General features: G+C 44.2%; 1 protein-coding gene, 1 long non-coding RNA gene, 2 other non-coding genes and 1 pseudogene across 21 annotated transcripts; 4 read left to right on the top strand and 1 right to left on the bottom strand.

The window, feature by feature from the left end:
• The first annotated feature begins 33,058 nt into the window (after positions 1 to 33,058).
• Positions 33,059 to 33,131, top strand: TRNAE-UUC. The gene has a single exon. It is a non-coding gene; the product is annotated as a tRNA-Glu (tRNA).
• A 16,985-nt stretch (positions 33,132 to 50,116) lies between these two features.
• Positions 50,117 to 103,562, top strand: RET (ret proto-oncogene). 3 transcript variants are annotated; one of them, XM_043927011.1, is made up of 20 exons: positions 50,117 to 50,332; positions 72,918 to 73,181; positions 74,984 to 75,271; positions 77,637 to 77,878; positions 79,168 to 79,363; positions 80,639 to 80,838; positions 82,958 to 83,216; positions 83,928 to 84,053; positions 85,568 to 85,678; positions 86,488 to 86,610; positions 87,561 to 87,817; positions 90,289 to 90,436; positions 91,831 to 91,938; positions 93,136 to 93,350; positions 93,433 to 93,555; positions 95,667 to 95,737; positions 97,012 to 97,149; positions 98,421 to 98,520; positions 99,998 to 100,145; positions 101,457 to 103,562. In XM_043927011.1, the coding sequence occupies exons 1-20, from the start codon at positions 50,257 to 50,259 to the stop codon at positions 101,612 to 101,614; spliced, it is 3,351 nt and encodes a 1,116-aa protein (XP_043782946.1). In that variant the 5' UTR covers positions 50,117 to 50,256; the 3' UTR covers positions 101,615 to 103,562. The 3 variants fall into 3 exon arrangements, with proteins under 3 accessions (XP_043782946.1, XP_043782949.1, XP_043782947.1); XM_043927014.1 differs by lacking the exons at positions 80,639 to 80,838; positions 82,958 to 83,216; positions 83,928 to 84,053 and having other exon boundaries at positions 77,637 to 77,728; positions 77,771 to 77,878; XM_043927012.1 differs by lacking the exons at positions 80,639 to 80,838; positions 82,958 to 83,216; positions 83,928 to 84,053.
• Positions 103,437 to 198,577, bottom strand: LOC122709549. 16 transcript variants are annotated; one of them, XR_006345558.1, is made up of 13 exons: positions 198,388 to 198,577; positions 191,045 to 191,198; positions 186,180 to 186,432; positions 184,966 to 185,086; positions 183,678 to 183,798; positions 173,210 to 173,317; positions 169,750 to 169,860; positions 167,249 to 167,365; positions 165,122 to 165,162; positions 161,887 to 161,946; positions 160,619 to 160,711; positions 159,426 to 159,481; positions 139,471 to 143,187 (listed from the first exon to the last, which is right to left on the bottom strand). It is a non-coding gene; the product is annotated as an uncharacterized LOC122709549 (long non-coding RNA). The 16 variants fall into 16 exon arrangements; XR_006345553.1 differs by lacking the exons at positions 184,966 to 185,086; positions 186,180 to 186,432 and adding exons at positions 175,234 to 175,325; positions 175,501 to 175,550 and having other exon boundaries at positions 198,388 to 198,573; XR_006345557.1 differs by lacking the exons at positions 139,471 to 143,187; positions 184,966 to 185,086; positions 186,180 to 186,432 and adding exons at positions 103,437 to 105,721; positions 107,689 to 107,785 and having other exon boundaries at positions 198,388 to 198,573.
• A 408-nt stretch (positions 198,578 to 198,985) lies between these two features.
• LOC122709153 lies at positions 198,986 to 276,436 on the top strand (annotated as a pseudogene).
• On the top strand, positions 255,033 to 255,105 carry LOC122709737. The gene has a single exon (XR_006345704.1). It is a non-coding gene; the product is annotated as a small nucleolar RNA SNORD36 (small nucleolar RNA).
• Positions 276,437 to 288,358: the final 11,922 nt, after the last annotated feature.

Here is a 288,358-nt window from a genome sequence, read left to right as displayed (position 1 = left end):
GCCTTTCAGAGGGCATTCAGTCTGGCCCCAAGTGGGGAGGGACACCAACTTAGACAGGCTCTCGGTGTGGCGGGCCAAGTCTCAGACCAGGCTCTCCTGGCCTGGTTGTCCCCCTGAATAAAAAACGAGGTGACACCAAGGCTGGCAGGCAGCTGGGAGCCGAATCCCACACAGATTCTCCTGGATCCAGGGAGGGACAGAGCCCTGAGTGACAGAGATGCCTGGAGGCAGCCTCTTAAGTACTTTCTTGAAGCTTCACATCCCATGTTCAGGCTACTTTGGCCTGAGTGACGTTGTTTAGCTTTCTTTTTGTGAGGAAAAACCCATGGAATTGACTTCCTTTTTATATTTCCACTGGGCTGCAGCCTACACCTTAAATGTATGTCAGGATAAAGCGGGTCAGGGGGCATGCTGAGTGACCACATCTCCAAGTGGTCCAGTAGGAGCATGCCCAAACTCTGCTGGCCCATTTGAGAATGGGACAGGTGCTGACTGGCTTCATGATGGTCATTCAGGCTCTGTTGAGAGGCTCCCATGGGCCCCAAAGAGATCAGGGCTGCTATGTAATTACACAGCCACAAGGCGAGAGCTGCCACCTATCTGCACAAGCTGATGCTCAGAGAAGCTCACCCATGTGGCCATCTTTCCCTCCAGGTAATGGGGTCATGGCTATCCAAGGGAATCTGGCTTTTTAGGGAGTTGGGGATTCTGACTTTGATCTTTCAGCTCTAGTACCTTATCTGCCCATTTTCTGATTAGTTTTTGTCTGACAGGAGCGTTGGGGCCAGCATTCAGCCCCAGGCTCTTAAGGTTGGAAAGGTCATATCCCAGATTTCCTACAGAATATTTGATCATGGTCGAAGAACCATGAAACTTTCAGTTAAAATTGGCTGAAGGAGCATATAATTTATTTTCACTCTCTCCCCAAATCCTACCAAAATGATCATGAAAGAAAGAGAACTCTGAAAGCTAAAAAGACAAATAAACAAGAGGGTCCATCAAAACACACAGGAAGAGACAACCGAACAACTGATGTCAACACACTTGTGGGAACATGGAAAGCAGATAGTTTGGTAGAAACAGCACTGAGTCCCATGGAGGGAAATGAGTGAGAAGCAGTGACTGAGCCCCAGAGTCAGGCCCCAAGACCCCCACCACACGCCTGCAAGAGGTGGGAGGAGTGTTCACAGGAAAAGTGATCCAGAAAGGTCCTGGTACTGGAAACATCAAGTATTAGTACTGGGATTGTAAATTGATATAGCCACAATGGGGAGAAGTATGGAGTTTCCTTAAAAACTAAAAACTGAACTATCATATGACCTAGCAACCCCACTACTGGGCATATATCCTGAAAAAACCACAATTCAAGAAGACACATGTATCGCAATGTTCATTGCAGCACTATTTACCACAGCCAGGACATGGAAATAACTTAAATGTCCACCAATAGAGGAATGGATGAAGAAGATGTGGTACATATATACAGTGGAATATTATTACTCAGCTATAAAAAAAGAATACAATTGGGTCATTCATAGAGACGTGAATGGACCTGTGTCTGTCATAGAGAGAGAAGAAAGTCAGAAAGAGAAAACCAAATAGCCTATGTTAACACATATATATGGAGTCTAGAAGAAAGGTACAGATTTGTAGGGGAATAGAGATGCAGACGTGGAGGACAGATGTGTGGACAGGGTCGGGGGGAGGGAGTGTGGGGTGAATTGGGGCTTAGGATTCACACATATACACTGCCCTGTGTTGGTAGCTGGGGGAACCTGCTGCAGAGCACAGGGAGCTCAGCTGAGTGCTCTGTGAGGACCTACACGGGTGGGGTGGTGGGGGGAGTGTCCAAAAGGGAGCAGGGGTGTCCAAAGGGGAGAGTATACGTGTACACGCATAGCTTGTTCATCTTGCTGTACAGCAGAACTAACACAACACTGCAAAGCAACTATACCCCAATTTTTTAAAAAACAGAATCTACTGAGAAGGGGAGGTGTCTCGTTGAAAGTGAGGGGCAGGTGAGGAAGCATTTGCCTCCTGAGCACACAGGCTCCCCATCCCCTCCCCCCATGAAGCAGCAGCCAGTCCCATAGTCTCCAGGCCAGAAATCTGAGGGGTTTTCTCCAGGGAAGAGAATCATCCCAGAGAAAAAGCATTTAGGAAAATATCCCTTACTTAAATGCCGGCACATCTATGACATCTCTCTACACAAAGTTTCCAATCCATTTTTTTAAAATAAAATTTTTTCCTTTAGAAGAGCTTTAGATGTACAGAAGGATTGTGCAGATAGTACAGGGAGCTCTTGTATACCCCACACCCAGTTCCCCCTGTTATTAGCTTCTTTTGTCAGTATGGTACCTTTGTCACAACCAAGTCATCAATTAAACAGCACACCTTGTTTGAATTTTCTTGGTTTTATCCGATGTCCTTTTTCTGCTCCAGGAGCCCATCTAGGAGAACACATTACTTGTGATCATCATATCTCCTTCAGTTCTACTTGACTGTGGCAGTTTCTCAGACTTTCCTTGTCTTTGATGACCTTCATAGTTTCAAGGAGTACTAATCAGGTATTTTGTAAAATATCCATCAGTTGGGATATATCTGATACTATATCATGATTAGGCGGGGGTAATATGTTTTGGAGATGAAGACCACAGAGGTAAAAGGTCCATCTCATCCTGTCATATCAAGGGTCTTTACTGTTAATATGTCTTGGGATTGTCAATATTGACCTTGGTTACTTGGCTGAGATAGTATTTGTGAGGTTCCTCTACTGTAAAATTACCCTCTTTCTTCCTTTCTTCACCCCTTCCTTTCTTCCCTCCCTCCCTCCCTCCTTTCTGTCTTCCTTCTCCTCCACTTTTTTTTTGCAAAGTATACCATATTCTATAAAAGAAAGTAACTAAGAATAGCCCACACTTAAGGAGTGGGAGTTACACTCTACCTCTAAGTGTGTAGCATCTACAACAATTGTTTGGACTTCTTCTCCATGGGATATTTGTCTATTCTCCCCATTTTATTTATTTACGCAGTAATTTAATTATATAAGGCTTTCCTGGTGGCTTGGTGGTAAAGAATCTGCCTGCAATGCAGTAGACCTGGTTTCGATCCCTGGGTTGGGAAGATCCCCTGGAGAAGGGAATGGCAACCCACTCCAGTATTGTTGCCTGGAGAATTCCATGGACAGAGGAGCCTAGAGGACTCTAGTCTCTGGGGTCACAAAGAGTCAGACACTACTGAATGACTGAATGACTAACACTTTCACTTTTATTTATATCAGTAAGGAATCGTCAATATTTATTTTATACTTTGGGTTATAATCCAATACTAGTTTATTTTGTCACTCAAATTATTCCAGCTTTGGACATGAGAACTCTTTCACTTGACTCCTGTGCTCCTTTTAGCTCCATCATTGTAGGCTTTTTTCTTTTACTCTTTTGTTTTTATCATTTTCTTACTTTCTGGCAGTACAAGATGCTCCAGCCTCACCTTGTATGTTTCCAATCCCAGCCTAGATTCAGCCATTCTCCAAAGTGCTCTGGTTCCTTTTATTGGAGAATGGTTTTAGAAACCAAGATCTGAGTGCTGAGTATGCTCATTGCTACTGGGTTGTTGTTGCTTCTAGGCTTTCTTAGCTGACAAAGCAAAGAAATAACTGCTTATACTACATGCAATGATTAGTTTTTCTGTGTCAGCTTGGCTAAGCTATAGATCATTCTACCTTTCCCTCCTTGTTCAGTTGAAATCTTGCACTCCAACAAGGAGAAACCTGACTTCCAGAATCAACCACCCTTATATTTAATTGCTCAGTTTCAGTATACATATAGAATGGCTTCAGAATTGTTAACTCATACTTTTGTGAGGAACGACTATATCAACTAGAATATAGTGCTTGTGTACAGTTGCTTTCTAGTCTTACAAACTCCACTCATTTTTTAAAAAATATGTGTTTGTTTATTTATTTGGCTGCACTGGGTCTTAGTTGTGGCATGTGGGAATCTGTAGTTGCAGCATGCGAGATCTACTTCTTCGATCAGGGATCGAAGCTGGGCCCCCTACTTTAGGAGCACGGAATCTTAGCCACTGGACCACCAAATAAGTCCCTCCACTCATTTCTGAAGTTACTTAGATCAGCACCCTTTCTCCCCCATCCTTTTCAGGGAAGTAATGTCAGGCATTTCTAGTGCAATTAGATTCTTTTGTCACATTCTGCATTCTATTCTAGCACCCTCCAACTTCCTAAATTATTTATTTATTTATTTGGCTGTACCACATGGCGTGTGGGATCTTAGTTCCCCAAACAGGGATCCAACCCACACCCCGCTGCTTTCAAAGTGCTGGGTCTTTATTACTGGACCGCCAGGGAGGTTCCCTTAAATGATTTTTTTTTTTTAATTAAAGCTTACTGCATATGAATAGCTCCATGCCTAAGGCATTTGATAACAGCGATGAGCAGCAAGCAGTTCTCACTTGACTGTCTGAAGTAGCAATAGTAGTTGGGGCAGACAAGAGGCTGAACAAAAAACTGCAAAAGAAAGCCTAGGGAACATGATGCTTATAACAGGGGGCTTTAAAAAGCTCTGACACATTCCTGAGAATCTGAAAGGTCATATGCACATGCAGGGCTATGCACATGCTTAGGAAAACCTGTCATGAACCTAATCTCTCACTTCTGATGTAACTTGAGGCTCTCTGCAAGCAGAGAGTGAAAGTTAAAGCAGACTTGTAAACTGCCTGCCTGAGTGTTAAAGATGCCCCCTCACTCCCATTTCTCACACACACCACACACACACACACACACACACAAGTCCCTCAGCAAAGGCTAAAGGACTTACTGGTTCAAAGCATTTAAGGAAATCTTCCTAAACATTAGCTGATCGTTAATATGTCCGCTGTAATCTGCAGGGATCCGTTAAGAAAATAACTTTAAAAATACAATAAAAGAAACAGCAAGGACAGTAAAACAGTATGCTAGAATATATAACACAAAAGAAGGAAGTGATGGAGAAACAGAGGAACAAACCACAGGTAGACTGATGAGAAAGAGAGAGAACGGGAGGAGATGGAGAGGGAGAGATAGAGTGAGAGGATTCAAATTACTAAAGTCAGAATTGAAATAAATAGGGAACATTATTACCAACCTTACAGAAACAAAATGAATTATAAAGAAATACTATAACTGAGTTGCCAACAAATTAGGTACCTTGATAAAGAATCTACTTCACAGATGACTGAAATGGATTCAGGAATAAATAGAATATCTCAGTTCAGTTCAGTCGCTCAGTCGTGTCCGACCCTTTGCAACCCCATGAATCGCAGCACGCCAGGCCTCCCTATCCATCACCAACTCCCGGACTTCACTCAAACCCATGCCCATCGAGTCGGTGATGCCATCCAGCCATCTCATCCTCTGTCATCCCCTTCTCCTCCTGCCCCTAATCTCTCCCAGCATCAGGGTCTTTTCCAATGAGTCAACTCTTCGCATGAGGTGGTCAGAGTATTGGAGTTTCAGCTTCAACATCAGTCCTTCCAATGAACACCCAGGACTGATTTCCTTTAGGATGGACTGGTTGGATCTCCTTGCAGTCCAAGGGACTCTCAAGAGTCTTCTCCAACACCACAGTTCAAAAGCATCAATTTTTCGGTGCTCAGCTTTCTTCACAGTCCAACTCTCACATCCATACATGACCACTGGAAAAACCATAGCCTTGACTAGATGGACCTTTGTTGGCAAAGTTATGTCTCTGCTTTTTAATATGCTATCTAGGTTGGTCATAACGTTCCTTCCAAGGAGTAAGCGTCTTTAAACTTCATGGCTGCAATCACCATCTTCAGTGATTTTGGAGCCCCCAAAATGAAGTCTGACACTGCTTCCACTGTTTCCCCATCTATTTCCCATAAGGTGATGGGACCAGATGCCATGATCTTAGTTTTCCGAATGTTGAGCTTTAAGCCAACTTTTTCACTCTCCTCTTTCACTTTCATCAAGAGGCTTTTTAGTTCCTCTTCACTTTCTGCCATAAGGGTGGTGTCATCTGCATACCTGAGGTTATTGATATCTCTCCTGGCAATCTTGATTCCAGCTTGTGCTTCTTCCAGCCCAGCGTTTCTCATGATGTACTCTGCATGTAAGTTAAATAAGCAGGGTGACAATATACAGCCTTGACATACTCCTAGATAGACTTATAATAGGTATAGAAGTTGAATTAGTAATCAAAAGTATTACCCACAAAGAAAAGCCAAAGCCCAGATAGTTCACTGGTGAATTATACCAAACAATGAAAGATGAGTTGCTACAAACTCTTCACATACTCTTCCAAAAAATATATGGGATCATTTACCAGCTCATTCCATGAGGTCAATAATGTCTTGGTTCCAAAACTCAACAAAGACACCACAATAAAAGAATACAACAGGCCAGTATCCCTTATGAATATAGATATAAGAATGCTAGCAAATCAAATCCAGCAACATGATTTTTAAAAAGGATTACATACTATAAGCAAGTGAGATTTATCTCGGAGTGTAAGGTTCATATAACATCTGAAAAAGAGTCATTGTAAAACGCCATATTAAACAGAACAAAGGAAAAAGATTCACATGATTGTATAGATATAGAATAAGCATTAGACAAAATACAACGTATTTTCATCTGGAAAACAATCAACAAACAAGTAGAAGGGAACTTCCTTAATCTTAGGAAGGGCATCCATGAAAAGCCCACAAAATCATACTTAACAGTAAAAAGCCTGAGTACTTTCCCACTAAGATAAGAAACAAAATAAGGATGCCTGCTCTCACCATTTCTATTCAATACTGTCTTAGAGATTCGAGCCAGGGCAATTAGACAAGAAAAGAAAAGGCATATGGATCATAAAGGCAGAAGTAAAACCATCTCTACTCACAGGTAACATAACATAATCTTGTGCATAAAAAATTCTAAGGAATCCTAAAAAAACTATGAAAACTAATATGAGTTCAGCAAGTTTTTGAGATAGAAAGTCAACAGACAAAAATCCATGTATTAGTACTTTCATATACTTGCAAACAACAATTTGCAAATGAGATGAAGAAAAATTCCATTTAATAGAATCAGAAAGAATAAAATGCTAAGAAAAAAGTTAATAAAAGATGTGCAACATTTGTTCACTGAAAACTACAAAACATTGCTGAAAGGAATGAAAGAGGATCTAAATAGATGGAAGGGCAGGACTTCCCTGGTGGGGCAATGGTTAAGAATCTGTCTGCCAATGCAAAGGACACAGGTTTGATCCCTGATCCCAGAAGATTCCACATGTTGAGGGGCATCTAGGCCTCCATGCCTCAGCTACTGAAGTGCAAGTGCCTTAGAGCCCATGCTTTGCAACAAAGAAGCCACCACAATGAGAAGCCCACATACCTCAACTAGAGAGTAGACCCCACTTGCCGCAACTAGAGAAAGACTTCACACAGCAACGAAGACCCAGACCAGCCAAAAATTAAAAATTGTTTTAAAAAATGGAATGGCATCCCTACCACGCCTTCGTCAGTTAAACCCACACATAAGGATCTGAGATGAAACACTGAAAATCCCTGAGATAGATTCAGTGCCCTGGAAACAGCAGTTGCTCTGGTAATAGTTATGAGAACCCACGTGAGGATTAAATAAATGAGATAATGCATCTAGAGAGCCAGGTCCAGCGTGGCTGTGCGGGAAGCCTGAGTTCTCCTTTTGTCCACTTCCCTAACCTCCCTGCCCAGCCTTGCCTTGCTGACCTCACAGAACGGCTGTATCACACAAGGTCCTCTGTGTGTGTGTGTGTGTGTGTGTGTGAGAGAGAGAGAGAGAGAGAGAGAGACCCCGGGGAGGTAGAACAAGCGAGAAGGGAAAAACCATGTGCCACTTTCCCCAGAAGCTAATGGAGCCACTTCCATCACCGCCAGCCTTGGCTTTAATCATCCACACTTTCAAGTGGAAGGCAGCACTCCCCAGACACCAGCCGGCCGTCAGCTTCCTACCCGGGCTGCAGAGCAGGGCTGCTGAGTGAAAGGAGAGATGCTGGACCTTCCTCACAGGTTGACCTCACTCAGGGCCAAGACAGCCTCCAGGCTAGGGGTGGGGCGAGGTGTTGAAATCAAACTGCTTGCCATAACCACAGCTCCCACGGTGGACCTTGGTGGGGAGGAGGTGTCCTGGACCTCCACAGAGCTCTGGGTGCCAGGCTGGAAGTACTCAAGTCCAGTCCTGAATTCAGCCCGGGAGTTGCCTTTGCCCCAGGTCTCCACGCAGCCTCTGAACCATGTTCAAGGGAAATGTTACTTGGAGGTCGGATGCATAAAAACTGTTGGCCGCACGAGGCAGGGGGCTGCTCCTTTTCTGCCCTGCACCCCGACTCCCAGGCTGTCCCTAAGAGGGCACTAAATGGTACACTTGAGGGGTCCACTCCACCCTACTCCTCCTCCCTGCAGCGACCACAGCTGGTGGGCAGCCACTGTCCCCCAAGACCATGCTGGACCCTTATCACAGGCTCCTCTCTGACCAACCCCTTTTCCCCCACCTGCTCCCACATACCTTTTCCAGGCACCATGGTTCCAATACAATGCTCACTCAGGCCCAGTGCAGAGTGAGTCATGGGCCCCACATTCAAAAAGCAAGGACAAAGTTCTGAAATGTGAAGCTTCTTCCTTTCTTTCTCCATCTTCTTCTTTTGCAGTGTTTTAATTTGTTATTTAATGTCATTCTAAGGAAAGAAAAAATTTTAATTTTAATTATTAGCATGAACCTTACCATTTCACCTTTCTGGTTTAAATGCAAGTGTAAGCACATTTAACTGATGCCCAAAATTCCCAAGACTTCTATAGCTCATATGTTCATGTATGCTTTTTTTCTTTTCTCATCAGAACAGTGAAAATACTTCACACTACTAAGTCAACTGTTTTAATTTCGCTTCTTGACACCAGGGGACCAACACCCTCAACCTCAACTTACTCATGAGAAAGGAAGTCCCTCTCCTATCGTCATTCTCATCCAAGTGGCTGACTGATATGAAAAGTGTCAAAGTGACATGAGAGAGAAAGGACATGATGGGCCCCTGTTTGGATTTCTTACACTGCCAATGCCCAGGGCATTCAGATTCTACCAGAAAGCATGGGCCCTCAGGTCTCACTGCCACCCTTACTCAGTGATCGACGTGACAAGCTCTCTTTGTCCTTGCTGAGTCACTGTCCCCAAACACTGTCCACCCAGGACCCTGTGCTCATGAGGCTTCATGAAGGCCTATGTAGTCCACTGAAAAAACAGTCACAACCTAAAAGTTGAGTTATATTTTGTTTGGCAGAAATTTTCAGGGCTCCAAGCCCTGGAGACAGCATCTCAAGTAGCCCTGAAAGAGCTGCTACAGGGAGGTGTGGGGAGGAGTCACGTCATATAGAAGTTTTACAACACAGGTCAGATAGCCCTGAACATCAAGCGCATGCATGTGTAGTTGCCTTGGTTGCGTCTGACTCTTTGCAACCCTATGGACCATAGCCCACCTCTGTCCATGGGGCTTCTCCAGTCAAGAATATTGAAGGGGGTTGCCATTTCCTCCTCCAGGGGATCTTCCCTGGAGATTCAACTCAGGGATTGAACATGCATCTCTGGCATCTCCTGCATTGGCAGGCAGGTCCTTTACCACTAGTGCCACCTGTTAATTAAAGGAAACCAGATATCCCAAGTTAAGGCATTTAGTGCTTTTTTATGTATGGGAAGATGCAAGAGTCTGGGCTCACTGAAATCACTCCTTTCATCTGCTATCTGAGGCCAGTGTCCTGTGTTTTTCACATCCTGAGCTCACCGTAGGTAGTGGCTGCCTGGTAGCTGCCAGATAGCAGGTATTGTTCTCCTTCCTATTTGCCCTGAAGGGCTAGAATCACTGATGACTGTGATGTCCTTGTTTATTGATATGGCAGGAAATAATCCATTTCTCAATATAAAGGAAGCTGCAACGAATTTACATGTCTCCCCTGATCACAGGTGCTCTGTTTTTCTCCAGAGCCTTACTCAGAGAACACAAGGTCAAAGGTAAAATGTTAAGAATTTCAAGATGGCCACAGCTGAGACTAGCCACGCCTCCCATCCCTTACTCTCTGCCTTGTCTGATTCTCTGTCCATGACCCTGGGACCTCATAGGACGGGGACCGTCACTGTGCCCCAGGGGTTCTCTCAGGGATCTCTCCTGCCACTCAGGCTGTTGTTTATGGGTCCGTCTCACCCACTAGAACACAAGCTCAGGGGACAGGGCTGTGTCTGTCCTGTTGGCCACTGGCACCACACTGAGCCTGGCACCTGTGCTGAATAAACACATCAACCACTCGCTGAGTATCCATCGAACACCTAGGATGGGCTGGGCATCTCCAGGGTCCAGAGTTACAGACAACATAACAGCTTCTGCCCCCTGGGAGGCTGGGTCCTCTCAGCCTTATTCCCACCTGGATGGCTTCTAACTTTGGGCTCTGTGAGGTGAGTGGGGCCCAAAGGATTGACCCATGTTGCTGATGTAAAAGCCTGGTTGCCAGGAGCATTCCCAGGACATGGGCCGACTGTCCTTTTGGCCCTGGGCCCTTAGGATCCAGGCCCTCAGGAGCCTGAGAATGAGAAAGGGCTGGACAGGCCCCCTGTCCAGTCCGGCACCAGGCTCACCCTGGCCTCCCCCACTGCCCTGGGCTGCTGGGTTAGGGAGGAGCAGCCTGTGCCTGGACGGAGGCCTTCCTGACTTGGAACCAACCTGCTCCACCTTCCACTTTCCACTTTAGAGCTTCCAGGCCTGTGCAAGACCAAACATGGGTCTTCACCTGAATTTTGCAAAATGATTTGCATTTGCTGATAGAACACCTGCTGTGTTCAACTGGCATGTTTTTCCTATTTGTATACCTATTCTTTTTAGCTCAATCTTGTTTCCCCAAAGATGACAAAGACTACTTCTAATGTATTATTTGAACCTGTGCATACTAACATGAATTGATCAGATTTACTGCTCACAAGTTTGCTTTGGGACACTGGGCATGTAAATGAGATGTCATCTGAGAGTTGGCTTCTTGCAGATGAGCCGAGGACGTGGCCTCGGAGCAGGGCCTCTGGCCCAGAAGACAGCTAGACTGGGAATGGTGGACCGCAGGAGCCAGTGCCGGCCAGATGGAGGGCGTCAGCCCCAGAAGGGCCTCAGCCACCGCTGGGGCTCTCTATCTAGCTGTGTGCTGGGTCACAAGGCGTGAACATGATACTGTGGCAAAAGCTCTCGGTCTCGGGTGGTGATTGCATTACTATCCTTTCAGGCGCTCCCCAGCTCCGAGCCTCCCTCCCTGGGGTCCACTGTGAGCAGACACCACGACCATCTTCTTGGGGGTGGGGGTAGGGGATTCAGGGCCCAGAGAGGCCACCCCAGCTCCACCCCCACTGCACTCTGACATGTAAACATGGATGGGCTCCAGCAGGAAAAATCAGATGTGACCATGGAATTCTTTGAGTCTAGAGAGTGCTGTGGGCTGTGGAGAGCATGGCAGCATGCTGGGCCCCTGGAACTTATTTCCGATTGTACCAAGTGCTGGTGAGAAATGAAGAGACCAGCTCCTGCCCACTACTGCCGGGGGGCAGGTATATGTGGGGGACATACCCCAGCCTCTGACCCTGAAACCTGAGTAGGCCAGATGGGTGCAAGGGTCAGGTGAAGCCTCTGGGTGCCCCAGAACTGTGAGGCTGTGAGGAGGGACCAGAGCTAGAGAGCAAGGGGCCCAACAGGTGATAGCCTAAGACCTTGCAGTGCCTACATCTCTCAGCAATGCCAGCCTGGACCCTGCCTCTCCTGACCCGAGGGCAACCACTTCCTTCCTGCAGGCCCTTCCTCCTGAAGCAGGAGGAAGTCCCAAGCCTGGAGGGGGGCCAGTACTGGGGCACCACCCATTGTTATCCCTGTTCACATGTGAGCTCTTTCTGACTTCCACGTGTCTGGGACCAAAAAAAAAAAAAAAGTCAAATAGTTTTCCCAGCCTTTTCCCCCTCCTTGTCTGTTCTGGGTCCTTTCCTTGTTCCTGGGTCTTCAGTGGGCTAAAAGGAACATGGATTTCCCTTGTGAGGGGTCCTGGTCTCCTGGTGTTTGCTTTCCTAAAGGATGGTTGTGAGAGGTAATTCAGGTGATGACAGGGGATTCTAGGTACAGGATAAATGTGGGCTGTTATTTTTATAGCTTGGGTATATACCTATATCTCCCTTCTCCTCAAGCCCCAGAACAGGAGGGGAGTGTGGAGGGCTGCAGTCTCTGAGCTGGTCTGGGCTCTGGAATCTGGGGTAGGGGAGGTGGACTGGGCTAACATTGGACTGGGGACACAGCCACCAGATCCCCAAGTGGCTTCCATGATAAGGGTGAGTTAGAGGCCAGAGGGGCTGCCCAGAGCTGGACCAGAGCTGGACCTGAAACGAGGGCCTGCATAGCCTGATCGAGCAGTGACCAGCTCTATAATCCAGGGCACCCATGGGTGCCTCCAAGGTCAGCCGAGAGCCTCTGCAAACTCAGACCCAGTCATGGGCTGGAAGAGTTCATGAATGAAGCCCTGAGATTCAGGCTGGCCAGGGCCCTGCACTGTTCTGAGAGTTGTGGCAGCTGCCACTTTCTCCAAATCCATCAGCCTTTTCTTAATTGTTGTTTTTTTCCCAGTTCATTCCCTTGGTTTTCCTTTGTGTGTTTTTTTTTTTTTTCCTGTTTAAAATTTTAAAACTGTAGAAAAGTATGGTCTGTAGCGGACACCAGTGTCAGAATTTGTAAATGTTGAGATCTGGTCATGCTTACTTGAGAAGTTTTAAATTCATGTAAAAGGAACAAAATATTGCAGAATTTTTCCTTTCCTTCTAACTCAGGGTGCTTTCCATAGTTTGAGACATGCAGACACAGATGCACATACATACGTACACACACATGCACAAAGGACCCATGAACATGTATGGATGATGAAGCCACACGGGCTTTAAACTATAATCTAAATTTGAGTTCATCTACATTGATCTAATTCACTCATTTTAACTTTTCCACGAGGATTCTATTTCATAAATATCTCACAATTTATTTGTCTGCTTTCCTAATGATTTAAGCTGTTTCCAGTTTTCTTCTATGGCAAACTTCATACCATAATGAACATTCTTATTCAGCTTCCCAGTGGTATCAAAGGGCATGTACCAAGAGTGGAATTTCCACATCTTCAGGCATGCACTGTTTTGAATTCACACATTTCTTTTCCATCCTTCAAGTGGTTTGATTAATTTCCACCCCTGTCCGTGGGTGTGAAATTTCTCACAATTCATCATTCTCACAATCACTCTTGGGGTTACCAGATACCATTTTTCCCCCAAACTGATGGATATGAAATGATACTCCATTTTTATTTGTTTGTATTTTCTCAATGGATTACTGATTGTTGAACAGTTGATTTCACATTTTTATGACCATTCGTGTGTCCTTCAGTGAACTGCTCTTTTTCATCCCTTGCCCACTTTTCCTATCTTTATCATCAACAGTTGCTCACTCGTGTCCCACTCTTCTTTTTTTCCATTTATTTTTATTAGTTGGAGGCTAATTACTTTACAATATTGTAGTGGTTTTTGTCATACATTGACATGGATCAGCCATGGATTTACATGTGTTCCCCATCCCGATCCCCCCTCCCACCTCCCTCTCCACCTGTCCCACTCCTTGTGTCCCCATGGACTGAAGCTCACCAAGCTCCTCTGCCCATGGGATTCTTTAGGCAAGAATATTGGAGTGGGTTGAGGTTGTTTTTATTTTTTCTTACTGATTTTTTAAGTTGCTAGTTCTCAGTTTGCTGTATGTTGGTTGCTTCTTATTGAAGCACCATCTTCTCTCTGTTGGTTACTTTTCTTATTGAATTGTTTTTGAAGCATAACACCACACAGTGACAGCATAGCTCAAATGTGTAGCTCCATGAATTCTCCAGAGTGCCTACGTCGGTGTCACCCACCCAGGTCAGAGCACTGCTGTGTCCTAAAGTCCCTTTGCACCCTCCAAACACTGTCCACCACTGGCCAATTAAAGAGTGGACTCTGTTAATACCCTTTCTACCAGTGTATTGCCTTGCTTACCAGAGGGATGGGCCTCCTGGTTGTGGCATATTATTTTATTTGCTAGTAATTGAAGGTTTTTTGCATCTGTCTTCATAGAGGAGAGTGGTCCATGGTCTGGTGATCTCCATTGTTTTTTTTTGCTGTTTATTGAGTTATGGTATTCATGTTGGGCTGGCTCTGTAACTACCTTTCAAATATGACTTTGTATTGATAATTAATCCCAGAAGCTGTGTTAGGGATAAGAAAAAGCAGCAAAGAAATGCCCGTTTAACTCTGGGCATCGAGTGAAGGATCCATCCCATAAGGAGAAGCCTGCAGCCTAGGGCAGGTCAGGCTAGGAGCTCAGGGACCAGGGATGTCCGAGAACAGAGTGACAGATGCATCCTGCCCATTGGCTCATGCACTGACTCGTCCCCAGGCAGAGGCCCAGAGCTTGGCCCATGGGATGGAGCCTGTGATTCTGACTTCATCACTACGTCTGTGGTCCACTGGTCCAGCTGGGCAGGGCTCTGGAGGGATGGTGACCTGGTTACTGGACCCTCTTTCATCCCACCTCCCAGCAGGGCCTAGGGGAGGGGCAGGTAATGCGTAGCCCCTCCCTGGAGCAGAATAGCCTAGAGACTCAGAGAGGCAGGGGACTGGCCCTGTCCCCAGCCCTGCCATCACAGGAGGTGTCACAGAGGAGGCTCACGTGGGGACATAGAAGGGACAGTGCTGACGGTGCCTAGGGCCTGGGTACATGTGAGGCTCAGAGAATGGGGTGCCCCGGAATTGCAATGGGAGGGGCCAGGGTCATGGGTTGGCCAGTGGGTAGGGACTTTGTGTGGCATGATGGGGTGGCCTCCCCAGGGTCTTCATCCTGCCTGTGTGATGACAGTCCCTCTGTGCAGGAGTGCTGGGCCTCAGAGGTGGTGGGAAGCACAAGGCCTCTGTCCAATGCTCTGTGGTGCAAGAGGAGGAGGATTCAGAGGCCGGTGCTAGTCTGTGGTCCAGGCTTTCCCTCAAGGAGTCCCACCAAGCAGAAGGCATGGCCAGGCAGCCTCAGTTTGGCAGCTGGGTTGTCTCATGCTCTGAGGGGATATGCCCAGGCCATGGGAAACATGGGGTACTAGGTGCAGTGTTCTCCAGCTTCCATCCCCTGAGATGGCATATGCACCTGAAGAGCTAGAACAATCCATGATCAGGGAAAGCCAGCTTGGACAGATGCCAGAAAACACAGGCAAAACCCAGCCCAACTCCGGAGGAGGAGAGCACAGAGGCAGCCCCGTGCTGGCGCAGCGAATCAGAGGGGAAACTGTTAGAGGGCAAGGCTCCGGGGCTGCCCACGGGGCACAGACTGCAGTCCTCAGGCTGAATTTCTGGTTGGCTGCACACAAAGGAGTAAACTGGTCATCATCTCGTTACAGGGAGGCATTCAGCTCAGCCCAGAGCCAGGGGAGTTAGCAGAACTAGGACATGGAGGGTAAAATAGCAACCTGTGCTGGCTTGTGTTCATTATTTTTATTACTTCCATCCTTTCACACAGCACGGTCACTTGGACTTCAGGTGGCCCTGGAGCAGGCAGGGCAGACCAGCTCCCATGACATGGCTGAGGCCTGGGCGGTACAGGGCCTGCCCCCACCCAAAGGCCCCCACCCTGGGTGGCTGGAGAGCGTTTTCTGACACTGCTCTTGTTTTTTGTTTGCTTAATAGAGTGTAATTGATTTACAATGTTTTGTTAGTTTTGGGTATACAGCAAAGTTATATAAACAATCTGTTATACGTATCTTTTTTTTAGGCTTTTTTTCCCATATAGATCATTACAGAGTGTTGAGTGGACTTCCCTGTGCTATATAGGAGTTCCTTATTAGTTATCTATGTTATATATAGTTGATTGGGATTGGTCTTCCCTGGTGGCTCAGATGGTAAAGAAACCGCCTACAATGCAGGAGACCTGGATTCAATCCCTGGGTTGGGAAGGTCCCCTGGAGGAGGGAATGGCAACCCACTCCAATATTCTTGGAGAATTCTATGGACAGAGGAGCCTGGCGAGCTATAGTCCGTGGGGCAGCAAAGAATTGGACACGACTGAATGATTAACACAAAGATGCAGATTGGGATTAACTGCTCTTGTTTTTAATCCTCCCCAATCCCAAATCTGGCTGCTGAAGGAGAGCACCTTGGAGAGCAACATGGACCCTGAACCTCCAGAGGACTCGCCCTGGAGGCCTGAGACAAGAGGTGACAGGAGGTGAATCCTACGAGAAGGAGGGTGTGTGACCTCAGCTACCCCATCTCTGCCCCAACAGCCCCAGAAAACCCACAAGCCTGGCTGGAGGCGTGGCTGCACCCTCCCTGTGTGGTAGAGCACAGGTGCCGAAGCTTCTTGCCCCTTGCCAGCTTCCAGGGAGCCCCTGGGAATCCCCAAGGGCTGGCACTCTCCATCTCCCCAGGCTGGAAGATCTCAGGAGGCTCCAGAGGAAAAAGCAGAGTCCCCAAATAGGCCCACACCCAGCAGTGGAGGCCTGAACAGAGCTCAGATTTCAGTCGTGAGCGTGACGGTCTCTCTAGCTCCTGTCACCGGGCCGGCTTTCTTGGGCCTATATCCTCTCATGGACCTTCCCAGCTGCCTCCTGAGTAGTCAGGAACAAGGTCGCCTTTGAGGTTCCCGGCTTCCCCAAGTTCCCGCCACTAAGTGTGCTGGACCCCGAGGTCTCCCTCCCGCCCCACCCCAGTCCTCTCCATGACACTTCCCAGCACCTACTCGGGGTGGGACGGGCCTTCAGCACTTGTCCTGCATTTTCATCCTCATGGTGAGCCTGAGGGTGAGGTAGAACTGTTGCCCTGTTTTATAGATAAGTATACTGAGACCCTTGAGAGGTTGAATGGGGTGGAGCATCAGGAAGTGTGGCCTCAGAGATTCCGAAGCCTTTAGACATCCCATGACACTGTCTCTTTAAAAAGCAGACCCAACTGTGCTACCTCTCCACCCCAGACCTCTCAGTCCCCGAGGAGCGACTCTACACACTCACATGCACATGCATACATGCATGCACACACACACACACACACACACACACACACACACACAGGCGCACGTGCCCGCACACACGTAGCTGCAGGGAAGCCCACCCTCTGCAGCCGACCACTCCCCAGGCTCCGAGGAGCTAATTACATCACAGGGAATCGCAGTGTGAGTCTCACATCACCAGGGGTGTCCCCAGTGCAGGGTCTGAGACAGAACACATGTGGCAGAGCTGCAGGCCAGGCCCAGCTGCAGCAGATGTCCGCTGCAGCTGGAGGGCCACCAGGCGTTGGGCCATGTGCGGCTGGTCAGGGTCAGGGCCTCGCCTGAGGGTCAGCACAGGCCTTCCAGCCAGTGCTGGCCCCGCTGCCGCTCTGCTCACTGGGGAGCGCCCCTCCAGGGCACGGGGTATGGGAGGCAGTGTTTCCTCGCCTGTACAGTGGGAAGAAGATCAGCACCGTGACCCAGTGAACGGAGCCCATGCAGGTCAGGGCATCACACCGTGTACCCGGCTTGGAGGCAGAAGGAGTACTGCCCTCAGGGAGCTGACAGCCTGCGGGGCAGAGGGGGGCACTCTTGTGCCTGAAGCAGCAACCATTCAGAGCATGGGCCAGAGAGGTGAGTCCCCTACTTCTGTTAGCAGAGAGAAGGCCAACAGGTCAATAAGGAACATGCTTGCCAACTCTGACCAGCAGGTCCGTGAAGGGGGCAGATGGGCCAAGGGGACAGGGTTTGCTGGGAGGTGATTCACGCAGGATGGCTGGGAGTGCTCAGGAAGGACCTCTCCTGAGAAACGACAGTTGAGCTTGAGACAGACAAAAAGCCAGACAGGTGAGGAGACAGGGAGCCCAACAGAAATATAAATGCAGGGACCTGAGGCTGGAAGGATGGATAGGCGGCAGGGTGGTCCCAGGGAAGTAAGTGGCTGAAGAAGGAGAGGGGTCAGGAGGCCATGAAGGGCCCTGGGGGCCATCAGAAAGGATGTGGAATTTATTCTGCTGGCAACAGGAAGCTGCTGGGAGGTTTGCATGAAGGAGTTTCAGGGTCTGACTGTCATTTGGAAAGCTCACTCTGGCTAATGCTTGTGTGAAGGAGGGTGTTGGGGGACCCGAGGGGAGCAGGGAGGCCAGTGAGAGGCGTCTGCTCTGGTCTAGGACCCAGATGCTGCTGCTATCCCCTCCCCCCTTTCCCCTGCCCTCTTCCCTCTGTGTCCCCTCCCTTTCCCTTTCTTCCCCCCCCCCCCCCCCCCCCCCACCCACCCCTCCCCCCAACTCACCACCCCCTGTGAGGAGGCCCAGGCCTGACCCTTCAGATAGGCTCTCAGCATCCGGGACCTTGCCCACCCCTATATGCTGACAAGACTAATACTTGACCCACAGGGGCGCTTCCTGGCAGGTGGGATCATCCCCACCTCCAGTAAGTAGAATCCGGGCTTCCCCACCCCCACTCCCACCTGCTCAGCCCCACCCACTGGGCCGCTCCAGGCCTGGCGGCTCAGTCTCCTCTCAGGAGGAAGGCAATTGTACTCTCCTGATCCACAGATGTGCAGCCCTTTCACGAAGAATGAGGCCAAGGATCCCTAATTGTCCGTAGTTGATTTTGGTTAAAATGGAAACACCTCCTGTGGTTTGCAGGCGGGAGCTGGAGTGGAGGGTGTGGGGTTGTTTACACAGACCTGGAAGGTTGCTGCTTGAAATGGGTCCATGGCATGATAGCAATTTATAACTATGAGCTGGGCCGAGGGTGATTTAATTAAGGCCAAACCAGCCCCATGTCACCGGAAGACAGTGCCGAGCCTGTCCTTCTCTTTTCTCCAGGACAGGTAAGAACATGGTGTTGGAGTGCACCAGTGTTCCATCTGCTTGCAAAGCCAGGTTCCAGGACCTCATACCTAGACTGCATTCCAGCCATGGTGAGGGAGACGGGGACCCCCAGGGTGCTGCCCTGGGGAAGGTCCAGCATGCACAGCAAGCACCCAAGGGCCCCCCCGGGGCTGCTCAGCAGGCCCTCATTGGCAGCTGTGCAGGGCTGGGACTCACACCCCAGTCAGTGTGACTGTGACAGCTTTGTCTGGTGCTGGGGGAGAGGCAACACCCTAATGCGGCCACCTCAGAAGTGCTTGGGTGATGGCTGATGGGGAAGGAGATTCCTCTGGCCACAGGTGCCCCTGGCACCTTGAGACAGATCCCACAGAATAACTAGGATTGTTAGCTCAGAATGAAGGCTGCCAGCAGTTAACTCAGCCCTTTGACTGCGGGGGAACCCCTAGCAGATGCTGATAACAAAGACACAAAGGAGAGCAAAGGGCACAGTACACAAGATCCAGAGACAGACTAATACAGGGCACAACCGATGGAGCTGGCCGGGAGTCCCCAGTGGGGTCATTGACCACAGTCCCACCGAGAAGGAAGCCATGGTCTTGCCTGGTCTCTTTCTGTCCTGCCCCTCAGAGCCTGGGGCCAAGCAGAGATTGGAAGGATCCCTGCACCTGTGGGTGGCTGCCTACCACCCCTCCTTTCTCAGGGAAGAAGGGTGGGGGAGAGGCTGGCACCCCTGCCGCCTTTCCCGCTCCTGGGCGCTGGGGACCAGAGGCGGAGGGTATAAGCTGTGTGCAAACATCCTGCCTTCTCCCCAGGATATTTTCTTTAATAAAAGACCATGGAAATGTCAGCTAGTCTAAACAAATAGCCAGGCTTTACAGAGGACGAACAGCCTGCATACAAGCACCCCCAGGGCCCGCTTTCCGGGGTGGCTTTGCAAAACTGTGTGCCAGGAAGGAAGCTCAGAAGCCTTCGTGGTGGGGCAAGCCTTTAGGGCCCAGACAGGTGAGGTTTACAGGGTTCCCGGGGAGGAAGGGGCAGCCGGACTGGGGCCTGGTGTGGGGTGACTGTCCCAGGTGGTCCTGAGGACCTGGGCTCCCATCAGACCAGGGATCCCTCCTGAGGACCCTCAGGCAAGGCTGCACCCTGTGGGCAAGGAGGTGGAGGACGGGCCTGACGGCAGAGGACCCTCAGGTTCTGTTCCTCCTCTCCCCCTACAGGAAGCCCCATCTTCCTGGCCCATTACACAGATCTCTTAGATGTTAGGGGAGGCACCCATGGAGTCTGATCCTGAGGGGCCTCCCAGGATGAGGTGAGCCTCCCTGCATCCACTGGACTAGGGGACCAGGAGGCCCAGAATGGAGGAGAGAACTTACAACAGAGCAGTTAAGTGATGGAGCCACCAGATCCCCACTCCTCATCTGTGGAGCAGGGCAGTGATTTCCACTGCATGTGCCATGAAGAGGAGGCAGACACAGGGCAGGGCACTCAGTCAGTGGAGGTTTGTTCCCCCCTCATGATCCCTCCACAGTGGGCACCAAGATGGGTGCTTCTCAAGGCCGAGGACACCATCCTCAGGCCTCCAGGAAGGGATCCAATGTAGCAGGTGATATTTTCCAAAACTGGCCACAAAAGTGCTCTAGTTCCACATGCTCTCTCAGAAATCTGCCACTCCCCTGCCAACGGGGAGTCCATTTCCTCTCCCCTTGAACTTGAGTTGGGTGCTGAGCATAGGAGGCTGGGCACCCACATTACCTGATCCACCTCTGGTCAGACGAAACCCGGCAGAGCCCTTGCCTGTTGGCAAGGCCTGACTCAGAAGACCAGGCCCCCTGACCGTTCTGTCCCTCCTACCCTCGGCCCCAGGACAAGACTGGACTTGAATTCCTTGGCCTAGAATTCCTTGACAGTCAGGAATACAGCCCCACCCGTCATGAACCCTCAGAGCCATGCCACTCACCATCCAAGTTCTGCTTCGTTTAGTCCACGAAAGAACACCACGTTATCAGCCCTGTTGTTTTTCACATGAGAAAATGGAGGCTCCCAGATCGACTGACTCCCCTGTCTAATGTGTCCCAGTTTGACCTTGGGAGAGGCACACTGGGGAGTGATTTAAAAGCCCCCACTTAGGATCACTTCCCGGTGCCCCCATGCCAGCCACCGCCCCACACTGCTGGGGAGAAGCAGCCGCTTTCGGCCCCTGGTGCCCCCATCAATCAATATTTTTAATTACTTACATGATTGACTAATAAAATTCTCCACCAACTAATTGATTTTGTGATCAAGCAAGAGCCTCTGTTTTTATTAAAAGGCTACTTAGATGAATTTTTTTCCCCCACTGCAATGGGAGGCTGTATTTCTTTTGGTCATTTTGGAAGAAGAAAAATGGGAGGGGACAGCGACAGGAGGAGACCCAGAGGCCAGGAAGACTCCAGGCCCAAACCAAGAGGCCTTGGTATCCATGAATCGGTAACTGGTTCACTTCTGTGTCCTGCCAAAAGCCCAGAGGCTCCGCAGTGGGTCAGGTGCTGGCCAGAAGACCCCTCAGGCGCCCACTTTACCCAACTCAACTTGGCCAGAGCCATTTCTATTGTTTTTATAAGTAAACTATAAACTTTCCTCTGAATCTTAATGGAAGTATTGGCTTTTCAGTTATAAAGGTAACTCACGCTTGGTGCACAGTTCGGAAAAGACAGGCTAATCTAACAAAACAACAAAGTGATGAGAGGGCTCTCACCCTGGAGACTCAGCTGAAAAGGCAGTTGATGGAGATGCTGTGAGAAGAACTGCAGCGCTGATCCCCACATTTCCAGGGGTCCAAAGCCCCAAGGAACCATCACCATAGAAACCACCCAGAGCCCAGGGTCCAGAGAAAGCTGCTTATGGTTACTGCGTTAGCAGACTTCTGGTTTTTGTTTTTCTGTTTTACTGCATTGATTTTTGACTGGCTTGGAGTTGTCCTGTGATGTGTTTATAAATGACTCCAGTGTGGCCTGTCCTGTGGTACAGGCCAAGGTCACCTTTCCTGGGCAGCATGCCAGGTGGGGCCAGGGGCTCAGCATGGGCAGTTAGGGTGAGTGAGCATGGAACGTTTTGTGAAGGAGTGGCGGTGAGTGGGCTGAGGCTGGGAGAAGGGCACTCACTCACGGCGCTGGGCAGCACTTTCTGCCCCCGTCCTCAGACTCCTCACCTGGTGTGGGGCTGCTTCTGCAAGGGGCTCCCAGGCCTGACCACTGTCAGTTCTCCACTAGGAGAGGCACTGCAGACTGGGCTGTAGCAGCAGCTCGGCTCAGGGCCTTGGGCCTGCCTCTGCTCGTTGCATCCACAGTCACAGTCATCCCCCTGTTCCTGACCTTTGTTGTTTTTGTTCAGTCGCTCAGTCGTGTCCCACTCTTTGCAACACCATAGACTGCAGCATGCCAGGCCTCTCTGTCCTTCACTGTCTCCTGAGTTTGCTCAGACTCATGTCCATTGAGTCAATGATGCCATACAACAAGAGGATGAGAAGGTTAGATGGTCCCTGACCTTACTCTGACTGCATCTTCTCTTAACTGCTACATACCTAGCAACCAGAATGGTGGATGGCACAGAGTAGGTGCTCAGTTACCACGTAACAGGTGAATGCTGAATAAATCTATTTTAACCATGGATACTTGTGATGGCAGTCAGATGGCCCTGCTGAGCTGGCCTTGGAGCCAGGAGACAATGACCTCCATGCCTGCCCTCTGAGGAAGGTCATGGCAGACAAACAGCATGGCAGGCAGTGATGCCCCTCTGCCCCTCGCCACCCTAGTGTGCAGAGGCCACTTTTCCGTCCTCATGGACAGAGGCAGCAGCACCACAGAGGGGACAAGAGACTCTACACAGGCTGTCTGAAATGGGAGTCTGGTTCTCTCCAGGGGAAGCTGCTCAGGATCACCTAGAAGTCCAGCCCCACTGAACCAAAACCCAGGTGAACTGTCCTCCCCTGGGTGTAAAGTCCCCAGACGCACTTGGTAGCCATGAGGTTATCACTAGCCCACCACTGTGCCTAAAGGATCTAGAATATGTCTGGAACCTAGTTTACTTTTTTTTTGGCTATGGACATTGAATTTGAAAAAATAAAAACCAGTATTTTTGATACACAGTACAGCAAAGCATGCTGAAAGGAGGTATGTCTGTATTCAGGTCCTTTGCCCATTTTAAATAAAATTTCTTTCACTTTTTCTCTTTTTTTGCTTTTGAGTTGTATGAGTTTGTTGTATATTTTGGTTATTAACCCTGTAGCTGATACATAATTTACAAATATCCTAACTTACCTTTAAATTAAATAAGATACACTGATTTTTTCTTACACAAAAAAATAACATCTGCTCAAAGTAGAAAACAGATTTTTAAAAAGCCATAAAGGAAAAAAGCTCAGTTGTCCTCCTCCAGAGTGCTAATGACATATCAGAGATGCAGCAGCTCCCGAGGCAGCCGACCCCTCCTCCCTGAATCTCGGGATGTCTGAGGGATGCGCTCGCATCCAGGCTGTCATGCCCTCCACACTGCTGGCTGCCCTTGACGGGGTGACTCACTCCCTCCTGGCAGCACTCCTCTCCCTGGCTGGGACCCGCAGAGCAGCAGCAGAATCCCGGCTCACACAGCTGGCTTGGAGTCTCACCTCACCTGCCACCCACCCTCCTTGGTTCCCTGGCTGGCCTCACCCTCTTGTCCTGACGTGTGGATTTTGGAATGTCCCAGGAGCCTCCATTCTTGGTAGCCTCCTCTCTTCCCCACTCCTTCCATGGTGAGCTCATTCAGGCAATGTCTTCATGCATCTGTGCACTGATGTCACCCACAAAGGTCACTCTGACGCTCTGGAAGGCACCTCCAGGGTAACTAGCAGCACTTGCACAGCTCTGCCTGGAACTCTCCCGCATAGCAGCAGGTGGCAACCTCGACCTTCCGGTGCTGCATTCCAAAGCCTGGGAGCAGAGCCACCACGACTATGCTGTTGTCCCCCATGGTCTATCAGCAAACCCTCCAGTCCCAGCCACAGTGGCCCTCAACTCAACCGTGGCAGATGCTCCTGACTGGCCTCCCCAAGCTGCATGGACACCCTGGGGCTCAGCAGCCCACCAAGCAGGTTGCCTTGGTCCCCACCAAAGCAGGGCCTGAGACAGGACTTGGGGTGGGAGTTGGTTGGGGAGGTGATGGCAGGAGGCAGGAGTGAGAGAGGAGAAAGTCCAATAGAGGGGTGGTCATCATGGGGACCGGGGGCTGCTGGGCCCCCCCAAGAAGCTTCAGAATCATCCACTAGGAGGATGTGAAGTTGGAACTCTGTCTATCCTCCCCTCCCCTGTAAGGACTACTATAACTTTATCTCCCAGACCCCCGCTCTGCCTTGGGAAGGCCCCAAGTTACTACTTTTCCTTTTGTAATCAACAAGTTCAGTGATTACACTATTCCTGTTCAAACTTTCACCCACAAATTTGGCATCTGCTGCTGATCCTCGTCTGTATCAGTTATCATTACAATTGTTGCCAAATGATAATTTTTCTAAGTTCTATCTATACTTCTTAGCTGACATTCTACTGTGAATGCTAGCCTTTCCTTTTTTCTTTACTAGGTGGCTCAGATGGTAAAGAATCTGCGTGTCAAAAAAAAAAAAAAAAGAATCTGCGTGTCATTGCAGGAGATGCAGGTTCAATCTCTGGATTGGAAAGCTCCCCTGAAAAAGGAAATGGCAATCCACTTCAGTATTTTTGCCTGCAGAATCCCATGGACAGAGGAGCCTAGCAAGCTACAGTCCATAGGGTTGCAAAGAGTGGAACATGACTGAGCAAGCATGCAATCTCATAGGATGCATGGAGTTTTTTAATTCTAGTGGTTATAATTCATCTTTGTAATTACTTATTTTGATGCTCAAAATATCCCAGTTGGGTCAATGGGAACTCCTTCAAGTTGGCTCCTGTGTCCCTTTGACACACCCCCATCATAGTTTGATTACTTCCTTACTTTCTGTCACAGCAAGCTATTCTAAGCCAGTTAAAAAAAATTATGTATTTATCTGGCCGTGCTGGGTCTTAGTTGTGGCATATGGGATCTAGTTCCCTGATCAGGGCTCAAACCCTGGCCCCCTGCATTGAGAGCACAGAGTCTTAGCCACTGGACCACCAGGGAAGTCCCTCTAACCCCATTTTTAAGTTCCCTGCCCCAACCCTGGAAACGATCATTTCTCCAAGGAGCTTTGGTTCCTGGTTCCTTTTAGTGGGGGCTGTATGTTGCGATGGGGTGTTTGCAACATTTTTAAGTATTGAAAGTATCTACGATTAGCAAGGCATGGATGAGGAGCACTCTTGTCCTCAGTCAGTGGAAGAGGGCCTGGGACAGCAGTGAGAAAGGGCACTTGGCCATGCCTGTCATACCTGTTTGATGGTGATAGGTGTGCACATGCACACAACTGTGCCACTTATAGGAACCCCTTTAACCCAAACTAGCACACAAGTACACAAAAGCGACACATTGGAAACAATCAGTGTCCATGGACGCAAAGTTAACCGAGGGAACTGTAGTACTTCCTTCCTAAAATGAACCAAATTTAAGTCCATGAATTATTTTTGGAGAAGCAGCAATTTACAGAATGCCATGTATAGTCTGATTTTTTTTTAATTTAAGATGAGAGATGTGCATCTTACAAAGGTGACTGTGTTTCTGTAGAGAAAACTAAAAGGACACACTCCAATCTCATAGGCAACATTATCCTTCTGAGTTATGGGGAAAGACCCTGGAGGTTGAAAACATAGGAGCAGAAAATCATACTTTGCATTTCACACACTTCTGAACTATGTTAAGGGTTTATAGCAGCCATGTATTTCCTTCACAATTGAAAAAAAAGCTGTGAGGACTTCCCTTCCCTGGTGGTACAGTGGATAAGGCAGGTAGATACCTGCCAATGCAGGAGTTCAATCCCTAGTCCAGGAAGATTCTATGCCGAGGAGCAACTAAGTCCATGCACCACAACTGCTGAGCCAGTGTGCCTAGAGCCTGTGCTCAGCAACAAGAGAAGCCACCGAACTGAGAAGCCTTCACACCTCAACAAAGAGTAGCCTTGGTTTACTGAGACTAGAGAAAGCCCGCACAGCAACAAAGCACATTAAAATAAGTAAATGAACAAAGAGAAAAATGCTCTAAGTGATAATAGGTGAAGAAGAGACAGCCAGCTCCCCAGCCTATAAGACTTACCAGTATTACTGAATACTGCTGCTGCTGCTGCTGCTGCTGCTAAGTCGCTTCAGTCGTGTCCGACTCTGTGCGACCCCATAGACATCAGCCCACCAGGCTTCCCCGTCCCTGGTATTCTCCAGGCAAGAACACTGGAATGGGTTGCCATTTCCTTCTCCAATGCATGGAAGTGAAAAGTGAAAGTGAAGTCACAGTCCTGTCTGACTCCTAGCAACCCCATGGACTGCAGCCTACCAGGCTCCTCTGTCCATGGGATTTTCCAGGCAAGAGTACTGGACTGGGGTGCCATTGCCTTCACCATTACTGAATACTAAAGTAGCTTTAAAAATAAATGAAAAAGATGTTCATCAGAAGTGGAGTTAATCAACTTGGGAAATGGGAGAAGGAAGAGAAAAAAATATTGACAGTGTTCACTCATACATGCCCTGGAGCAGAGAAGGGGTCTTGGCTGTCTGTGAAGTAGCCCCAAAGGCTGCCCCAGCCCGAGGCTGTCAAACATTTCAGATGGCAGTTCCTCCAGCTCTGATCCTGGCTCTCCACTCTCCTTTAGCAGGTAGCTGGCTTCCCCGGAGAAGTGCGTGAAAGTAAGGAATGAAGCAGCCATGAAGCTCAGGACAAGAAGCCTCGATCAGGGCTATGCTGGTCTCCCCTGACTCCTAATTGTAGAGAGAGAGAGGGTGAGTATCACATGTGGCTGTGAGGATGGATCCCGGAGCCAGACTTTCTGAATTCACATCTTGGCTCACTGCTTACTAACTTGAGCAAGTTCCCTCAACCTCTCTGTGCCTTAGTTTTGACACCTGTAAAATGTTCCCCACGGGATTGTTGGAAGATCAGATGAGCCAATATGCTAACTGCTTAGGATAGTTGTTGGCATGTAATGAATACTCAGAAATGTTATTTGTATTGTTATCATTCTTGGTGGTTACAGCGAACACACCCCTATCTCAAAATGCAGTGGGAATGCAGGCAGGGTTTCAGTGTCACCTGTGATGCTGGCTGATACTTTGACATAGTGGTGTGCATTAGCCAGCAGTGCTTTCAGCTGCAGAAATTCCAAACACAACAGCTTAGACAAATAAAGCTTGGTTTTACCTCAGATTACAAGAGGCCTGTGAGTTGACAGCTGCTGGCCTAGGTTCAACAGCTCAGCCATGTCAAGCCCTGTCTCCATAAGGACTTTGCCTCTTTTTCATGTGTTCTGCCTCAGTGTTACAACATGCTGCCACAGCTCCTGGTGTCATATCCACCTGCAAGGCAGGAAAAAGGGAAATGGAGAGAAAATTAGAAATACCAGCCACCTATGGCTCTTTAATCAAGAAAACAAGTCTTCCCAGAACCCCCCATCTGACTGCCAATTATATCTCATTTACTAGAACTGTATTATTTGACCACACTTAGTTCAAGACAGGCTGGGAATTTAATTAGCTTTCCAGCCGCAATTAGTGCAGATCATAAGGGAAAGGAAGGTAAGAATGACCTTGCCGAGTCTGCCACTATTTTCTTTATCCCATGAAAGGAAAATCCGTGACCATGTTCAGTGAATCAGGAGTGGGTAGTGAAGTTCACCAAACATTTTCTCAGCGGCAGAACCCTCTCCCGCTCTTGGGGTCCATCTAAATAGAGGCCCACCTGTTGTGAAACAAGAGGCAAATATCGAGCCATGGGGACCACCTGGGAGCCCACATTTTCTTGAGACAGAAAAGCTGAGAACCATGCGGACCAGGATCCGAGGTTTCCAAAGAACTCCTTTCCAACTTTCAAACTCAGACACCCTTCTGCCAGAAATGGCCATCACTACCAGCCTCAGGCCGGTGAGGAAGCCAGAAGCAATCGGGTTGCTGAACCAAGCCCTTGGCAGCAAAGGCATCTCTGTTCATTTCCTCCTGGACTTGTTAACCTGTTTTCCATCTTCCGGGCTCTCAGGAGCACTGGGCAGGCCAGCTGGAGAGTAGGCGACTCCCATGTGTGACTGCCCTAGTTTTCCTTCATGTCCTCTGAGCAGGCCAGGCTGATGCTATCTAGTTCCTGAGACCCTGCAGTGAACTCAGCCCTCAGATACCGCCTCTTGATAACAGTTTCACCTTTTCCATCTCTTTTAACAAATACCAACTCCCTGCCAAAGCCCAAACTCCTGGCTGAAGACCAACTACTGGCTGACTGCTCCTTGCTCCTTCCCAGAAGCAAACCTGGTCTGAGATGGCCTGGAGGTTGGGGCAGGGAGAAGCAGGCCAGGTGCCCAGGACTCCCTGCCTGCCCCAGACAGCTCAGTGGCTTCTCTGGGCCCTGGTTCCCCACAGCAAAAGGGGTATAGTAGGTGCTTCCTGGGGTCGCTGCTCTCTGCATGCCTGCAGGCTCCCCTGGCTCACCCATCATGGCACCTGGACTCTGCCCCTGTGCCAGCCACAGATTCTGTGACCAGCCACGGGCCACCTTCAGCAAAAGGGTCCTTGCCATGGTCCCAGGCCTCAGCGGAAAGGCAGCTCGTTATTTCTGAGTCTGTGGAAAGTGCACTTTGAACACATTTGCATCAATGCAGGACACAATATCTCCCCCAGGAGGCCAGAAAAGAAGGAAAATTCAATTTGTCAAGACATCCAGCCCTCGCGTCCTGCTCTTCCTACCTGCTTTCTTGGCCCCTGAGAGGCAGCAAATCCTCCTGGGCCCAGACGAAGAGGAAGGGAAGCAGATGCTGTTTCAGACAGCATTTTTCCTCAGTTCAGTGGCAGGTTTATACTTTCACAAATATGATTTTGCACCACCCTCCTGCCTATCACACAGAGCAACACTGACTTTCCAGGGCACTCTCCCCACCCCCCACCGCTGGTGCCACCTGGGTCCCTCTCCCAGAAGGACACAAGGTCCCTGCCCACCTCCTGCTCCTGCTCTACAGCCTGTGAGGTGGTGTTCCCAGGCACGCCATTTGTCTGATGGAGAAACAGGCTTGGGAAGTCCAGCCCCACAGCGGGTGTCTGACCGGGGCTGGTCTGGCAGCCCGGCACACTCGGCATCCCCTGGCTGCACCCTCAGCCCAGACCCATGCCCCCTGAGTCTCTGTCCTTCCCCTCACTGGCACCTTGGGGCTCACTCAGAACGTCTTGGGTTGGTCTCTCCTCGCCTCTGTGAAGCTTATCAGCCCTTTTCTTTTTTTTCCCCAGCTTCTCACAAACCACATGAGACAAGGCTATAGATGCAACATGAGATTAAAGGCTGAACCTCATCCAGGTCAGGAAATTCCGAAGGCCCAGTTTATCTCCAGCCCTGCTGATGCCCCCAGGGTAACTAGTCTGCCAGTGAGGCGGGGGGCCGGGGGCAGGCATGAACTGCAGGGGCACCCGGGTCCTTGGAATTTCCCGAGGACCAGATGCCCTGACTCCCCACCAGCTCCCAGGGCTGTTGCCCTCTCCCTGTCTTGGGCCTGGTTCCCACTCCCTCCCTTGATGTTGTGTCCTGAGTGTGTCCCTCTGCAGACACACTGTGTCTGTTCCCACCAGATCCAAATATGCTTACTTCCTCGTCCTTCAGACAGGCCTCTGTTGGACTCACTCTACACTGACCGTCCCAGTTGCTAAGTCAGTGCTCAGCCTCAACTCTCGGTAACCCAGCACTTTGGTCCCATGCTGTCCTTGGCTGGACTACAAACTCCCTGCCTCACTCCCACCCCTTGGTCCTCTCCTCACCTACCCCCACTCTCACTCCTGTCCTGTGGCCTTAAATACTGTACACACTGCCTGACCCAACTGCCTGCTCAGCCCTCCGCCTCAAGGTCGGACAGGCATCTTGGGCCTGTGAACCCCAACCGCCAGGTTTCCCCAAACCTGCCCCCTACACCCCACCCCTTAGATGTAGGAACTCTCCCCTCACACCCTACGTCTATTATTATGGTCACCTTTCATGTAAACTGGGGACCTGACACCTCTGGCCATCTCCCTGCTACCCTCCACCTTCCCTTAAACCTATCACCCACCTGGACCCTGTTGAAATGTGCATTTGCTCAAAGTCTTAAAATCCCCCTTTGCCCAAGTTCAGGGTCAAAAAAAAAATGCTAGCGTGACATCCTTCCATCCATCTTTTTCCTGCCCCTGCCTCTTGCCCCTCTCACTCTATTCCAGCCACCCTTGTAACTGCCATCCAAAATCCAACTCTGCCCCTGGAATCCCAAGGCTCAGTCTCCCCCTTCTTCAAGTCTTCTCAAATAATTCCTTCCCTCCTATCCTATTTTAAACTGCATCACCTCCCTGGCACTCTCTATTCCCCTTTGTGTGAGTTAGCTATTGCTGAGTAACAAGTTAGCCCAAAACGTAGAAGCTTAAAGACAGTATTTGCATGTTTATCTTACAGTTTCTATGGGTCAGGAATATGGGTGTGGTCTTGTTATTCCTCTGGGTCTCTCATAACTTCAGGCAAGCTAGGTTGGGGTCCTTTCAGGGCTGGGTCTGCATAAGGCTGTCTTATGAGGCTGTGGGCAGTAATTGTCTCTTCCCAGGCTGCCCTCAGTCCCTGGCACATGGGCCCTCCTGTGCTGCTCAAAACATCAATGTGAGCAAGGGGAAAGGGAGGGCGTGCCAGTGAGACAGACTCACAGACGTTTGTTTTGTTTTTTAATTAAGTAATTTGGCTGTGCCAAATCTTTAGTTGCAGCATGTGGGATCTAGTTCCAAAATCAGGGATTGAACCTGAGCCCCTTGCATTGGGAGTGCAGAGTCTTGGCCACTGGACTGCCAGGAAGTCCCCTCACAGGCATTTGTAACCTAGTCTTGGAAGTGCCAGCCCATCACTCTGCCTTTCCTAGTCATTAAAAGAAAGTCCCAGGTCCAGTTCAAACTTGGAGGGAGGGAGCTGCACAAGAGTGTGAGAACCTGGAGGTGTGAAGACCTGAAGCCACGTCCGAAACTGTCAGTCACACAGCTTCTGCTGGTCTGGCTTCCTCACATCCTTCCTTCCCACCTGACGCACTCTCCTGTTCATTATCTGTCTCCTCGAGTGCCCGGCAAGCTCTCTGAAGGCCAAGCTTTTCTGGGTTGTTGAAGGCTGTGTCCACACTGTTGCAGCACATAGCCAGCACTGAATAGATCCTTATAGGGTTGGTGCTTCAGGAAGCTCCTGACAATGCAGAATAATAACAGCCCTCCACTCTCAGTGACTGTCCTTAATTTTTCCCAAAGTCAGCCAGTGACAGGCACTGAAGGCTGATTTCTGTAAGGGTGAAAGAGGCTAGGGTGTGGGACCCCAGGGCTGGAGTGTGTTGACTACCATGGCCATGGCCAAGGAATGACAGTCCCTATGCCCTCCCTGAGACTCAGTCTCGCCCTTGTGAAATGACACTCAGGCGCAGAGCCTGATCTCAGTTTCAAGAGCTCTTTAAAGGAGTGAGGCTAATTCATTCTTTGACATATGGATTTTCAAATATTTTAAAAATTCAAAAATCATAATTTGGTAAAAAATATTTTTGGGTGACAATTTAGGATTATCTACCAAAGCTTTAAATGCACACACTCCTTGATCCAGCAAGGGCAGAGCCTGTAATTATTGATTTTTCACTATATTGACACATAAATGCAAAGATAGGTGTACAAAGATGTGCAATGCAACTTTGTTTATTGTAGCAAAAGAATAAGAATGATAAATGTCCTCAAGTGAGGGGCCAGATAATTAAACCTGAGCATGTCCACCTGTGGAATAGCACACAGCTATTGGGAAGGCCCAGGAACCCACAAGTCCTGAAGTGGATGCAACATCATCTCATTTACTGAGTTAATCAACAGCTATTTCTTGAGCATCTACTGTGTTCCAAGTATTATTCTAGGCACTAGGGACACAAAAGAGCAAACTCCCTGTTCTTGGAAGCTTACATTCACGTCCCATACATGCACGTGCAAAGCACACCAACAAATATAACCATGCAAACATAACAGGATTCTAAAGAAAGCCCAGTGGAGCAGGGAGAGCATGGGAGACTGCTTCTTAGAGCATGGCCACTGAGGAACATCTGAGCCAACATCTGGGCAAAGTGAAGGAGAGGTCAAGGGCAAGCACCTCCCAGATAGAAGGGACAGCCAGTACAGAGTCCCCAGTACCAACAGGCTTCTATATTTAAAGAAGAGCAGTCCCGGGGTGGGTGGGTGCTTCCCAAGTGGCTCAGTGGTAAAGACTCTATCTGCCAACGCAGGAAACAAGGGAGACAAGGGCTCCATCCCTAAGAGGCAACGAGCCCCTGGAGGAGGAAATGGCAACCAACTCAAGAATTCTGGCCTGGAGAATCCCCATGGACAAAGGAGCCTGGTGGGTTGCAGTCTATGGGGTCGCAAAGAGTTGGACATGACTGAGCAATTGAGCACACACCTACAGCAGGCTGGAGAAGTCCAAGTGGAGTGAGGAGGAGGAGAAGAGGGAGGGGAGGAGGAGGCAGGGGGAGGCTGAGGTCAGGGAGGTGGGGTGAGCAGAGGTTGGTGGGTGAGCATCAGATGGGTGACAGCCACCCATCTGAGCTGGCTGTGGACTACTTACCCTTCAGGATGCAGGCTCAGGGGCAGGTGAGCTGGTGCAGCTGCTGAGATTCCACCCTGGTGGGGTTGGGACCTCAGCTGCCTGCTCCATGCAACGGGCTGAGTTTTTCCCCAGCACCCCTCTGGGACTGTGGGAAGGGGATGAAACAACGGTGGGAGCCTGAGAAGGAGGCCACTGCGACAGCCTGGAGAGGACGGCAGCTTGGACCAACGCAGACGGATGAGATTCTGAGTATGTTCTGGAGACCCAGCAGAACATGCCGTTGGGTCAGATTCAAGGTATGAAAGAGAGAAGGGAATCACTTGTAACTCTTTGGTCTTTGTCCTGAGAAACTGAGTGAATATGAACCCTTTTACTAAGATGGGAATAAGTGAAGGACAAGCAAGATTTGGGGATGGGAAAAGTGGAAATTAAGAGTTTGTTTTTGGGAATTCCCTGGTAGTCTAGTGGTTAAGACACCATACTTTCAATGCTGAGGTCACTGGTTCAATCCCAGTTTGGGGAACTAAGATCCTGCAAACCACATGACACAGCCACAAAAATAAAGTTTACTTTTGACGCATTAAACCTGAGATGCCCTCTGGGGGCCATGCAGAGAGTCCATGGAGGGCAGGCCCCTGAGTGAGTGGACTTCAGTGGGGAGGAGAGGCTGGGAATAGATGGGGGATGGAGGAGAGTGTTGGGGGTGGGGTGGGCTGGGTTTCAAGCTGGGTCTGGATGCGGTCACCAAGGAGTCAGTAAGGGCTAAACTGACGGCCCAGGTTGGGGATCTTTTGTGAACACATCCATGTTTAGTAATAGAGACAAGGAAGGCACACAGATGAAGAAGAGGAGGGGGTGTATCTAGGAAGCCAAGTGAGGAGGGGCCCGGAGGTGGGGGCGGAGGAGGGGGTGCGGGCATGCAGGCAGGTGGAGGAGCAGTCCAGTGCTGCCAGGAGCTGAGTGTACGTGGACAGCAGAGGGTCACTTCTGGCCCATTGGGTGGAGGTCCTTCAGCTTTCAGGCTTAGACAAAGCCAGAGTCAGGGCAGGGCAGGGTCCACGGGGGTTGCAGGGGGCTGCAGGGACCACAGGGGCCAGAAAAGGAGGTGGTTACAAAGATAACACCTGTCAAGAGAGCCGAGGGAATTCCCTGGCAGTCCAGTGGTTCAAACTCCATGCTTCTACTGCAGGAGAGACAGGTTCGATCCCTGGTTGGAGAACAAAGATCCTGCGAGCAGTGAGGCCCCTCCTCCCCCCAGAAAAAGAGCCAAGGAATAAGGGATAGGCACAAGGTCTTGCAGTTTGGGTTTGAAGATGAGGAGCATTCCAGCATGTTCTGACAGGGAGTGATCCAGGAAGCCTGAGAAGTGGGTTCAAGCTGCAGCAAGACGATGCACAAGGCTCAGGAGCTGTGACTGAGTGGGTGGTGCAGACGGACTGGAAAAGGCTGAGTAGGTCCTTCCAAGAGATCTGGAGGCCCAGGGAGGTGGGTGTGAGGGCTGCGGAGGCACAGAAGGCAGGGAGCGAGCAACCAGGGTGGCTGAGACCACTGTTGTGGGGAGAGGGTCCTGAACACAGACAGCCTCCCTCACCTCCTCCAGCCAGGCGAGGACTCGGGGGAGGCAGAAAACTGGGCCACCCAAGGTCGAGCTTTGCCGGGTGAATAGGAACACTTGGGGGGCAGTGTTGGGAAGAGGGAGAGAGATGTCCGTGGATTGTCCTTATCACACTCAGTTCCCAGAGCCCTCGCCCATACCCCGCTCTGTTTCACCCCCACTCTGGGGCAGGCACCGCTTGGAACCCTTTCTGCACTGATGACAGGGGGTTTGCAGCTGAGGAAGGGCTCAGTAATTGGACAGAATCTCTGGGAGGGGCCATGGGGATTAGTGACAAGGAGAGAAAGGCGGGGGTCAGACCAGGAGTGGAAGAGCCTCCAAGGAGCCCAGGACCCTCACTTTCTGAGGACTCAAGTGCTCCCTTTTCTTCCACTGACCTTAGAGATGGCTGCAGTCCCTTCTGAGTCTCAGATCCAATAGTTCGATCCAGAATTTGGACATTCGGAGGGAACTCCAACCAGGGGTAGGAACACACCCACCCCAGCCCTCTGGGGTCCTCATAGCAGCCCTGCCCAGCATCACAGCCACAGCCCACTCCACCCCGTCTCCAGACCCTGAGGTCCATGTCTTTCTTGACCGGTTCTGAGAATGAGCAGGAGGCTACGGGACCCTGTGTGTGCCAAGCACTGTGCTAGGCCTCATGGGGAAAGCAAGGGAAGGAGGAGAGGGTGTGCCCCCGGCATCCAGCACTCCTGAAGCTGAGCCCTTTGACGCCTGTCGCTGCCACGTGAGTGTCACCTGTGAACAGGTGCACAGGCCTCAGGTGGTGGTGCACACTCACCCATACCAGGCAGTGGAAGACCAGGGCATGGGCCTGGGTCCTGGGTGCAGACAGCTGTCTTTGCAGCCTGGCCAGCTCCTCCCTTGTGTTGGGGTCCAGGGGAGCCCAGCTCAGGGTTGTTTTGTCTCACACAGGTGTCACAAATGTAGCGTGCAAGCTTGAGCCTGCAACCTCCACCCTACGATTTGGCTGGGAGGAGCTGAGCACCCGGGGTCCCCCTCAGGTAGGTGGGAGGAGGCAGCCACGGCACGGGTCACCGGTCCCCCCCATGTGCCCTCGATCCAAGCATCTGCCCTGGCAGCATCACCTCATGCTGGCTGTTGTTCCTAATGGAATCACAGCTTGCCAGACAAAGCAACAACATTCATAAAACGCCCCAGGCATGACAAATCTTCCCTTTGAATGGGTCATTTGCTGAAGGAGATGCCACTGATGACTCATTCCATAGATCAGAGAGTCCTGGCATTACAGACAGCTGAAGCTGAGGAGTCTTGAGAGAGGATTATTGCTGGTCTTTGTGCCGATGGGCCCACGGGGCCAAAGGGGACACAGGTGTGGCCTGTTCAGTGTTAGCTCAGACTCACTTCAGGAGCAGTAGGGAGGCATTTTTGGACTCTGTCCCTAACTCCTGATGGTGAACCACATTGGGAACCTGCCCCCTAGACCCAGACTCCCCAGTGTGACCTCTGGACCAGGATGTTGCAGCCTGCAAATGACCACAGCAATATTTCTGTCCTGCTGGCTTTTCCAGAATCCTGCCACCACCACCCCCATCCAGAGATGAATTCTGTTTCCCCTCTCCTAGAAATTGGGCTGGACTTTGTGATTGCTATGATAAATAGAATGTGACGGAGGGATGCAGGGGGACTTTGGAGACGAGGATACAGAAGGTGATACGACTTTGACCGCCGTATTGTAAGGAAGCCCAGCTCCTACAGGGCTGTATGTCTGTGCCCTGGTGGACAGTTCCAGTGAAGGCAGAGGGTCTGGGCTAGCAACCAGCACCACACACAGTCATGTGAGGAAGTCCATGTGATTCTACATGACACAAGTCATGTGATTCCAGTCCTGCTGTGAGCCACCCTAAGCTAAGCGGAGTGCAGCAGAGACAAGGTATGCCTGCTGAGGACTGCCCATGTTATAGACTCATGAGCAAAAGAAATAACGGTGTTGTTTTAAGACAGTTTGGGGATGGTTTGTTATTGAGTAATAGACGGTGAGAATGCTGCCCTTGATATCTCTTGGACTTCCCTGAATTTCTCTGACCCAGGGACGCAGCACCCGCTCTGTGGATGACCGACTGAGAATATGGGTGGACACAGAGTTCCTTGTCCTGGGGGAGCTCTAGTACATTTGGGTCAGTGAGAGCTACACCAGAGGGTCTGCCATATGTGGGAGGGGAAGTGTCTCATTCCTGGAAGTGGTTTCTATTTATATTTTTTTAAGATTTTTTGATGTGGACCATTTAAAAAGTCTTTATTGAATTTGTAACAACATTGAAAGTGGAAGTGTTAATCACTCAGTTGTGTCCGCCTCTTTGCGACCCCATGGTGTAGCCTGCCAGGCTCCTCTGTCCATGGAATTCTCCAGGCAAGAATACTGGGGTGGGTTGCCGTTTCCTTCTCCAGGGGATCTTCCCAACCCAGGGATCAAACCCAGGTCTCCTGCATCGCAGGCAAGTCCTTTACTGTCTGGAGCCACCAAAAAAGTTCATATTTACAACATTGCTTCTGTTTTATTTACTTATTTTGCTTCAAGGCATGTGGGAAACTTAACTCCCCGACCAGGGAGCGAACCCACACTCCTTACATTGGAAGGTGAATTTGTAACCACTGGACAACCAGGGAATAGAAACCAGGGGGTTTCTATTTAATGGGAAATGTCTTCTTGGTAGCAAAATGTTTGGTATTAGTTTTCAGAATAAGATATTTGGTCATTTTCCCAAAGGTTGTGAGGTCTGTGAATCCTTCCTGTGATCTTAGAGCTGTGGCCTGCAGAGAAATTGCTGTTTTAAGCCTCCACTGAAACCCAGCAGTGACAGAGCTGCTGTGAGAGCAAAAATTCACTAATCAGGGCGAGTCAACAGGGTGTCAAACAACACACTGAAACCCCCTGGAACAAGTTTCACCAAGTGGGGGTCTGTGATTTTGTTTAGAGTTCATATTGTGTGATTACGCCTACAGCAGTAATGCCCACGAAGTCCTTTTCACTAGAACAACACTGACCTGCTATTATGTGAAGGGACAAGCAAGCACTCAGTAGCCCATTGCTTCCATCTCTTTGGCTGGATGGAGGTGCCGTGTATGGGTCACCGTGGGGTTCCTGATCAAGGTCACTGCCATCAGTGGGGACAGAAAACATCACTAAGACAGCGGGAAATGTGGGCTACAGTGTCCTCATCCATTTCACACTTCAGTGGCCCACCCACATATCCAGCAATTCCTTGCCCTCTGTCCCAGCAACCTGGAAACCCACATCCCAGGAGGGCCTCAGCCCCTAGAATGCACTGAGCAGACTTCCCCATCAGCATCCTCTCCTGAGTCTCTGACCATTGATAAATACACCCCAATTTGTGAATTCATAATAAAAACTAAAAGCATACAAATAATTGCAACTGGAGAAGGAAATGGCAACCCACTCCAGTATGATTGCCTGGAAAATCCCATGGACAGAACAGCCTGCAGGCTACCGTCCATGGGGTCACAAAGGGTCAGACACGACTAGTGACTAAACAACAGCAAAATCTGAAACACCAACAGCACCCCCCCCCCCAAAAAAATAAAATTAATAGTGCTCTATGTTCATCACCAGGACCTTCTTTCCAGTCTGCATCAGTTTCCGGTGACTGCGTGGCTTGTTATTATCTCACAGTTCTGGAGGCAGGAAGTCTGAAATCAGGGCTGGTCCCTTTGAGGGCTGTGATCGGAGGATCTTTTGATGGGCTCTCTCCTCAGCTTATGTCTCTTCACCTCACCTTCCCTCTGGGCCTGACTCTGTCCAAATTCCTTCTTTTTATAAGGACACCAGTGATATTGGATTGGGGCCCACCCCAGTGACCTCATTTTAACCTGATTACATCTGTAAAGACCCTGTTTCTGAATCAGATCACATTCTGAGTTAACAGAGAGTCAGGACTCTAATACATGGATCTGGGGTGACACCATTCAACTCCTGATACAATGAAAATCGTATTTGAGTTTATGTTTCTCCCTTTAGTAGGACTGAGGATGACTGCACAGTAGCCTAGACCAGCATCAGGGTGATTTGGCAGGCAGAGGGCAGAGGACACTGCCCTCAGGCCAGGAGGCCAGCTTTACCCTGTGGCCTTGGCCAGTCTCAGTGGAGCCTCAGTCTTTCTGTGATGAGGCTTAGACCGAGTGGTCCCTTTGGGCCTTTCTGTCCCTGAGATTGCTCAGGGTCACTTGTCCCTGGCTTTAGGTCACATGAGGCATGGAGGCCTGTGCTGGGCCCACTCAGTGTGGGTGTGAACCGAAGTGTGGCGGACACCGGGGCACTCAGCCAGGCTGCTCAGGGTGGATGTGCCAAGGAGACACCAGTAGGCCTCCCGGGGAAGGGCCAGGTTCTTGTGGGATCAAGGAACCCTAGTTTCCCTTTTCCCCAGACTTTCCTCACTGCCAGCCCTACAGGAATTTCCCTTGAGGGCTGGATGGTCAGAGAAGAAGATGACACTCCTGAAGGGCAATGACTAGGCTTAATGCTAGAGCAGAGGGCTGGGCAGTGCATGATGAGAGGCTGGTGCCCCTTCCCCCAACAGCTGCTGCAACTCCAGAGTAGAGAGTGTGGCTGAGGGACCATGGGAGGCTTGGCAGGGAGGGGCTGAGGAGTAAGTAAACACTTTGTCTTCCTTGCTTTCACCTCTCCCCGGGCCTCGACATCAAGGGCCAGATGACAGGATATTCCTCTGCCCCCCGCTCCACCCCCAGGGGCAGCCTGGCTGGCCCTGACACCGGCTGGTCCAACCCACTGCCCAGGCCCGCCAAGTGTGGCTGGTGCACACTGGGGCAAAACTGAGCAGGTATAGCCCTCACCATGGAGGAGTGGGGATGATGCACATCTCACCTAGCAGAGCAGGGAAGCCAGCCCTGCAGCTGCGGTGAGGCCCATCTGTTTCCGGGCATGAGCCCCAGCCTGGAGCTCCCTCAGAGAAGCACCCCAGGAATGCCAAACAAGGGCTTAGATCCAACAGCAGATCCTAAGTCTGGGACAGTGGGAATAAATAGTTGCTTAGGCAAGTTTCACCCTAAACCAAGACTTGGGGACGGTAATTCTTGCAGAGCAAAGATGGCTGTGTGATTGCTTACTGTCAGGAGGTTTGCCCAGGCTTCCAGGGTTGGGGTGCGGGTCCCACTGCTCTGGTCTTGGCAGCACCTGGCTCAGCCTGTCCTGCCCTCCTCTCCCTAGGCCGCCTCCTGTAGGCCTGGAGGAGCTGGGCATAGGGGTGAGGACCAGTGGGACCATGGCCCAGGCTTCCAGAAACACGTGGGCCACGGGCCTGGAGCTCACCAGTGAGGCAGAGGAAGGGGAAGAAAGGACAGGCAGCTCAGATGGGTTGTTGCTCCTAGCAGCCTGCAGGGCTGCCCTGTGCCCCCTCAGTTCCCCTCCCCAGCCCTGCAGGCAAGCATGGCTGGGTGGCCCCATTTCTCATCCTTATCGATTATGCCGGCAGAGCCCTGCAGCACAGGATGTAAATCATCGTCCCTGGGGTATTTAACCCAGGGAGGGTTAGCTGGAGGTGGCATCCCTTATAAGTCCTGCATCTGATGTTTTTATATTAATTCCTATAGTAGCCAGATTAATTTTTATTCCACTGACTATTATCTCTTCTTCATTGACTAGGAGACATTTCTGAGCAGTGCGTATCTTGTGGAGTATCAGTCATTTAGTGGGGTGCTTCCTCTGGTTGCAAGTTTTTTCATTAATGTAAAAGGAATGAAAATTCCTTTGCTTCAAAGACTCGGTCTTTGGAAATAACAATGCACAGGCCAGCCAGAGTCACTGCTGCCAGCTCCACCACCGCCATGTATGTGCGCTGTCTGGAGGGGCCTGTGAGCCTCTGACTAAGGGTGCAGAGTCCCCTGGCCTACTCTCTTTCCTCTTTTTCCTCAGTCCCCCTTGGCCATGCACAGGACCTGAATTAGCCTCTGTCAAGGGACCATGGCTTGGCAGAGACCAGGTCCCCGAGAGCCAAGCACGTGGTCATCAGGATGATGGCAATAACCGTCTTGCTCTGAGGACCCAGTTGAAGACATGGGTGTTAGGGGAAGAAAGCTGTCTGCAAATACAGGTGGGTCCCTGAAGAGGAATGGAGCAGGCATGTTCTGGGTGATGGTGACAGCCCACTTGCTTTGCAGATGAGAGAATCATGTTTGCTGGAGACTCTCTGAAGCTCCACCCCATGCAAGAGTTGGATAGCAGTAGAATCCAGCCCAAACAAAGAGATGACCACCCTTTACCTGCACAGTGAGTGTGCTGGATCGCCCAGTGGACTCAGTCGGGTCTGAGTCTCCCATGAGGGACCCAGCTGAAAAAACGGGTGTTAGGAGGAGACAGCTGTCTGCAAACACAGGTGGTTCCCTGGAGAGGAGCGGAGAAGGTGAGTTCTGGGTGGGCTCCCAGCAAAGCCAGGGCCATGGGCATCAGCCAGGGGCAGATGGAGGCTGCAGAAAGGGAGGAGACACAGAGGAGGGGAGGCTCACTGGGAACGGGGCGTGCGAGCAGCAGAGTGAAGCAGGCACCTTCCATTTTGAGATCCTCACCTGTGTCTCTCCCATTGCACCATGCTCTGGGCAGCTGATCCCCACCCAGTGGGCCGGGTACCAGCGGCATCAGCAGCCCCAGGGATCTAGTCCTGAGGACAGCCTGTCACCCTACCCCCACACCCAGAGTTAGAACCTGGGGGGCAGGCTCACAGTGTGTTTGACCAGCCTCGCGCTAGAATTTGGAAACCAGGAACACAGTGAAGTGAGGGCAAGAAGCCCAGAGAAGGAACAGCTGGGTTTGTACCTCAGCAATCTGCCTGGAAAATGGGGCACTGCTCCCACCCAGGCACCCGTGTTGTGACCCTGAATGAGTTAGAAGCTCCAGTCCAGGGATGCCCCCATGTAGGTTCTCCACAGCCATGAGCCATTCCCACTGTGCTCACTCAAGGCCGGCCTCCTCTTCTAGGAGAGATGATTCGGGCCTCAAAGCTTTGCCTCCCAGGGAAACCTCACTCAGCTTTTCTTCTAGGGGTCAGACATGCATAATTCAACCTTTAGGATTTTGAGATCGCTGATAAATTACAGATACAAATGGGTAACCAGGCAAAGCCCCTCTGCAGCCTGGGTATCCAACTGGGAAATAAAACAGAGGTCACTCCCTACTGCCCCCACCATAGGCAAGGTCACAGGAGCCCCCAAAGACGAAGGCTGCTTGCATTTGTGGGCAGCTGCTTCCAAGACAACCGTGAAGAAAACAAAAAAAGGTTGTGAATGGTGTTAGAGAATCAGCCGTATCCAAGCGTCTGGATCCTGTAAGGAAACAATTATGAGGCAGGAGTGAAGCTTTAGAAGATCGTAGGTGCTTCATCCAAACTCTTCTCTTCCATCCCTGAGGTGGACTCCTGATGAGGGTCTGGGCAAGTCCCAGGAGCGAAGGAGGTAAGCTCGGGGCCCCGGGGCGGGGGTAGGGAGGAGAGCAGGCACCCAGGTCCCTGCTCAGTCCCGGCCTCTCTGCATCAGTCTCCCTGTTCATTCATTGCCTTACACAGCCGTGGATGAAATGACTAGGACAGGGAGTGATCTTGTCATTTAGATAAATACATCCTGTAGACCAGCCATCAGGCTCCTGTGGGTAGGAGGGGATGGGGGTTGGGGAGGGGAAGGAGCGCTGTGAGTGAGGAGGATGCTTCTAAGCTTCTGAATCAGCTTTCCATGAGACCCCAGGAGTCTGGGGCAAAGAGAGGGTCTGAGACAGGCCTCTGAGGGCCATTGCTAGAGATGGAGGGGCGGAGTGGGAGGGCAGAATTATCCACAGACGTGGAAAAGCCGAGGTTCAGTTTCTCAGTTACAGGAGTGGTTGAAAGTGTGGTTCCGGGTGTCCTCAGAAGTCACCTAAGGGAAACGAGGGGCCCTCCCTGAAATCAGTGTGGAGTCCTGGTGTATTGATTGATTAGAGCCTTTCTCCTGCCCCCGGGAGATGTCCTGTGTGGAGAACACACAGACACGGTGGTCCCTTCTCTCCCATCCCCCACCACCCGAGTGTTCATCTCACAGCTGTACTAGGAGGTGGACTGCTGTGCCCACAAAGTTCACATGGGCTTCCTTTCAGTTCCATCCATGTGGTTTCCGTGAGCCAGGTCCTAGGCCTTCCTGTGTGCCCCCAGCCCACCCACACCCACGTGTGGTGGGAAGACAAGCCCGAGTTCTGCCTGGCTCAGCCAGGGGGCCTCCCCGTGTGGCCGAGTCACAGCACAGACAATCTGTGGTGCGTTCTTCCATGGTAGCCTCATTCAAGGACAGGTTACAATTTGCAGAGGCTGCAACTGCATCCACCCCTCACAATGCAGCCCCTGTCTTGGGGGGCAGGGCAAGGGCTGAGCAGCACACACAGGGTAGTAGAAGCAGCCCCACCAGTGGCTACTTGGTGTCCGGGCTGGAGCTGGGCAGAGAGCAGCCGCAGGGCTCCCTGGAGGTCCTGGGGCAGAGCCCGGGATGGGCAGGTAGGGGCCTGTCTCTAAGCCAGAAGGGAGAAGCTTCCAGACATGATTGCATCTGACCTTCTCCTCATGTCTCCTTTCTCTGGCGTGGGGCCTGCAGTGAGCTCAGCTCCTTCGTACTCCTGGGCTTCAGCGTGGGGGAACTTTGTCAAGCTTCCAACCCACAGAAAATTGCCGACCTCTGGAGGCTTGAGGGGGACCCACGATCTCCACACAGAGCCCTTCTCATTCCTGGGGACCTCTGTGGGAGGGAGGAATTGGGGGTGGGGAGTGGGAGAGCTGCTCTGAGTGAGGAGGGTGCTTCTAAGCTTCTAAATCAGCTTCCTGAGAGACCCTCACCCCCAACCCTGCTGGCCTGGAGCACTGAGGTCTTCAGAACCTTCCAGAACATTCCTCCGTTGAGCAATCCCAGCCCAGGGCCAATCCCCAGGGAACCTGGAGAAAGAGAAGCTCCCCTTGCTGAGGATCCCTGTATCCTTCTGTTTAAAGGGCCAGAGGGAGGAGAAGGATTCTGAGCTTTTAAGAGAAGGTCTCTCAACAAAACACTTCCTGATGCTCGTCTGACACTAAAAACCTATTCAAGTCATAAACTGCTCCTGCGGAACACGTCTCAAAAATGTATTTATCTAAAGGGCATCTGTGTTTGGTCTCAAACTCAAACGCTCCAAATGTCAGGCCCCAAATGATTTATTTGGGGCCTCCTGTTCCCTCCCCGTGAATTGTCTTCCGGCTCCAGCCCGGCTCCTGTCACCCTTTCCACCAATGTTTACAGACTCAACAGGCTTCTGTCCACACCAAGGAGGCAGCCCAGAGGGAGCTGGGGGCAGAGGGGTTTGAGTGTGCACCGGTAAGGACTGATGCTGTCACAGCAGATGGCCCTGCCCTACCTCCTGCCTCCTGAATGCACCTTGTGCCTCTGCCCAGGCTGTCTTCTTAGCTTCCAGGGCCATTCCTCACGGCAGGTCATCCGACTAGCACCCTGAGTCCTCACCATGTCCCCACGGAGAGGGCCGGGAGATGAATCCAGCACAGTTAAACCAGGAAGCAGGAGTTCCCTGGCTGTGCGGTGGTTAAGACTCCATGCTCCCGATGCAGGGGACATGGGTTTGATCCCTAGTTGGGGAACTAAGCTCGCACATGCTGCAGGGCATGGCCAAAAAACAACAACAAAAAGAAAAAAACCAGGAAGCACACTGCGTGCGCGCGTGTGTGCTCAGTGGCTTCAGTGGCGTACAACTCTTTGCGACCCCATGGACTGTAGCCCGCCAGTCTGCTCTGTCTGTGAGATTCTCCAGGCAAGGTTGCTGGGGTGGGTTGCCATATCCTCCTCCAAAGATCTTCCCAACCCAGGGATCAGACCCACGTCTCCTGTGACTGCTGCAACGCAGGCGGATTCTTTACCACTGAGCCACCAGGGAAACCCAGGAAGCATACTGGGTTCCCTTCAAATTGTTTAGATGGAGCATCTGAGTATCGGCTAGGGAGAGGGGTATCTTGGAGCCCAGACTTCTGAGTGACAATTAAGAGTTGAACAACAGAGGGGGCCAGAAGCAGGCAGGAAGACAGAAGGAACAGCCAGTGGAGGTCAGTGGCCACAGAACACGTGGGGAGTCTGAGACCATTGGAGGCAGGGTGGCTCGGGAGCAGAGGGAGGTGGGCCCTGGAGAGGGGCTAGATGCTGAGCTCCCAGCCCCAGCAAGCAAGCCCTTGGGTCTCAGGCTGCTGCACAGAGTCCCCTGACAGCCCTTCATCACAACATATTAACATGCATGAGCTCATCAGCCCCTTTCCAAAGAGGCCCCTGAGAACAGGGCCCTCCAACGCCTGCTCTGCCTATAGGAGGCAGGGGTTTCAGGAGACGTGGTCAGGCTTGGTGCTGGGTCTGCAGGGGAACAGAAGATTCCCCAGGACGAGAGAGAGTGTGCCCAGGGGGAACCCCAGCAAGATTGCTGCTGTTGGGGGTGGGGGTGGGGGCTCGGGCACTTTCAATCCACCAGGAAACAGAGTGGAAGCTGCTGGATCAGAGAGCCCACTGGGACTCAGCAGGCTCTGGTTTCTCTGCTCTCCCCACAGCGGGGGAGGTTTGGGCTAGGAGCCTGCCCAGCCCCCCAGGAGCCCCAGGGAGAAGCTGGGAAGGTGTTTCTTAGAGCATCAATGCCCAATAAGTACATAGCCATGTATGACTACTTAATTTTACATTATTGTAAATTCAGTTCCTGAGTTGCACCATACGTATCACAAGTGCTCCACAGCCACACTTGGCTAGTGGCCCTAGCATTGGATGGAACAGAGCAGGAAGTTACCACCATCATAGAACATTCTGTGGACAGCACTGGGGATGAAGGCCAGGCTGGCCAGATTCTCAGCAAACAGGGGTGCTGAGGGGTGCCCACCTGGGCTGGGTAAGGTGTCTACAGCAGAGCTGGGAGCTACCCCCAACCATGCACCTAGGTTCAGATAGCCACCTTTAGGGAGGTGTTAGAGAGGAAGCAATGGTGGCACCCTAGATCCACCCGAGACAGCGCTCCCCACCTCCCCTGGCCACCCGGGGCTGCTGCCATCACTGAACAAGGTCTTTAGGAGCACTTCCTGGATTGGGGTCGGAAGAACGGGGGTCAGTCAGTGCCCTGCTGCTCGTGGGCTTGTCTGTACGCACAGGGGGCTGGGGGAGCCACACAGGTTATGCCCTCCCACACAGGTTATGTCCCCCTCCTTTCCAGGGACAGCGGCACCCCCACACACACACTGCCTCAGCACCCGCAGGCCTGAGATGGATGTAGAAGCAGCACACCGTGCCTGGAGCTGCACCCACCCCATCCTGGGCAAGGAGGCCTCAGAAGCCATTACAGGACATTAAGGCAATGGACTGCCTATTTGTCAGCACACCAAGAACACAGCAGGCTTTTTCCGCTCCAAAAGATTGCCTGGGTCAGAGCATTCACTCTGCCAATCCTGCAGGCTGTAACCCTCTCAGAGACCAGAACTGCACCTTCTAGAGGGGTGAGGTGAGGCTGCCAAGGAGGTGCTTCATGGGGAGACAAAGACCCCTTATCCCTGCTGGGGCAACAGAGGAAACCCCAAGGCCCACCCTGTCACTTCCCCCACTCCCTGTGGGCAGCACCATCCCCAGAGCTCTGTCTTCTTTGCCCAAAGTCAACTCCCCGGGACATCCGCCCTGACAGACACCCTGCCCCATGTCTCTCCCCATCTGGGGTCACTTGTGAATGCTCTGTGTGTCTGTACCTTATGTGTTGGCGATTGTCCTTGAGAAGTACCCCAAAGGAAGGGTCTTGGCTTAGCTCACTGTAGTTTGAAAAGGGTGCCGGGAAAATAGTGCCCAGCAAGTATTTATTAAATAGATGAACTTTTCAAGAAGAAGAGCAAATGGTAAATGTGCAGATCAGGTGAAATACAGACTCGGATGTGAATTTTTGAGCAAAAACAAGGCTCAACTTCATGCTTGTTGATCATTTTAGGTTACATGACCGGGGAGGGACATCCAAGGCCCCTCCCTGTAGACCCTGGCTAAGCAACCCTGCCACAAGGCAGACCTCCCTGGCTTTGTGATTCTGCCCTCCTGAATATGACAGGTAGCATATGCTACCTGTCACCAGTTTTGTTTTGTTTTTCCACTGTGGGCCACAGAACAAATCGAGAGGCATCATCCATCTTACCTGAAGGTTTTGTCATTTCAGTCTGGAAACTGGAGAATTCATAAATAGGCTTTGTGATGGTAAAGGTAAGCTTAATTTTTCATTCACCTCTAGCTAATAACTGATGGGTTGGTTCGCCTTTGCTTCTAGAAGCAAAAGGGAAAAGAAAAGGCTTCCCAGTGACAGGATAATTTGTCAGAAAGTTATGAGTGAGCACAAGCAGGACTGTATAGGAAGTGTGTATTGAATGATATGACATACTGGCTTCTAATTGCTGCTGCCTTTCTGATCAATAATACATGTTTTCAAAAAGCCTTCTGTTTGCATTTACACAATGGGCTGTAACTACTGCAAAGGATCCATTAAGACCTATTTTAAAAAGTGCATTCGTAAAAACTTGTCTAAATCTGCATTACGAGGCAGATTATGAAACTGCCCTGGGAGATGTTTTTTCTAAAGAGCATTCAGGCCATATCTGTTGGACTGGCCAATCCGAGCTCCCTGTTACTGCTATGGCTTGCTTGTAAGCTAGGACAGTCCTTCTCCTTGGTGTCCTTGAGGCAAGAGGCGGGCACTGCCAGGCCTGAGGCCCCATTAGGTTCCAGCGGTCTCCAGCCAGTGGTACCCTTGGACTGGGGACTTGATGTGAGCAAAGCCCCCAAAGCCTGGGTGAGGTATGAGCAGAAATCAACCCACCACTCCCGAATGTGTAATTACATGCTCAGATAAGTGCTGCGGTGGCAAAGAGGACTCTGGGGTTCTAGGGCTCTCTCTCCTTCCACTGAGAAAGCTGTAGGTCCTGTGGGGAGGGCTGGAGACAGGCATTGGCTCCTGCAGGCTGGTATCATTGGCTGCCACCCCCATGCAGGTGTGACTTGTTACCTGTGCAGGTGGGAAGCCAGAGCTGGGGCAGCAGACAGCCCGTTTTAGGGGTCACCTGTGTTCTGTGCTACCTGAGCTAGGTCCACTGACCACTCTCGCCTCAGCTCAGCTTCCACAGCTGACGGGAACCAGTGATAACAAGGACAGCTCCTGCCCATTGCCTCAGATTCACCTGTCCTCAGGCACCTAAGGGGAGAGAGCTCTGCTTTCCTGAGGCCCAGAGATGTTGCAAACATGCTGAGGTCACACAGACCAGAGAGAGACGGCCGCGATACAATCCAGAGCCTACCTGCAACCTTCACACCAGGTCACTGCCCCCAGCCTACCATCCAGACAGCACCTTGGACTTTAGAGGACCCCTGGAAGAAGAGCCAAAAAAAAAAAAAAAAAAAAGCTCCTTTTCTAGAGAGCCAGAAACAGTGCTGATTCTGTCAAAGCTTCATTTGGGTTCAGCCTCACAGCACTGCCAGGGAGTTACTGTATTATTACTTCCATGTTCTAGTACATGATGAAGACCCCGAGGCCCCAGTGATGCAGCTAGCCTGGTTCTTGTGCTGTGGGGAGGAATGGAGAATAGATTCTTCCAGAGAAGGGGGAGGCAAGCAGGCGAGGGAGGAAAAGGAAGAACAGAGGAAGGAAGGGAAAAGAGCAAGGTGGGGCCAGAAATTCAGAGGAGAAAAACAACTCCATTGGGGTGGCCCATGGAAGGGTGACTGGGGCAAAGAGTTGATGTCAGGCCTCCTGGTGGAGATGGGCCTTGTCTGGGACTCATGGGGGTCTCATAGATATGCAGGACCCAAGGCCAGAAAGCCCAACGCTTCACCTCTGCCCTCTCCTGGATGATTACCTGGTCAGGTCTCTGGGCATACACATGGGGGCGAGTGTACATCCGTGTCCTGCACATGACACAGGTATATGCTCATGCATACATGTGTACATACACAGACGGGGATAAAACTACACATAGGAGGCTCCCTGGACTTTTTTCTAAGAAGAAGGCAATACCCCCATCATAGTGTTAGATGTCCTCTCAAGACCCCCAAGGGTGGTGGTGGAGAAGGAGTGGAAGGGCCTGAGGGGATCAGGCAGGAGCACAGTGTCCAATGGGCCCTTGAGGTGGTCACCCAGAGCACGACTGGACATCCGGCCTGACCAGTGTCAGCCAAGGCTTGGCTGGGGCAGTTCCACAAGGGTGGGGCCAGTTGGAAAGAACGCACCAAGCCACCCCTCTTCATTCTGCATCCTCCTGTCACAGAAGTCTGTGTGTAACAAAGAAGTCTCTCTTGGGATCTCCCTTCCTAACTCAGGTCCCTTTGCTGTGCACAGGCCTCAGCAGCTCAGCCTTGGTGGTTATTATTAGCACCAGAGGTAGGGCCCACCCACACCCAGGGGAGTCCCCCACAGCCAACTCCAGCCCCAGACGTCCAAGAGCCTGAGGCCCTGGGACAACATAAGGTCTGGTGGCCGCAGGGTGGCTCTCCTGAGCTGGTAGCACTGTGCCCTGGCCTTCTGCCAACAGGCTGGCTTGGACATCTCAGCGGGCAGAGCCCCCAGCCAGCCTGTCTTGGCAGCTCCTCCTCCTGACGGCGAGTGACTTCACTTTGACTTCATATCTGCAGTGATGTGCACAGCTCTTACTCAGCTCTGAGCTCAGCCAGGCAGGAGGGCGCGGCTCTGTGCACAGCAGGAAGAAAAGACCCTGAAATAGGGGCACCTCAGGCCTAGGGGCCTGGGATCCTCCCACCCCAAGCGCCTATGTGCATCCCATTCCTCTGTGCCCCGGTGGGGGCCAGACCTCAAAAGGCAGCTGGGAGGCGGGAGGAGAACAGTGGACTTTTCCCACAGGAGCCTAGTACTCACCTCCTGCCTCACCCCAGGACCTCCCATGTTAGGGACCCAGAGTCTTCCCTCTTTTTAGTATCAGATGTGTTTATAGGCATCATTTCTTGGGGCAAAAATTAAATTCTTTTGGGCTCCAGTTCCTTCTTGCTACTTGCTCTGCTACCCTGTCAGCCCCACATCCTAAGAATTCTAATGTGTGGCGGGGGGGAAAGGGTATTACCCTCCAAGCATCCCGTTAACGCCGGCTCCCCGTCTCTTTGAAAGGTGTGCCCGGTCAGATTCCTGTTTTCATTGGCTGGACCAGTCCTAAAGAGGGGTTCACAAACTAACGCTAGGACACCCCCAGAGGGACTACGGAAGCCACTCGCCAGGCGCACCCCTGGAGTGCGCAGAAGGCGCGCCGGCTCCGGGTCCCTCGCGGGGGCTCTTCCCCTCCTCCCGCCTCCGGCCGCCAGAGAGGCCGCGCACCCACCGCACCTCCCCCCTCCGCGAAATGGCGGAGGATGCGCGCCGCGCCCGGAGCCTGGAGGCGGGGCGCCTGCCTGGTCTGCAGGTCCGTTCCGGCTCACTCCCAGCCAGTCCGCCCAGACCCCGCATCCCCGCCTGGTTTCCCTGCCCTCTCTGGGCGGCAGGGAAGGTCGAAGCGCAGAGACAGCGAGAGGGCGCACAGGCTGACGAAGAGTGACTGTGCGTGCGGAGGTGCGCGGCTTGGGGCCGCGGCTGCCAGGCCGGTAGCCGGGTCCCGCACCTCGCCCCTACTCGTGCCCCGCCCGGCCTGCACCCCGCGTCCGGCTCTGCTCTCCATACCCTCGCCCCGGGGTAACCGCACCAGGGATCGCCTGGGGAGGTACCCCGCGCCCCGCCCTCACTCCCGCACCCTGGCCCCGCCCCCCGCCGCCCTCCCCGCCCCGCCCCGCCCCTGCTCTCGCCTCGGGCGCAGCCGGCGCCCTCCCAGCCTCAGTCGCGTGCTCCGAGCCCCGCGCACAGCTGCGGAGACTGACCTGGAGCCCGCGCCCCGACCCTCGGTGCCCGCAGTGTTCGCTGCGTCCTCCGCTCCAGGACGGGCATGGGGCGGCCCGGCTGAGCGCCGCACCCCGCTGCTGAGCCCCCCAGCCCAAGGAAGCGTCCCTCTCGCCGCAGCCGCAGCGTGCATCGGCGATGGCGATGGCGAAGGCGACGGCCAGCGCCGTGGGGCTGCGGTTGCTGCTTCTGCTGCTGCCCCTGCTCGGGGAAGGTGAGTTCTGTCGGGGACTGGTGCCCGCGGCGGCCGGGGCGAAGTTGGAGCCGCGCGGTGGAGTGGACGCGTTCGAAAACGCCTTTCTGTTCGCGGCGGGCAGCGGGCCACGCAGTTACTGGCCGCTTGGGCTCCACTGGGAGTGGGGTGGTGTGGCGGGCAGCGCGCCTCGGGCCCCAGGCTGGGCGGGTCTCCGGCCGGAGCGGGACACGGGCCGGGCGCCTGTGCCCAGGGCCCGAGTCCCAGCCGCGCTTGCCTACCTGGTTGCGCCTCGCGCCACAGCGGCGTCTCGGGGCGAACCGAGTGGATCTTATTGGCGTTTCGGTGCAGGTGGGGGAGGACGGGTAAGGTAGCCCTAAAAAGCCTGCCACTGGGGCAGGAGGAGTTGTGTTTCTATAAACGATTGCTCCGGTCTTGGTTTCCTTGTCACACTCCACGTCGGTGCGTTTCTCCTCCGGCTCTGATATCCTCTCTGGGGTGAGACCGGAGGAGATCTGCTCTTTTTAAAACGGTTGCTTTTCCTTGTGAGTTTTTGACACCCTACTTCTTAAAAATCCCCCAAGCCTGTGGTTTGTAGGGAGGCTGCCCTCGAGGGCCCGCTCGGGCTGGCCCAGCGCCGCCGGCCCTGGCTCCAGTCCCACCCGCGTCTTTAGAGTCCCCTGTTGCTGCTCCGCAGGGGTACTTGAAGGCGCGGCCTTTGGCACCAATTGACAGTTCGGGGCCAACATGCACCAAGCGCTTTTACCATCCTGGAGTGGAGTAGGGCTGTGTGTCGTCAGCATCGGTGCTGGGAGGATTCGAAGTGACTTTGCAAAGGCTGATCACTGCCCCCACCTCCAAAACTCTCGACAGATGAATGAACCCCAAGGCTGTGGAATCTGCTCCTTACCGCCCCCCCTCCCCCCCGCCCCGTGGCCACGATTAGTTTCTCTAAAATTGTCCCCGATTTCTTTTTCTTAAATACTTATATATATGTACTAAATTTCTCTCTGAGAGTAGCCCCCGCCACCCTTCCCCACCTTTCCCTGCGGCCTTTGGGAACACAAGAGGCAGTGAGTGGTTCCCTGCTTCTGGCCCTGGGTCCTGCACAGACGGTGGGTTCACAGGCCTGCCCAAGGTTTCATTTGTATGACTGGATCCTAAGCTCAAGAGTCAGATACTTAAACTAGGATGGGCCCCCAGCCCATCACAGGAAAGGCAGGGGAGAAATCCTTTCCTTGCCCTGGGGAAGAATGGGGGAAGCATTGGGAGTCTGGGGTCAGGGTGCTGTGAGGCGGAAACAGAAGGTTGAAAACAGGGCAGAAGTAAACACAGACAAGGCGTTCAGAAGATCTCTTGTAACTCTGCGTTGCAACTTTGTAGTAATGGGCGGGTGATCAGGTGAGAGGCGGAGGCCAGGGTGGACTGGGCGGCCTCAGAACCTAGCAGAGGACTTCCCATGCCTCTCCTGTGCTTAGCCAAGGTGTCCAGCTGAGGCTAGGAGGACTGGACTGGGAGCGGGGCCACCAGCATGGACCTGTGACACTTGGTAGGAATGCAAGTGGCTTTTTCACAGCCTGGACTCAAGGAGTTGGGTGGTGGGAGAAAGGCCCTCCAATCCAGGGAAAGCAGGTCTCCTGCCCCACCCACTCTTCCAACAGGATGAGTAAGAAACTGATTGACGACACTGAGAGTGGAGAGGTGGCCCCGCGGTACTCAGGAGGAGACAGCTGGGCGTTTGGAGAGGCCTGCGGGCACACTACTCAGAGTGGCAGTTCTGGAGCTCTCTCAGTGTGGCGCTCCAGACTGCCGCAAGTGAGCCAGGGCCGCTGCTCCGGGACTCACCCAGGCTGGGAGTAGCCTGGCCTCGGGGCGCCCCCTTGTGGATGCAGCCCTTCAGTGGCCGTGCCTCTTACCTGGGGTATGGGCTGGGTCTCTAGGGGATGAAAGCCCTCCCTGCTGGCCTAGACCTACCTCCCCCAGACCGGAAGCTCTCTTCTGTGCTGGATGACTGATGAGAGGCAGGGTAGGGAGGCAACCAGATGGGGCAGCAGTGGCCTGGACCCCAGTGTTGGGGAAGGAAAGCACTGCCTCAGGGCTGGCAGGGATGGGCTAGAGGGCTCAGGGGTGCTCAGACCAAGGTCATAGGACATCACCAGACCCCTAGTGTGTGCCCCTCTCCATGTGTACACACTCTCATTGTGTAAGAATGCACACGCCTTCAGAAAAAGGCGCCATCCCAGACACAGACTCCCAGAGTAGGGCAGTACTCCTCACCCACACTCTGGTATCTGTGTGAGGGCACACATGGGCACACACTCACATGCTCACACACACACACACACACACACACACTCACTCTCATGCTCACTCTTGGTGATCACCGAGACACCACTGCCCTTTCTCAAGGATATGTGATCATGAGGCCTGTGGACACACTCACACCCATGCTCGGCCCCTCACCCTACACCCTTATCTGGGAAACCCAGCCCCCCTCCCTGCTACTCCCACATATTGCGACCCCCATGTGTATACACAGGGACACCTGCTCCTCCCTATTCACACTCAGGGGGCACAGCCTGTCCACCTGGGGCATCCTGGACCCATCTAGAAGTTGTTCTCAGAAGAGTGTGTGGCGTTTTACTGCTCCAGTGCAGGTACAGATGTCCCCGTGGCATGGATGAAGAGACTCATTCCCAGCTTCCAGGGCTCTCGCTGAATGTCTCAGGCTGACCGCTCACCCAGCACCTTCTCCCTGACCCCCTGCTCTTCCTCATGAGGCCTCGCACCTGCCATCTTCCTGGCCTGGCTTCTGGGTTCCCGTTTTGCTCAGTACCTCTGCCCACAAGGAGAGACCTGCCCCCTGTGCCTGCACGCCCCTGGGGCCTCTCACTCCCAGTACTGGCCATGACTTCCAGCCTGCTCTCCAGGCTGTGGGCCCTGCCCCTCTGCAGTTGGACCTGGGTGTGCCACTTTTGCCGGGACCAGCAGGTGCCAGCGCAGCCCCTCAGCCAGGAAGACTGCTCTGCCGACCTCTTTGTTTCTCTTTCTGCCCCTTCCCTCTCTGGCCAGGGACGAGTGGTGGTGTGCTTCACCAGGCTCACCTGGGCCCCCCTAAGCCCTTCTGGCCTCTGAGAGCTGCCTGCGCCCCACACTGACTGTCCTGGGCCCTAGCAGAGTCCAGCCTTCTGAGGGAGCAAGGGGCTGGGTCAGCTGGTAGGCTCCTAAGAGTGGGGTCTGCGAGCAGAGAGCAAATGGGGAAGTTTATTGAGACCATTGCAAAATTGCCTTTATTCTGCAGAATTGCATTAAGGATGGCTAAGTAAATCACTGTTTCCTTGGTGGTGTGAAGAAAATGGGATTCTTTTACCTAATGGGGTGCTAATGGCCTTTTAGCCAGGGGAGGAGAAAACAAATTAAAAATTATGGGATCTGTTAACCTGGAGTATGGGGTGCCAAGCGGAAGCGGGGTGGGGGGGGGCAGGAAACTGCTGCCTTGCCTGAGGGCTTCTCTCCCTGTGACCCAAAAGAGGTGTCCTCTGCCCATTGGTCTTAACTGGATAAGGTGATGCCAGCAACGGCCACCCCAGGGGGCCCAAAGCATGTTGATCCTGTGCTCAGCACCGCCTGTCTGCTACTCACTGTATCCTCCCGAAACCCTGAGGGATGTGGCCTTGTATTCCCATTTCACAGGTAAGAAAACTGAGGCTCCCACAGCCCATGTACCTGAGCCCGTGAAGAGGACTTCATGACTCTGTGGCCCTGGTCCTCTGGTTTTCAGCAAGCCCCTCCTCTGGGCCAGCGGTGGTGGGGACCTGCAACAGGGCTCAGGAGGAGTCCGGGGGTGGGCGTGGGGAAGGTCGCCCTGAGTCTGCTCACCCACTGGTCACCCTCTGGTGGGGTGCTCCAGGGGCCCGAGGGACAGCCTGGCCTGGGTCTGGGACGGAAGTGTGCTGCCATGCTCCCCAACACCTGAGTCAGGAGCCCCCAGGACTCGGGCTGATTCTCAGCTGATTCTACATCAGCTACAGCTGATGTCTGGGAGTCCTACAGGTCCAGGAACTGCCTCCAGGTGGGATCCTGTCATAACTGGCCCCAGGGGAGGGAGCGTGCTAGTGGTGTAGGCTGAGAGTGTGACCCTTGCACCCGCCTCTGCCTGGGGACCTAGAACCTGACAGAAGCCACTGTGCTGAGGAGTGGGGGTGGGGGGGGCGCAGGGCCTGGGCTTCAGGGCACATGGGTATGACTGTGTCTCCTTACCTGGACTCCAGGACATTCTGGGAGAAGAAAGTGCCCACTGGGCTCCCCAGGAAAGAGGCAGAGCTGGAGAAGTGCCCCCCACAACGGTATTGCTTCCTTCTATCCTGAAGAAGTGGCTAGTCTCCACTCTGGAGACCCACCCCCTTCCTGTGGATGTGGGGGAGGACACTTCCTCATGTGGGGGTTGTGTTCAGGCTCCAGTCCCTCATCTTCTCCTCTTCATTTCCTTCTCTTCTTCCTCCTGATTTCTGCAATTGTTTTTCTGAGAGAGTGACTTAATAGTAACAATAACAGTACTGGTGAGCAGCCCACATACACGCTCCGAGGGACCACCTGCCACCCAGGCAGCTTCTCCAGGCAGCTTCTCCAGGACTAGGGGTGCACCTGGGGAGAATGCAGAAGGTGACTTTGACCTCAGAGCTGTCTCCATATAGGAGAAATGGGCAGTAAAGGAAGCGCCAAGCTGTCATTTATCTCAAATGTGTGTGTGTGATTTCAAATGGAAGTGCGTGGCAGAAGGCAGGCTGTGGGGCAGGGTGGAAGCGGGGATGGTGGGCTGCCAGGCAGGAAAGGGGCCCTTCTGGGCTTGGGCCACAGCGTGTGATGGCGGTGGAGGACATCCCCCTCCCTCCCTCCCTCCCTCCTTCCTTCTCACTTGCTTCCCCTGGGTCTTCAAGGGCAGAGTGCTATGCTTTATGGATGGGCGTGCTTCAGCTCCTGGAAGGCTGGGGGGTTGGTGTGACTCAGAGAGATCACCCAGGGCCATGACCTGGGTGGTCTCAGAGGGGCCTAAAGGGGTATGAAAACTCAGGCCTCCAGAGCCCACACAGCTTTCCCTCCCTACCCCAGAGCAGCGGACTGGCAGCCCAGGTCCCCCTCCCCGACCCCCGTGTTCCCATGCTCAAGGGAGGCTGCGGCTCCCAAGACAGAGCTCCGCCATACCTGAGAGGACCTGAGGGTATTGTCCTCTTTGGGCTGAAGCCGTGGGAGCCCCTGTGGACGGGGCCCACTTCCTGCCTGGCTTCACCTCCCAATCCTCCCACCATCCGCCTTCCCAAGCTCTGGACCAGACGAGACCTGGGCTTCCGTCAAGCTCTGGCCTCACAGCTGGGTAACTGTGGGAGCCCCTGGCACCTGTCCCTGAGGCTGGAGCCTGAAAGCCAGTGGCCCTATCAGCTGTCCACTGCAAGACCCTGGGCAAGGTAGGGTGGGGCGAGAGAGAGCAGGGAGGTAGAACTGATGCCCCCTAGAAAGCGTGGTTGTGGGGGTGATGACGCCAGCAGGAGCTTGGGGAAGGCAGATCAGGCACCACCTGGGCCCTCAAGGAGAGCAGGTGGCCAGCCCTGAGCAAACACCTCTGTTTGCTTTTGCCTGGTGAGCGGCTCCACAGAGTATAGCAGCTAAGGCACCACTGTAGAAAGGTCACCTGTGCACCTGGACAGGTGTGTGCCCACCTGTTGGTCCGGCCGATGCAGGCTCTCCGTGACATCAAGGATACCTAGTGGGACTGGGGGCCTCTGTGGCAGGCAGGGCTCAGTTCTGGGACCCACTCAGGGGAGACGCCCCTGCCCCTGCAGACCCAGGTCCTGGGGGCCCCAGCCCACCGCCCCCAGATTCAGGTACTGGGACTTTACTTTATCCCCATCTTAAGCCTTCACTTTTCTGACCTGGGAGCTACTGTCTGGGTTCCACAGGGCCCTGGGCTCCAGAGAAGTATCTAAGGGGCAGGGTGGCCGGGAGAGAGAGGCAGAGCTCCAAGCTGTGTCCTGAGTACCAGCTCTGACTGCCCTGTAATTGAAGAAACGATTCTGCTTCTGAAACAATCAGAACCTCCCTGGTGAGACGATGGACATCAGAACTGGTTCTAGTCCCCCATTCCTGCCTATGGGATTGCCAGAAAACTCCAGTGGTTCTTGGTCTTAGCAAAAGGGGGAAAGAAACCATATAAGTTCCTATGCTTTAATTAACAAAAAAAGGAAAAGAAAAACTATAAGTTCCTAAGCTTTAACTAACAGCCTGGAAAATGCTTGGGAAGATACATGTTCTGTGTGCCAGAACCTGAGAGTGAGACAGGTGTGGGGGTGGGGGGCGATCTGGGGTGCACAGCATGGTGGTGAGAGTCCGAGTGGAGGGAAGGAGTTTATGGAGTTTCTTTCTCAAGTTTTTCTGCCCCTGAAACAGTCAAAGACACAGATACGGTGAAACAGCGAAAGACCCAGAAGCTGGGGGGCTGGTTCTGAGTGTGCTTTCTCCTTCCCTCCTCCCCTATCCTGCCCTTCCAGCATTGCCAGTGGCGCATCTGCTGCTGTCTCGTTTTTTTTCTTTCTGGGAAGGAGGAAGGATGGAATCAGGGCTCCATTCCGCCACCTCTTGGCCATGACATGGGTGCAAGGTGACCGTGTACTCTGTGCTGTGAGCACATGCTTTGTCACTGGGTTGAGCCTCCTCATCAGATTGGCACCTGCAGGGGATCTTTACAGGAGATCACACATGTGCCTCCACAGAGCCTTGAGAAGTCTCCCCTGGGACCCTCTTGAATCTTCTTCTGCAGCCTCCTATCCCCTGTACCTCTGTGAGCAGGAAAGACTGTGAACTTGGGGATGACAGGAACCCCCAGTCTCAATGTCTCAACACTGTTCATTTGTCTCCTGCTCCCTGCCCCCTGCCCTTGGCAGCCACTCCACACCTGACTGTGTGCACAAGAGGGGCCCAGAGCCCTGAGAAGTCGGGTCTGTAGGGCCCTGGGCTCTTTGCCCATTTCCACAGGCTGGAACCCTATCACAGGGTCCTTTTCTCTTCGAGAGAAGCCGGTGTGCAGAGGAGAGCATGGTGGTTTGGTGGGATGCACACTGGGGCAACCGTGCAGGCTCCTGGGGTCCGCTCTGGACTTGTGCCCCTGCGTCTTCCAGGGTGGTCTCTCCTGTGGAGATGGGGGGAAGAACAGGGTGGTAAACAACTAAAATTCACTTCTTTTGAGGTATGAAATTCACATAACAAAATTGGAGTGAACAGTTGAGTGGGATTTAGTACATTCACAGCATTGCATATTCATCACCCCTGTGTAGTTCCAGAACATTATTGTTAACCCCCCAAAGGAAACCCCATGCCCATTAGGCAGTGCGCCTAGTCCCCCCACACTAGCCCCTGGTAACTGCCATTCTGCACCTGTCTCTATGGACTTGTCTATTTTGGATATTTAAAATAAATTGACCTTTCATTTGTATCCAGCTCCTTTTACTTGGTTGGAGGTACATCCATGTTGTAGCATGTATTGGTATTTCATTCCTTTTTAAGGGTGAGTAATATTACATTGCATGTATTGGGTTGGCCAGGAAGTTTGTTTGGGTTTATGAACTTTCGGGCCAATGCAACCTGTATCACATTTATTTATTCATTCATGTCGGTGGACATTTGGGTTGTTTACATCTTTTGACTTTTGTGAATAATGCTGCTGTGGGTATTTTTGTGTGAGTATCTGTTTGAATCCCTGTTTTCAGTTCTCTTAGGTGTTTATTTTGGAGTAGAATTGCTGGGTCCTGTGTTAATTTCAACTTTTCTGTTTTGAGGAACTGCCAAGCTATTTTCTGATAACAACTGAAACATTGTACAATTTTACCAGCCCCCTGTGTGAGAGTTCTAGTTTTACCACATCCTCACCAACAGGTTACTTTCTGTTTATATTTTTAAATTGTATCCATCTTCTTGGATACAAACAGTGTCCCACCTATGGTTTTGATTTGCTTTTTCTTAATTATCAGTGATGCTGAGAGTCTTTTCTAGTGCTTCTGGGCCATTTGTATCTTTTTTGGAGAAGCAACTATTTTGCCCCTGTTTTAATTGGGTGGACCTTCTTTTGTTGTTGAGTTTACTTTGCTTTATCAAATTTCCACCAGGTGTTGCCAAGAAGCAGTTTTTGGCCAGAAACATTTCAGTGTCCGAACCCCAGGTCCCTTTTGAAGAGGACATGGCTTCATCCAGTGTCCTTCTGTGGGGTTGAGTCATTGTGACCCCACTGGGACCCTAAGGATAGTCTCAGAAGACAGAGACCCTAAAGCCACATTGAGCTCAAATGTCCCAGAAGCAATGGTGTCCCTTCTTGTAAGTGAGATGCCAGTGCCCAAGGACCATTCTGTAGATGATCTGGGGCTGGGGAGGAAGATGCAAGGTTCTGGGGACCAGTGACCTACTCAGCCCACTTGACAAGGCAGGACTGAGCAATAGAAGAACCCAGGGCTGCCCTGTCTTCGGTTCAGTTCAGTTCAGTCGCTCAGTCGTGTCCGACTCTTTGCGACCCCATGAATCGCAGCACGCCAGGCCTCCCTGTCCATCACCAGCTCCCGGAGTTTACTCAAACTCATGCCCATCGAGTCAGTGATGCCATCCAGACATCTCATCCTCTGTCGTCCCCTTCTCCTCCTGACCCCAATCTCTCCCAGCATCAGGGTCTTTTCCAACGAGTCAACTCTTCGCCTCAATCCAGACTCTAAAAATAACCAGGCTGATCTGGCGTAAGTTGATTACCGTAATTGCAGCTATGTGATGTCGTACTGCCAGTTCCTTGAAGCTGTTTTCCTGGGACAGCAGAATGTACCAAAGCAGTGTGCCCCACCCCTCGCACCCAGAAGCTGCACGAGTGCTGGGACCCTGCTCAGGGTGGGAAGATCTTGACTGGGGGGTTATCAGGAAGCCTTTGTGGGCCCAAGGAGGTCTCATTCAGGAGTCAGGGAGGAGGCGGCTCCTTGCCAGGCTGTCCTGTGGATGCTTCTGGGACTTTGTATGCTTCCCTTTTTCTTCCTCTTCCCACACAGTATCTGGGAGATTTTTGCTCTTTATTCGGACTCCTGGTTATTTATTGCAGGTTGACAAGTGCTTGGTTGGAAATGAAAGGTAAGGCTGGAAAGGAGGAAGCAGGTTGGAGACATGGTCTTCCTGACCTTCCAGAGTCAGTCAGCATCCTCTCTCCCTGCCTCTGGGACCTTCCTGGTTTTCCAGGAGGTCCTGGCTGGGGGAGCTCTGAGCTCTGTAGTAGAACTGGGTGTAAGGGAGAACTAGTGTGTAAAGACACCACACCAGTATGAGGCAGAAACACACATCCTCCCAGCAGCCTGGGTCACCCTTGTACCAGAACTCGTCTGCTGGTGGTCAGCCCCTGCGTGATCCCTTCACAGCCCGAGGCTGGGGCCGCAGCCTGTGACCCAGCAGACACTGACCAGGACCCCAGTGCATTCCCTCTTGCCTGTCCCTCTGCCCTCCTCTTTCCTGGGACCATCCTGCATCACTGCATCTGATTTGCCTCAGTGGCAGACCTGGGTCCAGTGTCCTCTCCTTGACTTTGTGATGAAGGTCAAAAGAGCACAGGGACCATACCCAGGTTAGACTGAGCTCCTCCAATGGGAAGCCTTGCCCTTGGCAATTTCCACGCCCCCACCCCCCGCAAGACTCTCAAGGGAGGTGCCAAGAGACCCCGAGACTCCAAGGCTTCCTCCTGGGGAAGCTGCCCCTGCGACTCTGGACACTGGGCTGAATGAATTCAGTCAGTCTCACTCCAAGGGTCAGAATGTTAGTCTGCTTTTATTTTTTCATTTGTTTTGTTCATTGAATAAATGCTGCTGACGACAAGTTGTCTTTAATAAACCCCATGTTCTTTGCAAAAAAAAAAAAAGAGGGAGAAAAGAGGAGAAGTGGCTCTGGCTCCCACCAGTAGGCGCTTGGTCCCAGCAGCCCTTCCAGGGAGGGTCCCTGTCCCTGTTCACAGCTGGGAACAGACGCAGGGAGGCTGAGCACTGAGCGGGCCATGCAGCAAGACAGAGAAGGAGCGTGGCCTGGGCCTGGCTCTGCACTTGTCTCTCTGCTTTCACGAGTCACACTGAAATCTCTCCTTTGTGTCTAGACTCACTTCTGAAGGTGAAATGTGTGTGTGTACGTGCATGCATGTGCACGCACACATGCTCAGTTGTATCCTACTCTTTACAACCACATGGACTCTAGCCCTCCAGGCTCCTCTGTCCATGGGATTCTCCAGGCAAGAATACTGGCGTGGGTTGCCATTTCCTCCTCCAGGGGATCTTCCCCACCCAGGTATCGAATAGTAGGATCTAACAGCAGCAAAGAAAAGGACCCCTCAAGGCTCAGTCCTGTGTCCAGGGGGCATGGGCACATCAGGCCCCCAGCATCCCCAGGTACCTGCACACTCAGCAGCCTTGACCATGTCCATCCCTGTTGGACAGCGCTGGCTGAGCAAACTCCCCCCCGTTCATGCCTTCCTGGGCCTTTGCTCTGTTTCACTGAGATATGAAAGAGCAAATTTCCACGAGGAGACTTTTAAGGGCACCTGCATTTTTGAGGAGGCTGAAGAAGACTATGGAGGATTATTTAGGTTGCATTTTCCACCTGGTCAGCAAGCAGGTGGATGGGTGGCCTGGAGTCCCAGGTCATGGTGCCCTGGCTTTTCCACATGTGTGTGCACAGCCGTCACCGAGCAGAGGAGCCTGGTGGCCACGTATACCTAGGAGTAGAACCCTTAAGTCCTGGCTCACTCACTCTGTACAGCCTTGGGCGAGGTAGCCTCTCTCTGCCTTGGTTTCCTTGCTCTAAGACTGGAACCAGAAGTTGTCCTTACCTCTGGCAGTTGTCCTGTCCATTAGTAGGGTGATGCACGTGAAGCATTTGGAATAAAGCTTCTCAGGAAGAATGCATTTACTTGCCAAAAAGTTAGTTTGGGTTTTTTTGTAATATCATGCTTTAAAAACTCAAACGACCTTTTTGGCCAACCCAATAAAGAAGTCTCACTCGTGCTTAGTCAAATCCAACTCTTTGCAACGCCATAGACTGTAGCCCATCAGGCTCCTCTGTCCATGGGATTCTCCAGGCAAGAATACTGGAGTGGGTTGCCATTTCCTCCTCCAGGGGATCTTCCCAAGCCAAGGATGGAACCTGTGTCTCCTGCATCGCAGGCAGATTCTTTACCTGATGAACCTTCGGGGAAGCCCTTGCTGGTTAATGGTAAACCTGGGCTGGGCGAGACCGGTGCTGGGGGGAGGGGCAGAAAGGGGCAGGACCATGGCTGTTCAAGGAGGTCCAACGAGGTGACAGATTTGTTGAGATCTGAGTCATAGTGCCCTGCTGGGTGTGAGGGGGACAGTTGCTGGGCAGCAGCACCAGAGTCAAAGCCTGGGATGTCCTGACCGGTCGCCAGGGCTGACCTGACCAGGCCGGGGCTGATACACCTGCCGTTGGCTGGGGCCACAGAGCACAGGAACCCCAGAGCCAAGGGAGCCTGGTGACCTGCAGAACAGTCATCATCAGGCCACTTGGGTGGCCAGTCTTTTTCCAGTCAGGCTTTGCCCTGGGTAAAGAAATTAATTGTAACCTAATTGGCAGTTTCCTTTGCATAGAAGCCGGAAGAAACTGCCAGTGAGGCTGGTGATTAACTCAGCGGCAGCTGGGAAATCACATTTGGGCATGAGTGTCCATCATCTGAGCGAGGCTGTTGCAGCTGGTCCAGGCGGGTGGGGACGTGGGTGGTGGCCATGGGTGCCTGCTGGGTGCAGCCTGGCCCTCAGGCCTCTGGGAGCAGAAGGTTGGGGCCTGGGCACAAGGGAGGAATTTGGGCTGCTGGCTCCATGCAGCTGGGCTGCAGATCTCATCTGCACACCTCACTACCCGAAACTTCAGCCACACCCTGACCCCTTCCTGCCCATCAGCAGAGGACTACATAGATGGCATGGCAGAGGAGGGGGTTGTCAGGAGACCTAGGCCTGGTTGCAGTTCCATTCTGAGAGCAAGAAGTGAATTCTCTTTCTCAGAATTGGGAAACAGATGGGGAGACTGAGTTCTACAGTAAGAGCTCGGATAAGGTGGGCAAGTCAGAGCTTTTCACGTGTGGAGGAAGGAACCTGTACCTACAGGTTTGTGGTGCCTCTGAGGCAAGGCCTGGTCCTCGGGTCTCTCCTCCTCTCTCCAGGCCACCAGCCACCCTGTCCAGGCAGGGCCCACACAGACAGGTGTGTGGGGAGACACAGTACCCTTGCATGTGATCGCCTGCCCTGCCCCCCGTGGACCACACGATGAGGCTCAGTCTGAAGGGATGATGGAGGGAAAGCCTGCAGAGCTGGGCTATGTGTGAAGCCCCTGACCAGACAGGCAGGCAGGTGTCTGGGCTGGGCACTAGACAGAATCCTCAGGAGCGTGGAGAGCCCCGGGCATCCAGGGTGAGCCAGGGTGGCTGCTCACTCCTCCTTGTGTGCCAGGCCTTTGTGCCAGCTGGCCTTTGTTGGGTGCCCAGTCCGGACCAGGAAGGCCACTCAGCCTGTGGCCACAGTGGCACACAGGCTGTCCACTGAGGGCTGCCGGCAGCATTTGGGAAGAGGGAATTTAAGACTGGAATTGAGGCTGCTCTCATGGTGACTAGTGTCCTCACTGGGCACCAGGTAAAGTAGCTAGCCCTGGCTTGTATTCACCACCCATGTATGCACTTAGCTGTCCAGCTTTGGGTACACCTGCACAGGCCAGAGTTTTCTTGATGATTTTGTAGAGAGGCTTCAGTTCCCAGCATGAGGACTGGGGCAAGCTGTCATATTCCCTGCAAGGAGGCACTGGCTTGTGACATCTAAGCTGAGCCCAGGACCCGTGAACAGAGGTGGCTGACTCTCAAAGCGAGGTGTCTGTGAACCATCAAATTACTAAAGCCCACCCAGGCCTTCTCTTCTCGCCTGCTCTGTGCCAGGCGTCAGGCAAGGTTCTGGGAATGCAGCAGTGAACAGGACAGGCCCGGGCTGGCTTTGTGGGTCTTTCCAGTCCAGCTTTCTTCCCACATCTTATGTGGGTCAAACCTGGCAAAGCTGCTTCATTTGGAAGCCTCTGGATGCCTAGCAGAGTGATGATGGTGGCGATGGTTGGAGGGTGGAGTGATGGTGGGTGGTGATGGTGTAGGCATGGTCAGCAGTAGTGGTGAAGCTGGTGGGTGAAGGTGTGCGGTGATGGTTGTGGGGAGGGTGGTGATGGTGTCAGTAGTGGTTAGGGTGTGGGGATGATAATATAGTGGGGGGCTGGAGTTCAGGTGAAGTTAGTGAAGGTGGTGGTGATGCTGTGTAGGTGAGGGGGGTGAAGGTGATGGTGCTTGTGGGGAGAGTGGTGATCATGGTAGTGGTAATGGTGTAGCTGGGGGTGGTGATTGGGGTTGGGTAATGGTGGTGATGGTGGTGATGGTTTTATGGCCACACACAGGAGGTACTGAGCATCCCATCAGCCCCATTTCTGGCCACAGTGGGGCTGGCCTGCAGGGCCCTCTCTGCACTCATAGGCACGGGCTCTCCCGACCTGTGCTTTTTTCCTAAAAAGCCAAAATTACATTACAATCCCTTGCAAAAGCAGCCTCCACCTGGGACAAAAAATGGAGATTGTGGGGTGTGTGGAGCATCCTACAGGGTGACCCTGCCTGAGAGTGCACACGTGTGTGTGTGCATGTGTGTGTCATTCTGCCTAATGTCTCCCAGTTGGCAGTGTTCCTCAGTTACCAGGCCATCATCTCCTGAGCCGTGGTCAGTGATTTTGTTCTTAGGTGTCCTCAGGGTTTCTTTGCTCAATGCCAACTCTGGCCTCACCCAGGCAGGGTGCTGTGTGCCCCACACGAGCTTCATGGGGCAGGGAGGGGCATCCGTGAGGCTCCATCGCGCTCATCCTGCCACTGGCCACCCACCTGTGGCTCCCTGTGCCTGTCAGACCAAGCCGGGGGGTCTTGACCAAGGTGATATCACCCATCTCTCTGATGCCCTGCCCCTTCTCCTATCCCAAAGTCTCACTGTTCTCCAAATGTGCCCAGCTGTTAACCTCCTGCCCACCTTCCCCCTGCCCCGCCCCCCCCCCGCCACCTTCCCCCGCCCCCACCACTCTGTGCTTGAAACCATTTATGTATTAGTTTGTTCCTTCCTGGATTCATTTGTTGTTTCACTCACTAGTTTGTTGTTTCAGACAGATTGTGACATGATCTGACTGACCCTGGCTGCTCTGGGGCAAGTGGCCTATGGGGTCAAGAGTGGTCTCAAGGACGGACTTCCCTGGTGGTCCAGTGACTAAGACTCTGTGCTCCCAAAGCAGGGGGCCTGGCTTCAGTCCTGGTCCAGGAACTTAAATCTTGCATGCCACAACTAAGATCCAGTACAGCCAAAAAAAACGAGTGGGCTCAGGGAGGCTTGGTGGTCCTCTAAGTGGAACTGAGATGAGGGAGAGGATGGAGCGAGTTGGTACGGATGTCTCTGGTACTTGGGTGGAGGTCAGGGCTGGTAAACGTGGCATTCCTTGGCCCAGAGGCAGCCATTCGAGCTGTGGGACTGGCTGCCATTTGCTTAAGGATGCTCTGGAGAGAACACCTAGAAGATAAGCTGAGACGGAGGAAACCCACATGGGGGTGAGCAGGCTGGCTCATCAGAATGAAATAGGAAAGCACCAAACACAGGAGGTCCTGAAGCAACCAGAGAGAAGAGAGAACCAAGAAGGGAATCATCAGAACGAGTACAGAGCTCTCAGAAGCAGGACAGCAGGATCACGCTTTTGAAGGACAGAATAACTGTCCTGTAGAAGTCTCAGGGCTTCCCAAGTGGGCTTCCCAGTTGGCGCAGTTGATAAAGGGTCTGCTTGCCAATGCAGGAGATGCAGATTCAATCCCTGGGTCGGGAAAATCCCCTGGAGCAGAAAATGGCAACTCCCTCCAGATATTCTTGCCTGGAAAATTCCATGGACAGAGGAGCCTGGCAGGCTACAGTCCATGGGGTCACAAAAGAGTTGGACATGACTGAGCACTCACACACACAGAATTCTCTGCCCAGCAGAAGCACCTTTCAAGAATGAGGTAAAAGTGTTTTTAAAAAGAGGGGCAAGGAAAACAAAGACCCAGATTCATGTTTCTGTGAGTGTATGAGGTGGAAGGGGCGTGTGGGAGGGGCAGCACTGTTGCTAAACGTCCAGTTAAGTTGGCCACGGGCTCATGAGTGTCTGTTGCAGAACACTATTTTGACATAAATGTTCTGCAAAATATGCTGCTTGTACATGTCAAATATTCAATTAGAATAAAGAGAAAATGTGAACAGGATATGAGAGGAGGGGCATGGGGTGGACGAGGAGAGGATAATGGTGCCAAAAGTTGCTGTCTGGGCGGTGGGGCTAGGGGGACCCCCCACAGGGACAGCTGGTCCTCAGGGAGAGGGGCAGTCCCTGGGGAGGAGTCCATGAGGTCTGCTTCCTGTTCCTGCAGAGGTGATGGCATTAGGAAACCGTCTGTTAAGGAGATTGGGCCATAATAAAGCTGTCATCTGCAGGATCTGGTGCTCGTCACAGGCAGGAGCAGGGCTGCCCGGTGAGTGGATTCTGCGGGAAGGTACTGCCTTGCACACACATGCGGGCACTATTGTCACCCCACTCAGTTCTTAGATCAGACCATCTTGCCATGTGTTTTTTTCTTGAGAGCCCCAAATTCTGGCTTTTACATTGCAGTCCTAGGACATTCGTTGTCTGGGGCCTTGTGTGGGATGACCACGGTGACTGCCACTCACTCTAGTCCAGGGTGCCCAGTTAAGAAGCACCTGCCTGGATCTGGGCTGGTATGGTCAGACTGGCAGCACATCCTCTGTCGAGGGTAGCAAGGAGGTTAAAGGAACCTCAGGGGAGTTGTGCGTGGCCTCTCATGGCCAGGGCTGACCAGGGGGCACTGGTGAGGGGAGCCTGCAGTTAGGGCTGGGTAGGCTCGGTATGTCTCACTAAATGAGCAAGAAGATGGGGGAGGTGGGGGTGGGTCTGCAACAGTGTGAAAGAGTGTGCATGTGACATGCTAAGTGTAAGAGAGAAGTGTGTATCAGTCCGGGTCCAATCCAGAGACGCCCACACAGCGACTGGACCAGAGGAGGTTAACATAAGAGTTGATCGGCAGTGATGAGTGTAAGAGAGCTCTGTGGGCCACCCTGAGGCAGAGGGCAGGAGCTTGGGGAAGGGGCTCCCTCCCCAGAGTGGGGTCACAGCTCACTGCATATTGAGAAGTTGGCTGGGTTGCAGGGGCCAGGACTGGTCTGCAGCCTCGGGGCCAGCGGGAGGTGACCCTCTAGTACACGGGGGAGCTGAGGCTGGTGCACAGAGGCTGGCGATGGGTGCATCTGGGGGCTATGGGAGGTGATCGTGGGACAGGGGCATGGGCTACGTTGGCGCCAAGGGGCTGCGTGCATTTGGCACGGACTGAGGCAGAGCATGAAGGATGTCCCCACAATGTGCTGCAGAAGCGAGGGATGACAACCAGAAACCCTCGTCCACCTGCATGGTCCTCCACCGCACAGGAGGGGGCTCACAGCTTCTGTGTGGGTCTGAGAATGTGTACGAGTATCACCAGTGTTCATGTGTGAGTGTTCACACGGGGCTGAGCTTGTGGACAGTTGAATGAGTGAAAGTGAAGTAGAGACTTGGGCTTGCTTCTCTCTGCATACAAATGTGAGTAAATGACACATCCAGCCAGGTGTGGAGCACTGAAGACTGCCTTTCCAGGATACAAAAAGGCTGGTGATTGCGTGCGCCGAATGAGACCATCCGTGCCTGGTGGCTCTGCTTGTAAAGATGCTGGAGGAGGCCCTCCTTGGAACAGGACAGCCTGTTGTCCTCACTGAGTGTTAGTTGCACATCTTCTCCAGCAGGGGTGGGGCAGGGTGGGAGCATATGGGGTCTTGGGCCCACGTGCCTGTCTCTGTTTCCATCTGCTGCATACCTGTGCATACACATTCATGCATATACACACACAGGCCATGAAGGGGGCCTGGGGTCTCTGCAAATGCGAGCAGCAACCAGGGCCTTTGGCAGGCATGTCATGAGCAGTGTGGGACCCCTCCCCACTCCTGAGAGAGCAAAGCCCAGCTCCTCACCCTCTGGTGTGATGCCAGGGCAACTTGAGGGGCCAGAACCCCACGTGGTGCTGGCCACACCTGTCGAGGCAGAAACGTGGGACTAGGTGTTGGGGGAGGACCCTGTCACCCAGAGGCATTCAGGGGTGGAAGGCGTGGGTGGGACAGGTTTTACAAGTCCTGCTGTGTCGACCTGCCCCAAGTTCCAGGGGAGACTCTCATCAGAGGTTGGTCAAAAAGCCCTTCTGGCAAAACGGTCCCAGCAGGGAGGGGTGGTCAGCTGGCAGGGCCTGGGGCTTCCTGGTGGGGCCAGCATCTGCCCTGCTCCTGAGTCCCATCGCTGCTTTGTTAGTCATCGTCCAAACCCCAAGATGCCCAACCTCCAGCTGTTTGACCATGGGAAGTCTTCTCACCTCCCAGCCTCCGTGTTCTTAACCTGTTTAATGGGGGCAGTGAAGAGGTTTGCCCAGTGATTATAAATCGGAAGTGAGAACTTCATACCGCGTGTACCTGTGCAAAGGTGAGGCCTATCTGCACCTGTACCAGCTCCTCCTCTCCCCAGCCTGCCCTTCTCTTGTTCACAGTCAGAGAAAGCGAGGCCCAGAGGAGGCTAGAACTTTACAGAGGCTGCACCGCCCCAGAAACTGGACACCTCTGATGGCCCATTCCGGGCTCTTCTCCTTCACCCTCTGGGGTTGGCCCCATCATTTGTAGGGCCCAGCATAGAATGCAGATTGTTCTAGAATTATGAATTATTTTAGGACAGTGACAGGAGAGCATTAAACCAAGGATGGGGACCTGTGGTCTCCCCAGGCTACACCCCGCTGAGGCCAGCCCTGCACCCACACCCTCGTTCCCTACCTTGGACCATGTGTTTTTCCATCTAAACGTGTCTGTGACAAGGAGGAGCATTAAGGCGGCCATGCCCTGAGTAGGGACCACCTGAGAAGCATTTTAAGTGCATTTAAGACTGTTTCTGCTCACAATCATCGCCCAACCCACAAATCACTTTTGGCAGCAACAGACCAGGCCCCACATGGATCCTGTAGGACCTGGCTCGGAGATGAGAGCAGGCAGTGCTCTTCCTGCACATGAAGTCTGTGTGGTGGGGACTGGACCAGCTCGGAGGTGGGGGCTCCCTGGAGCTCAAGGCAGCTCCCAGCCCCTGGACCATTGAATGTACATGTGCTCAAGGGGGCCCCAGGGGAGGAGCCCTATTCTGGATCTGCTCCTCACTACCTGGTAGGTGGAGTGAGCATCTCGCCCCCGCTTAGAAGACCGATCTGCAAGCCCTACCCCCCATGGGTGGCTCCCAGGGCTGCCAGTTCTTGCACAGCTGACCAAGGCCACAGGGATTATATCCTGAGAGAATAAGAAGGCAAAAGTCGCGATATTCTGCTGATGTGGGTGCAGGCGTCCCACACCATCCTTGACAGTACTCCGGAGACCAGAATGCAGACCTCACTTCTCCACGGAGAGCTCTGGCACACCAAGGAGAGCTGGTGGCCAGGCAGGCTGGCAGACACAGGCTGCCCTTGGCTGTGTGCCATCTGGGGGACCCACCCACACCCACCCTGGGCTTTCCCCCTCCCCACCAACTGAGTCTCCTGCAGCTCTGGGGTTGGGGCCCTGAAGGCAGCATCTCAGATCGCTAGTGGTTGGCACTCACCTTTCTGCCAGGATGAGAAGGAGGCTGGCAGCACAGAGCCCCCTTCCCACCCAGCATGGTGTCACAAGCCTGGACTGCCACCAGGTCACCACCCTGTCAAGCCACTGGGAAATCTCTCATTCTCTTTGTGGCCAGAAAGTCAACCTTCCCGAAAGATGGTGCACCCTCCGGGGCTGCTTTCTACTGCAGGCCAGCGTCCCTGACTTGCGGTCACCGCTCAGGACTTGGGGTGGGGGTGGAGGGTGGGCACAGTAACCGTGGGTTCTGGACCATGTGACATGGGGTTGAGCAGGCCGGTGAGGGCTATGCTGCTGGAAAGACAGCCCTCCGAATCCCAATCCCCTGGCTGGCTGCACATGTGCCCTCAAGCATACAAACAACTTTCTTTCTGTCCTGCCCAGGTGTCTGTTTGCAAAGCAGTGATCCCATCAGCAGCTCCATCTGGGGCTGCGAAGAAAATGCAGGGTCACCATGTGCCACGGGGCCTGGCCTCGTGCTGTGTGAGTCCACCTGGCCGTGCTCACCCCACTCTGCACCTTTGAGAGGCGGGGTGGGTGAATGCGGTGGGCCAGGTCCTCTGGAGAAGGTGGCAGTGGAGGGAAGAGCAAGCCACCCCTCTTCCTGTCCGCAGGGCTGTGAGCATCAGCTTTCGCGCTCCTTCCCCAGCCCCCCACAGCCCACCCCAGAGCTCCCCCTAGACTCTTTGACTTGCAACCTTCATGGAGTGTTGGAGGGAAAGGAAGCTGGGCTGCTGCTTATGAATCGGGCACTTGTTTTGGGGCAGCAGGGCTGTGTCTGGTGTTGACCCCCACTTTGAGTCTGCCTTCCCAGACCCGGCCTTACTGGGGCGGGACAGGGGGCCGCCGTGGGCTCGGAGCCCTTCTGATTTCTGTGAGGAGTGCAGACCCAGGTTTATTACTCTGCCAGGCAGAGCAGTGGGCTTCAGTGCACTACAGGTGGGGAGCAGCTGCCCCTTCCCCCTCGTTGGCTGAGGAAACACCACAGGGACCCTCCTGCCTTTGTCACAAGAGCAGTGATGAGCAGTGCTGTAGGGTCCTCTTTGGGACCCCGAACTGTGTACTTCTCAGGAAGCGTGAGCCAGTGGAGTGCTTCCTAGCTGTGCAGGAGGATCTGTCAGCTGTGGCCCGTCACTCCGCCCAGCTTGCGAAAGGTCTGCTCCGAGCTAGTGCCACTGGCTGCCCTTTCACAGAAGCATCAAGGCCAGTCTTGAGGCCATTTGGGGCTGACACAGTTCTCTGAGCTGCCAGCCGTCCCTGCTAGGGTTGGCTACTAAATCCTGAAGAAATGAACACCCTGAGTGTATCTGAGAGGCAGCCCATGTCCTCGTGGCCAGTTGGGAGGCTGTGGGACAGGAGGGTGGCACCCAGCCATGTGTGGGTGGCTCCTGTCGTGGTCTGTACCAGTGAGACCCTCGGCAAGGGAAGTCAGGTCTCAGTGCTCCCTCCCCAGAGGGACTTCTTCCTAGGGCTCCTGGAGCTGCCACCCCCTTGGATGGCAGGCAGCATGATGCTCTGGGTGGATCCCTTCCGCCAAGAGGCGGCAGGGCAGGAAGGCCACACGCAGAGCCTGACTTGGGCACAGGGCCAGCTCCTTGGAGTTCAGCTGCCCTTCCCAGTACCTCACCTGCAGAGACCCAGTGATTCTGGGTCCCACTCCAGGGACAGCACTCCTAGGGAGCAGTTTTCCGAAGGTCTAATAAGTCAGCTCCATACCTGCAGCCCCCTCCTTCCATCTCTGTCTTTAGTGCCGGGTGTGCAGTAGCCTTTGACTACTGGCCAGAGCATCTCTCCCCTCCATCCTCTCCGCCTTACTTACCTTTGTCCTTAGCCCCGTTTGTCTTTTCCCTCCTTCCCTCTCTCTCCCTCTGTTTCTCTTCCTGTTCCCTCCCTCTCCTGCTGGCTCCGTGGTCCAGCCTGTCTGGCAGGGCAGCACCCACACTGGGTAGGCGGGACCCAGTCAATGCACACTTCAAGTTGGCATTCCCAGCCGGGTTGCCTTTGAAGTCATCCTTGGGAAGTCTGGCACAGTGCTGGCAACCTTCCAGTTTTCTTACTGTTTCACCACTTTGGGATCCAAAAGGTCTTCACCTGTTCTCCTCACCTGACTCCACTTGGCACTTGATTGTTTCCCACACACAAGTGTGTCTTCAAGGACCCAGGCAGCCCCAGGGTGTCTTCCACTGGTGTGGAGTGGACCAACCACTCACCTTGGTGGCTGCAAGAGAAGCAGAATGTAGGTGGAAACAAATTGATTGAAAAGAGAAATCGCTTACACATAAGTACAGTGTTTCTCATGTTTGCTTTGTGTGTTAGTATATTTTGTGCTTTGTAGAGAATATTGGCAGGTTTTCAGTTTTTTTTTTAAAGCATCACCCGCCCATTTATCCATCTTTTTAAAACTTCTTACTATTTAAAAATAACTGTTTATGATGCAAAATGTTGAACATACACCAAGTCAAGAGAGTAGCAGGATGAGTGCCCCCTTGGTTCACCCAGCGTGGCCATGGTCAGCATCCCTCTTCCTCATGGCATTTACAGCTCTACCCACAGCCTCTCAGTGATAAATTTAGGCCACATTTACACAGGTTGAAATGCCCAAATCTTGGCTGTATGTTGTTGACAAATGGATGTCCCTGTGTGACCCACACCCCATCAGGATATGAAACCTGTATATTTCCCAGAATATGCCCCCTGCTTTTCCAGTCTGTTACCTCCCCTACCCCCAGCTGGTACCCAGTCTGATTTCTGTCACCTAAAATCAGTCTGGAACGGTGCCATGTGATTCTTTTGTGCTGCTTCTTCCACTTGGCAGGATGTCTATGACATGTGTCCAGGCTGTCGTGTGTATCAATAGTTTGTGACCCGTCCTAACTGCATAGGGTTCCATGGTGTGATAGACTGAGGTTTGTTATCTGATAACCTGCTGGAACACATCTGGGTTCTTTCCAGTTCTTGGCTCTGTGAATAACCCCAGCATTTGTGAACAAGGCACTTGACGGACATATGTTTTCATTTTTCTCAGATAAATGGAGTGGAATTTTTCGGTACTATGGTAGGAGCATGTTTGACTTTAGATGAAGATTTTGTTACTTACAGGGGCTTCCCAGGTGGAACTAGTGGTAAAGAACCCACCTGCCAATGCAGGAGGTGTAAGTGATGCAGGTTCGATCCCTGAGTCAGTAAGATCTCTTAGAGGAGGGCGTGGCAACCCACTCCAGTACTCTTGTCTGGAGAATTCCAAGGACAGAGGAGACTGGAGGGCTATAGTGCATAGGGTTACAAAGAGTTGGACACGACTGAATCGACTTAGCATGCACGCACGTTTTACTTATAAAGTGCTCTAGTTCATCTTTGGGGACCCCTGCCTGCTCTGCTTGTCTGGCAGCGTCTTGTACGCTTGAAAATCCAGGTGATTTGCTCAGAAGCTTGGGTGAAAGCCGAGTGGTTTACGTGCTTATCTATCTCAGGTAATCGAGGATGATGTTGCAACTGTTTATGCTTCCTCACTTCCTCCTTTTTCTGTTTTAAAGCAGTGTATTTGCAGCTAGTGTTTAGCTATATAGATAACTGTGTGTTGATGTTCTTAGGACTACAGATGAGAAAGACCTACTTAGACCAGAATTTTAAATTAGTGAAGTTTTCTTTTTTGGCCCACAAGGAAGCTATTACTAAAATGTGAAGTCAAGCCGCTGGGAAAGGTGATCTGCCTGGGAGGGCTGCTGGGCTCTGCACCGTGGTCGTCCCTCAGTCCCTCCTTCCCTCACGTGTTTCCCTGCCTCCCACAGCCCCGCTGGGACTCTACTTCTCCAGGGACGCTTACTGGGAGAAGCTATACGTGGACCAGCCAGCCGGCACGCCCCTGCTCTATGTCCACGCCCTGCAGGACGTGCCGGAGGAGATGCCCAGCTTCCGCCTGGGCCAGCACCTCTACGGCGCCTACCGCACGCGGCTGCACGAGAACGACTGGATCCGCATCCAGGAGGACACGGGGCTTCTCTACCTTAATCAGAGCCTGGACCACAGCTCCTGGGAGAAGCTCAACATCCGCAGTAAGGGGGCGGCCCTGACCCCACCCCCACACGCCTCATTACCCACCCCCGCCCCACCCTCGCCTGGTCCTTCCTTAGAGCCCATCACACAGCTCCTACGACTCCTGCTGTGTAAGAGTGGAGCAAGTGAGATGGGGCTGGCCTGTCCTCTTTGTCCAGCCCGTGAGGGAGCCAGGATGAGCTTGAGGACCACTGATGACCCTGAGGCTGTTGGGATTTTGGAGAACTTACGTGGAGGACTTGAGGGTCTCTCTGCATGCTGGCTCCAAATGTCTTTTCCAGTTGGATTAACAGAGATGTGGGGTTGTGAGAGAAGAGTTAAGAAAGGCTAGAGGCATCCCAAGATCTTGATTTAGTGGATGATCTGGAACTTGGTGGAGAAGCAGCTGTTTGCATGGAAAGCCCACCTTACCATCAGCAGCAGGCTGCTCTTGGCACCTGGTGAGGACTGGGGCCTGGTGCCAGGGAGGAAAGTGGAGCAGGAGGAAGGCCTGGATGGCTTCTCAGAGCAGGGGTCCAAGCTGGAGTGAAGGCCACGTGTGACCCTGGTACTGGGAGGAGGTTGTTTGTGGAGCAGAGTTCTGCCTTGCGGCACCAAATGGTGATCACAACCCCACCTCTTGCTCTATAGACATGGCCTCCCTGGACCCTCACGCCAGCTCTGAGCTCCTGTGAGTGCTGAGAGGCAGACACTCTGCTGTGAACAGTACTGCCAGAGTGGAATTTGCCAAGGGTCTGAGTTTCATAGGAGGCCTGTTCTGTTTGTGATTGGAGAGCAGCCTCATGCACCTGCCAGCTCTAGTCAGGAGAGAAATCACAGTAATTAGAACAGAGAAAGTTTATACGGAGAATTATTAACCACAGCAGGGGACTGGAGCAACAGAGGACAGGCTAGTAAGAAGCAGAGAACTGATGAATATGGGAGGAGTAGATGTAGGGGGGGGACACTTCCCTAGAGCTAAGATAGAAGGCCCAGGAAGAGCCCCCGCCCCAGCTGAGATCCAGATGGGTTGGACGGGGGTTGCTATGGTGCCTCCATGATGGAACTTGCCAGAAATCCCCTCTCTAGGTGCTGGGGAAGTCTGTGTCTCTGCAGGGGTGGCATGGAATTCCCTGGGGGTCCAGTGGTTAGGACTCTGAGCTTTCATTGTTGAGGTCCTGGGTTCAGTCCCTGGTCAGGGAACTAAGATCCCACAAGCAGCAACACCAGCAAAAATAGAATAGAATAAGTGTTTTATTTTTATTATTTTTAATTGAGGGATAGTTACAACATTGTGTTGGCTTCTGCCATACATCACAATGAATCAGCCATAGGTATACATATGTCCCCTCCCTCTTGAACCTCTCTCCCCCCTCCCACCCAATTCCACCCCTGTAGTGTTTTTAAAAGTGAGAAAAGAAAGAAAGTGGTTGGGGTAGTGGGTGAGGGAGGGAAGGGAGGTCACCTGAGGTGCCAAGAGCCTGCCTTGGGGAAGCACTCCATCTTAGACCCAGGGTTCAGCGCACCTCTCTGAGGAAGGGTATTTGAACTGAGACTTGGAATAATCAGAGAGATGGACCTGTGAGGCACCCCCCAGGACGAGGGAGCAGAGCCATAGGGCCCTGAGGCTGCCAGATCCCAAGTCCAGGGCCGTAGGGGGCAAGCAGGAGGTAGGGGGCAGGGCGGGGTTCCCAGCAGAGCCCTGCTAGCCTTGGTGAGGACTAGGCTTTGCGCCAGCCCCGAGCTCCTGCCCTCTCCCCATTCAGGTCCCAGCTGGGCAGGTGTGGCTGACACCCTGGCGGGGCCTGACTTGTCTCTGCAGACGGCGGCTTCCCACTGCTTACCGTCTACCTGCGGGTCTTCCTGTCACCCACATCCCTTCGTGAGGGCGAGTGCCAGTGGCCAGGCTGTGCCCGAGTGTACTTCTCCATCATCAACGCCTCCTTCCCGGCTTGCGGTGCCCTCAAGCCCCGGGAGCTCTGCTTCCCCGAGTCAGGCCTGTCTTTCCGCATCCGGGAGAACAGGCCCCCTGGCACCTTCCACCAGTTCCGCCTGCTGCCCGTGCAGTTCCTCTGCCCCAACGTCAGCGTGGCCTACAGGCTCCTGGGAGGTGAGTGCCAGCCGCGTGGAGCCTTCCTCGATGCCTGCCGGGTGCCAGGCATGGCCCTGCGGTTCCTCTACATGAGCCATCCAAGTTGACTACACCACCCCATCATCCATTCATTCAGAGGTCCACGTGTATCTCATGTATGCTGGCCACAGGCCAGGCATGGTTCTAAGGACCAGGGATGAAACAGTGAACAAGTTCAGGCCCAAATCCTGCCTGTCTGGACCTTCCACGCCTGGGGCAGGTGGAGACCACACAGGCGCGAAGGACGTTGGGTGGCCTCTGAAGGGGCCAGGTGGGAGGTAAAGCTGAGAAGGCACGGAGTGGTGGAGACCACTGTCCTAAGTCAGGTGGCTGGAGCAAGGTAAAGGAGGGCGCCCAGCAAGCAGGGCGAGCTCATTCAAAAGTGCGGAGGGGGAAGTGCGGCTGGAGGGGAGGGCAGAGGCTGCTGAGGGCAGAAAAATTCAAGGGAGGGGGCAGGACTTCCTGATGAGGGGACTAGGGAGCCATAGAAGGTGTTTTCAGGAGTGGGGGGAGGGTGTCATTGACAGGATATAACTTACTTTAAAAGGTTAGTCGGGCTGATGTGTTCGAAATGATTTGGGGCGAGTGGTTTGGAGGAAGCAGGAAAACTATGAAGAGGCAGGAGACATCCTTGAGTGAGAGGATGAGGACTGGGGTTGAGGGTGAAAGCCTTTAGGCCACAAGAAGCAGGCAGATTCTGGGCATGTTTTTGCAGGAAGATCCAGCAAGATTTTCTGGGGAGTTGAATGTGGGGTGTTGAGAGATTCACGAGGGGACCAAGCATGGTTCCAGGATTCCGCCTGAGCCACTGTAAGGACAGTGGACCTTGTCACAAGATAGTCCTACCACACGATGGCCCTGGGGAAGCCACATGGATATGGGGTAGGGGAAGGGCACTGGATCCGAGTGGAGATGAGAGAAGGCAACTGAGCCGCTGTGTGTGAGGTGCCATTGGACAGTTTAAAGGGGACTTAAAGGGGACACTTATTACGCTGGACGGCTGGTAAGTGAAGCCTGGATTCCCACCAGGTTGATGGCACCCACACATGGTCATAATGTTAAAGGAGCGCTCAGTAGTGTAAGGAAAGTAGTCACTCACACTCCCACGTCCCTTCATTTATCCTGCCACAGGGATGGATGTCTTTGTACAAAGTTGTCCCCAAAGCATATGGTTTAGTGTGCTGCCTTTTTCGCTTAAAAAGAAAAACCATTTTTGTAACCATAAGCAATACAGGGAAATGTGTAGTTCACATGTAATATGTGGCTCTGATGTGATTTTCCACTAAGTGGAGTTGACAGCCCTCCTGAGGTTGGCTATGGGGTGGTCACTGTTGACCTTCAAGTGTTCAGCTTTTCCCCCTTTCTGGGTCCTTTCTGGAGGATGAATTCCAGGACAGGCTTGGGTTGAAGAGTATGTTGTTATTACTGGTCCTCCCCTCACCAGGTTGCAGTGAGTCATTGAACTTACAGCAGTGTCTGGCGATGAATACACACAGCATCTCATCTTCTGGGGCTTCCCTGGTGGCTCAGCTGATAGAAAATCTACCTGCAGTGCGGGAGACCTGGGTTCAATCCCTGGGTTGGGAAGACCCCCTTGGAAAAGGGAACGGCTACCCACTCCAATATTCTGGCCTACAGAATTCCATGAACTGTATAGTCCATGGGGTCGCAAAGAGTCAGACATGACTGAGCAACTCTCACTTCACTTCATCTTCTGGCGAGGAAGCTGAAGAACAGAGACAGAACCATCAGCCTTAGGCCACGCAGCCTGCAGGTGTATAGGGCAGGGATCCAAACCAGGCAGTCAGAAATATTTGTGTGTTAACATGAAATTACACCAGATGTCCCCAATGTTGGTTTTCAAGTGGTGGAATTGTGGCTTTTTTCTCACATTCTCTAAAATGAGCATGTCTTGCTTCCGCAGTTAAGAAAATTCCTGACAGTTTTTCAAATACCAGCAAACGCTAGGAGCTGGATCTCTGGGCCTGCAGCGTGACTGTGCCAGCCCTCGCCACAGAGGAGGCAGGCAGGGTGTGTGAAGGGGTGTGCCCTCCTAGGTGACTGGGTTGAGGACCTGAGGCAGATCTCCTGGTCCCTGCTCTTCCCTATCAGCACCAGTGCAGGCTGCAGGCACAGTGACGCTCAGAGCATAATCTTCACTGCAAACTGTGCTTGGAGGCTGTGCTCCACTGTGGAAGCTGAAGAGGGGCCACGGCCCAGGCCCAGCATGCACCCCAGCTCTGTCTCCTCTTGCACACTGCTCCCTGTGGGGCCCTGAGGAAGGCAGCTCACCCTCCCCTCAGCTCAGGGTCATCCTGGGGTTGCTGGTCTGTTTGGTGCTCAGGTGAGAGTCTGCCTTTCCGCTGCGATCCGGACAGCCTGGAGGTGAGCACGCGCTGGGCCCTGGACCGTGAGCAGCGGGAGAAGTATGAGCTGGTGGCCGCGTGCACGGTTCGCATGGGCATGCGCGAGGAGGAGGTGATGGTGCCCTTCCCTGTGACCGTGTACGACGAGGACGACTCTGCGCCCACCTTCTTCGGGGGCGTCGACAGTGCCAGCGCGGTGGTGGAGTTCAAGCGGAAGGAGGTGCCTATGCGTTTGTCTGGTGCTTCTCTAGTGTCTGTCATCTCTTTGTTGGGCATCTGGGTCTCTCCATTTGTCATTTGTTCCTCGGTCTATTCAGCTGTCCATCTAGCCATCCAGACATGTGGCTGACCATCACTGTGGTTATTCGTCTTTCATTTGTCCATCAGTCTGTCTGTTGGGGTTTTGTTGGTTTCCAGGACAGCTGAGGAGGAGAGAGGACCAGCCCCGCTGGCCCCGAGCTGACCTCTGCCCTGGGAAGCGGGTGAGGGGAGGGGTTGGGGTGCCGGTGGGGTTGAGGGTAAGGGTGCCCAGCCTCTGACTCAACCATCAGGGCTCGCATCAGAGGGGCACAACTGTGGTACTGCAGAGGGGGGGCACACTGCCCCAAGGAGACGGAGAGGACATCTGCCAGGAGGGCGTTCCCTTCTTGGGGCTGTCAGCCCCTCAAGGGAGGGCCAGTGAGTTCAGGGAGGGTACCCCGGAGTGGAGGAAGACAGGCCAGTGGATCCGGCAGGGGTGTCCCTGCGCCGCCCCTCCCATCGGGGCCCCGCCTTCCTCTTGCCTGTGCAGGCGGAGCGTGACTGCCACCTGCTGGGCCCTGGGCTGTCCTGCAGCCGGCAGGCTGGCGGGAGCAAGGGGAGGGTCGGGGTCGGATATGCTGTGGTTGCCTGCTTCTCTGGACACCCAGGGAGCAGGTTTGGTGCATGGATGGGCAAGAGGAAAGCACATGGAGTAGGGAAATGTCCCATGAGCCTGGCAGGGCAGCTCCATGGTAACACTGTGGAGCCTGGCCAGGAGTGAGAGCAGAGATGACATGTGGCTTTACTCAGAACCCCCCTCATGACCCCATCTAGCCTGGGGTACAGAAGAAGCTGTAGGAGAGCATTCTGGTGGACACTGTGCTTAGGTCCCAGCTCTGTCATCTGTCACTGCATGACGTTGAGCTAACTTCTCCACTGTGCGGGGCCCAGCTTCCTGGAAGGAGAGTGGGGGTACCCACGCTGCACTGTGGGGACCTGAATGAGGTCTTCCATAGAGCACCAGGGCATCTGTTCTAACCCATAATCATGGGAAGTCTGGAGATGCCATTGCACCTGTTGCAGAGGTGAGGTGCAGTGGCCCAGGAAGGGTGACAAGCAGGCTGGCTGGGGGCCCCTTGCAGCTTGAACCCTGGTCGGTCTGTCCCTGGAGCCAGCTCTGACCGCACACACCTGATCCACCTGCGGGGCACGTGCCCTCCTATGGGCTCTGGCTTTCGGGGCCCTGACTGGCCCCCATATTCTTTGCAGGGCACAGTGGTAGCCACGTTACGTGTCTTCGATGCAGACGTGGTGCCAGCCTCCGGGGAGCTACTGAGACGGTACACGAACACGCTGCTCTCTGGGGATGCCAAGGCCCTCCGGACCTTCCGAGTGGAGCACATGCCCAATGAGACCTTGGCCCAGGCCAACGGCAGCTTTGTGCGGGCAACCGTGCATGACTACAGTAAGAGGGGACCAGTGTGGCCTGACAGGGCCCCCTGGGGAACTGGCGACCTGCTTTCCTTGGGCAGGGCAGCACCCTGCACAAGTAGACACCTGTCCTGGCCCTCTCAGCCCCAGGTGGCCACCCCTTCCAACCCTCTTCCCAGCCTTTGTCTCTGCTGGGCTCACCTTGGCCACCTTGGTGGGTGTTTACAGGCTGTCCTTTCTCTCTGAACTGCCCCAAGGCCAAGGCTGACCCTGGCAGGACCCCCACCACACTACCCTGTGCTGACCACGCCAGGGCTCACTGCAACCTCCTAGGTGCCCAAGTGTCCAGGGATCCTTGACCCTCCCCAGCAACTCTCCACTAACAGGAGTTGATGTCCAGTAGCAGCTCTGTGCCCTCAGATTGGAGGGTTCTAGGATGACTGTCCTGTCTGACTTCTGAAATGTGCCCACCCTCAGGGCTAAGCACCACGTGCCCCCAGGGCTCACCTGCAGGATGGGGTGTCCTCGCCAGTTGCCAAACCTCCCCACCTCCCTCGCCTGCTCTCCTGCCTGTGTTTTGTAGGATCACCTTTCAAATATGCCACTTGTGCTTGGATCCTTGTTTGGAGGCCTGCTTCTGGGGAACCCAGGATCACTGGTGCCTTTACCCCTTTCTGCCTGACCCAGTCCTATTTCCTGTCTTCTTCCTCACCAAGCTCTGATGACCTCTGTTCTGTGCAAGGGAAAATGTCATCCTTGCCCCTGCACACTCACTCTGTATGCCATGTGCACCCAGAGATCCTCGCCTCCTCTGTTCTCCACTAAATGGGGATCTTAGCCTTGGCACACGGTGACAGCTCAGGAGTGCGGAAGCCCCTGGGTGCTTGAGGCCTGTGGAACCTGAGGGTCCATAGGAGGCTGGTACTGTTGCGAGGAGTTCTCAGGGGCCAGGACGGTCTTTCTGGGACCTTGCTGGTGGTGGTGGTGGGTCTTTACCTGTGTGTGCTTGCCCCGACATGCATCTTTCTCATACACATGCACACACACACACACCTCACTGAGGTTACCTCCCAGCTGAGGAGGGTCTTCTGGGCTCAGCTCAGCACAGTGACTCACATTTAAAATAGTTCAACCTTAGTGCCTCCAGCCAGGTCTGTTGTCCGTGTACCGTGCGGGTAGAAGTACCTGTTGTCACACGTACGCCCGTGTGTCCAGGGAATGCTTTGCAGGGGAGATGTGCAGCAGCGTGGGGCAGTGGTCTCCACCCTGGGCAGGGCCCCTACCTATCATCATGTGCCTCCACCCACAGGGCTGGTTCTCAACCGGAGCCTCCCCATCTCGGAGAGCTGGGCTGTGCAGCTGGCCGTGCTGGTCAACGACTCAGACTTCCAGGGCCCGGGGGAGGGTGTCGTCCTCCTCCACTTCAATGTGTCCGTGCTGCCCGTCAGCCTGCGCCTGCCCAGTGCCTACTCTTTCTCGGTGAGCCGGCGGGCCCACCGCTTTGCCCAGGTGAGCTCCTGGCCTCTTGCCAGCCTGGGGAGGGGAATGGAGGAGCAGGGACCCCCAGGGTGGGGTCACCTGGGGGACACCACCTCCCTGAGCACACAGAGTGGCCCTGGGGAGCAACAGGCACAAAGCCAAGGAGGCTAAGGCCGTGGGAGAAAGGAGTGGGGCTGGTGGGCTTTGTGGGCCCCTCTTTGCCCTCTCCCTTCTCAGCATTTTTACATTTTTTACTAATGAAAGGGCAGTGCCAGGTAAATCTATGTTGACTTAGAAAGACATTCCTGGTGAATGAAGTGGGAAAAGTAGTTTGCAGAAGTATTGGTCTTAGGTGGCTCCATATGTTCAAAACTAAGTCTTCATTGCCGGAAATTTCTAAGTGTGCAAACACAGGCATTAGTGGAGACCTCTGCAAGGAAAGACAGGAAGTGCTTCTATTTCCTACTTTCCTGCAAGTCTGTTTGCTAGAGCTTATTTTGCATTTGTCATCAGAAAATATAGTGATTAGAAGTAGAAAAAAAAAGGGAAGTAGTAAGAATTTGTCAAAAGGATATAAGGGATAGATAAGAGCGATTTCTTTTCCTCATATCAGCCAGTGTTTAACGTTTTGGTGCAATTCTTTCTAGAATGTTTCTCTGAAGCACTTTTTAAAGTTTACTTGCAGTTACGGCAAGCATGACTTAATGCATTCTCCTAATGGCACAGCTGTGGCCATGTGCCCTTTAGAATATCCCATTTAGGGTCATCTCCTAACTAGGACAGTGGCTTTGCCAGTTTCTGTGGTTGGTTCCCATGCCACCTCCGCTCCTGACAGCCACTTAGGACCCAGCACAAGAAGAGCCCCACCCTTGGACACAGCCAGGCTCCCCACTTGCCACCCCCGCCAGGCCTTTCCTGGAGGCAGAGGGCAAGGCTGGTGAGAGGTGATGAAGCAGAGGGACCTGAGGGGTGTCCAGGGGGACTGAGGCGGGCATAGGCATTGCCAGGGGTGTGTCAGCAGAGCCAGGCAGTGGGGAGGGTGATGAGGGCTGAGTGGGAGTGGGGTCTGGGAGGGCGGGCCCCGCCAGCCTCTGCAACACCTTCCACCCCTGACCACTAAGTCTTTCCCTGTGCCTGGACTCACGAGGGTGCAGAGACCCGAGTCTCGGCCCAGCCTTACACACACTGCTGTCTCTCACCAGCCCCCCTTTAGCATTCATGATTATAAATTGAAGGTGGTGACCTCAGGCAATTTTGAGGATCACAGGAGAAAGTGGAAGTGAACCTGCTCTGTACAAGGAAGTGCTCGGAGCCTAGGAGGTAGTTTTGTTGTGGTGTGAGGAGTGGGCTTGGTGGAGCCTGGCTCTGCCCTGGGCCTGAGCAAGGCTGAGCAAGGGCCTGGCCTGTGGCTGCAGGCAGGGGGCCCTGTGCCACCACTGCCGCCAGGCCCGCAGCCCTCTTCCTTGACTGGTCAGAGCTTCTGATCTCAGGCCCCAGCAGCCCTAACTCCACCTTGGGTGGTGAGGGAGGGAAAAGGAGAGTCCAGGCTCCAGTGACCACTGCGGCCGTGAGGCGTCCCTGGAGAAGTATCCCTTCTCTCCCAGGGGTTCCGGCCCAAGTCTTGGAGGAGGCTCCGGGACCTGGGTGGGACAGCAGCCCTGCTGTGTGAATTATGGCCCGGGTGCTGTGCTCTGGCTGACCAGGCAGGCGACCCAGGCAGGACACTGAGGATGGACCCTAGTGGTGCCCAGAGCACGACGGCCCCTGCCCAGAGGGGAGGGAGGTGTGTGGGAGGCATCCAGGCTGCCTCTGTGCCCGAATGAGGGAGCAAGTGAGGGGTGAGCCGGGCAAGCCAGCAAGCGCCTCCCTGGAGGGCCAGTCCCTAAACCAAAGCCCGGCACCCTGTGTTCTTTTCACCTCCGGCTCCCAGGAGCAGGGATAAAGGGTGGTGTCATGGTCTGCACAGGGCCAGGCCAGGCAGGCAGATGGGTCTGCAGATTCCAAGGGCATGGAGGATGGGGAGATTGGGGGCCACCATCTCTGGGCTGAGTGGGAAACTGTCCTGGGACTCAGCTGGCATGGAGCCCCTCCAGCCACTGTCCCAGGTGGCCCACTCACCTGGCTAAGGGTTCCGTGATCCCATGCCTAGATCGGGAAAGTCTGCGTGGAAAACTGCCAGGAGTTCAGCGGCATCCAAGTGCAGTACAGGCTGCAGCCCTCCAGCGCCAACTGCAGCGCCCTGGGGATGGTCACCTCGGCGGAGGACACCTCGGGGACCCTGTTCGTGAATGACACGGAGGCCTTGCAGCGGCCCAAGTGTTCCCAGCTCCAGTACACAGTGGTGGCCGCCGAGAAGCCAACCCGCCAGCAAGCGCAGGCCCTGCTGCTCGTTACCGTGGAAGGAAAGTGTGAGTGCCCGGCTGCGGGAAGGGTCAGGGTGGATGGGGCGTGGCAGAGCCTCGGGCTGTTCCTGCAGAGGGGTGCTGTCCTATACCCCGTCACTGACCAGTGGGCTTTCTTGAGCCTCCTCTGTAAGATGAGAAGACAGCGCACAGCTGCACTGGAAGGATGATGGGGGAGGCATGACACAGTTTAGTCCAGTGTGACAGCATTGTGGGTGGCCGCTGCTGCCCATCGCCTCTGTCAGCGGGTCCTACGTGTGCGCTTGTTTTAGGGCTGCCAGGTACGATATAGGACCCAGGTTGAGTGTGAATTTCAGGTAAACAACGAGCAATTTTTGTGGTGTAAGTACATCTCGTGCAGCCTTTGCAGTGAATTAGAAGACAAACTCCCCTATGTCCCTGTGATATTAGGGCCATATTTACACAAAGCAGGTATTCACTGTTCTCTGAAGTTCAAGTTTAACTGGGTGTCCTGCGTGTCCCTGGATGAGTCTGGCCACCTCCCATCCCCACTCCATACTCAGCCCCCTAGCTGCCCCTGCTGTGTGACTATGATGCCACCCCTCCCCCAGCAGCCCCCTCACTACCCTGCGCCCCCAGAGTTTAGTGACTGCCTCCCCTCTGGGCTCAACTCGGGACAGCTCCAGCCAGTGCTGCCTGCACCCATGGGTGCCCATGGCAGGCTGGCCCCCCATGACTGCTTTCTGCCACCCCTAGACGTGCCTGAGGAGCCTGGCTGCCCCCTGTCCTGCGCGGTCAGCAAGAGGCAGCCCGAATGTGAGGAGTGCGGTGGCTTGGGCTCTCTGACGGGCAGGTGCGAGTGGAGACAGGGAGATGGCAAAGGTAAGCCCTGGGCAGAGCCAGGCGGTGGGGAGTGTGATGGGGGCTGAGGGGGAGTAGGGTCTGTGCATGTGGGCCCTGCCAGCCTCTGTGACACCCCCCACCCCTGCCCATCTAGTCCTCCCCTGCGCTTGGTCCCTGCCGTGGCTCCTGATGCCAGGAGAGGGTGGTCACGAGCGCAGGGAACAGAGAACCTCCCAGCTGTTTATCACCGATGGGATCACAGGTGCCTGAGACTGAGCTTGCTCTGGACTTGAGAAGGTCGGGGCCAAAGTTGAGATGTGTGTGTTTTCTTTTTACTTTATTCTAAAATTCTGAATTTCTGTATTGGTGCCCACACCAGATGGTAATTAACATGTATATATCCATTTCTCTACCCATATACACATAAATACACGTGCAGTTGTGAATGTGAAGTTGAAAGTGTTAGTCGTTCACTCGTGTCTGACTCTTTGTGACTCTGTGGACTGTAGCCCACCAGGCTGTCCATGGAATTCTCTGACAAGAATACTGGAGTGGTAGCCATTTCCTTCTCCAGGGACTGTCCCAAGCCAGAGATCAAACTCAGGTCTCCAGCATTACAGGCAGATGCTTTACTATCTGAGCCACTATATTCACCCAATGCCTTCTTTTTTTTTTAACTTTTTATGTTATATTGGAGCATAGTTGATGAACATTGTTGTGTCAGTTTCCAGTGTACAGCATAGTGATTCAGTTATACATATACGTGTATATATTCTTTTTCGAATCCTTTTTCCGTTGAGGTTTTTATAGCATATTGAGCAGAGTTCCATGTGCTATACAGTAGGTTCTTGTTGGTTATTTTAAATATAGTGTGTATACATGTGTATCCCAAACTCCCTGACTATCCCTTCTCCCTACTCTTCCCCCCATTCACCCAGTGCTTTTAAACACATAGTTCACAGACACTTTTCGAAGATTTCTTGGTAATATTACTGTGCATCCAAGAAGTGGAGGAATTAAGGTAGACTACACTGTTGACATGTCATTTATGGTTGGCTTTACTTCATGAAAACACAAACCTTAAAATAATTCAAAATATCCAAAGTGGTCTTCAGAGAGGCTCTACCCAGGAGGTCCCAGCCCAGGGGACATGGACCCAAATAGGAGGGACCTGAGCAGCCTTGGGTGTGGACAGTAACTGGCTGCCAGCTGGGCCCACCAATCTGAGGGTCCCACCCACAGTGCAGCCTGGAAAGGGTCCCAGCCTCATCTGGTCTCTTCTGGCCTCTCTGATGTGAGCCTGGCACAGCTCTGGGACTGCCTGGCTCCTCTGGCCCCCACCATCCTGGCTGCCCTGTACCTCAGGGATTCCCTGCTGGTGGGGCTCTGTGTGTGGTTCTTCTCTGCTCAGATCTCAGTTTGCTCTTCCTTGCAGGGGATGGGGTGGGGTACAGGGTTGACCTGGAAGGCCCTGGGGTGTGACCCTCCTGGCTCTGCAGTCTGAACAGGGCAGCTGCTCCCTTGTGGTCATAATTGCCCACTCTGTGTTGTAGGGATAACCAGGAACTTCTCCACCTGCTCCCCCAGCATCAGGACCTGCCCCGATGGCCACTGTGACGCCGTGGAGAGCAGAGACCCCAACATCTGCCCCCAGGACTGCCTCCGTAAGCAGCCCGATGAGCCTGCACCGTGACTCTGAGCGAGCAGGAGCCTGAATGGGTGGGGGAATAACAAGCTAAAGGGGCTTGGACTCTTCACCTGCACTTCAGCCAGACCAGCCAAGTTTCTGGGTTTTGAGTGCTGAGCCCTTTCCTAACATTTTCTTTGAATAAAGGTGCTCCAAAATTAGAGCTTGCTGGCTTGACCCACACCCTTCCAGTGTTGCTCTAGCCAACTCATGGGGCACGACTCCCTGTCCCCCGTTTTGCTGACTGCCAGCTGCCCCCTCTGCCCCTTTTCTGCTTCTGAAAAGTGACCAAGTGTGGACCTTGGCCTGGGCCCAGGGCAGCCTATGGGTTCCTCCTCTCACCCGATGCGGCCAGGGAGCTGGTTTGGGGGCTCATCATGCTGCAACTGGGGCTTCCCAGATGGCGCTAGTGGTAAAGAAACCCACCTGCCAATGTAGGAGATGCGCGGGTTTGATCTCTGGATCGGGAAGATCCCCTGAAGAAGGGCCTGGTGACCCACTCCAGTATTTTTGCCTGGAGAATCTCATGGACAGAGGAGCTTGGTGGGCTGCAGTCCATAGTGTTGCAAAGAGTCGACCTGACTGAAGCGACTTAGCACACACGCATGCATGCTGAGGCTCTTGCCTGGGGTGACCTAGACTTCTGATCTCACTGTGCTCCCTGGGCGTGAGAGTGCTGACATCAGGTGGGGAGGGGCCTCTCATGATCCTGTCTGGTGGTCCTGGCTGGCCAGGTCCCCCTGGAGGCTGAGAGTGGGCTGCTGAGTGGGTGGTGTCTGTCCTCAGGGGGCGGCAGCATCATTGGTGGGCACGAACCTGGGGAGCGCCGAGGGATTAAAGCTGGCTTCGGTATCTGCAACTGCTTCCCTGAGGAGAAGAAGTGCTTCTGCGAGCCGGAGGATAGCCAAGGTGCATTGGGGGTGGGGGGGTGGAGGGCACAGCTGGCCGGGATCCCCACGCCTCCCTGAGCCTCCAGGGAGCGAGGGAGAAGATTGCAGGAAGGAAGAGAAACCTAGGAGATCTTCCTCCTTCCCTGGGGTCTTGGTTCCCCCATGTGTGCAGACAAGGAGCTGGCTCAAGGCTACTAAGACTGCCTTGTGGCCCGAAGTTCCTTTTTTTTTTTTTTTTTTTGGCAAGGCTTATGGGATCTTAGGTGCCCAACCAGGGATTGAATCTTGGCCACAGCCGTGAAAGCTGCTTGTCCTAACTGCTGGACCACCAAAGAATTCCCTGGCCTCAAGTTCTATAATAAAGATTGGACTGGAAAACTGGTTCTTCCACCAAATAACTCAGCATCTCCTCAGACTGTGCCTGTGTAGAGCCTTTCCTGGGCCTGTGGCATTGGCCAGCTGGGTACCCCCTCCCAGCACCCTCCAGGTGCTTCTTCTAGAACCGGGGGGCCCCACTGAACACATGAGGAGCTTTTCTGGCATTTGGGTGGTCATTGCATGGCCCAGATCCTGGGTCACTTGTCTTCCTCTCCACTATATATTGAACATAAAGAAAATACAGAAGATATTAGGAACGCAGGAGAAGAACTTCTCCTCCCACCCCCAGGGCCCCTGGGCCTCTGGCTTCAGTGCAGCGTTCCAGGGTGGGGGAGGTGCAGGGGTGCACAACCTCTGGTGTGTGACCTCAGGCAGGATGTTTATAAATGCTCATTCCTTCCAGAAAAGGGCAATAATAGTCTCTTATAGCAAAAACATACAGAACAGTACCTGCCATGGGTCAGGAGGGTTGGCAGGCAGCTCACAGTCGGTCACAGCAGCCACTTCCTGGCTGTCACAGGTGTGGCTCTGTTGGGTATTGGGGGTCCCCCTTGTGCGGTGTCTACTCTCACGGCCCCTACTCGCCCGCAGACGCCCTGTGTGATGACCTCTGCCGCACAGTGATCACGGCAGCCGTGCTGTTCTCCTTCATCGTATCTGTGCTGCTGTCCACCTTCTGCATCCACCGCTACCACAAGAATGCCCACAAGCCGCCCATTGCCTCGGCTGAGATGACCTTCCGTCGACCCGCCCAAGCTTTCCCGGTCAGCTACTCCTCGTCTGGCGCCCGCCGGCCCTCTCTGGACTCCATGGAGAACCAGGTCTCGGTGGACACCTTCAAGATCCCGGTGAGGTTCTCCATGTGGCAGCAGGGCCAGGGAGGCAGCCCTTCCAGGTAGCCCTGTGGGTAGCCTCTGGTCTAGGGCAGCTGGGGAAGGAGGGGGGGACAGAAGGGGCAGGGCCCTTGGGGTTGTTGCATCCTTGCCTGCCAGGAGGACCTCGTGAGCTTCCAGCTGTCTTCTAACCTCTACCGAGCTGTCTTTCAGGGAGGGCAGAAGGCAGGGGTGGGGCAGAGAGCGTGAATCAGGGTGGAAAAGGATAGGCGCGGATTTAAATGACTGAGATCTGGGCCATTTGGCTCCAAGGAGAGGGCAGGCCATGCTGTACCCGCCTAAGATCTCTCCTACGGAGGCCCCAAGTGCTGGAGGATGCAGCCTTGGGGGAGGCCCTGAGGAGGAGTGTGTGGGTTTTATTCTCAGAGGGTAGGACCACCCTAGGGCTGGAGGCCGATGTTCTGCCTTCATTTCCACAGGTCGCTCTGTTGGGGAGTCTGTTGGGTAGGAGCCCCATGATGAAACACTGTCCCCATCCAGGCGAGAGAGACTGGCAGGTGGGGGGCCTGGCCGCAGCCAGGAGGGGGTTCTGTCTGTGGCTTGGAGAGTGGGGTTGCTGAGAGGCCTCTCAGGCACCTGCAGGGGAGCCCGGCCCCAGGACTCTGTGACTGGCCTGCCAAGAGGGGAGAATCAGCCCAAGCCTCCTCCTCCATGGCATGGTCTGGGCCAGCAGTTAGTGTGGGAGCCTCAGACACCACCTCCTGCCCGACCAGGCTGCTCCTCCGCCTGTCTGCCCCCCAGTGTTTTTGCTGAGGAGACTGAAATGCTATGGGGACTGGGGGCTGGAGACCTCCCACCTGCTGAGTGTTTGGAACCGGCAAATTCAGGAAGGAGGCCCCTGTGGCCACCACATCTGGGAATGGCCCTCGTGGCCCAGGGATGAGCCATTTGATTCCCTTATATGCCCTGGTGGTTTGTGCTGAGACACACAATGAGAGCGGTTCTTCTGTGGGGGGGCCACGGACCGCTTTCAGCCTCTAGCCCAGAGTGCAGAGAAGCCAGAGCTCGGCCGGAGGCCCAGGGCCACACTGACCAGCTCTGAGGTCTTAGACACATTATTCGACCCTTTGGCCTTAGTTATGTCTTACATAGAGTGGGGAGGACACTTTGGGGTTTTAGCACTTTTAAAGAGAAACAAATCAGAGATATCCCCTCTTAGCCCAGTCTTTGTGTGCCGTCAGCTGTTATCCAGTGCAGTGTGGACACCAGGGTGGTGGTGACTGTGTTGTCACCTTTGAGCCTGACTATGGGTTCTTGGTAGAGGAGGAAATGGCAACCCACTCCAGTATTCTTGACTGGAGAATCTCATGGACAGAGGAGCCTGGCTACAGTCCATGGGAGTCAGACACGACTGACTCTTTTGCAACTTAAAGAACAAACAACATGGGTTCTTGGGGAAGCTGAGACACCAGGACACCTGGGAAGGCTGGAAGGCGCCCCTGGCCATGGTGCTTAGAGGAGCCTGCCTCTGCTCCCAGACGTAAGAACACAGGGCTCTGGTCCCTGGGGGGGCAGTGGGTCACCAGTGTGTGTCTGTGGGTTAGGCGAGCCTGCCAGGCACATCATAAGCAGCCCCTGGAGCCATGCCCACACCCAGCCACAGCGAGACTTGGGGACCTGGGCATCCAGTGTTGACGGGAGGGCAGGTTCCTGACAGGCTTCAGCATCCCCAGGGTTCAGGTCTTCGAGCCAGTCTTGGGGTCTGGGAAGACCCCACCCCAGAGGGGTCTTCAGTGGGCATGGTGTGTTGGGAAGGCTGGTGTGTGCAAGTTCTGGCCAGTGGCTGGGCTGTGGGGGGGAGCAGACTCTTCCACACATTGTCAGGGAGGGATGGAGGGGGGTTCCTGAGGGGCACAGTGGTAACTTTCTAGAGGCTGCCACACCGGGAAAGTGTTCTTGACACCCCCACCTGTAGCTGGGAGTCCAGGGCTGGTGGGCAACTGGGGCCACAGGTGCCACTTGAGTTCTCTTGGAAGTCCTGTAGCCTGGGCCACTGTCAGTGCCTGGTGTCCAAAACAGAGGAGGTGCCATGAGGCTTGGGCCTGAGTCCCAGGGAAGAGGCTGTGGTCCCCCTGTGAGCACCTGTGGGTGCTGAGTAAACCCTGACTCTCTCACTGGAGATACCAGGCCCTGGGCCTGAGGTGGCCCAGGGCATCTACAGTAGATGGAGGCCAGTGAGGGTATGAGCATACGGAGTCCAGCCGGTCTGTGGCAACACCTGCCTTCCTGTGGGGGGACGCATCTTGTCATAGCACCTCAGGGCCTGACTGTGGGGTCTTGCCCTTGGACATGGTGACTGTCACCTGTCACTTCAGGTGACAGTTGGCCGTCTGCACACGGAGCTTGTCTGCCGGCTCTTGCCTTCTTCCTTTCTTCTTACCTTCACTGTCTCTCTTCCCTCTCTTTTTCCTTCAAACCCAATGTAGGAGGATCCCAAGTGGGAATTCCCACGGAAGAACTTGGTGCTTGGAAAAACTCTGGGAGAAGGTGAATTTGGAAAAGTGGTCAAGGCCACAGCCTTTCGGCTGAAAGGCAAAGCAGGGTACACGACTGTGGCTGTGAAGATGCTGAAAGGTACGTGCCCGGGCAGTACACGGGGGGCTCTGCCACTCACACCTGCGGGGGCCGCCAGGACTCTGGCAATCAGCCTGCTGCCTCCTGAAGAACCAATACCCCTCCCCTGCTCTTCTTGAGTGGCTGCAGTCTAGGGACCCCCACCATGGATGATGTGGGCTGGTGTGGTCCCTGGAGAAGCAGGGTAAGACGTTCCTCCCTTGAAAGCTTTCAGAGCCATGCTGCTTGTGTATCAATGTTGGGTAAAGATCCGAGTTTAAATTAAAAGCCCTTAAGTTCGAAACCGACAGCTCTCCCCACCTCAGTCTGCCCCATTCATTTCTTTCGCCAAGCGTCCACTGAGGTCCTGGTGAAGAGACCACCTGTAAGGACTGGCCCCTGTCCCCCCAGGTCCCTGCCTTTCCCAGTCCCCCCACCCCGGCCCTTAGCGGGCCAGCACTGCCCCAGTCTTACCACATGCTGGGTATCCTCACTACCGCTTCTCAGCAGGGGCTGGGTAGACGGTCCTCTGCCATGGCCGAGCTCTGGCTCAGCTGGACCAACTGAGGGCCCAGTGGCCATGTGATGGGCACATTTTAGGCTGATGCATTCTGATGTTCAGCTGTCGGGGAGCCATGCAGTGCCAGGTACTTTTGTGTACTTACCCAGGCCCTCAGACTGGGGTTGCCCCTTGTCTATGAGACCCCAGGCCCTAAGAGGGCACAGTGAGACTGGCCCTGGGTCACCCACGTGTGGTCCAAAGGGTTCCAATGCCCCATCTTGCAGCTGTCTTCTCATTTCCAGACAAGTCTACAGCCAGAGGCAGTGGCACAGCTGGGCAGTGGGATGTGGGGCCATGACCCAGGGGGACAGTTTGGCCAGGAGACCTCCACACCCAAGCTCCTGAGCACAACTATCTCTGCCCTTGGAAAACACACGCTCAGCATGGCAAGACGACTTCCGTGAAGTCTCATGGCCTTCACCCTTCTCCAGGGCCTCACCCGCCTTTGCCGAGTGCTTGGTTGGCAGGTGTTTGGGCACCAGGGAGTTCCTTTTCCTCCCCAGAAGGGTTAACGGAGGAGTGTCTTATGCGCCACTGTCTTTGAGAGATGGTGATTGCAGGGAAATAATGCCATTTGCATGCATAGCCCAGCCCAGAAGGCTTTCCATGGAAAGACTGCTCACATGGAAGTGCGCTCCTCTGGTTCTTACTCCCTGGAGGCCATTGAGGCCGCTGTTGGCCCTCCCATGGGCTGAGAGTAGCTACAAGCAGTGAGGTCCTGGCAGGCCTCAGTCTGAACCTGAGTAGGATGTCTGGGAAGGAGACAAGTCTGTGTAGACCCCTCGTTTGCGTCTGTGACCCAGCACGGTGGTAGCAGGGACTTTGTGACCTGCTTTGTTTCTGTGCATTTCAGAGAATGCCTCCCCAAGCGAGCTGCGGGACCTGCTATCAGAGTTCAACCTCCTGAAGCAGGTCAACCACCCGCAAGTCATCAAGCTGTACGGGGCCTGCAGCCAGGATGGTAAGACCAGCCGGGGACTAGCAGCTGCCGGGCACAAGCCAGGGGCTCTGGGCTGCTCCATTCTGCATTCTCCCTCATCCCCATCCTTTTCTTCTCTGGCCCCTGTCCTCTCTCTTCCTGGAAGCATGGTCTCTCTGGCCCTTGCCTGAAACTTGTGTGTCAGTGGACCATGAGGGCTGCCACAGTAGTGTTCCCTGGGGTCTCTGGCGACATCCTGGTTGTCAGCACCCTGCCCCAGGCCGAGCCCTTAAGACAGGGAAGTCCAGAGATGAGCAGTGTCTCCTGGCACCTACTGGGAACTAGATATGCCATAACCTCCAGGTGATCTCAACCCCACCCCAGCCTGGGATGGCAAAGGCAGTGGCAGCATCACCGTTTTTCACATAAGATCATTTTGCTCTATTGGTCTTCCAAAACTGCTTTGCCACCCTGGGGGCCTCCCACTTTGAGTGTGTGTGTGTGCGCGCGCGTGCATGTGTGTGCATGTGTATTTGGGGTGTGAGGGAGATGGGAGGCCGACAGGGAGAGAGCAGCAGGGGCACCGGTCAGCACCAGTAGCACTCAGGGCTGGGCCTCGGAGGACTGTGGCCTGAGAGCAGGCAGGGCAGGGAGAGGGTGGCCAGGGGCAGTCCAGAACCTCTGCCTCCATCAGCCGTCCCCAGGCCATACTGTGGCAAGACCAGGGGTACAGAAAGTTCCTGACATCCGAGCAGCAGTGGTTATCTCCCAGGGCAGCTTCAAATGCAGTGACTGCTTGCCCTGGACACCCAGGAAAGAGGTTGTGGTCAACTGTCCAGGCAGCTGGCTTTGGAATCCAAAGCCCCTGCAAGATGGAGGAGCTTCCCAAGTGGCACTAGTGATAAAGAACCTGCCTGCCAATGCAGGAGATGTAAAAGACTTGGGTTCAATCCCTGAGTCGGGAAGATCCCTTGGAGGGGGACATGACAACCTACTCCACTCTTCTTGCCTGGAAAATCCCATGGACAGAGGAGCTTGGCAGGCTACAGTCTATAGGGTCACAAAGAGTCAGACATGACTGAAGTAACAGCGCTGCAAGGTGGAGGGCAGAGTGATGTGAGAGTGAGCTGAGGCTTGAGTCCTCAGGCTGCTGGAAGCGATTGCCCCGTGCTGGCCCAACTTCTGCCTGCCCAGGGTCACCTAAGCAGCCAGCCCACGTACCTACTGCTCTGCCCCTAGGGCCACTGCTCCTCATCGTGGAGTATGCCAAGTACGGCTCCCTGCGGGGCTTCCTCCGAGAGAGCCGCAAGGCGGGACCTGGCTACGTGGGCAGCGGGGGCAGCCGCAACTCCAGTTACCTGGACAACCTGGAGGAGCGGGCCCTGACCATGGGCGACCTCATCTCCTTTGCCTGGCAGATCTCACGAGGGATGCAGTACCTGGCTGAGATGAAGGTGCGTGCCGCCCCAGCCCCGCGCCCCCTCCGCCAGCGATGGGCCCGGGGTTCAGGGGTCCCTGCTGTTGTCTTTTCCACAGCTCGTCCATCGGGACTTGGCAGCCAGAAACGTCCTGGTAGCCGAGGGCCGCAGGATGAAGATCTCAGATTTTGGTCTGTCCCGAGATGTTTATGAAGAGGATTCCTACGTGAAGAGGAGCAAGGTACCAGGCTGTGGGGTGTGATGGCCTGAGGGCAGAGGGCGTGGTCAGGGAGCCCACGGGTGGGGACAGATTTTGATCTGAGGAAGATAAAGCGGGTTTTTAGAGTGTAAACTTCCAGTCCTCATCCCCGAACTCTTTCCTAGTCCTGGGTCCCCAGAGACCCAGAGCAGGACTCAGTCCTGAGCCTGTTGCTTCTCTTCCTCACAGCCACACGTGCTGTTTTGGAGCTCCCTGCTGGGAGTGGGGTTCCTGCAGCTTCTCTCACTTTTCATCACTATCACTTCTAAAGGTCACCCACCACTGCAGAAATAACAATCTTCTTGTCTGCAGTTGTTCCTCTCACTGCTGCTGAGTGAAGGTCACTGTTTTACTTTCTGTGTAATTTTAGTCCTTTGCTTGGGGAAAAGAAATGAATTAAACCCAAGCTTGCTAGTCATTCTTTACAGAAAGGAAGGAATCACTTTACAGCAGGGTATGCTCCTGGTCCAAGGGCCTAGGAACCGCCGACTAAGTGAGTTTGGAAGGCTATCAGGAGGATCCTGGAGACAAAGTCCAGAGTTGCAGTGTAGAGATTTGGGAAGCTTTTTCCAAGTCACTGAAACAGGTGGTTCGGGGACCTTCTTGGGAAACCTGGTTCCCTGGTATGGTCCCTTTCCCTGTGACATTGGTCTTGACTTTCTTGGTGCTGCTATCCTCCCAACCCCTTTCTAGTAGCCTCCCTGTGACAGACTAGACAGGGAAGATCACAGGCCCCCTCAAGACACACAGCTAAGCTGGCATTCGGAACAGATGGTGCTCAAAAAGAAAAACACAGAAAGCCACGACATACACTTCAGCTTTGCTCTGAGGGGCGAGTGAAGCCCAGGTGCTCCTGGGGCTGTGAGGATGACATTTGATTTCTTGTGGGGTTCCCGTTGTGACAGCACGTCTTAGAAGTGCTGAAGGGGAAGTGGAGAGGGGTGCTCCCTACTCGTGGAGGGGGCTGGATGGAACTTCCTGTTGATGCAGTGGTCCTCGGGAATGCCCTGTGTCACCCAGCAAGGAAGCACAGGGTGCCCAACGCGGCCCCTGAGAGCACAGCCTGCAGGTGGCGTTGTTAGAAACACACACCCTTGAAGCAGTCACACTTCATGTAGGGTATGAATCCTAAATAGTACTTTTTTAAAAAAAAGAAGTACAATAAATGCATTAAAATCCAAAGCAAATGCCTTTTTTAAAATTGATTGTGCCTTGACGCTGACCTATTTGTTGTTGTTTAATCGATCAGTCGTGTCTGACTCTTTGCGACCCATGGACTGTAGCCCAGCAGGATCCTCTGTCCATGGAATTCCTCAGGCAAGAATACTGGAGTGGGTTGCCATTTCCTCCTCCAGGGTATCTTCCTGACCCATGGATCAAACCTGCATCTCCTGCACTGCAGGTGGATTCTTTACCACTGAGCCACCAGGAAAGCCCGCTGATCTATTTGTACCAAAAAGCTATTTCTTAAGTTGCATTAGAAAGGATTTGTTAGGTTGAACTCCAGCCTCTCCATGGTGGAGGACAGTCTTTCAGAAGATGCTAAAAGGGCCCTGGGATAAAATAAGAGGGAAAAATCAGACTCAAGACACTCACATTGATTTCTTCGCTCAGAGCTTCTTAGAAAGGCCTTTAGTGTGTTCGTTTGTGTCAGAAATTCCCAAGATGGAAACACTGGATGTTGGCTTCCCAAACCCCTTCACCCTCAGAAATCAGGGGAGATCTTGATGGAAGTGCTTCCAGCCTACCCACTGGGCAGCACCCAGGGTGCCCCTGATCTCCCCAGAAGTGACCACAGTGGGGCCTGGCTTGCACTTAGCATCAATTCCTTGGGATGTGGTGCATGACCAGCACACCTTGTATAGCTGTGGGCAGGCCGACTGACTCCCTCAGGTATCTCAGCCAAGCCTAGGAAGGCAGGGCTGGGACTCCAGCACCTGTGAGGCTGTGCTGCTGGCCTGTACCCAGGAACACACTGGAGTCATTACTCAGTGTTCCTTAAGAGCTGAAAGAGCCTGAGATGTGTCCCCCCCACACACCAGTTCCTAGGATCTCAGAGCAACATTAATGCCTTTCTTTCACTCCTTCCTTAGGGTCGGATCCCAGTCAAGTGGATGGCCATTGAGTCCCTCTTTGATCATATCTACACCACCCAGAGTGATGTGTGAGTCTGGGTGTTGCCTTCCTGGGGTGGAGGTTACACGTATGCACCTTTCTGGGCAGCTCCGCTGGGGAACAGAGTTGCCCTGAGTCCCTGTCAGCTCATTCCAGCTGTCCAGAGTGACCTCCCCAAACTGGGGGGCTGCGGATGGGGGAGCTTTGTGTACTCACACAGCAAATGGCAAAGGCCCAGGCAGTAGTTCTGAGTGCCACGGTGGAATACATGACGACGTGAGCTATAGCTGCAGCCCCCCTTGCCTCCCACACCTCCCCTGCCCTCTCTTTGGACATCTCAGTGACACACAGTCTCAGCTGAACAGTTCCCTCTCTGTGAGCCTGAGTGTGAGCAGGCTTCAAGCAGGTCCCTGGTGACTGGTCCCCACTCAGAGACAGGTTTAGGGTGGAGTGACCTTGAGTGGGTTTCTGGTACCCAAACTGCTCCAAGACCAAAACTCAGTCTTCCAAGTCCAACTACATTCTCAATTGTTTTCAAAACCACAACAGACTTCGTTTCCAAATGTTCTGCTGTAAACAGCCTTGCATGTTTTGAATAAGGTAGGCTGTGAAAAGGCAATTCTTAAACAGTTTTAACAACTGTGTTCTGATTACCAAGTTGACTGTAAAACAACTGGAAATGCAGGGGAAAGCATAACGAAGAGACTAAAAGTCAATGGGGCCCCACCATCCCTAAATAACTAGGGCCAGCGCTCACAGGCCTTGCCTAGAGTTGTCCGTGGCATGCAGGCATTCTTTATTACTGTAAACAGGCTTGTGTGATAATGCTGTTTTGTGATGATTTTGTCCCCACTTGACAGGAAATTTTCCCTCACAGTTGATATTTTCCCATTGCAATGTTTTTTCCTTTTAACATCTTATGAAAATTTCCAAGCACACAGAAAAGGTGAAGGGGTTTTGCAGAGTGCCCCCGGTGCCCTGTGGCCTCAGTTCGACCTGCTTTTCACTGTGCTTATTTGCATTCCCTGTGTTGTCTCTGATGCTACAGAGCTTCACCTCAGGGGTCAGCCACCTGCCCCTTTTGGGCATGGGGGCTGAGCTTGGGCAGCAGCTTGTCGGGGGGTTGGGGCAGGGCAGGCAGACACCTGGTCCGCCTCCATTCCACTTCCATCTGTTTGGTCAGCCTAGGCTGAAACTGTGGGCACTTGGACCACTCTCTGTACGGGGAACTCGGGTCCTGTTGCTGCTCAGGGGGAGGATATCTGGGGCGCTGAGGATGCCACAGACCCAGTGCAGTCGCTCATTGGCCCTCTGGTTCTGCAGGTGGTCCTTTGGTGTCCTGCTGTGGGAGATTGTGACCCTGGGCGGCAACCCATACCCTGGGATTCCTCCAGAACGGCTCTTCAACCTTCTGAAGACAGGCTACCGGATGGAGAGGCCAGACAACTGCAGCGAGGAGATGTGAGCATGCTTTTTTCTCTGGTCCAGCCTCCCCAGACACTGACACTCCAGGCTTTGGCTTCCCAAACCCCTTCACCCTCAGAAATCAGGGGAGATCTTGATGGAAGTGCTTCCAGCCTACCCACTGGGCAGCACCCAGGGTGCCCCTGATCTCCCCAGAAGTGACCACAGTGGGGCCTGGCTTGCACTTAGCATCAATTCCTTGGGATGTGGTGCATGACCAGCACACCTTGTATAGCTGTGGGCAGGCCGACTGACTCCCTCAGGTATCTCAGCCAAGCCTAGGAAGGCATGCACACTCATCCTTTCCCACTGCTGGGCAGCCCTGGGTGCCAGCCCCAGGCGAGCTGGGCAGCTGGAAGCGACGGGCTAAGACAAAGGCACAGATGACAGAGAACCACCCTTGGGCATGATGGCAGATGCTGGGGACCCAGATTCCACTGGGGGCTGGGTGGGCCTCCTGGGGGGACTTACAAGCTGAGGGGGAGCAGGACCCCAGGAGAGGTGGTGGAAGGATGAGGGAGCAGCTTCAGTCTAAGGCTAGAGACCTGTCCCAGGATGCTTGGGGAGGGGCAGGTAATTCAGAATGGCCCCAGGGGTACATACAGGGGAGCGCCCAAGTGGAGACACCAAGGCAGGCAAAGGGCAGGCAGATGGCACCTGGACTTCAGCTCGAGGGCACCAGAATCTTCTCATCAAATGGTGGTTCCATCAGATGATCCTTGGAGAACAGGTTGAGAACACATGAGAGGGGGGTCGTCCATAGTTAGACACACACTGGTCCATTCATTCTACAAAGTCTGTCATGCACCTGCCATGTGCCTGGCTCGGGGCTGTGGGAGTGCAAGGGTGAGTAGGTGCTGCCTCCCTGGGCACCCTAGACTGGCAGGCACAGGCCCAGCACTCACCCACAAGGTGGCCCCTGCAGCCCTGCCAGAGCCCCAGGGGAGGGAGGGAGGGAGGTGCAAGACAGAGTGTGCTTGGCAGGTTTTTGTGTTCATACACAGTTCATCCTTCATAAGAGTTTTAAGGACTGGCATTTCTGCGTCAGCTGCCATAACAAGCATGGCTGGACCACAGCGCCAGACACTGTGAGCCCCTGCTGACCCATCATACCCTGGCCCAACTCAGAGAAGGATGTCAGTGACACAGGAACAGCTTTGGGGTTTTGGACCAGAGCCTCTGGGGCCCAGGCGCACTGTACTGGGTGCGGTGGTTGTGACTGGGCAGTCCTTGCTGGATTGTCACCACCCACCTGTTTGTCTCACCAGGTACAGTCTAATGCTGCAGTGCTGGAAGCAGGAACCAGACAAGAGGCCAGTGTTTGCCGACATCAGCAAAGACCTAGATAAGATGATGGTTAAGAGCAGAGTGAGTACCCGGAGCCAATCCCTGGTGCCACCTCCCTCACCCCAGTTCATGGAATTCCCAATACAAAGGCAGAGTGCGGCTGTGCAGAGTGAGATGGTCATGTCGTCTCCTGGTAGGGGGCAGGGCAGATTGGGGGCAGGGGGCGGGGCGGGCACGAACCTTTATCCTTAATCCAGGCCTCTTGGACTTCTTGAAATTAGGGAGAAACCAGGATTTTTACCTTGACACTTAGGAAGAGCCCTCCACAGACAGGGGTGGGAAGAAGATATGCCAATACCAAGCAAAATTATTTTCAATAATGGAACTTGAGGAAGTAAAGTTGGAATGAATGTGTCCTAAATTCAGATTCTATGAAGGGTCCGGCTAAGGGTGGGAAGTGAAGGGAGCAGTGGAAACTATGACAAATAGTGGCCTACCAGCTGCCTCTGAGGGACCTCTTACCATAGACAATGTAACCTGTAGGAATAAGAGAGCCAGCATGCCAGGCTTTTTAAGGGATGTTTATGTTTCCCAGTTTTTATAGCAATTTCCAAAAGCTCAGTGTGGGCCAAACAACATATCTGTGTGCCTCCAGTTTACAACTCTAGGTGATAGAGGAAATCAACACAGTTTCCACTAATATTGATTGGGCAATGGGCTGCCTCCTGTATTCTGCCTCAGATGCTGGGGATGCAAGTAAAGAAAATAGACACAGACCTTGCTTGCCCTCTGGTGGTTTCATCCTTAAATTGACACAGTTACTGAAAGTTGTCATTTCTCCAAACATGGAAGGCAAGATGCATGGACTGGGCCCCTTGGAATAAAACCCAACCTCGGTGTATCGTTGGGGCAAATCCTATGATTTGCCCTAAACAGAGGTAATAGCTGATGCCTACAGTCAGCTTTCCTAGAACAGTGCTGAGAACCAGCCAGAAACACACTGGAAGCATTCTTGACACCTTTAACCAGGGCAGTGGAAGTAGCTGGTCCTCACAAATCATCCTGCTTGGAAGCTGAAGCCTCTAGCAGCATCTTATGCAAAACCCACACCGATGACTCAGATTTCTTGGTCCTGACTTGATATTGGAGATGGCAGGAGTGCCTGGAGGGAAGCCGGAAAGTGTGGAGCAGATGGGGAATGTGTCTTGGCCTTCCCACATGAGTCACGGGACTGCAGTCCCAGAGCCTCAGGTTTTATAAACAGGCCTGTTCTCCAGTGCTGGGCCTGGTGCCCCTAGTGCTGCAGAGAGAGGACCAGAACAATGAGGGAACACATTTCTGCCTCCAAGAGGTGATTTTCTGTGATGAGGACCAGAGGCTGGGGGAACTCATGCTTACAGACCTGGCCAGGGGCTCAGATCTGGCGAGTGGTTGATAGGTGCGGGGTGGGACTCGGCTGGGGCTTCTGCTATCAGGTGGGGCGGGGCGGGGGTGGGGAGGGGTGGGCATGTCCAGCAGTGGCCTGCTCCAGCAGTGACCAGGTCCCTCTCCCTTCCAGGACTACTTGGACCTGGCCGCGTCCACCCCATCCGACTCCCTGCTGTATGATGACGGCCTGTCGGAGGAGGAGACGCCCCTGGTGGACTGTAATAATGCTCCCCTCCCTCGCACCCTCCCCTCCACGTGGATTGAAAACAAACTCTATGGTAGAATTTCACATGCATTTACTAGATTCTAGCCACGTTGTTCCTGCTCTCTGCACTGTCCTTACTCTCTGTAATGCTTTTTAAGAGTGTTTCTGGTTTGAATGAAACCAAAGTCTGCTCTGAACCTTTTTGTTTGTAAATGTCTGACTTTGCATCCATTTACATTCAGGCATTTTTTTTTAAAACTATGTTTTTTTTAAAGGATGTGAAAATATGTGTGATGATCACATTGCCCAGGAGCTTAAGATGATAGAGGAGAGGGCGGGGCAGAACTCTCAGGGGATATTGAGAAATGATGACTCAGTCATTTCCCGGGTGGGGATTTAGTCTTAGTACTTCTAATTTAACTACTGGGGTTCATTTTCCTGACCTGGGGAGGCATTTAATCTGGAAAGGCGGAACCAGCACTACCCTGCCTGCACCAAGAACACAGCCAGCAGCCCCCCAGGCTCTGTCTGGGTGAGTGGGGGGGGGGGCTTGGAGGCCACCCAGTGCTGGGGACCACCATCGGCGGGAGGGACACACACAGAGTACTGTTTTCACATCCTTTGTATCACACACTGTCATGACAGTTGTCACTTACGAAGTCAGTGCTAAAAGCTGGAGCAAAATGCTTTTTGAAAGAACGTAGTCTGTGGTGCTGTGGTCTTGCAATGGACAGTAAATATGGTTCTTGCCAAAACTCCTTCTTCTGTCTTCAATACTTGAAATTTTTTTCCTGTTTCCTAACTTCATCATGGAGTGTTTTGAAATCTTGGAGTCTCAAGCCTTTTTCAGCCGAGGTTGTTCCTCTCGCATGCCTCCTGGGTCACTGATTCCTTTCTGGCTAGTGTTCCTTGCCATCTGTCCCGTCGACGCTGTGGGACTGGGCTGCGTGCACCCTTGATTTGGAAAGATCCTCTCTGTAGTAGGCTGGGATGGAAGACGAGTAGGCTCCTTTACGTTAGAGCACTGTGTATAGAAGCTTCTGCTTCAGTAAGCCAGGCAGTACAACAAGGTGTTGTTGCGTTATGCTGCCTTACAGAAAGAGTTAAACAGGCCACCAGAGATTGATCAGATTTGAGAGTCCGAAGCTTATAAAAGTCAAAATTGGTAGTTTCTGGTAAGCTACAGTTAGCAAGAGAACATGTGATGTTCCCCCCCTTCTCCCAAACATGTTTTGGAAACCTGGAGCATGAAACCCTGCAGGCAGTTGGCCCAGAAACCAGAAGTTTGGTTTGAACCTCAAAGGGAGTTTTGCCAAGGCCTTACTGTCTGGACATGAAGTTTGGGTTCTTCAGCGCAGAACAAATGATCTGTTTTCATTTTTAGGCATGTCAGACCCGAACTGGCCTGAAGAGAGTCCTGTACCACTCACGAGAGCCGCTGGCACCAACATTGGGTGTCCGAGATATGCAAATGATAGTGTATATGCTAACTGGATGGTTTCACCCTCAGCGGCACAATTAATGGACGCGTTTGATAGTTAACATTTCTTTGTGAAAAGTAATGGACTTGCGAGGGGAAGAAACATGCTGAGAACAGAAGGTCTGCCGGCCCCTATTTGCACATTGCACACTGGCTGGCGGTCTTGCCACCCAGCAGATGTAGCACGCTGGACGGTGTAGGTGTTCCTTCTTCAGCCCTCCGCAGCACCCAGCCGGTGCATCCGTGAGCACCACGCACTCCGCGCTCACACGTATGGGTCCCTCACTCACTACCTGAACTGTTTGATTTTTTTCTGGTTGCCTCCAAACAAGGCCACATGATTTAAACATGAAGCACACACACCAAAAAAGGCAGCAGGGGAAAAAAACCTGGCCCAGACGACCTGTCCTTGTTCAAAGCAAGAGCCCGGCCAGGCCGCATAGGGATGTCAAAGCCCGACCAAGGCTGGAGGGGAAGAGGGGACTTCTGGACAGGCCTCGCCGCAACCTTCAATATCCTGTTTTGTTTTTTTTTTAATCATGTAACCTCTTCTTAGGAAGACATTTGATTCTTATTATGATTAAAATGATCCTTAGGTTTAGCACAATGGAGAGACGTGATGCCACATTTGGTATGTAGGTAGGTGGTGTGAGGGGAGGGGGCTTCTAGGATACATCTGTCCACCTGGCTGAGAGATCACACCCCTGTGATGAGAAGTGTATGGAGGAGGGGGTCTTGGAGTGGAGTGGACTCATATCCAAGTATTGCTGACCACAGAGACTTGGCTGCCGTGAACTCCCCAGCCTACCCCACCACAGCCTTCAGTACCCACCCGTCCAGTGCCCCAAAGTGGCAGGGGCTCATCTCACACATTCATGGTTGGGACTTGTGCTCAGTCTCAGCTAGTTAGGTTAGAAGTAGTGTCGACAAATGACCCAGGACTGTGACACCTCTGATGACAGTTCTGACGGGGAAACGACAGGGTTTTGGCTCTTACAGAGCTTGTGTGAAAAGGTACATGTGTCCACTCTTGCTGTGTCTGTAACGTAATGCTGCTATGGCAAGACATTTTTGTTCTTAGGTTCTGACCATGACTCATAAGCTTCTTGTCATTCTTCACTGCTTGTTTGTGGTCACAGACACTCAGCACTCCTCCCATCCTGTGGGGGCAGCTTTCGGGAAGTCCTGGGGGCTCTTCTTTCTGTCCCAACGCTGTCACTTTGCAGGAGAGGGTCAGTTACCAAAACACTGCCTGGTCTTCAGACTTAAAGCACTGTGAAAGAACCTAACGATGTCTCATGAGAATGCTGGATTTTATAGCCATTTCACCAAAGTGGTAAAGTGGTAAAAATTATGGCATTTTTGTGGCCAAGAAGGCTTGGATGAGTTTTGTGGAGGAGCTGTGTGTGTGTGTGTGCACGCATGTGCATCTGTGTGTGCACGCACGTGTGTGTGTACACACCCAGGGAGAGCACTGGAAAAACACTTAACTGCAGATGCACCACGGCTTTAGTTTGGGCCATTGTTCAGACGCACTGTGATAAGTTCTTTTACAGATATCTAGTTGTGGTAGTAAACTTGTGGGTTTCAGATGTACTTGATGATAGTCTTGTTAAATGCAGAAGTAGGGAGAAACTTTCTCAAGTTATTAAAAATGCCTACTCAGTGTGAGAGGCTGTAGCAGATTTGTCCTCAGCAGGGGGAGAACTCCAAGTCTAACTGGCTGACCCAGTGGTGGGGAGTTAACCCTTGACTCATAACCTAATTGTCTGTTCCTGAGTTATCCAGGTACTCATACTTGTTAGTCTATCAGACAATTTTCATATGCATATACACAGAAGTTACTAAGTATTTAAGTATTACTGAGTATTAAGTAACAATCTGTTTTAAAATTTGTTAAATCTGTTTATGAAAGGTTATTAATCATACCGTGTCAATTTGCTTTTGTAGTCAAGGTGACTAAGAAAATTATTTCAGTTATGTAAATAAAATCATGTATCATACAATGTGTAAACTTCTTTTCTCTTTTTAACCTTCTGGTTGGAAACATTAGGTTTCTGATTTTAAAGTTTCCATATAAGGAGTAAGATATCACAAGGGGATCTATTGTGGTGACCACTGGGGAAGTAAGACTGATCGAAGGACCGTGGGGGCTCTTGGTGATGTTATTGACTTGTATAATATGTACATGAACAGCCACATTTATAGTAATTGTGAAAACTAAGCTCGTTCTGCCACTCAAAGGATTCCTTCCCTAAAACAGAGCAGGTATTTGCTCTTGTCTAGTAATTTGCTGTTTGTTTCTTGAAGCTGGAGTTGGACAGTTGTGAGAGAGACTGTAAAATGCATTGTCATGACTGAAGGTCCATTGGAGGAAAAACTTTGCTCTGAACCACTATGAAATCTAAAATACTAAATGCTTCTGTTAATGACTTCCTGTTGGGTTATGCAGGGATGCTATGAGCTCCTCAGAAATCTGGCAAGGAGCAGGTGGTGGGTCAGTAGGGAAACACAAGTTATTAGCAATGTAAGTCTGATTTGTGGTTACATTGTGCACTGGATACTGAGGGCCTTGGGTGCACACGTGTACACACAGTCAGGTGCGTAAGTCACCCAGGGGCTGCCCCAGGCCCATAGTGCTCCAGCTCCTGGCCCTTAGCGCCTCCTTCAATCTAGACCTCAGGGATGGGAAATGAATGTAATTTCTAGACTCAGTTGTTTGCCTCTGAATGTTTAGAAACCCGTGTTGAAAAAAGCTAATACTAAAATACGAAAAACTCCTTTTTCAAGAGGAGAAACCTTCCATTAGTGTGTGTGTGTGTGTGTGTATGTGTGGTTTATTTTTCTGAAAAGGCACATTCTCCACCAAGCTCCACACAGGATTGCTTAGCCACAAGGTCAGCTTATTTGGCTAGAAATGTAGTTGAATATTGGAGGAGGGAATGGTTACCTGTTCCAGTATTCTTGCCTGGAAAGTTCCATGGACAGAGGAGCCCGGTGGGCTACAGTCCATGGCATCACAAAAGTCAGACACACGACTGAGCAACTGAGCAGGTATTTGAATATAATGTCTGAGAACATGTCTCGGACAAACACTTAACATAAAAGGGAAAGCAGAGTTTCCCCCACTAGAAACAGCATTTTTCCAGGCAGAGGAGTGGGTATTTCCCTCTTCTCCTTTGAGCATGTTTATATGTGGGGTATTTGGATGGTGGTATTTAGGGTGATTCTAGAAAGTGCGGAAGAAATCCTTATCTCTGTGTCCCTGGAAAGACACAGTAAGAGTGGCTCTGAAGGGCATGTGCCGCAGTGGGGCACACCCTCCCCTCTGCGTGAATTTGCACGTGGTGCTTACCCTCTGGGTGGGCCTATACAGACAGAAAGCACCATCCACTCAGGCTGCCTGCCCCACTCCATCCCTTCTCCACGGCAACAACTTTGGCAGGCTCACTACAACTTTATAGGAACTTCCCTGGCAGTCTGGTGGTCGAGACTCCGTGCTTCCACAGCAGGGGTCATGAGTTCGATCCCTGGTCAGGGAACTAAGATCCCCCACATGCCACCCAGCACAGCCAAAGTTTTTTTTTTTTAAATAACTAAAAGAACTTTGTAGAGTTTCCCACATCTTTAGGGAGTTGGGATTCACACGAATAATTCTTGGCTGAGATCAGGAGAAACCAGAACCTGTATGTAGAGAGTTTTTCACTGTGGAGTATGGTGCTGTGCCTGCAGAAGAGGCTGGCTGGGTGGCTGTGTTAACTAACAGCTGGGAGGATAAGCTTCACTCCTGGAATTAAAGAGGCACGTATGTGAATGCTTGAAAGAAATCCGTTAATCTGTGCAACTCAGATTTCAATTGCTGTGTCAAGTGACAAGATGTTTTTTCAGAAGTTTCTGGAATGTGCTAAGTCACAGGACCTGGCGAATAGCGATCTCTCAGGGGGGCTGTGACCGGGAGGCTGGCTCGCTGTGTCAGCTTCAGGGACATCAGTGTCGCAGGAACTGGGCCAGGCACGTGGAGGGAGCCGCGACCGGAGACCACCAATCAGTGTGACCACAGCACTTCTGTATCACCCCAGGAGAGACCATGATCCTGCATCCTTTCAGATGACACTGCGCAGTTCAAGTTCAAAATTGGTGTGGGGAGTCGAGGTAAGTGCATTCTAAAACTAAGAGGGAAAAAATCATTTTTCAAGAAAAAAATTTTTGATGCTTCAGACACACACTGTATTTATCATGCAGACCCATCAGTTTTTTGAATAAAAATGCAAAGTTCATTTTTTATATCCCTATTTTTATTGATGTCAGTTTTGTCAATGGTACTCTTTCAGGCTGCACTTGGTTTTCACCTGTGGTCCAGTCCTTTTCTGCACTTTTCATTTTCCCATAGAGGAAGGTCATTCTTGTGGGTTGGGAAGGGTCTAGCCCCAGGTGGCACAGTGGAAAAGAATCTGCCTGCCAATGCAGAAGGTGCAAGAGACGGGTTCGATCCCTGGGTTGGGTCTCCAGTGTTCTTGCCTGGGAAATCCCATGGACAGAGGAGCCTGGCGGGCTCCATGGGGGCGCAGAGAGTTGGACACGACTGAGAAACTGCACACACATAGCCCAGAAGAAAAGAACATAAGGCTGCCTCTTGCTACCGGAGGCAAGGGACTTTGAAGGACTTCAGGGAGCCCATATATGCCTTGTCACAGACTCTGCCCTTAGGAGCGCCTCTCAACAAGAGCAAGTGACTTGCTCCATGTCTTGTACCTTTTTTTTCTGGGAGTTTTAAAGAAATTTTTTAAACTTGAAATTTTTAAAACTTTAAAAAAATTTTTAAACTTAAAAAAAATTTTTTTAAACTTCAGTTTTAAAAATTGAAAATTTTCCTTGAGACTCTCTGGCCACAGGATGTGAGAAGCCAAAGTTCTTGGATTTTTCAGAACTCCAGGGTAAAGTGGTTGGAGGACTTCATGAACATATTAATAAAGAAGATTACAGGAAACAAATATATATATATATGTATGTGTTTATTTAGCGTGGAGTCTTAGCCACTGGACCAACAGGAAAGTGCCCATAGGAAACAATTTTTAATGTCAGGAATGACACAGAAGAGGGAAAGATTGCGGTTTCTCAAAGGACAGTCATTGAAAGAAATTAAAAGAAGTGTTATGGCAAAAATTAGAATTTTTTTTTGTCTGCGCTGTTGTAGCTTGCAGGATCTTAGTTCCCCAACCAGGGATTGAACCCTTGCCCCCTGCAATAGAAGCATGGAGTCATAACCACTGGACCACCATGGAATTCCCAGGAAATTGTACTTTTTAAGAGAGCTGAATCATCTATATAGCTTTGTAGAAATTAGACCACCCAAAAGAGAACATGCAGGGTTTATTTATTCTGCACTTGCTATTGCGAAGGAAGAGGCCACCATCTTCTTGCTTATGGCAGAGACTCAAAGGCAGGCAGAGGAGGAAGAAAGCTTTACAGGAAAAAAAAACTAGTGGGGGAGGCTTCAGGTATACTGTGGATGCTATTGGCATGAGGAGGCTGAAGGTACTAAAGTAACTAGAAACAGCATCTTAGGTGATTCACTTGGAGAATATATTTGGCTTTCTTTGGGCAGTTTCAAGTTGGAAATTGGGGCAAAATAAAACAGGGAAGCTGGCAGTCATTGACCAAATCCTGACCATTTTGGGCTGGTGACTGCAGCGGTTACAGGAACTCCAGTTCTTTGGTTATTCATGGGCTGGCCATTGTCTGTTTGCCTATTCAGTCTCTCAGTTCTTCTCTTTTGGTCATTTTTTTTGCTTGAAAGTTGATGAATACAAGGAACTTTAGAAATTCAGGCCTTCACCGCTTAGAGGCTGATTGTCCAGTCATCTCCATGGCTAACTATATTGTGGGGTGTTTTGTGGGGTGGATTATATTTATTTACTTTCAATGTTTATTTATTTGGTCATGCTGAGGGAGTATGTGGAATCTTAATTCCCAGACCAGTGACCAATCTTATATCCCTTGCATTCTGGAAGCATGGAGTCTTAACCACTGGACCACCAGGGAAGTCCCTGTTGATTGTCTTTTTTTTTTTAATAAGAGTCATTCTAACAAATGTGAGGTCATATGCCATGGTTGTCTGGACTTGATTTTCCCTTACCTTCCTGTTGTATCATCATGTTGATCACCTGACAAGAAAGTGGCTGTTCAGAAGCATTTGGGTCCCAGATAGATGCAAAGAACCAGCATCATGACCACTAGGACAAAAACACGAACAGTTAATAAGCCCTCTAAGGTTTATTGAACCAAGAATTCCAACCCAAGCCAAGCACAAATCCCATGTAGACCATGAGGATCAAATTTATTACAGAGTGAAGTAGCTTTGCCAGAAGGCATGTATTGTCCGTCCCAGCTTCCCTGTTTCAATGACACAAGTACGGTGTTAGGAATGGCACAGATCATGACTAACCAACAAGAAATCTAAAGCAATTATTAAGCAATAATAAAGCTCTAGTGCCAGCCTCCTGGCAAAGCGCTTCTTGGAGTTCTTTTCTTAGGGGCGGTTATCCCTAAACTTGGGGCCATAGGGAGTAGTAACCCCACATTCACAGGGAAAGGCAGACCCACCTCCACACATCTCTTCCGTCCCCTTTGCTCTGTAGGACAGCTCTAGTAAGCCTAGTCTGTCAGAAAATTCTTGGCTTTGACGGGAACACATCCTGGGTGTGAACCTGCATACCCTACCTAGGGGCCACAGGGTGCCTGTTTCACTCGAGTGGGCCCTGAATTGTTGCAGCCCAACAAGAGCTTGAAAATCCATCCAATTGCTCTTTTTGTACCTCTGAAAGAGCTAGCTTTGCTCCACCCTTCGGCAGTGTGGAGGGAAGAGGGCCCAACCCCCTCCCCAAGGGGGCCTGGGGCCTACTTCGAGAGGAAAGGGCTTTAGAGTGTTACTGAGATTTTCAGTTATTTGGACCAACTTGATGGATTTAAAGCAGACCCGGTGAGCATGGGATCTGGGTGGCCTTTTCTATAGATTTTTTTCACTAAAGAGGGTTTTAATGTTTATTCATGTTGTAATATGCATGAATCCTGCATTCTTTTTTTCCCCATAGTAATTAAAAATAAATAACATGCCATTTACCATTTAGATATTTGTAAGCATAGAGTGTTGTAGTATGAACTACCTTTACTTCTTTTGCAAACCCATAATGTGTACCTTGTGCATGCTTTGGAGAAACTCAGGAAACTGAGTCAGTGACTGAAATGGCCCAAGATAGCACCTCGGATAGCATCTTCATCTAAAAACAGAACCCGGGCTTCCTGGTGGTCCAGTGGCTAAGACTGGACACTTCCAAAGAAGGAGGCCCAGGTTCAATCCCTGATCCAAGAACTAGATTTCCCATGCCACAATGAAGAGTTTGCATGCGTAGCTAAATATCTGGCTTGCCTCAACGAAGGTTGACCAGGCGCAGCCAAATAAAAAAAAAAACCAAAGGAAAGGAAAGGTATGGTTGTTGTACAGATTTACATCTTAGCTTTCCCTATTGATTAAAAAAAAAAGGAGTTTCACAAGACTGTCATCCTTCTATCTGGTATATACCAAGGGTTCCTTTGAAATGAGATTTCTCTTGTAAATGTGACTCACAGAAGAGCCGTCTTGAACTTGGGTTTCAGAGATGATCATGTGTCCTCTTTAAAAAAAAAGTTCATTAGGTCCAACTAATTCTCATGCTGAAGAGGTATATTTTGCAGTAGCATTTACTCTCCTTCACTTTGGATGTATCCCAATTTGCTTACACAGTCATCTACCGAAGACATCCTGATATTTAGCTGTTACAAGTAGAGCTGCTGTTGTGTGATAGTTTTTGTCTGGACACTTTTTCAAAGCTGTTTACTAAGTGCTAAACATGTAGTGTTCAGGTCACTGGTGAGCCTTGTTTAGCTGTGGAAAAATGCAGCTAAGTTTCTCTGGCAAGTGGGATCTTCCTGAGTAAGGGATCGAACTTGAGTGTCTTGCATTGTCAGGCAGAGTCTTTACCACTGAGCCACCAGAGAAGCCCCGCCCCCTCCCTTTTAAGCCCCGCCCCCTGCCCCTTTTTTTAGTTTACTGGATCTAATAGGTGTGCAGTGCTACTTCACTGTTGTTTTAGTTTGTAATTTCCTAATGATATATGATTTTGAGTATTTTTGATATGCTTATTTACTATCTGTATATTTTCTTTGGCCAGGCGTTCAGATTTATACATTTTTAATGAGGTTGTTTGTTCCAGATTTTTTGGTATAGTCGGAGTACAATCCTTTATCAAATATGTATTTTGTAAATATATTTTTCTGTGGCTTGTGTGTAAGTTTTGTGAATAAGGTTTTTCACAGTTTTAATTTATAATTTTTTAAAGTTCATGTCATAAATTTTATATCCTTTTTTGGATAGACTTTAGTGTTTTGTTTTTTTTTTTTTGGTTAAATTTCATAAGCAAAACTGAGGTACTGTAGATACAGTTTTAAGCAAAGCTGAGGTGCCATAGATACAGTTTTGCCTTTTGTCTGTTGAGAAGTTTGAGTGAGGTTGGTGTAAATTGTAAAATTATGTCTACATTCCTTTGATTAGATATGGCTTCCAATTATTTGTATAATTGGTTTTGGAGATGTCATGGGAAGTCAGTTTCCCCAAGGGAAACTGGGTGGGTTCCATGAAACATGAACTGTCTTCGATCCCTGGGAATCACTTTCTGCTTTTTCTGGCTTTGGATTTGACTTGTTTGGATATCTCATACTAGTGGAATCACAGAACGTTTGTCCTTTTTTGGTCTGGTGTATTTCACTTAATATAATGACCATAAGGTTCATTCACATTGTAGCATTGTCAGAATTACCATCTTTGAAGGGCTGAATCATAGTCCACTGTGTGTATACCACAGTTTGTTTATGGAATTGGCTGTCCTGGACACTTAGATTGCTTCTGTTTGTTGACCAGTGTGACTCATGCTATTATGAATGTGACTGCAGAAATACGCAATTTTTCAGCCCCTTTTTCCAAACCTTTTGGGTACGTAGCGTGATTTAGAATTGAAATATATGTTCATTCCATGTGTTAGTTTTGGAGCGATTTCTGTAATGTCTTACACAGTGGCAGAACCATTTAAGACCATTTCATACCATTTCAGTGTGGTAGAATACTGTTCAAGCTTTTGAATATACCTTGTGTTGCATATTCATTCACCCACCGATGGACACTTCAGTGGGTTCTACCTTTGGGCTATTGTGAATAATGTCACTATGAATATTTGCGTACCAGTTTTTGTTTGAATTATTAACAAATACATAGTACTATATATGAAAGAAACCACAAGGACCTACTGTATAGTTTAGGAAACTGTATTGAATATCTTATGATAACGTATAATGGAACAGAATCTCAAAAGGAATATATGAAAAAGACATAATACCATGATAATTATTGTGCCAACACTATGAGTTATCATAACACTAGTCAACATGTATTTATACATGCCACTAAAATATTCACATCTGTAGGTATATTTCACTGCTTGATTATGTAAAAATAGAAAATTTCAAACAGAGAATAAATAAACTTCCTGTCATTGATCATCATCATTTATGCACTATTACTACCTGTAATACTCATTGTATAAGTGCTGGACTAGGAATTTACATTCATGTAAACCAAGAGATTGTGAAGGTATAAGGAAGTATAACTTATTTAATTCCTTAATGAAGGATTATAGAACTCTATGTACATGAAGTGAATGAAAGTCCAATGGTTTAATTGAGCCACATTCTTACTAGAGTGATGAGCTTCCACCTCACCCAATGTTAGCTCACAGTTAAATCCTGCAGTCACCTGGCCTCAATGTCTGCTTCCTGCCATCCAGAAAGAAAAGGTGAGGAAGTCCTGACAAAAACGTTGCTATTTTTCTTTTTTTGATTTGTATTTTATTGCAGGGCTTGGCAAAAAGAGGGCTTAACCTGCTTTTAGAGTTCCATCCCAAGGCTTGCTCTGGCACGTTACATATGTTAACAAACTGCTGATTATTTTCAACAAAGGACAATGATCTACACTTCACTATCTGTTGCTTGAGCTGGAATAGTAGGCATCCCTTTAAGTGCAGTCCTTCATGCTGAAGTAGGCATACCTGAAGCAATAGCATAAGAGGAACACATTTATCATGTAGACATCACATCCCATGAATTTGTAATAATTTTTCAGTTATACCCATCATCATTGGAGGAACTGACTTGTCCCAGTAATAACTGGAGTACCCAACATAACAGTTCCTTGACTAAACAATACGCTTACGAGTACTTCTTCCAATGTTCTTTCTCCTACTTTGGTCATGAACAGGAGAAGCTGATGGCAGTGGTTCTTGAAATGTATATTGATTCCTAGGTGGCACAGTCAGTAAATAATCTGCCTACCAGTGCAGGAGATGGAAGTGATGTGGGTTTGATCCCTGGGTCGGGAAGATAACAATTCATACACTCGTTTTATGTGATTAAGTTTTATACTCATGAGTTTTTTCCTTCTGGATACAGAATATATAGTTGGGCTATAAAGAAAGCTGAGAGCAGAAGAATGGATGCTTTTGAACTGTGGTGTTGGAGAAGACTCTTGAGAGTCCCTTGGACTGCAAGGAAATCCAACCAGTCTATCCTAAAGGAAATCAGTTCTGGGTGTTCATTGGAAGGACTGATGTTGAAGCTGAAACTCCAATATTTTGGCCACCTAATGTGAAGAGCTGACTCATTTGAAAAGACCCTGATGTTGGGAAAGATTGAAGGCAGGAGGAGAAGGGGACAACAGAGGATGAGATGGTTGGATGGCATCACCAACTCAATGGACACGAGTTTGGGTAGACTCTGGGAACTGGTGATGGACAGGGAGACCTGGAGTGCTGTGGTTCATGGGGTTGCAAAGAGTTGGACACGACTGAGCAACTGAACTGAACTGAACAGAAAAACAAATGCTGTTCAAGGACACTGAAAGAACCCTAATGTTGAAAATCAGATCTGTGTTGTGAGCAATGCTTAGAAATCCATGAGTTGAAGCATAGTATTATGCCTATCATCCTTGTAGTTTCCTTGGTGAAATATGTTGAGAAAGCTCTTCATTCATGGTATAGATTCATGAAGAAGCTAAACAGCATTAATCCTTTATGTTGACAACTGTGAATTAAAATCTCCTGTGAATCATATGTGACAACCACACATACCAACATGATTTATTAGTATTATATCAATATTTTTAGTCCTATTTCACAGAGAAGGCAATGGCAACCCACTCCAATATTCTTGCCTGGAAAATCCCATGGACAGAGGAGCCTGGTAGATTGCAGTCCATGGGGTCGCTAAGAGTCAGGCATGACTGAGTGACTTCACTTTCGCTTTTCACTTTCATGCATTGGAGAAGGAAATGGCAACCCACTCCATGTTCTTGCCTGGAGAATCCCAGGGACAGAGGAGCCTAGTGGCCTGCCATCTATGGGGTTCCACAGAGTCGAACATGTCTGAAGCAACTTAGCAGCATTGTATTTCAACTAAAAATATCAATATACAATTTACATGAAGTCAAGACATAAAATCAGGGCAAATACAAAATATTCCATCCTCTGAGAAAGGGAGCGAAAAATCTATGTGCTTTGCCTATTGCATTTTTATGTATTAGATCCTTAAGTGTTTTATTCACCACACCCAACTGAATGATTCACCAATGTTTCAGAGAGGAAAGGATCATTTCTCTTTAACAATGAGTAGTTCAACTCCTCTCAAAGCAAATACCGGATGGTAATAACTATGAAGGACAAAGTTGATTATTCATATTTATATTACTCATTCATTAGCTTGACAAAGGTACTAGATCTGTTACCACATTTTAAAAAAAATAATATCCGCATGTGACAGTCCAAGTGGCTCAATCATGCCTATTTGTGACCCCATGGACTATACAGTCCATGGAATTCTCTAGGCCAGAATACTGGAGTGGGTAGCCTATCCCTTCTCCAGGGGATCTTCCTGACCCAGGAATCAAACCAGGGTCTCCTGCATTTCAGGCAGATTCTTTACCAACTGAGCTATTAGGGCTTCCCTGGTGGCTCAGTTGGTAAAGAATATCTGCATAACTGTCTATAAATTTGGAATTAGCAATCTGTCTGTGAGCAGGACCGGTCATAAGCAGCTTCTGTGATAAAACAGAAGCATGACTGTCTGACTTTCTTCTACAAGGATCTTTCACTATTCTTGTGCTAGTGAACATGGAAAGTATTAGATTCGGTTTCTAAGTGAGAATTCCAGTGAGAAACTAGTGGCTAATATCACAGCTGGCCATTTAAGTACTTAATGGGAGAAGCAATCCTAGCCCTACCAAGCAGTAGCCATCATGAAATTAGCTATTGTCATTGTAGCCAAGTTCCTTGAATTTGTAGTGTTATTTGCTGTGTTATTCAAGAATATGCCTTCACCCTGTCAATAACACATATTTCCATAACACATTGTGATGCACTAAACCGATGTGCATCTTACAGTAAATCCCAGCCCTGATGTCTTTTAGGAGCCTCTCCGGCCATTGTCATAATTTTATGTGAGACCGTGAAAACTCAGTGTTTTTATTATGCTTGTGCTTATGACAGGAGGTCTGAGAAGGCACTTCTGAAGGTTTATTCCTACCAGTTGTTATCATTTTTATAGAGTCTTTAAGGTTTAATCACTGAGGTGTTGCTTCTACACTTGTACTAGGCTGAGTAGCAACATGCCGTTTCTCCCTAAGTGCAGTAGAAGTCATTCCCACTTCCCAACATGCCTGTCTTCTGTCCTCTGAAGTATGTATTGCTTGAGCTCACCATAGCCTGGTAGATGGAAATTGTCAGGATATTCTAGAAAACGTTTTTATTGCAATCTCTTCAGGAGGTTACAACTGCTGCAAACCTCAGGATTTTACAAAGCACTTTTTACAACCTCAAATGAAGGAGAAGTCAACACACGTGACAGTCACAGGCTTCCATGGCCTGTACATGATCGTAGGCTTTGCTTTCATAGTCATCCTGTTTCTTTTACCAACTAAGATATCACTGTATTTTTTTTAATCGTCATTTTATCTTTGATGTTTTTTAGATATATTACGGATTTTCCTATATATCTTCACTTACTGATGAGGGTCTTATGTTAGTAGTAGTTACTAAAACTGACTTCCAGTCAGTTAGCTGTGGTAGAATAGGAAAAAGAAGGACCAACTGTATATTTTTAACATTATGTATTAATATATTATTAGTTTTATTTGCAGTCATCCAACTCTAACTTTCTGAAATAAACACTCAGAAAAATCATGTCCTTTTGAATGTCCATTTGACTGTATAGGAGCATGGCAATGTTATTAAATTGTTTAGTTTCCATTATGTTTCTCCTGTTTGATGTAGATATCGGCCTTTGGTTGTATCACAAGCATTGCAAGTAAAAAAAAAAAATTAATTAGAGCTCCAGTGGTAGTTTTACCGTTAGCAATAAGTATAGCATAATGTGAACACAGAAGAGGTTAGAGGAGATGAAATATAAAAGTTAGTTTAAAAGAAAGTATACAATGTTGAATGATTACAGTAGGATTAAATTTATAGTTATGAAGTTCCTTTAGTATTATTGTATCCTTTCAGTTTCTTTTGCAGGGGTGTTAATGTACAGATTCCAGTACCATGGCTAGAGTGAATAATACTATCATTATTCATGAGAGCAACTCTACTAATTCTTAACTCTCATGTCACTCAAGGTATTTTAATACCTATTATGTTAGTAGTGTTTGTAGTTTGTGAAGTCACATAAGTTGTATTCATTCAAGCAATAGTATCAAACAGCTATGGCATCAATTATAGATGTGAATAGATATAGAATGTGAATCTTTTTCACTGTGACGTTATTATTTAAGGTATTCTATTAATACCAGTAAAAAAGCTGTACAGAAATAATATAATGTTTATTAAGAAAACAGATTTACTAATTCATTTTATTATTCTATTTCTTTTAAACCGATTTAATGACAACAGGCTTAATTTTTCATTAACTTGTATGACCATCAGCAGTTTGACCAAGTTGAAGAACATGACTCGTTCGTAGTCTTCCTCATCAGCTCACTCCATCTACTAGCTTTAAAATTATTTAGTACAGAGCTCAAACACTGTTTAGGTGTTCATCCAGTGTTTTGTTTGATTATCGTGCAGGATCATTTTAAAAGTAAAAGTATGCCTGTTTGAGTTAGAGCTCTGATCCCAACAGTCCATGTAGAATTTCTTCCACTGAGAAATGTATTATTTTTGCACAAATGCTACTGAAATTTGTGGATGTGGTATACCGCAAATCACAATAAGTGTAAACAGCTTCGCATGCTACTTATTTGAAACCACCACTACTAATGACATTCTCATTCATTTGAGGACTAAATATAGCCAACTTAGGCTGTGTTTGCCAAATAGACTTTGAAGTATTCTTCACATAATCCTTCATCAGTCCATGGCACTTGTCAGAGCAAGGAAACCCTTGCTACATCAAGGTTGTGAACACATATACTCATGTGTTGTTTGAGATTTTAAAGTCATTCTTCAGTTTTCTTTGAGGAATGGTTCTGTATATGTCCCGTGGATCCCCAAATCCGCTGATGTTCATGTGTCTTGGGGCTTCCCAGGTGGTGCTAGTGGTAAAGAACCCATCTGTCAATGCAGGAGACATAAGAGATACGGGTTCGATGTCTGGAGCAGGAAGATCTCCTGAAGGGGAGAGCATGGCAACCCACTCCAGTATCCTTGCCTGGAGAATCTCATGGACGGAGGAGCCTGGTGGGCCCTAGTCTATATGATCCCAAAGAGTTGGACACGATATAAGTGACTTAGCACAGCACATGATTCATTGTAATAGCTGATATAATGGAGATGACATGTAAAGAAGTGCCAGCAGGTGAAAGTCAATATTCACCAGTTTTAAAAGTTTAAACTTTGGAATTTATTGCGATATTTACATCCATATTTGTATGACTTCATAGTTGGAGAATCTATGCATATGAACGGCTGATTGTGTTATATTTATGTTGAGGGAAGATTTATTTTTATGTGGTTTGAGATACAGGTCCCATTTCATTCGTATGCATGTGTATACTCATCACCTATCATCATTTTTTGAAAAGACCATTGTTTTGAAAGGTTGTTGCCGAGCCACAAAAGATGCTGGGATTCTTGGCCTCCTTAGGAGACGAATTCAATCCGGGGCCAGTGACGAGGCTTGATCACTCAGAGCTTTTGTGTCAGAAAGTTTTATTAAAGTATAAAAGAGCTTCGGACATAGATATCAGAAGGGGGCAGAAAGAGTACCCCCTGCTAGTCTTTAGCCAGGTGTTATAGTAGCTACTAGCAGTCTACTAAATTAGAGAAAAGAAATGTCTCAAAACTCAGAGAATGGCAGCAGGCCCCTCACCCATAAGATACATGGAGATACCAGTGGCACCAGGTGAGTCATCCTGGGCCATAAAACAATTGACATGAAGCTTGGAGAAAGGCAGATTTCCAAGCAAATATATAGCTTCATTAACATAGATTAGGAGAACAAGGTATGAGTAAAACATACTGGTTTGTCAAGTCAGTTCTGAGCCTTCAGGCGGAACCGACTTGAAGAGAGAGTCTAGGGTAAATACCTACTACATTAACATAGCTTAAGGCAAACATTTCCATAAGAAAAATGCCTTGGTTAGCTCAAAGTTTGAGAAAAGTTCAGGTGGAACCAGGTGTCATAGCAACAAGGAATTTTAAGAGAAAACCTCTTTTTAAATTTGTATAGAGAAGGGGAAAAAAGATAACACTAGCTTGTTTCCTGCTGCCTCTTAAGAGAGAGATAAAAAATAGACGTCTGCACTTGCAGCCTATTTCCTTCCTTTGGAGATGCCTGGCCTTCCTGCCTGTTACCAGCTCAGTTTCATTAATTGAATGTTATCTGCCTTGTGAAACATTGAGTCTAGAAGTATGTGTTTATTGGGGGGTATTTCATCCAATTTCGTTTAAATGCATATGTTAATGGTAGTATTACAAAGTTTTATATGCTGCTGCTTTGTATACTGACATATGACATTGGGAAATGTGAGTCTCCAAGTTTTATTTTGTTTTTCAAGTTTGTTTTTCTTTTTAGGGGTACAAAGAAAAATAATATGACTGTTAAAATCAGCTTTTGTATTTTTTGCCAAATATTAATTCTGATCACATCGAATCTGGAGGTGTGTTTGTGCAATAAAGTCCTAATAACTATGTTAATTCATTTCTCTACCATGGGATGTTTTCATACCTATTGAGGATTTACTTCATTTATTTTGGTCATACTTGTTTAATTTTCTGTCTTACAGTCTTGTTCATAGATCAAAGCTATTAAATATTGAAAATGACATTTGAAATGGTCATCTTTTTTTTTTTCATCTGTTTTTAAATGCCTTGTGAGGTTATTCATTGGTAGTTTATAAAACTGAATGGATTCTGTGTAGCCATACTTTCTTATTGTCATTCTGTGAATTTGAAGAATGTCTGAAGTTGTTTATGCCTTAAACATTAATACAGATGATGTCCAATATTTATCTGAATAGACTTGCTTTCAATTTGTAGTTTCCTATGCGTATGTCTTTCTTTATGGATTTGGAACTTGTACTGGAACACTGAAAAATCTGTTAGAGCAACCATACTGACCTTTTTTCTGATGGTCATAATTAAGATTTTCATTGTCAATGACGAGTATGACATTTGTACTGTCATTTTGTGTTGGGAGCCGCCAGGATGCACCCAGTCCATGACAAGGTCATGGGACGAGACAGGAACCTGCAAGGCAGCTCTTCCTCACATGGGGCTGCCCTGGGGGCCCGATATGTCCCCTCTGGAGCTGCCGGACGAGAAAGGAACCTGCAAGGCAGCTCTTCCCCTCGAGGTTGTCCCAGGGGCCCGGTATGTCTCTTTCTTCCTTCCGTCTTACTGTTGTTGGGCTTTCTATTAATTTTTGGAAATGATGATATATAGTAATAAGGCCTCGCTGGAAAAGTCCAAGCCTTTTTGGAAATGCTTAAGATTGCTCTGGCTCAGGACACGACCATAAACATCAAGTCATAAAAGAAAGGGCCACGGGTATAGTTTGGCTGCTTGCCTAAAAGATTATACCGTTCTAGAATAGAAAAGAGTAGAGGTATTTAGATTTAGAAGTAGATATACTGCTTTAGTTTACTTGCTCCTTGGTTGAAAGGGTTTTCACTATTGCTATTTCCTTGCTGCTATTTGTTCATTGCTTCCCTTTCTTTAAACAACATGGGATATTATGGGTATTTTTGTAAAATTAGAAAATGGGGTAGATAGGATTTTAATAGAAGATTTATATTAACCAGCTTTACTGCCATTATCTTACTATTAATAGAGGTGTTTTGCTGCTTTAGAGGTGTTTTGCTGTTTAATAGTTAATCGTTGCAAATTGAGATTTTGTGGTTTCAGGTAAAGAAAAATATCAGGTTTTCCTCATGGTACTATTTTCAGAAATGTCAAACATGTTACTGTAACCCTTCCCATGTATTGTTTTATTGTCTAAAGAATTTACACTATACCTGAGATTTGTAAAACATTGTTTTTGTTAGAGTGAAAATGTTAGGCCATTGAGGCAAGAAGACTATGTACGGGACATTTAAGTATAAACCCTGTAATCGGAAACGTTCTAGATGAATGCTTAGGGGAAAAACATGGGGAAAAAAATATTGACGGAAGCACAAACCAATATCTGATGTAATATGTGGTGACTTAAGGGGTAGGTAACATTCATTCTATAAAAACTGAGCTATCCTAAAAAAAAAAAAAAAAAGCTACCTCTTCTACGCAACGTCTGTGTGTGTGTGTCTGTCTGTCTTCTTCCTCGCCGACGCCACTCATCCCTTGGGTATTCCTGGTCCTGCTGGGGCTGGACCTCAGCAGATGGCGCCACAAACAGGGACCCAAAGGGTAAGCCCCTTAATATTGCATTTTCAGGGTGGCTAGGACTTCACCTAGGGTGCTGCAGAACCCCTTGCATAAGATAGGTAGGGTGAGATGGGTGAACAGTGAGATATTTATTAGAGGCCTTTATTAGAGATTTCAGAACATGGGTAACAGAGAATCTAAGGAAAGACAGTTATTTATTGATATAATTAAGCATTTATTAATGAAGAGAGGAATTAAAGTTTCAAAGTCTACTTTATCGTCTTTCTTTTCTTCTGTACAAGAGCAATGCCCTTGGTTTCCTGAAGAGAGCACCGTAAGTATGGACACCTGGCATAAGGTGGGAGAAACACTTAAACAGTATTATTCGTATCATGGCCCTGAGGGTATTCCAGCTGAGACTTTTTCTCTCTGGAATTTAATTAGAGATGCACTTGACCCTACCCGAGAGGTTGAAAGAGTTCCATCTAAAAAAGATAATTTGTAGTAGAGTCTGAAGTCAGGCAGGTTGATTCCTCCAGTTCCATTCTTCTTTCTCAAGATTACTTTGGCTATTCGAGGTTTTTTGTATTTCCATACAAATTGTGAAATTCTTTGGTCTAGTTCTGTGAAAAATATCGTTGGTAGCTTGATAGGGATTGCATTGAATCTATAGATTGCTTTGGGTAGAATAGCCATTTTGACAATATTGATTCTTCCAATCCACGAACACGGTATGTTTCTCCATCTGTTTGTGTCCTCTTTGATTTCTTTCATCAGTGTTTTATAGTTTTCTATGTATAGGTCTTTTGTTTCTTTAGGTAGATATACTCCTAAGTATTTTATTCTTTTTGTTGCAATGGTGAATGGTATTGTTTCCTTAATTTCTCTTTCTGTTTTTTCATTGTTAGTATATAGGAATGCAAGGGATTTCTGTGTGTTAATTTTATATCCTGCAACTTTACTATATTCATTGATTAGCTCTAGTAATTTTCTGGTAGAGTCTTTAGGGTTTTCTATGTAGAGGATCATGTCATCTGCAAACAGTGAGAGTTTCACTTCTTTTCCTATCTGGATTCCTTTTACTTCTTTTTCTGCTCTGATTTCTGTGGCCAAAACTTCCAACATTATGTTGAATAGTAGTGGTGAGAGTGGGCACCCTTGTCTTGTTCCTGATTTCAGGGGAAATGCTTTCAATTTTTCACCATTGAGGGTGATGCTTGCTGTGGGTTTGTCATATATAGCTTTTATTATGTTGAGGTATGTTCCTTCTATTCCTGCTTTCTGGAGAGTTTTAATCATAAAAGACAGTATGGTACTGGCACAAAGACAGAAATATAGATCAATGGAACAGAATAGAAAGCCCAGAGACAAATCCATGAACCTATGGACACCTTATCTGTGACAAAGGAGGCAAGGATATACAATGGAAAAAAGACAACCTCTTTAACAAGTGGTGCTGGGAAAACTGGTCAACCACTTGTAAAAGAATGAAACTAGAACACTTTCTAACACCATACACAAAAATAAACTCAAAATGGATTAAAGATCTAAATGTAAGACCAGAAACTATAAAACTCCTAGAGGAGAACATAGGCAAAACACTCTCCGACATAAATCACAGCAAGATCCTCTATGACCCACCTCCCAGAATATTGGAAATAAAAGCAAAACTAAACAAATGGGACCTAATGAAACTTAAAAGCTTTTGCACTACAAAGGAAACTATAAGTAAGGTGAAAAGACAGCCCTCAGATTGGGAGAAAATAATAGCAAATGAAGCAACAGACAAAGGATTAATCTCAAAAATATACAAGCAACTCCTGCAGCTCAATTCCAGAAAAATAAATGACCCAATCAAAAAATGGGCCAAAGAACTAAACAGACATTTCTCCAAAGAAGACTTACAGATGGCTAACAAACACATGAAAAGATGCTCAACATCACTCATTATTAGAGAAATGCAAATCAAAACCACAATGAGGTACCATTACACGCCAGTCAGGATGGCTGCTATCCAAAAGTCTACAAGCAATAAATGCTGGAGAGGGTGTGGAGAAAAGGGAACCCTCTTACACTGTTGGTGGGAATGCAAACTAGTACAACCACTATGGAAAACAGTGTGGAGATTTCTTAAAAAACTGGAAATAGAACTGCCATATGACCCAGCAATCCCACTTCTGGGCATACACACTGAGGAAACCAGATCTGAAAGAGACACGTGCACCCCAATGTTCATCACAGCACTGTTTATAATAGCCAGGACATGGAAGCAACCTAGATGCCCATCAGCAGATGAATGGATAAGGAAGCTGTGGTACATATACACCATGGACTATTATTCAGCCATTAAAAAGAATTCATTTGAATCAGTCCTAATGAGATGGATGAAACCGGAGCCCATTATACAGAGTGAAGTAAGCCAGAAAGATAAAGAACATTATAGCATACTAACACATATATATGGAATTTAGAAAGATGGTAATGATAACCCTATATGCAAAACAGAAAAAGAGACACAGAAATACAGAACAGACTTTTGAACTCTGTGGGAGAAGGTGAGGGTGGGATGTTTCAAAAGAACAGCATGTATACTATCTATGGTGAAACAGATCACCAGCCCAGGTGGGATGCATGAGACAAGTGCTCGGGCCTGGTGCACTGGGAAGACTCAGAGGAATCGGGTGGAGAGGGAGGTGGGAGGCGGGATCGGGATGGGGAATAAGTGTAAATCTATGGCTGATTCATGTCAATGTATGACAAAACCCACTGAAATGTTGTGAAGTAATTAGCCTCCAACTAATAAAAAAAAATAAAATAAAAAAATAAAAATAAAAATAAATAAATTAAAAAAAAAAAAAAAGATAATTTGGATCCCAAACATAAAGTTTACAAAGAACTTAGGGAGATGGTGGCTGCACCATGCTTGAATGATGATGGTGATCAATTGAGCCCTCAAGATGAGGAAGATTTGGAAGAAGCTGCAGCTAGATATTATGAGAAGGAGGGAGATTGTACTTTTTCTGTGGCAAAGCCTCAACCTAAGCCACGCACTCTTAAAAATCCTTTAAAGCTAGAGGTTCCTAAATCTGGTCCAAGACCTCCTAGACCACCTAGACCTCCTTCAGTTCCTCCTCCTCCCCCATATGCTAGTAATGGAGCACCTTACCCTCATAGGAGGTTGAAGGATGCCGATGAGGATCCTACTATTTCAGCATGCTTTCCAATAGTGTTTGGTGAGTGTGAAGATGATGAACCAGTCTGGGAGCCCTTACCTATGAAGTTACTAAAGAAATTGAAACAGGCTTGCTCTATGTATGGGCCCCAGGCTCCATATACACAAGCTCTGCTGGATGCTCTCACTGCCAGATGGATGACACCTTAAGACTGGGCGGCGGTTGCTAAAGCTTGTCTTACAGGAGGTCAATACTTACTTTGGAGAACAGAGTATGAGGACTTGGCAAAAAAGCAAAGCTCAGCTAAAAACGGCATGGCATTAAAACAGTAACATATGACATGCTAACTGGCAGTGGAGAATATGATAGTGCCCAGAATCAAATGAGATTAGACAAACGAGCCTTGGAACAAGCAACAGGATGCTCTCTTAATGCCTGGAAAGGCCTGCCGCAGGGCTCGGATCACACCTCTCTCTTGGCAGGCATTAAGCAAAGGTCGGAAGAGCCTTATGAAGATTTTGTCTCTCTACTTTTGCTTTCAGTCAGGCGTGTTATTACTAATCAAGAAGCTGCAGACATACTTATCGTCAGCTGGCTTTTGAGAATGCTATTTCTACATGTCAGGCAATATTGAGACCAATAAAAAGTCTGGAACTCTCACTGATTACATTAGGGCCTGTGCTGATGTTAGCCCTGCTATGATGCAGGGGATAGCTATTGTAGCAGCCCTGAAGGGACACGCATTCCCTTAGGTTGTTCAGAACGTGGTTAGACCTCATAACGGAGGCACAAGGCCCACAGGAGGGGCATGCTTTTCCTGTGGAAAAAGTGGGCATTTCAGCAGAAACTATCCTCAAAAATCTGCGGGAGAAGGCATGACAGACACCACCCAATGTTGCTCCTTCTGAAACTGTTCTCCCAAAGGCTCTTTGTCCTCGCTGTCAAAAGGGATTTCACTGGGCAAAAGATCGTAAATCCAAGTTCCACAAGGATGGAACCCCTTTGGCACCCTCACGAGGAAATCCCCTTCAGAACCAGGGAAACGTCTTGTGGGGCCAGCCCCAGGCCCCGACAATGATAGGGGCAATTTCTCTCAATCTGTTCATCCCCTTTGTTCCATCTCAGAGTTCTGCCGAGCAACCCCAGGGAGCGCAGGATTGGACCTCCGTTCCACCACCGCAACAATATTAACTCCTGATTCACCCGTGGTTAGAATACCAACGGGGGTTAAGGGACCCCTTCCAAAAGGAGTCATGGAAATTGTTTTGGGACGGAGTTCGCTTTCTCTTTAAGGTCTTACTGTTATTCCCGGGGTCATAGATTCAGATTATACTGGAGAAATACAGGTAATGATTTCACCCCCCACTAAGATGCAACAACAAATTCATAAAGATCAAAGAACTGCCCAATTATTACTTATGCCTTATTGTTCTATGGGATCCACAGTCACACAGGCAGATAAGGGAAACAAAGGATTTGGCTCTAGTGACCTTGTATTCTGGGTACAAAAAATTACCCAGAAAAGACTTATGAAAACATTAAAAAGGTTAATGGTAAAAACGTGGTAGGCTTGCTGGACACTGGAGCAGACGTTTCCTGCATAGCTGGCAAAGACTGGCCTAATTCTTGGCTCACACAAACCACGGCTAGTGAACTTGTGGGTCTAGGGAAAGCACCCTCGGTGGTGAAAAGCTCACATATATTATCTTGGCAAGAAGAAGAAGGTCAGCAGGACACCTTCCAGCCTTATGTAATATCTTCTCTCCCCGTCACATTATGGGGATGAGATATTTTGGCCCAAATGGGAATTTTGTTGTATAGCCCAGATGAAAAAGTATCAGCTCAAATGCTGAAAATGAAATATGATCCTCAGAAAGGGTTAGGAAAAAACCAGTAGGGCAGGTTATATACCCTGTAGAACTACAAGTTAATAATCAACGATTGGGCTTAGGATATCCAAATTTATAATGGAGGCCATTGTTCTTATTGCTGACCCCATTACCTGGAAATCAGAAACCCCAGTATGGGTTAAACAATGGTCGTTAACATCAGAAAAACTGTCAGCAGCCACAGCCTTAGTACAAGAACAACTTGAGGCAGGGCATATAGAACCCTCTAATAGCCCTTGGAATACCCCTATATTTGTTATAAAAAAGAAATCTGGGAAATGGAGATTGCTGCAGACCTTAGAGCAATAAACGCTACCATGGAAGATACGGGGATTCTGCAACCGGGACTGCCTTCCCCGGTTGCTGTCCCAAAAGGGTACAATGTGATAGTTATAGATTTGCAAGATTGTTTTTTCACCATCTCTCTGACTATACAGGACAGGAAGAGGTTTGCATTTAGCCTACCTTCAATGAATTTTAAACAGCCCTATCAGAGATATCAATGGAAAGTACTTCCTCAGGGAATGAAAAATAGTCCTACACTTTGTCAAAAGTTTGTGGATAAAGCAATTCAAAGTGTTAGAAGCCAATATCCTGAAGTTTATTTGATACATTATATGGATGATATACTTTTGACATATGCAGATAGAGTTATTTTGCAAGAAGCTCTGCAAAAATTAGAGGAAGCCTTACAGAGTGAGGGACTTAAAATTGCTCCAGAAAAGATTCAAGTTAATCCTCCAATAACCTATTTAGGCAGACTCTTAAATTCAGAAACAGTCACTCATTAGCCTTTACAGCTGAGGACTGACCACTTAAATACTTTAAATGATTTCCAAAAATTATTGAGAGATATTAATTGGATCAGGCCTTTTTAAAGATTAACTACTGCAGAATTAAAGCCTCTGTTTAATATATTGCAAGGAGATGCTGATCCTTCTTCACCTAGAGCTCTAACTCTGAGGCAAAAGGGGCCTTGGCCCGGGTTGAACAGGCTTTGTAACAGTCTCAGGTTCTCAAATTAGATTATGCAAAAAGTTGGCAGTTGATACTGCTTCCCACAGCGGTGGCTCCCACAGGAGTGTTTTGGCAAAACGGACCCCTAGAGTGGATTCATTTGCCTGCAACTGCTAAAAAGGTTGTGGCCCCATATCCTGGGCTTGTAGCTAGTTTGATTGTCAAGGGACGCAAACGAAGCATAGAACTGTTTGGTCAGGAGCCGCAAGAGATTATTGTACCATATTCAAAAGAGCAATTGGATTCTTTGGTAGGCTTCCATACAGATTGGCAGATAGCTTTAGGCAGCTATTCAAGTCAGGTATTGCATCATATGCCTTCCAGTCCTATATTCAATTCATGTCCAAGCACCCAGTTATCTTTCCAGTGCTTTGTAAAAATAAACCTTTGCAAACAACTTGTAATATATTTACAGATGGGTCATCTAATGGAAAAGCAGCTATTCTTACTAAAAATATTAATAAGGTTATATTAACAGGAGAAACTTCTGCTCAAAAGGCAGAGTTAAGGGCCATTATTGCTGCCTTTGCAATGTTCGCAGATCATGAGTTTAACCTCTTTTCTGATTCACAATATGTGGTAAGACTATTTCCCCATATCGAGACTGCAGTATTGCCAGAAAACAAAACCACTATTTTCCAGCTGCTCTCTGAACTGCAGCAGCAGACTTAGAGCCGAAGTAAGTCATTTTTTGTAGGGCACATTTGAGCACACTCTAAATTACCTGGTCCCTTACATGCATATAATGAACTTGCTGATGCTCTTACCAAACCTTACATTGCTACAGCTTTAGAAAAAGCTAAAGATTCTCATGCATTGCATCATCAAAATGCCTCAGTGTTAAGATGCCACTTCCAAATTCCTAGAGAGGCTGCCCGAGAAATGGTGCGGGCCTGTGCCCATTGCCCTACAACCTTGCCTTCTCTGACCTTTGGAGTTAACCCGAGAGGCCTACTACCTAATATATTGTGACAGATGAATGTTACTCACATTCAGTCTTTTGGTAAATTGTCCTTTGTCCATGTCACTGTAGACACATGTTCTCATGCCATAGTGGCTACTGCCCGAACGGGGGAAGCCTTCAAAGATGTGGTACAGCATTTGTTCACCTGCTTCTCTTACTTAGGCATTTCTAAAGCTTTAAAAACCGATAATGCTCCTGCTTATACTTCCAAATCATTTAAAGATTTCTGTGCTAGATTTAACATTGCCCACTCTACAGGAATTCCCTATAACCTCAAAGACAAGCTATAGTAAAAAGAGCTCACCAAAGCTTAAAAATTCAAATTACTAAATTATAAGAGAGAGAATTTAAGTACAGCTCCCCTCATCATGTTTTGCAACACGCTCTGTTCGTGCTCAATAATCTCAATACTGATCTACAAGGTAATCACAATAACACAATAATCACAAGGTAATCACAATAATCACAAGGTGAACACAATAACCCAAAGCCTCTGGTGCGGAAAGGACCTTCTTTCTGGACAATGGAAGGGACCTGATGTATTATTAACCAGCGGTAGAGGCTATGCTTGTGTTTTTCCACAGAATGCAGATTCTCCCTTGTGGATTCCAGATAGATTAATTCAACATGTCCAACAACCCATTAAAAAATTACCGGCCCCTGATGCCTCGGATGACCAAAAGGAAGTTGCCACCACCGCCATGCCCTCAACCGTCGCCAAGGAGTCCCCTTGAGGAGACGTCCCCTCCATCCAGCTCAGCATCTACACCACCTCCTGAAGATCCTCCCATTGATCAGCTGGCCTGCCTATCACTTGCGGGAATGTCACCTCAGCATCATCATAAAAGACCACGGCTGCATCGACGACCTTCTCAAGCCACACAACGCGCCGATAGACCAATGTGGGGCCAAGTCAAGTGTCTCTGTCATCTCGCCACAGACATGGTAAAATCTCAAAAGATTCCAGTTACTGCTGAAAACCACTTCCTTGCCATCTTGGCTCTACTTTCATGTCAGGTAATATTGGTCTCTTCTCATAATGCTTATTGGGCTTATTTTCCAGATTCACCAGTTTTACAGGTTGTTACTTGGCATGAAATGCCAATAAGGGTAACTTCTGATAAACCTAAAGTGCTTGGTGGATCCTATTCTCCTTATCATACAGGGAAATATCCAATTAATTTTAATTTTACGTATTATGGGCTAACTAGTAACCCACCAATTTGCTTTAAGTTTCCACACAATGAGACTAAAAAATGATGATTACACAGTTTAAAGTCGGCTGTGTGGGAGCCTCTAAAAAGGCAATTATAACTGACTCACCAGCAAATGGCCAAAAGATCAGATATGTTTGGTCGATGTTTTTGAGATTGCCGGGAATCTTGGATCCTTATATTCCAACTAAAGACAAGGCTCCACCACCTTATTCTAAGTGTTCAGGGCCTCCATCTAAACCATCTAATGAATCTGATAAAGTGTGGAATATGATTAATTATGATATAGGGTACCCACCATGGAAATTGTGTACTTATGACTCTCGCATTGAGTATAAAATTGCTGGAGGTGGAAATGTTACAATAAATGATTGGAGTAATCCGAATCCTGAATATGATCCTAAAACTATTAAAAATTATACCAACAGATTTGTAAATTAGAAAAATTCAACGGTGCCCTGGCCAGTGACTGCCTCTAGATGGCACAACAATGCCTTAGTCCATCCAATGCTAACATACTGGAGGGACGGGCATGTACATTGGCAGCCTGACTTATGGAAAGCTGTGGCAGCAACCAGCTCTATACTTTCAACTCGGCCCAATAGAACTATATTATACTATATTCAGGCTTGTTTACCATCACCTTATGCTTTCATGTATACTAATGATTCCAACAAACTGCAAATATATCCTAATTACACTGGAGGACCTACAGTAGTTACTTGTGATCAATGCATGTTATCTACCTGTATAACTTCTTCTTTTAATGGTCAAGCCTTTGTTATTCTTAAAAGACCTCCTTATCTTATGATACCAGTCAATATTACAGGTATCTGGTATGATAATTATGGAGTGCTAGTTCTACAGCAAGTTAAAGAATTGCTTAGACCTCGTAGGTTGATAGGACTGCTAATTTTAGGGATCTCTGCATTGATAGCCTCCTTAGCTTCACTTACTGTTGCCACAGTTTCACTTTCGCAACAAGTGCATACCGCTCAGCATGTTAATGATCTATCTAAGAACGTTTCACTTACTCTTGCTACTCAAGAAACTATTGATAGAAAATAAAAAGCTAAAGTAGATGCTTTAGAAGAAGGTGTATTACATATAGGAACTGAGCTTCAGGCTTTACGTGTCCGTTTGTCTCTTAAATGTCATGCAGAATATAGATAGATTTGTGTCACTCCTTTAAAAGTTAATGATTCTTCATATTCCTGGGACCAAGTTTGCAATCACATTGTTGGGATTTGAAATAGTTCTGATACTAGTATAGATTTAACCAAGCTCCATCAAGAAATCAAAGACATAGGCCGATCTCACCTTGACTTTTCCACTGCTCAAACTGCCAATGATTTTTTTACTAGCCTTTCAGATTTTGTCTCTCACAATAATCTGCTGTCATCTGTCTTGAAAATTGTGGCATCTATTTTTATAGTTGTAATTTTATTTTTTCTACTTCCCTGCATTGTTAGGATCCTGACGAAGAGCATCAAAGAGGTCTCTCTGGAACTCCATTCTGCTCTTCTAAAAAATAAAAAAGGGGGAGATGTTGGGAGCCGCCGGGATGCACCCAGTCCATGACAAGGTCATGGGACGAGACAGGAACCTGCAAGGCAGCTCTTCCTCACATGGGGCTGCCCCGGGGGCCTGATATGTCCCCTCTGGAGCCAGCGGGACGAGAAAGGAACCTGCAAGGCAGCTCTTCCCCCCTAGAGGTTGTCCCGGGGACAAGGTCACGAGATGAGAAAGGAATCTGCAAGGCAGCTCTTCCCCTCGAGGTTGTCCCAGGGGCCCGGTATGTCTCTTTCTTCCTTCCGTCTTACTGTTGTTGGGCTTTCTATTAATTTTTGGAAATGATGATATATAGTAATAAGGCCTCGCTGGAAAAGTCCAAGCCTTTTTGGAAATGCTTAAGATTGCTCTGGCTCAGGACACGACCATAAACATCAAGTCATAAAAGAAAGGGCCACAGGTATAGTTTGGCTGCTTGCCTAAAAGATTGTACCGTTCTAGAATAGAAAAGAGTAGAGGTATTTAGATTTAGAAGTAGATATACTGCTTTAGTTTACTTGCTCCTTGGTTGAAAGGGTTTTCACTATTGCTATTTCCTTGCTGCTATTTGTTCATTGCTTCCCTTTCTTTAAACAACATGGGATATTATGGGTATTTTTGTAAAATTAGAAAATGGGGTAGATAGGATTTTAATAGAAGATTTATATTAACCAGCTTTACTGCCATTATCTTACTATTAATAGAGGTGTTTTGCTGCTTTAGAGGTGTTTTTGCTGTTTAATTGTTAATCGTTGCAAATTGAGATTTTGTGGTTTCAGGTAAAGAAAAATATCAGGTTTTCCTCATGGTACTATTTTCAGAAATGTCAAACATGTTACTGTAACCCTTCCCATGTATTGTTTTATTGTCTAAAGAATTTACACTATACCTGAGATTTGTAAAACATTGTTTTTGTTAGAGTGAAAATGTTAGGCCATTGAGGCAAGAAGACTATGTACGGGACATTTAAGTATAAACCCTGTAATCGGAAACGTTCTAGATGAATGCTTAGGGGAAAAACATGGGGAAAAAAATATTGACGGAAGCACAAACCAATATCTGATGTAATATGTGGTGACTTAAGGGGTAGGTAACATTCATTCTATAAAAACTGAGCTATCCTAAAAAAAAAAAAAAAAAGCTACCTCTTCTACGCAACGTCTGTGTGTGTGTGTCTGTCTGTCTTCTTCCTCGCCGACGCCACTCATCCCTTGGGTATTCCTGGTCCTGCCAGGGCTGGACCTCGGCAATTTTGCTCAATGCTTTGGATCCTAGTGGAAAAACGTGCTGTTAATCCTACTTTTGTGAGGATTGAAAACATCATAAAAACTGGAATTTGTTTAAATATTTTTGGTTTAAATATATCTTGTGTATATAATTACCCAGATTACTGTTGGGTATTAGATTGCTATGTTACAATATGTATGACATACATGAGTTCCACTGTTATTGATAGGATATGTGGTGGAGAGGTATTTGGTGGTGCAAGTGATTTAAATGATGTGTTCACAGTGTTTATATTCCTGTTATGCGGTTAATGGGTCTTGGATCCACGTTTGAAATATGACTCCCTTGTCTTTTGTGATGCATGAGAAGTGCCGAAATGGAAGATGATGCAGGTTAAGTCTAGGGTTGAGGGTGTGAGTAGGGTGTGGGGGAGGGTGTGGGTTAGGTTAAGGGTGTGGATTAGGGTGTGGGTTACCTTGCGGCTTAGGGGTTAGAAGTTAGGGGTGTGGGTGAGGGTGAGGGCTGAGGGGTGAAGGTGTCAGGTTAGGGTTAGGGGGTCTGGGATAGGGTTACGGTGTTGGTTAGGGTTAGGGTGTCGTGTTGGGGTTAGGGTTAGGGCAAGGGCGAGGGCAGTTTCGCCTGGGACCTTATGGAGGGGCCTCACAGTCAAAGGTAAAGGCAGAGTCACATCCACACGTCTGTTCCATCCCCTTTGCTCTATAGTAGAGCTCTAGTAAGCCTAGGCCTGTTAGGAAAACTCTTGGCTCCTGTGAGGACACATCCTGTGTGTGAATCTGCATACCAGACCTAGGGGCCACAGGGAGCCTGTTTCCTTCTGGGAGAGGGGACCCTGAAGCGGTGTTGCCTGGCAACAGCTTGAAAATCCATTAAATTGCACTTTACATACCTCTGACAAAGCTAGTTTTGCTCCACCTTTTCACCATTTAGAAGCAAGCCCTCCATACCCTCTCCCCAAGTAGGCAATGGGCCTACTTTGAGTGGAAAGGCCCCTTGAGGAGCTGAGCCCAGGAAGGCACCCAATCATGTCAAACACACTTCTGCTGCTTACTTCCTCATGGGCAGTATCACTATCAGCTAGGAATGTCTTTGCAAGGATTGCAAAGGGAAGGGGAGATACATGGCCCTGCCTCTGAAACTTTGGTCCTCTGAGCAGACCTGGAATTCAATTGTATCGGTGAAACTGTGCCTTCCAAAGAGGCTTGCAAGCACAGGCCGGGTGGCTGCCTCTTCTTCCCCGAAGAAGGCTCCCTTTCCCTGCATCCTGCAAACTCCCTGTCCCAGCCTCCTGGAAAAGCGCTTCTTGGAGTTCCTTCTTGGAGTTCCTTTCTTAGTGGCAGTTATCCCTGAACTTGGGGCCATAGGGAGTAGCCCCACAGTCACAGGGAAAGGCAGACCCACCTCCACACATCTCTTCCATCCCCTTTGCTCTGTAGGACAACTCTAGTGAGCCTAGGTCTGTCAGAAAATTCTTGGCTTTGACGGGAACACACCCTGTGTGTGAACCTGCATACCCGACCTAGGGGCCACAGGGCGCCTGTTTTGCTCGAGTGGGCCTTGAAGCAGTACAGCCTAGCGAGAGCTTGAAAATCCATCCAATTGCTCCTTTCTTACCTCTGACAGCTAGCTTTGCTCCACCCTTTGGCAGTGTGGAAGGAAGAGGGCCCAACCCCCTCCCCAAGCGGACATGGGGCCTACTTTGAAAGGAAAGGCCCCTTGAGGAGCTGAGCCCATCAAGGCACCCAGTCATGTCAAACATACTCCCGCTGCTTGCTTCTTCATGGGCAGTACCACTATCAGCTAGGAATGTCTTTGCAAGGATCGCAAGGGGAAGGGGAGATACACGACCCTGCCTCTGGAACTTCGGTCCTCTGAGCAGACCTGAGAGCTCTAGGGGGCCTAGGACTGTCAGGAAAATTCTTGGCTCCTATGGGGACACACCCCATATGTGAACCTGCATACCGGACCTCGAGGCCACAGTGTGCCTGCTTCTCTCGGTGTGCCTGAAGCAGTGCAGCCTAGCAACAGCTGTTGAGCCTAGGTCTGTCTGGAACATTCTTGGGTCCTGCGGGGAAAACACCCTGTGCACACCCCTGGATACCGGGCCTAGGGGCCAAAATTCTCACATGTCTCCTGGGGAGCCCTAACACAGTGTGACGTAGCAACTGCTTGAAAATCCATCCCATTGCTGTTTTCCTCCTTCTGATACAGCTAGCATTGTTCCTTGCTTTGGGATATCTCAAGCAAGGGGCGAGTCCATAACTGCTCGCCTGGGGCCCAATGGATGTGCAAGGTGCCCTCGACCAGGTGACCCCAGCATGGCACCTGGCCCCCTCAGACACACTCCCGCAGCTTTCTTCCTCATGGGCAGCACCGCTCCGACCAAGGAATGTGTTTGCAAGGCTCAGAATGTGCAGGGAGACACACGGCCCTGACTCTGGAATTGAGGCCCTCGGGGCAGGCCTGCAGGTCTGACGTCTGAGAAGCAAAACACTTGCTGCAAATAGAGACCTGAAAACACACTCTCTGTGGATGCCTGTCCTTCCTCCAAGGAAGATAGCTTTCCCAGTCTCCTGCGTGCTGAGTGTCACACAGCTGGAATGTGCTTGCATGGAGGGCATGATTCAGTGGCAATGGCCCCTGAGGACCTGTGCCCAGGTAGGGCTCCCACACTCACAGGCAAATCAAAGCAACTTCCAAATGAGTCAGCTCTTCGCATCAAGTGGCCAAAGTATTGGAGTTTCAGGTTCAATATTAGTCTTTCCAATGTATATTCAGACCTGATTTCCTTTAGGATGGAGTGGTTGGGTCCTCTTATAGTCTAAGCGACCTTCAAGCATCTTCTTCAGCACCACAGTTCAAAAGCATCAAATCTTTGACTGTCAACTTTCTTTATAGTCCATCTTTCACATCCATACATGACATGGAAAAACCATAGCCTTGACTAGACAGATCTTTGTTGGCAAAGCAACGTCTCAGCTTTTTAATGTGCTGTCTAGTTTGGTTATCACTTTCCTTCCAAGTCGTAAGCATCTTTTAATTTCATGGCTGCAGTCACCATCTGCAGTGATTTCCGAGCCCCGAAAAATAAAGTCTGCCGCTGTTTCCACTGTTTTCCCATCTATTTGCCAAGAAGTGATGAGACTGGATGCAATGACCTTAGTTTTCTGAATGTTGAGTGTTAAGCTAACTTTTTCACTCTCCTCTTTCTCTTTCATCAAGAGGCTCTTTAGTTCTTCACTTTCTGCCATCAGAGTGGTGTCATCTGCATATCTGAGGTTATTGATATTTCTCCCAGCAATCTTGATTCCAGTTTGTGCTTCATCCAGCCCAGCATTTCTCATGATGCACTCTGCATATAAGTTAAATAAGCAGGGTGCCAATATACAGCCTTGACATATTCCTTTTCCTATTTAGAACCAGTCTGTTCCAGGTCCAGTTCTGTTTCTTCCTGACCTGCATATAGGTCTTTCAAGAGGCAGGTCAGGTGGTCTGGTATTCCCATCTCTTTCAGAATTTTCCCCAGTTTATTGTGATACACACAGTCAAAGGCTTTGGCATAGTCAATAAAGCAGAAATAAGTGTTTTTCTGGAACTCTCTTGCTTTTTCGATGATCCAGTCGATGTTGGCAATTTGATCTCTGGTTCTTCTGCCTTTTCTAAATCCATCTTGAACATTTGGAATTTCACGGTTGACGTATTGCTGAAGCCTGGCTTGGAGAATTTTGAGCGTTACTTTACTAGCGTGTGAGATGAGTCCAGTTGTGTGGCAGTTTGAACATTCTTTGTCATTGCCTTTCTTTGAGACTGGAATGAAAACTGACCTAACAACCTAGATGTTTTCAATTGCATATGCTAAAAGAACTGCCTTTGCAGTTTCCAAGGAAAAAAAGTTTCATTTTAACCAATTTTCTCTGAAGTCCAAGGAATATCATGGCCATCCTCCATCAAAAAGTCATCTTTCTTTTATGTAATCATAGTTTCATGCCTAAATTATAGACCAACTCATGCTCAAATTGACTCTGATATCAGGGGCAGATCAGCTAGCTGATAAAAAGCTTGGATTGTCCCTCTGGAGGAAAGTGAGACCTTGGTCCCATGAGAAGAATCTGAGGGCTTAAGGGAATTTGCAGGAGTGGGGAAAGCTTGGTCCACCCTACATGTACCATAATCTTAAATGATGCTTATTTACTTTACGGAAGTAAAAAACAGATGATAAAAACAAATATAAATCACTGAAAGGTAAATAAATTCATCATCTGTGATTGAAAGCTGCATTCTAAGAAAAATTTGTTCTCTTAACCTAGTAAGAAGACTAAATTCCAGTCTGGTACCAGCTTACCAGATAACAAACAAAAAGCGTTGTTTATGGGTAAGCTTAGGAAAGTCTTTTCCATGTATCTTGAAGTAGCAGTATTTTTGCAAAGGCATCAGTGTGGAACCATGGAAGGCATGGTTAAAACCTGATTAGATAGAAATTGACAAAGTAGTCTGGTCACTGCTGTGACTTGAAACACTTTAATATGATAACTAGAATTATAACTGACAGCATTTTACCAGGACATATCAGATTTTCATGGATGTCACATAGTTTCTAGGATACCTACATTAGTAACTGAAGGAGTCTTTGGGCTTAGAAAAGAAAACAACAGTCTCAAAGGCCCTTGCTTGTATCATTTAACTTAGGAGAAAACAAAATCAAACTTTAGGTCCCACCCTGAGGCTCCAGGCCAGTTGTATCTATATGGGACTTATCACCCCCTGCCCAGGGGACTTATCACCCCCTGACCAACTACAAATGCTATCTTTCTCTCCTCCTTTTCTGCCTCAGCCCAAACTATACCTTACAGTAACATCCACCATATAACCTGGGAAGATTCATCACTCCTTCTGACAGCACTTCCCATGTAGTTTAACATGCCAAACGAACTAAGGTTGTTTAATATCTCTCTTTGAGAGGTCTCAGGGGCCCTCTGAAGCATCCCAAAGTTAGCTAGAAGTCAATTATTTAGGAAGGTTTGTTCATAAATATCAAAAGGTTTTATAACAGTCAGGTAGGATCACATAAGTCACCGTGAAACAATACTTATCCACTTAGCCAAAGTGAACAAAAGATTTCAAAGGTAAACCTAGAACAGATCACTTAAGAGGTAAAGAAACTTAAAATCCATTAGCAAAGGCAGTTCAGCATCTCAAGAAAACTTGTACTAGGCACAAAACTCTTTTCTAGGGGTCCACTTTCCATAAAACCTCCTTATCCTGTTCTATACCCATTCCTTTGCTTCTCCCATCCTGAAACTGCCACCTGTAAGTCAGAACTACTTCGTTTTCCTTCATCAAATGCGATTTCATTCCTCATACCTTCTTTAACAACAAGTCATACATTTTCCTTAAGCAACCAAGAACTGACTTTTATATCAGCATTCTATAGATTGGTGAACATATGTACCAGTGATAATATCTAAAAAAGAAAATTGCTTTCTTACACTGAACATCTCAGAATGGCACCAGATACTATTCATGGGTAGTCAAAAGTCTCTTTAGTTTCTGTGTAAGACAAAGGTCCTGTCAAGTAGTCAATGTTTCAGAACCTTAATTTATTTGAAAATGACCTGGCTATTCAATACACTGTCATCACTTAGTTTAGCACAATGATAGAAACTCAGGTAACCAAAATCTAGAGAAACTATTGTCAGTTCAGTTCAGTTGCCCAGTCGTGTCTGACTCTTTGAGACCCCGTGGACTGCAGGGCGCCAGGCTTCCATGTCCATGACCAACTCCATGGGCTTGCTCAAACTCATGTCCATCAAGTCAGTGATGCTATCCAACCATCTTTTCCTCTGTCGTCCCCTTTTCCTCTGCCTTCCATTGAGACTATTATAGACAGATATTTTAGAGTATAATTAATGTTAATAGCTTACCTAAAAGCTCATATGACATTTACATTTTTTAGGAGTTTTTTTTGTTGTTTTTAGAGGTACTTTGTTGACAAGCTTGTGAAAGATATAACAATATAGCAATTTTTAACTTATAATAAACCTAGGCACTATGAAAATGTTTGTGCTTAATGACTCTTAGACATGTCTATAGTAGAGTAGAGAAAAAAAAAATACTAGATATTTAATATTGACTATTTCCCAGTTCACATGAATCTGAAATTCATTTAGGTCAATTTTTTCTTGAATTTACAACTGTTTAATTTGTAAGGGCTTCCTTTTCTTTAGACCATTTAAATAAGAACTCACAACTTCAGCAATATTATAAAAAAACAGAAGGCTCACACTGAGACATACATAAATCCAGACAGACAGAGATCTTCTAGTTTTCCACCTGAGATTTAAAATATTTCTTTGAACCCCCTTTTTTTGCGGGGGAGGCAAGAATACAGGAGTTGGTTGCCATTCCCTTCTCCAGGAGATCGCCACCCAAGGATCAAACCCAGGTCTCCCACATTGTAGGCGGACACTTTACCATCTGAGCCACCAAGGAAATCATTCAAGGATATGGAAAGGGTTAACTTCAAGCTTTGCCCTAGGCAGGACTTCGTAACAAGCTAATTGTTTTTCATTGCATATGCAAAAGAACCAGCTTTATCTGTTCCAAGAAAAAAAAAAAGTTTCATTGTAACCAGTGTTCGCTGGTTCTATAGAATATCAAGGCCATCCTAGGTCAGGTCATCTTTCCTTTCTGTAGTCATAGTTTTAGCCCTAAATTATAGGCAGATCAGCTGATAAAAAGCTTGGATTGTCTCTGTGGGGTGGATTTGCTCATCGCTGTGTTTCACCTGGCAGCAGTAGCGAGGCCTGGGGGCCTCTCCTGGAAGTGGGTGTGGGGGCAGGGTGCACCGTGAGCTCGCCGGGGGCAGGGCGCACCCGGGAGCACGTCAGGGGCGGGGGGGCCCCAGTTGTGCTCTCAGTGGTCGCTATTGTGGCTGGGAACGCCCACTTCATGGGCTCCTGAGTCCCCATCGATTGGCATCCAGTGAGCAGAGCAGAGGGGTGCGGACCACAGGTAAGGGAAGTGGGGCTCGGTGGAGCAGGGAACCACATATTCCGCCCTCTCTGTTGGCACAGTCTGGGAACCCCCTAACCAGGTGGTTGCAGAAAGGCCTCACCTTTGGGGTCAAGGCCTTTACCGCTTTACCCCTTCGCATAAAGCTCAGACCCTCACAGTTTTCCCATGCAGCCTAGTGCCTGCTGGAAGTCCAAGGGATTTATCCTGCCTGGTGATTTCACCTGCTGGGACTCTACAACCCTTAGTCTGGCTGGCCTGCCCAGCCCTGCTTCCAGCACTTTGCAGGCCAGCAGGCCCTTGACCACCTGCTGGGATGGGAAAGGGAAGGGTCCACGAATTGCATCCTAGAAACTTAGTAGGGTGCATGGATTTAAAAATCTGGTGGCCACCCAGGCAGGAGAGAAGGGAGGAGGGCACCTTGCTGCCCTTTCATGGGGGAATCTGTGGCTGTCCTGCTGAGAGGGGGCCTTTTCATGGGGACCCTGTGCAATAAGTTTGGTGTTTTGGAACTGAATAATTAGAACGTGTAAAAATTTTAATTTATGTGGTGCTTTAATTAAAAAAAAAAAAAAAAAAACAAGCTCCAAGTTTTTTGCAAATTGAGGCTTCAAACTTGAAGGCCTATTTTCCTTCCACTGTGGCACTCTATGAAGAAATGTGCGTATTTTAAAGAAAAGGGTCAGAAAAGTGAGGGAAACAGAAAACCCAGAGGTGCCCCTGTAGTTTGGTGAAGGACTTAGGAGGTCACTTGTAAATGCTGCTGGCTGTTGGGAGGCAGTCTCTTCCTGTGGCTGATGGGCACAGAGCTCTGCAGGCTTGTCCTTTGCATGGATGTTCTTGTTTGTGGAAATCCAGCTCGGAGTCATCTGCTGATGTATAAGAATTTCCCAGACTAGACCCCTAGGCAAATCCCACAGGGCCAGGGGCTCCTTCCTTCATTGTATTTGTCTGTTTGACTGAAAACCAGCAATGACATATTTTTCGTTCAATCTGGTCTATCATCCAGGCCTTGGAGTAATATTTCCCCTCCCCCTCAATAGGCTTGGGTTCCAGGGATGAATTATAGTCAGTTGTCCATGATTTCGCAGATGAGGAAACTGAGAGCCGGAGAGGGTGGAGGACTGTCCAAGGGAGAATGGGGTATCCTTCCAGGAACCCTGGCTCCTGGGTTTTTAATGAGCTTCCTACCCAGCCTGGTCATTAAGTGGCAAGTGTTGACGTTGAGAATAAACTATTGGTGGAAATGTAAAAGGCTTTTTTAAAGAATGTGCCTACCAGCTGTGCATCTTATGGAGTATTTTCATTGTACTTCCCAGCCCTTGGAAAGTGCTGGGCACAGGGCAGATGCTTCATCATTTTTATTGAATAAGTTCAATTTCACAGTGTCAGCAACACTATGAGGTATATTAGAACAGTGATCGTCATAGTTGGTACTTCACAGATCAGTAAAGAAAGAAAACTTCTAATTAGGAAGACTGTAAGAGAATTGCCAAGTTTTAAGTTTATCCCACAAGGATATCTTAAAAAAATGAAACAAATCTCTCCGATCATCACCAAGGCTATCGGAGGTCTGTTGAGGACCCCACACAAGGGAGGGTCTACCTCTTGGGATACCCCTGCTTCAGCATCTCCCTAAACCAGCAATCTAGGACAGCTGAGTACACTTGAAGTTCCTTCCTTGACCTCGGGAGTTTTTTTGGAAGACACTTTTTTGACAGACAGGGGTGGGGGAAGGTTTGGGGATGTTTCAAGTGCAGTCCATTTATTGTGCACTCTATTTCTCTTTCTGTTCCCTGATGGCTCAGTTGGTAAAGAGTCTGCCTGCAATGCGGGAGACCCGGGTTCAATCCCTGGGTCGGGAAGATCTCCTGGAGAAGGAAATGACAGCCCACTCCAGTATTCTTGCCTGAAGAATTCAATGGACTGAGGAGTCTGGTGGGCTACAAAGGGCTGGACACAGCTGAGTGATCGAACTCTTATTTCTATTATTATTTCACCAGCTCCACCTCAGATCATCAGGCATTAGATCCTAGAGGTTGGGGGCCCCTGCTTTAGTTCCCTCTTTCATCCTCTACACAGCTCCAGCCTGCTTCCTCCTCCTCTTCCACCTGCAGAACTACCTGCTGGGCTTCTCTGAGTGTGACTAAGAGTCTCCTTCCCTCACTGTCTTTCCTCTGAGTCCCTTCTCCTCTGGCACTGACAGACAGACTCTTTCCACTGAGCCACCAGGGAAGCCCTGAGTCCCTTCTCCTAACTGGGTTTCCCTGATCTCCTTTAGGCACTTTTGCCCCAGGTGGTGCTAGTGGTAAAGAACCTACCTGCCAATGCAGGAATCCTATCCCTGGGTTGGGAAGATCCCCTGGAGGAGGGCACGGCAACCCACTCCAGTATTCTTGCCTGGAAAATTCCCATGGACAGAGGAGCCTGGCAGGCTCTGACAGTCAGACGTGACTGAAGTGACTTAGCACGGCATACCAGAGGACCTTTGAACTGCAGACTCATGTGACTGTTTTGACTCTTTGGAGTCCCTTGTCATTCCATGTGTATGTTAGGGTCAGCTTGTGTATTGCTTCCTAAAGGCCTCAAGAGGGTAACAGGCAGGAAGGCCAGGGGTCTCCAGACAGAGGGAATAGGCTGCAAGTGTCAGACATTTTTTCATCTCTCAAGCAGCTGGAGGAAACAAACTAGTGTTACATTTTTCCCCCTTCTCAATACAAATTTAAGAGGTTTCTCTTAAAATTCTGTGTTGCTATGAGGACTCCTGGCTCCACCTGAACTTAACTTTTCTCAAACCTTCAGCTAAGCAATACATTTTGTCTTAAGGAAAGGTTTGTCTTAAGGTATGTTAATATACTATGTATTTCTGCTAGACTCTGTCTTCAGGTCGGTTCCCCCTAAAGGCTCAGAACCGACTTGACAAACCAGTATGTTTTACTCATACCTGTTCTCCTAATCTATGTTAATGAAATGATATATTTGCTTGGAAATCTGCCTTTCTTCAAGATTCATGTCAATCATTCTATGGCCCGGGATGACTCACCTGCTGCCAATGTTATCTCAATGCATGTTGTGGGTGAGGGGCCTGGTGCCATTCTCTGAGACATTGCCTTTCTTTCATTATCAGACTGCTAGTGGCTGTATAACACCTGCCTAAAGACTAGCAGGGGGTACTCTTACTGCCCCCATCTGATGTCAATGTCAGCAGCTTTCTCTATCTCTTTTATACTTTAATAAAACTTTATGACACAAAAGCTCTGAGCAATCAAGCTGCATCAACTGGCCCTGGATTGAATTCTTCTCCTCTGGAGGCCAAGAATCCTGGTGCCTTTTGTGGTTCAACAACGACCTTTCAGTCTTTTGTAATTCATATTGAATCTTCATTTCAGATTGAAGATGCATTCCATGGTATTGCCATCTTAAGTCTTTCCATCGCTATGGAATATCTGTACATGTATTCAGGATATTTTTCAGCAATCGTGTATAAGTTCCAGTGTGCCAGTCTTGTCATCCTCATTACATCCATGGCAAAGTATTTTATTAATGTTGACATTATCAAAAGGGAATTGTTTTTTTAAATTCCTTTTCAGATTATTATTTGCTAGTGTATACAGATAAAACTGTAATCATTCATTTTTATCAGTTTGGACAGCTTGATAGTTGTCTTTACTTTCTTTACTTTCTCATACTTTAAGATTATCCTGGCTTATATATTTACTGTCTCGCCCCTAGTCTCAGTCATTTATTCAAAGAATTTCTGTCCTTTTTTTTTTAAACACTGAATTATTTTTGACGATGCTGGGTCTTTGTAGCTAGATGCCTAGTTGTAGTGAGCAGAGGCTACCCTCTAGTTGCCTTGCCATGGCTTCTCATTGCAGCGCTTTCTCTGGTTGCAGAACTTGGGCTCTGGAGCATGCAAGTACTTCAATAGTTGTATGGGGGCTTAGTTGCCCCTGGGCATGTGGAATCTTCTAGGACCAGGGATTGAACCTGTGTTCCCTGCATTGGTAGGCAGATCCTTTACCACTGGACCACCAGGGACATTTCCTGTTCCTTTTCATTAGAGAATGATATTTAAAACATACATGTAGGAGCTAAATATGCTCAGCTGACCATATTTGGAAATATATACATGTATTCCAGCTTACATATTCAGTTGAAGGTAATTTGTGATGATGTCTCCATGGATCTTGTAACCTTTCCTTTTGTTTATCCGTAACTTTCCATTCCAATGGTAAGATACCTGGCTTCCACCACTTGTCAGGTATAGAATTCAGTGCTTGTCCCATGTGGTTACTGAAAAAACTGTCAGACTGTCTTCCAAAGGGGGCTGTGCATGCATTCCACCAGTATCTTGAGTATGTTTCTGTAGGAGAGTTTACTATCAGTATACCCTCCGTGGCCAGGTGTCTATTTCAATCTTTACCAGTTATGAATGGACTTGTTTGCTCTAGCGTTCTTGGACAATTTGAGTACAGATTCTTTGCCAGATACGCATTTTTTAGGAAAACGATCGTATTTATTTTTGGCTGTGTTGGTCTTCGTGCGTGGGCTCTCCCCTAGTTTGGGTGAGCGTGGGCCATAACTAGTGGTGTGCGGGCTTCTCACTGCAGTGGCTCCTCACACTGTGGGGCACAGGCTCACGGGCTTCAGTAGTTGCAGTGTGTCAGCTCGGCGTTGGGGCTTCCAGGATCTAGCACACAGGCTCAGCAGTTGTGGCACACGGACTCCATAGCATGTGGGATCTTCCCATCCCAGGGATCACACCTGCATCTCCAGCACTGGCAGGCAGATTCTTTACCACGGAGCCACCAGGGAAGCACTCAGGCATATTTTTGATTCTAGTTCTCCACACATGTACCTGGTGAGAGAGGCCAGCATCAAGAGGCCTGGCAGCTGGGAGTCCTCAGCTATAGTTCTGGCTGTGCCATCAAAAGCTCTGGGGCCTTTGGTGAGCATCTCAACTTCCCTGGGACTGTTTGCTCCCCTCAGAAATGCCCTGCTGTTGGACTGTAGTCCACCAAGCTCCTCTGTCCCTGGGATTTCTGAGGCCAGAATACTGGAGGGGGTGCCATTTCCTTCTCTACAAGATAACATTTTGAAGATGTTTTCTCCTGGATTGTGGTTTTGATGAAGGAAGGGGGATCCCTTCCAGGGCTTGAGAGTGGGTTCCTGTCTGACACTTGGAAGTGAATTGTCCTAGGAGAGGAGTGTTGTCCAAGCGAGAGACTTTATTGGGAAGGGCTGCCAGGGCGGAGGGCAGGAGGGTGAGGGAAACGGAGAGAACTTCTCTGCCACGTGGCTCACAGTCTCAGGTTTTATGGTCATTGGGTTAGTTTCTGGTTTGTCTCTTGCCAGTCATTCTGAATTGGGATCCTTCCTGGGGGCACATGCATCACTCAGCTGAGATGGATTCCAGCAAGGAGGATCCTGGGAAGCTGGTAGGACCTCTGGACTGGAGTCTCCCATCTCTTTTTGACCTCTCCAGAATCCTGGTTGGTGGTAGTTTGTTAGTTCCTTGTTCCTTACCAGGACCTCCTGTTGTAACATGACTCCTGCAAGTGTTTTCTCTTTTCTGTTGCCTGGCAAGGGTGGATGGTCAGTGGTTCATTTAACAGTCTGTCTTGACAGTACCTCACTGGAAGAAATGGAATGCTCTGGTTAACAAAGTAAAGTATGATTAGATCAATATAATTAGTGAAACAGCAAATGAGTGATCTGCGTTACAACACTCAGCCGTCTCATGCTCATGGTAGACACAATAGACAGAGCAGATTCGTTACCGTGCCTTGTGTCCCTGGGGGCTTCCCTGAGAGCTCAGCTGGTAAAGAATTCGCCTGCAGTGCAGAAGACTCTGTCTGGTTTGATTCCTGGGTTGGGAATATCTGCTGGAGAAGGGATAGGCTACCCACTCCAGAATTCTTGGGTTTCCCTTGTGGCTCAGCTGGTAAAGAATCTGCCTGCAATGCGGGAGGCCTGGGTTCAGTTGTCCCCGAGCCAGAGAGGGCCTGACAGTTTTCATTATCAAAGAGAGCCGGGCAGAGCTTAACCAGCAAGTCGTTAGTCAAAAATCTGAATCGATTTGCTATTTTGGTACTACACCATATACTTATTTGGTTTCCGTATCTTTCATTTCTCTTTCTACCATTTTCCTACCCTTGTTTTACCACAGTAAAAATGTTAAAGACACAGGAACAATATTCCTAATACTGCATAAGTAATTTTTAAATAAGTACAGTTAAACACAAAATTGAACACAAACTGCTTAACTAGAATCTACATTCCTAAAGTGCATATCTTTACATTATAGAAGTGTAAAAATGTTATTGAAGAATATATTAGGTCAGATCATATGACACTGATGTTTCTGTATGTCAAAAATGACTAAAAAAGATTTGACAATTTCCTACAGCTCAACACATAATCACTTGTCTTTTTTCTACTTGGTTTCAGTAGCTTCTAAAGAGGTAAGATGGTGACTTGCAGGAAAGTCATCTTTAAGCATTGTTATTAATTTGGGTGGGTCACAGACATCTTTCAGGATCTGAAACTCATTCCAGAGTTTTCAAAATAAACATAATTCAAAATCTTATATAAGATTTTAAGAAAATTCAAGAACCACAGAAACTCATCTGTGAGCTCCCTCGAGTTCTGTAGAGACCCCTGAATAAGAAGAATCAGTGCCCACTTCGAGGGATCCCAGATCCTCCAACTCATGGGAACCCACACACTCTGTCAGGACTTCCCTGTAGCTCATATGGTAACGAATCTGCCTGCTATTCAGGAGATCTGGGTTCGATCCCTGGCTCAGGAAGATCCTCTGGAGGAGGGGATGGCAACCCACTCCAGTAATCTTGCCTGGAGAATCCCATGGACAGAGCAGCCTAGGGGGCTACAGTCCGTGGGGTAGCAAAGAATCGGACATGACTGAGCAACTAACACTACTGCTAAACACTGTGTCAGACTGGAGGAAGATCCCCTGGACTCACTGGGATTTGGAGGAAAAAGGTACCAGGAAGCAGGAATTCATGAAGAAAAATAAGTTACTTCAAAATGTTGCCATGATCCAGTTCTCTGTCCTCAGACACCACCCAGTTTGGAATATCTTCCTAGAAGTCTTAGAATGGAATTACTGGGCCAAAGGGCACAGGCATTCCACTGAAGGCTACATCTAAGATGAAATTCCAAAGTTCTATAAAAACCTAAGGTGATCTTTTTTCTCCTTGCTCTAATCCATTCCATATCCTAAAATCTTCTAATGTACTTGAAATTGAGATGGGCATCTTATTGTCCAGTTCATCAGTTCTAAACTTCCTGGACTATTGATGACCATCTCCTTCTATCCTATTTAATTTCCCATTACCCCAAATATAAACTCTCAGCTTTATAAAATGGTTAAGCTTTTCAACCGTCACCTATCTCACATTCACAACTGAGTTATTATTCATAAAGATCCACTTGTCTCTGCTTTCCAAAATCAAATCTGCATCATCCTTTATGATCCACTCTGAATCTTACCTCACACCATTAGCACTTTAGTGTGGTCTAACCGAGAGGAGCTACCACACACCCGAGGTCAGGGGCCACGCCCAAGAGGAGCTTCCCCACGCCCGAGGTCAGGGGCAGCGGCGGAGAGGAGCAACCACACCTCCAAGTAGCAGCTGCTGTGCAGGCGCAGGAGGGCCGAGAGGAGCTACTCCACGTTCAAGGTCAGGAGGGGCGGCCGTGAGAAGATACCCCTCGTCCAAGGTAAGGAGGAGTGGCTGCGCTTTGCTGGAGCAGCCGTGAAGAAATACCCCACGTCCAAGGTAAGAGAAACCCAAGTAAGATGGTAGGTGTTGCAAGAGGGCATCAGAGGGCAGACACACTAAAACCATAATCACAGAAAACTAGCCAATCTGATCACAGGACCACAGTCTTGTCTAACTCAATGAAACTAAGCCATGCCGTGTGGGGCCACCCAAGACGGTTGGGTCATGGTGGAGAGGTCTGACAGAATGTGGTCCACTGGAGAAGGGAATGGCAAAACACTTCAGAATTCTTGCCTTGAGAACCCCATGAACAGTAGGAAAAGGCAAATTGATAGGATACTGAAAGAGGAACTCCCCAGGTCGGTAGCTGCCCAATATGCTAATGGAGATCAGTGGAGAAATCACTCTAGAAAGAATGAAGGCATGGAGCCAAAGCAAAAACAATACCCAGTTGTGGATGGGACTGGTGATAGAAGCAAGGTCTGATGCTGTAAAGAGCAATACTGCATAGGAACCTGGAATGTTAGGTCCATGAATCAAGGCAAATTGGAAGTGGTCAAACAGGAGATGGCAAGAGTGAATGTCAACATTCTAGGAATCAGCAAACTAAAGTGGACTGGAATGGGTGAATTTAACTCAGGTGACCATTATATCTACTACTGTGGGCAGGAATCCCTTAGAAGAAATGGAGTAGCAATCATGGTCAACAAAAGAGTCTGAAATGCAGTACTTGGATGCAGTCTCAAAAACGACAGCATGATCTCTGTTCATTTCCAAGGCAAACCATTCAATATCACAGTAATCCAAGCCTATGCCCCAACCAGTAATGCTGAAGAAGCTGAAGTTGAGCGGTTCTATGAAGACTTACAAGACCTTTTAGAACTAACACCCAAAAAAGATGTCCTTCTCATTATAGAGTACTAGAATGCAAAAGTAGGAAGTCAAGAAACACCTGCAGTAACAGGCAACTTTGGCCTTGGAGTACAGAATGAAGCAGGGCAATGGCTAATAGAGTTTTGCCAAGAGAACGCACTGGTCATAGCAAACACCCTCTTCCAACAACACAAGAGAAGACTCTACACATGGACATCACCAGATGGTCAACACCGAAATCAGATTGATTATATTCTTTGCAGCCAAAGATGGAGAAGCTCTATACAGTCAGCAAAAACAAGACCGGGAGCTGACTGTGGCTCAGATCATGAACTCCTTATTGCCAAATTCAGACTTAAATTGAAGAAAGTAGGGAAAACCACTAGACCACTCAGGTATGAACTAAATCAAATCCCTTATGACTATAGAGTGGAAGTGAGAAATAGATTTAAGGGAGTAGATCTGATAGACAGAGTGCCTGATGAACTATGGACAGAGGTTTGTGACACTGTACAGGAGACAGGGATCAAGACCATCCCCATGGAAAAGAAATGCAAAAAGGCAAAATGGTTGTCTGAGAAGGCCTTACAAATAGCTGTGAAAAGAAGAGAAGTGAAAAGCAAAGGAGAAAAGGAAAGATATTCCCATTTGAATGCAGAGTTCCAAAGAATAGCAAGGAGAGATAAGAAAGCCTTCCTCAGCGATCAATGCAAAGAAATAGAGGAAAACAACAGAATGGGAAAGACTAGAGATCTCTTCAAGAAAATTAGAGATACCAAGGGAACATTTCACACAAAGATGGGTTCGATAAAGGACAGAAATGGTATGGACCTAACAGAAGCAGAATATATTAAGAAGAGGTGGCAAGAATACACAGAAGAACTGTACAAAAAAGATCTTCATGACCCAGATAATCGCAATGGTGTGATCACTCACCTAGAGCCAGACATCCTGGAATGTGAAAGCAAGTGGGCCTTAGAAAGCATCACTACGAACAAAGCTAGTGGATGTGATGGAATTCCAGTTGAGCTATTTCAAATCCTGAAAGATGATGCTGTGAAAGTGCTGCACTCATAATGCCAGCAAATTTGGAAAACTCAGCAGTGGCCACAGGACTGGAAAAGGTCAGTTTTCATTCCAATCCCTAAGAAAGGCAATGCCAAAGAATGCTCAAACTACTGCACAATTGTACTCATCTCACACGCTAGTCAAGTAATGCTTAAAATTCTCCAAGCCAGGCTTCAGCAATACATGATCCATGAACTTCCAGATGTTCAAGGCAGAGGAACCAGAGATCAAATTGCCAACACCCGCTGGATCATCGAAAAAGCCAGAGAGTTCCAGAAAAACATCTATTTCTCTATTGACTATGCCAAAGCCTTTGACTGCGTGTATCACAATAAACTGGGGAAAATTCTGAAAGAGATGGGAATACCAGACCACCTGACCTGCCTCTTGAGAAACCTGTATGCAGGTCAGGAAGCAACAGTTAGAACTGGACATGGAACAACATACTGGTTCCAAATAGGAAAAGGAGTATGTCAAGGCTGTATATTGTCACCCTGCTTATTTAACTTATATGCAGAGTACATCATGGGAAACACTGGGCTGGAAGAAGCACAAGCTGGAATCAAGATTGCCGGGAGAAATATCAATAACCTCAGATATGCAGATGACACCACCCTTATGGCAGAAAGTGAAGAGGAACTAAAAAGCTTCTTGATGAAAGTGAAAGAGGAGAGTGAAAAAGTTGGCTTAAAGCTCAACATTCAGAAAACTAAGATCATGGCATCTGGTCCCATCACTTCATGGGAAATAGATGGGGAGACAGTGGAAACAGTGTCAGACTTTATTTTTTTGGGCTCCAAAATCACAGAAGATGGTGACTGCAGCCATGAAATTAAAAGACGCTTACTCCTTAGAAGGAAAGTTATGACAAACCTAGATAGCATATTAAAAAGCAGAGACATTACTTTGCCAACAAAGGTCCGTCTGGTCAAGGCTATGGTTTTTCCAGTGGTCATGTATGGATATGAGAGTTGGACTGTGAGGAAAGCTGAGCACCGAAAAGTTGATGCTTTTGAACTGTGGTGTTGGAGAAGACTCTTGAGAGTCCCTTGGACTGCACGGAGATCCAACCAGTCCATCCTAAAGGAGATCATTCCTGGGTGTTCATTGGAAGGACTGATGCTGAAGCTGAAACTCCAATACTTTGACCACCTCATGCGAAGATCTGATTCATTGGAAAAGACCCTGATGCAGGGAGGGATTGGGGGCAGGAGTAGAAGGGGAAGACAGAGCATGAGATGCCTGGATGGCATCACCAACTCGACAGGCATGAGTCTGAGTGAACTCTGGGAGTTGGTGATGGACAGGGAGGCCTGGCGTGCTCCGATTCATGGGGTCGCAAAGAGTCGGACACAACTGAGCTGAACTGAATCACCAATTCATTTCTCCCCAACTAAATTTTAACCTCCATGTGGGCCATTAGTTATTTTCATTAATATCAAATGCTTAGAAAAGTGCAAAGCACATCAGTCAATAAATCTTAATTGACTAAAGTGCTACCAAAATATTGCAGACCTAAAAAAGGAAGAAAAGCAGAAGAGTATACATTGCTATTCTGAAAGCACCTAACAATTTGCTAAAAAGAAGGAAAAAAACCTTGTCCAGAAATTAATTCCTGGACATCAAAATGTTCATTAAAATGTTCTAAACAAACCTCAATGGAGCATTATGACATTAAAGATTCTTATTCCCCATGTAATTTGTTTTTAGTTTTCTCTAAGTTGAAAAGGATACAAAATAAGTCTTAATTCACATATTTTAAATATAAAGAAACTTTATGAAAAAATGGAAAGTCCAGAATTAAGGTACAATATTTTAACATCATGGAAAAAAAAAGACAAAACAAATAACAACAACAAACTAAGTGGGGGGTTGGCAAGGAAGTAGTCAGAGGAGCACCACATATAAATTACAGTAAAGAAAGGGGACCTGTGTGTGTCAACACAGGTAAAATTTGAAAATCAAACTGAATAGAAAAAGGAGAACTGTAAAAAAAAAAAAAATGAACAGATTTTCAAAATGGGGATTCAATGCTATTACACCATTTTAATATGGTAAAATGTTGACATTTCTAAAATCTGGATTGTAGGTACAAAGATTTTTATTATAGTCTTTATTCTTCTCAGTGTGAATAGTTTCATAATTAAAATAGAAAATATGTTAGCAAAAGGGATATATACATAGACGTACATGTGTACTGAAGAGAGAAACTGCAACTTTGCCTACAGGAACAAGGACTGTAAAGGATGGAACACTAGCATGGGAACTTTTCATTATCATCTGTGTAATTTTTATTGTGAAGATGCATTACTTTTTCATTCATATTTGATGAGCCAGATTTTTTTAAATATAATAATTAAAACATTAAAATTTAACCACAGTTTGATGGAAAAGCTTGGGAATGCCAATGCTCCCACCAGGAACAATCAAAAAGCCTGACAAAACAAAAGAGGGTGGGACTAATGGAGAGAGCAGCATGGAAATATATCCACTACTGTATGGAAGTTAGACAGCCGGTGGGAATTTGCTGTCCGATCAAATCTGGTGCTCTGTGACAACCTAGAGGGGTGGGGTGGGGTGGGACGCAGGAGGGAGGGAGGTTCCAGAGGAAGGCGACATGCGTGCAGCTGTGGCCAATTCATGCTGGTGCATGGCAGAGACCAACCAGTACTGTAACTATCCTCTGATATCCTCTTTAAATAACTGTAGCTATCCTCTGATATCCTCTTTAAATAACATTTTTTAAAATAAATAGATTTAAAGGTACTGGAGAGCTAGCAGACCATCAAGAATCAAAGGGTTCGGAGCCTAGAGAGAAGAAAACCACACAGAAGTAAACCAACACTCTACAAACTGTAACCTTTTGGACATCCCTACACTAGGAAAAACACTGAGAACCTGGGCAGGCAGCTGCTGCTGAGACCTAGAAAATCCAACAAAGCCTTTGGCAATGTTATCAGCCTGTAGAGATAAAAATGTAAATTTGTGGCAGCCCATGGAGCCAGGACTTGGGGACCCAAAAGAGAATAAAACAAATAAAGAATAAAGAGAATAAAATAAATTAAAAGACAAGAGAATAAAAATAAAGAATAAAAGAATAAAAATATAAAAAATAAAAATAAGAATAAAAATATACCTTCTGGATTTTAAAAAGAGACATGAAAAGAAAGCTATCTCGAATTACTTTACCTACTTTAATACAAATTCTGAAGTAAAGTCTTAAGAAGAATGAGAGAAGGAGTTTTATAGGCAGGAATTTATATGTGGAAAACTCAGATAAATAAACAGAGGCCAAGTCCTGGTAAGAGGGGAGATGAACTTCAACATCAAGTTTTAAAAGAATTACTATCAACGTGTTAAGCTTAGCTAAAAAGCAAAAGAGAATATAAATATTAGTTGTGCACATTTCTTTGCTATGCTTGCTATTGTTCCATTCTTCTCTTGTAGTTATTTGAACGCTGTAGAAGAAACTAAACCACGTTTCAGGATTAATGAGAATTTCATCATCAATTTTCAGGGTAAACTAGTATTAGGAGAGTGAAATCACTTTAAAAGGCTACCCTTTGAAGTACTGTATCTTATTTACTCACATTTTTGTTACAAGGGTATTTCACTTGCTTTAGAGATTTACCTAATGATATTTAGACCATTCTTTTTTTTAGAATATCTATTTAAAGGACATATCAAGAAGACAAAGACAGAAAAAGTGGGATAAAAAATTATTTCTAGAATCTCAGCACTCCTTTAGACTGGCCAATGATGTAGAAGCTTATATTATCTTTCATGTCACAATAAAGTAAATTTTTCCTATGTAGGTATATGATGTATAAGTTACCTTTTTAATAATTATTTTGGGTTTAAGGTAGAAAATTACACTTAACGTGAATAATTAGTAAATCAGACAGATGAAGTGGTAGAAAGATTCACATTAAAACCAATATTTAAAAGCAACTAGAGAAGGAAGAAATGAAGAACCCCAGGGTTAGTAGAAGGAAAGAAATCTTAGAAATCAGGGCAGAAATAAATGCAAAAGAAACTAAAGAGACCATAGCAAAAATCAACATAGCTAAAAGCTGGTTTTTTGAAAAAATAAACAAAATTGACAAACCATTAGCAAGACTCATTAAGAAACAAAGAGAGAAGAACCAAATTAACAAAATTAGAAATGAAAATGGAGAGATCACAACAGACAACACTGAAATACAAAGGATCATAAGAGACTACTACCAGCAGCTCTATGCCAATAAAATGGACAGCTTGGAAGAAATGGGCAAATTCTTAGGAAAGTATAACTTTCCAAAACTGAACCAGGAAGAAGTAGAAGATCTTAACAAACCCATCACAAGCAAGGAAATCAAAACTGTAATCAAAAATCTTCCAGCAAACAAAAGCCCAGGACCAGACGGCTTCACAGCTGAATTCTACCAAAAATTTAGAGAAGAGCTAACGCCTATCTTACTCAAACTCTTCCAGAAAATTGCAGAAGAAGGTAAACTTCCAAACTCATTCTATGAGGCCACCATCACCCTAATTCCAAAACCAGACAAAGATGCCACAAAAAAAGAGAACTACAGGCCAATATCACTGATGAACATAGATGCAAAAATCCTTAACAAAATTCTAGCAAACAGAATCCAACAACATATTAAAAAAATCATACACCATGACCAAGTGGGCTTTATCCCAGGAATGTAAGGATTCTTTAATATCTGCAAATCAATCAATGTAATACACCACATTAACAAATTGAAAGATAAAAACCATATGATTATCTCAATAGATGCAGAGAAAGCCTTTGACAAAATTCAACACCCATTTATGATTAAAACTCTCCAGAAAGCAGGAATAGAAGGAACATACCTCAACATAATAAAAGCCATATATGACAAACCCACAGCAAGCATTACCCTCAATGGTGAAAAATTGAAAGCATTTCCCCTAAAATCAGGAACAAGACAAGGGTGCCCACTCTCACCACTACTACTCAACATAGTTTTGGAAGTTTTGGCCACAGCAATCAGAGCAGAAAAAGAAGTAAAAGGAATCCAGATAGGAAAAGAAGAAGTGAAACTCTTGCTGTTTGCAGATGACATGATCTTCTACACAGAAAACCCTAAAGACTCCACCAGAAAATTACTAGAGCTAATCAATAAATATAGTAAAGTTGCAGGATATAAAATTAACACACAGAAATCCCTTGCATTCCTATACACTAACAATGAGAAAACAGAAAGAGAAATTACGAAACAATACCATTCACCATTGCAACAAAAAGAATAAAATACTTAGGAGTATATCTACCTAAAGAAACAAAAGACCTATACATAGAAAACTATAAAACACTGATGAAAGAAACCAAAGAGGACACAAACAGATGGAGAAACATACCGTGTTCATGGATTGGAAGAATCAATATTGTCAAAATGGCTATTCTACCCAAAGCAATCTATAGATTCAATGCAATCCCTATCAAGCTACCAACGGTATTTTTCACAGAACTAGACCAAAGAATTTCACAATTTGTATGGAAATACAAAAAACCTCGAATAGCCAAAGTAATCTTGAGAAAGAAGAATGGAACTGGAGGAATCAACCTGCCTGACTTCAGGCTCTACTACAAAGCCACAGTCATCAAGACAGTATGGTACTGGCACAAAGACAGAAATATAGATCAATGGAACAGATTAGAAAGCCCAGCGATAAATCCACGAACCTATGGACACCTTATCTTCGACAAAGGAGGCAAGGATATACAATGGAAAAAAGACAACCTCTTTAACAAGTGGTGCTGGGAAAACTGGTCAACCACTTGTAAAAGAATGAAACTAGAACACTTTCTAACACCATACACAAAAATAAACTCAAAATGAATTAAAGCTATAAATGTAAGGCCAGAAACTATAAAACTCCTAGAGGAGAACATAGGCAAAACCCTCTCTGACATAAATCACAGCAGGCTCCTCTATGACCCACCCCCTAGAATATTGGAAATAAAAGCAAAAATAAACAAATGGGACCTAATGAAACTTAAAAGCTTTTGCACAACAAAGGAAACTATAAGCAAGGTGAAAAGACAGCCCTCAGATTGGAAGAAAATAATAGCAAACGAAGCAACAGACAAAGGACTAACCTCAAAAATATACAAGCAACTCCTGCAGCTCAATTCCAGAAAAATAAATGACCCAATCAAAAAATGGGCCAAAGAACTAAACAGACATTTCTTCAAAGAAGACATACAGATGGCTAACAAACACATGAAAAGATGCTCAACATCACTCATCATCAGAGAAATGCAAATCAAAACCACAATGAGGTACCATTACACGCCAGTCAGGACGGCTGCTATCCAAAAGTCTACAAGCAATAAATGCTGGAGAGGGTGTGGAGAAAAGGGAACCCTCTTACACTGTTGGTGGGAATGCAAACTAGTACAGCCGCTATGGAGAGCAGTGTGGAGATTTCTTAAAAAACTGGAAATAGACCTGCCATATGACCCAGCAATCCCACTTCTGGGCATGCACACTGAGGAAACCAGATCTGAAAGAGACACGTGCACCCCAATGTTCATCACAGCACTATTTATAATAGCCAGGACATGGAAGCAACCTAGATGCCCATCAGCAGACGAATGGATAAGGAAACTGTGGTACATATACACCATTGAATATTATACTCAGCCATTAAAAAGAATTCATTTGAATCAGTTCTAATGAGATGGATGAAACTGGAGCCTATTATACAGAGTGAAGTAAGCCAGAAAGATAAAGAACATTACAGAATACTAACACATATATATGGAATTTAGAAAGATGGTAATGATAACCCTATATGCAAAACAGAAAAAGAGACACAGAAGTACAGAACAGACTTTTGGACTCTGTGGGAGAAGGTGAGGGTGGGATGTTTCGAGAGAACAGCATTGAAACATGTATATCATCTAGGGTGAAACAGATCACCAGCCCAGGTGGGATGCATGAGACAAGTGCTCGGGCCTGGTGCACTGGGAAGACTCAGGGGGATTGGGTAGAGAGGGAGGTGGGAGGGGGTATTGGGATGGGGAATACATGTAACAGCCAATGCAGAAGACATAAGAGACACTGGTTCAATCCCTGGGTTGGGAACATCCTCTCGAGAAGGAAATGGCCACCTACTCCAGTATTCTTGCCTGGAGAATCCTATGGACAGAGGAGCTGGTGGGCTACAGTCCATGAGGTCACAAAATGTTGAACAGGACTAAAGAAAATTCTGCAAGAGATGTTAACACCAGACCACCTGACCTGCTTCCTGAGAAATCTGGATGCAGGTCAAGAAGCAACAACAGACAGGTTACAAATCTGGAAAGGATTTGTACTTTCCAAAGGAAAGGAAAGTACTTCAAGGCTATATATGGGTCATGCTGCTTATTTAACTTACATGAAGAGTACATCATGAGAAACGCTGGGCTGGATGAAGCACAAGCTGGGGTAAAGAATGCCAGGAGAAATATCAGTAACCTCAGATATGCAGATATCACCACCCTTATGGCTGCTGCTGCTGCTGCTAAGTCACTTCAGTCATGTCCGACTCTGTGCAACACCATAGACAGCAGCTCACCAGGCTCCCCTGTCCCTGGGATTCTCCAGGCAAGAACACTGGACTGGGTTGCCATTTCCTTCTCCAGTGCATGCAAGTGAAAAGTGAAAATGAAGTCGCTCAGTCATGTCCGACTCTTCAGGACCCCATGGACTACAGCCTGCCAGGCTCCTCCGTCCATGGGATTTTCCAGGCAAGAGTACTGGAGTGGGTTGCCATTGCCTTCTCTGCCACCCTTATGGCACAAAGGGAGAACTAAAGAGCCTCTTGATAAAAGTGAAAGAGGAGAGTGAAAAAGTTGGCTTAAAACTGAACATACAGAAAACTAAGATCATGGCATCTGGTCCCATCACTTCATGGCAAATAGATGGGGAAACAATGGAAAGAGTGAGAGACTTTATTTTGGGGGGCTCCAAATCACTGCAGATGGTGACTACAGCCATGAAATTAAAAGATGCTTGCTCCTTGGAAGAAAAGTTATGACCAACCTAGACAGCATATTAAAAAGCAGAGACTTTACTTTGCCAACAAAGGTCCGTCTAGTCAGAGCTATGGTTTTCCAGTAGTCATGTATGGATGTGAGAGTTGGACTGTGAAGAAAACTGAGCACTGGAGAATTGATGCCTTTGAACTGTTATGTTAGAGAAGAATCTTGAGAGTCCCTTGGACTGCAAGGAGATCCAACCACTCCATCCTAAAGGAAATCAGTCCTGAATATTCATTGGAAGGACTGATGCTGAAGCTGAAGCATCAATACTTTGGCCACCTGATGCAAAGAACTGAGTCATTGGAAAAGACCCTGATGCTCGGAAAGATTGAAGGCAGGAGGAGAAGGGGATGACAGAGGATGAGATGGTTGGATGGCATCACCAACTCAATCGACATGAGTTTGAGTAAACTCCAGGAGTTGGAGATGGACAGGGAGGCCTGGCATGCTGCAGTCCATGGGGTCGCAAAGAGTCGGACACGACTGAGAGACTGAACTGAAAGTGCCTTACACACACACACACACACACACACATATAGACAGATATAATTTTTAATAATAATAAACAGTACAGAGGGGCATAATGACAACCAGTAAATCCCTGCCCCACCGTTTTCAACTCTCAGCTTGCCAGTATAGAAATGAACCCCTCCCCGTGTCTGCTCTGATCAAGCCGTCTCCCTTAATTGTTCCAAATTGCGTCACGTCTTTGGTTGCTGCACGCTGCAAGCGTGCTTTCTTTTACAGTTTGAAATGCTTCCTTTTCCTAAAGTTTCCACCACAAGAGGGGTGAAGAAATGAGGCCTTCCAGGGTTTCCTTAGCTCCTCATCAATCCATATATTACTGAAAACTCATTTCACTTCATTTGAGGTTTACTTGCTCTTCTAATTTGGAGGACTGGGCTCCCCTGTGGCTCATCCCTGTACAATTTATCATTCCATGAGGTTTTAGACACATTTCCCATTTTTAAACAATGCACCCTGTACTCCTCCTTTTGTAAAGTTTGCGCCACTTTTTGTTTTATAGATAAAACAGCTTCTCAGATACTTCTGAGGATTTCAAGATTTTAATATTTTTAGTCCTTTGCTATTCCTTCAACTATCTATTTCCTCATAAGTTAATTTTTTATTTTATCTTTGGGCTTTTTTGGTCATGCTGCAGGCTTTCGACAAATGGTGCTTTTCAGCCAGACAAGTTGCAGGCAGGACGGGTGAGCCAATGGATGAGAGTCAGCCCTTCTGTCGGGCCCCCAGCTGGCACAGAGGTAGCAGCGGCTCCCGGGCAGGTGCTGAGCTTCAGGGAAGGGCAGGGTCACGGTCAGCTCCTGGCCGAGGGGAAGGAGACAGGCAACACGCGCTTGAGCCTCCTGCAGAGAGCATCTCCCTGATAAGGTTGCTGATCTAAGGTAACTGTTATTTTCAACATCCTGTATATCTTCTTCATACCAAGAATTGGTGAAATATTTCTTATTCATTTATTTCTTTATTTTGTTATGGTCTGACTATACTACTATGCTATTAATAAACATGCACATGATATCTAAATGATATAATATAGGACACATTCTAATTGGAGGATTAGAACTCTAACTCTAATTCTATTTTTGCATATAGGGTTATCGTTATCACCTTTCTAAATTCCATATATATGTGTTAGTATGCTGTAATGTTCTTTATTTTTCTGGCTTACTTCACTCTGTATAATGGGCTCCAGCTTCATCCACTTGTAAAAGAATGAAACTAGAACACTTTCTAACACCATACACAAAAATAAACTCAAAATGGATTAAAGATCTAAATGTAAGGCCAGAAACTATAAAACTCCTAGAGGAGAACATAGGCAAAACACTCTCCGACATAAATCACAGCAAGATCCTCTATGACCCACCCCCTAGAATATTGGAAATAAAAGCAAAAATAAACAAATGGGACCTAATGAAACTTAAAAGCTTTTGCACTACAAAGGAAACTATAAGTAAGGTGAAAAGACAGCCCTCAGATTGGGAGAAAATAATAGCAAATGAAGCAACAGACAAAGGATTAATCTCAAAAATATACAAGCAACTCCTGCAGCTCAATTCCAGAAAAATAAATGACCCAATCAAAAAATGGGCCAAAGAACTAAACAGACATTTCTCCAAAGAAGACATACAGATGGCTAACAAACACATGAAAAGATGCTCAACATCACTCATTATTAGAGAAATGCAAATCAAAACCACAATGAGGTACCATTACACGCCAGTCAGGATGGCTGCTATCCACAAGTCTACAAGCAATAAATGCTGGAGAGGGTGTGGAGAAAAGGGAACCCTCTAACTCTAATTCTAATTGATAAAGACTTGGCTTATACTCTTTATAAGCATATGTGATAACCTTAAAACTAGGGACACTCTTCAAATGATAATTCTACCTTTGACGTATATAATTAATATAATATTTCATTAACATTATTATATATATTATTATATAATTAATTTTGACTTACAAAATCCTAATTTTGCTTTGTTTTTGCTCTCCTACACACACACAGAAGCAGGCTGCCATAGTGAATCATAATTACTTGATTCAGAGGGCAGAAGCTTCTAGTTCATGACTATTACACTAGTGCTATGTTATTGTCATTGTTTAATCACTAAGTCGTGTACTGACTCTTTAACCCCATGAACTATAGCATGCCAAGCTTCTCTGTCCTTCACTATCTCCCTGAGTTTGCTCAAATTCATGTTCATGGAGTCAGTGATGCCATCCAACCACCTCATTCTTAATCGCCCCTTCCCCACCTGCCCTGATCTTTTCCAGCATCAGCGTCTTTTCCAGTGAGTCAGCTCTTCACATCAGGTGGCGAAAGTATTGGAGCTTCAGCTTCAACATCAGTCCTTCTGATGAATATTCGGGGTTGATTTCCTTTAGGATTGACCACTAGTGCTATATGGAGAAGGAAATGGCAAAGTACTCCAGTATTCTTGCCTGGAGAATCCCATGGACAGAAGAGCCTAGTGGGTTACAGTCCATGGGGTCGCAGAGTCAGACATGACTGAGGCAGCTTAGCACACACTAGTGCTATATAAGTTGGGCTTCCCAGGTGGCGCTAGTGGCAAAGAACCTGCCTACTAATGCAGGAAATGCAGGAGATATGGGTTCAACCCCTGGGTCAGGAAGATCCCCTGGAGGAGGACATGGCAACCCACTCCAGTATTCTTGCCTGGAGAATCCCATGGACAGAGGAGCCTGGTGGGCCACAGTCCATGGGGTTGCAGAGAGTCGGACATGCCTGAAGCAACTTAGCATGCTATATAAGTTGTCAAAAACAACTCCAGTGAAGTCACTCAATCACATCCCTACTACCCATATTTAAAACAAATTTATTTTGGTCAAGAGAAAAGTCCTTTCTTATTCAATGCGAATCCTTGCTAACTGCACATGAAGTCCAAGAAGGCGCCCACCCGAGTCGGTCAGCCAGGTTTTGACTCAAATAACCCCACTCCCAGTTCAGGGAAAGCACATCTTTCTGGTGTGGGACAAAACATGCTGCCCACCAAAACCTGCTCTTCACTTTGCCCAAGCAGTTGTCAATGTTTCCCAGATCACTGGCCTTTTCACTTCATACATTCATCCTAGAGCCTCCTACATGTAAAACGGTTTCCACCACCATCTTTATGCTGATGACTCCAATATCTTCCTAACCAACTCTCATCTCTATGTTGAGATCCAAATCCCTATTTCTAACTAATTCCTGTATCTTCAAATGCAAGTTGAGCTTAGTAGCCTTCAGCCTCATCTCTCACGCCAGCTCTCCTCTCTTTCTATAAGCCAGAATGGCATGAGCATCTCCCCAGTCAGCCAGGCTAAGAGACTGTGCCCCTTCCCAGTCAAGCCCTGCTGAGTTTATCTCCTTCATGCTTCCTGTCTTTCTGCACCCCTGTATCTCCTCTACGAGCCACTCAAAGGTATACAGCATCTGGTTCATTATTTGTAAAACAATAGGAGAGGCATTCATTTGGTATATGACACTAATGTATACAAAAAAGACAAATTTTCTAAGTACCTAATCTATTGTGTTAAGCATTCAAACTCAGTGAAAAATTCTTTCCTACAAGTTAATAAAAAACATAAGAGACTTACTTAAATGGTGTAAACAAAAATGATAAAGTAGCTTCTTTTTTCTGAGTCATTTTTACCTGGGAACCAAGCATGAAAATATTTTATATTAGAAAAGAGAAAAAAATGAACTAATTTCATTTTGAAATACAAACATCCATGAAAATGGTTCTTCAGTGATAGAAATAAATGGAATTTTGTGTTACTATCCTACTTCATAAATATTTAAAGAAAATGTTAATGCTATGTAGTACCATTATAATAAAGCTGAGAATGAAGCATATACATATACACCATGGAATATTACTCAGCCATTAAAAAGAATTCATTTGAACCAGTCCTAATGAGATGGATGAAGCTGGAGCCCATTATACAGAGTGAAGTAAGCCAGAAAGATAAAGAACATTACAGCATACTAACACATATATATGGAATTTAGAAAGGTGATAACGATAACCCTATATGCAAAACAGAAAAAGAGACACAGAAATACAGAACAGACTTTTGAACTTTGTGGGAGAATGTGAGGGTGGGATATTTCAAAAGAACAGCATGTATACTATCTATGGTGAAACAGATCACCAGCCCAGGTGGGATGCATGAGACAAGTGCTCCGGCCTGGTGCACTGGGAAGACCCAGAGGAATCGGGTGGAGAGGGAGGTGGGAGGGGGGATCGGGATTGGGAATACATGTAAATCCATGGCTGATTCATATCAATGTATGACAAAACCCACTGGAAAAAAAAAAAAAAGCTATCATAGAATTAAGCTATACTTTTTAACTCTTAGGAAACAAAATAAGCTATGCTGCATTAACACTATTATGAATAACAAAGTTTCAGTTAAATGGTCATTTCTTTACGTTGTTAATGCAAATAATAATATACACAGAACGACATGAAATGTTGCAATCTCTAAAACTACTTCTACAAGGCAAATTCCATCAACAGAGACTTGGTTTGCAGTCTTTATAAGCATATGTGGGACTCTAACAGTTAGGGACACTCCTCAGCGCTAATTCTACACCCTCAAACTGATTCATGAAAACTGCACCTCAGAAATGTGGAACTGCAGGACGCTAGTCAGGTACAGACAATTTAAAGATAATACATTACAATAAAATCATTTCTTCAAATGCAAAATCAAGTATTTTCACAAGATATATTCAGTTTTAAAATTGGAATCATGTCCATATTCGTGTGTGGTCTTGTTTTTACCTTGAACTGTTCAAGAATCTGTACTGCATTTGTAAACATGCTCCCTACTTTGAAGAGATCAGAGGTATTAAGCATGTCCACAGGAATGATTCCCTGTAAATAATAAACACTGGTTTAATATTAGTACCAACAAAGCTCAGGTTATTCTTATAAAACAAAACAGACTTACGAGGGAAGCAATAGAAATAAGACATGGACAAATAAATTCTTGGAATAATTAAAAAATCTTTTTTTAAATCATAACTGAAAAATGTTCTATTACTTTTCTCACAAAATAGATATAATAAAATAAATAAAGCAAAAGAGATGAATTAAGTCCAATAAAACCTAACATTTATCAAAAGATTACTATACGGCAGGCAGTGAACTAAATGCTCTGCACACACAAAAAGCTACTATGGTGGGCCACAGCCAGCACATTAAAAAAAAAGAAAGACATAAGAAAAATAGGAGTATTCTATTAGGGTTTAGTTGCTAAATCGTGCCCAGCTCTCGTGACTCCATGGACTGTAGCCCACCAGGCTCCTCTGTCTTTGGGATTTTCCAGGCAATACTAGAGTGGTTTGCCATTTCCTTCTCCAGGGGATCTTCTCGACCCAGGGATCAAACCCGGGTTCTCCTGCACTGAAGGCAGGTTCTTTACCAACTGAGCTGCCAGGGAAGCTCCACACTTATACTATACTTAAAAGTGAGGATGTTTTGTGAAACGTTTGTTTCAGTTATAGACATAACACACACATTTATGACTACAGGGGTCAGATGACTCAGGGTTTTGAGGCAGATGATATTATTTTTTTAAACTTTGACTTGAAGGGCTAGAAAGAATGGCTGATGGGAATGGATTCTGTTTGTCTTGTAGTTTTTCAGCATCCAGTTCCCATCTTAAAAACATTTCCACTGGAAGCTGAGATATTAGATGGAGCATAGTGAGTCTAATGAAGTCCCCTGACTTCCCATAATGAAGGGTAGACAAGTAATCCAGGCTGGACCACTCAAATGCTAATAAACACTGGAATCTGAAGCTTCAGGGTCAAGGAACAGACAGTACAAGAGGCACAGTGCGAGTCGGTGACCCTGCAGACTGGCTCTGCCATGGAACCGCAGTGAGTTTCTTTGTTCTGAGTCTCTGGAGCACTGATTTAGCAAACCAGCAATATCTTTGTCATAAATTTTCTTTAAATGGATTCAGAAATATATAAAAAGTAAATTTTACTGTATGATAATTTTTCTTTTATTCTGAGAGTTGATAAGAAAATTGTACTCTTTACCACTGAATTAAGAGGGAAGGGAACTCCAATAAGAGCTGCCATCAATGGTGCAAATTCAGCCTGCAAACAGAAGAAGTTAAATCTAAGACGGTGACAGATCAATAAGGACATTAAGTAATTTAATTTGTATAACTGGATTTTGAAAGATAACCACGATATCCATTTTAATCCATTATCATCAATATTTATTCAATACACAGTAGATACTGATCTCTAAAAAAATGTCATTTGCTAGAGGTACAGGAACTCAAGAAAACCTCAATTTGAAACCACTAGGAGCCCCCAAAGTAAAATATATAAAACAAAAAAGTTACTTATTCTACAAGCTAAGAGCTTGACCACCTAATGTAACAGTTTTGGGGTATTATGACAAGGATGCTTACTAGACAGAAAATAAACAGCAAAAGTAGTCTTCAATGAGATTTATATATATACACATATATATATTAATTAAAGAAAGAATACAGCAGAAGGAGGTTGGTTGGCCAGCCAGTGGAGTCTAGAAAAAGATGTCAAGCAGGATAAGAGTCTCATTAGACACAAGTTCGCAAGCATGGCTTTGGAGAGCCCCCTCCAGGTCAAGTATCCAGAAGAGCAGTCCATGCTTCCGGTCTCCATGGCCTCACCTCCCCATCTGTCCTCAGGCAGCTCTAACTTGTTCTGACTCTTTATCATCCTCTAGGCTGTGCTCACTGCAGAACTAATAACCTCCATTTTCTACATCTAATTGATTGCTTTTGTATTAGTCCTGATAATGTTTCAGGCAGTCAAGTGCTTGGCTGTCAGAATGCCCAATTTCAAACACTTCACTTGTGATCTCTCAGACCTTGGGCAGGTTATTTCAACTCTCCAATGCTTCAGTTTTCCCTGTCAGTTAAAAAATAAATAAAAGTTTCTCCCTTACAGAATTACGACACGATCGAATGAGACAATTTATAATGTACTGGTGTGTAATAATCCTGCACTAACCAGCTGCTGCAGACGCTGCTGTGATTATAATGATGTGACCACTCGGCACTGTGCAGACCACTCCCTCTGGATCTCTGTAACCCCACCATTAGAGCGTCTCCAATCTCTACTTTCTCAGTTCAGCTCATTCAGTCACTCAGTCGTGTCTGACTCTTTGCGACCCCATGGACGGCAGCATGCCAGGCCTCCCTGTCCATCACCAACTTCTGGGGTTTACTCAAACTCATGTCCATCAAGCCGGTGATGTCAACCAACCACCTCATCCTCTGTTGTCCCCTTCCCCTGCCCTCAATCTTTCCCAGTATCAGGGTCTTTTCCAATGAGTCAGCTCTTCTCATCAGGTGGCCAGAGTACTGGAGCTTCAGCTTCAGCATCAGTCCTTCCAGTGAACATTGAGAGCTGATTTCTCAAGCCCTCATTTGAAGTTGGAGTTTTGTCCCAGGCTCTCAGTCTGTCTTACTTTTACCATCTACGCCCTCTTTACCAAACCCCATCTCACAGAAAACTGACAATACCCCTGGCCGCCTGATTGCATCCTCTCCTTCCCCAGCCTCCACTGCTGGCCTCTTAACTATTCTCCAACATTGAGAAGATCCTGCCGTAAAACCTCAGATTGCATCACTCTCCAGGCTTCAAACAGCAGGAGGGCTTCCTCAAACTTAAGGATAAACTCCACAGGCCCACGAGGCCCTGCGCGTCCAGTGTCTGCCTCCCTTTAAACCACGATGTCTGTGCTCTGTTCAGCCTCCTTCTTCAGGATCCTTTGAAATGCCATGTACCCCCTCCCAGACTTCTGGGCACAAGCTGCTCCTTGGACTGAGAAGCTCCCCGCCTCCTGCCCTGGCCTGGCAACTTCTACTCAGGCTTCAGTCTCGGCTCAAGCCTCAGTTTCTCAGAAAACCTTTGCTGACCACACAGCCCACCAGATAGATCTGCTCTACGCCCTCATGACTTCCCAGGCCTCTTCTGCTGTACTTATCACTGCTATAATTTTACATTTATTTGTATGATAAGTAAAGATAAATATAACACTGATCTTATTCCTAAACTATAAGCTTCCTAGGGGAGGGATTGTGTCTCCTTTTTATTCACCATTACAGCTGTCTCATGAAGTTTAATGTTAATATTTCAATGTGGAATGTTAGTGTTAATGTCTGCACAGTGCTTAAACATACTGCAGACACATAACAATGCTGGCAGAAGGAATGAATACAGAATTCTCATCTAATGTAGATCTGAAGCAGTATTCAGAGAGTAATAGCATTCAGTTTTTGATCATGATAGTCTGGCTATAAATAATACATGCTCTTATTTTATGAACTTCAAGATATTCCTATCCCTCTGACAGTGATTTTTATTGCAAATTAATAGACTGCTATCTGACTCTATACATTTTCATTTGCTTGGGTAATAAGCATTCATCTGGAGAGAAGAGACCATTCTTAATATGCTGAGAAAGAAAAGGCTTCTGTGAGCACACAGCTGAAAATGAGGCCCCAGAGCTTGGTTTACCCTCCACAGTAAGGAAAGCCAGCTTCTGAGGTGAACATGTGAGGTGACCTGGAGGAGGTGTAAGATATTCCTGCCATTCTGGAGGACACACACCAATGACACCATGCCTTTCACTTGAAGACAGCTGTCTACATAGCATATCCTCAACAAGAAAATTCTGTGCTTCCTATTTACAGGTGATGCTATTTGGTCTAGCTCTATTAGATTGGCCAGGCATTTTCCTCTAATGTAAGGTTTCCTACAATGTAAGGATTCCTATAATGTAAGGTTTCTAATCTATATACTCTTGTCACTTTTTTCCCCACTGCATGTGTAAAAATTTGGGGGTAGAATTAAAGATAAAACTTGCGTTAATAAAGAAGAAACAGTAACTGACACACTAACAGGAAGGAAACCCATAGTGGGGTTTTATTAGATCTATGCTGAAAGCAACTGAACAAGGCAACCATGACAAGAAACTCACACAAGTGTAACAGGCACGCACATTTCAATTTGCACAATAATTCTGTAATCAGCCAGTGTTATTTGGAGAAAGTCGTCTTCTTTCAGTTTTATTTGAGGCTGCTTTATTTTGCCCAAAGAAAGACTACTTAGGGTGAAAATATTCACACTAGCAGGATTTCTCTTAGTAACTGAAATGTTTTAGAAAAATCTTTTATCATCTTTAACACAATTTTCTTTCCCAGATTTTTTTGTTCTAAACTTCTTATAGGAGAGAAAATTAAATTTGAACATGATTAAATATAATGAATACCTGATTATTATCTTGTCTCTTCCAGTTCTCCAACTTTCATTCTGAAAGATACAAATAAACATAAGTGCTGATGTTAAGAATTAAAAAAAAAAAGAAGTTATTTGATTATTGCAGGTGGTCAATGGAAAAAGAAAATATTGGGACAGTCGATTTTAAGCCAAGTATGGACCATGAGGGTACTAAAAAGGCAGAGTGGCAAACTTTTTTAAACTAGAATTTTAAAAGAGTAACTCAATAATATATATTTGATATTTTCTGTAATAGTTTATCAAACTTCCAAAATGCTCAGTAGGGGATAATTGTTTCAAAACATCAAAAGGCTAAGGAAGGAAAGATGGAAGCAAAAGGCACAATGATAACAACCGTCACATGACTGCAGTGACAGTCCTGCTCCAGGGAGTAACTACGGCGGCCAACCATCCGTTAGTCACTCTAAGCTTTTCTTTTTTTGGTAATGGCAGCTGCTTGCAAAATACATGAAATTTTTTAGCTCTGAGGCTCCTACCACCACTAATCCCAAATGTGAAAGTAGTATGTGCTTAGCAGCTCAGTCATGTCCGACTCTTTGTAACCCCAAGGACTGCAGTCCGCCAGGATTCTCTGTCCATGGGGATTCTCTAGGCAAGGATACTGGAGTGGGTTGAAATCAACTGCCAAAATAAAGTTCTGTTTCCTAAGTACAAACATCCCATTTAACCTAGCTTCTACTTAGACCCAATCTAATCCATTTAACAGGCAACCGTGGCAAAGAACCCGCCTGCCAAGCAGGAAACACGGGTTTGATCCCTGGGTCAGGAAGATCTCCTGGAGAAGGAAATGGCAACCCACTCCAGTCTTCTTGTCTGGGAAACCCCATGGACAGAGGAGCCTGGCGGGCTACAGTCCACAGGGTCACAAAGAGTCAGGCACGACTGAGCGACTAAACAACAAAAGCAATCTATTTAACACAGAGTATAGGAATACAAAATGATGCAGCTGCTTAGGAAAACAGTTTGGCAGTTTGCAAAAAATAAAACATAAGGAACATATGACCTGTTATTACTCACTTAGGAATCTACCCAAGAGAAATAAAAACACATATCCACACAAAAAATTTTATACAAAGGTTCACTGCATCATTGTAATAATAGCCCAAATGTGGAAACAACCCAAATGTCCATAAGATGATTGAACAAAATATGGTATATACATACAATGGAGAGAGGCGTAAGGAGTGACTGCTAATGGATAAGGGTTTTTTGTGGAGTGGGGGAGAGCAATGAAATTGCATAGTAGAGGCAATATCGTGTGAATATGCTAAAAAAAATTCAATTACACACTTTTAAAACATGAATTTTATAGTAGGAGAATTATATGTCCAAAAAATTCAAAAAAAGAAAGAATATGTAAGAAAACTTTATTATACAAACCCAAAAGTCTTCTAGTAGAAACACCTAATGCACCTGTGAGTTCACATCCCTGGAGAAGGTTTTAAAAAAGTTTCCAGGCCTTACCCAGACTCATGGAATCGAAATATCTAGTGATAAGGTCTAGAAATCTGTAATTTAAAAAAAATCTGTATTCTTAACAAGTACTTTGAATGAGTTGACACGGCTAATCCAGAGAAGGACATTTGGGGGGAATTTATTTTGTCCAATTAGTAAAAGCTCTGAAATTCTAAAAAGACCCTTACCTTACAAGAGAACCAGAGCTCCAAGGAAAAAGAAATTCCTTTTTATCATGGATTGAGAAACAAGGAGGCTTGCGCAACAGAGAAGGCCTTCAAAACTACTAGAGACAGGGCAAAATCTGTTCAGTTTTGAAATGTAAATTGTGACATAAATGTGGCTTATCTGATTGATAGTCTTTGCAGGTAAGATCTAAGCCAAGGGTTTAACCTGAGTCCTAGAGTAATAAAGTTTGTGAAAAAAGAACAGTACACTTGAACTTTCATAAGGCAAATAATAATGTGTATTTTAAGCTGAATATCATAAATGAAATAATATAAACTATACAAAAGAAATACACAGAAATAGTAATGTCACAAATAACAAAAGGAAAGCTATAATTTGAGAAGTCACTTTTTAAAATTAAACTTTGATTTTAAAATGTCACATTCATAAAAACAATAAAGGTAAGCATTCCCACCTTGCAAATATGAGTCATCAAATTTCTGAGCTGACGCTTTTTGGGGAAGCCTGATTCCAGCTCCCCGAGCGATAAAAGGAGTACAAGTCTCTAAAGGATGACCGGCTCCATGGGAGCCTACAAATAAGGCACAAAGAGCAACGTGAGTATATAAAGATGAACCTATACCTGATTAACCTATACCTAAATATTTTTTAATACTTAGTTCTAAAAAGTTGACCCATAAAGAGCTAATTTCTGCCACCACACTCCCAAAAGATTGCATCTCTACTTAACAATTAGTTTTAAAATATTCTCAAGGCAAGTCAGAGCATCAACAACAAACAGGCAAAAAGAAAAACCAGAACACCCGTGGAGTGACTCTGGTTGAAAGAAGATTAAGAATCATAACGACTAAGGCTTGGAGGAGATGCCACCAGAGTGGCACCAAAGGCAGAAACCACAGGGAAGGCTCCTCTGGGGAGTAACCGCCAGGTTTGGGGTGGGCAGTCAAGGCCAGCTCTGCTCTGAAGAGGATAGCAGGGTCTCAGTCTGCTTTTCTTCCCGGCCACTCTGGCTGGTATAGCCAAAACCCCATTATAAAGTGGGACCCACTCATCAGAATTCTACACTGTGATCCGGGGACCCAAGTCTCAGCTTTGCCTTGATTTGCTCTCTGGGCACACACTGTGTCTGCCTTGGGAGTCTGGCAGAGTGGACAGTCTCCTCTAGTGGACAAGGTCAGTAGCCCTAGGTCCCCCAGCAACACCACCTTAAACTCACGCACTATGCCATCACATACAGTTACTTCTAGGTAGAGGAATGTGGGTTTGGGGGGGGTTCTTCTGTGTGTGTGTGTGCATGCACGCGCGCGCACACATGCACACACTCAGCTGTGTCCGACTCTGCAACCCTGTGGCCTGTATCCCTCCAGGCTCTGTCCATGGAACTTTCCCGGCAAGTACACTAGAGTGGGTTGCCATTTCCTACTCCAGGGGATCTTCCCAACCCAGGGACCGAACCTGTGTCTCCTGTCTCCTGCACTGGCAGGCGGATTCTTTATCAACTGTGCCACTTGGGAAGTCAAATGAGAATATATTCCTTTCATAGAAGAAAGATTATATAAGATTAGTCTTTTTTTACGCTAACATTTTATGCATACTATTATGTGCTAGACACTTTGCATATACTAAGACATCTAATCCTCTTCAATACCCTAAAATATTTGCAAGTTACATTTACCACTACTTTAATCATAAAGTATGTATCACTTAGAGACAGACTAACCCCAGTCTGTCATTCCATCATCAGTGGTAAAGATAAATGCTGTTTTCCCATCATTTCCATAAACATCTTTAACAGTAGACTCAATTTCTTTCAATTCCTTATCAACTAATTTAATATTGTCTGAATAGTCCCTGTTTAAGAAGAGCAAATTAAATTATATTAATTACATTAATTTGGAAAAATCAAATTTATTTGACACGAATTTATGATAAAGTCAATAACTCCTAAAATACTTTTAGATTTCAACCTTAATGTTTTTCAATCAGAGCTCTGTAGATTGTTAAAAACAACTTTTCCTCTCTTAAAGAAGTAAGACAATCTGAAATCATTTTAAAAAATATTTTTTTAAAAAAGTATTGATTAGCAAATAGATTTTCATGAATGCTTTTTAAGTCTCAAATGCAACAATGATGACTTTTAAATTCAAGTCTCTAATAATGTAAACTATGTTGCTCTTGCCACATTTATCAAACAAGTTAAGTATCACTGTTTCAACTATAGAATATTTTCATTCTTTAGTGTGTTTGTGATATAATACATTTTGAACAAACTATATTTAAGCTTTCCATACAATTGAACAAGGGAGTGATTTAGTATAAGTTTTATTACTGAAGACAATGCACTGCGTTAAAGAAGAGAAGCATGAGGTATTCATTACTGGACGTTAATAGACTTTACTGTTAGTTAGACTAATCTAAATCTAATCCAAAATGAAAAATAAAAGTATAATATGAATTCTTCCTATCTTATGCTTTGCAAAAGTGAGAAAAACAGTTGCTGCTTTATATAAGGATTGCTACTGAAATATACAATACAAAACTTTATATATTATCTGCTAGATATAGCACTAATTAAATGGAACGTAAAGAACAGCTAGTTACATCTTTTTGTGATATAAATACTAGCACCATAAAAATGCTTTTTGTTTCAAAATTTATTAAAATCCTTCTAAAATATAATCTTTTTCTCTCTGCTTTGATAAATGAGTAATATGGAATACACGTACAGAACATATTTTACTTATATTAATGTGTAGTGTGGTCACAGCACATGTGATTTTAACCACAATATCAAACTACATATCATGTAAATTAGAATGTATTCTACTTCAGAGTTATTCAAAAGATAAGTTCTGTTGGTGATCATCACAAAGAAAACATTACAGTACTTTAAAAGTTCAAACAGAATAGGTATTTCCCTCAAAACCATGAAATTAAACACAGCGTTAAAATTACCTTGATGATGGTCGATCTGTCTATTCCTAATAAATGTAAGAAGAAAACTATTTTGTCTTCATTTACTTTAGAAAACAAAGAGTGGTTGTTTCTGGCAGCATGAAAGAATTCCTATATGTAACAAATCAGTTAAAAAATTTTAGTTCATTAATTTTATTTAAAAAGTACTTCCAATGAAAACATTTCATTAAACTTATACAGAACTAACAAATTAAATTGTCCTATTTTGTTTAAATTTGTCCTCAGGACCTACCAACACAAAGTACTTGTCAGTTCAGGTATCTATATTCAAAAAACAAGTGAGATATTTTCCGTGTTATAATTAGGCTGAAAAAAGATGATAGAAAGGGGATCTCAATTTCATCAAGTTCTAATAATACTGGAGAACTATTTTGACACGAGCCAACAATAAAATAGCACTAATGGCAACAATTTAGGAATGCTTTAGGAGTTTAAAATGTTTTCCTGATTCTTGTTCCGTGTTAGCACCCAAGTTCAACCATAATCTCTCACTCGGAACATTGTAAATAGCCTATTTCTACCGTCCCAAGACTCAAATCTGTGCTTCACAAGGTATGATAGAAAAATGTCCACATAACGAATGGAAATACAGATGAAAAATGATTAATTTCACAATGATAAGCTGGCTTCATAAAGCCCTCTAAGAAAAGGATTCATCCTGTACTTACATACACATGAACATATAAGCAAGTACCTATGGAAAGTACTTTTAAGTCACCTGATTACCAAGATATATAATTATTATTCACATAAATGTCTTTAACTATATAAGATGTTAATTTTAACAAGGTATTTAACTTTCCAATAAAAGTCTGAAGTATTCCTTCAACTAACTCTTCATTATTACAAACATTAAAAACATATACATGGTGCCATTAGAGTAACTACCTATTTCTGAATAGAAGAAAAAAAAAAGGAATACATATGAAATTAAATATAAATAAATATAAATAAATATAAATTAAATATAAATATACATAATCATCCTTAAAAGCATAAAATGACCCCCTAGCTTTCACATACATTCTAATTAGCCCCTAAGAAACTTTAAATCTAGATAGAAATGGGAAGTTTTTCAAGAGAAAGGACTTATATTCTAAAGATGTAACTGAGAAGCTGACAAGAAACAAAAAAACTTGGCAATTGAGTGGAGTCGAATTTACAATCTGTTTCACGACTGTAAAAAGTGCTGTTCATTCAAACGTGGACACAAGATCTGGGAAACCATGAAACATTAATCTTGCGGAGCTCAACCTGATAGATTCCCATTGCCTTTTAAAAAGTTGGTCTTTTGCACACAAGAGGTGAAATACACTCCTAGCTTCCTCTCCACTCCCAATATTTAGTATAATTATGCCCACCAACTCCCGTTTTTTTTCTTAGCTCAAAGGCACTCGTTCCTTTTTGTACTTAAATATTTACTATGCATTGTGGGAGAGTGCATGCATTCTCCCTTTTTCTCTAAGTAAAACTTCTGATTTTATGGGAACATGTCAGTGCTTCAAACTTAAAACCTACATATTTCTTACTCTCTCCCACAGCTACCTGTCTGTGTCTTTTTGGTTATGGCCAATGAGACAGAAATCAAACACTTCAGTCAAAAGATGATGTGCCTTTTGAAATAAATTTAACTATTTATTAAAATCTTTTTGAAATAAATTTAATTTAGTAGAAGAGAAGATCCCTTTCAATTCCTTGTATTGTTGACCTAAAACACTGAAATAATGGCTGGAACGCCAGCATCTCCCATCGTAAGACAACTCAGAAGCTAAGGCCATGCTCTGAGGACAGAAGGGACACTTAAGAGACCGGGTCTTAATGACACTGGGGAACCACCATGGCAATCTTGGACTACATCAATCCTGGACTGCCTACTTCTGGCATTATCGTTCATTGAGAGACAAACAAACTTTAAAGCAATATTTTTACTCTATTACAGAGTTCCTTTGGAGCCCAAGTTATCATTATGCTGTTGGCCTGAGATACTCTTCTCTATATGCAATCCAGGTCCAACCATTTCTTTGTTTCCTAGGCGTCTCCAGAGATTATCTCAAAACTCACAGGAAAGTCTTCCTCTAACTGTTCAGCTTAGATTGAACTTTTCTAAAGATATATTCTTAGTCCCTATATTTTTCCTTCCCACCACTCTTTATTGTGGATGATTTCATATTTTTGTTGTTACTTGATTAATGTACATACTCTATCATATCTTACGAAATTATAGGGAAATTTTTTTTTTCTGGTCAATAGCAGTGTTGAAATAAGGTAAAAAAGGCATAGAGTCAAGCCAGCCACTAACTATATCTGCTTATCCACAATGAATCAAATCCACAATGTTGAACATTTTTAGCTATGTTTATGAAGTTCAAAGCCAAGGGCCTTGAAACAAATACTAACGTAAGTTGATTATATTAAGAAGTGATACTTAGCAAAATCATTTGCTACTTTTGTAAAGAGATTTTATTTAACTTGAAGATTTTCACTTTCATTTTGAGTAAGAAAAGAAAACCTTAAGGAAAAAAATTCTAAGAAAAGAAATAGGGTTTATCAAAGAACATATTGAGCACTTAATTTCTGATAAATATGCAGGCACCTACATACTGTTTACAAACAAACAATAAAAAATGACTCTGTTATGGAGAAGCCCACAATGTCAGTCCACAGACGCTACTGGTAAAAAGAAGAATCACTAAAGGTCAGTCAATGAATGCCTCTTACGATAGATGAATTATGAGTTCTAATTTGGAGATGAGAAAGAAGAGAATGATAGATAGGAGTCAGCCAATATCAAGAGTTGAGATTCTCTCACAATTTTTGAAAACATAAATTCTATTGGATTCCTGGTGAAACTGTGAGGATTGTTACTAACAAATAGTCCAAAAAACCCCCCTCTATTTCTTAAAGAGACTCAAATGTTTTATTATGATTAACTTATGAACTTGTTTTTTGCTTATCTAATTTTTCTTTACAAATATTGAAAATATCTACCTTATTTTATAATAAATGCCTTAGATTTGAACATTCAAAAGACTTTCACATACATCACTGCTTGTAAGAGACTGGTTATGTGGTCAACAAAAGACCAGGAAGGTTATTCTGGGGTGATTCAGCAAACGAGGAATGAAATGTGGGGCTCCTGAATCCCATCCAGGGCTCACTTCACTGTCAGAAGCGTGGAACGGAAAAGGATTTACTTTTTCAAATTACTTTTTAAAAACCTGTATGTTATTGTAGAATGTGCAATTTCTTAGAATCCAGTCTTTTCAAAATAGTATGCTACAGTAAGGAACTTTCAAATTCATCCAAGCAGAAAAAACTAAGATGCATGTATTAACCAATCAGTTTCTAGCACATGAGGTACAGGTACTAGACAACTAGTGCACATTAGACAAATACCTACATCTAGTGTGCTGCAGGTTAGCTACTCAACAGCACATACCTTCACATGATCAAAAACCCACGTGTCCAGTTTTGTTACATCGTGGGCACGAAAATCCTCACTGGATGCATCGTTAAGTGTGTGCAAAAATATGGTTTCCAAGGTCACCTGAAGAGGAAATTTGGGGGAAAAATTTTTAATGACATGCCACGGACCATGGTGTATGCTTGAACATATGCTGTTGCTTTTGTTCTCACAGTAACATTTTCCAATTTTACAGATACAAGTGAGTTGTAATTTAAAATGCTAAGAAAAAAAAATCACAAAGCTAGTTAGTATACAATAGTATAAAAGACAACAGAGTTTGTCTTCAAGTAAGGATGAAACTAATCAAAGAATTTGGGCATCTAGGGATGGTACAATCTAAAACAGATTAAGTCACCTGTTTTACAAAATTCCCCAACCAAAAAGAAAATTCAAATATTTCAATTCTTTTGTTCATAAAATACATGCATTTTTCTCAATATATGAGAAAAAATACTGATAATTGCCAAATAATTTGAAAGGGTCAACAAATATATTAATCTTATACACTTGTAAGATTTTATTAAGGATCTAATTAACTTAGTGAATTTCTGAGTTAGATAGCCTCTTAAAGGTCATAAGGAAGAGATAAAATAATGACAATCTCTTATAATAATGACAAGCTAAGCTCTAATGATACTGGTTCCACTCCTCAACCATTCTACTCTTCAAATCCCAAGTAAAGATCTGAGTGAGACTGCAAGTTACTATAAGAAATGGAACACTTCTATTGGACTGTCTCCAGTTAAGGCATTGATCCTGTCCTATGAACTGTAGTCAGAAGTAGGGAGGTGAATTTGGTAAACCATAGCAACTTCATCTTCACCACTACCAAAAAAAGCTTAACTCCTTGCTCCTTGGAAGAAAAGCTATAACCAACCTAGACAGCATATTAAAAAGCAGAGACATTACTTTGCCAGCTAAGGTCAATCTAGTCAAAGCTATGTTTTTTCCAGGAGTCATGTGTGGATGTCAGAGCTGGACTATAAAGAAAGCTGAGCACCGAAGAATTGATGTTTTTGAACTGTGGCGTTGGAGAAGATTCTTGAGAGTCCCTTGGACAGCAAGGAGACCCAACCAGTCCATCCTAAAAGAAATCAGTCCTGAATATTCATTGGAAGGACTGATGCTGAAGCTGAAGCATCAATACTTTGGCCACCTGATGTGAAGAACTGAGTCATTGGAAAAGACCCTGATGCTGGGGAAGGCTGAAGGCGGGAGGAGAAGAGGACGACAGAGGATGAGGTGGTTGGATGGCAGCACCGACTCGATGGGCATGAGTTTGAGTAAACTCCGGGAGTTGGAGATGGACAGGGAGGCCTGGTGTGCTGCAGTCCACGGGGTTGCAGAGAGTCGGACACGAGTGAGCGACTGCACTGAACTGAGGGAGTATATAGACGGCAGGCAGTGTGAGCTTTTGGACCTGCTCTACGTACTAATGTTCTGTGACTGTCATACAGAAAATTCTGAATATCTCTTTTGCTTTTGAGATATAGAATAATCTTTAATAATTCCGATTGTTATCATTTATAGTATAATGATACCCATGGCTAAAGGTCCAAAGCTTTTCATTAGGTGAAATGCTACAATGCTCTCACTAAAAAGCACTTAATAACATAAAATTCAAGTGGAATCCAGCTGATTCTAGAAAATGATGGAAATGAATTTTCTCATCAAGAGATGTTCTCATACTTGCAGATTCATGCACAGAAACACAACAAATACAACAAATCTCAATGGCATGATCTTGAACACATGAAAATAGAAGTTATAAATATAAATTTTAACATTTAAATCTTTATGTGATTATCTACTAATTTCTTAATAATCAAAGTAAGTGAACATCATCACCATAATGAAATCATTGTAATAAGCGTTTTGGTCAATACTTCACATGAATTAACTTATTTAATGCCCAAAACAAACCCATAAGATAGAAATTATTATTATCACATTTTACAAAAAAGAAAACTGAAATTTAGAGAAGTTATCTAACTTACCCAAGATTAAAAAGCTGTTAGATGTTAGAATCATATACCATTTCACTGAATCCAAGGTATTTAAACTGTATAATCCAACATTTTAAGTACAACTAAGATGAAAAAAAATCAAACTCACACATCTATTATAACATACACTCATTTCAAAGATGTTAAATGTGTCAAAACATGTATCTCATAATCAGTAAAATGTAGCATATATTTTAAATTACCATATTGATTGATTGCCTACCTAGTATCTGGGGAAATAGAATCAGTGACTCCTACCTTTGGCAAACATAGTCAGGATGTCTGGGCTTCCCCAGGACTGTGTGTACCTGGTTTCATTAAGAAGAGAATCAGGGGGAGGAGCCAAGATGGCGGAGGAGTAGGACGGGGAGACCACTTTCTCTCCTACAAATTCATCAAAAGAATAACTGAATGCAGAGCAAACCTCACAAAACAACTTCTGATCGCTAGCTGAGGTCATCAGGCGCCCAGAAAAGCAGACCATTGTCTTCGAAAGGAGGTAGGACAAAATATAAAAGATAAAAAGTGAGACAAAAGAGCTAAGGACGGAGACCCGTCCCGGGAAGGGAGTCTTAGGCGGCCTTGCTTGGGCTAGGGTCCGGGCCTGAGTGCCCTGAGGACAATCGGAGGGAGCTTCTGTGAGGTGCCAACTTGAACTGTGGGAGACCAAAAGAGAGAAAATTAACCGGCCGGAACACACTGCCGGCCGTTCGCAGAACAAAGGGACGGAGAAAGTCCCAAGAAGAGGTCGCAGGCTGCGGACCCGCCCAGCCCCGCCGGAGGCAGGAGGCAGGGGGGAGGGGAAGGTCGCGGCGAGACACAGGGCGCAGGCACCCGACCGGCGCGGGCGGGGACTGGGGCTGGGGACGCAGAGGGCGGAAGGCGCGCGCACCCGACTGGCGCCAGCGGAAACTGAGACTGGGTCCGCGGAAGGGAGTGGGCGCGCCACACCTGGGGATAGTGCGCCCATCAAGCCCTTCGCTGCCTGGACCGCTCTGACGGGGAAGGCACAGAGAGCAGGCGCAGCTTTTCCTTCCGCGCTTTTGTGTAACACCCCAGGGCTGGAACCTAGCGCAGCATGGGGCGCGCTCCATATAGAACAGCCGGGAGCCTGAGCAGCGCAGACGGAGAAAGCAGCGTCAGCCCCTGCCGGCAGCGCCAGCCCGCCCCCGCAGGGCCAGCCCCTCCCCGCAGCGTCAGCCCCGCCCCGCAGTGTCAGCCCCGCCCCGCAGCGTCAGCCCCGCCCCGCAGCGCAACGGAACTAGCTAACTGAATAAGAGTCCACCTCCGCCCGCCTGTGTCAGGGCGGAAATGAGGCTCTGAAGAGACCGGCAAACAGAAGCCAAATAAACAAAGGGAACCGCTTCAGAAGGGACTGGTGCAACAGACTAAAATCCCTCTAGAAAACACCGACTTCACCGGAAGGGCCCTGTAGATATCGAGAAGTGTAAGCTGGAACGAGGAGCTATCTGAAACTGAGCCGAACCCACACTGGCCGCAACAGCTCCAGAGAAACTCCTAGATATATTTTTACTTTTTTTTTTCTAAGTAAGGAAAAAAAAAAAAAAATTTTTTTTTCTTTTTATATTTTTTCTTTTTTATTTTTTCTCTTTTATTTTCCTTTAAAATTCCCTATTACTCCCCCATTACTCCTTAACTTTCATTTACATAGATTTTTACGATTTTTTTAATTAGGGGAAAAAAAAATTTTTTTTTTTTCTTTCTTTTTTTTTTTTTCTTTTTCTTTTTTTTCTTTTTTCTTCTTTTTTTTCCTTTCCGTTTTCTCTTTTATTTTCTATTTTTCTTTTTCTCTTATTTCTTTTAAAGTCCTCTAGTACTCCTCTACTACTCTTCATTTTCATTTTCACTACACTATAACCTTACCAAAAAAAAAAAAGAAGCCCTATCTTTAAACCGAAGATTATTCTCTCCCAATCTTGACTCTCTGTTTTCTACCTCAGAACACCTCTATTTCCTCCTTTCCCCTTCTCTTCCCAATCCAATTCTGTGAATCCTTGTAGGTGTCTGAGATACGGAGAACACTCTGGGAACAGACAGCTGCGTAGATCTGTCTCTCTCCTCTTGAGTCCCCCTTTTTCTCCTCCTGCTCATCTCTATCTCCCTCCTCCCTTTTCTCCCTCCTCCCTTTTCTCCTGTTCATGTAACTCTGTGAACCTCTCTGGGTGTCCCTAACAGGGGAGAATCTTTTCGCCATTAACCTAGAAGTTTTATTATCAGTGCTGTAGAGTTGGAGAAGTCCTGAGACTACAGGAAGAATAAAACTGAAATCCAGAGGCAGGAAACTTAAGCCCAAAACCTGAGAACACCAGAAAACTCCTGACTACATGGAACTTTAAGCAATAAGTGACCGTCCAAAAGCCTCCATACCTACACTGAAACCAACCACCACCCAAGAGCCAGTAAGTCTTAGAGCAAGATATACCACGCAAATTCTCCAGCAACACAGGAACATAGCCCCGAATGTCAACATACAGGCTGCCCAAGGTGACACCTAACACATAGACCCATCTCAAAACTCATTACTGGGCACTCCATTGCTCTCCATAAAGAAGAAATCAAGTTCCACGCACCAGTACACTGACGCAAGCTTCCCTAACCGGGAAACCTTGACAAGCCAATCGTCTAACCCCACCCACTGGGTAAATCCTCCACAATAAAAAGGAACCACAGACCTCCAGAATACAGAAAGTCCACTCCAGACACAGCAATCTAAACAAGATGAAAAGGCAAAGAAATACCCAACAGGTAAAGGAACATGAAAAATGCCCACCAAGTCAAACAAAAGAGGAGGAGATAGGGAATCTACCTGAAAAAGAATTTAGAATAATGATAATAAAAATGATCCAAAATCTTGAAAACAAAATGGAGTTACAGATAAATAGCCTGGAGACAAAGATTGAAAAGATACAAGAATTGTTTAATAAAGACCTAGAAGAAATAAAAAAGAGTCAATTAAAAATGAACAATGCAATGAATGAGATCAAAAACACTTTGGAGGGAACCAAGAGTAGAATAACGGAGGCAGAAGATAGGATAAGTGAGGTAGAAGATAAAATGGTGGAAATAAATGAAGCAGAGAGGAAAAAAGAAAAAAGGATCAAAAGAAATGAGGACAACCTCAGGGACCTCTGGGACACTGTGAAACGCCCCAACATTCGAATCATAGGAGTCCCAGAAGAAGAAGACAAAAAGAAAGGCCATGAGAAAATACTCGAGGAGATAATAGCTGAAAACTTCCCTAAAATGGGGAAGGAAACAGCCACCCAAGTCCAAGAAACCCAGAGAGTCCCAAACAGGATAAACCCAAGGCGAAACACCCCAAGACACATATTAATCAAACTGACAAAGATCAAACACAAAGAACAAATATTAAAAGCAGCAAGGGAGAAACAACAAATAACACACAAAGGGATTCCCATAAGGATAACAGCTGATCTAGCAATAGAAACCCTCCAGGCCAGAAGGGAATGGCAGGACGTCCTGAAAGTAATGAAAGAGAATAACCTACAACCTAGATTACTGTATCCAGCAAGGATCTCATTCAGATATGAAGGAGAACTCAAAAGCTTTACAGATAAGCAAAAGCTGAGAGAATTCAGCACCACCAAACCAGCTCTTCAACAAATGCTAAAGGATCTTCTCTAGACAGGAAATGCAGAAAGGTTGTATAAACGTGAACCCAAAACAACAAAGTAAATGGCAACGGGACCACACCTATCAATAATTACCCTAAATGTAAATGGGTTGAATGCCCCAACCAAAAGACAAAGATTGGCTGAATGGATACAAAAACAAGACCCCCATATATGCTGTCTACAAGAGACCCACCTCAAAACAAGAGATACATACAGACTAAAAGTGAAGGGCTGGAAAAAAATATTTCATGCAAATGGAGACCAAAAGAAAGCAGGAGTCGCAATACTCATATCAGATAAAATAGACTTTCAAATAAAAGCTGTGAAAAGAGACAAAGAAGGACACTACATAATGATCAAAGGATCAATCCAAGAAGAAGATATAACAATTATAAATATATATGCACCCAACATAGGAGCACCGCAATATGTACGGCAAACACTAACGAGTATGAAAGAGGAAATTAATAGTAACACAATAATAGTGGGAGACTTTAATACCCCACTCACAACTATGGATAGATCAACTAAACAGAAAATTAACAAGGAAACACAAACTTTAAATGACACAATGGACCAGCTAGACCTAATTGATATCTATAGGACATTTCACCCCAAAACAAGCAACTTCACCTTTTTCTCAAGTGCACACGGAACCTTCTCCAGAATAGATCACATCCTGGGCCATAAATCTAGTCTTGGAAAATTCAAAAAAATTGAAATCATTCCAGTCATCTTTTCTGACCACAGTGCAGTAAGATTAGATCTCAATTACAGGAAAAAAATTGTTAAAAATTCAAACACATGGAGGCTAAATAACACGCTTCTGAATAACCAACAAATCATAGAAGCAATCAAAAAAGAAATCAAAATATGTATAGAAATGAATGAAAATGAAAACACAACAACCCAAAACCTATGGGACACTGTAAAAGCAGTGCTAAGGGGAAGGTTCATAGCATTACAGGCTTACATCAAGAAACAAGAAAAAAGCCAAATAAATAACCTAACTCTACACCTAAAGCAATTAGAGAAGGAAGAAATGAAGAACCCCAGGGTTAGCAGAAGGAAAGAAATCTTAAAAATTAGGGCAGAAATAAATGCAATAGAAACTAAAGAGACCATAGCAAAAATCAACAAAGCTAAAAGCTGGTTTTTTGAAAAAATAAACAAAATTGACAAACCATTAGCAAGACTCATTAAGAAACAAAGAGAGAAGAACCAAATTAACAAAATTAGAAATGAAAATGGAGAGATCACAACAGACAACACGGAAATACAAAGGATCATAAGAGACTACTACCAGCAGCTCTATGCCAATAAAATGGACAACTTGGATGAAATGGACAAATTCTTAGAAAAGTATAACTTTCCAAAACTGAACCAGGAAGAAATAGAAGATCTTAACAGACCCATCACAGGCAAGGAAATCGAAACTGTAATCAAAAATCTTCCAGCAAACAAAAGCCCAGGACCAGATGGCTTCACAGCTGAATTCTACCAAAAATTTAGAGAAGAGCTAACACCTACCTTACTCAAACTCTTCCAGAAAATTGCAGAAGAAGGTAAACTTCCAAACTCATTCTATGAGGCCACCATCACCCTAATTCCAAAACCTGACAAAGATGCCACAAAAAAAGAAAACTACAGGCCAATATCACTGATGAACATAGATGCAAAAATCCTTAAAAAAATTCTAGCAAACAGAATCCAACAACATATTAAAAAAATCATACACCACGACCAAGTGGGCTTTATCCCAGGAATGCAAGGATTCTTCAATATCCGCAAATCAATCAATGTAATACACCACATTAACAAATTGAAAGATAAAAACCATATGATTATCTCAATAGATGCAGAGAAAGCCTTTGACAAAATTCAACACTCATTTATGATTAAAACTCTCCAAAAAGCAGGAATAGAAGGAACATACCTCAACATAATAAAAGCTATATATGACAAACCCACAGCAAGCATCACCCTCAATGGTGAAAAATTGAAAGCATTTCCCCTGAAATCAGGAACAAGACAAGGGTGCCCACTCTCACCACTACTGTTCAACATAGTGTTGGAAGTTCTGGCCACAGCAATCAGAGCAGAAAAAGAAGTAAAAGGAATCCAGATAGGAAAAGAAGAAGTGAAACTCTCACTGTTTGCAGATGACATGATCCTCTATATAGAAAACCCTAAAGACTCTACCAGAAAATTACTAGAACTAATCAATGAATATAGTAAAGTTGCAGGATATAAAATTAACACACAGAAATCCCTTGCATTCCTATATACTAACAATGAAAAAACAGAAAGAGAAATTAAGGAAACAATACCATTCACCATTGCAACAAAAAGAATAAAATACTTAGGAGTATATCTACCTAAAGAAACAAAAGACCTATACATAGAAAACTATAAAACACTGATGAAAGAAATCAAAGAGGACACAAACAGATGGAGAAACATACCGTGTTCATGGATTGGAAGAATCAATATTGTCAAAATGGCTATTCTACCCAAAGCAATCTATAGATTCAATGCAATCCCTATCAAGCTACCAACGGTATTTTTCACAGAACTAGACCAAAGAATTTCACAATTTGTATGGAAATACAAAAAACCTCGAATAGCCAAACTAATCTTGAAAAAGAAGAATGGAACTGGAGGAATCAACCTGCCTGACTTCAGACTCTACTACAAAGCCACAGTCATCAAGACAGTGTGGTACTGGCACAAAGACAGAAATATAGACCAATGGAACAGAATAGAAAGCCCAGAGATAAATCCACGAACCTATGGACACCTTATCTTTGACAAAGGAGGCAAGGATATACAATGGAAAAAAGACAACCTCTTTAACAAGTGGTGCTGGGAAAACTGGTCAACCACTTGCAAAAGAATGAAACTAGAACACTTTCTAACACCATACACAAAAATAAACTCAAAATGGATTAAAGATCTAAATGTAAGACCAGAAACTATAAAACTCCTAGAGGAGAACATAGGCAAAACACTCTCCGACATAAATCACAGCAAGATCCTCTATGACCCACCTCCCAGAATATTGGAAATAAAAGAAAAACTAAACAAATGGGATCTAATGAAACTTAAAAGCTTTTGCACTACAAAAGAAACTATAAGTAAGGTGAAAAGACAGCCGTCAGATTGGGAGAAAATAATAGCAAATGAAGAAACAGACAAAGGATTAATCTCAAAAATATACAAGCAACTCCTGCAGCTCAATTCCAGAAAAATAAATGACCCAATCAAAAAATGGGCCAGAGAACTAAACAGACATTTCTCCAAAGAAGACTTACAGATGGCTAACAAACACATGAAAAGGTGCTCAACATCACTCATTATTAGAGAAATGCAAATCAAAACCACAATGAGGTACCATTACACACCAGTCAGGATGGCTGCTATCCAAAAGTCTACAAGCAATAAATGCTGGAGAGGCTGTGGAGAAAAGGGAACCCTCTTACACTGTTGGTGGGAATGCAAACTAGTACAGCCACTATGGAAAACAGTGGGGAGATTCCTTAAAAAACTGGAAATAGAACTGCCATATGACCCAGGAATACCACTTCTGGGCATACACACTGAGGAAACCAGATCTGAAAGAGACACATGCACCCCAATGTTCATCGCAGCACTGTTTATAATAGCCAGGACATGGAAGCAACCTAGATGCCCATCAGCAGATGAATGGATAAGGAAGCTGTGGTACATATACACCATGGAATTTTACTCAGCCGTCAAAAAGAATTCATTTGAACCAGTCCTAATGAGATGGATGAAACTGGAGCCCCTTATACAGAGTGAAGTAAGCCAGAAAGATAAAGAACATTACAGCATACTAACACATATATATGGAATTTAGAAAGATGGTAACGATAACCCTATATGCAAAACAGAAAAAGAGACACAGAAATACAGAACAGACTTTTGAACTCTGTGGGAGAAGGTGAGGGTGGGATGTTTCAAAAGAACAGCATGTATACTATCTATGGTGAAACAGATCACCAGCCCAGGTGGGATGCACGAGACAAGTGCTCCAGCCTGGTGCACTGGGAAGACCCAGAGGAATCGGGTGGAGAGGGAGGTGGGAGGGGGGATCGGGATGGGGAATAAGTGTAAATCTATGGCTGATTCATATCAATGTATGACAAAACCCACTGAAATGTTGTGAAGCAATTCGCCTCCAACTAATAAAAAAATTAAAAAAAAAAAAACTGAAAAAAAAAAAAAAAAAAAAGAAGAGAATCAAATTCTGCAGGATTTTCCTTCCAGCCTTCAGGTAATTGAGGAAAAAAAAAACAAACAATGACAATAGTAACATTTAGATGGTGAAGTATTGGTATGGCTCCTGAAGAAGCATTTTTCAAATGATAACAAAGAGGATCAACTGCAGAACAAATGCAAAACTTACAACAGATTTTGTTATCTGTATTATATTACAAATTTTTTTTTTAAAAAAGCTTACAACAGTTAATTGACTTCTTACTAAAATACAGAATCACTTTTGAACTTTTGAGAGTTAACATCTAGGAAAACCAGAGATCCATCCAATCATATTCTATCAACAGGACACCATGATACAAGATTGAAGTTTTATTCTTGAGTCAGTCCCAGTGCGTGTTTAAGTGACTTAGGCAAGCTAAATGACTTGTCAAAAGGATCTCAAAATGTACTTTGCTTTGTGTCATGATTCAGTATTAAAGAAGCAATATTTATGCAATCAATCTCTTCATGTGATAAAATCATCTAAAGAGACAGTACCTTTGGCAACTGCGCTGACATCTTCATAAAACCCTGCAATCATGGCCACGGCCCGGGCCGAGACTCGGTCGGCACACACGTGTGAGAGATGCCCCAGCTGCCTTCGTTCATTACGACATTCCTGAAAGGTATCACAGACGAGGAGTCAGCACACACTATGACCACATGCTCTGTTAAGGCTTTAGAAAAACAAGATCACCACAGAAGAAATCCAATCAAAAGAAAGAGTCAAAATTTAAGAAGGAATCTTTCTGATCCCAGCTGGGCTCAGTCCAGTTCCTCCCACCAGACTGATTCCGTGGCATAAGAAAGCCCAAGGAACTTTCTTAGACAAGGAACCACCCAACCACTGCACAGAATCACAAAACAAAATACACGCTACAGCTCTAAGTCACAAAGTATTGAAACGTTGTGTTATATAAGAAATCACTGATACACAAAGTATTACTTTGTCAATGTTAAATTTTATTAGGTGTGATGATGGTGTTGTGATCATGTTGAAGTCCTTGTTCTTAGGAGATACACACTAAAGTGTTTAGGGGTAACGTGTTAAAATATTTTGCTTTCAAATTATCAGGAAAAAATAATTAAAGTTTAAGTGTGTATATGTGTGTATGTGTGTGTTGGGACAGAGAATGCAAATATGAAAAATGTTTAAAATGGTCATATCTAGATTAAGGATATACAGATGAATATTCATGATATAATCCTTTTAACATTTCTCTAGTTAAAAGTTTTTCAAAATAAAAAAATTGAGACGAACCAGCTATACTCTCAAATAGGAGTTAAATTATCTTTCTAAATTTGAGATTAAAACAAGTCAAAAGTTTCTTTTGATAAAATGTATCACCATTCTTTAAGCTGTCTAAGGGTGATTTGCAAAATGTGGAGAAAAATGCAAAAGTAACAGTAATGCCATGGCCGGTGAAAGGCCAGCGGAGCAACAAGTTATGAAACACGAATTCACTTGTAACAGTTTTCAAGCTGAACTCTCAACTCTCAAAATGTTCTGGAGAGAAGTACCTAAAAGTGATGATTTAGATACTTTTATTTTCGACTTATAACCAAACAGACTTTGGTAAAATACATACATAAAAAGTAAAAGGCTTGAAAAACCATTACACCACATGTTAAGAGAGAAATATTTTTTAACTTCTTCAGTTCTATAATGGAAACTGAACTCAAGCAAAAACAGGGAGGTATAAAGCAATGTGGATACCTCTCTTGAGAAACATTTTGATCAGATCGTATTTTTAAAAAAATGAAGTGAGAAACAAAGAAAACCTACCAAAAAAGGCTTCAGAAGCAGCTAGAATGGCAGACAACACATGGCGCATCACCGGGGAGCCCTTGGCCCTCCACACAACACCGCAGGGAGAGACAGGCGCGGTCAGAGAAGCTCATCTTTGCTTTAACAACCAGAATATTTTAATGTCATTAACTTTGCAATGAATTACATTTCTCTCCTCTCTATGACGACTAAGAAACTCAACCAAATATATCACCCCAATTTTTAAACTAGTCATAGAAATTTATGTTACATATTTTTGTGTACTGAACCTAACCCTGACAACCTTATTTTCCTACTCGTATTTTCCTATTGCCCTGAGTTGCTTGTTTCTTTGTATCCTTTAATATATTATGCATTTCTTTGATGCACCATAAATTTATTCCTGGAAATCTGACATAGACTTCAGGTTCATTCATTCTTCTAGCAGTCAACAAATATTTATTAACTGCCTACTATGTTTTAGGAACCAGAGATAATGTAGTGTATAAAACAAAGTCCCTGCCTTAGTGGAAGTTGTACATGCTAAGTAGTACCATAAAGAAAATCAAAATAGGGTAGAGGGATAGGAAGCAATGATGACAGGTAGGGACAGGGGAAAGATAGACAATTTTAGATAAACTTCCCTTGAATTTGAGTTTTAATCTCTCCACAGTAGCATTAGGAAGGGCTTTTGAGGGGCTTGCTATGAATGAAAAAAAAAGAATAGTTGATTGCAAGAACCCCACAGGTCCAAAAAATATTTCTTTTCAAAGCCACTTAACAGAATCCAAAATTATCATATTACATAGTGATATAAATTTGGAAGGCTTTATTTTATAGAAAACATATTTTGAATTGAAATTTATATTTTTTAGCTAAATACCTTTGTAATTGGCAATTCACTGAAATTTATGCTTGTCATTACTTAAAAATTGAACAGTCTTAGTTTACAAAAAAGAAAAAAAGATAATATACTGAGTTGTAAGCCAGGATTCAGAAATCAGGACAAGTGAGGCCAAGCAGCTAAGGTCATGCATTTCGACTACCTGGTATCAACTTCCACAATAACAGAAGTAACTGTAGAAGGAAACACATTTGCTAATTTCTATGACAAGGACAGAGGCATATGTGCCCTACTCTCTTTTTCATCATCACCCCTCTACCCAATGTGAGATAAACAGTATCAGTGTAACAATTTCCAGAGATGTCTTTGTACCAGTTGACATGCTTACCTAACAAATGGTGCCCTAGAATTTCCATCTTCATCTAATCCATAAAGTTTATGTGCTCGCAGGCCATCAGCGACAAACAGCACTAATTGTTTTGCTGGGGGAGGCAGGGGTGTAAACTGAGGCGTCATCCCATGAACCAAAGGAGAGGTGAAACACATGTTGAAGATGGAGGCGAAGAACACGAAGTGCACGAGCAATCCCGAAGTAATGTACAGCGGCATATCCAGAGGAACTAATCTATCTCCAAGAGAAACTGGAAAGAGGGGGCAAAACTAAATCTGGGTAAGCCTTAGTGCAAACAAGTATGTTTTCAACTTATTTGATGACTAGAGCTGCCTGCCTCATTTTTCAGTCTCAAAAAACTTCTTCATTTGGTGGACACTTTTTATTTCCTCCATCTTTCAATGAGCTTCTTTGTTCTGCGGCTACTTGCCTCATCTACATGGCTTTCAAGTTTTCAAGTTGTGCTAAGAGGGCTTCCCTAGAGGCCCAAACGGTAAAGAATTCGCTGGTAATGCGGGAGACCTGGGTTCGGTCCCTGGGTTGGGAAGATCCCCTGGAGATGTGGAACTGCAACATACTCTAGTATTCTGGCCTGGAGAATTCTATGGACAGAGGAGCCTGGCGGGCTCTAGTCCACGGGGTCACAAAGAGTCGGACACGACTGAGCGACTTAAAAAAAAGAGAGAGAGAGAGTTCTTAACATAAGATCTACCCTCTTAAAGTTTTACGTGTAAAATACAGTATTTCAAACTACAGGCACTGTTATACATCAGATCTCGACAACTTATTCACTTTGCATAAGCGAGATTTTACAGCCATTGAACCACCACTTTCTTCCCTCAACACACCCCAAGCCCATCATTGGGTGGATTATCTTCTGGATTATCTCCGACAAGGAGAAATGTGCACATCTGTCCTCCTGTGACTGACTTGTTTCACTGAGCAGTATATCCTCAACAACATAACCATTACATTGGCCAAAACTTGGTATTGCTATCTGTTTGATTTTGTCCAGTCTGTTAACTTATTGTGGTTTTAATTTACATTTCTCTGGTGATCAATAATATTGAGCTACTTTACATGCATGTAATGGACATTTTTTAATCCTCTTTTATCCCCTTTTCATTTTTTTAACTGTGTTTTTCAAAGAGCAGTGCTTATAAATTCTTAAAGTTCAGTGAATTAACTTTTCTGTTGGCGATTGTATTTTGTGTTCCACCCAGGGAATTTTTGTAGATGACAATACTTTCTTTAGTACAGACTTTTAATATTTTTATTTTAAAACAATTTCAAGTTCAGAGAAAAGTTGCAATAATGGTACAAACATCCATACACCCCTTAGCTATATATCTTTAACATTATCATTTTTCTCTGGTCCTTGCCTCATCTCTTTAACTTACCCCTCTTGTGTGTGAGTGTGTGTGTGGGGGGTGGGGGGTGGGGGGAGGCGGGTGTATACTTCAGTGTTTACTTTCTGATAATAATGATACTCCCCTATGTACCTACAGTGGTTACCAACATCAGTAAACTCAACGTCAGTATTTTACCTAATCTACCATTTATACTCCAACTTTTTGAAGTGTCCCAGTAATGTTCTTGACAGCATTTTTATTGCTTTATTGAGGCATAACTGGCCTGTCATAAGCTGTGTACATATTTAAAGTGTATAATAATAACAGGAGAGTGAACATACTCATAACCCTCAAATGTTTCCTCATGCCCCTGTGGTTCATCCCTATATATTTCACTTTTTTATGTTATTGTAAATGGTATTTATTTCAGTTTCCCCTCCTTAGTTTTTAAATTACCGCTGATTTTTATATATTCACCTTGTATTCTGCAACACTGAAAAACTGTTATAGTAGTTTTTACGTAGATGCCTTTTGATTTTCCAAGGAGAAAAATTATGTCACCTGTGAATAAAGGACTTCATCCTTATCAGTCTATATACTTTTTATTTATGTCTCATGCTTGTACTGTTCAGGACTTCTAGTGTAATGTTGAATAGGTGTGGAAACAACAGAAATCCCTGCCGTGTTTCCAGTCTTATGGTGAAAGTTGTCAGTTTTTCAGGTTTTTTTTTCATAGATTCCTTTTGTTGCATTAAAGAAGTTCTCTTTTAGTCTCAATATGCAGTTCTAAAGTTGTGAATGAAAAATGCCAGATTTTGTCAAGTGCTTTTGACAAAAGCAAAAGTCAGAGGGGAGGATCATGTGAGATCCTCTCCCGTGAGAGGACCAAGACCATCTGGTTTTTCTCTTTTGGTCTCTCCTGGTGTGGGGTCTCTCCTGCTGCGGGGTCTCTCCTGATGTGGGGTCTCTCCTGGCATGGGGCCTCCTGGTGTGGGGTCTCCTAATGTGGTGTCTCCTAATGTGGTGAACTACAATGATGGAGTTTCAAATGTTAAACCAAGCTAGGGTTTCCAGAATAAACTGAACTTAATCATTAAGTATTATCCTTCCTATATATTCTTGGATTTTATTTGCTAAAATATTTAGCATTTTAAATTAATATTTATTAGTGATATTAGACTATAATTTTTTTTTTGTAATGTCTTTCTCTGGTTTTGGTGTCAGACAATGCATTGGGAAGTGTTATTACCTTTCATGTTTTGGAAGAGTTTGTGTAGAATTAGTACTATTTCTTCCTTTATTGTGTAACAGGATATCAATGGCTCAGAGTTTCCTTTGTTGGAAAGTTTTTAACTATAAATTCAATTTCTTCATATGCAGAGAGATACTAAGATTATTTACTACTTGCTGAGTAAGTTCTGGTAGTTGTATCTTTTGTCCATTTGTCCATTTCATCCAAATTGTCAAATTATTACAAAACTGTCCATAATATTCTGTTCACTTATTCTTTCTTCTATTCTCTAGCTCAGAACTCTTCTATCAGGTATCATATTTAGTTACGCAAAGTAACTCATTTTTCAACTCATTTTAATTCATTTCAGTAAGATCTTAAGCTCTATTTACAACTAAAGTACATATGGTATCTACCTAGATGTAGAGAAGCTCCCATTGACTTAAATACTCCTACCATGGTAACCTGAGTACTCTCCTTATCATGTTCACTAATAAGGAAATATCTCTATCATTTCTCACTTTCTTTTGCATTTACAAATAACTCCCTGCTCTTATGTTCTTCCTTTTCCCCACTGTTGTCACACAACTTTTCTGTAAAAAGTATCAAAGTGTCTGTGTTAAAGGATAACACAAATTTTCCACTACCCTAAAGCTTACTGAAGTAGTAAAACAAACATTTTATTTGAGAACCTTGACACTGAAGCTGTAATAGTTAACACAAAAATCTAGCTCTCTCAAAAAAAAAAAAAAAAAAAAAAAAATCTAGCTCTCTCATATAGTAACAGTGGGATCTTAGTCGGTCCCTCCCCGGCACTTTCGAGCATCACTTCCGCCTGGACTACTCAGTCCAAATCAGAAGCTCAACCCTTTACTTTAGTTTATAACTACAGAGCTATGACTCTGACTATTTGTAGTAATGTCTGCCTCTATAACTTCATGCTGATTCCAGGACAGCAAGACAGGCTTTCTCCAGTACTCAGCCCAGTCCTGGGCACTTCGTCAGGGCTATTAAATAACCTAGGATTATCCTTTCAACGGTATGTGTAATACGCACTGTAGCCACTAGAGGCTGCCTTGCTTCTCTCTTCCCCCAGAACAGAGACACGAGCAGCGAAGGTTCAGGATAAATACAACCACAGTAACTTTCATATTTGTCATTTACTATACATAAAACTTCAGTGATTCCAAAATATCATCCTTCACATACTACTTACTTTATTATTGCTACGCACATATAATTAAGCACTATTATCATTTAATGGGCTTCCCTGGTGGCTCGGAGGTTAAAGCTTCTGCCTGGAATGCGGGAGACCTGGGTTCGATCCTGAGTTTGGAAGATCCCCTGGAGAAGGCAATGGCAACCCACTCCAGTACTCTTGCCTGGAGAATCCCATGGAGGGAGGAGCCTGGTAGGCTACAGTCCGTGGGGTCACAAAGAGTCGGACACGACTGAGCGACTTCACTTCACTTTCACTCTGCATGTAAGTTAAATAAGCAGGGTGACGGTATACAGATCATTTAATATTTCTCTTTTTTTAAAATCACTTTTTATTCAGATTTAGTGAAAAAGAAAACTTTTTCAAGGATGAATCATTTGGAAATCACCTAAAAAAATGAATAACAAATAAAAATTTTAAAATACACATATGTGTATCATATAAATCATATCATAAAATACACATATATGTATCAATAAAAGTCATTTAACTTATACCTCTGGGATGTTTACCACACACTGAAAAACAATGTCAAAAATTAGAATATGTAAAAATGTATAAAAAATTAGATATTTATAAAACTTCAAAAAGTCAATGAAAATCTTGCACTGAAAATATTACTTGTGGTTATTTTAAGAGTACTAAAACAAAAAAATAATTTTTTAATCAAGAAAACAATTGAAGTGCTTGGGAAAAAGCGATCTTTTATATTTTTAGCACTAACATACAAGCATCAATGACTATCTAGATTATTCAGTGAAACATTGGCTGTAAAGACCTAGATTAATGCAAATCTTGGTAAGTAGAAGGAAAATTCCCCAACAATATTAATGGCAAATTATTATTAAATAGAAATCATCAATTGTTAATAATATCCTAGTGTTCTTGCCTGGAAAATCCCAGGGACAGCAGAGCCTGGTGGGCTGCTGTCTATGGGGTCGCACAGAGTCGGACACGACTGAAGCGACGCAGCAGCAGCAGCAGTATGCACTATTAATATTTCTTCAACATTTTTATGATAAGCAAATCTATATGCACTGTGGAAGAGAAAGGTACTTACTGAGATGACTGGCCAGTTGATTTGTTAGGGGCTTGGAAGGTCACATTAACAAGTCCATGATTACAGGATATGAGGTAGAACCAGGAAATCACAGATGTGTCATAGGAAGCTGCTGATCAAGGAAGAACTTCTATATCCAACTTCTTACAGCTCTCTGAGGAAACATATTTTAAATCTATTTTCAATTTTCATTTTAGAAATCAGACCCTAAAGATACTCCCTTTGGGGCCTACTACCTTAATTGCTTTTTCTGGCTAACACTACTAAATGACTGACATCAGGTTTGTTTCGCTTTACTTTTAAAAATCTGTCAAATATTCTCAATATATACTAGTAGTACATTAATTGATAAATGATTATAACATTTGTTGTGTACTAGGTACCAGGTACTGTGACAAGCACATTCCTAAGTCTGTGTACTTTAAGTATCTCCTTGACAGAGGAGGCTGAGAGAAGTCAAGTAACCTTTTAAAAGTCTCAAGGCAAATCATTGGCAGGACAGGGATATGAAGTGTAGGCTCTTCAACCTAATAAGCCCAGTCCTTGAGAGGAAGACCCTAAGTGTGGGGACCTTAGGTACAACAGATGTGTAAAATTCCCATTACACAGGCGGAAATATTGCATATAAATAATCCATTTCTAACCATGCCCTTTCCATGCCATTCCCTAGTCCTTCCCATCTTTCCATTCCAGAAATTGGTTCCATTTTCAATCTCTCTGGCAACTCAATTACAATAAAGATCAGCAATCCTTTTAGCTAAGGACTATGAAACAACACTGGTGGCTCTTTTGATACTATTTTCCTAAGATCTGGGGTTTTTTTCCATGCTTTTCTTCAATACATGGCGTGCGCACGGACACACACATAAATTTAGAATTAAACACTAGGAGCTAATGTGGGGAGGGGCCAAGATGGCGGAGGAGTAGGACGGGGAGACCACTTTCTCTCCTACAAATTCATCAAAAGAATAACTGAACGCAGAGCAAACTTCCCGAAACAACTTCTGATCGCTAGCTGAGGTCATCAGGCGCCCAGAAAAGCATCGTGAAACAACTTCTGATCGCTAGCTGAGGTCATCAGGCGCCCAGAAAAGCAGCCCATTGTCTTCGAAAGGAGGTAGGACAAAATATAAAAGATAAAAAGTGAGACAAAAGAGCTAAGGACGGAGATCCGTCCCGGGAAGGGAGTCTTAGGCGGCATTGCTTGGGGTAGGGTCCGGGCCGAGTGCCCTGAGGACAATCGGAGGGAGCTTCTGTGAGGTGCCAACTTGAACTGTGGGAGACCAAAAGAGAGAGAGTAAATTAACCGGCCGAACACACTGCCGGCCGTTTGTAGAACAAAGAGACCGAGAAAGTCCAGAGAAGAGCTCGCAGGCTGCGGACCGGCCCAGCCCCGCCGGAGGCAGGAGGCAGGGGGGAGGGGAAGGTCGCCGCGAGACACAGGGCGCAGGCACCCGACCGGCGCGGGCGGGGACTGGGGCTGGGGACGCAGAGGGCGGAAGGCGCGCGCACCCGACTGGCGCCAGCGGAAACTGAGACTGGGTCCGTGGAAGGGAGTGGGCGCGCCACACCTGGGGAGAGGGCGCCCACCAAGCCCCTGGCTGCCTGGACCGCTCTGACGGGGAAGGCACAGAGAGCAGGCGCAGCTTTTCCTTCTGCGCTTTTGTGTAACACCCGAGGGCTGGAACCTCGCGCAGCGCGGGGCGCGCTCCATATGGAGCAGCCGGGAGCCTGAGCAGCGCAGACGGAGAAAGCAGCGTCAGGCGCCAGCCCGTCCCCGCGGCGCCAGCCCCTCCCCGCAGAGCAACAGAACTAGCTACCTGAATAAGAGTCCACCTCCGCCCGCCTGTGTCAGGGCGGAAATGAGGCTCTGAAGAGACCGGCAAACAGAAGCCAAATGAACAAAGGGAACCGCTTCAGAAGGGACTGGTGCAACAGATTAAAATCCCTGTAGAAAACACCGACTACACCGGAAGGGGCCTGTAGATATCGAGAAGTGTAAGCTGGAACGAGGAGCTATCTGATACTGAGCCGAACCCACACTGGCCGCAACAGCTCCAGAGAAACTCCTAGATATAATTTTACTTTTTTCTCTTTTTTTCTTTTTTCTCTTTTATTTTCCTTTAAAATTCCCTATTACTCCCCCATTACTCCTTAACTTTCATTTCCATAGATTTTTGCGATTTTTTTAATTAGGGAGAAAAAAAAATTTTTTTTTTCTTTCTTTTTTTTTCTTTTTTCTTCTTTTTTTTTCTCTTTCCTTTTTCTCTTCTATTTTCTATTTTTCTTTTTCTCTTATTTCTTTTAAAGTCCTCTAGTACTCCTCTACTACTCCTTAATTTTCATTTTCAATACACTATAACCTTACAAAAAAAAAAAAAAAGAGAAGCCCTATTTTTAAACCGAAGATTATTCTCTCCCAATCTTGACTCTCTGTTTTCTACCTCAGAACACATCTATTTCCTCCTTTCCCCTTCTCTTCCCAATCCAATTCTGTGAATCTTTGTAGGTGACTGGGCTATGGAGAACACTCTGGGAACAGACAGCTGCGTAGATCTGTCTCTCTCCTCTTGAGTCCCCCTTTTTCTCCTCCTGCTCATCTCTATCTCCCTCCTCCCTCTCCTCTTCTTCATATAACTCTGTGAACCTCTCTGGGTGTCCCTAACGGGGGAGAATCTTTTCGCCATTAACCTAGAAGTTTTCTTATCAGTGCTGTATAGTTGGAGAAGTCCTGAGACTACAGGAAGAATAAAACTGAAATCCAGAGGCAGGAGACTTAAGCCTGAAACCTGAGAACACCAGAAAACTCCTGACTACATGGAACTTTAAGTAATAAGTGACCATCCAAAAGCCTCCATACCTACACTGAAACCAACCACCACCCAAGAGCCAATAAGTTTTAGAGCAAGACATACCACGCAAATTCTCCAGCAACGCAGGAACATAGCCCTGAACGTCAACATACAGGCTGCCCAAGGTGACACCTAACACATAGACCCATCTCAAAACTCATTACTGGGCACTCCATTGCTCTCCAAAGAGAAGAAATCAAGTTCCACGCACCAGAACACTGACGCAAGCTTCCCTAACCAGGAAACCTTGACAAGCCAATCGTCTAACCCCACCCACTGGGTAAATCCTCCACAATAAAAAGGAACCACAGACCTCCAGAATACAGAAAGCCCACTCCAGATACAGCAATCTAAACAAGATGAAAAGGCAAAGAAATACCCAACAGGTAAAGGAACATGAAAAATGCCACCAAGTCAAACAAAAGAGAAGGAGATAGGGAATCTACCTGAAAAAGAATTTAGAACAATGATAATAAAAATGATCCAAAATCTTGAAAACAAAATGGAGTTACAGATAAATAGCCTGGAAACAAAGATTGAAAAGATACAAGAAATGTTTAATAAAGAACTAAAAGAAATAAAAAAGAGTCAATTAAAAATGAATAATGCAATGAATGAGATCAAAAACACTTTGGAGGGAACCAAGAGTAGAATAACGGAGGCAGAAGATAGGATAAGTGAGGTAGAAGATAAAATGGTGGAAATAAATGAGGCAGAGAGGAAAAAAGAAAACAGGATCAAAAAAAAAAAAAAAAGAAAACAGGATCAAAAGAAATGAGGACAACCTCAGGGACCTCTGGGACAATGTGAAACACCCCAACATTCAAATCATAGGAGTCCCAGAAGAAGAAGACAAAAAGAAAGGCCATGAGAAAATACTCGAGGAGATAATAGCTGAAAACTTCCCTAAAATGGGGAAGGAAACAGCCACTCAAGTCCAAGAAACCCAGAGAGTCCCAAACAGGATAAACCCAAGGCGAAACACCCCAAGACACATATTAATCAAATTAACAAAGATCAAACACAAAGAACAAATATTAAAAGCAGCAAGGGAGAAACAACAAATAACACACAAAGGGATTCCCATAAGGATAACAGCTGATCTATCAATAGAAACCCTCCAGGCCAGAAGGGAATGGCAGGACGTACTGAAAGTAATGAAAGAGAATAACCTACAACCTAGATTACTGTACCCAGCAAGGATGTCATTCAGATACGAAGGAGAATTCAAAAGCTTTACAGATAAGCAAAAGCTGAGAGAATTCAGCACCACCAAACCAGCTCTTCAACAAATGCTAAAGGATCTTCTCTAGACAGGAAATGCAGAAAGGTTGTATAAACCTGAACCCAAAACAACAAAGTAAATGGCAACAGGACCACACCTATCAATAATTACCCTAAATGTAAATGGGTTTAATGCCCCAACCAAAAGACAAAGATTGGCTGAATGGATACAAAAACAAGACCCTATATACGCTGTCTACAAGAGACCCACCTCAAAACAAGAGATACATACAGACTAACAGTGAAGGGCTGGAAAAAAATATTTCATGCAAACTGAGACCAAAAGAAAGCAGGAGTCGCAATACTCATATCAGATAAAATAGACTTTAAAATAAAGGATGTGAAAAGAGACAAAGAAGGACACTACATAATGATCAAAGGCTCAATCCAAGAAGAAGATATAACAATTATAAATATATATGCACCCAACATAGGAGCACCGCAATATGTACGGCAAACACTAATGAGTATGAAAGAGGAAATTAATAGTAACACAATAATAGTGGGAGACTTTAATACCCCACTCACAACTATGGATAGATCAACTAAACAGAAAATTAACAAGGAAACACAAACCTTAAATGACACAATGGACCAGCTAGACCTAATTGATATCTATAGGACATTTCACCCCAAAACAATCAACTTCACCTTTTTCTCAAGTGCACACGGAACCTTCTCCAGAATAGATCACATCCTGGGCCATAAATCTAGTCTTGGAAAATTCAAAAAAATTGAAATCATTCCAGTCATCTTTTCTGACCACAGTGCAGTAAGATTAGATCTCAATTACAGGAAAAAAATTGTTAAAAATTCAAACATATGGAGGCTAAATAACACGCTTCTGAATAACCAACAAATCATGGAAGAAATCAAAAAAGAAATCAGAATATGTATAGAAATGAATGAAAATGAAAACACAACAACCCAAAACCTATGGGACACTGTAAAAGCAATGCTAAGGGGAAGGTTCATAGCATTACAGGCTTACATCAAGAAACAAGAAAAAAGCCAAATAAATAACCTAACTCTACACCTAAAGCAATTAGAGAAGGAAGAAATGAAGAACCCCAGGGTTAGCAGAAGGAAAGAAATCTTAAAAATTAGGGCAGAAATAAATACAAAAGAAACTAAAGAGACCATAGCAAAAATCAACAAAGCTAAAAGCTGGTTTTTTGAAAAAATAAACAAAATTGACAAACCATTAGCAAGACTCATTAAGAAACAAAGAGAGAAGAACCAAATTAACAAAATTAGAAATGAAAATGGAGAGATCACAACAGACAACACTCAAATACAAAGGATCATAAGAGACTACTACCAGCAGCTCTATGCCAATAAAATGGACAACTTGGATGAAATGGACAAATTCTTAGAAAAGTATAACCTTCCAAAATTGAACCAGGAAGAAATAGTAGATCTTAACAGACCCATCACAAGCAAGGAAATCGAAACTGTAATCAAAAATCTTCCAGCAAACAAAAGCCCAGGACCAGACGGCTTCACAGCTGAATTCTACCAAAAATTCAGAGAAGAGCTAACACCTATCTTACTCAAACTCTTCCAGAAAATTGCAGAAGAAGGTAAACTTCCAAACTCATTCTATGAGGCCACCATCACCCTAATTCCAAAACCAGACAAAGATGCCACAAAAAAAGAAAACTACAGGCCAATATCACTGATGAACATAGATGCAAAAATCCTTAACAAAATTCTAGCAAACAGAATCCAACAACATATTAAAAAAATCATACACCATGACCAAGTGGGCTTTATCCCAGGAATGCAAGGATTCTTTAATATCCGCAAATCAATCAATGTAATACACCACATTAACAAAGTGAAAGATAAAAACCATATGATTATCTCAATAGATGCAGAGAAAGCCTTTGACAAAATTCAACACCCATTTATGATTAAAACTCTCCAAAAAGCAGGAATAGAAGGAACATACCTCAACATAATAAAAGCTATATATGACAAACCCACAGCAAGCATCACCCTCAATGGTGAAAAATTGAAAGCATTTCCCCTGAAATCAGGAACAAGACAAGGGTGCCCACTCTTACCACTACTATTCAACATAGTGTTGGAAGTTTTGGCCACAGCAAATTAAATTCAGAGCAGAAAAAGAAGTAAAAGGAATCCAGATAGGAAAAGAAAAAGTGAAACTCTCACTGTTTGCAGATGACATGATCCTCTACATAAAAAACCCTAAAGACTCTACCAGAAAATTACTAGAGCTAATCAATGAATACAGTAAAGTTGCAGGATATAAAATTAACACAGAGAAATCCCTTGCATTCCCATATACTAACAATGAAAAAACAGAAAGAGAAATTAAGGAAACAATACCATTCACCATAAACACTAGGAGCTAATGTTCTATTAAAAAAAATGCTTCCAATTCTTGGTATTAAAAATATCAACAACAACAACAAAAAACTTCTACTGAAAACAAAACAAAAACCCCAAGTTCAGTTCAGTCGCTCAGTCGTGTCTGACTCTTGCGACCCCATGGACTGCAGCATGCCAGGCTTCCCTGTCCATCACCAACTCCCCGAGCTTGCTCAAACTCATGTCCATTGAATCTTTGATGCCATCCAACCATCTCATTCTCTGACGTCCCCTTCTCCTCCCTCCTTCAATCTTTCCCAGCATCAGGGGCTTTTCCAATGAGTCAGTTCTTCGCATCAGGTGGCCAAAGTATTGGAACTTCAGCTTCAGCATCAGTCCTTCCAATGAATACTCAGGACTGATTTCCTTTAGGATGGACTGGTGGGATCTCCTTGCTCTGCAAGGGACCCTCTGAGGGACAGCATTTGACGTTTTGAAGCGTCCCTATAGTGCAAGCTGTGTTTTAAACCACAAGTGCTTACTGCGTTCCTAATTGTTTGTTACCGAAGTCGAGACTATCGGGATATTCGCAGATCCAAGCAGATCCCAACGTCCCGCTGCATTTTCCATTGGCTCTGTCCCTGTGCCGCACCCAGGCCCCAGGGGCCCGCAGGCACGAGACTGGGAGGGCAGGGAAGAGGAAGCAAGCCCCCTTCTGACCACCGGCCCTGCCGGGCACCCGCCACCCCGGCGAGGAAAACTTCAGCAGCGGGCAGCGCACACCGCAGGAGCGAAGTAAGAGGGGGCAGCGCACCCCAGCGAGCGCCAGTGTCGGGCCTGGCACCTGCCCCCACTTCTCCCGGACTCTACCTGGGCTTGAGCAGGTCAGGCCTGACCTGGGGAACGAGGCCTCGTCAGCGAGAAGGCGGGGTCCGGCTGCGAGTCAGAGCTCCCCTCCCGCGCAGAAGAGAAGGCTCCTAAACCACCGTCACAAACCCCGCTCAACCACGAAACGCCGCTGACACTTACTGGCCAGAAGCTACTCTCGCGATAATTCACGGGTCAGTCCTCCGTGACTCCAATCCCGGCCCCTACCTCCTGCGACCAGTCAAAAAGGAGTGGGGTGGGGCTTTCCCTTTGAGCAGGGCGCGGGGCCCCTCAGTCTCTGCTCACTAGCGTGGGGAGCAGGCGGGGCGGGGCGGGGCACGCGCCATTTCTCGCGAGACCGGGGACCAGGAAGACGCCCGCAGAGCCGTGTTGCTGGTGCAGCCGTGGCTGAGGCAGTGGCTTCTGCTGCCGCTGCAGCCTCCGGACGGTTCGTCTGCGAGCCTGCGCCTGGTCTCCAGGTGAGGAGGCGGAACGTGGCAAGGCCGGGGCTGCGGAAGCGACCGGTTCCTACCGAGGCCAAGCAGGGACTCAGGCCGCGGCCTGTCAGAGCCAGGCAAGGAGGCGCCCACACTCCTGACAGTGTAAGGTGGCGGCGATGGCTCCTGGAGGTGGCAGCGGCGGCTTGAACCCTTTCCTCAGCGATTCGGACTAGGACGAGGACGAGGACGAGGTCTCGGCGACCGACGAGCGGCCGGCAGGACTTCGGCTGGGTGCCGGGGGCGGCCTAGATCCGGGCTCTGCGGACTCGCTGTCGCCCCAGGACCCGGTGGCCTTGGGGAGCAGTGCCCGAGCGGGGCTCCCTGGGGAGGCGGCGGCGGCGGCCCTGGGGGCCCCGGGGAGACCCCGGCCCGCCTGTCAATTGATGTGATCGCGGCCTAGCTGCTGCGTGATCAGTACCTACTGACCGCCTTGGAGCTGCACACCGAGCTGTTAGAAAGCGGCCGCGAGCTCCCTCGGCTGCGCGACTACTTATCCAACCCTGGCAACTTCGAGGGGCAGAGCGGGACCCCGCCGGGGACGGGGGCGCCGGGGGTCCCCGTGGCGGCCGGCCTTGGAGGCGCAGGAGGTCGGGAGCCGAGTACGACGTCGGGTGGGGGACAGCTCAGTAAGTGAACGACGGTGCTGTCCCTCTGGCTGGGCTGTTGGGGTTGTGGGGGTTATTGTGGGGAGGGGGTGCTTGTGGGCCCGTGCTGAGTACTGGGAGCATTTCAGCTAGAGGGTTGGGGCGGGGTCGGGCGGTGATCTGTTGCGGTGGAGGTCAAAGGATCTGGCAGCGACTGTTCTCTCCCTGCCTGCCTCCAGCCCTTGGAGGGACTTGCAGCAGCTCCTGGTTCCATTATTGGTATCGATATCTATTAAATATCCAGAGTTTCTAGTTCACTGGCTACTACATGACTCCAGAAGACTCCCTTGCAACCTTGGTTTATCGCTTGAATCGTTTTTCCATTCTCTCCCATCTCCTGAATCGCCACTACCTGGAAACAGTGTTCCTTATGTTGTTCGCAGTAATTATTTGACTCCAAGTCAAGAGAGAAAAGAATAGGAAATGTTGCTCTCTGCCCGAAGCCAGATACACTTGTGAAGACCCGTTGTCTTTGGGTTGAGTTTACTCAAAAGTTGCATCTTCTGCTGCATAAAATTTGTTCAGTTTAAATAAACTCAGTTTCATTCACTTTTGGTTCCTTAATTTCAGTGGGTTTCCAGAATTATAGGAAGTCTAAGGAGCAGAGTAGGCAGGTTCTCCCTGCAGTGTTACCTCCTGGTCTCAAAACCTTGTAGGCTTTTTTCTCTTTGTAAGTTTAGGAATTAACTTTTCTGCCTCGTTGTAATCATTGTTAACTGTATAGACTGGTCGTTTATCTCATTCATCATATATTTACTAGCATTTCTTATGTCTTTAAAACGTACTGCCAAGGATGCATATTGGAGTCTCAGTACCTACCCTTCTTAAGAGGCATCTTAGATTTTCCCCGTACTAACAGTATGAGGTTTTCAATGTGTTATGTGAGGCCAACTGAAATTTGCTCACACATGTTAAAATACATGATTTGAAATTGTAGCCGAACTGATGGTTTTTTGTCAGTACTTTTAAGTGGTGCCGGAGACTGAGATCGCCTAACCTCAGTTCAGTTCAGTCCCTAAGTCACTTGTCTGATTCTTTGTGACTCCATGAACCGCAGCCCGCCACGCCTCCCTGTCCATCACCAACTCCAGAAGCTTGCTCAAACTCATGTCCATTGAGTCGGTGATGCCATCCAACCATCTCATCCTCTGTCGTCCCCTTCTCCTCCCGCTTTCAATCTTTCCCAGCATCGGTGGCTTTTCCAATGAGTCAGTTCTTCGCATCAGGTGGCCAAAGTATTGGAGTTTCAGCTTCAACATCAGTCCTTCCAATGAATATTCAGGACTGATCTCCTTTAGGATGGACTGGTTGGATCTCCTTGCAGTCTAAGGGACTCTCAAGAATCTTCTCCAACACCACAGTTGCCTAACTTAGATGTAACTTAGTTAGATGTAGTTAAACTGCAAAGAGTGCCTTTTTCCATCAAGGTAGATCCATAGCAGCCTTCTCTGTTGAATATGGAATTTTCTCAGCAGGTTTTAACTTCCTTGCTCAGTATTGTAGGATTATCTTCCTTTTCCCAAAACTGGTTTTTCTGTTGCTGACCTTTAAGACTATAAAATGTAACAGAAGAGCAGTGTAACAAAATTGTTAGGCAGTTGGCGTTTGTTTGTTTAAGATTTTTGAAGTGTCTAATAATGATTTTCACCTGATAAGCTCTTACTACTTCCTCAAGACCCAGCTCAACTGTCATCTTTGTAAATATTTCCCACACTACCAAGGCTTAGTTGTTTGATTCTTTCATTGTACTACTTTCAAACCTCAACCATAGCCTTTAACTCTTTTTATTTGATTTATTAGCAGCATCATTTCTCTCCATTAGATAGTCAGCTTTTTGAGGGACATCTTTTTATTACTCACAGTTTGTGTAGTCCCTGGCCTGTTGTTGAACATAACTGAATTGTATCTGCTATGTTTTTCTACTGTATAGATATAATGAAATAAGTTATTCCTTTATAACATTATTTTATTTAATTTAAAAGAATTTATTAATCTTTTCAGCCTACCTTATTATGGTGTGGTATCACTGTTTATAGTGAAAATTTCTCTTAAAAACTTTTTTGTACAGAAATAGTTATATTTATAATTTAGGCTCTAAATATAGCTGTGTTTTAAAGTAAAAGTTGACTTCTAAATGCCTTTGCATTATACATTTTTATAGTTTCTTGAAATAACTTCAGTCCTGTGATCATAAATCAGAATTTAGCTATAATCAAATATTCATGTGCAGTTGTGCTCTTCCATAGTTTGTTTGGACCTGTTTTGAGTATAACTCAAAAGTACATTATTACAAAATATAATGTATTTTCAAGTGAATACAAAATAGATGAGCAGTAGGGGAAAAAAAAATCACACTTATCCATAATCCAAACAATAGTACTTGCCTTTTCCATTTTTTCTATGCATATATGTTTAAAAGCAAAAATTGGATTAAACTGTTTTTGTAGCTTTATATTATTTGATAGGCTGTAATTTTTACCATCAACTTTGAGGTAAAATTGCATACAATAAAATGTGCCCATTTAAAGTGTACAGTGTGGTGAATTTTGGAGAACAAATTAATACTACAAATAAAATATAGAACATTTTTATTGTCCCCAGAACGCCTTCATTTTCATTTACATTCAGTATCCCAAGACCATCACTGACCACAGTAGACAACAGTTTTCAACCTGGGCCTAGGCACTATTGGAATTTTGGGGCTGATAATTCTTTGTTCTGTTAGTGTCCTGTATATTCTAGAATGTTTAACAGGGTTGCTGGCCTCTGTGTCCACTACATAACAGAAGCAACCACCCAGCCCCCATTCCCCAAGTTGTGATAATCAAGAAATGTCACCAGCACCGTCTGAGGAAGGGGAGGGCAAAATTCCCCAAGTGAGAACCACTTCCTTAGATAAGTTTTACCTGTTTAAAAATGTCATATAAATGCAGTTTGGAGCATTTAGTCTTTTCTGTATGGCTTCATTTCCTCAGTAGAATGTTTTTGAAATTCATCCAAATAATGTTTTTATATGTAAGAGTAGTTCATTCCTTTTTTGGTTTTTCCATTCATCAGTTATTAGACATTTATTTTTTTCCCCATTTTTGGCCCATATGAATAAAGCTGCCATGAACATGCTTGTGTAAATTTTGCAGAGACATATGTTTTCATTTCTTTTGGATAATACCTAGGAATAGAATTGCTGGTTCATATAGTTAGTATACATTTAAATTTGTAAGAAGCTGCCAAACAGGCTTTCCAAAGTGGTTGTATCATTTAAAATTTCCATCACCAGTGTATGAGAGTTTCAATTTCTATACATCCCCCAAACCCTTGGTATTTTCAGGCTTTTTATTTAACTCATTCTAGTGAGAGTACAGTGGTATTTCATTGTGGTTTTCATTTTTATTTCTTGAGGACTAGTAATGCTGAGCTCCTTCTTTGAGCTTTTGGCATGGGGGGGGCGTGTGTGTGTGTCGACTGCCATTACATATCTTTTGTGCAAAGTCTGTTAATAGCTTTTTATTGAGTTGTGGTTCTTTTATATATTCTGAACCCAAGTCCTCTATCAAATATGTGTTTTCCAAGTTTTTTCTCCCAGCATGATTTGCCTTTTCATTTTTTAACAATGTGTCTTATGAGCAAAAGATTTTCATTTCATCAAGTCCTGTTAATTGTGTTTTTTCCTTAATGATTCATGGTCTTTGTTTCCTAAATAAATAGTTGTATATCCTAAAGTTGCAAAATTGTTCTTGTGTATTTTCTTCTGGAAGTTTTATAGTTTGTGTTTCTAAATTTAGGCCTATGATGGCATCATAAAAAAGAGAAATATTTCATAGGAGGAACTTATAGCACAAGTTTAGTATAATTTAAATCCAAATGCATTGTATGTCAAAATATCAAAATATTTAAATGTGTTAGTACAGTCAGAAAATAGATAAATGCCAAAATAAGTCTGTAAATCTGTGGTTAGTACCATGTTTTGAAGATTTTGACTAATATTTGGATCATACAAATTATATCTTAGAAACTCTGAGGATGAATCTTTCTTTAGGACCAGACTACTGCCAGTTATAAAGGTCCTCTGTATTCAGTTCTACCATGTTAATTGGTGCTAGTTGGGTTATGACTTTATAATACTCAATGAGTAGCTTTTGGTTTATTATAAACAGTATAAAGATTGATAGTGTAGATTATCTAAAACATTATTTTTATTTGTTTTTGTGTATTTTTGATTAATGTGTGTCTGATCTTAAAATTCATAAAACTTTAGAGTAATAAATGTATAGTCAACAGTAGTTTTCTTTGTTTAAAGATGTCTAAAAGGTTTCTCTGGTGGCTCAGATGTAAAGAATCCACCTGCAATGCAGAGACCTGGGTTCGATCCTGGGTTGGGAAGATCCCCTGGAGGAGGGCATGGCAACCCACTCCAGTATTTTTGCCTGGAGAATCCCCATGGACAGAGGAGCCTGGCAGGCTACAGTTCATGGGGTCACAGAGAGACAGGACTGAGCGACTCAGGACACACAAAAGCAGTTTAACTTTGTAAGATTTACTAAATTGTTTGCCCCAGAGTCTGTTGACGTAGGTAATAGTACAGTGGTAATTATAAAATACTTTAAGAAGTCTTCACACTATCTTCTTTTTCTTGACTAAAAGAGTAAGTCAAATTTATAAAACATATCAAAGAACTATAGCTTTTTAAGTTTGATGTTTTCAGTGGAAGAATTTAAAATGAGCTCTCGTGGAGTCTCAGTGTTTGATAAATTGTAGCATCCTTGTGATGTTCCTACTAGGTCCACTTGATAAACTAATTTGATCTTTTGCATGTAACATTACTTGCTTGAATATACACACACATTAATTACATATTTTCCCCTGTATTTTTTCCAGTTGAGCCAGTTTGGTTTCCAGTTAGATTGCAAGGTAAAAGTTGTGCCAATGCCTTTGGCACAACTTAATTACAAATAACAGTATTTTATCTAGAGGAATGCTGTTCTACTCTGAGCCTTCAAGGTCTAATCAAAATCAGACTAAAATTCCTTAGAATGAGTCAGCTCTGTAGAGACAGTAAGTGGTCAAATAACTTATGCCTTTCAATGATGAATTTATTTTATTCTGTATTTATCATGCTTCTAGATGTTCATACGGCAGCTTATCAGGAGGCATTTATGATTGACTTTAATAATTTAACTTATGAGCCTACAGACTTCTTGAGTCATCCTTCTTTTTTAAATACTCTTTCATTGTCCTACCTGTCTTTTCTCAGAACTCTGAAAGAGTACTTACCTCACTGTGCTCTGTTCCCTCTTAGTATCAGCTGTGCTGTGATTCCCATCTTCCAAAAGTTCCCATCTCTTCCACTTAAAAAAGTAGTTCCTCCCTGTTAGGTTGGAGTTGGGTTTAGTGCTTCCTCTGGCTTCTAACAAAATATCAAGAGAATATTTCTAAAATGTATTAAGTTCACTGCTTTTAGCTGAGTGAGACTTGCTACTGTTGTCTGGACCATATTCAGTTCAGTTCAGTCGCTCAGTCGTGTCTGACTCTTTGCGACCCCATGAACCGCAGCATGCGAGGCCTCCCTGTCCATCACCAATTCCTGGAGCTTGCTCAAACTCATGTCCATTGAGTCGGTGATGCCATCTAACCATCTCCTCCTCTGTCGTCCCCTTCTCCTCCTGCCTTCAATCTTTCCCAACATCAGGGTCTTTTCAAATGAGTCAGTTCTTCGCATCAGGTGGCCAAAATATTGGAGTTTCAGCTTCAACATCAGTCCTTCCAAAGAACACCCAGGACTGATCTCCTTTAGGATGGGCTGGTTGGATGTCCTTGCAGTCCAAGGGACTCTCAAGAGTCTTCTCCAACACCACAGTTCAAAAGCATCCATTCTTCTGTGCTCAGCTTTCTTCACAGTCCAACTCTCATATCCACACATGACGACTGGAAAAACCATAGCCTTGACTAGATGGACCTTTGTTGGCAAAGTAATGTCTCTGCTTTTTAATGTGCTGTCTAGGTTGGTCATAACTTTCCTTCCAAGGAGTAAGCGTCTTTTAATTTCATGACTGTAATCACCATCTGCAGTGATTTTGCAGCCCAAAAAAGTACAGTCTGACACTGTTTCCACTGTTTCCCCATCTATTTCCCATGAAGTGATGGGGCCAGATGCCATGATCTTAGTTTTCTGAATGTTGAGCTTTAAGCCAACTTTTTCACTCTCCTCTTTCACTTTCATCAAGAGGCTCTTTAGTTCTTCTTTACTTTCTGCCATAAGGGTGGTATCATCTGCATATCTGAGGTTATTGGTATAGATTCTTAAACTTCTCTCTTATATGACTGTCATTTTGTACCCATGCCTTTCAGCAGCTTCAAACTTTTTAATTCTTGTGGAAATTTTGTCAGATATTTTCATTGCCTGGGACAGTGACTTGCATATAGTTGGTATTCAATATTTTACATTGATCAGTAAATTTATTAAATTATGTGATCAGCTAAGTATTATAGGAATCCAAAAGTTTAGTGCATATCCTTGAGCATATTATGTTCTTAATGGAGAGGCAAGACTAACACCTGAAAGTCTATAGAATAGTTTTCTGTGGTACAGGTAATAGTGTAAGCATTCAGATATAGAAAAATCATTGTTGATTGTGATAATTGTGGAGAAAGTAAAATTTTAATGTGATGCTCGAGTATGAGTGAAATTTTAATATTAACAGTAGCTTTCTTATTTGGCCATATTTAGACTCTTCATCCTGAGTGAGGAAGAGGAAAAGAAAGTGAGGGTAAAGAGAAGATAATATTTATTTTATATTTTGCCTTGTTTAAAACATCGTCTGGGAACATGCTTGCCATTATCTGACTCACAATTAATAAAGTGATTCCATTTGGGTAGTTATAAAAATGCAGTATGACACTTGAAGCCATTGTGGGTACATAGTTTAAAAGGAAACAAGATAGGGGTATTTAAGGGGTATTCAGCGAACAGGGCTTTTTGTGTTAAAAACTAAATTTACACTTTCTACTTTAGAGATGATCTTCAGGCTGTGTGCTTTTTTGTTTCTTTGCTTGTTTCTTGCTTGTTGGAAAAAAAAACCCATTCAGGATTGGCATAGTTTTCATTTTGTTTAGTCTATTTAGGTCAAAAACTAAGTTTTGTTACTTTTTTTTGTATGGTGGCTTTTAACTGTGCCTACTACCTTAACTCCCATTGGTTTTAGGATGATTAACTGAAAAAGAGCACTTACCTTGGTCTAAAAGTACAGTCTGCTTATATCTAAAGTGTAAATATCGATTGAGAAGGGCCTTAAATATTAATAGCCTATTTTTTTTCCTTCGGGTAGTTGTTTTTATTGGCTTCTATATAATATACTGTAACTATCTAAACACACACAACACACACATCTGTACTGTAAGAGTTGATGATAAAATGTGGTTTCTAACTTATTTATACTAAAAACATACTTGTTGATACTTAAATAAATTGTGTTCTGCTGTTTGGCCATATTTTGAACACGATGCCTCTTTTGTTGACTTTTGGGGGATTTGTATTAGTTCAGGATTGATCTGGAGAAGGCAGTGGCAGCCCACTCCAGTACTCTTGCCTGGGAAATCCCATGGACGGAGGAGCCTGGGAGGCTGCAGTCCATGGGTTGCCAAGAGTCAGACACGACTGAGCGACTTCACTTTCACTTTCATATGTGCTATAGGTTTAAAAAACATCAACTAGAGTCACACTGAATCCATTATTGTGATTGCCCTTGAGGAAGGAAACACTGGGGACATGAACTTTAAGGTATTTCTTTTTAAATTTTGCAAAATGTTAGCAGTTGTTCATATCAGGTAGTGGCTATGTGGTGGTGTACTTTGCACCTTTCTTTTTTGAGTCAATTTAAGGTATTTTTGTCAAATTTTGCATGTAATAAATTCTAGCAAAACAAGAAACATTTGTAATGGGAATTACAGCTCCAGTGTTCTGCCATTAATTGACACCAAATCCTGTAACTGTGCCGTGTAAACCGAGTTTGGTGTTTCTGGTGACGTGAAATACCAATACCATCTTCCCTCTGGTATATGAACACAAAGAATATATTCTGCATCGTTAAGTTATTTCTGCATGTGTGTTTGGTACATGTTTTTGCCTTTTTTGTTGCCTTATATTGAATATCTGTCTTGTATCATCTATTAATTAAATTTGCACAAGACAGCAGCAAAAAATGTCATTCTTTGCTCACAAATTATTGGTGCCTATGTACCAGTTTCTCTGTTCTCAGTCTCCTATTATTTTACCTTGAAGGTGAGTTTTATTTGGAAGGGAAATTTTGAGACTCAGGTGATAATTCTTACTATAATGTTGACAAGGATCTCTGTTAGGATACATTTGACATGTTTCAAGCAGACAGAACTATACCGATAGCTTCTTATTGCACTGTAATAAGAAGTATTACAGTGTATTGCACTGCACATTGCACTGTATGGGGAGTCTTGTAAATATTCTGTATATATGTGCAGAAGTAGAATCACCATTGGAGAAGTATGTAGCAGCGGCCTTAAAAGCTTCTAATTTTTTTATTCAAGAGTAGTTCCTGATTATAGGCATTCTTTACAATCTTTGTAAGGAATAAAGCATGTGTGTGTGTGTGTGTGTGTGTGTGTGTGTTGGAGGATAGGGGGCGTGGAGAATGGATGTATGAGTAAGGAGAAATGTCCGAAGAATATAAGATGAGATGATGAGAGTAACGAATGTATCACCAAAATCTCTTAGTCATATTTTATTATGTTCTTAATGTTTCTTATTTGCATTGTGGTAAGAAGTAAGAATAGTAGTAAGTAGTAAGAATACAGTAGTAAGAATACTGATTTTTGCCTCCTAAACCTTCTAATAAGATGTCTGTAACAAATAGGTAGCTTGTATTGATAGGTGGGTTTTGAGTCTACAGTCTCACTGAACTCTTCCTAACAGGTTGTTGTTGTTGTTTTTTTTTTCTGTAAACAATGTTGTCTCCTGAGTGTAGTTTTGATCAAAATATGTATGATACCAAGGTTGGAAAGTAAAATGTATACTTATATACTCTTGGTAGGACACTCTTTTGAGAGCAATTTGGTGGTATCAAGCACATTTTAAAAATGCATATTCCTTAGTATCCAGTTCCATTCCATATTTTATTATAGACCAGCTCATTCACATCCAAATTATTGAACCTAGACTTTTTTCATATCTTCTACATTCGAGTAAAGGTATCAAAGATTGAAAACAACCTGAATGTCCAACAGTGGGGGATTGGTTAATTAAAACAGAATGATCTACATGTGCTGAAGTGGAATGATATAAGATATAAATTGAACAAGTTAGGATGCAGGCAATATTTGTGAATTGTTTCCACTGACATACAAAAAGGGAGAAACTGGTCTATGCCTAGCGTATTTCTAAAGGGATATGTACAGAAGAGTCTAAGCAATGATTGGTGACCCATAGGGTGATGGCTGGTTGAAGATGGGCTTACCTTTTATTTGTATGCCCTTTTGTATATTACTACGTATCATGTCTTAAGTTCTTAAGTGACGAGACTGGGATTCCAAACCAGATCATCAGCTTCCAAGTTTTCATTCTTTCCATTGCTCCACAACTACTGTTTTGTCAACTTTAAAGCACAGGTAAGCAAATGTTCTCGAATCATTTTAGTATGTGATCAGGCAAAGTATCTTAGTGACGCATTCAGAGTATATCTTATTGACTCAGAGTAGCCAGTCATTTTAATGCAGAGGGCAGGTCAGGTAGAATAATATTGATCATTTAACAAATAAAATGATAAGCTATAGCACCAACCAAGACAAAGGAGAATAATCTGCTGAGTGAAATTCAGCTACGGAAATCCACTAAGGTTGGATTAGTATGTCCTCCTTTTTTTCAATCCCGCAGCTTTGCTGCATGGTTACATCTCAGTTTCTGGTCTAGTCATGGAAGATGACTAAGCCTCTAGGAGGGGACCGTGGTTGCCATCATGAGTGTAACCTTCCAGATTTCCTCAGCAGTCAGAAATGATGTTCATTTGTTTTTGACACCAGCCGATCCTGACTAGGTGGCTAATATTGCTCATCCTATTTTCTGTGTTCTTTCTAACAGTCCATCCGCTCTGTGCTTGTGTGCTGCCTTAGTTCAGGCCTTCAGCTCACATCTGGACCCTCAGTTTTAGCCTTATCATTGGTTCCTGTGCCTTTAATCAGTTCCTCCCTCCTTAATTGATTTTAAAAGCAGTTAGGTCATGTCACTCTAGCTAACACCGTTTAAAATCACTCTCATCCAAGACAATTTTTTTGAACTCTTTTTTTTTATTAGCAGAATTATATATTGCAGAAAAAAGAATTTACAAATCTGTTTAGGAATTTAATTTTTCCCATTTTTGCACAGTATATGATAAAAATGACTTTGAAATATTTTATTATAAATATGCGTCATAAAGTTCTCCCTATAATTTTGTTTTTTCCTGTGTTTTCCATCCACATTGTCATAAATAGATGTTTCTTGTATTCACATTGTGTACTTAGTGTTTCTTGAACTTGTTTTATATATTCTTGTCTCAGTGCTCTTGTCCATATTATTTTTCCTTCTCTTCATATTCTTTTCCTCCATCATTCTTTTCTTCTTTCCAGATTCTGTTTATCTTTAAGGGAAGGTCCAGTTTATGTTCCTTCCTCAAAGTAGTTTCTAAATCCTCTGAACTTGTGGTTTTTTGTTGTTGTTTTTTTGTCTCTCTTTTACGGAAATTAATTATATGAAACTTGTGACTGTGATAGTGTTGCTTTTATTTTTGTATGTTGATGTTTTAGCTGACTAGATTTTTTTAAAGGTGTTTGTTGGGGTTCCTGTCTCATATCTTTGTCTTCTTTCACACCTGGCACAAGTGCCTAAAGTAGGCAGTTCATAAATATGTATTTAGCATGGATATAGAAAAAGAGACCATATTTTATTTATCTTTTTGTCACCAGTGCCTAATATTGTGCCTGACAAAAAAGCCTTTGAATAAATGTTGATGGTATGTTAAAGAAATGATCTTTAGATATTGGGATTCTTTAAATATGTAAGTTTGGAGTATTCCTTGTGAAATTAGCTTTTCCCTCTGTAGCCTGAGGAAAGCTGAGTCCAGGTTGACCTTCCTGAGGTCATTCATGGTATCAAGCCCAACTTAGCTGGTATTTAGGAGATCTGAACCTGCATGCTTTTACACGTTGCTCAAGGAAACTAATGGTTTAGAGCTCAGGCTTTGGCATCCCAGGGCTTGAGTTCGTCTTTCTACTCTGCTCCTTCCCAGTTGCATGAGTCTGGGATAGTGTCTTTATCCTTTACTGTAAAATACATAAGGTAACAGCTTCTATTTATCTGTGAAAAATATCTGGCACAGAATAAGTGGTCAGAAAGTGTTAAATATAATAATAGGTAATGCTGTTAATAATAACCCTCCTCTTTACCTGACAAAATGTTCATATGATCAAGTCATCTGGCTTCATAGAAATTTTAACTTTAGTGAATAATTTGTCAGTAAAGTTTCAGTGTTCGCCTGTTCCAAAGTGTAAGTCTTTTAATTTGATGTTTAATTCAGTGGAATCTTGTGACAAAGAAAAGACAGTGAACTAGAAACTGGGAGACTTCAATTATACCGCGAGCTTGTCACAAAGGTTAATTTGCTTAACTTTTAACGTAGTCTAATTGTATCATTATCATCTGTGTACATGACTAAATTTCAGTGGTTTGTAAGCTTACTTAAGGCTAGAGCCAAGTCTTACTTAATTTTTACCTTTCTCCTCCACACCATGGATTAGTAAATATGCACTGAATGAATACACAGCTCTGTTTTCTTATTAGTCAAGATGAGGGGTTGAGCTGTCTCTAAGATTCCCTCTAACTTCAAATATTTTGAATATAGGGGCCAGTGAAATGAGTCCCCATGTTAGAGAAGAACTGAAGATCAGGAAATCTAAATGTAAATTTTGCCATTGACAAATTTCTAAGATCCATTTTTAAATTTAAGTGGATAATATACTAAAGTGTTTATGCATGACCTCAAATTTAGATATAATTATTTTTAAGGTAAATTTGTTATCTATTTATTGAATTTATAAACTATATACTTCTTTCTTTGCTTTAACCCTAACCCATGACACAGGTGCAGTTGAGTAAATTATCTTTACTAAGCAAATTGAAATTTAAAGATAACTGCTTGACATTATTTTTCTTCAAATCCATTAATTGTAATTGGTTACTTTAATGACTTTTTAATTATAAAATGCCCATATTACAAAAAGCATTAATTGTAAAAAGTTTAAACAGTATAGAGAGAAGTATTCAGAAATGTTATGTCTATTCTTCAGAATCAGTTATATCTATAGCCTTTAAAAATTATTCTTTAATTCTTTATTGTATTTTCCTGTTATTAACCTGGTACACAGTAGTTGTTCATTGAATGTTCACTGAATTAACCAATGCTCTTTACCAGTCAGGAGCTGATCAATTTTTCTGATACATTTTTCTTTTACAATGCTATTGATATGTAATTTCTATAAAAAATAGCTCTTCAAGAGTCTGAAACTAATTTTTTTAGCTATTGTAAAAGTACATTCTGTCATCAGTACTGAAAGGTTTAATGTATATAAATAAGAATACTCTCATACAATAATTTATGAAATCAGTCTGCATGCCTTAAAGTTATACTGTGTCTAATGATTTTAGTTTTCAGGCCTACTAAAACTTACATACAGGTTTTACTGGTTTGCCAGCTATGACAAAAGTCCCTGATCATTCAGTTTCTGAGTTACAAAGTGAATTACTGAAAAGTTACACCATCTTGGAATTTGAAGAAATGCTTTGTGGTATACTTTATATTAGAAAGTGGTAATAGCTTCTTTCTTAAGAAAAGAGGCTAGTTTTTCCAAACTCTTGCTCTTTTATATCAGAGTATTTGGAAAGGTATGTGCTTGCCCTGGAGAAAAATTCTGGCTGAATCCAAAGAAGCTTATTTATCTAGAAGCTATAATCTTACCTCAGTTCAGTTCAGTCGCTCAGTCATGTCCAACTCTTTGCAACCCCCCTGGCAGCACGCCAGGCTTCCCTGTCCATCACCAACTCCTGGAGCTTGCTCAAACTAAAGTCCATCAAGTCGCTGATGCCATCCAACTATCTCATCCCCCGTTGTCCGCTTCTCCTCCCGCCTTCAATCTTTCCCAGCATCAGGGTCTTTTCCAATGAGTCAGTTCTTCGCATCAGGTGGCCAAAGTATTGGAGCTTCAGGTTTAGCATCAGTCCTTCCAATGAATATTCAGGACTGATTTCCTTTAGGATGGACTGGTTGGATCTCCTTGCAGTCCAAGGGACTCTCAAGATTCTTCCTCAACACCACAGTTCAAAAGCATCAATTCTTCGGTGCTCAGCTTTCTTATAGTCCTACTCTCACATCCATACATGACTACTGGAAACACTGAAAAATCTTACCTATTAGTCTTAAATTTCAAAGTATATTTTATATACAAACTGTTATAGGTTAGCTCCATCAAAGTTGAAATTACTTTCTTCCATAAATAATTATTTTCCGACATGGCATATATTTTAATACATCGGGAAATTGGTTTTACTTTTATGACATTATTGTTATTATAGTTTAAAAGATACTAAAGCTTTTTTTCCTTGGAGAATATAAAATTGTTGACTCAGAACTAAAAAAAAAAAAAAAAAAGTCAGGTGCCGGGGTCCAGCCCCAGCAGGATCCAGGGGAACCCCTCAGGATGAATGGTGTCGGCGAATGAGAGAGAGAGAGAGAGAGAGAGAGAGAGAGCAGACCAGACCAGGATATGCGGCAGAGTCTGGCAGTTGCTTTATTTTTCACCGTAGCCTTTATACCCTAAGTTGGGACATTTCTAAGGGGCAGATAAGCATACAGACTTAGTTTAACATTACATCAACTTGTCCTTCACGAAACCAGGTGTTCTCTGTATATTTTTGTTTATGAGAGTCTTTTCCCATAGATTTTTTGTACATTATCTTCTGGCCTTGAGCTTAGCAGAAAACAGAAAAGTGGCAGTCTCATGATACAGCAGGTTGCAACATAATAGAAATACAATCCTGTTAACATAAAAGTCAGTCTTTTTGCAGAAGTTCTCAGCTAAATTTATCTAAAAAGTTTAGCACACAAAGACTCTGCGGCTCTGGTGAGGGAGCCCCTGTTTAGCACTCCTGGTTAAAATTAACAATTATCTTATTGTTTTTACTCTAGGGCTAAACTCTTATTTTTCTAGATCTCCAACTATATTAACAATAGTTTCCACTGCACAACCTCAGCACATTAACATCAATCAAACGTTGATCTAATAACCACTTTTAAAACAATATTTTTTGTATTCTCTAATAGGGCTTCCTCACCCCCCAGAGGGCTCTGTGCCTATTAGGGCCCTTTTTATGGTTAATCTCTATGTATAATATCTTTTGGCTTTCAGGCCTGTTGACAATTTATGGCTTGCCACCTGGTGTCACTTTAAGCAACTTCAGTAGCCGACCCTGTCTTTTTTGTGGTTAATCTATTTTCCTTCTATTAGGTGTCATCTCCATGGGAACTAGATAGGATTACATTTTTACAGAACAGAAATGCAAAGGATTGCAAAAACAGCAGATATGGCACAAAACAGGCCCTTAGTCTAAAAGTTAATTACCTGCAAGAAGTCACCAGCTAATCTCTAAAAAAAATAAAAGTGTTTTTTATTAGACACATTTGTGGCTATTTTATTTGTGGAGCTTTTCTCACCCTGCGGAGAGACCTATGCTTAATGGTGTCTTTTGTTAGCTTACTGTGCTTAGGATGTTTAGAACAATCATGAGCATTTTTTGCAGTGGGAGCACACATTTATCAAACAAGCCAGAATGCCAGCAAAAGGGTTTGAATTGAAGCATTTCCTTCATCCCTGGTCCCTTCATAGGGTAGCAGCGTCCAGGAGATTTATTAATTAGGGTTTTAAGTTGGTCCTCATTCAGTGAAAGAGGAGCAGGAGAGCTCTCGGCAGGCAACAAAAGAATCTGCAACAGGGCAAACAAGAACAACAGCAGAAAAAGAGGGGAGGATACAGGGTGGGGTAGAGGCCGAGGCCAACCTGGAGGGCCCCTTATCCTAGACGGCCTTGCTTGTCAGGTTTTTTCCTCGTGACCTCGTCATGGATGGGGTCCCAGACGGCCTTGTCTGCCTGGTATTTTCTTCATGACCTCGTCACGGGCGGGACCTCCCATAATGGCTCCTGGCAGTTAGGATATATTTTTCAATGGTTATAATAATACCAAGACAGAAATTAAGCTGCGTTTGCTTTCCCCAAAGACTCTTTCCTATTACAAACTCCTGGAGAAATAGTATAATGGAGGAATAATGTATGATGATCAAATAGCCTCTTACTTAGTAGGCCTGTATGTCTGATTGAAAATACCAGAAAGAGAAAGTAATACTTAGAAAACTAACATTAGATACTTAACATGTAGAAAAATATATATCTGAAATCAACAACCAGCATCATACTTCACTATTCATGAAACTCAGGAATAAACAGTGAGGTCTGCTACACCACCGCCAGAATATTGGTTGATAAAGATTTATCCTACTGGGTGTACATGTTTTAATACACAGGTTGGAGACATGAGACTAGCTAGTGAGGAGCTAAAACACGCTTGTGAGTGTGAGCAGAGGGACAGGTACTCAAGAGGAGTTTCTGATTACGGCAGTAATGGCAAAATAACTTACCAGGAAAATCTGGATGTTAGTTACGTGGTCAAAGAAAAATGAATAGAAAATTTGCACACATACACCCAAAAAAGGTAGATGGCCATTACAACTTTAAAAGAATGTTCAAGTTCATCAGGAATCAGAGAGATGCATTATTAAATAAGACAATTTTATAGTATATGTTAAATTGGTGAGATTAAAAATAATAATACCAAGCATTAACAACTGCTGTTGTATACTGTGGATGGAACTCAGATTGCTGTGCTTACTTAATTTAGAAAGCAGTCTAAGCAATATGTATCCATCGCCCTATCGATATGGCAAAATCTCACTACATGGTCTTCATTTTTAAAAAGCACGTTACAGAGATGCAAGTATCCATTCTGTTTTTGCAGAAATGTGTGTGTTCTTACACACGGGGAAAAGGGTTCAGAAAAGAGTAGCTAGACATTCTGGGGGGCGATTAATAATCTCTGATCATGTTTCCAATCTTAGTAAGATTGGAATGGTTTTCTACTTTTCCATGTACCTCTATTTTTGTCATTATTTATAGTATGTGTATTTATATAATTGGAGGAAAGAGCTCTTATTTGCAGTAAGGTACAAATCATTGGAGAAAAGTCATTATTTAAAAAAAAAACAGGAAATTTTAGGTAGCATACATATAGTGATCTGAGAACACCATTTTATAATATATATTAGTTATTTACCAGGCAGATGTATTCATAGGTCAGTGGTCTATTCCAGTCAAGCATTTTGTACTTTTACTTGTTTAAAAGATGTATAAGTAAAAAGCCTTAAGAAGTTTATCCGTTATATTTTGAAATGTATTTTTGTGACACGTTGCTTAACTTTGGTTCCATTTCAAACAGTAGAAGTAAAGCAAAATTATTTATTTTGTCATGTAAGACAATAAGAAATCATAGCTATTTCCCAGTATTACAACTTCAGTTATTAAATTCTAGGAGTCAGTGGATCCTGGATTTAACTTAAATGTGTTTTTTCCTTCGGTCCTCTGTACATCCAGGTTTTTTTCCAACATTTATTTTTTGAAAATTTCAAAACTTAAGATGGGAAAGAATCTTTACAGCTGATATATACCACCTTGATTATGTGATGTACTTTTTACTGTGATTGCCTTATCTCCGATTTATACAACTCTCTGATCCTCTACCCATCTGAAAGTTCATCTTATTTTTTTGTGCATATCAAATTAAGTTGCGGATATCTGTGTTGGTGGTGGTTTAGTTGCTGTTTGTTTGTGCTAAGTCACTTCAGTCGTGTCTGACTCTGTGTGACTCTGTGGGCTGTAGTAGGGTTAGGCTCCTCTGTCCATGGGATTCTCCAGGCAAGGATACTTGGAGTGGGTTGCCATTTCCTCCTCCAGGGGGTATTCCTGACCCAGGATTCGAACCTGCATATCTTATATCTCCTGCATTGGCAGGCAGATTTTTTACCACTAGCGCCACCTGGGAAGCCCTTAGTTGCTGAGTCGTATCCAGCTCTCACAACCACATGGGCTGTCACCTGTGGCTCCTCTATCCATAGGATTCTCCAGGCAAGAATACTGGAGTGGATTGCCATTTCCTTCTTCAGTGGATCTTCCCGACCTAGGAATCGAACCCAGGTTTCCTGCACTGCAGGCAGATTCTTTACCAACTGAGCTACCAGAGAAGCTTTTCAATACCGGTATACTTCCCTCTAAATATTTCAGCATGCATATCACTGACTTGGGCTCAATGTTTAGAATTCACCTTTTTTTCTTTTGAGGCAAATTTAAAGACAGTGAAATATACGTCTCAAGTGTACTACTTGATGAATTTTAACAAATGAACACACTTGTGATGACCCAGTCTCCCGTCAGTCAGTGTCACCCCAGAAAGCTCCCTCATACCTCTCCCCAGTCAGTCAGCCCCCACTCCTTTCAACCCCCGACTCCAAGAACCACTATGATTTTTTCTACCATAAATTACTACTGTCTATTCTAAAACTTCATGTAAATGAAATTACACAGTGTGTATTCTGTATAAAGATTCTTTCATTCATCATAAAGTGTTGAAATTCTGTCATGTGGCGTATATCAGTAGTTTTTTTTATTGCTGAGTAATATTCCTAATTTCAACCCATTTTAATATGAATTTTTGAGATTTCTATAGTAAATATTATTATTTGATATTTCTTGGTTTATGCTTAAATCAATTACGCCCTAATGAACGGTATACTTGATTTCCTGTTATTTGTTTATACTATCTTACAACATAAGTTAATAGTAAGTTGTTATTTATCAGATATAATTGAAGTGCAGAGAAATTAAATGCTTCTCTGAATACAAACACTGTGTTCTCAGAAGAGTACTATGTATAGAATTTCACTTAGTTCACCTTAATAGGAATTTAAACATAAGAGGTACATTGATAATAGCATAACTCTATTTGAAAAGTCAACTCTTCCAATTATTGGCATATACTAATTGTTTTAAAAGGAGGTGGGGGAGCCATATGTGGATTTCAAATCTATATTTCTGTAATCTGCATTTATTTGCCCAGATAGTGCTTTCTAAACAGATAATCTATTCCTTAGAGCAATATATAAACAGTAAGTACTCTGTAAGTAGCATGCTTTAATAAAGAGTTGACCTATTGTCCCTTATTTGCATTAGCATATGATACATCGCCCTTAATAAGTGTCAGCTTTGATTTCTTCCTTCAAGTGAGAATTTTTACAGTGTGTTTTTCTGTTTAGAGACACTTAAAAATCTGCCTAAAGCTAAGAACACTCCATACCACCCCCATGCGCTTAAAACACAGACCTCCTAAAGGCCCTGCATTCATCTTTTGCATCTCATATTACAAATTCAGTAAATGGAGTCTTCAGGAATCACCTTGTTTTCTCTCTTTTACTTAAACCCACATTCATTTCACTACCAGGACATGTTAGTTTTACACCAAAAAATAACCCAAATCAGACCACTTCTCACATTTCTAGTACCTCTATTCTAGGCCAGATCTGATCATCTCTCACCTACGCGCCTCTGTGCTGTGTGCTGTGCTAAGTCAGTTCAGTTGTGTCCAACTCTTTGCGACCCTATGGACTGTAGCCCACAGGTTCCTCTGTCCATGGGATTCTCCAGGCAAGAATACTGGAGTGGGTTGCCATGCCCTCCTCAGGGGATATTCCTGACCCAGGGATCAAACCCAAGTCTCTTAATGTCTCTTGCATTGGCAGTCAGGTTTGTTTTTTGTTTTTGTTTTTTTTTTTTTTACCACTAATGCCACCTGGGAAGCCCTTACATGACTCTGATAGCCTCTCTTTTTTAACTTTTATTTTTTAATGGAGTATAGTTGATTTACATAATAGCTTCTGAGCTGGTCTCTCTGCAAACCACTTTCCTTACAGCAGCCAGTTTCTAAAAATGCATGTGTTTCTGTTGTTTTTCCAGTGGACTTCGAATAAAATCCAAATTGTTTGCAGTTCTATTGTCCTTAGCTAGGCTGGTTGCATTATACTCTCTGTGTGTCTTGTTCAGGAGTTAGAGATCTCAGCAGGGAAACTCGAGTTACTTCAAAGTAGTTTAATTAGTATGAGCATTTTTACCTTATAGTTTTAATAGAATTCCTATACCTTAGAATCATAGTTTATTAACTGGAAAAAAAATCATAGGTAATTGATTTCCAGTCCCTTATTTTGGAAGTTAAATAACAAGCTGTTTAATCTTTTTTTTTTTCTTTCCTGTTTTTGATTTATTACAGATTGAGCCGGGAGCATCAGTACCCTTGATTCTTTAGACTTTGCAAGATATTCCAGGTGATGGTAACAGGGAAACAGATGAGAGAGTGGCAGGTAAGATTCTAAAGACAGATTTGGATGTTTTTGACATTCCAGAAATAATGAAATGACTTGAAAAATTCTCTTCCTTCTACAGTTAGTATGTGAATAGAATTAGACAGTTATCATACAAAGTTACATTACTAATTTATTGGCTTCAGGGAGCATTCCTGAATGTTCAGCAACACCCAGCTGCTCTTCCCGGTGACGCCCTGAGTTTTTGATTATGTGTACCTACAACTGCTGAGTTCTGCTTACAGTTAACAGTTTACAGCCATATAATTATAAAACTGGTGTAAAGCAGGTGTAAGTCAGCCATGGTTTAGTGCAAAGTTATTTGGACCTTGCTTTCCTCATTCCTTTTATCCCCCGGACCAGGGCTAAATAATATTTATGTGGTATATACCTATGCAACTCTGCTGATGGTTAAAAATTGGTTTAACCAACTAATAAAAATAAATGAAAAAGAACTGGTTTAAATACTTCCATGCTGATTGGTGATTAAAACTTTGTCTTCATTCCTTGGATTCTCCCTGGCCACCACTGCATCCCTCTAGAAACTTCATTTGACTTTCCTGTGATCCTGAAAATAGAGGTTGTTAATGCTCGGTCCACTCAGGGCTTCCTGGACTTTGCCCATTCCAAAAAGAAGACCAGCATCCTTTTTAGTTGCTTGGTTCCTCATTCCAGTCTCCTTCCCTCTCCACCCTCCCACCAGTTTTGCCTTTTTGGCATCACCATAGGATCTGTAGGGACTTCAGAAGACCAATTTGTACCCTCTGTATTCTGCCCACATCAGATGAGGCCAGCTGATTCTTCTGGGGGTCCACCCTGAATTTGCCAGTGTAGAAGCCCTGGCTCCTCAGATGTCCGGTGACTGGTGCCTTTCTGGTGCTTCAGGCTGTGGCTGTCAGTTGTTGAAGTCGTTCCTGAACGTCTTCATAGGAACTGTAGTTTTCACGGGATGTTGACTCTGAGACAGATGGGAAGCCACCCTCAGCTGCGTACTTTAACCCACCGGAATGGCGGGCACACCTGGCGTAGGAAAGATGCCACATGGGACAGGTGGGGCCCGTGAGGGCCCTGTGGGGTCAGGGAGCATCCACACTGTGGCTTCCCCTCTTCATCAACCCTGTTGATTCTTTTTTTCCCTTTATTGGAACAGGATTGTTAAAACCTGCCATATATTTGCTTGTCGTAGTCATCATGAATAAAGATGAGTGCTGTTGAGTGCTAATTTTTATATAGCACTCGCTCCTTTCTGAACATTTTGTAAATTTATGTTAACTCATTAGGTTATAGAATTATCCTCATTCCACTCCCCAAGAAACCGAGGCACTCAGAGAGTCTTAAGACTTAAGTGGCAGAGCTAAGACTCAAATGTAGAATAGCCCAGCAACAGAGCCCACGACTCTGTACCATATGCCACCTCTTAGGGTGAAGGATTAAGTTTGACCTAAGTAAAATGACATTCCAATTTGTGCTTTTCATTTATTGCTTGAGAAAAGAGCTATTGAATGTTTAAAAGCCTCAAACAGTATTACATGATTTAGGGGAAAAAATGATGTAATCATTTTTAGTTTAGCAGAGGCTCAGAGAGGAGTGAGCCGTGAGAACAGCAGCAGAATCAGCTGAAGGGGGAAGTCACTGGAAGACTTCAGTGCAGCTGCCTCCTCCATGGTCATGGTTTAGTCGTGAGCATTGTTAACCGACAGCTGTGTCAAAGGAGCAAATCACATCAGTGATATCTGAAAATTAGCAAATCAAGCGGGAATTGTTTCAGTAGTTTTAGGACTCATCCTCCTAATTATATCATTTGTTAAGTGGCATTATATTTAATTATATCATAAATGTCAGATGTGATATGTTTTATGTTATTTATTGTTAAATACATGGTATTTTAGTTTCTTTGAAACTAACCAAATATATTTAGTTTTGTATACTGTATTATTGTTCAAATGGTTATGTATTTGAAAATAACTTCAACCCATAAATAGACCACGTAATTATTTTCATTCCTCTAATTTTTATTTGAAAACCTAAAGTCAAATTTAAGGGGTTCATCATCATTCTTGTTATTAGGTATGTTAGTATTTTTAATTAGGGGAAACATGGATGTAAAAGCAAGATGTTATAACTAAGCAAAATGCTATAACCAAACATAACTAAGAATGAAAATTTTAAATAGTTGGTAGGTTTTTGTTTTTCCTTTTTTTTAACAATATAAATTTATTTATTTTAATTGGAGGCTAATTACTTTACAATGTTGTATTGGTTTTGCCGTACATTGACATGAATTCACCATGGGTGTACATGTGTTCCCCATCCTGAACCCCACCTCACTTCCCTCCCCATCCCATCCCTCTGGGTCATCCCAGTGCACCAGCCCCGGGCACCCTGTGTCTGCATCGAACCTGGACTGGCGATTAGTTTTGACCTTATATTTTTAATCTAAATATTATACTCTTTCTCTTAAGTTTGGGGAAATAAAGTAATTTTTGCTTACTATATAATGCTAATATATAAATACCTGTGGTCTTGAGAAAGACAAATACTATGTGATATCACTTATATGTGGAATCTAAAAATAATAGCAGTGAATACATATATAAAACAGAAATAAACTTACAGACATAGGAAACAAACTTGTGGTTCCCCAAAGTGGAGAGAGAGGGGAGGATGGGACAGGTTACTACTAAACATGGGTTTACTTCATAGCAAAAGTTTATATCTAATATCTTGTAATAACCTATAATGAAATATAGGCTACAAAAGAGTGGGATGACACCTGAAACTAACACAATATTATGAATCAGTGGTACTTCAGTATAAATGAATGAATGGATGCAGTCTTTCATCTTCACTGGGAAAAGGAAGAAAATACATGTTATTACAAGATAATAGCCTTTAGACTCTTAGGGCTCTTGTACCATAGCCTGTTGTTGAACCATATGTGTGATGTGTGGCTGAAAATTTAAATTAATCACAATTCTTATTTCCAAAGAGATTTACTTTGGAAAGTAAATCTCTTTACTAACGATTGGTAGTAACTTAGAAGCTAATTGAAAGACCAGTAATTCAGAAGACATAATTATCATGTCATCTGTCATTGGATCACATGTAAACCTTACTGAGAAAGAACAAAAATTTCTGTTTGATATTCCTGTACCAGTCTTGGGCAGAAGGAGTTTATAGATAACACAGGTTTTGAGTCCATTGCCCCATGATGCAAATGTAGGGTCTGCTCCAACCATTAGTAAACTGTTTATCTGACATATATATCTATGTGTGTGTGTGTGTGTTTATATATATATATATATACATATATATATATATATATAATTTTTTTATATATATGTGTGTGATATATATATATGTATGTGATGATTTTCATCATCATTTTCCTAAATTTAAGAATCTGGTTATTTTTTCGAGTCTGTGCAGATGTTCTTTAAATGAGGAAAAGATTTCTAAGTGAATATATGTTTATAGAGCTCCATTATTTTGAGTTTTGTGCTAAAAGAACTAGGACTAAAAAGTATTTTAAGATAGTAGTGATACACACTTGCATATATCCCAAGTCATGAGTGCCTGATCTTTAACTAAGCACTCAAGTACCCCTGATATAATACCAGTATTATCCAACCTTGACTGAGAAATAACTGTTTCAGCTAATCTATAATGGCTGATACTGGCTTAGTCATTAATTTTTTTGTAAGATTATAATATGCAGTATTACAATATACCTATATCTTTGCAGTTATTACTTTAGTTCCACTAAAATTGCATTCAACAGTGTTGGGCTAGTAGAGGGTTGGGGTAGTGGAGTGAGCAGGCTGGTAGCTGGTTCCTACAGTGTTTTTTAAAAGCATTCACTTCAAACATTCTTATGAAGAATTATAACATTTGAAAACTACTTGGAGGTTGCTTGGTATAATGTATCACTTTACAAAGTAATAAGTTTTGAGTTTTAATCCAATATCTTTTAATAAAGAAGCGACAAATTCATATGTGTGTAAATATATCTGTTCAGACCTTTCATGTAAAACTTTTTCACATAACTGCAATTATTTGATCATACTGTGCCTTTATAGAGATGTGCTGTAGCTTCAAAGATATTTCTTTGTCTTTTAAAGTCTGTATTATATATTAAGATACATGCAGCAGAGTGAATTCATTTTGATAAGCACTAGCTTTAAAAGCAGTGGTAACTTTTAATGACATTTGGCAATGTATGTGTAGATGTGCATAAAAATATAAATTCTTGCCGTCTGACATGGGTTTTTCTGGCTTTCTGTGCCTTGATCATTCATTGTTTTGCTCTTGGTCACCTAAACTTTCACCAATTGAATTGAGGTTTTTTTTTTTTTTTCTTTTTTCCCCCACAGTTTGTGTTTTAACCTTTTTTTTTTTTTTTTTCATATTCTATCATTTTGGTGCAGGGCATTTCTGATCTGCAATTGTTCTGTAATATGTCTTAGTAAATTGTAAGTGATACTGAAAGTATGATATGTATACTTACTTTGCTTATGGTATAGTGAAGTGCTTTTAAATCAAAACCTAGAGTTTTGAAATAGAAGAAAAATAAATCTATTCAGTACTTAACCTTACATGTGGAATCTGTGCAGTCTGACTTTAAATACAAACTCTAAGAGTTTCCAGAAGTGTAACTTTTAGGGAAAATGTTTCTACTTTGTTGCACAGAAATGTTTGCAGATCAGCATTGCTGACGACCAAAAAAAGAAGTAGTCATATACACATCATCTGATTTTTAGCTGTGCTTCCGTGTTGCTGCAGTGAAATTCTGTGCATCAAAATAATTGGCCTTCTGTACTAGATGTGATTCAGTTACATCTTAGTTTTTAATGAAAATGTGCAAACTGAGTCAATTCTATTTTTTTCCATATATTTTTATAGCTTTGTTGTCTCTGATAGCATTTCATTTGCCATCTTCTTTTTTCTGTTTATTAGTCAATCAGGAAAAAGTTGCATCTCTAAAGTTTTAAATGTACTCATCTTTATGCAGAACTATTTAAATAATAATATTTTTAATATTCAGTTGTGACAAAGATCACTTAATTTTCTCAGAGCTTTTACTTCACAGAAGTGACTGTTTCCCCCCAATACTTTTTTCTTCATAGCAGTATTTATATATTTTAAAGAAAATTCCCAGTAAAGACATAGTTAAATCTTGCTCATGATGAAACATTTCAAAAAGCTCATTAAAATGTTTCCTCAGTATTCATGTTTATTGTATTAGACTCTGCAGTAAAAGGAGAAATCTTTAAGTTTCATTAGTACCTCTTACTGTGAACAGAGATCTATTTGAAGGGTTGTCAGAAACTTTGAAATTCTACCTAATTTTATTCAGTATCCTTAGATAACTACACTCAGAATTGTACACAATCATTTGCTTTAGAATGATTTTAATTGTAACTTAAAAAGCAAACATATGTCTATTCTTTGGCTTTAAATAAAACCTAAAATAAATCCCTTGGAACTTTTTTTAGATATGTGTTTAACATATCTGTGCTTGTTTATAGAAGACATATACTTTGTAGAAAAATTGATAGACATCCCACATTTGTAAGATACTTAAAACATACTTCTTCAACATCTTAATGAAGGAATATATTCACTGTTTCTGTATGTTGATTTATAACATTATTCTAGATAAATACTTTGTTTTTAATCCTAAGATTTTCTTTAACTGTATTTGCTAGGACTGCATCTAAGTTTTGTCTTTTCCCCTAAAATTATGTTACCTGGAAACATTCCATTACATTTCTTACCTGGACTGAGCGAAGCACACCACCTAAGGTTTTTATTTGCCTAAATGAGAATATGCTATAGATTTTATTTTTAAATAGAGCTATTCCTTGTCAGACAGCTATAACATTTGATCAGTAGTCCCCTGTATTCTACAACTATGGAAAACATTCACCAGTTTGCTTGCAAATCAACTCTGCTGCATGCGTTCACAAGTTTTATAAAGATTGCATGCTTTCTGTTTTCAATACAAATTGTATTTTTATTTCATACCCATCCTTGCTTTTTATTTTATTTTTGTTTCCCTTTTCTTGGTTGGATGCCTGTGTGTGTTTATTCCACATCCCTGTCCAGTCCTGGAGTTTGAACTACGGAAAGCCAAGGAGACCATTCAGGCCCTCCGAGCCAACCTGACAAAGGCTGCAGGTGGTGTCCATGCAACTTTTTTGAGACTTTTTCTACTTTGACGATGTAGAAGTAGCTGAGATATTTTCAAATGTAAAAGAGTAAAATATTATTTGTATTTCTTCCATCAGAACATGGAGTTCCTTTACAGGAACAAAAAAATTACAAATCAAGTCCTGAAATTCAGGTGGGTTAATGACAGATCTAAAAGTATCTTCCATGTGAAATGGTAGCACATGTATTGAAAGAGGAAGACTTACAGTGCTGTGTCCGTCTTTTATCCGTCTCTAGGAGCCAGTCAGACCTCTCGAAAGGAGAGCTCTAAACTTCTTAGTCGGTGAATTTCTGTTGAAGAATAACTACAAGCTGACATCAATAACGTTTTCAGATGAAAATGATGATCAGGTACAGTTTCCTTTTTTTTTCTTTTTAAACAATAATTTGTTTACTTTCTAATTTAGGATGTGAATGTACTTATTTCCTCTTTTACCTAGCTTCTTTAGTTTTTTTAAAAGTTATACATACAGTAAAATTCTGTAATACCAAAATACTGAAATAGAAAAGAAAGAAGATTTCAAATTGATGAAGATTGGTTTCTATTTTAAGAAACTAGAAAAAGAAAGCTAACTGAAGTCCAAAGAAATTGAAAGGAAGGCAATATTAAAAATGAGAATGTATCAGTGATACAGGCAACAGAGAAAAACAGAGAAAAATTAATAACAACAAAACACTGGGTATTTGAGGTTAATGAAATTGGTAAACCTCTAGCCTGACTTATTAATAAAAAGAGACAAGAAGCAAATTATCAGAATCTGGAATGAGCAAAGTTATATCACTGTAGATATCTTTTAGACTTTTAAGGAAGAAGTAAAGTAAATGAACAAGGTTATATCACTGTAGATACCTACCAGATATTTAAGGAAGAAGTAATACCACTTCTCCACAAACTCTTCTAGAAATTGAAGAGAAGGGAATTGTTCAAAACTCATTCTATGAGACCAGCATAATTCTGATATCAAAACCAGATACAGACCTGGCTAACAAAGAAATTTACAGACTCATTTTCCTCATGAGCATGGAAGTAGAAAATCTATATAACATTTTACTATATCAAATCCAACAATGTGTAAAAATGCTAATACACAATGACCAAATGGTTTATCTGAGGAACATAAGATTGATTAGTCCAAAAATCAATCATTGTAATTCACCATTTTAAGAAACTTTTCAAAAGAGAAAAGAAATCATATGATCAACTCAAGAGAAAACATTTGACACAATCAAACATATCTTTCCCATGAAAGCTTTAAAGAAATTAGGAATTGTGAGGAATTTCCTCAAATTCATAAAAGACATTTACAGGAAAACTATCACTAACATCATACTTAATGATGAAAGATAAGGAATAAACAGGGATATCTGCTATCACTACTTCTGTTGAACATCATACTGAGGAATCTAGCCAGTACAAGGCAAGAAAAAGAAATAAAAGGCATATATTTTGGAAAAGAAGAAAGAAAACTTTCACTGGTAACATGATTATATATATATAGAAAATCTTATAGACTGCATTAAAAAAGACACTATAATAAGTGATGATAGACAAGTTGTAGGATACAGGATCAGTAAACAGAAATGAATTGTATTTCTGTATGCTAGCAACAAATAGACAGACATTCAACTTTTAAAGATACCATGTACAAAAGTATCATCAAAAAAATAGGAAATACTTAGGGATAAGTATGATGAAGGATTATACACTGAAAACTATTATACATGTGGAAAGAAAATAAAGAAGACATAAAGAAGAGATATATTGTGCTAATAGAGAAGATTCAGTGTTGTCAAAAAGTGTCAATTTTTGTAAAATTGATTTGTACTTTTAACACAATCCTAATCAGAATCTCGCTAGCTTTTTTTGTAGAGGTTGGCTTATTCTAAAATTTCTATGGGAATGGAAATAACATAGTATAGCCAAAACAACTTTAATAAAGACGTACAAAATTAGGGGACTTCAACTAGCTGACTTTAAGATATTATAGTTCAGGCAGTATCTTATTGACATAAACGTAGACAGGTCACTGGAACTTAGTGGAGAGTCAAGAGATTAACTTACACATAGATGATCTTTTGATGTCTAACAAAGCACAAAGTAAATTCCATTCAGAAAGTGTAGTCTTTTTTACAATTGGTACTGTAACATTTTGATATCTGTATACCTCCAAAAATGAACTTCGAACCTTACCTCACACCATACACAAAAAGTAATTCAAATGGATCATGGATTTAAATGTAAATTCTAAAGCCATAAGGCTGCTAGAAGAAAACATGGAAAAATTCATTGCAACCCTGGAAGGTAGGCCAAGAATTCTCATATATGACACCAAAAGTATGGTATTCTTCATCAAATATTTGTTCTCATCAAAGTCAATAACTTCTACTCTTTGAAAGCGACTCTAAACAAATGAAAAGATGAGCCATAGACTAGGTAAAATATTTCAAGTAACATATCTGATATTTCTATCCAGAATTTCTATCCAGAATATTTAAAGAACTCTCTAAAGTGAATAATTTTTTTAAAAAGACCCAATTTTTTAAAAAATGGACAAAAAATTTATACAGATGTTTCAACAAAGAACATATATGGATATCAAATAAGCACATGAAAAAAGATATTCTACATCTTTAGTCATTAGGTAGATAAAAATTAAGTCACAGTGAAATACCATAGCACACTTACTAGAAGGTTTAACCGAGACTGTACCAAGTCTTGGCAAAGATGTGGAGTAAGTAGAAATATCATCATTGCTCTTGGGAGTCCAAAATGGTGCAGTCACTTTGGAACATTTTTTGGCAGTCAATTTAAAAAAAATTAAAACCTTTACCACCTATATGACTTGATCATTCCATTCGTAGGTATTACAGTCCAAGAGAAGTGAAGGGACATGTTCATACCAAGACTCCTACACAGTGTTCACACCAACTTTATTTATAATAGCCGACATTAGGGAGACAACCCAAGTATCCAAAAGCAGGCAGTTGAATAAAAAATTTTGATGTATTGTTACAGTGAAATGCTAACTCAGCAATAAAAAATAATGAACCTCTGACAGATACAACAACATAGATTAGTCTGAAAATCAATAATCTGGATGAAAGAAACCAGGCAAATAGAGTACTTGCTGTATGCTTCCACTTATATAAAATTCTAAGAAATGTGAACTTGTAACAGTGACAGAAAACAGAACAGTATTTGCCTAGGTACAGGGCATCTGTGAGGAAAAAAGGGGAAGTATTACAAGCAACCAGTAAAACTTTGGGGAGTGAACAGTTCATCTTTTTTTTTTCATAGCTTTGGTGTTTAATCTTTTTTTTTTTCCCTTCTGCTTTATTTGTTTATTTTTGGCTGTGGTGGGTCTTCATTGCTGTGCTGGCTTTTCGCTAGTTGCAGCGAGTGGGGGCCACTCTGTAGTTGCAAAACACAGACTCTAGGGATGTGGGCTTCAGTAGTTGCAGAACATGGGCTCAATAGTTGCAACTCCCAGGCCGTAGATCAAACAGGCTCAGTAGCTGTGGCACACAGGCTTAGTTGCTCCAGGACATGTGGGATCTTCCCAGATCAGGGATCAAACCTGTGTTTCCTGCATTGGTAGGCAGATTCTTTACCACCGAGCCATGAGGGAAGCCCCCAAGTTCATCTTCTTGATTGCACTGATCTCTTCAGGTGTGTACTCAGATGTCAAAACTTCGAAGATTGTACATTTTAAATTAGCTTGTGAATTTAAGACTTCCCTGGTGGCTCAGACAGTAAAAGCATCTGCCTACAAGGTGGGAGACCCAGGTTCAATCCCTGGGAAGATCCCCTGGAGAAGGAAATGTCAACCCACTCCAGTGTTCTTGCCTGGAGAATCCCATGGACGGAGGAGCCTGGTAGACTACAGTCCATGGGGTCACAAAGAGTCGGATTTAAATTATGCGGTTTGTTATTTATTAATTATATACCCCAATAAAATTATTTTATAAAGGGCAGTGCGAGTGCTCATCATTACTTATTCTTTAACCATTAAGTGATGTTTAATGGTAATTTCAACTGACCTTAAAGCAGTTCTATCCTAGAGCCCTCACTCCTTTCATGTTTAGCCTCTGCCTAAAATGTAAGACTTTTTACCTGATTTTGTTTTTTGATCATTTATATTAGTGGCCTGATTTTATCTTCATGGCTCTATTGTTACCTAAGATTATCTCTTATCTGCCTTGACTAGCCTATAATCTTCTTGAGGCTAAACGAATCTCTTGTTCATCTCTGTATCTGCATGAATAGTAACACTCATTACACACTTATTGATAATTTTCTTATATTTTTATCTGCATATAATCCTTGTCTTATTGTTTTTTGGTTCCCTGTTTCCCATTCTTTCCTTTACTTCCTGTCTTTCCTTTCTGTGGTGCTATGTGAAATTTTCTTATTGTAAATAAACATTCTTCATTTTCAACTTCTCTCTGAATATCCTTTTTTTTAATTTTAGAAATTTATTTTTTTTTAATTCTTTGGTTGTGATGGGTCTTTGTTGCTGCACGCGGGCTTTCTCTAGTTGTGACGAGCTGGGGTTACTCTTCACTTTGGGGTACATGGGCTTCTCATTCCTTGGTTTCTCTTGTTGCAGAGCACAGGCTCTAGGTGCATGAGTCTCAGTAGTTGAAGGTTGCAGGCTTAGTCGTTGCAGCCCTCCAAGTTCTAGAGCTTGCACTCAGTAGTTCCAAGGCAGGTGGAATCTTCTTGGACCAGGGACGAAACCCAGGTCCCCTGCATTGGCAGGCAGGCTCTCATCCACTGTGCCACTAGGGAAGTCCAGAATATCCTTTTTGCTGTAAAGAAAACTTGTCTCTCCACTGAGGACCCTGTTTCCCTTATTTTCCAAGTATGAGGTGGGGGTGCATTTCACAGTCTAATCCTAGACACTTCCTGACTCCCAGGATATTTATTCACCGGGCACATCCACTTTGACATTATCACACAATTATGTTGAATTTTCAAGATACTAGCAATAAGGAAAAGATACATCTCAAAAATGCAAGATAAAACTGCCACATGGATTTTTTTTATCTTTTAAGATTTTGAATTATGGGATGATGTAGGATTAAACATTCCAAAACCTCCAGACTTACTACAGCCCTACCGAGATTTTGGAAATCATCAAGTAACTGGAAAGACCTTGTGGAAGTGGCCAGCGGTGTAGAAGAAGATGAGTTAGAGGCTCTACACCAGTTTTAGGCAGCCTTCCTTCAACCCTTGAAACTCCGCAGACTGTAGAGGTGAGAGGTATTAATAATATAGTCCACAAAAAGTGTTTAAGCCATGTCAAAGCAGACTATGAGATATTGAGTTTCTGTTTTTCTCCCATTCTGATTTTAGAACTCCTCGATAGTGCAGAAATTAGAAGATAAAATTAGTTTATTCAATAGTGAGAAATGGTCTTTGTTGGAACAAATCAGAAGACTTGAAAGGTTAGTACTTAATCATCATTTCTATAAAACCTCTTAAAATTATTAAAGAAATTGACAGATTATATAAACATATAAGATAATATTTCAGTGGAAAGCTATAATTTTTCATACCCTAATACTTCTGGGGGAAAAAATCTTATAATTGCTTATATACTTAATGTGTTCTTTTCCCCCCAAAAGTTGTTAATCACTGTAATAATCAGAAAATCATATATGTCTTAGAACCAAGGAGTAAGATATTTTTTACTTTCTTCAGGTTGTATCACTTCTTCATGCTAGTGTTATACATATTTTCCATTCATTATTTCATTTAATTCTTATACTCATGATGTGAGTTAGATGGAATTTTCCACATTTCGCACACAAAGAAGGCTCAGTGATAATCCAAAGCATAGTTTATAAAATCATTTAAAAAAAATCATTTTTATGTTTTGTAAGAGTTTGTGGCTACATTTCTATATGAAGCATCAATATATATGGTACAGAAAAGATTAATTAGTTGCCAAACCACTTTCTATTAACATGTTATACTTTTAAAGCATTAAACCCAGTATGAGGTTTATGCTATTGCCAAAGTCTTAAAAAATACAATTCTTCACTAATAATTTCTCTTTCTTTTACAGTGAAATGGACCTCCTCAAAAATGAACACTTTGCCAGCCCTGTAGTTTGTGACTCTGTTCAACATTCTTTGGATCAGTCTCCCCACAAAGACTCTGAAGACAGTGGAAAGAAATCAGTTATAAATAGTTTTGACAAGGGAGAAAACAGGATGTCCATCTTTCAAAATCAGATGAAGTTGATTCCACTGTTCCTAAAGAGAATTTCCCACATTCTTTCCTCAGGAGAGAAAGAGAAGGAATACCATCTTCTTCTCCATCAAGTAAAAACAGAGTCCATTTTGATAAACACAATAGGTTAGTATGTGTTCTGTGTTTTGAGATGCATCTTTCAGCTATTTAGTACATTGTCAAACTAGAAGAATTTCAGTTCTTATTTTGCAGATCAGATGCATGAATTTTTATGTGTCTGACATGAACTTAACACATAGCAGAGTCCACATCATTGCAAAAAAAATCACAAGTAATTACTAAGTTAAATTGTGTTAAAGAGGAATAGACCGTAAATGAACTAGGTCCTATTTTAGCTAAGTACTGAAACCCATAAATAATATGTATGTTCTGTGTGCTGTATTTTACCCAGTGTTTTTTACCTTTTCTGTGTTCTACAGTCATTATCAGATTCAGTAGAAAGCTTTGATATTAAATAGTTGCCTTTATAAAAAGGCGATTAGTTCTTGATCTTAGTCCTTTTTCCTGTGTCTGCCTCCATTAGTAATGTTGTGTCATGAATATTATCTTAATTCATTTAATTTTTATTGAATAGCAATGATTGAACTTAGATGACTAAAGCAGGGTCCCTTGCCCATCATGATTATGTTTCCTAGTAGAGGAGACAAAAAGTATTTACATTATAATGTGAAAAAAGAATATTCTCTAAGAGAGGAATATTTATTGAGTTCTTTTTATATGTCAGGCACAGTTCTAAATGCTTTACATATGCTAGCTTAGTTAATCCTCACACATACCTTGTGATGCATTCTGAGCCAGTCATAATTCCTCCTCCTATTAAATGGAGGAGTATTAGAGCAAGTGTTGGGATGTAATAGGAAAGCAGGACTAATTTGTTTTAGACTTAAAGGTACTCATTATTAGTGAGAAGTATTTGATTTTTTTTTCCAAAGCAAATTTTTTTACTCATATGCCACAACTTTGTGTGTGGTTGTGTGTGATTGAAATAGACATGGCCCAGTCCTCAAAGTGCATTTAATCTAATATGGTTAAGATATAGTCATAAAAATAATGCAGTGGCATTTGTAGTAGTTCTTAATGTTTAGTAGTTCCATATATCTCCTTTATAGTCCAAAGCCACTCTCAGGAGAAAGATGATTGTTAAATTTATCCAACTAACTTTTTTAGCTCTTAACTGTATGTTGGGCAATGTTAATGAAGAATATGAAGTTTAAAAGAAGAGTGAAAGTGTTAGTTGCTCAGTCATGTCTGACTCTTTAGGACCCCATGCACTATAGCCTGCCAATCTTCTCGAGGTCCATGGAATTCTCCAGGCAAGAATACTGGAGTGGGTAGCCATTCCCTTCCTTGGGGGATCTTCCCAACCCAGGGATCCAGGCTGGGTCTCCTGCATTGCAGGCAGATTCTTTACCATCTGAGCCACTAGGGAAGCCCAAATGAAGCCACTAGAGAAGCCCAAATGAAGAGTATAGTAACGGTAACCAAACATGTTACACTTCGGTTACAAACTTTACAGTATAAGAGAGACTGTCAGGCAATTATAATATTGTAAAAGGTAATAATATAAGAGAAGTTCAGCTTGCTTGGGGAACACACAATCAGTGTTCCTAACCTAGTCATCAGAGTAGGAAAGCTTTCAGGGAAGAAGTATTTTCTAACTTTATACCTGATGAGTAGGTAGCAGTGAACCAGGCAAAGAGATAAGAGGAAGTTTTCCCCCTAAGAGGGACTAACAGGAGCAGGAAGAACACTGCACTTGGGGAGCTAAGAAGGATTTATGAGGATTGCGGCAAAGCATGCAAATGAGAAGACAACAGGAGGGGAAGTTGGAGAATTAAGCTGAGACTAAGTCATATGAGCTGTGTTAACTCATTTTAGAGACTTGGTATCTGTTTTTTTGTTTTTTTGGTATCTAAGTTTTAAAACAAAGTAAGGAAAACCACTAGACCATTTGGGTATGATCTAAATCAAATCCCTTATGATTGTACAGTGGAAGTGACAAATAGATTTAAGGGACTAGATCTGATAGACAGAGTACCTGATGAACTATGGACAGAGGTTCGTGACATTGTACAGGAGACAGGGAGCAAGATCATCCCCAAGAAAAAGATATGCAAAAAGCAAAAATGGTTATCTGAGCAGGCTTTACAAACAGCTTTGAAAAGAAGAGATGTGAAAGGCAAAGGAGAAAAGGAAAGATATACCCATTTGAATGCAGAGTTCCAAAGAATAGCAAAGAGAGTTAAGAAAGCCTTCCTCAGTGATCACTGCAAAGAAATAGCAGAAAACAATAGAATGGGAAAGACTAGAGATCTCTTCAAGAAGAGCAGAGATACCATGCAAAGATGGTCACAATAAAGGACAGAAATGGTATGGACCTAACAGAAGCAGAATATATTAAGAAGAGGTGGCAAATATACACAGAAGAACTGTACAAAAAACATCTTCACCACCCAGATAATCACGATGGTGTGATCAGTCACCTACAGCCAGACACCCTGGAATGTGAAGTCAAGTGGGCCTTAGGAAGCATCACTATGAACAAAGCTAGTGGAGGTGATGGAATTCCAGCTGAGCTGTTTCAAATCCTGAAAGATGATGCTGTGAAAGTGCTGCACTCATAATGCCAGCAAATTTGGAAAACTCAGCAGTGGCCACAGGACTGGAAAAGGTCAGTTCTCATTCCAATTAGAAAGAAAGGTAATCCCAAAGAATGCTCAAACTACCGCACACCTCACTCATCTCACACGCTAGTAAAGTAATGCTCAAATTCTCCAAGTCAGGCTTCAGTAATACATGAACTGTAAACTTCCAGATGTTCAAGCTGGATTTAGAGAAGGCAGAGGAACCAGAGATCAAATTGCCAACATCTGCTGGATCAAGGAAAATGTAAGAGAGTTCTGGAAAAACATCTATTTCTACTTTATTGACTATGCCAAAGCCTTTGACTGTGTGGATCACAATGAACTCTGGAAAATTCTGAAAGAAATGGGAATACCAAACCACCTGACCTGCCTCTTGAGAAATCTGTATGTAGATCAGGAAGCAACAGTTAGAACTGGACATGGACCAACAGACTGGTTCCAAATAGGAAAAGGAGTACGTCAAGGCTGTATATTGCCACCCTGCTTATTTAACTTCTATGCAGAGTACATCATGAGAAACGCTGGGCTGGATGAAGCACAAGCTGGAATCGAGATAGCCGGGAGAAATATCGATAACCTCAGATATGCAGATGACACCACCCTTGTGGCAGAAAGTGAAGAAGAACTAAAGGGCCTCTTGATGAAAGTGAAAGAGGAGAGTGAAAAAGTTGGCTTAAAGCTCAACATTCAGAAAACTAAGATCATGGCATCCGGTCCCATCACTTCATGGCAAATAGATGGGGAAACAGTGGCAAACTTCATTTTTGGGGGCTCCAAAATCACTGCAGATGGTGACTGGAGCCATGAAATTAGAAGACGCTTACTCCATGGAAGGAAAGTTATGACCAACCTAGACAGCATATTAAAAAGCAGAGACATTACTTTGCTAACAAAGGTCCATCTAGTCAAGGCTATGGTTTTTCCAGTAGTCGTGTATGGATGTAAGAGTTAGACTATAAAGAAAGCTGAGTGCCGAGGAATTGATGCTTTTGATCTGTGGTGTTGGAGAAGACTCTTGAGAGTCCCTTGGACTGCAAGGAGATCCGAACAGTCCTGAGTGTTCATTGGAAGAACTGATATTGAAGCTGAAACTCTAATACTTTGGCCACCTGATGTGAAGAACTGACTCATTGGAGAAGACCCTGATGCTGGGAAAGATTGAAGGCGGGAGGAGAAGGGGAAGACAGAGGATGAGATGGTTGGATGGCATCACCGACTCAATGGACATGAGTGTGAGTAAACTCCGGGAGTTGGTGATGGACAGGGAGGCCTGTTGTGCCGCAGTCCATGGGGTCGCAAAGAGTCAGACATGACTGAGTAACTGAACTGACTGAACTGAAGTTTTAGAGAGTCCTCTAGAGTAGTGGTAATTAGAAGGTAGCAAAAATGGAGACTCATGGGATATCTTTTGGAAGAGTCCAAGAAAGAAATGGGGGAATTTCCTGTATTGGAAAGAGGTAGATAGATTTATAAGATAGTTAGAAGGTAAAAATTGATTGGATTAGGAGGTTAAAACTAAGGGAAGGATAAAGACTTTCTGGCTTGTGCAGTTAGATGTGTTGTAGCTCCCTCCGCTGAAAGAATAGGGGAGGGGGACTTAATGAGCAAACAGGCTTCAGCTTTGGCACACTAACTCCAAAATCAGATGCTACTGGGGGCCGCTTTGTGGTGTATACTAAGTAACCTCTGTTATGTAATCTTAGATGTTACCCCTTTTCTTCATAGATTAAGCACATAAAGTGCAACTCATAGTTACAATATTATGAATACTATTACATAGAGACCAGTGTTATTTTACAAATATAAATGTTTTAACTTTCTTTATTAAACATAAATAGCTAATATTTTCAATTACAAAAAATCCTTTAAAATATATGTGAATGTTGAATGAGCCTCTCCTTCATTTATTTTTCATTTTTAATTCTTTTGTGTGGGTTTCTAACATTAAGGTTTTCTAACATTATCATGATATAGATCTGCAGAACTTCTCAGCAACATACCAGGTTAGCCTTCACAGCCACTCTTTACTTTTCTGGGACCATAGAGAATTCGGGAAGAAAAAAAAAATCCTCATTTCAGGTTTTGCAAACAGTTTCTATAGTCATTGACCTGCCATACAACTTCAGGTTTAATCCATTAACATTTTTAAGACATTCATTCACATAATATCAAGCTCTTTTAAGATCAGCAGCTATTGCTATTCCTTTTTCCCTGTATGATTCTCCAGTGAAGTGACCTTAAATCTTTTGTGGCTGAGAAATTCAAACATTTGTGGGGTAGGATTCACGCGATGATGGGAATTATAACCTGCAACTTTCTTCCTCCTTAAACACCAGTTTAACTGTTTGGTATTGTCCCATTTTCATTCAGTGTTTTCTTCTTGGAAGTTGTCTCCTGCTTTCCATCAAGCACTACTCTCTTTCTGTCGAATGTCAGCAGATAGTCGTTTAGGATCAGAGGTAAGTTATACCAGATTCTTGCAATTTTCTTAAAACATTCCATTTTTCTTGTTAGCCTTTTACCCCCAAAATAATTGTAATACAACTCTGTTTCAAGTACAAATCTATTATTTAAACTAACAAACACTCTAAGAAATAATTCCAAAGTTTTCAGCTTTTAAGGAAAGTAGTTGATTTATTTTTATCTTTGGATTAAAGCTCTTTTTAGTATGAAAGTGACTCTTTACAGTCTAGTTTTAATTTTTTATGTCTACCAACGTACAATTATATGCCTCTCTATGGTGTAATTTAGAAAACCAAGTCAGGTATATATATTATTTATAACTTCAGTTATTTTTAGATTACTCCATTTTTAATTTCTCTAGGATTGATTGTCTTTGATTGCAGAGTTTATTGGCTCTCGGATTTCTTTTCATCAAGTCCTTTGTAACGGTTGTTGCAGGCTTATCTTAAAAGGGTGTTTTTTCCTCCTTTCTTTATACTTCTCCCTTTCTATTAATGCCTTTCTTGCGGTTGATTCCACTTCTCCTCTCCTGGGCTTCTGTCCCACAGTGTCGTTAAGAATCTGAGAGAGCTAGAGGATGGTTTGGAGGCAGTCTGGCAGTTCTCATTGCAAGACTGGGGCAGCCCCCATGGACTTCCCCTTGCATGTGTTTTCATTATGCAAACTACTCTTTCACCTTAGCCAAAGATCGTGACTTTGTGGGTACCTTTCCCCCCAAAACAAATATTAAAAACCACTGAAGCTGCCCCAGTCCTGTGTTATCGCTATTTGTTCCCAGAACTGAAGCCTAGTAAGCCTCCCTGTCTGTTTCCTTGCTTCTTACTAGTGTTTTTTTTTTTTTTTTTTCAGCTTTAACACTTATAACTTTTATTTATTTTTTTTTTAAATTTTTTTATTAGTTGGAGGCTAATTACTTCACAACATTTCAGTGGGTTTTGTCATACATTGATATGAATCAGCCATAGATTTACACTTATTCCCCATCCCGATCCCCCCTCCCACCTCCCTCTCCACTCGATTCCTCTGGGTCTTCCCAGTGTACCAGGCCCGAGCACTTGTCTCATGCATCCCACCTGGGCTGGTGATCTGTTTCACCATAGATAGTATACATGCTGTTCTTTTGAAACATCCCACCCTTACTAGTGTTTTAAATCCATTTCTGGTCTACAAAAATGTTTGTCCTGTTTGGAATCTCAGGTTGTTGTTGTTTTTGTTTTCCTCCTCATAATAAATTGTCCTTTTGAATGTGTGTTTGAAACAGAAGTGACAGGGTCCAAATCATAGCCTTGAAGTCCCATCACGCACAGGAGGCCTCCAGTGTCGTCTTTGATTAACCCTGTGGTCTTCTAGGTGTCTCGGATTGCAGACAGTGAGACGAGCATCATGCTAATGCTGGGGCGCTGCCTGCCGCACATCGTCCCTAACGTGCTGTTGGCCAAGAGAGAGGTGAGGCCCAGAGAAGTACTGTCATCCCCATCATCACGCTGTCCATTTTTTGTCATTTTGAAGTTTAGTGTTATATTTTTATTTTGTTAAAGTTTATTACGTGCAATCATATTCTTACTTTTGTGCATGCATCTCTGCTCCTAGAGAATGGTTTTACACCATTCTCTTAGGAGAGAATGTTAGGTGAGTTCAGTAAAACTGCATGGTATTCATGTTTTCCAATTTTGCTTAAAGCATCATTAGCTTCTGCACACTAACTATTACTGCAGGTCCATTTATGTGCCATGAACACTGTCCGTTCTCTACATTATCGGTTAACTAATTTATTTGATCTCTCTCTTGATATGATATGTGTGACTTGCCTACAGAAATAGACAGTCTTGGGATTGAACATTAATAGGAACTAATAATGTAACTCTTTTCATAAATGTACTTGTAGTTACCTCTTATTAATGTTAGTTTTATTGTATTTGTTTGGCAGTAGTTAGACTTGTCTTAGAATAGGATAGTTATAATATTGTCTGCAATAACTTTTGAGAGTATCTTTTTCATTTTTCTTGTAGCTAACCTGTTATTGACAGATGCTTTAAATGTCTAAAATAGAGTAGCAGATTTATTTTGGTACACATTGCCTATGTTATAAGCCATAAATACTAAGAAAGTATTCTTTAGAGTTATTTTTCACCATTAAAAGATTAAGGAAAAATTATGTGTTATCTCATTTAAATAGTGAATGATTTATTTGCAAACAAGTTTATTTATTTGAATTATTCAATTTATGAAATCAATTTGCAATTCACAAATTTTTTAAATAGGTTAAGAATATTATCGAACATGTCCTACAAGTTTTCTTTTGTTAACCTCTTAATCTATACCGCTGGTTTAAATCATAATTCACGGGACCTACAGTATGATAGGTACACAATGCATTGGCAAAACCCATATAAGAGCTTATCCTTAATTATTTGTTTAGCACAAGAAATTTGTACTGATCCTCAAGAAAACGTATATGTAGAGCTTTAATAATTTTTATAACTATAGGTATTTTTAATTTAAAAATGGTAAGCATGACTGTTTTCTTACTTACGGTTTTATTTTACCTAACATTTAAGAATAGTTGTGAGATATTAAGAAGTATGAAAATTTTCTATGTCTTGAAGGATCAGTGTCCAATTTCAGATTGTTTTGCAGTTCTGCCTGGCAGAATGGTGTTTGAACTTCTTTTTCCTTTTTCAGCTTGTAACATAATCTGTGCAATGCATTAATGTTTGCATCCCTTTTACTATGTTTCCTTAAGATAATCTTTAAAATAGCATAGAAACCTAATTGCTATGAGATGCAGTTTAAGCTTTTTAAAAATTTTTATTTTCTCTTTTTTAATCATAAAAAACTCTACCACTAAAACTGATGGTACTGCATGAGTTTTTATAAATTTGCATCATCAGTAATCAGATATATTATATATGTAAATATAAAGTGAAAGAGGAGAGTGAAAAAGTTGGCTTAAAGCTCAACATTCAGCAAACTAAGATCATGGCATCTGGTCCCGTCACTTCATGGGAAATAGATGGGCAAACAGTGGAAACAGTGTCAGACTTTATTTTGGGGGGCTCCAAAATCACTGCAGATGGTGATTGCAGCCATGACATTAAAAGATGCTTACTCCTTGGAAGGAAAGTTATGACCAACCTAGACAGCATATTAAAAAGCAGAGACATTACTTTGCCAACAAAGGTCCGTCTGGTCAAGGCTATGGTTTTTCCAGTGTTCATGTATGGATGTGAGAGTTGGACTGTGAAGAGAGCTGAGCACTGAAAAATTGATGCTTTTGAACTGTGGTGTTGGAGAAGACTCTTGCGAGTCCCTTGGACTGCAAGGAGATCCAACCAGTCCATCCTGAAGGAGATCAGTCCTGGGTGTTCATTGGAAGGACTGATGCTGAAGCTGAAACTCCAGTACTTTGGCCATCTCATGCGAAGAGTTGACTCTTTGGAAAAGACCCTGATGCTGGGTGGGATTGGGGGCAGGAGAAGAAGGGGAAGACAGAGGATGAGATGTCTGGATGGCATCACTGACTGTATGGACATGAGTTTGAGTAAACTCCGGAAGTTGGTGATGGACAGGGAGGTCTGGCGTGCTGCGATTCATGGGTTCGCAATGAGTCGGACATGACTGAGCGACCAAACTGAACTGAACTGAACTGAACTTATGTATGTAAGCATATATTTATATATGTACTTGTATATTTTATTTGTGGTATGATGTTTACTTTTCTGGCTGATTTTAAGTTTTTTATATTTAAAAATATTTTTATACTTATAATTTCATGAAGATTTGATCACTTATCTTTGTTTTCTTAATTATTTGTATCATATTTTGTTTTACCAGAAAATTTACCATTTTTAGTATACCAGAGTTGCATTCCCTCAAAATTAAATTGGTAAATAATGAGGTTTATCTTGCCTTTCTTTGAAACTAATTCCAGGGCATAGAAGCACAGAACTTTTATTTGATTTTATCCTTTGATATTGGATTACTGGTATTTAATATTTTACCCTAGTTCCATAAATTTATTTTTTTAAAAGGTCTTATGATTTAAGGATTAGTATTTTTGTTTCTTCTTATTTCTCAAGTTTTTTGTGTTCTTTTATCAGTATAAGCCTTTTTATCAGTATGTGAATACAATTAAAATGTCCATTTGTATGATTGATCATAGCAATATCCTAGATAATTTAAAAAATAAAACATTAAAAACAGAGTGTAAGGTTTGATTAAATAATGTATATTCATGGTTTAACATCTTTTGAATATGAAAAGTTGTACAATAAGAGCTTTTCTTCCCCTGTCCCTGAGCCATCATTTCACATGCAGTAAATTTTAGTAAATCCTTTGCCCATTTTTTTTTTTTTTTTTTTGGCCACCTCGCCCCCTGAGGACCGGCCGGGCGGGGGCGGGGTGGCGGCCGGGGGCGACTTTTGCCCATTTTTTAAGTGGATTGTTAGTCTTTGAATTGTAAGAGTTCTTACAATTCTGGATGTTAAACTCTGACCTCATATCTGATTTGCAAGTATTTCCTTCCATCCTGTAGTTGATGTTGTCCTTAAATGGAGAAATGTTTTTAATTTCTGTGAAATCTGATTTCTCTATTTTTTCTTTTGTTGCTTATGTTTTTGGTACCCATCTAAGAATCCACTGCTAAAGCTGAAGTCAGAAAGATTTACCCCTGTTTTCTTCTAATAGTTCTATACCTTTAGCTCTTATATTTAGGTGATTGATCCATGTTTTTGTTTTGTTTTTTGTTAATATATGGAGTGAGGCAGGAGTTCAGAACTGTATTCTTTTCATGTAGTTACCCAGGTGTCCCAGTACCATTTGTTGAAGAGACAATTGTTTCTTTATTGAATGGTCATGGCACCTTTGTCAAAAATCAGTTTGATGTAGCTGTTTGGATTCATTATGTAAACTTTGAATTCTGTACCATGGGTCTTTATGTTTATTTATCTTTATGCCTGTTCCACTCTATTTTGGTTACTGTAGCTTTACAGTAAGTTTGGAAATTAGGAAGTATGAGTCTTCCAGATTTGTTCTGTTTTTCAATATCATTTAGCCATTTAGGGCCCCTTTTGGTTCCACATAATGGGATGCTCAGTTTTGGTCTCTGCCATAAAAGTGATTTGAATTTTGATAGGAATTGCACTGAATCTGTGGATTCCTTTGAGGAATATTGACATTCAAATAGCATTAACTCTTGTATTTTATGAACAGGAAATTCTTTATAGTATTTGCACACAGAATGTGTTAAGAATTGTTCTTCCTTTTCTGTTCTTTCAAAGAGTTGAGTAGGATCAGTATTAATAATTCTTTAAATGTGTTTTAGAATTCACAAGAAAAGTCATCTGATCCTAGAGGTTTTTTTAATTATTGATTCAATCTATTTGCCTGTGATAGGTCTGTTTTGATTTTCTGTTTCTTGTGTCGGTTTTGGTCATTTATGTGATTCTAGGAATTAGTTCATTTATTACCTAACTTGTTGGTGGAGCATTGTTTATGGTATTCACTTATAATCTGTTTAATTTTTTTTAAGTTTGTTACTAATGTCCTCTATTTCTGATTCTAGTTGTTTGCATCTTCTCTATTTTTCTCTTAGTCAGTCAAGGTAAAAGATGGTCAATTGTATTGATCCTTTCAAAGAGCCAACTTCTGATGTTGTTGATTCTGTTTTTTTTTTTCGGTCCTATATTTCACTTACCTCTGCTGTAATCTTTATTATTTTCTTCTTTCTGCTGGCCTTTAGTTTAGTTTCCTTTTTGTGGCAAGGTTGTTGAACTGGAATTTCATTTTTTTTTAAATGTAGGTGATTATGGCTATAAATTTCCCTCTGTGTTCTGCTTATGCTGCATCTCACATGTTTTGGTATGTTCTGTTTTTCATTTATCTCAAAGTATTTTAATTTCCTTAGTGACTTCTTTGACCCATTGGTTGTTTTAGAGTGTGTTGTGTAAAATGTATATCATTAAAGCTATAAAAAGAAAAAAAATAAAGGAGAGCACCAATTCCCTAAAAGCCTTAAAAATTAGCTAGTCACTCTAAAGACTTGTTCATCTTCTAAGAAACCAAACTTTACTCTTTTACATTACCATTTGTGGTTGCTCTGTGGTAAAATTTTAACTTAAGAGTAATAATATAATTTATAATTGTATGAGAGAAATGTAGTAGCACAAGTATAGTAAAGTAAATAGTAAGTTGCGTAAGCTTGGTCCACCTTCTTTACCCATGTTGTGTTTGTGTGTGTGTATCTTGTAATTTTCAGAGCAAATCACATGCTCTTTAGCAGTATCAGAGTTTAAAAGTCACTAAAGTATTTCAGTTAGGCTTCCTGAAGGCTAAGACCTGGGAATTATAGATAATAATTCTAAGAATAGGTATTTTAGCAGCCCTTGAAGTATAAAACTTTTCCAGAGGTGAGTAATCTTGTCTTTTCCTTGTAAAAGTCTTTGTAATGTTTTTTTTCTTTGTATGTTATTACCAACATCATGACAAATTTCAACTGAAAATCCAAATCAAAGGGTGTATACTTAACAGTATTTGACTTTAAATTTTAATTCATTATTGCTTAATTCCTAGGCAAAAGACTAGATGAAAAAAATTTAGTAACAGCCATCTAAAATTTTTTCGAAGCTTAGGTTATAGGAAATATTTTCAGTGGAATAATGAAGACAAGTAGTGACCTGTAATTAACTGGACTGATACCACCTTTCTAGAATTGTAGAATTTTGCTACCTGACCTGAAGTACTCAAACATTTCCTCATTGGCATCTGATCTAAGTGCAATACTTCCTTTTGTATTTTAGATTCCTTTCAGATCTTGGAGTCATTATCATATCAACATTCCCATACTTTTAAAAATTTTAAATTGTGCCCGATCTCATTTCCTACTTCATATCTTTTCCCTTTAACATCTGATCACTCACATTGTTTTAGATCCTGTTTAGGTACTATTTTTCTTCTGTTTTTGTAGTCTGAACACATATTAATCTTTAAAGACTGAGAAAGTCAAGTAAAAGTATTCATTAAATCAAATGTAATCATCTCTGAAGACGTTTACTACCTTGAAAATGATTTCTTTATTATCATTAGAATTTATTTTGTTTTACTTGTAAAACTGAAAGAAAAATACTGGAAGCCTTTCCTGTTTAATTCTGTACAAAATTTCATAGGAAGGGCAGGAGGTCCTTCATATGGAGGGAACTAGTGTTGTCAAAATGGCAGAAGTCAAACCAGTTGAAGCAAAACTCAATTACTTGAGTAAAGTGCAGATTACTAAGTCTTTCAGAGTAATGAATTCTAAAGGCCTTAGAAATATCTTTCCTAGTGTCCATGGTAAGAAACTGCTGGAATACCTTCTGTAATTGGATTACTACACTGATTTCCTCTCTAATGATCAGTAGGAGATCAGTTTTATATTTCACTTCAGTACACGTTAACTGATAAAGCATGTTTGAAAATATTTAAAATTTCTGTTGCTTTCAAATATGGACTCAGTAACGTTTTTATGCAGGGTAGGTAAGGGATTCCTTTTGGATATCATGTTTATCAAAGCTTTATTATTTTGCCATGGTTATTATTCAAAGACATTTTTAAAACCACTGTCACATTTTCTTCTGAAAATCTAGACGCCAGTTTTTAAATATTTTATTTTGAATTATAAGGAAACTATTTTATTTTATTTTATTTTTTTTGGAAACTATTTTAAACACTAGATTTCTTCAGTTGGAGATGATGATACCAATGGGAGAATATTGATTCAAATCTATACACTTATGCATACCATTGACCCTTCCTTGAACAGTGCACAGATTATGTGTGCTGACCACCGCACAGTTCAGTATCCAAGTATAACTTTACATTCAGCCAACCACAGATCCGTGTAGTAATGTAGTACATGTTTATGGGGTAAAATCTGCATATAAGTGGGCTTCCCTGGTAGCTCAGCTGGTAAAGAATCTGCCTGCAATGAAGAAGACCCTTGTTCAATTCCTGGGTCGGGAAGATCCCCTGAAGAAGGGATAGGCTATTCTTGGGCTTTCCTGGTGGCTCAGACAGTAAAGAATCCGCCTGCAATGCAGGAGACCTGGGTTCGATCCCTGGGTTGGGAAGATCTCTTGGAGGAGAGCATGGCAACCCACTCCAGTATTCTTGCCTGGAGAATCCCCATGGACAAGGGAGCCTGGCGGGCTATAGTCTGTGGGGTTGCAAAGAGTCAGACACAACTGAGTGACTAAGCACACAGACACTTCATATAAATGGACTCACAGCATAGTTCAAACCTGTGTTGTTTAAGGGTGAACTGTAGTGTGAAAATTCTAAATAGAGTCTTGTGGATAAACTAGTACGTCAGAGGCTTGGAAAATGGTGACTTTACAAGAAGTAAGATGTGCAGCACAGCAGATAACGTACTTACAGAATTCATTATTTGAAGAGTGGTATAAATAGAAGTTGTGATTAAATGAATGATAGAGGAAATTAGGATATTTGAAGTTGGTCATAACTTAGCAATTAAAGTCCTGATGGCTCTGTCACAGACTACAGCCTCCACTTTTTCCTGCCATCACCTTCTGGACCTCTTCTCAGCTCAGCGATGCTCAGGAAGAGGAAGCCATCTGGCACACTTTATGATGGCCATAGCCATCAAGGTGCCAGGATGTACCCAGTTCTTGGCGTAGAGTATCAACCAAAGTGTATTGGCACTGACTTCCCACATTTGCTATTTTAGCCAGCAAGAAATAAAAACAGATGGCAGTGTAAATTATTACTAACTGTGATTGAGAAAAGTGGAAGAATATTTCTCTAAAGTCCTAAATTCACAGAATTTTAGAGTTCAAGGAGAGAAGGACTGACAATTTTTTTTTCCTTTCCTATGTGTCCGTTTGGATTGGTTGGTAATGGCTGCTGTGTTGAGAAGGGTTTTGAGGCCAGCTTTGATCTCAGAAAGGAAAATTAACAATCTTATTAGCAATAGGTAAGAAAATGATAAAATATATGTATTTTTGATTTCTGTACTCAGCTTAATTCCTGTATGTTCAGTTGAGGAAACAAAAACTCAGAGAGGTTCACAGTTTTCACTGGGTTCTTTGGTACTTAGGAGGTTTGAGACAGGAGCTCTTCAAACTCCGAGTTTAGCATTCTTGGTTTGGCACATCTGTAGCCACATTCCAGTTAAAAGATTCATTACAGTAATGTATAACATAAAATTCCTCTTTGATTAAGAATCACTAAGCCTCATGGTTTGAAAAAAAAGAAAAAAGGAAAAGAAAACTTAAGGCACAAAAAGTAAGCAGTAACACAGTTATTTTGGTATACCCGTTTTTGAGATAAAGAAACAAATTATTATTCTGTATTTTAAACAGAGGGTGTATGCATGTACTTGCAGTTAGAGCAGATATCTTACCTGCACTTCATAAGTTTATTTCTTTAAAGAGTAATGCAATAGGAAGAGAGTAGAGTGAGATAGTTTAAGAGTGAATATTTGGAGATGATTGGGAAGCAGGGAGAAGGGTTGGGAGAAGGGTTAGGAGAAAGCAAGAAAACCCGTGGGAGAGAAAGATCAGCCATGAGGGAAAAGTACAAGTGAAATATATAGGGCCTTTTTGATTTTTCAGGCATTAAAATATTTTCTCTTTTTGTTAGTACTTTCTAGAATAACTACCTTTTAATCCTTAAACTTTTACTCTCAGTGGAATATGCTTATGTGTCATCCTAGTCCTCTCATTAAAAGCACTGGCCCTTAGCAATCTCAGTGGAGTTCTCTAAGGATCCTTGGTATTAATGGTCCTCACCCATCAAGCCTCATAGTAAGCATCTTTGGAAAACATCAAAATACAAGGATCCATACATATACTGTTCCATTCCCAGTGCAAAATTACTTTCCCCACTTTTCAGTTATTCACTAGTCTAAAACCTACTACTACTACTGCTAAGTTATTCAGTCATGTCTGACTCTGTGCGACCCCATAGACGTCAGCCTGCGAGGCTCCCCCGTCCCTGGGATTCTCCAGGCAAGAACGAACACTGGAGTGAGTTGCCATTGAAAGATGGCAGAATGAGTGTTTTTTTTTTTTTTTTTTAACTTTAAAATTTTATTGACGTATTGGTTTACAATGTTAAATTCTGTTGTATAGCAAAGTGATTCAGTTATACATATACATACATTTGTCTTCATATTTTGCATATGATTTTAGACAAGTTCCTCGGTCATCACTGCTGTTCTATAGATTGGTATATTGAAGTTACTAGTTAAGTAGGAATTTTTAAAAATTGTTAATACTTCAGTGATGTATATCAATATATGAATGTTCAGTACCTAAGAAAGCATCCAATGTGGTTATTTCCAATTGTATCCCTCTTCCTCCACTGCTCCCAGGGATATCTATAATCTTGAATTTTGTACTTAGCATTTCCTTACTTTTTTTTTTATAATAGCTTTACCTTGTATGTTTTCATATAATATATAGCTTACATTTCCACGTTTTTGACATTTGTATGAAAGAAAGCATGTCATATTTTCTGAGACTTGGTTTGTTCACTTTTAATTTTAGATTTATTCATATTGATGCCTGTGGTTGTAGTTCATTCATTTCTCTTTTTTGAACATTTGGTAATTTATTTCTCTTCTTGGTAAAAATTGGAATTATTTCTAGTTTTCCTTTTCTTTGCTGTTAAAAACAATGATGTTCTAAATACGTTTATACATGTCACTTGGTGAATATGTAAGTGCAAAACTCTCTCTAGAGTAGTCTTTGGAGTGGAAATTGATAGGTCATGTGGATTTTCATTTTCCTAGATTTTTTTTTTTTTTTGCTACATAAGTTGTTTTCTGCCAGTCAAATTATTTTCCAAAGTAGTTATATTAATTTAAACTAACTGATAGTGTATTAAAAATTCCCTTTGTGTCAGCACTTCGTATTGTTTGCTTTTTAAATTTTGTCAGTTTGGTACATTTAAAATGGAACCTCATGGTTTGATTTACATTTTTCTGATTACTAATGAGAGTAGAATGCCTTTTCTAATTTTGTATTCGTGTTTCTACTTCTGTGAAGTGTCTGCTTCTTTACTGCCCATTTTTCTAATAAGTTTCTCTTATTTATAGATTTTCTTTTTTCCACTCTTTGTGGATTATATATGTTGCAAATCACTTCTCCCAGTTCTTAATCTTAAAGATAAGTTCAGCCAGTGAAGTATATTTGCTTAGTCTGCGACCCCATGAACTGTAGCCTACCAGGGTCCTCTGTCCATGGGATTTTCCAGGCAAGAATACTGGAGTGGGTTGCCATTTCCTCTTCCAGAACAAGTGTTTTAAATTTGTTTTTGCTTCTCAGATTTGCTTTTCCTCTTCTTATCTACATCTTTGTGCTTTGAATTTAGGTTTATATCATGTAATTATAATTTAACATAATATATGTAAGACATTAGAAATAATGGAAAGGACTTCTAGTCATGCCTTAGTTTCAGTCTCAACTTCTCTAAAAGCATATCATCTGTTTCTAAGGGAGGATCTTCAGAATAATGTAGACTTTTCTTTAAAGTGTCATGCATTAGTACATAGTGATTGATTCCTATTTTAAATCTGCTAGTACTTTTTGGTGGGTAGGGAGGTAGATGGGAAAAATAAATGAGAATAATCATTCTACCCTTTTTATTATATCATAGTGATTTCTTTAAAATATGTGCAAAATAGAGGATTTCTCTCCAAAAATACTTTATCACTTTTGAACTTTTATTTCATTAGATTTGCAAATCTACTTTGAAAGTGAAAAACATTAATATCTTTTAAATGTATTTTAGGATTTTACCTTGGTTTAATTAAAATGTGAAAAAGCTTTAATTTTCAAATACTTTGTAAAAGAGAAATAAACTCTTGTCTGTTTCCTTGAAAATACTAAATTTACCTCTGTATGTTGAAAGTGGAACAAAATATTTAAAATTTTCATTTCAAAATAGAACATTTCTGCAAATGTTTTTATGGGGAGCTTTCAACACCTGTGAAGATGGTCTTTTTAACTGGCCACTAGGTTAGGTGCTAAGGGTATAAAATGATTAATTATTTCTGATCCTACTGTGCTTATGGAAGTATGAAGAGTTATCTTTATTTTCTGTTTTTCATTTTAGGTTTTAAAATATAGTTAACTTCTGCAAGTTTTTATTTAAAAGCACTTTCAAAATTTAAACTACTATATCAGCTTATAGTAAGATAAAGTGTTACTTAGTGCAAAAGGTAATAGACCTTTGGGAAGTATTGGATGAGAAAACAAGGTTAGTTCAATCGTAAGTTACTTTATTGCATTGTGATGTGCACCTTCTGCGCAATCTCTCCGTAACTATGTTTATGTTTTTCTCTTGAATTATCAGCCTTACAAAATAAAAATTTGCTCCTCTCTCTGTTGAGGTTTATTTCATTTAAAACTTCCATTTATGAATACTTTGGGGGGAAAAGAATATTCTGCAGTGCATTTTTACTTTGACTTTTTCCACCTTCGTGTTCCTTTAGGAGTTGATCCCCCCTCATATTGTGTATAGCCTGCCTGCATCCTGAGCCTAAGGAGAGAGACCAGCTTCTCCACATACTTTTCAATTTGATCAAGAGGCCAGATGATGAGCAGAGGTGAATGTGACTGCTTCTTTGGGAAGTAAATACAATGTTGACTTGCTCATTTTATTAATTTGGCATCATGATTACCTTTTTTATCTTAATGCCATCTTTTCTTTCTAAGGTCTCTTTTAATAAAGGAAACACTGACCTTGTTCACAATGAAGGCCCTACAGTGTTTTCCTTCTTGTCATTCCAACTGCTTACGTTGAACTTCTGCACTTTTGTGTTCGTTATCTTTGGACTGCTAATTATTCCATTAAGTCTTTGCTTTTATCTTTCACATTTGATTTCTAAGAACTCCTAAATATTTCCCTTTTCCCCCCACAGATGAACTAGATACAGCATGGCCTCTTAATAGTTATGCTTTACCAGAAATAAAATATTTAACATAGGAATGTCTGCATCACCAAGCTGTCTGTAAAGCAGTTTCTGTATGGCTAGAGGGATACAGTGTTTTGGTTAGTCCTGATTCAAACGCCCACAGTCAAGGATGCCTGAGTGGAGAAATGAGTTGTACTTGGGGGTGTTGAGGGGCATGAGAGTGGTTGGGGCAGGGGGACAAGACACATACCCAAGAGACTTCTGGAAGAAAGGGGAATGGGTGTTTTGCTCAGGCAACCATGATAGATGTCTCCCCAGAAAGTAGACTTTTAAATACTAGGAGAAGCTGTGCAAGTGTGAACGTGAACGGAATATCCTAGTGGAGGGTAAGCAGACTAAGCACCAGTTGGACAAGACTGAGCTGTTGAAATGTTTCCACACTGCAATTTTCTAAATAAGCAGATAACTTTTGCTTATACATTCGCAAAACAATAGGATTGTACATTAAGATTAGGTAACTTGATATAATTTTAGTTCTTGTTTTACTGATTGTTAGAGTTTTTACCTCTTCTGAGAATGTTGGAAAATCATAAAGTGAACCGTAAGACAAATCAAGCCCAAAATTTAAAACACAAGGAATCTCTCCACCATGAGAATAAAAAGTCCTGTAGACTTTTAAACTCTATGAACAGGTATCTCTTTCCTACCCTTATTAAAATATACCTGAGCAAGCAGAGAGACATGTTTTTTTCAGGATCCAGTCAAGATTAATCTACATGCTAGCTGAATAGAAGTAAGGGAAATTCAATCAGGTTCCAGTCTTTGCAAACTGAAAATTTTCTGAGGACAATTTGATGGTGCTGTATAGGAAAATGAATATTTTATCTTCTCCTTGAAAATGCTATTTCCTATCTTGGAAACTTAATTAATAATTAAATACTACTTATTACATTGTCATTTTTAGAGTGCAAGGCAAAAATCTCTCAATTTACATAGCCCGTTTTTACAGACTGCATGTAAAGCTAACAGCTGCCACCTGGTGGCCAAAAGTAGCTATCCGCATGACTTCAGGTCAAGATACATCAGGATTTAAACACGCATATTCGCAGTTGATCTTCCACTTTTCAGAAATAAAGTTATTTATTTAAATAAGCTAAACTGTTAACTATATTTGATATGAATAAAAAATAAAGCAAAAATTTTAAATTAGCATAAGTTTGACATATAATCAGTTATTACTTTACTTACTGAATCACAAGCTTCCTTGTGCCCTCCTGAGGAGGACACAAGGACTGTCCAATTTTATGGTCAGCTGTATTGTGTTTTTGGTAATTCTTTGCTAGCAGCCATAACTAACACCATATTTCCACCTATTGTGTCAGTTCAGTTGCTCAGTCGTGTCCTGCTGTTTGTGACCCCATGGACTGCAGCACGCCAGGCCTCCCTGTCCATCACCAACTCCCGGAGTTTACCCAAACTCATGTCCATCTAGTCGGTGCTGCCATCCAACCGTCTCATCCTCTGTCGTCCCCTTCTCCTCCCGCCTTCAATCTTTCCCAGCATCAGGATCTTTTCCAGTGAGTCAGTTCTTTCCATCTGGTGGCCAAAGTATTGGAACTATAGCCCATGGAATTTCTCCAGGCCAGAATACTGGAATGGGTAGCCTTTCCCTTCTCCAGGGGATTTTCCCAACCCAAGGATCGAACCCAGGTCTCCTGCATTGCAGGAGGATTCTTCACCAGCTGAGCCACAAGGGAAGCCCATTGTGTCAAATACCAGTCAAATAATTTCACAAGTAGGAACAGTATTTATGATTTCCCACAAGTAGAAATAGTATTTTTACTATCACAGGAGTCTGTTTCCAATGCTATTAATAATCTGTAGCCATCTGATCTTTTCTGTTTTCAAGTATATTTCAAAACTGACCTACTTTTTACAATTGTGACTCTTAATTCTGCTGACTAGGAAGTTTATTTTGAGGGGCTTAACATTTTTTGAACAAATTTGTACATGTTTAATATAGTGATGGTGACTCACGATTTAAAGTTATTTCACATGAAGGTCTTATACAAGTATATACTTCTTACATTTGTTCAAAATGCTTAAATTTCAACAGTTCATTTATTATAATTATCAAATATTTCTGAAACCTATGTATATGACTTCTCATTATTTTAGTAGCAGTAGAAATGATCAGAAATGAAGAAATTTTTAGTGGGAAGCTAAATGTCTATCTTAAAGCCTGGGAATTTCTTTTTCCATTTGTCTTTTATTCACTTTATTTGCCTTCCTAAAGTAGGAGGAAATAGAGAAAGAAAAATTGAGAAGCCATCAGAGAAGACAATGACATAAGTATAAAGGGAAATCATGTAGATAAACATTACAAGGTTATGGTGAAAGGAAGCCGCCGTATACAGGGAAGACATACTGGCTCAACATTTTCCTAGCGCCCATATACTTACTGTCTGTCACTGCTCTCCTCAGCCTGACTCAGCAGTCAGCTACAGTTGTAGCTGACTCGGATGGACTAAGTAGAAACGTAAAGTCACTCTTCAATTTTCAGTTAAATCGACATATTTTAAGAAACAGCAATGAGTTATTGCTTTTATAGTTGATATGAATTAAACATTCTGTTTTGGTTTTCCTTAAAGTTGGCTACTTTGAAATATCTCTGGAAAACATGCTTTTTTTTTCCATCAAGTTTTACTGGTTTTGAAGTCATAGGTAATCAGAAGTAAAAAAAAAAAAAAAAGAAACTTACCATTCTGACTTTCAGAGTCATTTTAAATGTACCTTCATTCTGAAAAGTGAAAAATCTTTTTCAAAATTTTGAACTATAAATCCATCATCAAATGAAACTATCAGATTAATTATTTATATATTGTTTTATAACAAATTACCCCAAAAGAAAGTGGTTTAAAGTAACACTTGTATTATGATTTATGTGAGTCAGTTCATCTGGGTCTCTTATAAAGCTGTAGTCAAGGTGTTGTCTGTGGCTGTAGTCACCTCAAGGTCCATGGGGGAAGGATTTGCGTCTGAGCTCATTCACGTGGTTGGTCATTGGCGGGATTCAGTTTCTCGTGGATCTTTGGACTGCAGGCCTTGGTTCCTCCTTCACTGACTTATAGCCAGAAGTTGCCTTCAGTTTCTCTCCACATGAAACCATTCAACATGGTAGTGTCTTCAGAGCATGCCAGCCGAGAAGGCAGAAAAGACTGTCTCACGAGATGGATGTCACAGGCCTTTGTAACCTCATCTCATAAGTGACATCCCATCACTTTGGCCATTATTCTGTTTGTTAGAAGCAAATCACTGGGTCCAGTCTACACTCACCAAGATGGGATTACACACAGGCATGAATATCGGGAGACAGACCTCATTAGGAATCATGTCAGAAGCTGCCTACCACAGTTATCTTGCGTTCCATACCAAAAATTCTCAAGTATCATTTTACTAATATGGTATCATAGTTTTTAATTACAGAAATCTGTCTGCTCAGTCGTGTCCAACTCTTTACAACCCCATGGACTATAGGCTAGGCTCCTCTGTCCATGGAATTTTCCAGGCAAGAATATTGGACTGGGTTGCCATTTCCTCCTCCAGGGGACGTTGCCAGTCCAGGGTTTGAACCTGTGTCATCTGGGTCTGCTGCATTGGCAGGTGGATTCTTTACCACTGTGCCCCCTGGGAAACTGAATTATAGGAATACTGGGAAAATAATCATAGATTGATTTAGTGACTAGAAACTGAAATTCATTAGAAATGGAAGCATTAAACATAATCTCAGAATGTGTTATATATATGGGAAGTTAATTTAGGAGATTCAGCTTTACAACAGTAGAGAATCTCTTCACAACATCTCTCAAATGGTGTTGCCATTGCTGGAAGGACTAGTCTTAAGAAACTCACTCCCTTGGGGCAGCCTTTCCACTGGGAAAAGTCAAAAGTCAAATTTGATTGTACAAAAATAGTTGTACTCCATGATAATTAGAGCTGACTCCTTTAACACTTAGTCCTAGTTATGCTTTCTAATGCAAATGCTAGTCTACATGCATTAATTCTGTCTTTCAGGCAAATGGTGCTGACGGGCTGTGTGGCATTTGCACGTCACGTTGGACCCACACATGTTGAAGCTGAACTTTTACCACAATGTTGGGAACCGGTAAATAGCTGTATTGGGTTTTCTCTAGCTGTTGTATTCTAGGTTATTGTAAATGCTCATGTTATCTTTTTAAAATGCTATTAGGAAATAATATGTGGGATATAAATTATGCTACTATTTCTGTTGCCCAGCCCAGTGATTTAACAGTGCTTAAGAAACGTCTGGGATGTTTTGCTTTATTCTGAATCAAGTGAGATACAAAATACAAAAAAATATAAAAAAACTAATGTGTTCAGGGAAAGCAAGAGGTTCTGTGTATGCATAAGTAAGGAGGTAAATAATAGACATAGTATCTGTATATACTGTATACTTGTATATATTACAAATATATACAGAATATAAAGTGTAAACCTTTGATGTAAGAAGTCTGTATATTTATAATTCAACTCACTATTTACTAACAATACTTTTGGTTTTATATTGAATATTCCCGTCTTCTCTAGAATTCAGGATCTTTGACTTTGTACACTTGACATTTAGGTCATTAAGTAACTCATTGTTCCATCCTAAAAAGATGAATTTCTTACTTATGAAGACAGATTTCATGGCCTTATTTATATCTGCTCTGTCACTTGTTCTTAAGAAAAAATATTACTCTCCGGAATATTGCTAAAGTATATGGTCTTTGAGAATTCTCTTCCCACTTTCTTCAGATATTCACTTTTTTCTTTAAAATTTAGTAGATTCATCTACTAATTTAGTAATCCAGAGACATTATTTGAAAGGGAACATTATATATTATTCATATTATCTCTGACAGTCCCTATGTTACCTGCAAATTGTAATGCACACTAATTTAGGGTGAGACTCTAATCACTGAAAATCAAGTTAAGTTGGAAACAATATACACAACTTTGAATTTACAGTTCTCTACAGTTCTATATATGTACATGTCTTTTTTAATTGTTTTTCCATCTTTTAAGCTTTATTGAGATTGTAATTCAGATAGCATACCACTCACCTATTTAGTCTACAAGTCAGTGGTTTTTAGTAGTCACAGAGATACACAGCCATCACTACCATCAATTTTAGAACAGTTTTATTACCCATAAAAGAAGCCCCAGCCCCTTAAATTGGTTCTTGTATTTCAAGGTTGTTTTGGCTATTCTGAGTCCCTTTAATTTCTGTGTAAATTTTAAGATCAACATGTCAATTTCTGCAAAGAAGCCAGCTGAAATTGTAAGGATTGCCCTGAATCTGTAGATCAATCTGGAGATTGTTGCCATTCCAATAGTGAACCTTTCAATCCATGAATTTAAGATGTCTTTTTGTTTGTTTTGGCAATGATGCATGAATTTCTTCACCTGGAATCACTGTGAAGAGTAAAATCCAAGCTTTTTAACTCTGCTGGTAAAGAATCCACCTGCAATGCGGGAGACCTGGGCGTGATCCCTGGGTTGGGAAGACCCCCTGAACAAGGGAAAGGCTACCCACTCCAGTATGCTGGCCTGGAGAATTCCATGGACTGTATAGTCCATGGGGTCGCAAAGAGTCGTACACGACTGACCGACTTTTACTTCACTTCACTTCACTTCTCCGTTTATTTAGGTCTTTTGAATTTTCTTTCAGTAATGTTTTATAGTCTTCAGAATACAATGTACATACTTCTAAAGTTTATTCCTGAGTGTTTTATTCTTTTTAATACTATTGTGTAAATAGAATTTTCTGTATTTTTCTGGTTGTTCATTGAAAGTATGTAGTAATAGAGTTGACTGTAGTATGTACATTTAATTTTGAGACATCCTGCTAGACTAAAGAAACGTGTGAGTTTATGTGTAACATATTATGACATTCAAACCATTTTGTCTTGAGGTTACTGTTTCTGGGTTAAGTCTAACTCTGAGATCTCAGTTACCAACAACTCCCCTGCCACCTCTTTCTTCTGTAACCCGAATAAACATGGACATCAGGGATCTGTCAACCGCCTGCCTCCAGTTTGTTGCCCAGTAGATTGCTTCGTAATTTCTTTTCTTAATTTTAGGCATCCAATACTTTAATGAATTATGTCACCTTTTCATATGGGAATATGAGAACATATATAATTCTTTTCCAGTCAAAGAAAGATTTATATTCTATGAAGAAGACATATGGGAACAAAACCCAGTATGTGTCATTTTTTTTGTTTTTGTCATTTTTTGTTATGATTCAGCGTAGTCATTACAATAGTAAAACCCCATGATCTTCATATGCAAGCAGGAATGAATTGACATCACTTACTTTAAAAACAAAGTCATAACACCAGTCAGGAGCTCTGGTTAAATCACTGATAATTTGCAACGTAATCCTTGAGGTAAAAAAGAGGAATGAAGGATCATTCCTGGTACATATTGTAGGCCATATCAGTAAATACCTAGAAGCGGGATTTTCCAAATTTGAAAATATAATAATGTTCCTAGGGAAGGAAAAGGTTGCTCCTGACATCCTAAGGAAAGCTGTCTTGGGCAAGCCCACAATCTCTAGACACCTTGCCATATTTTCATCTTTGCTTTATCCTCTTTCTCTTCAACAGATAGCCCCCGTGAACTCATTTTTTAGGTTCTCTGAGTTCCTTAATCCTGATCCAGGTATAGGTATCCTCAGAAGTGGAAAGAAAGAAGCCTTATTGCATTCCTAACAGGATTTGTGGTGAAAAATAATTCTGTTTTGGAGGAAGGGAGGGTATGTTGTTTATGTTTGATTTATTTATTTTTTCTCTAGATTAATCACAAATACCCAGAAAGAAGATTGCTTGTGGCAGAATCTCGTGGCGTGCTGGCACCCTACCTTCCTGTAAGAATTGTGATTTTTCTTAAAAAAAACTTTTCCTTCTTTTTTTAGCAATAGAGAAACCTTTTTTTCAGGTGTCTTATTATACGTTTTAATCCACATTCTGTCGTAACAAAGGAAGAAGTTAAGCTGAATAAAGAAAGCTCACGTTGATACCATGTGACATTGCAGACAGAGGGGAACATTAGCCATTGATTTTACATGAGTATAAATATATTAAACCTCATCAGGAATTCTCAAAGTTTGGTCAGAGGACCCTGGGGAGTTCCTTGATCCTTTCGAAGAGGTCCATGAGATGAACATTATTTTCGTAATAATATTAAAACATTTTTTGTCTTTTTCTCTGTGTTGACAGTTACAGTGTTGGTGCAAGCAAAATTTGTAATGGGCAACGGTGGCAGTGCATTAGCGCTGATCAAAGCAGTGACCCCCAGATGGAGAGATAATGATCATATTCTTCACTACAGGGCACTCACAGAAAGTCAACTTCACTTAAAAATAAACTTGGTGAATCGGTGAAATTATTAATTCTCCTAAATTTTGACCCTAAGTATGCCTCTTTTTTAATATTCTGTATATTCAGCTGGAAAATACTGATATTAAGCCCTTTTGCTGCATTCTGAACTATGATGGCTGTTGCAGAAAGAAAGCACTCAGATAGTTTGAGTTGTGAGCTGAACCAGCTGCTTTTCTCATGGGGTACCAATTTTACTTGATAGATCACTGAAAAACAAGCTGTGATTATTCAAACTTGGTATGTGGCAGACATCTTCATGAAGATAAGTGACATGGAGCCTTGCTTCAAGGAAAACAAGTAGACGGTTTTCATTGTCAATGATAAAATTAGAACTTCTAATGAGAACAAGAATTTTGGAAAACTTGTATTCACCATTCCGAGCTTGACAGCTTCTATTCTTATCAGAAGAGGCTATGAAGATACTTCTCCCTTTCTCAGTTACGTGTTTCTGTGAGGCCAGGTTTTCTTAAGTACTTCCACCCAAGCAACATATAGTTGAAGGCAGAGCAGATAAGATGATCCTACCTGTCTTCTTTTAAGTCAGACGTCACTGAGATTTGCAACACAATATAAAGCAACACTATTCCTCTCACTAGTTTTTTTGATTATAGTTATTTCCATTAAAATTGTAATTTCATTAGTCATGTTAACCTTTAAGAAGTTTATTGTTTTTAATGAGTTAATAATTTGAAATTTCTCGTTTTTAATTTCTGATATGATAAATGTCAGGAGATATTACCCACCCAAACAAAAGCTGTTTGAGGTGCTCATTAGTTTCTAAATGACCAAGGGCCTCCCGCCAGGAAGAAGACTGAGCACGCTGGCCTGCTCTGCTCTTGAGGTGTCTCCTGATGGGTCCAGGGCTTACAGGGGATGGAAGCAAGAGGTGATATCAAGAGTCATTTTACTTTGAACAACGGTAATTTAAAGCAGAGCTTGACAGTCTGGAGACCAAATGGAATCCACAGCCTGTTTTTATAAATAAAGTTTTATTGGCATGCAGCCACACCCATTTCTTGTGACTTGTCTGTGTCTGCTTCCATACTGCAACAGCCGAGTTGAGTAGTTGCAGCAAAGACCTTTTGGCCCAGTTTGCTGACCCCTGCCTTGAAGGGTCATTTCTATAAGACTGCTCTTTAAAAGGAGTACAAAAATTGGAACTGTTCAACAGTACATGAGCTATTTATGTTACATTTACTGTTACCTCACATTCTTTAGTGTGAGGGTGAGTGAAGACTGAGAAACCCAAGAGTCAGACAATTGTCTTTTTTTTTTTTTTTTTTAGACAATTGTCTTTTTAAAAAATAAAATTTATCTTTTCTTTTTATACAGAAAAATACAAAGAATAATTTAAGAATAATTTATAGTCTTCACTCCCAGAAATGTTGTTGTTGAAAATAAATTTTCAGACAGATGAAAATCAAAGACTTCCCTGGCCCTAGTCATTCTCTCCAAAGACAGACATCTGTGGTTAATGGTTTTTGATGAATACTTAAGAAAATAAAAATTCATGCATATGCAAGCTTACATTTTTGTATCTTTAAAATTTTTCTTACTCGGAATTAATCGCACTGTACAATGATCTATTTATCCCTTGTGTGGGAATCTGTGCATTTTAAATTTTCACATATTGTTAAAACCTCTGTATCGTGCTTCTCTTGACATGTGCATTTTTTATTTGGACAGTGTTAAATCGCCCCCCAACCAAGACATCATAGATTGAACTCCTATTAGCCTTGCATCAGAGTTCTTATTTTCCCATACTTCCACCAGGAACTGGGCATAAACTTTTTTTTTTTTTTTTTAGTGTTTTCCTATCTTTTCAGAGAAAATTATCTTATTATGATAAATTGTATAGGTAGATATCCATGAGTGAGTCTGAGCATCCTATTATTTATTGTCCCAAGAGAGAGCTGAACATCACATGCTCTCAAAGAAGGAAGAAACTGTTCCGCACTGCTTCTAGTATTAGAATGCCAAGCAGTGTTAATAATGGACTTAATGTTTCCTGCGTGAATCTCCACTTGCCTCGTTACCCCACTGTAACTGGTAGCAGTAAAACCTCAGTGTAGTCATAGCTCAGATGGCGTGAAGCCTCCTAACTTGTCCTGTGGGTTTCCTTAGCATATGGAAACTGCCACAGTTGACCTCAGCCTTGATTGCTGCAAAGCAAATACCCCGCTGAGGTTTACGTACCTCTGTCTATTGCCTGTGTAGATATCAACCAAAAAGCCCTTTTAATACACTTTTAAAGAAATGTTGGGAAGCAGTATTTAACCTAAAAGATCAATAAACAAGGCTGTACCAAAAGGTATATTCACCACCCTAAATGTGACTAAACTTTTCTATAATTACATATATTTTTGTTTTTAAAAATCAAAACAAAAACTAGATATTTAAAAACGTCTTTCAGACCTTGCTCTGCATACCAAATCACACTGACTAGAGATTTATAGAAATGGTCATTTCCTTTTATTGTAACTGTTAAATGTAAAGGTGAGCTAAACAAGTTGAGGTTTTAAAGAATTTTATAAATTGATCAAGTTACAATAATGGTACAAAAAGAGAAGGAAGGGCAAGAATATGAAAACAATGACACTTTATTCCAACCTCAGACATTAATTAGGCTGAATCCATGGGGTAAAAGTTGCATGAAACTTAAGACGCAATAGTAGTTGACATTATATTTAATAGTAGCATCTGAAATAACCATGCAGTTTTGTAAGCACTTTTAAAGTTTACTCTCATGTTTTATCATTCTGCTTTTTTTTTTTCCCCTCAGTTCTTAAAAAAAAATAGCAACACCAGGATTTTAGTTTCCATACTCCTACCCCAGGCAAATGTTTTGATTACCAGAGTGATTTTTGTAATCCCTCCTGTTTTTATGACTATCAGTGCTTTTCTGAGTTCCATAGGTAGTGATAGAAAGAATAGTCTTTTTACACAGAAGAATCTGTTTATGGCGGAGTGGTGACTGTTGATTTGCCAAAAGCACTCTGTGAAGGTTTCAGGGATTGGCACATACGTAGTAAAAATACAAAAATAGGCTGGGAGATGATTAATACCAAGTTCAGGGTAAATGTTATCTTTAGAGAGGAGAATTAGGGCAAGGGGGAAGGTGGAGAGAGGCATGCACTTCTGCTGTGTCTATAATGTCTTCTGTTTTTCAGAAATTAGGACTTGCAGCAAACATAGCAACGTGTTAATATTATATTTAATCTGGATTGTGAATACATGGCTATCTGTCATTTTTTTCTATTCTTTTCTGCTGCTAGTATAAATAAATAGTAAAACATGTTCTTGTTTATTTCAGAAAGAGATCCGTAGCTCCTTGGTTCTTTCAATGTTGCAACAAATGTTAATGGAAGATAAGGCAGATTTGGTAAGAGAAGCTGTGATCAAAGCCTTGGTATCATTATGGGATACATTGATGATCCAGGCAAATATCAGCAGGTATGCTTTTCAGAATAAATCCCATCTATTCCATTATAAAATTCCAAATGGTGTAATATCCCAAATCTCTAATTCAGATACCCCATAATCTATAGTATGGATGGCAAATGGGTCAACTTGAACAAGTTAAAGTTGGCTGCCTGGTTTCAATTCTGCAATTTCAAGGAGAAAATGCCTTGATTCATTTATAGTATCTGCCACAGCTTTGTGGCAGGAAATTGGCAACAAGCTTGCCATTTTCTCTCTGGTTTCCCCATCAATGGATACATGACATTTTTCTTTGAAGAAATTGGGGAAGGCAGGCTTATGAATGGCTTCTTTCTTGCTTAAAATGTCTTCTAAATGTACTGGAATGTATGTTTATTACATTTTATTGTGTCTTTGAGGCTTCTGTTTTGTTTTAAATCCCGTCGTCTGTTTCCTTTTGGCAGGGTTTTGAACTGTTGCTGTCAGCCTTGGGTGATCCCTCAGAAAGAGTCGTTAGTGCCACACATCAAGTATTTTTACCAGCCACTGCCGCCTGGACTACAGAACTTGGAAATTTACAGTCTCACCTTATACCCACATTGCTGAACGAGATTGAAAAACTTCTCAGGGTAAATGCTTCCTTTATTTATACAGTTAATAGAAATTTTAAAGGTGTGTTTTAAGCCATCTTGAAAGAATGTTGGGGAAACAAAGACAGAAAATACCACTTTGCTAAACATTCTAATTAATTGCCCGTTAAAGACTCTATTGGTCTGGAGCCAAGAGAGAGTTGAGGAAGTTTTGCTTGACTGAAGCTAAGGAGAAAGGGCACGATCTGACCTTGTCAGCTAAAATAGCACCTTTGTGGCACCTACTCTGACACTGTTCCTAATGCTGCCTCTTCCTAACCTCTTCTGAATACTTAAATACTTTAGATAAAGTATTCAGCTTCACCCAGAACGCAGAGACAACTTAAAATATGAGTCTTCAAAGCTTTCTTATTTACACGATGTCAAAATGTTTTAACTTTATTTCACTGCATTCATTCGTGCCCTCACTCTTTAAAATGAATTTTCCGTTCTTCCTGAGAACAGAAGAAAAGTCGATACAATGAAACTAATTTTTGTACTAAAAGTCTCAGCGTCTAGGAGAAAAACTAACATGTCTTTCATGTGTACTATGTACACATTATATACCATATTTTATAAATAAAATCTATTATTTCATTCTTAGAACTCTTTGAATTATATTTTGGCTTTTTGGTGTGGAAACTGTTTAACTTTCCACAGCTGTCAAATGGCAGGACCAGGATCAGGTATCAGCCTCTGAAACTACACTGTTGCCCTCTCTACCCCCAAATTTTAAGAATCTTTATAAGACTCTTAACATAAAGTATTTTAACATATATATACTACTCTGTATATCGTCTTACATGTATATATGTGCATTTATCTAATTTAAAAATTGGACTTGTTTTCCTATAAATTTCAAAATGCAAGTTGAAGACAATAAATAGACAACTAGACTGGAGTACTTCTTTTTATGAAACCTAGGGAATTTTTCTCAAGTATCTTTTTTAAAATATTTGCATCCCTTCTATCTGAGAATTATCCATACCGGGTTTTCCTTGTTCCATTCCATAACACAGCTAATTCCACATTGCTGCTAAACATAGCTGCAGTATTCAGTGCAGGTAATGGTCCATAAAGAAATTAACTAATTTAGAACTTGATAGTAAAAAAACCTAACATATCTGGTATTTCTGACACAGTTGTTATTTATAATATAATGACATCCCAAGTGGATTTGAGCAGCATTAAATGCTTTTATCTCTAGTGATTCTAGTTTTCACTTTAATACTTGGTTTCTGTGTACCATAGTGATTGTTTTACTCTTTTTGGTTGTTGTTTCTATTATCTCTTTCTTTTGTTTCGTTTTGAAATTTCTTCTGTGTTTTACATTGAATTATTTTAAAATGCATTAAATACTGGTAAGTATAGTTGTCATCAAATCTATGAAAGGAGTTTGGAAGTAGAGAGAAAATAATAAGTGCTACTGCTGGTTTAACAGTGAGCATTTAAAATGATTCCTTTGATCACTTTAATATCTTTAACCTGACCTCTAAAATTTCAAATGTTAAGACCCTCTTAAAAGAAAAAACCTGTGAAAGAAGTTGCATACAAATGAAATGACTGATGTTGACCCTGAAGTTTTCCATACAAAAGATTCTATTACGTCCACAGTACCTAGCGAAAGTTAAAATGTTAGCCGACCAGTAGAGTCCGACTCTCTGTGACCCCATGAACTGCAGCCCACCAGGCTCCTTTGTCCATGGAATTCTCCAGGCAAGAATACTGAGTAAGTTGCCTTTTCCTCCTCCAGGGGATCTTCCTGATCCAGGGATCCACCCAGGATCTCCTTCACTGCAGGCAGATTCTTTACCTTCTCAGCCACCAGGGAAGCCCCCACAGTGCTTTAGCTCTTCATATTTTCACATACTCAGAGCAATTCAGAAAAGATTCTTGGTCATCTCCATTAGGTTTACTGTGAGGCTAACATACATGTCCTTAAATGTTTTATTGTTTGCCACCGAAAGGAAGAGTATCATAAATGCATACTCTCAGGAGACTAAATTAGCTTCCACCTGCTTATGTTTCAGGAAGGCGAGCACGGGCTGGATGAACATAAGCTTCACACATGTCTGTCTGCCTTGCAGTCCTTGATCCCATCTCTCTTTGCATTAGTGCTGCAGAACGCACCCTTCTCCAGCAAAGCCAAGCTTCATGGTGACGTGCCACAGATAGAAGGTATTGAGCTTAAATTATGGAAGGGAGATGTAGAACATTGACAGCTTAGCTTCCCACAGAATTGTTTTTGATTAAAATTGTAAAAGTCACTTTGTTTTAGTTGCTAAATCACGTCCAACTCTTTGCAACCCCAAGGACTGTAGCCCACCAGGCTCTTCCGTCCATGGGATTTCCTGGGCAAGATTACTGGAGTGGGTTGCCATTTCCTTCTCCACAAGTCACTGTATGACAGCATAATTACTGAAATGTATTATATGTGTGGAACCGCGTGGTCAGAGATTGTATGATACCTAAGGGGAGCTACCTGGCTTCATCATTTATGGATAAGCCTCATGGTGTTATTTTACAATATTTATTCTTCCTCTCCATTCTTAATCTAGAGCCTTTTTGTGGCTTTTTTTTTCAGTGTGGTAAGTCAGAAGTGTTTTCTTTTATTAACAGAGCTGAATTAATAGTTACCAGGGCCAGTTCGTGAAGCTTTTTGTTTTAATTTTCTTTGTATTTTTTTCTTCCTCAGCTGTTTTGTGTTATTTTCAGTAGGGGAAATAAAGTGTAATTGCTGTTTCCTGCTGTGTCCTTGATAGGAATATAAGCATATGCAGCAGTTTTTTTTTCTTCCCCAGAAAAAAGAATATGATTTATTTTCAGGAATAAATGAAATTGATAGCAAAAGCCATTATTTTCTTAGCTCAGAGTCCAGCTAACCAGTAAGTGACTTTTGATCCATGGCACGTGGTAGCCCCAAAGCACCCAACCCCCAGGATAAATGGCTATAGACAAGCTATTATCAGTATGTATGAGGTTTTCAGATTTGTGAAATTATTCATATCTCTTCTGGGCTTCTAATAAACAGGAGTATAAAAGCAAGTGTTTTTAGTGTTACAATTTCTATATAAAGTAAACCGGGCCACCTGTAATCTCTGGGATATGAAGCAGTATATCCAACAATGCGTGAAGCATCACATAAAAATGGTATATACTGTAAGAATGCCAGTTTTCCTTGGAAAATTGAGAATGGAAAGGGTAGAGTTAGTTTAATAATTTTTAATTATAATTATTGAGGAGAATGCAACTTCAGACTTAAAGATAAAACACAAAGTGCTCACAGCTGGCCACTTTAGGTTTCCCCCTTCACTCATTAAGGCACTTCGGCTGCCTAGGGACTTTCTAATTCCCTTTTCTTTCTGTCTTACTGCAATGTTCTGCTACATCCACCGTAACAAAGTAGGTGAAACATAGTGCTTTAACATCAGATGCTTGTTGTCGTGCAGTTCTGAAGGCGAGAGGTCTAAGATCAAGTTGTCAGCAGGGTTGGCTCCTTCTGAAGGCTGTGAGGGGAAAGCTCTTTCCTGCCTGTCCCCTAGCTTCCGGTGGCTTGCTGGCGATCTCTGGTACTCTGGCTTGTAAATGCATCCCCCCAATCTCTGCCTTCATCTTCACATTCTGTTCTGTGTGCGCGTGCGTGTCTCTATGCCCAAACTTCCCTTTATTATGAGACCAGTTATATTGCATTGAAAGTCCACGCTGTTCCAGTGGGACTTCTTATTATCTAATTTAATTACACCTGCAATAGTGCTATTTCCAAGTAAGATCATATTTTGAGGTCCTAGGGGTTAGGATTTCAACATACAAATTTTTAAGGGAGACACAGTTCACCCCATAGCATTTGCTATCATTCATTCACTTAGCAAATAATTCTTCAGTGTCACCCAAGGCCAAGCACATGCTAGAGATTAGACAGAAAAATTTCAAAACTACTTCACCATTCTGAACAGATGTTTATGTGGCCTTTCCTTGTGATTATGTCTTTATTATGTCAAAAATAATCTTAAATTCTCACTGACTTAATTTGACCTTCTGACTTTTAATAGTAGCTGTAAATGTTAATGTTATACTCACATGTAGGTTATAATACATTTACTATACATGAGGAAATACTATATCCATCTTTAGGGTCTGTCTATATAGCTGTGTCTATATGTCTGTCTCTATGCACATCTATATAATTTGGGATACAATTTATTACAAGTGAAGAGTTATTTGTTTTTTTCTTAAATAACGAAAATGCCACAACACTAGCTAATATGTATGCAAGGTACTATTTTGAACACTTCAGATGCACTCACAAAGAAAACAGCCAAAAATCTCTGCCATCATAGAGCTGACATTTTGGAGGGAAGGAAATACATTAAAGAATCATAGTAGCTGTTATTTTGCTGGATTTGGATACTTTTGGTAATTTTTAGACAATGAAATGCTAGCTTTTTGTCAGTCTATTGAAATGGCATTCTGAGGACTTTTCTGTATGTTCACAAGTTAGATGCTTAAATTTTTAAAACTCATTTTAAATAGAATAATACTTTGAGGTTCCTAAACCTCAAACTTATCATTCCGACTGCTTATCTTTTACAACTGAGTTATCCATGGTGTATTAGATGCTCAGTCATATCTGATTCTTTCCGACCCCATGGACTGTAGCCCGCCAGATTCCTCTGTCCATGGAATTCTTCAGGCAAGAATACTGGAGTGCGTAGCCATTCCCTTCTCCAGGGAATCTTCTCAACCCAGGGATCAAACTCCAGTCTACTGCATTGCAGGCGGATTCTTTACCATCTGAGCCCCCAGGGAACCCCTGAGTTATCCAAGTAATTGCTTATTTCTTGTTTTGCTTCTGTTGGACCTCGCTTTAAATCTTTGGACCTCACTTTTCCTATAATAAATCTTAACATTATCTATTTGACTCTCAACTCTTCCACTGTTTTTGAGTAATTTGTCATATTTCTGAAGGAATACTATGCATTCCATCGTAGTATCACAGATTGTGACCAATATGATATAATCCTATTTGAAATGATCAGATGTGCTTCGACATGATACAGAAATAGGTACAACTATCCCTCACTGTCCAAATCTGTTTGATTCCTAGGTTGAGATAATGATTCATGCAGAAATCTCAGAGTATGGGATACCATTTTACCTAAATTCATTTATTTGTGTATTATGATAGCAAGTAGAGACTTGAACTAACAAGGGACAACCTTTATCTGTCCTTAAGATATTGTTAAGTACCTTAGGAAGCATAGGAAGATAATACCACCTTAATTTTGTCTTTCAGCATTTTAAAGGTTATTTCATGTTTTCTTAAGTTTAATGATTATCATTAAGCCATTCATATGCTTTGAGAAAATGCTGCATCCTTCATTGTGTCTTTTTAGGGTGTTAACCTCTATGCAGGAGCTGTTGGGCCACTAGAAATTTCTCTTCAACAGTTAAGGAGCTGTTGGTAGCAGTCTTCGCTTAAGAGCCAGCTAAGACCTGGAATCTAATCTAATCTAATCTGTAGGATCATACATTTTATTGATATGTTCAAATTTGAAAATATACTAATGTATATTCATTATTTATTTACACAATTTTTAAAGTCATTTTTTTCAGTTTTCCCCCAAAACTTTTAAAGTTTGTATTTGAGACCCTGGTTATAATATTTATAATAATTTTTTAATTATTATTATTACATATAGCTTTATCTTACTGGTCACTGCTTTTAACACTTTATATTAACTTAATGTTTATCAAACTATGGAAAACTTTCTAAATAAAGCATTTAATATTGGAGATTAAATACTTAAGAATCCTGTTCAACTCAAGCTTTAGTGTATTTTAGGTTATTCTCTGGTATTAAACAATTTTTCCTGCTGTCAACCTATTAGTTTCTTACTCCATGAAGGAAATATCTTATTGTAGTTACTATTTATTAACATAAGCAGTCTGGTGGATTTACAACTATCTTTTTTTTTTTTAACCCAAATTCAAATCCATATTTTAACTGAGATCTTATTTTGGAGCAAATTTTTAAATAAAAAATGTTTTGCTTTTTACTGGCAAACTCTTTCATTTCAGTATTCGTTTACTAGATATTTAGTCTCATAAAATCTTAATTTTTTGAGATTTGTTAAATTTGTTCACATGCAAGAGAAATTTACAGCTGACCCTTAGACAGCAGGAGTTTGAGGTACATACATCCACTTATATATGGATAGTTTTCCGTAGTTAATATTGTAGTACTGCCTGGTCCATGGTTGGTTGAATTTGTGGGTGTGGAGGAATCTCTGACACAAAGGTCTGACTATAAGTTAGTTTAACCACTGATTGTGCAGGGATCAACTACATTTCATTTTTTTCTGAAAGTGATTTAATGTATTTTAGTTTTGTATTTGAAGTCTAGAATATGCTAAATAGGTATTAGGAGGCAGAACCTTACTTTTCTTCTGATCAGAGAGTTAACTTTCCAAACCGCCATTTTCTGCATGACTTATTTCGCGTCTCTGTGTTTACAGTGACTGGGTTCCCTCGGCCTGTGTCACCTCTTAGGATGTGTCTACTATTATTGAAGTCGTGACAACTGGCACTGCTACTACAGCTTTATGACCACCAGCTGGAACACGAGGGTACAACCGGCTGGGAGAGGTTACTGTGGGTGGTCAGTCAGCTGTAAGTTACCACCTCCATGTTCATTGGGTACATCTCAGCTACTTGAATGGAAAATAGCTCACGATATTTAGCCTGGGAACTGAGGGACAAAATATAGTGAAATATTTTTTTTAAAAAATAACAAAACATAACTTGGTGTCATCTGTGGTAACTGTCTTCAGGAGAGATTTATACTTGTAGACATGTGGTTGCTTATCTGTGCTTATCTGCGTTTGTATTACTGCAGAAAGACCTGCCTGCTCCCTTAGTATCTAAAAGTGGCGGTGGATTGTAAACTACATCCAGACTTCTCATTTTTGAGGCTAAAATATATGGTGCCATGTGAGCCAAGCTTTTGTATGAAGTATCACCTCCATTGACTTAAGTCTTATTAACACCACACTTAGAACTCTGCCGTTAAGGTTCCATATATTTCATGACAATCTGTTAAAATGTAAGAAGTTTACAGAATATGAAGTTAAGACTTTTTCAAAGGGTCCCAAACAACTCCTTTGCGTTCTAATTTTACTGGTTGTGAAAAGCAGAAGAGATTGTTAGATTTGGATTGTTTCCAAAATTGGCAAGGAAACAGTAATTTATTTGTATCCCCTGCCGATTTTCCTTTCTTTCTTATTCAGGTTACCACAGCTTATAGAAATAGTTGGCAAATTTAATGTCACTTCAACTGCCTGTGTCCATGAATTCTCCAGATTTTTCTGGCGCCTTTGCCGGACATTTGGCCAAATTTTTACAAACACTAAGGTAAAAACTTGTATTTCATATTGTCTTATATGCAAGACATATAAACATGTAATGTGTTAATTAATGCTATGGCAGAGTAAGTAAAAGCAGGAACCCTTCCTTTATTCTGATTATCTTTTAATATCTTAGAAAACTATGATCATAAAAGAAAATTCTGGTCTGTAATATTCATATCTTTATTGATTTTCAGAAAATGATTTACCCAAAATTTAGTCTGTATCCACATTTAAATATAAGGTCTGCTCACTGTGGATGTCTCAGAGCTTTCCAGCAGAGAAAGTATCAGCTGGGGGACTCCACTGCAATTCCTTGAATGTGCTTCTTGTACTGAATCTACCAGAGATTCAGGAAGCCCCCGTTTCCTCTATATGCTTTGGTCAGAACTTCAGGTGATTGTGGGCTTCCCTGATAGCTCAGTCGGTAAAGAATCCACCTGCGATGCAGGAGACCCCAGTTCGATTCCTGTGTCGGAAGCTCTGCTGGAGAAGGGATAGGCTACCCACTCCAGTATTCTTGGACTTCCCTTGTGGCTCAGCTGATAGAGAATCCACCTGCAGTGTAGCAGATCTGGGTTCGGTCCCTGGATTGGGAAGATCCCCTGGAGAAGGGAAAGGCTACCCACTCCAGTATTCTGGCCTGGAGAACTCCATGGACTGTGTAGTCTATGGGGTCACTAACAGTCGGACACAACTGAGCAACTTTCACTTTCAGTGATTATAGAAACAAAGCAGCTTGTGTAGAATACTTGCTACAAGATAGAAGCTCTTGGAATAGAATGGACACTTGAGATAAATGCTGCATATTTCAATCACTGTCACCTTTGCCTAACCAGGTTATTTTGTTGTTTAAATATTAAAATTAGAAAGTCCTTAGGTCCTACTTTCTTCTTTAATCCTGTTAATCCATTTGTGTTCGTAACAGATTGTTGAGCCAGTTACTTAGAGCATTAACAAAACCTTATAAAGATGTAGTTGCTATATGTTAGTACATTTAAAAGGTAAAAATTTTGTGGCACCTCTTTACTGAGCCTGTAGTTTTTGAAACATTTAGAGCATGACAGTTTGGTATAGTGGACTGACAAAATTCAGAAAATGGGTTATGACTGTGTATCCTTGAATCAATCATTTAATGTATCTGTACTTAATCTTTTCATGTGTGAAATGAAATTTAACCCTGTACATCTGATGCTGTAGGTTAATCTTTTCACAGTGGTCTACATCTCAGTTTAAATGGAATTTGCAATTTAATATGCCTGACCTATTGATAGGAGGGCAAGAACCAGAGCTTAATGTTACTCTAGGGGAAACCAAATCATTGATTAACATCTAATTATTAAGTATAGTTGGACTTTACTGGGAATTACTATTGGCAAAAACTGTTTGACATCTCCGGAAGAAGTAACTGTTATTTATTTTACTTTTTCTTACAAAAGCAATTAGGAATTCACTTTAACACTTAAGTGGTTGACTTCAGAGGCCTGAAATCTTTGATGTTAAAAATGAAAATTGAAACAAGCTTTCCCTCTAACTTGAAACTTTAATGTTAAATTCTGTCTTTCATGTTTAAAATTAAATTTTAAAAAAGTTAAAGACTAAGCCAATGGATATAACATAAAGAGTATCTTACTCACTGAATATCCTAAATGAATCGAATTTCATTTTCATTCCTTTTATACACAACATTTTCTTTCAACAGTTTTAATCATATAATATCTGCCTAAGTATCCTTTCTATCATCAGGTTCGGTTTTGGGAGGTAGTAATTTCAAACACTTAAAGTCACCTTGGAAATGATTTTAATTTAATGAAGGAATCTTAAGGTCCTTCAGAAAACTTGCTGACCTAAATTGATTTTTAAAAAATTTTATCTCTAAAAAGATGTTGTTTTCAGAAACTTGACCATTCTTTTTTCCTATGGCTTTTAAGAACTGTTGTGTTTTTGACTACTTGAATCTTTAAAAATCAGTAGTAGTAGCAATGGTAGGAAACATCTTATTTAAACATTGACTGGTCTGTTGAACCGGAGACTTTCTGGATCTTTTCTTTGGGTTGCTTAGGTGAAACTTCAGTTCCAGGAGATTTTAAGGCTGTCTGAAGAAAATATTGGTGAGTTTGTGCATCATTATTTTTACAAACAATTAAGTCTCTTTACTCCAGAAAAATACTTTATCCATTTGTGCAATGAAAATTGCACAAATATACAACGCAAATTGTATAAATAAACTAACAAGTACAGTTGAAAAGGAAAATTTATACTCTGGAGTTCTTGGGTTTACAGCACTGCTACATCTAATATCCTTTCCACAGAGTAGTAGTAAGATTAATCTCTGTCAGTTTTATTGTAAATATCTACCTTCACTGTAATCAAATTGACCTAAGCCTGACCTTCTCAGACTGTGTACTTACTTGTACCCTTGGAGCTTTGAAGTGGTGCAATTGAAATACTAAAAAGGAAAAAATACAGAGCGTGTAATTCATAATTAGTTACTTAGAACTTTTAAAAATTAAAACAAGTATAACTGAATAGAATATAAGGTATACATATATTTTTTGTAATGAAACATGAGATTTTAAAGAAACTACAGGCTTTATTGGGCAGCTCCAGCCCCTCTGTTCATAGTTTTCAATTACTGTCTTAAGAAGTCTGGTTATAGCACCACGAACTCCTTTATGTGTGGATCTTAGGTCCCTGTGTATTTTTAGGATTGAATTTCTAGGAATGAATTGTGAAAAATATTAAGGACAAAAATGTATAGTCCCCGTGATTTGTATATTAACTTGGCTGTTTTGGATGTATAGGTAATTCTTATCTCAGTCTTACCTTAGTGATTTGATTTGAGTCATCTGGAAAACTCCATTTTTGTCTGTCCTCAGTGGTAATTAGAGAGTGAATAAATGATTCCTTTGAAGTTTGAAAATGTCAGTGAGTTGTGTTTTTTTTTTTTTGACAAATGCTTCCTAAAGTTTATATTTCATAGCTTTCTAATGGTTTAATTACTTGGAATTAAAAATTGGTATTATCTGTTTAGTTAATTATTCATTCTGATGATGATAGCTTTCAGAATTATTAGTTATGAGGTGATTATATACAGTCTATATGTATGAATTCAACCTAAGCTTATGTTTGTAGCCTCAGATTTACCTCTCAGCTACCATAGTCACACTTAGCCAACATCAGTACTCCCCAAAAGATAAAATGACTCTTGCCAAGAGAATAAAAAAATCCTAAAATAGTAATTGATATGAAAATAGATTCTTTTTTGGTGAAAATACCTTCAAGATGGTTAGATACATGCTTTTAACTGAATTCTGTATGTACTACTTTCTGAAAAGAATTTAAAGCCATGTAAGAATTGAAAAAAGTAATTTTTAAAAGTTTGAGTACATAAAAGCAAATGTAACGTGCTTCAAATAATGCCTAACATCAGTAAGTGAGAGCTGTTGGTGCTATAAATCACAACTGCCATATCATCTCTGGACCTGTTTTTAAAAAATCGTCTACACATGCTGCATAAGAAAATCTGATGTCTTAAAGTCGTCACAGGACACTCAGCTGTGGTTGGATGCTTTCCCCTCTCCCCAAGCTGTATTTAGCCTCCCTATTCCATGAAAATAGTCAGGGTTCTGTCTGGCTTCTGAAAAACCCCTGTACAGGATGGAGGAAGACCTCTGGAACTAGGCTAATACTAGAAACTAGGTCTCAATGTCTAGAAGCAGGTTAAATATATATCTAGGTGTCGCCTTTCAGCTGAATACCTTGATGTTTTACTGAATACTGCAAATTAGAAGCCTGAAAATTCATACAACATGCTTATACGGCCACTTGGGAAAGTGTTAAAGAAAGCTCTGATTTATGACTATGCAAATAACAGTATAGTATCTAATTTTGGTCATTAAAGTTTTTCCCGTTTATCAAAATTGTGTATGCTAATGGCTCTGAAAAGTATTCAGTTGCATTTTCACAACCACCAGTGGATATATATGTTTTGATCAAAGTATTTTTAAAGTAATGATAACATTTATTTGTAAGCCTTGTAACCAATTGTAATTTAAAATAAAATTTATACTATGACTTTGACTTTTTGCTTTACATTTAAAGCATACTCAGATATTTAAAATTATTTTTGTGATTTTTAGATTCCTCAGCAGGAAATGGGGTCCTCACTAAAGCTAATGTCCCCATTTATGCAACAGGAGTCCTTACGTGTTATATTCAGGTAAGGGAAAAATTCTTTGGCTGGAAAATGTAAAAGCCCTTTCTATTTAGAAAGATAGCTCATGTTATGTCTTTTAATGTGTTTAAAAGTGAAAATAATACCCATAAATGAGAAACAAATTTATTTATTCTTCTTATTCAATAATTTATTGTAGAAAGCATATTTTAATAAGTCTCTTGAGGACTATTTCTGTTAAATAAAATTAGAGATTTTGTGCTTCTTGATATTTTGTTGAAAAGTGTTAGATTGTACTTATGTAGCAGTTTCTTTGTGTTTCATGATAATTTTTTCATTAATAAAGCACATGTGTTAGCTGAAGCACACTGCAAAATGCTATAACATACTGTTTCATCATTTTTAGCAAAGTATTTTGTGATCCCGAAACATGAAGGATTGTTATAACTCTTTTATTGCTCATGGTCTTTGCTCAGCTGGGCGTCTCTTCCGCTGTTCTTGCTGGTAGTCGCTGTGTGGCTGCGTTCACCTGGTTGGTTGGTGGGGCTCCTGGAAGCGTGGCTGGGCTTCAGTCCCCACGGTCTTAGGGCCTCTCTCTGTCTGCACATCCTGAGGAGCGGCAGAGCCAGACTCATTCTGTGCTAGCTTAGGGCTCCCAAAATTGTAAGAAACAGAATTTTCTAGGCTGCAGCCTAGGCTTTGGAATTAGCACATCACTACTACTGCATTCTGTTGGTTAAAGCAAGTCACAGGTCCAATCCAGATTGAAAAAAGAGGAAACTGAGCGAGAGCTTGACCCAGGAGGTGGTTCATTGGTGGTCACCAGTATAGCAGACCACCTCACTCTACATAGCATTGCTTTAAATTAACACGTTGTGTGTTAAGGCACATCAGTCGTTTTTAAGTGTGAGGCAGTCCCACCTGTGAGTTGAAACTATGGACTCAAGATAAAGCATTTTTAGAAATCATGACACAATAATTCCTATGTAGTATTTCCTGACCATTCCCCCCAATTAATCTGAATGTAATCCTAGGAAAACAATAAAATAAATCCAAGTTAAGTTTTAAAAAGGAACTAGAATGGGAAAATCAAAGAGGAAAATCTTTTTTCCCCAAATTTTCCACACTAATTCCTAACTTTTTTTGCTTTTTGAATTCAAAGTGTAGCCATTCATATTTATTGCACTCTTCTTCCAAAACAGATTTGAACCATCTTATAATATTAAACTGTAGTTCTACAATATCATAAGATATCTTGTAGTAGAAGCTCCAACTCAGTTAAAGTAGTGCAGTATTCTTTTAATGTTTCTACCCTAGTTTCTCAGACTACCTCATAATACAGATACACACAGGAGCTCTGTGTTTAGAATATTTTAAGTCATGTAAACTTAACAGATTGCATCCGCTGTTGTCCTTCAATTTGTGGAGATTAAGTCCTAGCACATTACCAGGCACAACAGCACGAATACTGTTTTCCTCTTTAATTTTGGAAGCTCTTGCAGCAGAATAACAAAGGTGATGTCAGTATTTTCCTCTCTCATTTTTAAGCTTGGGCAGGAAGTATGCTAAGTCTGTTGATTTTGACCATAAATAGTATTTTAAGGCATAATAAATATGAAATACATATTTTAAGGCTTGATAAAGTATGAAATACAAGGTTTGTCTCATAGTAGTCCCTCAGAATAGATTTACTGAATAAATCAATATAGACGTATTTTTTGAGTAACTGTGTGAAATCCAAATATCTAAAGAGATAAGAGGTTTGCTACTATTTACAAAATGAGAACTGAGTGGCTATCATAGATTGCCAGTGCTTAAGGAAGCACACGCCAGTGTTTTTCTTACTAAACAAAATTTTCTGTTAAGGTAAATTAACTGTCCTTGTTGCTTTGATAAACAAAGCCTATTTTGAATCAAGTACATAAGCAGTATTACTTGTTTTGAAATTTCAAAGTTGAGAAATCGTGTTGTAGTAAATTTTCAAATCAAAGAATTCATGCTCATTTAGCAGTATATTTTATAGCTGTTACTTCACAGTTAAGTTTTTTCAGATTTACAGTTTATTTTCCAAATTTTGTGGATCCTCTGATACAGTAAGCAACTAAAAATGAGTGAGGTTTCTGTTCCACCATAGCTCTGATGGTGGCTTGTCAGTATTTCTGTCCTTCACTAAGCAGACCAGCATATTATAAAACTGCTGTGTCCATCCTTTATTCATGGTGAGCATTACTTTGGTCAGTCCTTTATTTCTGCCTCACTCTAAGTTAACCTGACCATGTAGGAAAAGTTAGATGGTAACCCAGTCTTTGTCATGGATCTAGTGATGTATGTGCCTTTTTAGTCACTCTGTCATGTCCAACTCTTTGTGACCCCATGGACTATAGCCTGCCAGGCTCCTCTGTCCATGGGATTTTTCAGGCAAGAATACTGGAGTGGCTTGCCGTTTCCTTCTCCAGGTGTCTTCCTGACCCAGGGATCAAACCTGCGTCTCCTCCATTGATTGGCAGGTGGATTCTTTACCACCGAGCCACCAGGAAATGTTGATACTGACATATATAGAAGCCATTTATTGTTGAGATAATATAGCCCTAAAGACAAAATATTTGACTCTAATTTATTATACATTTATTTTCTGATAGAATGTCAGATTCTTTCCCTTACAGATCGTGGCTAATTTAACGTACAATTATCTTTTTAACTTTTCTATTGAGCAGACTTGCTTTTTCTAACAAATTTCTTAGTAGTGTGCTATGTAAACAAAGAAAGAAAGAAATATTTTCTGATTATTAAAATAATGGTTTGTCAAAGAAAGCTTAAAAATAAAGGTAATTTTTTTTTAATCAAAGGTGCGACTATTTTTTTTAAGGACATAATGGTCTGTATTTCAGCAACTGTGTGACTTCTCACCACTAATAATTTCTCAGATATCAATTTCTACTCTTAGGAGGATAACTGTTTTAGTGGCTTATATTTAAGTATTTAGAGCCAAAATTAAGGGGAAGTAAAACTGTTAAAATGAATTTTAATTTAAAAAAATACCCTTTTCATGTCTCAAACCGGAACTATCTCATCAAACTTTCTGCAGCGATGCAAGTACTCTGCGTCTGAGTTGTCCAGTGAGGAGACCACACATGGGTGTTAAACAGCTTGAACTGTAATCAGTGCAGCTCAGGAACTGAATCTTCGATTTTACTTCTCTTTAGTTTGAGTGTAAGTTACCACATGTGGTGAGTGACTGCCATATTTGACAGCTCAGGTCTAAATCTATGAATCAGAATAGTGTTTGTCCTCATACCATTGTGATCGTAGATATGCTTAATAAATATCTTTAGTTAAAATGCTTCCAAATCAGGATATATTCCCCTTATTTGATAAAATTTTCTAATTATAGATACGAAATGATGGTTTTTAAGTTCTACCTGATTGCTTGGAAATTCATTATCATTCTTTTTCATCTGTAGGAAGAAGACCGAAAGCTGTTGATTGGATTCTTAGAAGATGGAATGACCTTGCTTTCATTATCTCATGCTCCTCTTGATAGCCTGAAAGCTTCTTTTGTAGAACTGGGGTAAAAATAATAGCTTATAGATTTTAAAAGGTATAGAAAGTTTTAAAATTGGTTTTATAGACTACATATTTTTAGTCTAAATAAAGATTAGTATACACACCAAACTTCTTGATTTTTTACTTAAGATTTTTTTGTTCTTTTTTTTTTGTATATTTTAATATTTTCTAATCAATACATTGTAATAAAAGAAGGAGGTAATGGATAGAGATGTGTCTTCTTTGAAGCAGCTGGAGGCATAAAATCAAGTACAAATTTGAAGAAAATTCAGTGGCCCCAGACTGGAAAAGGAGTCCCAGTGAAAGCCAGATCACTGGGCTCCCTTTTCCATTCCAGTTGATTTGCCTGGTTTACCACACAGTTGCACTCATCTCACTGGCAAAGTAATGCTCACAATTCTCCAAGCCAGGCTTCAACAGTACGTGAACCATGAACTTCCAGATGATCAAGCTGGTTTTAGAAAAGGCAGAGGAACCAGAGATCAAATTGCCAACATCCACTGGATCATCGAAAAAGCAAGAGAGTTCCAGAAAAATATCTATTAATGCTTTATTGACTATGCCAAAGCCATGGACTGTGTGGATCACAACAAACTCTGGAATATTCTTCAAGAGATGGGAATACCAGACCACCTGACCTGCCTCTTGAGAAACCTGTATGCAGGTCAAGAAGTAACAGTTAGAACTGGACATGGAACAACAGACTGGTTCCAAAGCGGGAAAGAAGCACGTCAAGGCTGTATATTGTCACCCTGCTTATTTAACTTCTATGCAGAGTACATCATGAGAAAAACTGGGCTGGATGAAGCACAAGGGGAATCAAGATTGTGGGGATAAATATCAATAACCTCAGATATGCAGATGACATCACTCTCATGGCAGAAAGTGAAGAGGAAGTAAGCAGGCTCTTGATGAAAGTTGAAAGAGGAGAGTGAAAAAGTTGGCTTAAAGCTCAACATTCAGAAAACTAAGATCATGGCATCTGGTCCCATCACTTCATGGTAAATAGATGGGGAGACAGTGGAAACAGTGTCAGACTTTATTTTGGGGGGCTCCAAAATCACTGCAGCCATGAAATTAAAAGGCACTTACTCCTTGGAAGGAAAGTTATGACCAAACTGGGTAGCATATTAAAAACAGAGACATTACTTTGCCAACAAAGGTCCCTGTAGTCAAGGCTATGATTTTTCCAGTGGTTGTGTATGGATGTGAGAGTTGGACTGTGAAGAAAGCTGAGCACCGAAATATTGATGCTTTTGAACTGTGGTGTTGGAGAAGGCTCTTGAGAGTCCCTTGGACAGCAAGGAGAGGTAGAGCCACATCCACACATCTCTTGTGTACACTTTGCTCTGTTGGAGAGCTCTAGTGAGCCCAGCTCTCTCAGGAAAATTGTTGGCCTTAACGGAAAAACACCCAGTGTGTGAAACTGCATACCAGACCTAGGGTCTACAGGGCACCCATGTTGCTCGAGTGGGCCCTGAAGCACTGCAGACTAGCAAAAGCTTGAATATCCATCCAATTGCTCTTTTTGGATGTCTGACAGAGCTAGATTTGCTCCACCCATTGGCAGTGTGCAAGGAAGAGGGGCAAAGCCCCTCCCCAGAGGGACGTGTGCCTACATAGAGAGGAAAGGCCCCTTTGAAGAGCTGAGCCCAGGAAGGCACCCAGTCATGCCATACACACTCCTGCTACTTGCTTCTTCATTGGCAGTACTGCTCTCAGCTTGGAATGTCTTTGCAAGGATCGCAAAGGGAATGGGAGATGCACAGCCCAACCTCTGGAACTTCGGTCCTCTGAGCAGAGCTGGAGGTCTCCCGTTGAATCAGCGAACCTCTTGCTTCAAACAGAGGCTGGAAAACACACCGTGGCTTGCTGTCTCTTCTTCCCCGAAGGAGGCTCACTTTTCCCGGATCCTGCAAATTTCCTGTCCCAGCCTCCTGGAAAAGCACTTCTTAGAGTTCCTTTCTTAAGGGCACTTATCCCTGAGCCTGGGCTACTAGGGAGTAGCCCCACTCTCAGAAGGAAAGGTACAGCCACGTCCACACATCTCTTGCGTCCCCTTTGCTCTGTAGGAGAGCTATAATGAGCCAAGTTCTCTTTGGAAAATTCAGGGCTTTGATGGGAACATACTCTGTCTGTTAACCAGCATACCTGTCCTAGGGGCCCCAGGGCGACTGAATCTCTCGAGTGGACCCAGAAGTGGTTCAGACTAGCAAGAGCTTGAAAATACACCTGATTTCTCTTTTCGTACCTCTCACAGAGCCAGCTTTGTTCCATCTATTGGCAGTGTGGAAGGAAGAAGGCCAAAGCCCCTCTGCAGAGGGACTTGGTGCCTACTTGGAGAGGAAAGGCCCCTTTGAAAAGCTAATCCCAGGAAGGCACCCAGTCATGCCAAAACTCTCCTGCTGCTTGCTTCTTTATAGGCAGTACTGCTATCAGCTAGAAATGTTGTTGCAAGGATCGCAAGGGAAGGGGACATACATGGCCTTACCTCTGGAACTTCGGTCCTCTGGGCCGAACTGGAGGTCTGTACGTGACCTTGGCTCACTAGAGCTCTCCTACAGAGTAAAGGGGATGCAAGAGATGTGTTGACGTGGCTGTACCTTTCCTTTTGAAAGTGGGGCTACTCCCTCTTTCCCCAGGCTCAGGAATAACTGACCCTAGAAAGGAAATCTAAGATGCACTTTTCAAGGAGGCTATGACAGGAAATTCGCAGGATGCATGAAAAGCAAGCCTCCTTCGGGGAAGAAGAGATAGCAAGCCACTGTGTGTTTGCTAGCCTCTATTTGAAGCAAGAAATTCGCCGATACAAAAGGTAACTCCAGTTCTGCTCAGAGGACCAAGTTTCAAATGCAGGGCCATGTAATACCCCTTCCCTTTGTGATACTTGCAACAACATTCCTAGCTGATAGCAATAGTGCCCATGTAGAAGCAAGAAGCAGAAGAGTATTTGGCATGACTGGGTGCCTTCCTGAGCTCAGCTTCTCACAGGGGCATTCCTCTTGAAAGAGGACCCAACTCCCTTTGGGGAGGGGCTTTGGACCTCTTCTTTCCACACTGACAAAGGGTGGAGCAAAGCTAGCTCTGCGAGACGTCTGAAGGGTGCAGTTGGATAGATTTTCAAGCTCCTGCTAGTATGCAGCCTTTAGGGCCCATAAGAGCAATAGGGGTGTGCTGTAGCCCCTGTGCTTTGTAGCCCCTAGGTCTGGAAATTTCTGGGCTTTGATGGGAACACACCCTGTCTGTTAACCTGCATACGTGACATAGAGGCCCAAGGGTGACTGATTTTCCCGAGTGGGCCTTCAAGTGGTTCAGATTGGCAAGAGCTTGAACATCCACCCAACTGCTCTTTTCGTACCTCTCACAGAATCAGCTTTGTTCCACTCATTGGCAGGGTGGAAGGAAGAGGGGCAAAGCCCTTCCCCAGTGGGATTTGGGGCCTACTTCGAGAGAAAAGCGCCTTTGAAGAGCTAAGCCCAGGCGGGCACCCAATCATGTCAAACACACTCCCGCTTCTTGCTTCCTCATTGGCAGTACTGCTCTCAGCTGGGAATGACTGTGCAAGGATTGCAAAGGAAACGGGATTTTCACAGCCATGTCACTAGAACTTCGGTCCTCTGAGCAGAGATGGAGTTCTCCCGTTTGATCAGCAAACCTCTTGCTTCAAATAGAGGCTGGCAAACACACCGCAGGTTGCTGTCTCTTCTTCCCCAAAGGAGACTCGCTTTTCCTGCATCCTGTGAATTTCCTGTCCCAGGCTCCTAGCAAAGCACTTCTTAGAGTTCCTTCCTTTGAAAAGGGCAGTTATCCCTGAGCCTGGGGTAATAGGGAGTCGCCCCACTCTGAAACGGAAAGGTCCAGCCACGTGCACACATCTCTGCCGTTCCCTTTGCTCTGTAGGAGAGCTCTAGTGACACTAGGTCTGAACAGGAAATCTTGGCTTTAACGGTAAGACACCCAGTTTCAGGAACTGCATACTAGACCTAGGGGGTACAAGGCACCCATTTTGGTTGACTGGGCCCTAAAGTCTGCATAATAGGAGAGGTTGAATATCCATACAATGCTCCCTTTAGTTGCAGAGCTAGCATTGATCCAACTTTTGTCATTGTGGAAAGACAGGGCAAAAGCCGCTACCCAAAGTTACTTGTGGCCTATATAGAGAGGAATGGCCCCTTTGAAGAGCTGAGCTGAGGATGACACCCAGGCATGCCAAACATTCTCCCTTTGCTTGCTTCTTCAAGGGAGTACTGCTCTAAACCTGGAATGTCCTTCCTAGGATTTCAAAGGGAATGGGAGATACATGGGCCTGCGTGTGGAACATTGGTCCTCTGAGCAGAACTGGAGGTCTCCTGTTCTATCAGTGAATCTCTTCCTTCAAATACAGGCAGACAAACACACCGCAGGTTGCTCTCTCTTCTTCCCCAAAGGAGGCTCGCTTTTCCCGCATCCTGCGAATTTCCTATACCAGGCTCCTGGAAAAGCGCTTCTTCGAGTTCCTTTCTTACAGGCAGTTATCCCTGAGCCTGGGGTAATAGGGAGTCGCCCCACTCTGAAACGGAAAGGTCCAGCCACGTGCACACATCTCTGGCTTTCCCTTTGCTCTGTAGGAGAGCTCTAGTGAGACTAGGTCTGTCCTGGAAATTCTTGGCTTTAATGGGAAAACAGTTTCAGGAACTGCATACAAGACCTAAGAGCTAGAAGGCACCCATTTTGCTCGACTGGGCCCTAGTGCTGCACAATAGAAGAGCTAGAAAATCCATACAATTGCTCCCTTCAGATGCCGTGCAGAGCTAACTTTGCTCCAAACTTTGCCATTGTGGAAAGACAGGGCCAAAGCCGCTAGCCAAAGGTACTTGTGGCCTACATAGGGAGGAAAGGCCTCTTTGAAGAGCAGAGGCCAGGAAGGTCCCAAATCATGCTAAACACACTCCCCCTGCTTGCGTCCTCATTGGTAGTACTGCTCTCAGCCGGGAATGCCTCTGAAAGGATTGCAAAGGAAACGGGCTTTACACGGCCCTCTCACTAAAACTTTGCTGCTCTGAGCAGAACTGGAGGTCTCCTGTTGTATCAGCGAACTTCTTGCTTCAAATAGAGGCTGCAAACACAGGGCGGCTTGCTGTCTCTTCTTCCCTGAAGGAGGCTCGCTTTTCCCGCATCCTGCGAATTTCCTGTCCCAGGCTCCTGGAAAAGCACTTCTTAGAGTTCCTTTCTTCAGGGCAGTTATCCCTGAGCCTGGGCTACTAGGGAGTAGCTCCAGTCTCAAAAGGAAAGGTACAGCCACGTGCACACATCCCTTGTGTCCATTTGCTCTGTAGGAAGGTCTAGTGAGCCAGGGTCTCTCTGGAAAATTCTGGGCTCTGATGGGAACACACCGTGTCTGTTAAACTCTATTCCCTACCTAGGGGCCCAAGGGCGACTGATTCTCCTGAGTGGGCCTTCAAGTGGTTCAGATGGGCAAGAGCTTGAACCTCCACCCAACTGCTCTTTTCCTACCTCTCACAGAGCCAGCTTTGTTCCTCCCATTGGCAGGCTGGAAGAAAGAGGGGCAAAGCCCTTCCCCAGTGGGATTTGGGGCCTACTTCAAGAGGAAAGGCCACTTTGAAGAGCTGAGCCCAGGAGGGCACCCAATCATGCCAAACACACTCCCACTGCTTTCTTACTCATTGGCAGTACTGCTCTCAGCTGGAAATGTCTGTGCAGGGATTGCAAAGGAAGTGGGATTTTCACGGCCCTTTCACTTGAAATTTGGTGCACTGAGCAGAGCTGGAGGTCTCCCGTTGTATCAGCAAACTTCTTGCTTCAAATAGAGGCTGGCAAGCACACCACAGCTTGCTGTCTCTTCTTCCCTGAAGGAGGCTCACATTTCCCGCATCCTGCAAATTTCCTGTTCCAGGCTCCTGGAAAAGCGCTTCTAGCTGGAGGTCTCCCGTTGTATCAGTGACCTTCTTGCTTCAGATAAAGGCTGGCAAGCACACTGCGGCTTGCTGTCTCTTCTTCCCTGAAGGAGGCTCGCTTTTCCTGCATCCTGCGAATTTCCTTTCCCAGGCTCCTGGAAAAGCGCTTCTGAGAGTTCCTTTCTTAAGGGCACTTTTCCCTGAGCTTGGGGGTAATAGGGAGTAGCTCCACTCTGAAATGGGAAGGAACAGCCACATGCACACATCTCTGGCGTCCCCTTTGCTCTGTTGTAGAGCTCTAGTGAGACAAGGTCTGTCTGGAAATTCTTGGTTTTAACGAGAAAACAGCCAGTTTCAGGGACGGCATACAAGACCTAGGGGCTACAAGAAACCTATTTTGCTCCACGGGCACCTGGAGTGCTACATAATAGAAGAGCTTGAAAATCCATACAACTGCTCCCTTCAGAGGTTTGCAGAGCTAGCTTTACTCCAACCTTTGTCAGTGTGGAAAGACAGGGCTAAAGCCGCTCCCCAGAGGTACTTGTGGCCTACATATGAGGAAAGGCCACTTTGAAGGGCTTGGCCCAGGATGGCCCACCATCATGCCAATCACACTGCTGCTGCTTGCTTCCTCATTGCCATTTCTGCTCTCAGCCGGGAATGTCTGTGCAAGGATTGCACAGGAAATGGGCATTTCACAGCCCTCTCAGTAGAACTTTGCTGCTCTGAGCAGAACTGGAGGTCTCCCGTTGTATCAGCAAACTTCTTGCTTCAAATAGAGGCTGGCAAGCACACCGCAGCTTGCTCTCTCTTCTTCCCTGATGGAGGCTCGCTTTTCCTGCATCCTGCGAATTTCCTGTCCAAGGCTCCTGGAAAAGCGCTTCTTAGAATTCCTTTCTTAAGGGTAGTTATCCCTGGGCCTGGGCTACTAGGGTGTAGTTCCAGTCTCAAAAGGAAAGGTACAGCCATGTGCACACATCCATTGCGTCCCTTTTGCTCTGTAGGAGAGGTCTAGTGAGCCAGGGTCTCTCATGAAATTTGTGGGCTCTGATGGGATCACACCCTGTCTGTTAAGCTGTATTCCCGTCCTAGGGGCCCCTGGGCAACTGATTCTCTTGAGTGGCCCTTCAAGTGTTTCAGATTGGCAAGAGCGTGAACATCCACACTACTGCTCTTTACCTACCTCTCACAGATCCAGCTTTGTTCCACCCATTGGCAGGCTGGAAGGAAGAGCGGCAAAGCCCTTCCCCAGTTGGGTTTGTGGCCTACTTCGAGAGGAAAGGCCCCTTTGAAGAGCTGAGCCCAGGAGGGCACCCAATCATGACAAACACATTCCCGCTGCTCTCTTCATTGGCAGTGCTGCTCACAGCCGGCAAGGTCTGTGCTCGGATTGCAACGGAAGCGGGATTTTCATGGCACTCTCACTTGAAATTTGGGGAACTGAGCAAAGCTGGAGGTCTCCCGTTGTATTAGCAAATCTTCTGGCTTCAAATAGAGGCTGGCAAGCACACCGCAGCTTGCTGTCCCTTCTTCCATGAAGGAGGCTCACATTTCCCGCAACCTGCGAATTACCTGTCCCAGGCTCCTGGAAAAGCACTTCTAGCTGGAGGTCTCCCGCTGTATCAGCGAACTTCTTGCTTCAAATAGAGGCTGGCAAGCACACCGCAGCTTGCTCTCTCTTCTTCCCTGATGGAGGCTCGCTTTTCCCGCATCCTGCGAATTTCCTGTCCAAGGCTCCTGGAAAAGCGCTTCTTAGAATTCCTTTCTTAAGGGTAGTTATCCCTGGGCCTGGGCTACTAGGGTGTAGTTCCAGTCTCAAAAGGAAAGGTATAGCCATGTGCACACATCCATTGCGTCCCTTTTGCTCTGTAGGAGAGGTCTAGTGAGCCAGAGTCTCTCAGGATATTTCTGGGCTCTGATGGGATCACACCCTGTCTGTTAAGCTGTATTCCCGTCCTAGGGGCCCCTGGGCTACTGATTCTTCCGAGTGGCCCTTCAAGTGTTTCAGATCGGCAAGAGCATGAACATCCACAATACTGCTCTTTACCTACCTCTCACAGATCCAGCTTTGTTCCACCCATTGGCAGGCTGGAAGGAAGAGGGGAAAAGCCTTTTCCCAGTGGGATTTCGCGCCTACTTCGAGAGGAAAGGCCCCTTTGAAGAGCTGAGCCCAGGAGGGCACCCAATCATGCCAAAGACACTCCCGTTGCTTTCTTACTCATTGGCAGTACTGCTCTCAGCCAGAAATGTCTGAGCTAGGATTTCTAAGGAAACGGGAATTTCACGGCCCTCTCACTTGAACTTCTGTGATCTGAGCAGAGCTGGAGGTCTCCCATTGTATCAGCGAACTTCTTGCTTCAAATAGAGGCTGGAGAACACACCGCAGCTTGCTGTCTATTCTTCCCTGAATGAGGCTCGCTTTTCCCGCATCCTGCGAATTTCCTGTCCCAGGCTCCTGGAAAAGCACTTCTAGCTGGAAGTCTCCCGTTGTATCAGTGAAGTTCTTGTTTCAAATACAGTCTGGAAAGCACACCACAGCTTGCTGTCTCTTCTTCCCTGAAGAGGCTCTCTTTCCACGCATCCTGTGAATTTCCTGTCCCAGGTTCCTGGAAAAGCTCTTCAAAGAGATCCTTTCTTAAGGGCACTTATCCCTGAGCTTGCGGTAATAGGGAGTAGCCCCACTCTGAAATAGGAAGGAACAGCCACATGCACACATCTCTGGCGTCCCCTTTGCTCTGTAGAAGAGCACTAGTGAGACAAGTTCAGTCCGGAAAGTCTTGGCTTTAACGGGAGAACACCCAGTTTCAGGAACTGCATACCAGACCTAGGGGTTACAAGAAACCCGTTTTGCTCCACTGGGACTTAAAATGCTGCTTAATAGAAGAGCTTGAAATGCCATACAAATGCTCCCTTCAGATGTTTGCAGAGCTAGCTTTCCTCCAATCTTTGTCAGTGGGGAAAGACAGGACCAAATCCGCTCCCCAGAGGTTCTTGCGGCCTACATATGAGTAAACGCCCCTTTGAAGGGCTTGGCCCAGGAGGGCCCCCAATCATGCCAATCACACTGCTGCTGGGTGTTTCCTCATTGGCAGTACTGCCCTCAGCCGGGAATGTCTGTGCAAGGATTGCAAAGGAAATGGGCATTTTATGGCCCTCTCACTAGAACTTTGCTGCTCTGAGCAGAATTGGAGGTCTCCCGTTTTATCGGCGAAATTTTTGCTTCAAATAGGGGCTGGCAAACACACGGCAGCTTGCTGTCTCTTCTTCCCCGAAGGAGGCACGCTTTTCCCGCATTCTGTGAATTTCCTGTCCCAGGCTCCTGGAAAAGCACTTCTTAGAGTGCCTTTATTAAGGGCAGTTATCCCTGAGCCTGGGTTACTAGGGAGTACTCCAGTCTCAAAAGGAAAGTACAGCCACGTGCACACATCCCTTGCATCCCTGTTCCTCTGTAGGATAGGTCTAGTGAGTCAGGGTCTCTCTGGAAATTTCTGGGCTCTGATGGGAACACACCTTGTCTGTTAACCTGTATACCCAACCTAGGGGCCTCAGGGCGACTGATTCTCTCAAGTGTGCCTTCAAGTGCTTCAGATTGTCAAGAGATTGAACATCCACCCAACTGCTCTTTTCCTACCTCTCACAGAGCCAGCTTTGTTCCATTCATTGGCAGGCTGGAAGGAAGAGGGGCAAAGGCCTTTCCCAGTGGGATTGGGGCCTACTTCGAGATTAAAGACCCCTTTGAAGTGCTGATCTCAGGAGGGCACCCAAAATGCCAAACACATTCCCGCTGCTTTCTTCCTCATTGGCAGTACTGCTCTCAGCCAGGAATGTCTGCTGAAGGATTGCAAAGGAAACGGGATCTTCAAGTCCCTCTCACTTGAACTTTGGTGCTCTGAGCAGAGCTGGAGGTCTCCCGTTGTATCAGCAAACTTCTTGCTTCAAATATAGGCTGGAGAACACACCACAGCTTGCTGTGTCTTCTTCCCTGAAGGAGGCTCACTTTTTCCGCATCCTGCGAATTTCCTGTCCCAGGCTCCTGGAAAAGTGCTTCTAGCTGGAGGTCTCCCGTTGTATCAGCGAACTTCTTCCTTCAGATAGAGCCTGGCAAACACACCGCAGCTTGATGTCTCTTTTTTCCTGAAGGAGGCTTGCTTTCTCAAATCCTTCAAATTCCCTTTCTCAGGACCTTGGAAAAGTGCTTCTTAGAGTTCCTTTCTCAATGTCACTTATCCCTGAGCTTGGGGTAATAGGGAGTAGCTCCACCCTGAAATTGGAGGGAACAGCCACATGCACACATCTCTGGTGTCCCCTTTGCTCTGGAGGAGAGCTCTAGTGAGAAAAGTCCTGTACAAAATTCTTGGATTTAACGGGAGAACACCCAGTTTCAGGAACTGCATACCAGAGCTAGGGGCTACAAGAAACCCATTTTGCTCCACTGGTACCTAAGTTGCTGCATAATAGAAGAGATTGATAATCCAAACAATTGTTCCCTTCAGACTTTTGCAGAGCTAACTTTCCTCCAATCTTTGTCAGTGTGGAAAGACAGGGCCAACGCCTCTCCCCAGATGAACTTCTGGCCTACATATGTGTAAAGGCCCCTTTGAAGGGCTTAGCCCAGGAGGGACCCCAATCATGCCAATCACACTAATGCTGCTTGCATCCTCATTGGAAATACTGTTCTCAGCCGGAAATGTCTGTGCAAGGATGATGGTGGTGCAAGGATCATGTCCCAGGGAGGGGGAAGTCTCATGGTTTTTCTCGAGTTGCGGCAGGAAACTCGTGGTACCTCTCGAGTTCCTACGGGGACGGCAGTGAACCTCTCGTGGTTTGTCAGGGACGTCAGGGACGTCAGGCCTCCTTTCTAGTTGCCCAGGACACCTCAGGGTACATCTTGAGTCATGGCAGGGGAATCGAGATGCCTCTCGAGTTGAGGCGGGAAATCCAGAGTCCGGTTCCTTTTGCCACAGGGATCTTGGGCTTCGTATCGATTTTCAAGGGGAATCCATCGTCGTCTCGTGTTGAGGCATGGAAGACCTCGTTGTTCTCAAGTTGGATATGGGGTGTCAGTCCTCATGTCGACTTGAGGCAGGGATCTCGGGCTTTTTCTAGAACTTCTACAGGGGAGTCAGACCTCCCTTAGTGTTGCGAGTGGAAATTCGGAGTTCCATTCAAGTCGTTTCCATGGAAGCAGTCCTTCTGTCGAGCTGCGGGGGCCCATTATGTCCTTTCATCTTACAGAAGGAACCTCGGGATCCTTCTCGAGTTTCAGCAGCTGAGACAAGGCACCGCTTCCACTGTGAGTGGAACATCGACATTCCTCTCGAGTCAAAGAATGAGAATTGGCCCTCATTTCGAGATCATATGGGGTACACGGAGGTCTTCTGGAGTGGCTGTGCTGACCTCGGGGTTCCTCTAGTCTTTCTATGGTGTTTTCGGGAAATGTCTGGAGTTGCCTAAAAGAAGTCATGCCTCCTGATGTGTTTGATGGGGAATACGGGGTGGCTCTGTTGCCACTGCAGGAGAATCGGGCCTCCTCTTGTGGTGAGGGGGAATTCTCATGGTTTTTCTCGGGTTGCAGCAGGAACCTGGGGTTCCTTCTTGAATTACGATGGGGATGGCCCTTAAAAACTCGTGTTTGTTCAGCCACGTCAGGACTCCTGTCTAGTTGCGTGGGACACCTCGGGATTCTCCTCGAGGCTTGGTAGGGCAATAGGGACGCTTCTCAAGGAGAGGATAGAGACCCAGGGTCCCTTTCCAGTTGCCACAGGGATATTGGGATTCCTATCGATTTTCAAGAGGAGTCAGACATTGTCTCCTTTTGAAGCATTGAACTCCGCATTACTCTCGAGTAGTGAAAGGGATGTGAGGCCTCCTGTTGAGATGAGGCGGGGAACTAGGGCTTTTTCTAGGGTCTCAACAGGGGATTCAGACATCCCTTCATCTTGTGAGACTAAAGACGAGCCTGCATTCAAGTCAGTGCAGGGAAATCAGGACTTATTTCGAGTCAGGGCATCTCGGTGTCCATTCCACTTGAAGCAGCAAACTCAGGGTCCCTCTCACATACCTATAGCTGATAGAAGCCTCCTCTTGAGGTGTGACTGGAAAGTCGGCATTCCTCTCGAGGTGAAGCAAGGGAATTGGCCCTCATTTCAAGATGATTTGGGGTACACGGAGCTCTTTCGGGTGGCGGAAGTGACCTTGGGGTTCCTCTAGACTTGTGACGGTGTTCCCAGCGAG

Source organism: Cervus elaphus, chromosome 15 (genome assembly GCF_910594005.1).
Source record: "Cervus elaphus chromosome 15, mCerEla1.1, whole genome shotgun sequence".
NCBI classification, from domain to species: Eukaryota; Metazoa; Chordata; class Mammalia; order Artiodactyla; family Cervidae; genus Cervus; species Cervus elaphus.
The sequence above is the reverse complement of the archived record's forward strand: the minus strand, read 5'-3'. Positions and strand labels throughout refer to the sequence as shown.

Excerpts from the sequence above, each read along its gene's own strand:
- RET (XM_043927011.1), top strand. The coding sequence starts at position 50,257 with ATGGCGATGGCGAAGGCGACGGCCAGCGCCGTGGGGCTGCGGTTGCTG. Across the intron at positions 50,333-72,917 it reads GCTGCCCCTGCTCGGGGAAG|CCCCGCTGGGACTCTACTTC; the intron begins GTGAGTTCTGTC and ends TGCCTCCCACAG. Across the intron at positions 100,146-101,456 it reads GATTGAAAACAAACTCTATG|GCATGTCAGACCCGAACTGG; the intron begins GTAGAATTTCAC and ends TTTCATTTTTAG.